Source organism: Pseudopipra pipra, chromosome 1 (genome assembly GCF_036250125.1).
Source record: "Pseudopipra pipra isolate bDixPip1 chromosome 1, bDixPip1.hap1, whole genome shotgun sequence".
In the NCBI taxonomy this organism is placed as follows: Eukaryota; Metazoa; Chordata; class Aves; order Passeriformes; family Pipridae; genus Pseudopipra; species Pseudopipra pipra.
This window is the reverse complement of record NC_087549.1, coordinates 87,462,545-87,750,902: the sequence shown is the minus strand read 5'-3', so window position 1 is coordinate 87,750,902 and position 288,358 is coordinate 87,462,545. Positions and strand designations below refer to the sequence as shown.

Genomic DNA, 288,358 nt, shown 5'->3' with positions numbered 1-288,358 from the left:
TCTTTTTCTCCTCTATACCAGCGAGAAGTGATCTGAAACACTCAACAGCCTAGAAATCCATCTTTTGGAGGGAATCTTCAAGAACCAACCCCTAGTAGGCAATGTTTCAGGACCCACAGAGTAAACTTGCAAAGAATAGAAAAGCAGGTTGCACGTACAACTTTCCATGTATTCCAAACCTATTCCACAGCTGTCCACAGGTATTTCCATCACACATTTAGTTGTGAAAGACTTTCACTCTAACCAGCCAGCAGTTTTTGGTCTCAAAACAAAAAAGCCACATCAACATACAAGCCAAACACCCCCAAGGCAACCTATTTCCCATTGACTCTTTCCAAAGCTACACTGTGTCTGAGCTTTTCAAAGGCCATGCCCTTGTGCCAGGCTAGGAGGGGAGAATTTGCCTCTCACATCCCTGACGCAGCTCTCAGTTCCCATGAAGCTGTTCTGGCACAGAGCAATGGGTGTGGGAGGCAGGCAGCTTCCACCCCCACCCCAATCCCCTCACTATCAATAAACCATCATTCACACTGAGTTACAGATAGGAACATGCCACTGGATGGCTGCCTGTGTTGGCTCTGCCACCGATGGCTGCAAGTAATTAGCAGTTAGCCCTGCAGAGAGCATGAGGTACTATTTTTACAGGTCTAGCAAGCTGCAATTATAGAGGGACCACAATAAAGGTTGCAAATAAACCCACATGGCCAACCAGTAGAGAGGGAGTGCTTTAGAGCAAGGATCCACTCAGCTTTTCACTTTCCAAACTCGAGGAAATGACCCCTTCCCTTGGCAGCTACAGGTCTGCCCTGCCACAGTGTTGCACCAGAGAGCCAGAAATGCATGCTGCTCTCTGTTTGCACACCCTCCAGCTCCTCCCCAGTATTCATTTGCCTTCCAAACTGAAAATGACTGCCTGGGTTGGTGATCACAACAACAAAAAAGTAGAGAGAAGGCGGTGGGGAAATAAAAAAAAAAAAAAAAGCCTATGGTGGTATAAAACAGACCCTGCAGCAACGGAGCTGGATAGGAGCAATGCCTGCACTGCCAGTGTGGTGCTGGGAGTGGGTGGGATTGCATGTATTCATCTGTGAGACTTAGGGAGATCGAGAAGATGTAACTTTTATAGGGGATGTAAAAACTCACGTGCTCTAGGCAATCAGATAAATAGAAACTGAAGCCTGTGTGCTGTGCATATTGTAGACATTACGTAGCTCCAGCAAATGCAGGGCTGGCAGAAAGGAAAGCCTTTAGGCTTTTTTAAGTGGGAACTGTCAGCACTGCCAGGGAGGAGAGGGTAAGCTCTGGACAAAGAGGGTGAAGGAGGGTCGGAGTGGGGAGCCGCTGACACTGCTGTTGCAACCTGCCACCTGTGCAAGCACTGACAGCAGAAGCTGGGGGAAAGTAAAGTAACTGATTCTAGAGGCACTGAACATGTCCCTGCCCACAGCAGAGGCTGAGCCCACCAAAACAAAAGGAAACTGGGACAGTTCTGCACTTGGGGGTCTATTGATGGCAGTATTGACAAGAAGAGTAGGACTGAAATAAGTAATTCAGGGTTTTGTGATCTTCTACCCCACTTTCCCCCATTCTTGTACTATTTTAATTCAGATACAATAATAATCTGTCACTTTAGTTCTTCCATCTTGTTACCTATTTAGGAAGAAACTTTTCAAAGATGCCTTATTTCAGTTCCATTTGTTTTCATTGGGATTTATAGTTACTCAGGCAGCTACTTTAGAAAAGCTTTGCTCAGCACCAAGGGATATGGATCCAGCTGAATGTTAGGAGCCCAAAAGTCTTCAGTGACAGGCACCTGCCAAAGCCCAGTGAGTAAAGTGCTGAACTTCCTTCCTCTGGGTTAAACTGTTCCTCAAGGAAATCTTACCTCTCCCTTCTCTAAAGGAAAACAGGGAGAAATTTACATTACCCTGACACATTTGTGTTTAACTATACACAAAGGCTTCTGTAAATTCAACCCATTATTTCATCCAGGCCATACTAAACTGACTGCTTCTCACTAAACTCCATGTTAGTATATGAAATGTGATAAGGCATTAGCATTATCATAGAATGACAGAAACATTTAGCTTGTAAAAGACCTCTTAGATCATCAAGTCCAACAATGAACACTAACGCTGCCAAGTCCAGACCTTATTTCCTTTAAAGAAACAGCCACTCTTAGCCAGTTGCCCAGGGATGCTCTGATTACATTACTACTATACTGAATAATTTCATTTAATCTAAAAATACATAAAGAGATTGTTCCTGCTGAGGTTATGCTGTTTAATGCAAGATAATTAAAAATCTTTCCACATCCTGCATGCCTATTAAAGCATTCTAATTGCACTTGCTAGGAGAGCGCTTTTGCAGAGAGCTCATTTGGTATCAGCAAAGTTGTAAGAAACCGAGGCCCTTTTCTGGCCATCAGTGGGAGTAGCTGCAGTCCTAGTGATTAATGCAGCTATTAAGTTACAAAGAAAACTCTTCATCTGACTGTCCTCTGACTCAGCCGAAAACAAACTTCCTTTATCTCTTATTCTCCAGTCCAGGCCCCCTCCCTCGCTCCTTTTCCACATCAACAAAGGAAAACCTGGGACAAGATGAAAGAGCTGGGCCAGGGCTTTCATTAGCATACCAGGCCAAGAAAAAAAGGTAAGAAGCTCAGGGAAGGACTTACGGCCCAATCCATGCCCTGTAACCAATGCCAAGGTGTGCTACGTGAAGCAACTCGGTTGGTGTGTAGTATTTAATGACATGAAGTGTTGCTTCCTCCTGCCAATAGCAAATATCATCCTTTATTAACATGGTTCTCAGACAAGCTCTGGTTTTAACCCTGCCTTACTTCTGACTGTGCTCTAGCCCCCAAAAATTTGGAGACCTGCTCTGCAAACAGCCCCAGGGACCCATGGGGAGGAAGGCTGCAAGACTTGCTGTTTTGCAGCACAGAGCTCATAAACCCATCCTGCTGAATACCTCTGTTGAAAGCTTTTTATTTTAAGCCACTTTATCTAATGGCCTGTCACATGGTCTTAGTTTTATAAATGTCTCTTCCTAAACCTGTTTAAACATACATTTTACTATGCCATGTAACAAGGCTGTACTTTATCAGGAGCTTTCAGTGCATACAGCATAATTTACAGCAGCTGAGGAGTGGGCCAAAATATATTTGTAGTTCCACTATTTGTTACTTTTTATTACTGTGTGCTTTTTAATACACTGTGTATTCAACCTGAAAAGACAATATAATCCAAGCAAACAATACTGATAATGAGCACTGAATAACATCTTTTATGTCGCAGACAGATCACAACATTGTCCCTTGCCTGCAGAGATTACGAGTGACACAGCAGGTAAAAGGGGGAAGGAGGGAAAACCCACACCATCACTGCAATGCCCAGTAAGATTTTTGTTACTAAGCTGCCCAGATAAATTTCTGTTACAAAATTATTTTCACTAGTATGTTACATTTCTGTATGGATGAACACATCCTTTTACAACCAGTCCTGGCCTGCTACACTCTTGGCTGGCCCAAATAAAAGCAGTACTATCTTCCATCTCAGGAATGAATGAGGAAGAATGGTGTCTCCTGGTGATATCAAAAGAGTCCAGTCCTTTCTGCTGCAAGGCCCATGACTGTGACCCACACCCACAGTTTTGTGTAAAAACGATCCTTCAGGATGCTGCCTCTATGAGCCTAGTCCTACCCTTACCTCTTACCTCCTTTTTCCCATGGAGCAAAGAGGCAAGAAGCAGTTTCCAGCAGATGCTTGAGCCTCCTGGATTTAATTATTTATTTCATCCACTTTCTTACTTGAAAGCCTTCTTCTCTGGCTGGGGACGACGCTGAGCAATTCCTCCCTGAGGCACTCTGCGTGCCCAGCTCCCATCCAGCCCCAGATGAACCACAGTGGGATCTCGCATAGCAGCATGGGGTAGTGATAACACTTCTTCCCCCCACCAATTTTTGCTTATCACACACTTATTAAGCATCTGTCCTCTTCTGTAAACAGGCTCCTACAGCCCAAGGGGCCCCCAAAACTTCTTAAACCTCTCTACAATGCAAGAAATAGTACTATGGAATTTATAAATGAAGGAACAAGTCCTGCAGTTCTTGCTCTTCCTATCTGCTATGCTCTTACCAGCAATACAGAGCAAAACCAACTGCTGTGGTTACACAGAGCCTCATGAGAGAACACAGGCAGCAGTGAGCTACAGGACCATGTCCCCCTTTCTCCTTACTATCATAGGCATTGGTGGCAGCCTCCAGCAGCTAGCTAACTAGCTGTCTGTCTGTCTGTCTATCTATTAGAATCGTCCCCAGGTTTTCTCACCTCACTGCTTGCCCTCTCCCTGGCCATTTACAGATACATTGAACAGCACAGGCTGAGGTGAGACAGTGCTGATAACTTCCCTCCATGGCCATGCTTCTGCATTCACTTTGCTTTACCCCAGGGATGACATCTCTCATAGCAACTGGTGAAAGCTTCTTGTTTTACTATAACTTTCTATAACTTTCCCTTTAACTGACTTTGCTCTTCCAGTAATTACACCATGCAGGTATTTATGGGTGTAATGGACACATGGGACAACAAATCCACCAGAGTATCTATAAAAATTAGGATTTATACTCCACCCAAATGCTGACTTCAGCATCGCATATGCACATCATCTCCCAGTTCAGTGAGGCTTTCCACAGAAGTCATCGTGTTGCTCCTGGAGGCTTAATTCTCCCAGCAGACCAGTTGTTTGAGTGTCTGACACATTTGCTGGTTCTGCATTTGCCACTGGTGAGCATTGCTTCCCTGTGACTGAAATGAAGTTCGGTCCAATCATTCATTGTCAGTATTAACTGATTTCACAGTCCCACCCCTTCCCCAGAGAGCTAACAACTAACCAACCAAGCAGAGAGGTACCAGGCATTCTGCAGCATAGCCTCTTCCAGCAGAAACCTGACCTTTCTTGATCTTGGAGACATTCAGTCTTCAGGCCAACCTGTTGTTCAACCCCTAACAGCAGCCACAAAGGGGTACCAGACACAGAACCACGGATGTAATACACTTCCATGCTTGCTTGAGGAATGTCCTTCTTCTTAGTTGCTGCACAATGTCCACGTGTGGAATACAGGCTCTTCTGGCATGGAAAGTTCTTCAGATTTAGGAAAGGTCAGATACACACTGATGCCCAAGAAATATTCAAGAGATAGGCCCACTCCATGCACGCTCCTCCCCCCAACTCAGAGTTTGCAGACACACATCTCAACCTTAAGTGCATACCCACAGAGTCATTATCAGGTCAGAAATATTATTGTCGGACAGCTCTTCATGCACTAATTTGGGATGGAAATAACTAGGAAATATATCTATTACTTTCTTTCAAAAATGTTAAGACTGTCATGCTAAGTGCTACACATTTGCGTGTGGTTTTCTCTCATAGGATGCTTCCATATTTGTGCCAGCACTGTTCAATTTTGTAAATACGTTAACATTATTTATATCATCTTCACTTCTCAGCCAGAATAAATATCAAAAGGGATTTTTTTTTTAATTGCCTAAATAGTCAAAGCTGGATATGCCCTAACATAGTAGACACATGAGGTTTACATTAATAAATTGTGGTTGGAAGAAGGACATTTATGGCACATTTTTACACGGAACAATTTTCACTGAAAGAGATGAAAAATAGTTGTTGCAGTTTTTTCTTACAGTGACTCAAAAGCTGGGAAAATACCATCTGTTTTCATGAAAAGTAAGAAACATTATATTTTCTGACCTCATTTTGTATTGACTTTTTTCTGATGAACCTCTTTGATGACAGTAATTTCATGCCTAATGGCAAATCAGCACAAGGTCTGTGCAAGGAAAATTTGTACTAATCCCTGTATTAATTCCCACACTCCTACTTGACGGGCCATACTTTTTCCTGCGACACAAGTTGTAGACTGTATCAAGTACTGCTATCCAAGCATTAGCTAAGTAACACTTCAGGGAATATCGGTAATATTCATGCCAAATGTTTTCACTTGTACCTACATGACACACCTCCTGCTGCCAACAAACATGATGACAGTAAACCTTTCTGATAGGTAGTCAGTATATCTCAGATAACTATGAGGAAATAAGAGAAAAATGAGATGGGATCCCTGCTGTAATATCACCATTTCTCAGCTTGTCCCTGTGGGGTTTCACCCATTCACAAGACCTTGAAGGACTGCTGTCTTCAAATCATCAATGAACTTCCCCTGCTAATTCTTCAGGCCTGAACACTTACAAAAACATTTTGTTTTGTTTTAACTCCTATTTTGAAATCCCTTGCACAGGATCTGTGAGTCTTCCTGCCCTCTCCCAATAACTTACTATCAAGAAGAAACCACCACTAAAAAATGGAGCTCAGATCAGTTGGGGAATTAGCGTTTTCCATCTTTTATGAAAAGAATGAATGGAAAAACATATCTTGAGGGACCATAAGAATAACTCCTTTTTTCTTCAGCTGGCTTTAATCTCTCTCTCACTTTCAGCAAGGACGGCTCCCAGTGGTGGTCCCAGATCAGATGCTGTACATGAAGCAGCTGCATTTCAGAGCACAATAAATCACTTGCATACATCCAAATTGGCCACAGATGCAAAGCCAGCTCATCCAACAATGTACAGGACAGTAACGCTCAGAAAGCAACTTTAGTTTCATCAACTAAGGTAGCTTGGGTGACGCCTTTGCCTGAAGCACTGCACTGGCTTTCTCTTGCAGCCAAAAAAAAAGCTGCTGAGTGTGTACAAATCAAGGAACAGATTAAAAAGCAGCTGAGCTGATGCATGTGCTTTGTATATCATGTTCTTGCAATGTACGATTCAATCCAAACTCCTCAGGCATCAAATGGTGGACTGGGGACATGATTTGTTTTTTTCCTCCATTATTAAAGAAAAATCCACAATATAGCCTTTGAAAGGATCAGCTTGAAGTGATGCATGCACACCTAAAAATACAAAAAGCACCTCACTCCAAGTTGCATAAACATTGAAGACAATATATTATTTTTTTTAAATGTGCTTTTTGATATTGCTTCACAAATTACATATAAAGACAATTGGCTTCATATTCTCTTACAACAGACAACTAAAGTTTTTTCAATACACCTGCACAGAGCTAATGTGAAAGGTGCCTGGGTCTCCCTGATATCAAAGTATCCTGCGTGCCACTATTCTTGCATTTCCCTGGACCTGATAAGAGTACATGTGTAGCACTTCAGAAGTCAAAAGGTTTCTTTAACACCAAATACAGGGGATGGAGGCATTTCACATCTTTCAGAAGCATCTGCTCATGCTGATCACAGTGATGCTACAACCTCCGAACAAGCAATAAGACACAGTAATGATTTGCAAAGAGCCTGACGTCCATAACTAGTTTTTAAACTATTTAAATCAAAGGCAGAAAAGAAAAAGTCCAACAGTTGTTTTTACTTATGGTGTTTTGTAAACATGCCCAACAACTGCAAATACCACAGTAGTTCAGGGGCATGGGAGCTGCTGGGAAGACAAGCAGTATGTTTTTGAACAGTGTAGCATTAACCAGGGCACGGCATGGAGATATATGTTAACAGGGGCTTTCACTGTGCCATGGGTATAGGAATTGATCTGACAACTCCCCAGAGCCTGCTGTAAGCTTTGGGAGAAGCCCCTCGACTTCCATGGCCAGTGGGTCAGTACCACAGAAAACCAAGTCAAAACAACACACAGAGAACAAAGGAAAGGTAAAAGCATATTGCTAAGAGCTAGAGCGCTCTTAGGGGTTGGTGCATCCTACTTCTGGAGGAACAGCCATTGCTGGTACCAAATGACAGGAGCCAATACAAGGTAAGGCATTTGCAATTCAAAGAGATGATGGTGTCAGAGGCAGAAATGGAAGCCAAGCAAAGCCTCCGCTCTCCTGCCCTGAGTACAAATCAGAGGAAGGAGTTAACACCAAGTAGGTTTCGCTTTACTAAAAGGATTTTTGTTTTGTTTTGGTTTTAAATCAACATGCCTGCACCTGTCAGGGAGAAACCATCAACTCAGTACAATCACAGAGATCTAGAGGGCAGATCCTCCAGGATCATCCATCACGCCCTGGTCCGGAGGAGTTGAAAAAGTTGTAATAAACACAATGCAAGCAAGCAAAGGCTAGAAGGTGAGATCAAAAGGTTTACCCAGCATGCCTAGCTGTGGGAATGGGGAGTGCAGCTGCGTACATGAAAGGGTTACACCCAAAAAATGAAGATGATTGCCAAGCAGGATGGAAAGAAAATCTGTTTACAATTGCAAAGCCTCATGCTTCCATCATCAGGTGTTACAGAGCACGAATCGTTCCCTGCAAAATTTCCAATTAGCTTCCATGATTTTTTCTGCACATAGTTTCCTTTCTTATTATTTGTTTGGAAAATTCTTTTCTAGCGTACTGTTCCCATGCAAACCAAGAATTAAAGAAACCAACCCCCTCAAAAATCTGATGTCATTAGGATGAGCTGTATGCCCATTCAGACAGGACCATAATGGAAAAAAACCTCAAAACTCTCAACTATTTGTTCTGATTCAGGTTCAACTTTTCAGCTTTACCTGTAACAAAAATAGTGATAACTTCTTATGTCCTTATAGAGGGTCCAATTCATGGAGTAATTTGAAGTTTTATTACCCCCTCCCTCCAAAAAAAAATTCATTTAAAAAGTAAAGCAAGCTACTGTTGCCTTCCTCTCTCCCAGAGCAAGTGCAAGTCCTGAATATGCCTTTATGTTTTCAAAGAAGTGATCAATTTGAAAATAAAATTTAAAAAAACAGAAAGGAAGAGGAACTTAAAAATACTTTGAAAAACAAGAACTAAGACAACTACTGACTTAGGCCAATATTTTGAGGTCTTAGAAGCTTAAGATTGGGTCTTCCAGAAGAAGGTGTTCAGTACCATGAAGATGACTTAAAAAGAAGAAAAAGAAAGGAACTGATATGGAGCCCTTTCAGGCCAGTACATCGCTGAAGATGAGACAGGGACTTTGCTGACCCTTGAGGCTGTTTGCTGTGAGGGAACTCGAACTCTTCCTGTTAAGAGATAAGGTCAGGAAAATCATCACAAAACAGCTACACTGAAATACTGTTAATAATACAGCATTCTGCTTTCCTGAGATGGTTTGAAAGCTTGTCGTATTTTTATTGGACTTTCCAATGATGTCAGTTTGAGGCAGGGCTTAGGCAAGTAATTGCTAAAGGGTGAGTCTAAAAAGGGTATAATTACTGAAGGGAGTGCCTGATGTGGGAAAGTGGCATTCCAGCTGGAAGGAGAGATGGGTCGGTCTTTCCTGCGTCCCAATGAACTCCCAGATACTACACGAGTGTTCCTGGCTCTGTGCAGTTAGTTACAACCATGCAACACTACTGACCTCAGTTATTCTTCAGCAATTACTCAGGCAACAGCAATTTCATGTCCAGCGTTATTCGCTGTCACAATGCTGGGAATGCAAGCACATCTTGAATCCGTAAGATATGTAACCCTCAAGTTATTGCATCAGGCAATGGTTGCAAAACAGACAATTGCTGACTTCAGTAAGGTTGCATGGGTGTAACTGAGAATAAAATTTGGCCCGTAGCATTTGGAATGGTTTCACTGTAACTTGCAAGAGGGATGTGGAGGAATCCTTCTTTTGAAATGGACACACTACATCCCCTGCTGTCCATCTCCTGCCCACAAACGTTGCTCATCCTCCTCTTACGAATGAGAGGAATTCCAGGTGTCACTCTAGACATCCATCCTCCTTTAAACCACTCCTTTACACTCATCTCTCCCACAAATGCTGACAACTGCTAAACTGGCCTGTAAATAGTCTGTAAAAGAACTCCCTAGTAGGCCTGAACCGTGTAGCTGCTCACCCATGCTCATTGAGCCATTTGCTTCATTCAGGTTTTTGGTCTTCCCATTGAGAAAGGCTGAAAGAGCTCTGCAGCCCTTTCTCTTAGACTTATCTACATGGTACTACAGTCCCCAACCAAAGTGCCCATCTGGAATACAAGATGGCTGGACATCACGGCCTCATCTCTAAAGCACAAGAAGTTCAATCACCTTGTCTTGTGCACTTTGGTGAACGCGACCAAATCCAACAGCCTGGGAGTCACTCAGAGATGCGAGGCTACAACCATCCTGGAAGTGAAACCACTCCTAACAAGCTACAGTTTTGTCATGCTTTCCTTCCCACATGAATATTTGTGTCTTTTGCCGGTGTAAAAAGCAAACTCTTAGAAGAGATCACCTACTGGAGGTTTTTCCAAGAGCCGCTGTGTTGATCTGGGAGCTTACATCTCTTCATGACCCTGGCTAATGTAACTATGAGGTAGCAAAAAGCACCAGCAAAGAGCTGGCTCAAGTCTGAAGGTGCTCTTACACCCTAAGGTGTAAGAGCACTGCTCTACCCATAACAGCTACCTTCAAGACTTGATCAAAACACACTTCATTTTCGTTTAAGCCTCGCCACCAAACTGATTTCATTACTCTCAGCTCCCATTTCCAACACTTCACCATCCCAGCCAGACCACTGCATCACCCAGCCTCACTGATTGTCAATAAGTTGTACTCATTAAACATCTTCCAGAACAATACACTGAGCAATGGAAACAGCACCAACATTGTTAATCCCATACAAACTGTTATCCTTTAATTCTGCACAGTAGAACCCATAGGCAGCCACAGGGTACTTAGTGTAATTGATGGGCTTCCCATAAAAGGGCCCGGCTGGTCACAGAAAGCCTACATCTCATTTCTGTTTGCTGAAGTGGAAATCTCTTTGCAGTAGCATCTCTGGGCATTGTTATTGGTCTCTCCAAATGAAAAAATTTACAAGAAAGTGTTCCTAGTTCACCTGTGGGAGAGGAAATAGTCCATAAAACATGTTTGACAGGGACTTACCAGGATCTTGGGAAAGTTTTATATTTAAGTACTTGGAAAGTCAATGCTGAAGGCAAGTTCAGATTGGTTTTTGACTCCTTTACGCAATAACAAATTTTGTCTTTCTTTTTTCACTCTCAAATAAATAAACAACTTCCATAGCAGGCTGGAGCTTGTTCAACTTTGGGAAAAGAGCAGGACTGGCTTTTCTCTCCACCACCTATCATGTGTATAATGTTGAATTACATCTTAATGCAATCACTTTGGATGGCTGAAAAGAGATCATTACTAATAGGGTATTTTGTTATTTTTCAATTTTTTCAGGGACATAAGTAGTAATTCTTAGAAGCTCAGGAAAAAGAAAAAAGCACACAACTGACTGCTTGGAACTGTCCTTTTAAATGCTTTAAAAACAACTTTGAAGGAACTACTCATTTTCTTCTGCTGCACCAACACTAATGTGCCAGAACACCAAAAACATGACATGACCAAGAAACCCTGTGTCTTCTTCAGCTGAAAACTCCTCAGCCCCATCTGAAGCCAGCCTTAAAGTTCAACTCCCATCAGTTGCACCAGAAGTTGAGCCTTTAGCAGGATTGAGCCCTTGGTCTGGTCCCTACGTATCCCTAATAATGAATAATAATGAATCATACCCTGTGCTGCACCAATGTGCCTGATGTCATGGAGGCAAGTCACTGCAAATCCGCCACCTCAACCACATATTCCCACAGGGAGTGGCTTTTCAAACAAGTCAAAACTGCCCCAAAAATAGTCCCCAGCTCTCCCTGCTGTTTCTTTGCTTTTCCCCAAATGTAGCTGGTGTATAGTCCATGGTAAAGGTGAGGAGCTGAAGTCAGGTTGGACCAATAAGGCAGGTGGACTGGAAAGCACTCAGATCGTGGTGGATGTATCAGTGACAACATCTAGAACAAGCAATGGTGCAAAAGGGGCTGGAGAACAACAAAGTGGCAACCCCTTCTCCTCTTCCTTAACTGCTCTTTCTGCTCTAGCTTTGGCTATCCAGCCTGCTGCTCCATCACTTGCTCTACCACCAAAAGACCAACTATTTCCTGTATCCATCACTATTAGAGCAAAGTAAGTTGTATAAAGCAAGTCGTTTCACACAGTATAGTAGTACCTCCTTACATTTCCTTTAGGGCCCAAGTATCTGTCAGACCTGAGGTCTACTTCAGTGGTAGTTCTTAGGTCCACAAAAAGGTCTGTTCATAGCCCAAAGAGACGCAATGCTCTGCAACATATAAACACTTAACTCTCCACAGGCTCATGCCTTTCCGAGGACCACGGAATGAGAAACCTGACAAGGACAGAGGACAAACAATTCCTCAAGTTTCTTCTCTAACCAAAACTATAAGATCATAAAAAGCAGCACTTTATATCAAGAACACATTCTTTTAAACAGCAACAACCAGCAAGCCCTCTGCTCCCCAGCACTAGCCTTCATCTCATCCTGCCAACTCACAGGTCTCTGGGCTCTGTGCATCCCAAATCAAACTCTGGTATGTGGACAAAAACTGGTCCTCTTACCACTCCAGAGTAAACCTTATGCCAAACAACTCAACACATCTGACCTCAACTCGACACTCAATCCTTACTAGATCTAGGAAGGAGAAGCCTTACTGAGAAGCCTGCTTACCCAGCCCTACCTCTCCAAACCTTGACTCCAACCTGCTTTGACTATTTGTAGGTTAACAGTAATCTTACCAACATGATGACCTTAACTTACATACTGTACAAACATCAATCTGCACAGTGAAGAATCCAGAAAGATATCACACCTTTTCAGACCTGCTGTCCACATCCCTAACCAAAGTGCTGGTGGTAGACCTGCAATGTCTCCCTGCTCAGAATTCAGCATCTTTTTTAATAGTACAAAAATCCACTCAGACTTTACAGAGCTGCCCATCCTGAGTCCCATCCAGGATGTGGGTTTCAGGCAACCCACAGCCAGGGCTAAAGACAGAGAGGAATGCACAGATAATTTCAATTCTGGATCCTGGAAGTACCACCAAGCTAGGCTGATTCTGGACAGTACCAGCTCGGCAAGCTGCTGGCTCCATCTGATTATGAGTTTAGATTATAGAGTGAAGGGGCTGCAGAACCAGCTTTGTTTCTTGCTTGTTTAGGTGCCAGCAGATTGGGATGACAGCTGGTGCTGATCATACATCCCAGAATGATGTCTGGGGAATACAGGACTTTCCTGTTTCAGGGTAAGGCTAGGGTTGGAGCTGGGGCTAGCACTCAAAGCTGGAGGCACTAGATCTGCCCTCAGGCCCTGATGTGTGGGGGTCTGCAGTCAGCTACAGAGAAGCAGCCCTGGCTGAGTCTGGGAGTGGGACGAAATCCCAGAGCACAGGGCTCACGTCAGGCTTCAGATTAGGCAAAGGGATTAAAAGAATGCTTAAGAGCAGGAATGCCAGTTAAATGTTCTGGATCTCCAGAAGATAGCTATCAATCAAACTTTCATGTCCCCATCACTGGCCTTCATGCCAGCCCTTAACCCGGTACCGCTCTGCAGCAACCTGCTGGAACCACAGCCTGCCGTTTGTTTTTTTTTTTAAGAAAAAAAAAAAAAGGAAACTATAAACACACAAAATCCCAAGCGATACCTGCCAACTGCAAGTCCCAGCCTCGTGGGCTTTGCAAGCTCCAAAGCAGACATGGATCTCTGGGCTAGATTAGAGAGATAGCCTTGAACCTACTACTGTAGGCTAGATCTAGCATTCACATCGTGTCTTAGGGGAGCTTGCAGTTCCACACAGGCTGCAGAGGTTGGAGGCAGGTTGTTGCATGTCAGGAAGAAGGGCCAAGTTTGTTCTTATGTCAATTCTTTGAAAATAAACAACTATGGGGAGTGGGGGGGGAAGAGTAACTCAAACTGTTTTTAGGGCAAATGATTGTGGCAAAACAATTGCTAAATATTGCATTATATAAAGGATAGGTGTTTATGCTCATGAATTTGGACAGCTGAAGAATGACACCCTTAGCATTTTTTAGATTCTCACCATGACCCTTCATATGTACAGGGGGAAAGAAGTCTCCTCCATGTTTGTCAAGTGCCATCTAGAACCTCTTCCAAAACCCAGCATTAATACCACTGCTGCAGGCCCGGTCTGGCCCAGAACAAATTATGCCCCTATGACCTCAAACTATAAAACTTTGTCCAAGAACTACAGATTCAAGAGAAAAAAAAAAAATTTAAGTGCATGTACAGATCCATCAAAATTTATAGAAAGTTATGTAGAGAATTGAAACATCAATAGCACTTTTCACATATTAAGGGAGCCTTAACACTTTCCAACATAGTCTGAGGAAGAACTTAACTTCTCCCTCTAGAGGATATGAAGATTAGCACAAGGAACATAAGGTTATGTCAAGCTCAGAAAACTAACGAGATGCTAAGGCAGAGGGTCAGCATTTTTGCTTTGAAAGTCTACTAGCAGTTGAGAAGGACCAAAATTACAACTGTAAAAACAATGAGTCATTAACTTATGTATTTATTTTTACAGAAATGCCCTGGAAAGTTCAAAATAAATTCTGAGTTAGCTTTTTGCAGTTAAGAGATCTGTGAAGCTGTTTACCACAGAATGTTTTAGAAGTTCATTGAGAGTAACAAAACAATTTCTTTAAGTCCTCTCTCACTCACCATGTCCAAAAAATCCTTTCATCTCCTTAGTGGGAAGAGGTGAAGACAGACATAACCAGACAAGACTGTCCCCATAACCAGACAAGAGACCCCTAACACACTTTCCTACTCCAGTGGTCCTCCATCATCCTGCAAGTGCACCTCAGGGGACAAGCCCAGGGTGAAGGACACACAAAGCACCTGCCTTGTTCTGCTCCTGTGCATCATGTTTACAGTATCAAATTGGCTGTACAATTTTGCAGGTGAAAACAGCGGGTAAAGATTCAGTTGCAGAACCAGGTAAGCAATCTGGTATTCTGGAATCCAACTCTCACAGCTCCTCATCATCAGCCTCTCCACTAACTGTGACCAAAACTTGTGGGACACATTGGTCCTCAGAAAACATTGGCCTCACCTCTTTTGTCTCTCAAAGGACCACAGGTGTGACTCTTGCCTAAGCACACATGTCAAAAGCAAGCATGCAGCCTGTCACAGCTAGTTTTGCATTGTTTAATCAAAATATTTCAGCATGGTAATCAAATCCCTCTAAGGAGACAAATCCTTAAACGTAAAGCTGGTTTTACTGGCTTCATCACTGGGAAACCACATTCACAAAACTCCACCTTTCAATGCTTCTATTGCTACATATAATAAAATATATAGTATGGAAGAAGCAACAAATTAATACCAGTTTGGCACAGACCTTGGACCTGGGAGGAAGCCTAGTGCCAACTGCTCAGAGTGCAAACCAGCCATATGGCACTGAGGGACTTCAGGGAGATGGGGTTGAACCCCCGAAAAACTCCAACACCTCAGTAATGAACTTTTTTGGAACTTAACATATCTTATCCAGGAGTATCTGCCTCCCTAGTCATTCACTGGGACTCGGTGGGAGATATACTGGGGGAGGACTGCAAGACAGGACTACTTGGGAGGGCCCTGGAAGATGGAATTAATTGCTTTTGTACATTTTTGTCTTTGATAGCAGAGTTGTAAATATTCCCACTCTACATACTTAAGCTTTCTACTGCCACTAAATCTTTTGGCTGCAAAATCCCAGAAATGCATTTTTCCAAGCATTTGACCTGTGCCGCAGAATTTGATCTCTTTCATATGCTCAGCCTGTTCTTAAATAAGTAAACACATAAATAATAAGTTAACAGCATCTCAGATTATGCAGCTAATTTTCAGACCATGCTTACCTGCACTAGTGCAAACACACAAGCAGCATTCTGCTGCAACTCACCCACAGCCTTGCCCTCTCCATAAAGCACCTTCTCCTGCCTGTTTTAAACCAATCCTCTCCCCTAGTTTAAGCCAGAAAGGGTGTCAAAGCAGTTCTGTTTCAGCAGCTGTAAAAATTCATCCTGATTGCTGGACAGAATTGGACTCCATTTTCAGAGAAGGCAGATAACAAAACAGTTGTGCTTTGAAAAACACACCAGACAATTATCAAAAGCCTTGCTTGCAAAAACATTCCAAAAGCCTCAGTGACAAAGCAATTGAGTTTATGCCACGAGTTCAGTAAAGATGTTCTTATTCAAAAGCGGGAAAAAACCAGTAATCTGGATGCTCCACTTGGACACTGGAACACCCATCAAGCAGTGGAGCAGAGGATGACCATGTCTGCAGTCAACAGAAGGGAATTCTCAAGTCTTAGGGGTAGGTATCACACCTGCACAATTCAGTCTTACTGCAGCAGGGTCATCTTCTGGTGCCACAGCCCACCAGTTATCCCACAGCCCACCTCTCCAGGTTCTGTTTGTCTGTGCTGCGTGACATCGGGTGAGCTCCACAAAGGAGGCTCTTGCAATAGCCCACAAGAGACCCAAGGGTCTTACCATTAAGTACAATCTTGGGAAGTGGAGGAAGGGAACCGAGGGGTGGGGGAAAGTATGGAAGATAAATTGGGACCATCACCTTGAGCTGGTTTTGTCCCAGTTCTTTTTATACACGGAACTGGTATTCCTGCCCCAGCAATACTTCTCTGTCTGCACGTGTGCCAGCAGCAGGGCACAGCATAAACATGCTGCTATGGCCAACAATGCTGCTATGGCCTTGTCAGATCCTCATCTCTGGGGGGAAAAACAGCATAAGTGAGTATCTGTGTTACTTTGAAGCTTTTTCTTTAGCACAGGATACAAAGTCATGCCGTCCCATTCCCATCCTCCCCAACCCCAATCAGACTGGTGCCTTTTGGTAGTTATGTCTAGCATTCTTCAACAGCCATTCTCCTGCTTCAGGAATCACCAGGAAGATGGTTCATCTCATGATTCTTGCCCCAAAAGCTCCCACCCACCCCATTCCTGTAGACTGCCTCACTTCTATACGTGTCAAGCCTGCAATGGCCAGAACACATGAACTGCACTCACAGCCCACCTTGAAAAGCACATACCCCACTGCAACAGCCATCCCCAGGACACCTGCACTTGCACAACATGGGCTTTTCTGGCATGCTCCACCTCAGGTCCCCTGCAAACACCTCAACTACATAAACACACCCTAGAGCAAACACCTGAGGCAGGTAGCTCATGCTTCACACAGCCCGCACAGACAGTCCTGCCACACATCACTGTGAGCAAGGGTCCAATCTGAAATGACTGATTCAGGATCACTTTCCTGCTACAGGATGGTAGAGCCAGGAAAACTTGATCAGGCTGTGGTGCATGACCTGGAGGGAAGACAAGATTATGTGGGCTGGGACGTTTCCTCTTCCCTCAAGCACAGGTGATAGCAGCCTCCTTTCTCTGAAGTGTCTTCTCAGGTAAAGGAGGTAAACACCCCCCAGTTGGACACACACTCTGGCTCCAGGGCTTCCAGGCTCTATGCCAGGAACTAGCACCTATCCTTGTCTTCAGAGCAGCCAGCCCCAATGAAAATTTGGTTGTCTCTTGTGTCTGACAACCCAAGACTCACACTGATCAGCCATGGACCAGTTTCCTGATGGAATCATCCACAGGTGAGCTACATAAAATTAAAACACACACAGCTTCATAAAGATTCACTTACACTTAACCCATTTCACCAAAAACACAGAGGTCTGCTCAGTGCATGGCTTGTTACCGGGGAAAGGCAACAATTTGGACACAATTCCCCACTGCACCCACAGCCTCTAGTCCCTACACACACTTCCTGGTACACGCACCTTCATGAACCACAGCTGCTATAGCAGATGCACACACGACAGCCCTGTCAGTCAGCAGGAAGAATCCCCAATACAAGGGGATTTCAAGGGCAACGTGCACAAAGCTGTTATTGTTTCAGTCACCTTCAGCACTGCACCGATGAACACAACCAGCCAGGCTCAGGTCAGCCACCACTGAGGTCACCTCTGCCTGATAATGTCTCTGGGCAAGCTCCCACAATGGCAGAGGAAAGTAGGAAACAAAGTGCCCATACTTCTAGCTCAACCCTTGGTGTTAAGAGAAATGGCCACCCCCAGTATGCCCTCACCTCTGGATATAGGTCTTGCACGTCCTTTCACTACCAAGTTAGAGGCTGCCCTCTTTCTTGCACATTGGCACTGATGTAATGCCAATTTCCAAAATGAAGATATTTTATCTTGGTCTCCCAGCATCCCCATATGCTGAGAAAATACCAGTCTTGCTTCCCAACACGCTCCAGCCATACTGTCTACACTTATATGTGAGAGTGTATCAATCCCTGCGTGGATAGGGAGAAACAGAGGGGAGAGGAAGAGAGAGAGAGATCTGGAAGCAATGGTTGGTTCCCCTCTTATTGGCTTTCTAATCAAAGGCACAAAGGAGGTTGCGAAGGTCAATCTGGGGAGTGTAGCCACATGTGCAATTGGCCAATATGCTCTCTCTTTTGGACGTGGAAGGTGAGGGGCAGACAGAGGGAATCCTGACCCTGCCCCTAGCCAACTCATCATTGTTGAATATCCACTGATGGATAAAAGCCGTCGTCCGTCATCAGAGGATGTATGTCCTGTAAGCACAAATCCTCAGGGCATCAACTCCACCCCTAATGTGGGAGAACATATCAAGACATTTACTGGAATCAGAACTTTTCTCTGTGCTGCCACAAGGAGTTCTGAAACAGCAGGCAGAGGGGAAAGACAGCTGATGGCTACTGTGTGAGGAGAACACCTTTCCCAACACTTGTCAGCCTCAGCGGTCAAAGCAGCTGCCAAGAGAGCTGCCAAGGTGGTCTGTCTTCAGACACCTTTGCCCAAGCAGAGGCAGGTCACTTACGAGTAAAGCTTTGCCAGCTCCTCCCTGAGAGCTGGGGTATCTCAGCACAACACAAACTGGCAATGCTGAGCCATACCATGAAGGCGTTTTGCCAAAGCCTTGTATTCAATCACACACGATTAAACAGCAAATACTCATTTGACCAGCTTACAAAATAGAGGGTTAGTAACACTCTTAAGAGAAAAAGTGCCTTATGTTGGGATCCAAGACAGAAAAAAAGACAAAAATAATCAGACACTGTCTGTTTGGGTACACCTGCCTGATTAGTTCAGAAAGGCACTGGGCAATTAGGACAGCCCCTCAAACCACAAAACTCAGATTTCAGTAAGAAAGCATCAAAGCTGATGCAAGCACAGGGAGGCAGCAAAGGCACAGTGCCTGCAGGGTTATCCACAGGTGACTGACAGCCTGCAGAAGACAGCTTGCTCAATCTGCTTCCATACTGTGAAGAAGGCACGGGCCTTTGAATCGCCATTCTCCCCTCTCCAAGAATCTCTTTGAATGAAATCACTGCTCTGGAACAAACCAAACTTGCTTGTATGCAATGTGAGGCAGGGGAGTAAGAACGCAGGACCAAATCAGTGTGAGTTTCACAACAAGTTAAACCTGCACAGGTAAAGAATTTTAACAGGCACAAGTGTTAAACTCATTCTTCCCACTGAGAAACCCATGGCATACCCTCTGTTCAAACAATTACACCATGTTACTAACAAAACCACCCTTATAGTTCATATTGTACATATATAAATAAAGGATTTTTAATTTTTTAAAAAAGAAAAAAAGATGGTAACTGACTAATTCACAACACATCATCCCTTTCTCCAAGCCAAAGCTGATTTTATTTGCCTTTCTTCATTTTTGCAGTCTTTTCTTTCCTCTTCTTCACATGCTTTGGGATTTTGGTTTTTCTCTTCTCTCTTTGGGCTTCTTTAACCATCTTTTTCCTTTCCTATAAATAATCACACACCATTCAGTTAAAGATAGAAAGGAGTGAGTGATTTTGAGCAAGTTAATCAACTGTCACATTAGCAAGTTAATTTAACACATGACATAAAAATAAGATTATCAAGAGAAAGAAATAAAAAAAATAAAAATCAATAGGAATAGTGAGGGGAAAAGAAAAAACAAGTATAGGTTGGGGTGGAGCCAAGACCTACACACTGGTAATGACAAGGCAAAATTCAAACTAGTTAAAACATCCATTTCATGCAACCTTTGAAGAAAGGGAACCTATCAATAATGATGAGAAGTGACCAAGACTTCTCTGCTTCATATCTGAAAGACAGCAGCTCCACATTGGTATAAAGTGTCTAGTAGAGCACCGTATTTTTATTTGACAGATTTTCTCGGAAGAAAAACCCAACAGCAAACTCCCAAATCTTCAATCCCTTAAGCCCAACAAGTTTCACGCTTCTATTTTTTTTTTGCACAACACCTAAAAGTCTGCCAAAAGGCTCTCACCTATGAGTGATACTCTGCAGAAGAGCCTGACCAAAACTGAGCATAATTATTCTGCAGTTTAGAAAACAAAGCCTTAAAAAAACCCACTCAAACCCTAACCATAATTGCTTTGCATGACTGCATTACAACTCTTGCCCCCCAGCAAAGGTAGCCAGTCTGTACTAATTGTTCTGCAAAAGCCACTGAGGTATAGACACTGTCACCAAGACTCCAGTTCTGTAAGTCAAGTGGTCTCAGTTCCCTGGGCACAAGGAAGTTGATCAGTGATCACAACCACAAACCAAACACCAAAGCCTGGAAGAGTAGCCAGAAGCACTGAAAAGCTGTCCAGGCTTCACTAAATTCTGCTTTGTGTACCCCTCTAATTCCCTGAGAGACCTCTCTCCTATCTTTGCCTAGGCTACAGAGAGCTGTGTTACATGTTGCTCTACATAAAAACATCACTAATAAAGCATGAAATTCACTGTCTCTGCTCTGTTGTTTCAGACAAGAATTAGCAAAAACCACTAAGTTTGGATTTTTTCATGCCACATAAGCAGAGGTGGGAAAAATAAATAATTCCTAGCCAGCTGACCTTTTTGTCCATGCCAACTTCAGCAGGTTTATCTTTGGGATGTACAGATTCTTTACAGCCTGAATCAGAGTCCTCTGAGCTGCCATCATCATTATCGTCATCAGAGTCTGTTTCTGACTGGTTTGCCTTTTCAAGAAGAGCAGGAATCTGCAAGATAAATAAAGAATTATATCAAATCAAACCCAAGAAATCAAACACACACACATATATACATTATGTATACATATATATATTTCTTAAAAAACCAGAACAGAATCTGCTGCAAAGAAACCCTTGAGAGAGCTGATGCCATCTCCTTTACTACAGCCATCACTGAGTCTCAAGAAAAAGAATGAAAAGTAGGTTAAACAAATTAAGAACAAGGAATCTAGAATGTACAACAAAGTTTCTTTTAGGTCAGGTCTCACAGCACAGCTGTTATTTGTACTCCCAAACTAATTTCCCTAAGTTAAACAGCGATTTGCTAACATACATGGAATCCAATTTTTAATTATCTTGGATCATACTCAAATCCACCTTGGGGGCACTGTATGTATACTATATTGCAAACACAAATATCTACACTGGAAAACTCACTTATTCCTAAACAAGCCTGGAGACTCTGCTACAGCCTGATCCCATCCATGTTTATATTTCCATTTTAAATCAGAGTCTACACCACTGCAAGATAACATTTACAAAGTAAGGAGGGGGAATCCACACACAGCTTCTATCTTGAATTGCAGGCTACAGCTGATCTGTATCCAACTTCTTATCCAATGTACTTTACAGTCCAATGTCACTGTCAAGTACTTCAAATATAGTAAGACATAATATCTTATGCCTTATACTGCAGGGCTATTCTTTATGCAATATTACAGCAAAGATATTCTGAATATATCAAAACTTGCAGCTGTGCTATGACTTAAATCGATTACATTTTCCATAATTGGAAAACACTCCCTCATCTGCACCTTAACTTTAGAGATCACAGCCATATCAAGGATTTTCATTTCATTTCAAGCAACCCAAGCATTGACCACAGTTAAGGGAAGCAATTCCTGTATTGTGCAGACACGCTGCCATGCCAGACACATCCTGGACATAAATGGTCACTCTGCAGACAAGAGGCTTCTTTCATGGTGCCAGCTGCAAGATGAGGCATTCTCTGTGCTACCTGTAAGCCCCTTTCTGAAGATGGCTAAAATGAAGGATTTCAAAAAGACCCTCTCACCTTCTGAACACCAGACAAATCCTTCTTTAGTCCTGTAACAGTCTGGTAGAGAATCTACATCAAGGGAGAGAGAAAGAAATTAAATTATCAAAATACGTCTTAATTTTTTGTGCCCAGACAAAATTATTATTTGAACATAAATTAAAAAAAAAGAAAAAAAAGACCAAGAGAAACCCCACAACACTAGCATTAGCACTAACCAGACAATTTTGAAGTACGATACTGGATTCAGTACTCAACACATTGGTTACAAAGCTTCTGGTTTTGTTTGCTGCTATCAGTTTCCAGTAAGAAGAATTCATATCCCCTCCCTCTTTTTCTGCAGTGTCTCAGCATGTCTACTCACATTATCTTGCTGAACATTCAATGCCATATCCTCTTCTTTCAATTTCATCATAATATCCACATCTCTCTCGTAGTTTTTGACTTCAGTCAAAGTTCGAGGTATGTAAGCCTTCTTAAATACCTGGCAGAGTGAAAAGAAACACAGACTTACTTATTTACATACAGTGTCACAATGTTTTTCTTTCCTAATTATGCATCCTTAAAAGAATAATCACAAAGACTCAGAGAAACAAAAAATTGACATAGCAGTCATTCACTACCATGCAACCTATGTATTATTGACAGATCATGACTAATAAGGCTCCTCTTGCTCCTCCAGGCAACTAACAAACTTCCCCAATCCTTCCAACTATCTCTTAAACCTATTTGAGTCCTAAGGCTTTATATTCTAAGGATTTTTCTAACGTTTTTATTGTGATATTTACAATGCCTTCCAAAAGCATCTCTTTATATATTTATATAAAACCTGTTTCAACCTACAGACGAACTCAAAAAAGATCCCTGCAGCAGTATAGTATAGTAAAAACTATTGCAGTATCAACAACATACTTTAAAATTTGTGTTTGAAACAGTCTTCCAGCAAACTTATGACCTTACCAGATTAGAAAGAGGCATTTTGCTTCTCTTTTTCATGGTATCCGTTCAATCCTAATACAAATTCAGTTCACTTCGTGATCATCAGTGCTTGTCTAAGTGCTGTGCACAAAGCAGAAGCCTCCACAGAGCTTGCCCTTAATCAGCTCTGCTCTTTTGTTAAGAAAGTGACACTAACTAGCCATGGTCACATGAGAGGTTTATGAGAAATAAACTGAACTTAGATGCTATGAAACCATTTCTGTTACAGGTCAGTACCTCACGTAAACAAAGGAATAATTGGCTTGCAAAAGATGGACTTGTTACAAAACACTAGCATCTGACTATAGAACAGAAGTTGTATTCTGAGGATATCCTGGGAAACAAAAAAAATCTTTCCTTGGTCAATCTTGAAGCAGTTAGTAAAACGTGCAGAGCTTCAAGAGAAGAAGAAAAGTCTTCGATAAATCAAGTAGTACTGACTCCAAAGATAGAGGTTTGGTTTTTTTCTGGTTTGTTTTTCGGGGTTTTTTTAACTCTTCTGGAACAGATAGAAATGGTTGTATCTTTACATCAAGCCTTTTCAAAACATTAGCAGCTTTCTGTAATGGACTTGAAATGGCTTCACTTAATATAAAAGCAATGGAAAAACTGAATGAGACTGTGACTAGCAAATTGATCAATGCATGTATCCCAATAGCCTGTTTCTGTATCACTGGTCCAAAACCACCAACATAATCAGATCTCTCCACTCTGTTTTTTGTTAACTAAACCTGAACTAGTTACAAGCAAGGATCTAGCTACAAGCAAACAAACTTGTTTAGGAAATGGTGTATTTGTCTTGTAACAGCTTATTGCTGTCAGCTTTTACACATGGCATCCCTTAATACTTCACATCTCAACTAGTTCAAGACATCTCAGTATCACAAACAATGTTTTGCTTATCATCAGCTGTGCATTTTGACAAATAAAATAGAACACTTTTCATTGTTTAGAAGAGGCAAGGTTAATATTATTTTAAAGCAGAAACAGAAATCCTCACTTCCTCGTCCACTTTATCTTGACTGGATCTTTCCTCCTCTGTTCTTTTCGATGCTATTTCCATCGCCTAAAGAAATACAAAACAATACAAAGTTATCACTCTTTAGAATCTCATCGCTAACTCTTTAGAATCGCATCCAACTAACTACTCTCATCTATGTTTCTCCCTGTATTTCACTGTCACTCGCACGCACTCCAGGTTTCCCTATGGGAATGACTTCAGCGACACCTAATGGTAACCAGCACTGCTGCAAGCACACTTACAACTAAAGATCGGGGCTGTTAATAGAGGGGAAAACACACTTGCTGCTCCTCCCAGACCAAATTATGGCAGGCCCAGCATGGCTACGGGACATAACAGCACAAGGAGAATACAATGAGCAGTGCTCAGTCCTGGAACTTGGCTCTTCTCATGCACACCAAGCAAGCCAGAGGAGCCACATGGCACAGCTCACTCTCATTCAACCTCCAGTATGAGAGAAAGTACACAACAGCTGGAATTCTGCATGCTGTACTGTTATTTGGACCACATTCATGTGGTCTTGAACAGGAAAGACATGTCAAATCTCCACTCTTAGCATGACATACATGGTCCCCATTTTTCTTGTGTTAACTTAAAAAGCACTTACACACACACTCCTTTCTAAAGAAATATCTAACTGGGAGCAGAGGACTGGCAGCTAGAGATGAAATACAGGGGTGCTGCTAGCAGCACTGAATAACTTCAGTTCCTCCTAGACACAATGTCTTCTGCCAGCAGCTGTATTTGGCAAGCAAGATCAGGTACCCTGAAGTAACACTGTCCTAGTCATTCCCTTCTCCCCTCAGCCCATCCTGCTCAAATCTGCATTCTTAATCCCACTCTCTATATAAGCATGGTTATATTTCTGCAGAGCTTCTCCTTACCAAAAAGAAAGAACTAATTTAAACCATCCTGGTTTTAGTAGCACCTCAAACAGACATTTGAGTTTTCACAATCAGAGTTTTTGAGAAAACATAGAATGAAAATGTTGTCACTCCATAATGGTATAAATGGAAAAGACCTGTGTGTGTTTTTGAAGCTCTAGCATACCAGTGTCGTATACCATCTTCCTTCAATAGCAGGATGTAGAGTAATGAGATGAAAGAGCTTGAACTACATCTGATTTTATTGTTCAAGTCTTCCTACATAAGCAACAAGGCCATGAGGTCTTACCTTAGACAGGTAGTCATCAATGTTCTCACTTGTGATAGAAGGATCAGTAATAAACTCAAACAGCTCCCTCACAGTCATCACTGCAACATTATGCTTCTGGAAAAAGTCTACCAGGAGACAAGGGCAGAGACAAAAACTATAAGTAATTACATCTAAAAAATGCAGCTATGATGATAAAGTGAAAAAATGTATTTCCAATAAGGAATAGAGACCTCAAACTTTTGCCAGAGAAACAAAAGGATCCACTGAAACACAGTACAGCCTAATTATGATCCACCACATACTAGAATTTTCCTCAATAGTACACTCAGAATTGGTTTCTTGAGTCAATTATGACCAAAATCTGAGGCTGCACTTCTGTACTGAAAAACAGCAGAGAACTGCTAAATAGGCAGTTTAATTAAGCAGAGGACTGCTTAATAAGCATTTCCTACTAAAGTTCTCAGAAGTTCTCTCACTATGAGAAATTAATCACAGAAAGAACAAACAAAATTTACTTTGGAGGCACCTCTCTGTGCCTATGGAACCACAAGTCTCTGCAATGATCACAGCTAGGGCAAGATGTTTCTTAGAGACTCTGTAGGAAAACTAGACAGCGAAAGTTGCAGTGACAGAAAACAAACAAAAGCCAGAAAGGAGTTACTAGAAATCCACGACCAGAAAAGTAGTAAGGAAAAATTAGCATACTGGGTATCAACAGACATATTGCATCAAAATGCACACAGTTTTTTGCACAGACTTTTGAGAGTCTCTGTAAAATAAGAAAAAAGTCAACCTGAAAAGAAAGGGGGGACAAAAGCAGGCTGCAGTGAGATTTTTTGTCCTCAGAGACACACCCTAACAGGAGGTGTGTGTGTTACACAACATGTAGACTCACATATGAGGGCCAAATTCTCAAGAGAAAAACAGTCAAGGTAATTTGTTTATCAAAATACTATGACAAGTGATAACATCTCTAATTAATTACTCTACGCCTCCATCCTCTCAGCTGCCCTGGACAAGTAAGCACAGGGAACTTTATAACATAAGGTAACTTCTTGCCAGCTGAGGAATTCCAAATGTGGATTCAATTCACAGAAGGAAACACATCAGTATGTCTGCACAGTATTTTAAGTAAGGGAAGACTGGAGTGGGCAGTGCTGCAGTCTGGGACTCATATCTATCATAAATCTGAGATTCAGCCGGGTGACTCATTTTGGCCAGATAACTTCTGGCAAAATAGGCTACTCTCTTCTGAACTCAGCACAGTACACTGCTCCTTGAGGAAGTCATGAGAACATAGGAGAGGAAGTATTTTAATGGAATTTTGACAGCTTCTACAGTCAGTTACACCTGAAAGAACACAGGTGAACACAGTTAAACTTGCTAAATAAACCAGCTTGTCAGAACAAGGGTTGAAGTGCAGCCCACTCACCGTTAACGTTGGCACAATCTTTTCGCAGGAACTCCAGTGCATGAGGGTGGTCATGCTCCACAGCCTGAGACACATCAATTATGTACACATCCCCACTGTGGTATCTGCAAAAAAACCCCATACAGAGCTGCACTAACTCCACCATAAAAAAAAAATAATTATAAAAATGATACCTCACTAATTTTTCCCCCAGTTGAGGGGGTTTTTTTTCTGGTTGTGAGGGGGCTTTGTTTGGTAGTTTTGGCGAGGTTTTTTTATCTTTATTTGGGTTTTTTGTTTCTTATTTGTGGGGTTGGTTTGCTTGTTTGTTTGCTTGGGTTTTTTTTTAACAGAGAAAGCTCAAATCTGGCTAAAAGCTACATAATTAATTACAGAAGTTACAAAACCCAGTAACAAAAAGGACCCCACCCTCCCTTAAAGGTACTTTAGTACTCTTACAGACATTGCCAATGCATACATTTTAGATGTCACAATTCAGAGCGAAGGTTAAAAACATACAGCATATTAAATTCACTGAGATCTGCATGAACAAGTCTGGCATCTTGGTACATTCTTCTCATGTACTGGATGATTTGTAGGTACAGTTCCCGGACTTTGGAGTCAGATAACTGAGCATTCTTCAGCAGAGGAGCAGGCCTTGAAATTACAATATAAATAACAGAAAGTGAATACTTTTTCCTTCTTTGTACCAGCTGCAAATGCTTTAATTGCTGTATCTGATCCTTCCACTGAGTAGGTATGTCAAGCAATTCAGCATGAGCAACAAAGTTCAAGGAGCTATCATGAAGGGCAGCAAACCTTGCTACATGCTTGCCAAAGATACTGGAACTCTGTTTCCAACATGAAGTAATTTGGACCATGCTACATTAATGTTTGTGCTACAAAACTTATGAGCTATCTTCACGTAGGATTAGCAAACCTTTCCAGCCTTAATCTCCGCTTAAACCAATTTACGACTTAATTTTGCACACAACTGAAGCTTCAGAATCATACAGATTGCCTGCAGTAGTATCTGGCAAATGTCTGGGTATTCCAGTCACGTGCACATATAAGAATAACATGCTAATTTTACAGGCCTGAAGCAATAATAGGTAAATTCAGAGGGTTGGTTTGTTTGGTTTTAATAAGCCTTCATGGAAAGCTACTGTTAAAACAAAAAAAAAAAAAGCAAACAAAACAAACTTGATTTTCCAAAGATACTTACCTATCACCTTTACCAATAAAGCCCATGACAAGCACATGACTCCTTAGCATAATTGGCTCTGGGCAAGGTATCTGGGCTGTATTCAACCTGAAACAAAGCCACAGAAAAACATAAAATCAAACTCTGCTATTTGCATTGCACTAGTGCATAAAGGAGCTCTGTTGCTTTAAACATAATACACAGTAAGAGCTCAGGAAACTCTCACTTGTGAAGAACAACTAGGAAATGCATATAAAAAGCCACAACCATTCTGGCTCTGACCCTTTTCTAAGCATTCCTGTGTCAGACAAAGAGTCTTTACACAATTCAGGTTAATCCTAGATTAACCTATATCACACAGCATGCTGCTACTCAGCAGCAGCTATTTCCAGCTTTTTCTTGCTGTTCAATCATGTCAGACAGAGTTCAGACATTGAAGAGCTTAGAGCATGAGCAGTAAAACAAAAGAATATCTTTATTCCTCCCTCCCCTTTTAATTTCTCTCCCATAGTGAAGTTTAAGACACTTTCCTGAACACTCCAGAGACCCTAAAAGATAGGGATAATCACAGTCTAGCAATAGGAGAGTACCTCCTATAAACTTAAAAGTTTCAGTTACCCTTGCATGATGAAATAAAAACTGGAAAAAATCACCTTATTAAATTTCTCATTTCTTTTTCAGCCCAGGTTTTCACCATTTTTCTTGGGTTGCCTTTGCAGTATCCATGACGAAATCTTTAAATAAAAAAGAAAATACATCAGGGACTCTTAGCCAATCAATGCAGTATTAGCACCAGTGATTTTACCACCTTTCAAACAATCCCACTTCCCAAGTAAAACCAGGCAGAAGTCAAACTCACCTGAATTCGCCACTCACGTACTTATCCCGATCTTTAAACATCAGAATAGAGGTTTTGTAAATCTTTATTGCTCTGTTCTCTCCATTTGCAGTACCAGCATGATATACATTAGCCTATCAGATTACAAAGGAAAGAAACAACATTACAGAAAAGCTCTTTAAAGCAACATAATCTTCCCTCTTCTTCTCTTTCTGACACCCGGAAAAGATCCGATCTCACCCCAGCCCCTACATGGCACCCAGCTGAGTGAGACTGAACACAAGGGCAACCCTTTTTCTATGAGGCAGCTTACAGGAAGTATGTAACACGGGGCAGGGCTACTACAGGACAAAACCAACACTGAACAAGAAAACTGTGTCTCACTTTGGAGACTGAAACAAGTCCCTGTGTCAACAGTTAACTTGAGCCTGTGCACTATTTAGTCCCCAAAGCATGGCCCAAATATCTCATGTTTTCACTTCTACACAGGGTGGAAGTATATCTTTAATCAGCATCCAAGGACTTGGAAGAAAACTAGTCAGCCTAGGTGACTAGGCATTCTAAAACTGATTTATTAATTTACTTGGAAATCGGTGGTCTAGTTTTAATTATCTGCAACATTACTTGATAATAACAGCACACAAACATGATAGTTTTGTAAAAGCAATGGAGGTTTAATAGTATTTTAAACAGAATTCTGTTACACCATTTAGATACTTCCGTGTCTGCTGATCTGCATGCAAGAGTCTCACATGAAGAAAGAATTACCTGGGTTGGTGTGTTTTTTCAGGCACTATATAAAATTAGGTGTATACATAACTTTTCAAAAAATTTTGATGGAAAGATACAATTAACGAGATCCACAAATTTAAGATAACATTTAAGCATTTTTAGAAATCTTTCATACTTAGGAAAATTGGTTTCCTTTAACATAAATTGCCTTTTATCTTATGATAACTTCATACCAACCAAGCAACACAAAAAAGCTAGTACTAAACCCAAGTCTTTCAGTATATCTTCTGAGCACCATAAACTTCTGCCTAGGTTGTTGAAAAAAAAGAGACTACTATGCCACTTTCAATAAAACTTACTTCTTTCCCTGTGCTGATGCAGCCATTGATTTCTGATATGACACCTCTAGACAACATCTTGAAGAGAATCATTCGGGTCCTTGGATCCAACACCTCAAATTTAATACAGAAAAGTCAGCACAGGATAAAACTTAATAATACTGTCCAGTCTTAGTACCATAATAAAGGATCCATGGCATCAGACTACTCTCAAGGATTAAATGATAATCCAAACAGCAACCACTCAGAATTCTGGCATGATTCTAGAATGATACTTCACTTTTTCTGCCAACATTATTAATTTTTTTCTTTTTTAAGCTAAGCATATGTCTTTGAGTTAGCTCTAGAAGAGAAAAAGAGAATTATTTCCCACACATAGTTGCATCAAATGTTTTAAAATAAGGTTTCTCTTGGGATACAGTATCATAACTGAAATAAAGCAGCTATGTGGCTTAGGGCCAGTACTAGTTCAGTCTTGCTAAAGAAGAAAAAAAGAAAAAGGCAAACCTAGAATTTTTTCTTGTTCTTTGGAATTTTGGAATTCTGCATTGCATATACGAACACAATGCTAAGCACAAAAATGAGCTCCAAAATGTTTATGGAAGCAAGTACAACCTTCATATACACAAAAGAAACAACAGGTCTCTTCAGGATAACAAGGGAACAGAATTCCAAAGTAAACTCAGTTGCTATTGTATCTGTTTTATCAGTGATTCCAAAATTCAACATTATTTGCTCTGGTCAAGAGAAATTTGATGAATTAAGGACTTACCTGTTCTACTGTTGCTCTGTCTGACTTGTCTTTGACTCGGTACCTAGCAGAAGTGAAAATAAAATGATAAAATCCCACATATGGACTCAGTTTTGACAGAGCAAATCACGACATTCTGTATCAAAGATAAGGTGACAGCCTCAAGGAGTAAGGCTTTCAGCTTATACAGAAGCAAAGGTTTCTCCTGCCAGCAGAGGAATGTTAAAAAAAACCCCACAACAAATCACCACCACCACCCATGACCATCAGTGTCCTTCACTTTTATAGATATCTTCTTGCCTGTGCTGAATTATGCTCGTTCAGGAGAAAACAGTATCTGTCTTTACAACTTACAGCTATAAGCTACAGGCCTAAAAAAAATCTTAAAAAGAATTACTTTTCCCTCACCAAATCATCAGGAGCAAACTTCAAAAGGTTTCTAATACCTTTTTAGCCCAACTGCTTAAGGATCTCTGTCTAGAAAAAAGAGTAACAGAGATAAAATAGCCTTTTCTAAGGGAATGACACCTGTCACTTACGTCTTACAACACCAACACAATTTGATGTGCTACCAGTGACAGAAAGATCAAAATCTTGGAATGATTTAGACAACTTTTTTGGAAACCAAACAGTTTAAGACTAAAAGGCAAACTGCGCACAGACCACTTCTAAATTTCATTTTTCTTAACAAACTTTTCAAAATAAGGAAATAAGCACTACACTTCTGGGTTCAAATTATTTAAGTGAAAACAGAACTACAAGTAATACTCACATATCTGCTTCTTTCTGTCTAGACTTTTCTGTGACTCTGTTTATAACGGAGTCATCAAAATTCAGCTTATCTGAAAAACACATTAGAAAAAAAATGAGAAAAAAAACCCCAAACCCAAAGAAGTTTCCTATGAAATTGCCCCTGGAATTCTGCTGCCAGCCAATTTGCCATAACACAATGTTAAAACATAGGCAGAGCTCCCTGTAACAAGCAGAGAAGCTTAGCTACACGCTAAGGATTAACCTAGCTCTCCACTCTGTCTACATTTCAAAGTAGGACTCTAAGGGAACAACACAGTGAGACAGTTCCACAGACTTGGAGATGTGATGCCATCCAGAAGTAATGCCTTTTGGACAACATTTCACCATTAAATTTGTCTGCTCTTCTCTTATCACAATCAAATGCCATTTTTCTGAACAGAATTAAGCAATAGGCTCCCGGATTCTCTCTGACAATATATTTAAATGGTGTTTGATTAAATGCTAAATGTCTAAATGTATAAAAGCTGCTGTATTTGGTTACACATACCAGCAACCTTTATTTTAGCACCACTTTGTTATAAAGGAAAACACAGCCTCTGATCACCACCCTGTCAAAAGGTGCCAATCACACCCTGTCCTACCAGGCTGTGCCGAGCAGCCATTTCCATCTCATGGTAACCATCAAACTACACCGTCTAGGACAGCAGCCTCCTCACTTATCACAGAAACTCTACCCCTGTGAGAGAACTGTTGCATAATGTGCCACACTAATACTACAGGGGACTATAATTGTCTAGAAAATGTAGCTGTGGTAGCAGCTGTGAGAATGACCAATAACACAACAGAGAGTTGACACCCTCCCTCCACACCAAACAGTTTGCTCCTACAGAGAAACTAGGGAAGAGAGAACTTTATGTGGTCTGGAGAAGTCAAGGTGAAGTTAAAAAACCAACAGCCACGAGGCTCTGAAGGTGGAGACAAAGGGGTAGGACAGCCAGTTAATGGAGACTAAAGGCAACTTTAAGTATGCAAAAGCCATTTTTAATCTGTCTGGTAATGGTTAAGTGATTCATTCCAGTGAGTTCTGGCTTAATGTAAGCACAGTTAGTCCGAGAATGTCACAGTGTTAACTGTTTTCATAAGAGAAGACAATACAATTGTACTCACCTAAATTAATTTTGTGTTCAAATTTTCTTAAAACCTTGTCTGTAGGGGTGGACATTTTTGCTGAACAGCAACTAGGGGTCTGTCTATTTGCCTGAAACAAAGGATTTGTTATTGTAAGTTGCCTTCTGCGCACAGACCTTTGAAATACAGACAATATCATTGGAAAATTCAGCTCAAATGCCTATGCCTAAAGCTATAACAAGAAAACCACAAAGGGTGAGAAAACAGATATAGATTAACATCAGATTTTACTTAATTCAAGAAAAGAAAATACAGCTAATTTTAACTCAGTTAAAATTAGAAATGTGCCCTAAACCAGGGTTATTTTTAGTCTAGGAGGCTGCCAGTCTCTCATATAGCATCTTTTCTATCTCTAAAAGGAAGGGAAATAGCAAACAAAAACATAGAGACAATTGAGAGGGAAAAATGCGAAGGTAATGAACAGAGAAAACTTTACAAGATGCTGTCTTTTCTTACAGGTAGTCCTCTCCAAATACAACTAACACCTGAACTCGGTTTGACTAATATTGGATAGCATAAAACTCTAACTAAAGGCAAGAATAAATCACCCAGGACAAGTGCTGTCAGACATGACATGCTGTGATCAGCACCACTCTAATTTATCTCAGCAGTAGGAAAAATGAGGTTCTGAACCTCTGCTGTCCAAGCTGGTGTGAGAACTAGCATCCTTCTTAGCCTTCATATATGCTTTTCATTCTGCACAACACCAGAGTTTCTGTGCCAACAGCATACACTTTAATTCACTTCTAGCACCTCCCTCCATTTCCTATGCTTTTTTTTTTGCCTCCTTCACTATAAGTCTAAAACATAACCTGTTTCACCCTGGGTGTTACTAGAAGGTAGGGTCTTAAAATTAAATAGAAAGGATGGGGAAAATGGCGAGAAACACAGAGGACAAGTACCAAAAAGTAAGGGATATCAGCAGAGATCAGGGTGGGCAAAGAAAGAAAAGCTGAGAAAGGTAAGGAACAGAAGGAAAATTGCAATGAAAAAGAGAATCCAGCAGCAGGGTTTGAGACAAGAAAATCAAGATAAACTCTGGCCACAATGTACATATACAGATAGCATGGCAGAGGAACAGACTCAAAAGAAAGGCATTCTCTCAAGGAAAAATTCCTATTTACATTGATCCTCAACACAGTATTAACAGAGAACAAAGCCTTCAGATTAGCCCCATTTGCTCCTGGGCGCCCTTGACACTCACAGAATAGCCTCCAACATACCTGTGGATTGCACCCACCAGCAGCATTGTGGCGCTTCAAGAGTCTTCCCACCTCATCATCCCAGTCCCAGTCTTCATCTTCCTCTTCATCATCATTGTAGTCATCACCATCTCCTTCCTCAGCATTAAGTTCTTCACGTGGGAATGACTGGCAGCTCTCAGTGACCTCACCTTGAGGTGTTTCTGTGTCTTCTGTAGATTCACTTGAAAGAAATACAGATGTCTATATAACTAAAAACCATTGGTACAGTCACTAAAAATTCAATACATTTATCCCAACAAATGCTTTTGCAAGGTTAGCTCTCCATGAGATGCCTCTCACTTCATCTGTCTTTAAGCAATATACACTTAAATATATGCTTACAGAGGATGTCACTGCTTTTAGAGCACAGACTGCATTCAAATTATCACCCTCACCACATCAATGCTGGCTTCTAATTTGTTCTACATTTACACACATTCAGATCCCTCTGACTCCAATCAGATGGACATGCCAGATGAAGCCAGCTGGCTCCTTCACCAGAGACAAACCACGCTGCTTGCTGCTGCAGCAGATTTCCACTGGCAAGGTCTCACACAAAACCTCAACAGCAGCAGACAGTCAACCCGCTGGTACCTCAGGGCACCAGCACAACCTGCATGAAAAATGTTAGGTAGGCCTAAAACAGAATTTATGGGAGAAATGAGCTCTTATGATTTACTCATGTCATAATTCACTGTGTCCAGTTCTGGGTTCCTCAATTCAGGAAGGACATTGAGGTGCTGGAGTGGGTCCAGAGAAGGACAATGATGCTGATGAAGGGTCTGGAGCACAAGTCCTGTGAGGAGTAGCTGAGGGAGCTGGGGTTGTTTAGTCTGGAGAAAAGGAGGCTCAGAGGGGACCTTATCGCTCTCTACAACCACCTGAAAGGAGGCTGTAGCCAGGTGGGGGGCAGTCTCTTCTCCCAGGCAACCAGTGACAGGAAGAAAGAACACGGCTACAAGCTGCAGCAGGGGAGGTTTAGTTTGGACATAAGGAGGAACTTCTTCACAGGAAGGGTGATTGCACAGTGGAATGGTCTTCCCAGGGAGGTGATGGAGCCACCATCCCTGCAGGTGTTCAAGGAAAGACCGGACGTGGCATTCAGAGACACGTGTTCGGTCACAGGTTGGACTCGGTGATCCTGGAGGTCTTTCCCAACCTAAATGATTCTGTGATGCTGCAATGTCAGAAGTATGTCACGGTTTTCTGCCAAAACACGTCTGTCCCAAAGCAGCACACACAACAGAAGAGCGCAGCCGGGAGAGCGCACGCAGCCTTTCCTCTCACCCCCTCCTGTAACTCGGGCAGCACCGCCAGCGCCGGGCGAGTCCCGGGGCTGCTCCCCGCCCCGCTCCGCCTGTCTTCCCGGCCCCCCTCCAGCGCCCCTCCACACCCGGCCCTTCGCCGCCTCCTACCCTTCCGAGCTCTCCGCATCGTCAAACTGCCCGGGCACGACCTGGCTCATCACCATGGCCCGGTAGTCCATGGCGGTGGGAGGCGGGATGGAGATGCTCGCGGGACGCAGGCGCCGGCCCGGCCGCTACGGCGCCGGCAGAGGGACCAAAAGCAGCGCGAGCGAACGAGGATGGGACGGAGATGCCTCCGCTTCCCAGGCTCCGAAGCGGGGAGCGGCTGGCCTCGGGCACACAAGAATGCCGGAGAGGGACTTTTTGCAAGGGTATGTAGTGATAGGACAAGGGCGAATAGCTTTAAACTGAAAAAGGTTCCGTTTGGATTAGGTGTTTGGATGGAATTCTTCACTTTGAGGGTGGTGAGGTCCTGGAACAGGTTGCCGAGATGAGCTGAGTATGCCTGGAACTGTTCGAGGCCGGGTTGGATGGGGCTCAGAGCAACCTGATAATAGTGGAGGGTGTCCCTGCCCATGGCAGAGGGGTTGGAACTGGATTATCTTTTAAGGTCCCTTCCCACGCAAACCATTCTGTGATTCTATGAATTCACAGCAACTGCCAATACGTACTCAACTGTGCCACACCTGTACAATATTAAATAATACAGCCTTAAAAATACTGCATCTTCAAGTGCTCTTCTCTTGATTGGAAATGACCATTTCTGCCACATATTCATGGTTGTTTTCCCTAAGACACTGCTGATGACCCGTGTTCTCCATAATAGACTCTGAGTAGAGTTTTATTTAGTATGGTCTGAAATATTGAATTCCAATCTTTGTTAAAATAAATACCTAATTGAAGCCAAAAGAATTCCAAATTTTCAAGCCTTGCTAGAAGCATCTTAGGTCCTAACACCCCTTACACTGAACGACATTATAATCTATTTATATACCAATATAATGTAGGATTAAGAAAATAAAAGTGAGTGCTGGGCTTTTTCTACCTGGTACATAATGGTACAATTTTAAAATGCAGTCTTTTTTTTTGTACATGTTTTCCCATTATCCAAGTGGTATGTGTAAAAGGTATCAAAAACCTGTGATTGTGCAGAAAACACGGATGCTTATACTGAGACACCTTTAAAAAGGAATTAATGCTATAGCTGTCATTTGCATCTGCAACGCTTCCATAAAGTCAACTCATTGAGAGTATCTGAACGTGGAAAGCAACAAGCCAGTTACTGATATTTCTAAAGCTAAAGCTTTACTTCAGACTTTCTTCAAGTTCTGCCACCTAAACTTTTGACACTTGAGCACCTTGAACCTAAGTATCCCTTTTTCCTTCATTTGTATAAAAGAGGGAAACTTGTGTTACATGCTCCCTCTGTGTAACAAAGTGCCAGCTGCTAGGGCAGAAGAGAATACAGTGTCAGTCAGAAGGAATGGTACAATAACTGCTTTCCAAAGCATTCTTTACTACAGACAAACATATAAGGTCAAACTGTGTGAGAAGGTACCATGGCTCTGCTTGGACCCAGGTGACTCCAGCCAGAGGAGAGAGGGATCATTGCTGGAGGGCCCTGCCTCATACTGCTCAATGGCTCCAACCTCCAAGTCAATTCCCTAACACGTCACAAGGGAGGTCTGGAAGGGGAAAAGTTGATTTCATACAAAAGCAAACTGTCCCAATATTTCTTATTATCTTGTATAACCTGGAAATTCCCATCATGCTTTATTGTGCTAGACATCATACAAAAAAACCAGGAGCCTGTACCCTAAGGAACTCACTGCTACGGTTCCTCTCTGACAGTGGACACCATGCTGTTTAAGGCACTCTTTAGCTGCAAAATAATTACAGCAGCAGTCAAGGGTTCATCTCTGGTTTGGGAATAGGCAGTACCTCTGCCAGCAGCCCTGCCACCCAGCTTAGGTCCAGTTGCTGCCCCACCAGCACACTATGCCTTCACCCCATCTGAGTAGCCACCAGTTTAAGGAGGTGAGATGTGCCTTTGTGCGGGCATGTTCTGTGCTCTTTCGCCCCAAGTATACAGCTTCTTTCAACAGAAATTGGATTAAGCTCACCTGTTTGCTGATCTTTTTCCTAGAACCAGGTGCTGGAGAACTCTTAATCCACATGGGTCAATCCATGTGCAGAAAGAATGTGCTATTCTACAGGTTTATGTCACTGCCCAATAAATTATTCAGTGCTCTTAAGTAAATATACTCATTTATTATGATGACAGGAGACAGTTTGAAACATAACACTGCCAGAGGATTTTCACATTCATTTTTATTCCTTCTTTGCTCCAGGCTTCCACGTAACTTCCTCTACAGCTTTAGAGGGCAACTTGCTTTGTTCTGTCCCAGGCTTCAAGCACTCATTTGGAAACAGACACAAACTGTTCTACAAACAATTCATCTGCAACAGGGTTGAGGGAAGTAGTGCACTAGGCAGTGGTACTTTCAGAAGGAGAATCTCCTATGTCACAAAGAACTAGGGTTGCTGTGAACTCTCGATTTATCTCTGTCACAGGCTGAACTGCAGTGTGGCCTTGGGTAACTCCCTTTGTACAAATCTCAGGGTGGCAGTTTCTCATTTCTGAAATGGAGATAGTAATATTTCCTGTGTTCACTCAACAAGACATGAAGATAAATGCATTTAGAAGACGTTTTTAGGGAGACGTATTGGGTTTATGTGGCAAAGTTTTGAAAGCAGGGGGGGCTACATGTGTAGCTTTCTGTGAGAAGCTGGCAGAAGCTTCTCCTGTGTCTGACAGAGTCAGTGCCAGACAGACACAGTGCTGGCCAAGCCCCTCCACTGTAGCAGTAGCATCTCCGGAATAACATGTTTAAGAAAGAAGGTAAAAAATGCACAACAGCAACTGCAGCCAGAAAGAGGAACGAGAACATATGAGAGAAACACTATTAAAAAAGAATTGCTGGGGAATGGCAACAACTGGGAGATGTTTTGTTGCCAGAATAATTATCAGTTAAGGCCCTTGTACTTCCTCATGAAGAGCCATTTGTAGAAATGGGGAGTCGCTGCTGGATTGCATTATTAAAGAATCTTCCATAACAGATGTGTCTTATTTTCTCACTTAACCCCCTGTCTCTCCATTCAGGACATACTCAGGTTTCGCTACTGAGAAACAGTTTTCTGGAGAAGATAATTTGAACTCGGCTATCAAAACTCCCAATCCAGAAAAAGCCATGGTAGGATTTCATGCTGTTTGAATGATCAAAATACCCTTCTCCAATAAAATTATTAGTAGTGCTTTAATAAAACTTACATTGCAATATTTTATATGGAAGTGCTGGGCCTCCCAGATGTATAATATAAAAGAGCAGTGTTAAGAATATCAAATGCAGGTGCTGGAGTTGTGCCTTGAATTAACTGAGTAATGAATGTGGGGGGCAATGCATTTGCATTGCAGTTCCCATTCAGGTTACGAAGTATTAAAAATTTTAATTAAGATTTAAATTATGTTTAATGACAGTTATTACAAATTAAAAATTATACGGGTTACAAATTACACACTTTTGGTAGGCAGCCACCAAACAACAGAAAAAGCCTCCAAAAAATTGGAGAGAGAATAACATGAGTATATCATCTGATTCTTTGCATGAGAACATGGTGGATATACTAGGTCTTGTACAGTCAAACAGAGAAGTGAAAATAGGTAAAAAGAGCAGTGTAATACAGTACAACAAAAGAGGAAGTACTCTGACAGGGTTTCCACCAGAATCTGAGATACTTTTCCCTAGTTATAGTTTTCTTTTTTTCAGTTACAAGTGATGTAAGAAAAAATTAAACCAAAAGTTTAAAAATTGTAGATCAAACTCTACTCCTGTTTATCACTAAATTTATTATAGTATCTAGGAAATTCAGCTTAAAAATGTATAGCCTTCTTCCAACAGACTAACTCAGTAGCATTTCAAACATGGGTTTTGCCTTCTACTTTTGTCTTCAGTACAATCTCCCTTTTATCAATCTTCTCAAAATTCAGTAAATAGAGCAATTCATGGAGCATAGAAGACATTTTATTTCTTACTACTTTAATGTAAACATTTCTTTTTCTTCATTTGCTACAATAAAATGGGTTAGCCAATAATTGAATTTTGATTTCTTCATGTTTTGAGGTTTTTTTATTTTTTACTTTAAGTCATGTATTACTGTAATTTAGCCCAAAATCTGACAACTACTCATTAGACTTATCACTCCACTGGACCTTGATGCAGGTGCAAGGACTATAGGCATTGTAGAAGGGTGAACTTCTTAATTTTCATAATTTTGTAATGCTGGCTTTCATTGATTCATCTTTGCAGATGGAAAATTTCCACTGAATTTAGTGGAAAAATAGTTTGCATAAACTGAACAGAGGGTGTCACCTCTTTTTTTGCAATAGCAGAATGACACGACTCCACTAGAGTGGTAACAGTATGGATGAAGTTTACTCAAATTTATCCTTAATTGCCTTTCCGTCTTCTCTGAATTAAAATGCTGTCAAGCCACGTGACCTCTCCTTATTCTATTTAGTTGATGATAGAACGTGGTTGCCCCCCTAGGATGTGCTGAAAGCTGGTAAGGACTCTTTACTCCTGCATTCTGAGCTATCACTTGCTCCCAAGGAAGAATAAAAGCAGGGAGATAGAAACAATAGAGGGATTCTCTCCACTCATAGATCGGGGAGCCCCTTATAGGTCCTTATATACAGCCCAATCTTATCCTCCTCCTCCCTCTCTACGTGTAGCATGATCTAGGTGAAAACTTGAGTAATAGAGTCATATACATAATAGCATGTACTTCATTAAGCTTATTAGCATACGCAGAGCTGTGCATTTTAATATGTAAACCACACCTAGCCAGGTAGAAGTTACTTTTTCACCATTGTGTCCTTTGAAATTTTGGTGATATGACTTTGTTTCATTCTACCAAGCCCAAACAGGACCATCCTATCTCCACAGGCCTCCTCTTTTGGCCAGGTCAGCCTTTCTCAACATCAGCTATGCAGTTCTCCATCTGCAAAGATAAGACAGAATGCACACAGTGTATGCCAGAGAGAGTAATCCTTAGCCCTTACCTGACTCTTTGGTCATCATCCCACAGCACTGAGGAAAGTGAGAATACACACAGAAATGGCTCCTGTCCTCGGAAACAAAATTCCAAGGAGAATGAGATGGCAGCTTAGCAGAAAGTCAACAGCCACTATCTAAATATAACAAGCTGGCTCCTCAGCTTAAAATCCTGCAAGCAGAATTAGAAAATGAGCAAGCCAAGATGAAGAAAATGCAACAACAGATTTGTGAGTTTAGAAGAGAGAACAAAAACCTGCAGCAACAGAGGGTGAAAGACCAAGGACAAAACCACATCCTGCAGCTTGAAACTACCAGATGGAAAGAGATATGATAGAGTCAGAGAATCACAGACAGCTAAGTATAGTTTCACATTGATACTGTAAGCATTGTAAGTATCTATAACAGTCCTAGATGTTATGTGCAGCAGTTCCCCTTACCTTCTTGGGACAAACTTCCACTGACTCAAGCTGAAGGTTCTGACCAAGAAGTTACTTTAAGAACTTTAAAGGAAAAATAGCATTCCTAAAGTCCTTTGCTGGACATGAGTCCAAGTGTGGAATTTTGACTTACAGAGATCACCTAATGCAATCACCTGATTTCAAGCAGTGACCAAACACTTTGCAATTTATTATTTGAAGTAAATGAGGGAATAAAAAGTTATGGCAATGGCCTTTTTCACTTCTTCAAGGGGAAAAGAAATGAAAGGATTGGAATGCAAATGTTGCAAAGTTTGACATCTGTGCTGGTTTTGGCTGGGATAGAGTTAATTATCTTCACATCGGCTAGTATTGGGGCTGTGGTTTTGATTTGTGCTGAAAAAAGGGTTGAAAATGTATGGATGTTTCTGTTATTGCTGAGCTGCACTTGTGCAGTGTCAAGGCCTGTTCTGCTCCTTGTATTCCCCACCATCAAGGAGGCTGGGGGTGCACAAGGAGTTGGGAGGGGACACAGTCAGGACAGCTGACCCCAGCTTAACAAAGAGATATTCCAGACCGTATGGTGTCATGCTCAGCACATAGAGCTGGGGGAAGAAGGGGGAGGAGGGGACTTTTGGAGTAATGACATTTGTCTTCCCAAGTAACGCTTATGTGTTATGGAGCCCTGCTTTCCTGGAGATGGCCCTATACCTGCCTGCCCATGGAAAGCAGAGAATTAATTCCTTGGTTTAATTTTTCTTGTGTGCATGGCTTTTGCTTTACCTATCAAACTGTCTTTATCTCAATCTGTGATTTTTTTCACTTTTACTCTTCCAATTCTCTACCTGATCCTGCTGTTGGGAGAGTGAATGAGTTCCAATTTGAATGCACCAATAACAGTACACAAAGTCATTCAACAAAGATAAAATACCTGCTTTGTTAATTTCCATTATCATAAGGTGTAATATCTAGGAATTAATCAAGTCTTCATCTTTCCTTTTTTTTTCTTTAGCGCTGACAATCTACCATAGCATTTCACTTCAGAGTTTGCCACTAGTGAACAACATCCATGTCTGTGAAAGCCCCAAGCTTCTCCAGAACAAGCAGTTCTGAAGCGTGCCAGTTAGCTTTGCAGAACTGCACCACCAGATTCGTTGCCACTCCGGAACTATTCCATGCTGAGTCTGAATTATGTAAAAGGGAATGCTGGTACCCTAAGCCACTACGCCACACAGGCTCTGAAAAACAAACTCTCACACCTACCAACGTGATTTGCATTCACAGAAATGTGAATTTAAGGTGTAGTCTTGAAGTTGAGACATCTCTGGCATTTCAAGCGAGGTTTCAAACAACATACAAGGATTAGTAGATAAACATAATTAAATGGACATGTCAAATCTTTAGTTTGGTACCACTAAAACCACTGAATCACTTTGGCTCTTTTCAAAGGGTAAGTTTTCTTGCAGATTTTAAAATATTGCCCATATTATTTATTCTTTATATACAGTAATTTAACAGTTAATTAAACTGTTTAACTGAAAATATTCTATCTTTTACTTAAAGAAGACAGTCTATTAGGGTTTTTTTCCTTGAAGAGGATAGTCTATTAGGTTTTCTTGTTACTAACATCTCACAACTGACACATTTAGAAGCACCTGGGGAACTCTTCAGAAGTCAGGACTCTCTGCAGCTTTGTACTTTTCTAATTTCACAGTGTAGCATCCTTTCTTGGGTGAGAAAGACTGGACTTATGAAATTCACGTCCACAATGACATCAATCTACCAAACAGCCAGCCTGTCACTGAATTAGTAGCAAAAATTAACTTACAGTGTAGAATAAAAATAGGTTTTTATCTTTCCATGTCAACAACTTCATTTCTGCTCCTCATGCAGAGGGAAGATAAAAAAATCTGGTAGCTGAAAATACTCTATGCTTTAAGCTGTATATGTTACAAAATCATCACCTCAACCTTCAGCTGAAGTGTTACAAAGAGTCTTAAACTGGGCAACCTTGAACACGGCCAAAGTGAGCTCTGAAGTTCCTTTCCTGTTGCCATCATATGGAGCATTTGGAATCCATAAATCTGATTAAGCAATCATGGTTAGCAATGACAAATTTATCTAGATTATTAGATTTTTCATTTGAATTTTTCCATTTCTCAAAAAATCATCTATTTAGTCATTATTTAGTCAAGTTTGTGGAACACTGTCAGTTTATCCATATATTTCTATGAGGTACATCTTCAGAGAGGTACCTCTCTTTTATTTTTTTGGATAAAATAAGGATTCTGTGTGTGTTTGAGTCAATTTTTCTGTAATAGGGTAAATAAAATTTCTTCCTGAAAAAACTTCAAAGAACCCCCACAATTCAGGCAAAAACCTAGCAAGTCTCATTAAGAGCTCCTGTGAACAGTTTTGTCTCGTAGTCAGAAGCAACCAACAGACTTCCAGGGATGAGGGTTGCAATATGACCCCTTTCTGCCTGCATCAATTTCAAATAAGTTGATTCCCCAGACTTATAATCAGTGGTGAGAAAAATAATGTCAGCTTGATAGGTCTAAGTGGAAGATTCTCATTGGAATTATTAACTGCCACATATAGTAACTTTGTAATTTTGAAAAGAACCATATAAATAAAAAGAAAAACAAATCTCAGAATTTCATATCCACAGAATTACTTCTCTAAACTAAAAAAGGTAAAGAAGAGATAAAGGAAGCAGACAACAGGTTAGGACTTTATGTATGACACTGCTCCTAAAAGTGCTTTGTTGAATTCATCTCTCATAGGAGCTACTGAGTAAATGCTGAAGAGGTAGTCCAGCTGGTTCTTAAACACTTCACCAAAAACAAGTATTAATGCAAAAATAAGTCTGTCTATATGTACATAAACAGTTATTTGCCTTTTCCTGGTATCTTCAAAGAGGAAACACACATCTGGGAGATTCATTTAAGAAGTTCAAAATGGAAATAAAAAGTAAACTTTATTTATAATCCACAGACTAGGAATGCTCACTCTTTTTGTAATACGCTTTATGAAACTGAAGGCATATTTTCTAGTTACAGTTTTACATGTAATTTCTAACTGAAACCCTTTTTTAAAATGCAAGGATGCAATGCTTGTACATGACTGCAATCACATTCCGTGGGCAACATGAACTCCTAGTGAATACTAGCCTTCTCAGAATTAGTATCCAGCAGAAGGGATGTCAAATCTAAAAGTCACAATAGTGGCAAATACTGTTAACACTTATTTCGACTGTGAATGCACACGTGGAGCAGTCCATGAAAAAAAACAACACCTTGGAATCTTGCTCCAGTTTTTCATACAGGCTTTTTTTTCAAATTATAACTTGTTTAATATGGGTACAGTACTTAGCACAAAAAACCTGCAGCCTAATATGCTTTTAGGCACAGTTGTAGTATTGCAGTCAGTCTTGGCTTAGCATTTTGCTGCAGGTAGTCAGGGTACCTCAATTATTTCCACACACACTTTTAATTAACACATTTCTGTGCCGCCCACCACGTGCAAATTCAGTAAGAGCGCCATACAGGTTAATTAGCAACATCACGAGTGGTTAACTCAGATGGAAAAGCAGCACGTTAAGTACATAGTCAATGTATAGATGACACAAAATATTTCAGATCCTACAGTGCTATATAGGAAACCTCCTACAGCATGCCAGTATTCTTCTACTTTCCTGAAGAAAAAGTAATTAGCTGCTTTCCCCCCAACAAAAAAAACCCCCACAAAACAGCCAAACCATGACTAGGTTAAGTCAAACATGTTTGGCCAAAGATAATATGTTAAACAAACTTTAGGACCTTTGCAGAAAAGGTAATATTATACCACTGTGTGGATAGACTAGAAATACTTTTATCAGTAGCAGTGAATGTTTTCCAATTTTCAGAATCATGCACCACTTTCAGTTAATACTTAACAGCATTTCAGTAAGGTTTTTGGCATGTTAAAATAAGATTAAAAGTTAGAATGGTTACTTATGATAAATTTTTTAGTGTCATTTGCAGGTTGAAAATCAAATGAGTGAAAATAAAAAATGAAAGCCTCAAGACTACATTTACCATTGCCATCACAGCAAGCTGCAGATGCTCAAATGGCAAATTAAAGCTACCTCAAAATATAGAATGTATCAAAACTACTCTTGCTTCATTGTATCTTTTACGCAAATCGCTGAATTAACTGTCGGAGGAAGGATAAAGCTTGTAGGTTGTTTTTGGCCCTGGTATTTTTGTTTTCGCTGAATGTTTTGATTGCAGGTCCTGGGAAAGCTTTCCATCTTAATAACCCTTCTAACATTTAATAAAAGGTCCCCTGAGATAAAGGCAATGTATCAGTATCATATTCATTGCCTATCACACTTTGGGAAACTTTCAATTAAACTGTCAAATATATGACCTAAACCCAGTTATTCCAAAGCAACATGGAATTACAAGATTTAAACAGCACCTTTGTTTCAGTAATATGCTTTATCTTTGCTCCTTCCAGAGGTATGTTAATCTACTAAAAAAAAAAAATTCTTATCCTTTGGAGTTTGCTGTGTTATAGTACATTAACAAAGTCGAACACAACTGGCATTCCCTGCACTAAAAGCATCCCAAGCTCAAAGTGCAGGCTCCCACACTGCCAAGTGCCAAAGGCATCCTGGCAGAGAAGCGGCCCCAGCCTCCCACAGCCACTCCATCCACCTGTTGTGGCCATGAGCACCCCAACAGCCATAGGCAGCACTTCCCACAGAATCACAGAATATTCCAAGTTGGAAGGGACCCACTCTTGTGCAGAAAAAGTGGATTCTTTACTCAGTGTGCAACAAACCATTAACTACACACTTGAGAGAAACATTTATTATTTATTTCAGAGTTGTGCGAGCCTGGGTGCTCGGTGGTATTCTGCAAATCAAGCACACCAACAATCAAAACTTTCCACTATTTATACATTTTAGCAAACACAGGTATTAATGTTCATTGGCTACAAGTTACATAGTTTCTTTATTTATTAGCATTCTATCTTCTGTTGGTTAATGACTCCCTTGCTTCTCATGCTAATCAATCCGCATGCTCGGTCTTTCTCTACTTTTGAGTCAGTGAGGTTCTTGGGTCAGTGGTCCGTGAGCCAGTCATCATGATCTCCCCCATGCTGGAATTACCTTTTACCCAGTTGGAGCTGATTTCAGCGCAGCTGCTGAGTTGTCTTCATTAGTTTCTTCCTTATCTTGTGAGTTTTGCCAAATATTCCTGTGCCATGTAAATTCTGCATTCTTTGTATCCGCTAGCAGTGGTGCATCCTTCTTCCCAAGCTTTGTTAACCTCCCCCTAGGTCTGAGATCATCGAAGCATGTCAAGCCCTACACCTTAACAAGGCAATTCTACGGGTAAGTCTTCCTAACAAATGGAAATCACAGAGCTTGATTGTTAGCTGCTACGTGATTCACGGGTTAAATTTCCTTTCTTGTTATCAGGCTTGAAAAGAAAACAAAGAGCAAACATCAAAGAACATCCTCTCTCAAGAAAATTTTTACATCTTCCACATTTTGCAGCGCCGCGCGGATCAATCCAAGCCCGACGCCTGGCCCTGCACAGGACTGCCCCAAGAACCACCCTCCCCCCCTCCACCCCCCAAGAACTACACCAGGTGGAAGAGAGCGTTGTCCAAAGGCTCCCCGAACTGCTACAGGCTCGGTGCCGTGCCCACTTCCCTGTGGGAGGGGCGGCGCGGGTGGATCGGGAGGCGCCCGCGCCGGCGGCGGCTGAGGGCAGACGTGTGCTAAGCGCCCACGTGACCGCCGCGCCTCCTGCCCGGCGGAGCCACGTCCGCGGGGGCGGAGCGGGGCGGGCGCGGCCCCGGATGGAGGAGCGGGAGGAGGTCCCAGCGCCCGCTCCCGCACTCGCCGCCATTTAGACAATCCCGCAGCGGCCGCCACCCGCCGCCGCCGGGGCTGGCTGCGTTGGGTGCCGGGCCGTTGCCGCCGCCATCATGAGGCGCCTGTCGCAGCTGCTCCTGCTCGTCCTGCTCGTCTTCCCCGCCGCGCTGCTGCTCGGGGGCGCCCGCGGCGGCCCAGGTGAGGGCGGGCGGGTGAGCGGCCGGCGGTGCCCGGGCACGGGAGAGCGGTGGTGGAGCGGGAGGGATCCCTTTGGCGGTCCGGGGAGGGGGAGCCGCTCCCGCGGGGCCTGCGGAGCCCAGCGCCGCCTCCGCGACCCTCCCGCCCGGAGCCGGCGGGCGCTGCTCATTCATCGCCCCGGGCGCACCGCGCACGTGGCCGCCGGGGCTTCGGGGCCCGGCCCGGTGCCTGCGGGGCCCCGGCCCCGTCCGAGGGCGCCCCGGCGGGGTGCGGGGGGCCGGGCCCCCGTCTCTCCCAGTAGAGCCGTCCGCGGTGTCGGGCAGGGCCCTGCGGCTGCCGCCAGGTCACCGGTCCCGGTCCCGGCCGTGACACCGGGCCGCCCAGACCCCGCCTGGGGACGGGGCAGCGGGCTTGTTCTTTTCGCCGCTCCTCGGCGGTGCTGGTTCCCACATTCTCCAGCAGATGCGCTGGCTGCCACCCTGCCTTCCCACCTCTTCTGCCGCCACCCCCCGAGTGTCCTTGGCGACACCGAGGAGCGCTAATCTCTATTTACGCTGCAGCGTTATCTGATTCACGGTCTGGAAATTGCCTCCCTACTACTAAGTTTGGGAAGGCAGGAGAGGGAAGGGAGGCTTCTCATCTAGCTCTTGCAGTGGGCTGCAGCACATGCTGTGTGATAGTCCCTTCCCACAGCCGGCAGCTCTGCTTTCCCGCTATTGCCACATCATCATCAGCCCCTCCGACATCCATTGAAAAGACTGTAAGCTACGGATATGAAAGAGTGTGCTGGGCAGCAAAGGGCGCCTATGGCTTATCTGTACCCAGTTCATTTTTAAATTGAAATAGTCTTTCGTACACTTGCAAGTTGAAAACTTCAGCAAATAAAATCACGGTAGTTAAGGCTTAGATTAAGTATTGCACGTGCTCGAGCAAAAGTCTTTGAGTGTACCTTCTGAAGACACTTGAGAGGAGGGGTTGTGTTTGCTTTTTCTAGCGCTGACTGACAATTCTTTAGTCTTCGGATATACTTGTCCTGCTCAAAGATTCTTATTTCCAGTGAAAATTTTTAAATATTTATTTTAAATGCATATTTATAGCAGTTAGATCTTTTTCAGACTTGGGTAAATCAATCATCCGTTCATTTCTACTTTTTCATATGTGGAAAACGTTAGGTTTATTAACAAAAAAAATCTGTATTTTTGTGCATGTTTTAAAAGTTCTCAGCCTTGCCTCTATGTGCTGTAAACTGCGATGGCTCAGAACTTTGTCCCATGGCCAATATTTTTATTAATCATATTTGCCCAGTGTTTGAATGTATGAGGCTTGGCTCCATGAAAGCAAAGAGGCAATGAACTATCAGATTACACTTGTCTTGGAGCGTTGCCCTAGGTCAGGTTTCTTTCCTGACTAATATTGTGGTTCTGTTGCATATATGGATATATTAGTACATTATATTGAGGTCATATTAAAAAAAGACTTTTTTATATTTTAAAACTTGAGTGAAAATACGTGCAAAAAATAATAACTTTTAATATACCTTTCAAAGTGTGCTGTTCTGTTATCAGTATGCTAATCATTTAGTAGACGTGCTAGTCTTAGAAGAAACAGTACTTACTAAATTAATTTCCTGGCAATAGCAATGTCTTATTTTCACTTTTTAAATTACAAAATTAAAATATTTTCATATGTTAACATGTTCCAAAATTAAGCAATAGCTTTTAAGGCAAATTTGTTGCCTTCTGCAAATTTAAGCATTGCTGAGTGAATGCTGATTTTTTTTGTCATCCAACTGTAAACTTTTTGGTTTTCAACTTGCCGGCAGATAAATGAGTAGGTGAGAAAGTTATTAGAGAAGGAATAATGCTGAAAGATCAACCCAGACATCATTTTAATGTGAGATTTTTGCAACTGAGGCTTCAAAACACTGTACTGGACAGATTTTTAAGAACTTCTTCAAACATTAGTTTGAGAATTGTATTTCAGTGTCAGTTTTCTATTCATTAACTAGACATTAAAAAGGCTTTCTTGAATTTTGTTTTGGTAGGTTCAGGTTTATTAGCTGCAGCTCAAGATGCTACAGAAGATGAGGAAGCTGTAGAAGATACTGTAGTTGAAGATGAAGATGATGAAGCTGAAGTTGAAGAAGATGAGCCAACAGACTTGGTAATTTTACATGAGCATTACTTCAGAAGTATGAATTAGACCAAAAGTGCTTCAAGCTGGATAATTTACATATGAGTTTAGTAACGTTATTTTCAAGTAGCTGTTTCCACGTGTCTGATTAAGCTTATGTTCATTTTGAAGTGTCAAAAGGATTTATCTTTTCTTCCTGAATTACAAGTTGAGAAACCACATGGGGACATCCTGCCAAAACTATAGGTCACAAAAAAGAACACCAAGTGAGAGAAACAGATTCTCATGGGAGCCCCCTGTAGTTCTTTTCTAGCTTAAGCTGCACCTCAGTAAACTGAGGAAAAGATTGCGCTGTTGGTCTACTTAATTCTGGCTTCTTTGTATCTACTTTCCAGGGGCAACAGAACGTCTGTTTTGTAGCCCCTTTTCACTTGCTACATTCCTAGCCTCTGACACTTGTTGCAGGGTATGTTGTGAGCATGTTGCTGTTTAGGGTCACTTGCTTCAGCTTGGTAAACGTTAAAAAAATTTCTTTGACATAAGTTTTCTCTCAGCAGAGCCTCAGATGTCTGATTCCAGGAAAAAATAATTTAATAATTGAGTGCTACTGCAATAGGGACAGTTTGAGCTGCGTCCCTCTGGAAAAGAACCCTGAACAAAATCCCTGGGCTTTTATACTCTTACAACCTGTGCACCTGTTCTTCGTGCACTTTGCATGTTCCTCTTGGTTTAATGGTGATTTTTGTTCTGGGGTCTTCTTGTTCCTTATTGAGTTATTTCTCTAGCTGTATTTATCTGGATGGGTTGCATCTTCTGCTGACAGTTGTGGCTTCCTAATGTTTCAGTTTTCACTGGTCTCCCAGCCTCCCTTCACATAGCTAAGCAACAGTTCGAGATTTGTTCAACTTTTCAAGGTGCAAGTTTGCAGCTTGCAGCCTAAGGCTTCAGAAACCTTAGTTATTCATGCTAAGCAAAACTAATCAGACAAGACAACACAGGTAAAAGAATTCCGCTAACTAAACTTAATTTACAAGATGAAAAAAAATACAAACAAAATAAATTGTAAACAAAAAAGTGAAATATTTTATGTGGTTTTGTGATCTGCTTATAGCAGCTGAGTATTAGGTTTGCTAGACACTTAGTGTACAAAATTCTCTCAAATAAGGAAGTCTGGGACATTATTAGGCAAAGATGCGTAATAAGAACATAGACCTGGTAAACTGTTCTTTCATTGTATCAGATTTTACTGATATTGATAAGCTGGTGAGCTTATGGTTGACCAGCTTTGCTAAGTGGTGGAAGGTATGCTATGTCAGTACTGACAGAGTATTATTAAATAACCTTTTGAGTGCATTTTGCTTATAATAAATGGTTTATGGCTCGGTTACAAAGCATTAAGCTTTTTAGACATTTCTTTTATTTGTCACTGAAAGAGAAGATATACTTGAAATCAAGATGCTAGGTGCTCAGCTCTGGTTCCCGAGTTCATGGTATGTGTACAACAGATCCGGTAGGATATCCACTGCTTCAGGTGGTCGTTTAAGCACTGAAATCAGATGATCTGACTTGCAAGCGGTTAGCTGAGACTGTTCAAAATCAGGTCAGCCTTGTTTTTATTTGGTGGGGCAGTGATGATCCCATGATCCCCAAGTGGAAAATAAGCCTTTAATGCTTGCATTTGCCAAATTAAAAAGTTCATCGTCACGAAGGTGAACTTGAACAAGTGGGTCCATGAACTTGCTTAGTTCCAACAGTCTGTTTCCAGGCATGCATACACTTAACTAATGAAAACTGAATAGAAAGCTACTAAACACTCCCTCCATGGTGAAAGTAACTCTCATTTGTCATACGGTTGTCTGTATTTTGGAAGTTCTTGTTTTCTAAATAGAAATGTCTTAGATGTGAACACTTAACATTTAGACTCTATTCTTTTCCTTCTGCCCCCAAACAGAAACCATGCTGATACTTTCTGATTATAAACCTTTTCAATAGAGCTAAATGCAGTTCAGATTAGTACTGTGTCAAATATAACAAATAGAAAGAGAAAGGCTGAAAATGATGCTAATCAAGTCTAGAGGGAGACTGACTGTGCTAATCCTGCAACAGTAGGATTTGGTACTTGCCGTTGTTGCTTGCTTTGCCGCATGGGATTCTCATGAACCAAGCATGGTCTTTGCTTCACTGTTCATTATAGGATTTTTTCAAAAAAGTCTCTTGTCTTAGACAGAAGAAAAAGAGGAAGAAGACTTGTCAGGAGAGCCTAAAGCCTCACCTAGTGCTGATACAACTATCTTATTTGTGAAAGGTGAAGGTAAGAGTCCCCTGCTAATCTACCATCCTCTTTACCAATGCTTAGACTATGTCTGTTTGCGTAAAACAGTGAAGCTCTAAAACCACGGTCTGTTCTAGATGCTCTCTGTTTAGAAATTGGCTAGGTGTGGTGTATGAAGTTTCTAATAGTTGGATATTTTTTCGTGTTTCAGACTTTCCAGCGAACAACATTGTAAAATTTCTGGTGGGCTTCACCAATAAGGGTACAGAGGATTTCATTGTCGAGTCTCTCGATGCTTCTTTCCGGTATCCCCAAGACTACCAGTTTTATATCCAGAACTTCACAGCTCTCTCTCTGAACACAGTAGTTCCACCACAGAGACAAGCCACGTTTGAGTACTCTTTCATCCCTGCTGAGCCTATGGGTGGTCGTCCTTTCGGTCTAGTTATCAATCTCAACTACAGAGATGTAAACGTAAGTCTGATGTAATTCATCTGAATCTTCCTAGTTGATGTGGAGGTGTCAGGAAAGAACTGCTTAGTTGAGTTACTACCTCTTCATAAAGTGAATGCGTTTGTAATGTTTAACTAAATCACTAGATACGTAAGCACAGTAAGTGACTGCTTACATGTTTCACATTAGCTGCCCAGGCACTCTCAGTTCTTTATATGTTGCACTTAAAGTTATGTCGTCAGTGGAAGCTAGAAGGCCTTAGAACTGTATAGTAGTGGGATGTACTCCTAAAAAACCAAACCAACCAACCAAAGCCAAAGCTCTGTTTAGGACAACTGAATTTTCACTGTGCTTTTCAGATTGGACTATGCTAACAAACCCTACTACCAACCTGAATGCCACCTGCAAACTTTATTTTAGGCAAATAAATGGCCAGTAGTTGCAATCTGGGGGAAGACTATGCAAAAGCATAAATGGGGATAAAACAGGGGATTCTTTTTCTCTTTTGGTGCAGGTCAAAGATTAACGGGCCTCTGTACCTTTGTGTTTTGGTAGTTGTAATAAGAACCCTTTGTATGTAATATCTCTTGTTATAGGAAATAACATACTGAAGGCCAGGTGTGACTGTCTTGCTAATATCAAGACTGTTCTTTGCAGTTGGAGCGAAACATTCGTGCTTTTATGTGTTGAGTCAAACTAGCACTACTTATTACTTAATAAAGTCTTATGCAGAGTTACTGCTTTCTAGAATTTTTCCAAGAACATGGAAAAAGATAAACATTTGCGTATGTGTTTAACAAATTAGTTTGAAATGTTATGTGCAAACTCTGTTATAGGGCAACGTGTTTCAAGATGCTGTCTTCAATCAAACTGTTACAATTATTGAAAAAGAAGATGGGCTGGATGGAGAAACGTAAGGAGACTGGAGATACAAGTTTAGTTTGTGTCCTGGTAGAACAGGTTACTGATGGTGCCAGTGAGAATAGTTCCTGTATCCTCATTTTATTGAATGTTAGGTCTGCTATGTTGATGGTGTAGTAGGCATCTGACAAATGTTGACAGACTGAAAATAAGAACTTTTTCCCAAAATCAAAGTCTGTATTAATAGTGAGGATCTTCAGGATTGCTACTATGTCAATGAGCAGTTTACAGATGTGCTTTAGCTCAGAGGACATAAGCCTGGAATAGGACCAGATGTTTTACAGGTACATAGCAATTCCAAGCTGTTATACTACTCTGCTTTTTCCTAAGAGTTAAGAGGTGCAGAGGGTCCATAGTATTAGGCTGTGGGTCCTGCTGTCAAGACTGGAATAAATTTCTGGAGCACTCCAGTATAATCTAAGGTTATATAAACTAAAAGATGTATTTGGAGTACAAGGTAGAGGAACTCAACCATTCTTTGCACTATCCCCTATCTGTAGAAGATATCTTTCAGGAGTGATTCTTTTCAAAGATAAGTAGATCTGACACACCTTATATGTTGCAAGCATATGCCGTGCTGATATGCTTTTAAATATTTTAACACTGGAGTGGAATTTTAAGTGAACCTCTGAGTTAAAAAAAGTTATTCTTCAGAAATACTTGTAGACAATGTTGAATATCTGAATTGTCCTGCCACAGGTAGAAATTGCCTGCTGAGCAAGCTTCCTTTTAAAAAGGTCAGCCAAAAGAAATAGCTGTTGCATTAATTCATATTTCTCAAATAGAATGGCATAAATGAAAGAAAAATTGGTCACATGAAAATGTGTGATACTCTGAAAAAGGAGCTCTCAAAAGAATTCAATGTATTAGAATTAGTTTGTGCAAATGTCCTGTGAATAGATAATTACTCTATAACAGGGATTTTCAATTAAGTCTCTTGTTTAGTTTAACTCCATAATTTCCTTTATCATAAATCTGGGTTCAGATGTTCAGCTTGGAATAGGTTTTTTACCTGTAAACTGCCTACTTCCCAAATTAATTTTAGATCTAACTTATATTCACCTCTTGCTAAGTATCTACAGGTAAAATTCTTCAAAACAAACCTAAATACACAGATTAAAAAAAACTATTTATTGCATAGGTAGAATTCTAACTGTGGAACCCAGAACAAGATAAGCAAGGTCTTTCAAAGCTCTGTTGCAAATAAATTAAGTCCTAGCAGCACTTGCTTTGTAGTAGTGTACTAAAAGCATATAAGAGATTTTTAAGGGATTTGTAAGTGCTTAAAGCTGTCACAAACATAAATATTGCCTATAACCCAATATCTTGAAACTTCATGATAGTGCAAAAAAGTTCTTGAAGTTACACAATTTCAGTATTTATTTAGAACAGTTTTCTAATTTATACAGCATTTTTCAAATGTTCTGTTGTTCAGAATTAAGTTTGATTACAGTTTCTGAAGTCAAAGTCAGAATATTGGTTAGCACTTCAGTTTCAGAATCCTTGGTTTTTTTCCCACTCCTCCCCTACAAAAGTTCATATGTGGCCAAAGCTAGGCTTAGATTCTGTGCCTCTGTGTAAACTCTCTTCAGAACTTAGGATTTTCATTTAATGGTTTCTTAAACTGTTTTTTAAAGGATCTTCATGTACATGTTCCTCGCTGGACTTGGTCTACTTGTCATTGTTGGCCTACATCAGTTACTAGAATCTAGGAAGGTGAGTAGTGTGTTTGTTTATGTACTTGTTAATGCAAGACCTTTTTGATGTGAAAAGAAAGCAATTCAGTAATTGTTTCTGGAATATGACAGTACAGGTAAAACTTCAGAAGATTTATTTTTGGAACCTTAGAGCTTACTGGAGAAACTAGAGAGTTTTTTAAAACTTCGTAACTGAAGACATTTTGATTGCTCAGCTCTTTGGCGCCACACTGAAGCTGAATTGGAAGCTTTGATACCTTCCAGTCACTGGATGTGTGTGTCTTCTGATTCACTACTTACTGGGTAGATTTTCCCCATGCTCTCTATTTCTGCCTATTAGTTTAATCCAGATCAGACTTTGGGGAAAACAGCTGTCTAGTCCCTTATTTAGTTCTCATCAAAGCTTTGCCATAATGTTGATTAGGGCCTTCTGAATTCCATTTGTAATTGCATAAATTTAGCTAATAACAGCTAAGGGTTTGTCTATGTATGTGGTTTGGCAAGTAAAAACTGTTGAAGGCTTGAAGTCTCATCTGTATGCAATGCATAGGTGATGACTTTGTGTGGTGTGGCTTAGCATATTTTTGAAGTAACTTCACTTGGGAAAAAGTATGGGATGATTATTGTGTGCTGACATCTATTTTGCAAGGTGACATACAAGAATGTTATACTAATCTGAGAAAGCATAATGAAACTAGTCATCACAAAGTTTGATTAATCATCAGCCATTTTTTGCAACAGGTATAATGAACTTGCCCAGGTGTGCATGAAATCTTGATGTCTTTATGTGGAATAAGTATTGTTAGGCATAAGAAGTGGTAATGTGAGGCTTGGGGAACAAATTCCTATTAGGAAGGATAGCCTAGCTTTAACTCCGAAGACAGCTCCATACATTGACTAACCTTAAGTTTGTGCCTTAGGAAATAATTACAATTCATTAAATGTAGCATTTTTAGTAATTGTGCTATCCAAACCTTCTTTGAAAGAAAAATCTTTCCTTTCTTGAATTTTCAGAGGAAAAGACCGGTACAGAAAGTAGAGATGGGAACATCAAATCAAAATGATGTTGATATGAGCTGGATTCCCCAAGAAACTTTAAATCAAATAAGTAAGTAATCTGTCTTCCACAAACTGGAGCATAACAAACCTACTTGATCAATTAATTATAATGGAATAAGTAACTGATACCCATTTCTCACAACAGCTTACAACTCTTCTAGGGAATAAAAAACTGTCTAAAGCACTGTGCTTAATGATTAGACTGTTACTTTAGCAGCCTGGTCTTTATTAGATCAACCGGTAAAGTTTGTTCTGTAATGACTATTGGTGACTCTTACAATTGGGTCTGTAGACTGTTTTTCAACAGTATAAAATCTCTACCCAAAACCTGCATCACAAAGGAGGTTTAAATAGGAGAAAATAGCTGTCATCTCAAAGTTTCTGTAGGTTGTTTGGAAGTTTGCCTGTAGACCAAAGTTTTAAATGAGCATTAGAAGTGTATATTAACTAAAGCCACGTTAAAACTTGGTATTAATGTCCTTCACAAATCCAAAATGATTAAGTTCTACTTGATACCTGAAATGACAACAGTAAACCAAATATCTGATTTCCTTAGACTGTTTGTGGGTATTTCTAACTTCTCTTACTCTTTCTTCTCATTTGCTTTCCCATGGCTTCAGTGCAGAGTAGAAGAGGTGAGACAAACCCTTTGTGAGCTGCAGAGTGAAAGTGGTTAATGTGTTGTCCATGTAATAATTGGGCATGGATAGAAGTACAGCTTCCTGCATGCAATGCCTGGTGATGTAGCATGAGCAGTAAAAGATAACAGAACAGATGTGTGCAATGACACAAATGCATTTTATGTACTTCTAAATTTATGTTTTCATGTATTTTGTGTATGCATTTTTGGTTATATTGTAGTCACATAGTTTCAGTAGGATACTGCTGAAGTATTGTTGTCTCTTCCAACAATTCCCAGAACTCTTTTTCTAAAAGGCAGATGTGTATTTTGCCTTCTCTACTACCTTAGTGTAATGTCAAACTGGTTTTACATAAGGACGGTGGAGGGACTATTCATGACCAATGGCTGAGTGCATCTTGTTTCAGTGAGAAACAGACCTCACCCTTGGGTATAATAGTTTACTAATCAGGTTTATCTTCCTGTGTCTTTCTTATCTGGGTGAACTATCATCAGAAGCATTGGCTGGTGTGAGGTGAGAGAGCCTCAACAAAGTTCATCCTAGACAAGACGTAAACAGAAGTGCTTTGAAAACCCTTTGTGGGACCTACCTTTACTTGGCAAAGACTGCTCTTTTAATGAAATAAGCATATTCTGAGCTTTGTTTAGTGTAGAAGGGCTAGAGGCCTTAGGTCTGATATGTGCCAGGAGCTGATGACTTTGCTTTTTTTATTCCTTTACCCTTTTTACTCTACTTACTGGACTATTGACCTACTTGTGAAGATGTAAGCTTTCTTGTGTACATTGTTTTCTGTGAGACACAAGAATGATAGTGTAAAATCTAGGCACAGAAATCTGAAGTCTCAATCTAGCAAGAAAAACTAAATGCTATTTTTTCTGAATAACAAGCTGTCTTTAAACAGGTTCAAATCCTGGTAATGTTTGGGTCCTGTCCCAGTCCCTTTCTTAAGCCAAATAGATATTCATATCTTTTCATATCTTAATACCTGAAGTCTAGGAAAAACTGATGTAAATTGAACAATTAAGTTGTTCTTAATTGTTGTTTTCTCAGCTCCCAGTTAGCTTCAGTTAGAACTCTACATTAGAGTTCTTTAAAATATATGGCCTTTAAGATATTGGAGGTTCTTGAATTTTTATTGCTGAAAGACATTTAATACTGTACTGATTGGCTCATAGTGGCATGATGGCTGCTCCTTGTGTTTGCACATACTCTAAACAGTGAAGTTGTTGGAGATTGTTCTGTTTTAAGAAAATGTGCGTTTTTAAGTCAGCAGGTGCACTTATCAATCACTTTAGCGCTTCATACAGAGTATTGAAGCTTCTCTACAATAATCATAGAACCATAGAAGGGTTTGTATTGGGACCTTAAAGTTCATCTAGTTACAACCTCCCTGCCATGGGCAGGGACACCTTCCACTAGACCAGGTTGCTCAAAGCCCCATCCAACCTGGCATTGAACATTTCCAGGGATGGGGCAGCCACAGCTTCTCTGGGCAACCTGTGCCAGGGCCTCACCACCCTCACAGTGAAGAATCCTCATATGGGGTATCTGATTATAAAGTGCATCTTCATAGTCAAATGTGGATGCTTTCCGGAAAAGTGGGATTTTTCACAAGAAAAACACTTATCTTCAGCTACTAGTCTATATGAATGTGGAAATGCTTTATGCAAGACAACTTGCTTAAAGGAGAGTCAATCATAAATTCTTCAGGAAGGCAAACTCAAGTCAGTATTGATCAAAATAATTCATTAACTTTATGAAAGCGTAATTACTGAACATGAAAGTTTTCTAAACAGAGGAGTGGGGTGGAGATGGTGTGGGTTTTTGGTTCTGAGTTTTTTCGTATTTTAGTAACTGGCTAGAGCAAACTTCACCCTGGAGTTGCATGTAACAGAATGGAAACGTTTTTTTGTTACCTTCTATTTGGTATGAAAAGGGCTGAACAAGTTGCTTGAATTGGCTTCTCTGTGGTGATACATTGCATTAGCAGGGCAGTTTGTCTTCTGTTTGGGAGGAGAAAAATACATAGTCGTGTAACAATTGCAATTGATGCAACTGTAACTCCTTTTTTCTTTTTTTTTCCATCCAGATAAAGCTTCACCAAGGAGGTTGCCCTACAAGAGGGCACAGAAGAGACCAGTGGGCTCTGATGAGTAATATTAACTAAGTACAACAGTTGAACCTTTACTAATCCTGCCTGTTTGGTTTTTTTTTGGATTGGAGTAGTGCAGAGAATCCATATCACCATAAGGAAAATATTGCTAAACATTTGGACTGAACAGATTAACTGAATGGTGTTAATATTACTGAAAATGCACTTCTCTTTAAATTTTTTTTTTTTAATTGTTGGGGGGTGGGGGAAGGTACCCGTTAAGATTTGTGCCTGCGTGTGTAAGCGGTTGGTCTTAACAGAAACATGTTACCTGAAATGTGCCTTTAGAGTTCTTTGTAATGCTGGCTTGTCATCTGTACATTGTCTTTGAAGGATTTTTCTCCTCTCCTAATCTGAATGTCTAGTGACTTAATCTGTCTTGATTGTATCATATCTGTATCAGAATCTGTATGCATTTCTCTTCTTCAGTAAGTAACATCATTCTTTACAGCATGCACACACTGAAGTGTGTGTGTGTGGTCCCATTTCAGTGGCCAGGCACTGATCATCTAGACTTCTGCATAGTTTGCATTCTAAAGGCACAATTGGGTATAGCTGCTTGTAGTGGTAGATATTTTGCTGCTGTTTTGATCTGGGCATGCAATAACCTAAAAACCTGAACTTATCTGCACAGATGTTAGAAAGACTCTTACGCAGCAGCAGAACTCGTGAAGCATGGAATTTGTGTGCTGAATTGGTATTACTACATAAATCTTTTTTTATACCCAACTTGGTAAATGGTTAGTTATTTGAGTCGTGCCAGCAGCTTAAGTATTCAGATTGTAGTGGTAGTTCTGCAATGTTTACTCAAGAAACTATTGAACAAGACAGAACAACTTTTCAGTAAGTTCTTGGTTCTCTCTCCTAAAAACTAGAATGCCATATGTATCCAAATGTTGATTTGGGGCTTTTTTAAAGCTTTACAAGGATTTGCTGTACACTCTTGAAACTGAATTTGAAAAATGGTTTTTATTGGCAAACTATTTAATTCACCCTTTATGGTTTTTAAATCTCACCCATCTTTCTGCTGCTCAGTACATTGGTCTGAATTATTTTTTTCTCACTTTGTCTTTCTTACTAGTAACACAGATGCATATTCATCACTAAGTACATGTTATTTCAGTACTCAAGCAGAAAAGCTCTATGAAATCAAAATGAGATTCCCTTTTGTGCTTACATGATTACCAGGTACTGAGGTATTGATCCACATCCACTGCATTCAAGAATTTAACTGACAGGGAAAAGAGCAGATATACAGTGTCAGTTTGCTGCCATTCAGGCACTTGGACAAGGTGTGAATTGCTTGCATCTAAACTGCATCTCTTCCTGTGTCTGAAGGTTATCTGGAAGCTCGTTGAGGTCAGGAAGAGGCATCAGTTTGAAACCTCTGTCTTCTTTCCCTGCCCTTTCTGATCCCCACCTGTAGAAATGCTCTTTTAGATCTAAACTTGCTCTGCAGGGGCTGAGCTTCTGAGTCAATGAATGCTAAGCAATATTTCCAAGTCCTGTCACAGTGTGTTTGAAGCATCTAAGCTCTGAAACTACCTGTACTGGCACTATTTTATTATACACTTTGCCAGAATGAACTGTGAAGATGTTCTTGACTCATCTCGCTATGGAAGAGATACTTTATTCAACTTTCTGAAAATATAGCTAGTCCAGGCAGAATACTTTTTGCAGTTAAGACTGCTTTGTTTTCATACAGATCACTTAGCAAACAGCTGAATGCTGCCTTCATAAGAGGTATCTCCACTCAAGTTGTGTGGAACAACTTTTTTTGCCTTTAGTGATGTAATCTGTGATTCTGTGGTAGGTTTGAGGGCTTATATTCAAGCTTGCATTGATTCAACAGAGTGTTTATGTATTAAATGCTTTATATACTAAAGCCCTATATTTATTGCAGCACCTGATACACTGAACTTTTAAGTTCCCTCTTTTGGATTATGTCTCTAACCTGACATCAAGAGGGGTTTTTTTTCACCTCTGGTAATAGGTCATCTTGAACTATGTGCTCTAATTCTTCCCAAGGATCAAAGGTACTCTCTGAGGGGGTGGTGATGAGAGCTACTCTAGATACAGTGGTACACCGGGAAAAAAAGACAAAGTATCAGAACAGAGGATGCTAATTTGTAATACTCTAGTTTTTGTTGAGATAAATAGATTAGCCCTTACTGACTGAGTCCTGGAGCAAGTGTGGCCTTTAGAAGCTGAAGGACTGTACAAATAAGAAGTAAATACTTGAAGGTTTCAGCTCTTTTCTCTGCACTTGAAGGTTACCTTCCAAATGCTTAAGCTCTAAGCATGAAGGAAGAGAGGAGGCATCTTGCGTAGGAATCAGCACTGGCAATGTCCAGTTGTGCCAAACCCATCTTTCTGATCATACAACTTGGCATTCACTGTGGATGGTTCACAGTAATTTTCTCAGCTAGAAGCAGTTCATAAGAACAGTGGCCAGTAGACCGCTACTGCTCATGATAAATGTCATAACAGTTTTGAATTACTTGTTTCTCTTTAATTTGATGTAGCTGAAACTTAGCAATAACATTCCAGTATGCAGTGGAAACTGAACTTTGGCATCTCTAACATTATTTCTAGTGAATAAGCCAGTCTACTATACTAATTTTTCTTCAAATGGAAGATTATACTTGCTGCTTTATCCCATCGGTTAGAAACTTTTATTTTGGTACTTGAATTTTCTACTCAATTTTTAAACACACAGAGATAGCTTAGTGTCACAGGTATGTTATTGGATATCATTATTACCAGCTGTGTAGGGTATCCTTTCACTGACTTAAAGATGAGACAGTAGCAATTCTACCTGTCTCTATGCCACCCCTTTCCATGTGGCAGCATAAGCATTATTATAATCTAGCGTTCTCACCACTATTCAGCTGGCTTAGTACACTGCCACACCACTGCTCCTGTGAGGTTTTGAGAAAGTTTCACGGTGAGAACTGTAAAAGATGTGGGCTAGAGTTTCTTCCTAATTAGTAAGAGATGTTAAAGTGGTTTTAGACAGCACATAAACTATGGCCTTAGAGTGAAGGACCACTATTAATTCCTTTCTCACAGCTCCTTAACTTACTCAAAAAAATTGTGCAGACTTAACAATTCCACACTTGGGGTAAGAAAAACTGCTTTAGAGTTCATGTCTACAAAGCATTGAGCTAGATTTGAACTGCATGGGATACTTGTAGCCCTCTGTATGCTGTCTGCTTCATGACAGCAGTTCATTTTTTCCCAGTATCATTTAATCTAAGAAAGAAGAGTGCCTGCTGTCAGACTGAAGGATTGAAGCATCACCTTAATTCTTCATGTACAAAATTATTAAATTGCAGACTAGTGATGGTAGTGCTTGTTTAAAGAGTTATGCTGAAGTTCTTCCTTAGCTTGGAACAGGTATAATCAAAATTATCATTCACTGATTATTCCTGGAATGCATGGTGCTAAACAAAGTGTTGCAGGTGAAAGCTCTGAATTCAGGGAAGCCAAATAATAATGTGGGCTGGTTGTCCCATTTTTCAGTGTGCCTGATGTACTGAGCAGTAAAGAGTTCTCTTTTCTCCTCCAAAGGAAGGACACTGCCTACCTCATAGGAGTGACACAAGGGCTGTTTCAAGAGTGTTTTGAAGTTATTTGAGACTTGCACAATATGCTTCCATGGAGATAGTAAGACATAGCACTAGTGTAGCTTGCTGGCAATTGCATACATAGATCCATACTGTACCAGTTCAGTCCCCTCACTGAACAGAACTCAGCAGCTTTACACTTAAACATTTCTAAAATTCACAGAGGAATCGCAATTAACTTACAGAGGAGAGCAAAAGCCAGAAAGATCTCCTATTTTCTGCAAAGGCTTATGGGCGGGCTAAGTAACATTCTTCTGGCATTTTTCCATTTATCTTTTCAATTTTCCCAGTGACTTTTTTTAATCAATTGATACAGATGATTGTTTGTGTAGCTACAATCAACAGTCAGTTTAAGAATGACTGATTGTTTTGGATGATTAAGTTCAGATGTACTGCAACTGAAGTGTTAAATTAACATTTAGGTTTTTACCTGCTGACTTCCATTTATAGGTGAGATCAGATCTCTTTAAAACAGCTGCAGGTTTTTGTAAATTATACTTGATTTTTTTTTTCTTAGCATTGTGTAGCTTTTTTTGTTTTTTTTAATAAAGCATGAGTATGGCACCAAAAAAAGGCCTTTTCCTTGATAAGCCACCTGTACTTGCAAATATGCAAAGAGTGGAAAAAATACTATTCTTAAAAAGCTGCTTTCTACAAGTGTAGTTGGGATGGAAATAATATTGAGCAAATACTCTCTTTTGGACAGTGGACTCATAATTAAGATTAGAATTCTTTATAAGAGTGAGGGAGGGCCCTGGGAAAATGTTCAGTAAGTTCTTGAATCCTCATCTGTTAAAACTGAGCCATAGTCCCCTACATTTCTAGAAGGAATAACCTCCTGTTAAACCATAGGCAGTGGAAAAAGGATTTGTTAAGATGCTTAAAGGTTGCTGGAGCACGAGGTTTTAATAAGGCCAAATCCTTATGGCTTTTCCATGAATGCTGTTATCTGACCAAACAAACATGATGTTCCAGGCAGTAATTCTGACAGTAGCAGTTCCAGCAGGTGTATTGTATCCAAACAGAACAAGGTAAGACTTGCTGGGGAAAAAAGCTGACAAAAATGGCTTAAAAATAAAGGATGCTGGGACTCCTGTATTTGTGAACTATATCTGTGGATAAATAAGGAAAAAATAAAGCAGATGTGTTGATTTATTTTTAGGTCCGAGAAGACATAAAAATAACTCTTGAAATTTGAAGCCTGCCTCATCTTTCCCTGAAAAAATCAAGATAGGTTTTTAAGATCTCATCTTGGTATCTCTTCTTTCTAAACCAGTTATTGCAGTCTATCTATCTGCCTGTCTTTTTTGTCCCCTCACGTTAGTAATCTTGGCTATAAATTTATATTAGCCAAGATGCAGTAATATTTCAGCATTACAACATCGCAGTCCTGTAACTGATGAGGAAAAGCTGAAACTTAATTTGCCTTTCCTCCTCCCTCTCTGTCTGTTCAGCTGACATAGAAACCACAACTCGTCCTACCTTAACTGAGTTTTCCCTCTGCCACTTAAATTCACAAAATGAAACTGCCACTTAAGAGCTGGCTCTTTCACACAGCAAAGAGAATGCTTGGAGGTGATGTACTTAGTCTCACAATTGTCTGAATAAGGGAGATTTTCAAGATGATCTCACAGTGTATATTCTAGTAAAGAAGGTTCAGTCCTGCCCTGCAGGGCCTGGATGGAGCTACACAGTGTAATTTTCATAGACATGAGGCTGCTTGATGAAGCATGTGGGATTAAAGCTTTTACCCTGGAAATAAAATACAGTACTGGGTTCACTAGATGGAAATTATTACAGCCAGCAATACCCAAATCTGCCAGCTGAGGGATCTCCCAAGCCTGTGACAACTGCTCCTCATAACAGACAAGTACAAGAGAGCTTTAGCCCCTTCTCAAAGAGCAGCATCTACATGGATGGGTTAGAGCAACTGTGTCTAGCCTTTCTTAGTCATTCCTTGCTGTATCTTGGTCACCAGACTAAATCTGAGCAATATATTTTTCTGTGCTTTTCAGAAAATAATTGCCAGATGTGAAGCTTGAAGTCAGAAAAGCTGTAAGTGGTTGTGTCTTGCATTTGCTTCCAGAAAACATCAGGGCTGTAGCCACCCGCACTGTCACTGCAAAGTGTTGCAGAGGCAAGGTTTATAGGGGTGCTGCATACACACTGCCTCTGCCACCTGCTGTCTTGGTGCTGGTTCCACAGTCAGGTTTCCCGTGGTTAGAGTTGGGTTAAATTTGACCTTTTAACCCCATATGCACCTTGACCACAGTCAGATAAAAAGAGGTTCTCATTCAGCTTTTCCATGAAGACTGGATCAAAGAGCCCAGACTGTTCAGAACACTGAAGCAGCTTCCTTGCCTGAGCTGGATCCACAGGACTGCAGAAGCAAGCAGGGGACACAGCCTTGCTAGGACGGCATGCTTGATCCCAGCCACAGCTGGCAAGTTTTCCACCCCTAAATTTTCAAGAGAGAAGGAAAGAAAGAACACACTGTTTTCTTTAGCAAGGAGGAAAGTCTTAAAATACCCTATTGCAGGTTTCCAGTGCAAAGGAAATGCTAGAATTTAAATAGTGTCTGATGACTGTTACATACAGTGTGGCAAACATTGTCACCAAAATAACAGGTTATATTTAGAAGCAAGTTTAAATACCCTGAAAACACTTGATCATGAAGTGTGACATTTTCTTTAGAGCCAGTAGTTAAGACTTAGTTAATGCTTGGTTGTTTGTAATAGTGCTTCATTCATGGAGAGTGGAATTAATTTCTCACAGCTGAAAATGACATTTTGCCCTCTTAATTCTAACTTGTTGCTGCTGCAAGCAAGCTGGAAACCAGGAAGCATATCTTACTGTTAGGTACCATGGGAAAGCTGGTGCATGAAAGAGGATTTAGCTTGTATTTTAAGAACTATGCTACACTCCTCTCCAATGTATTAGTAGTTTGATAGGTTCCCTCAAGGTCCTCTTGAGACTGAACTCGGTCTGCTCCCATTTAAAGCATCTCACTGAGTGTCACTTACTGTTCCATTAGTTAGGTGCAGCGCTCCTTGTAGTTAGTCATTTCTTTCTGTGACAATCCCCAAGGGCCATCGCCTCTCATTCCTATTTTGCTGAATTTATAGAATTGCACCAACCCAGACGTCACTGATTCCTTACAGTGGAAATAACTACTTGCCATCAGGGATCTGCTAACAAACTGCAAAACATCCCTGAGCTGTAGTTCAGTAAAACACTGCTGGAAGGAACTGGGGGAGAGGCTGCTATCGCTTTTAATTAAGTGTTGTTCAAATTAAGTATGTAATTTTTAAGCAGTTGTTTTACAGCTGCCTAAGAGTTTTCTTTTAGAAAAGGAGTTCAAAACTGTCAAAGAGGTGCACTTACCAAAAAGTAATAGTGAAATGCATTAAAGGCAGCGTGTGGCTCTGCAGCCTGTGCCAGAACATGTTACCATGAGGTGCACATGTTGCTCAGTTCTCCAGATCCCTCTTTTTCCCTCACCTACAAGCTCGTTTTCTAAGAGGCTCTGTGTCTCAGGTAGCTGTGCTAGAAAGCCCCTGTGGTTTTAACTCCAAAAGATACTGACAGATAGTGGTCTAGACACGAGCTCAGAAATGAAACTTGCTGTGCTGTGGTGCAGACTTCACAGACTGCTGTGTATATGCAGGCAGGTTGATACTCTGATTTTCTCTGACTGTGGAGTATAATGGACCTGATACATGTAACCTTGAAGCCTCAGTCACACAGGCACCTTGAAGGCAGCAGATGAAATGGTGTTAAACATCCTGCCACCAAAAAGACTTTCTGGCAGTGTGCAAATCCAGGAATATTGGATCCCACTCAGCAGCAGCGCATGTGGTAGAACATGGGAGGCCACGTGCTACCTCCTCCCCAGCTGCTCCCTAGAAGCCCTGTGCATCAAGTAGGGCTGCGCTTCACTAGAATTAGAAGAAAACAGCAATGATGAAGGTTATATTTTTTGTCTAGAGCCAGGTTTTACCTGGTCACCTTCCCATTCCCAAGCACAGGTCATGTGGTAAAGCTTGAGTTGCAAATACTTGGGAGAAATACTGGTCAAAGCAAGCCTACATCTCACAAGTAGCACTACCATCACCCAAAAATAAGATACAAATATTTCTTTTGGGTGCAGATTCATTAGAAGTCAGATGCTGCTCATTTAAAACAAACCTAAGCTGTCATTCTCTGTAGGATCAGGAGATGGGAGGAAGCTTAACAAATCAATTGGTTTAGTTACCCAAACATAACTGACCTTGTTCCTGCACCCACTCCCTGTCTGGAGGCAGGGGCTGATAGCGCTGTGTGCGCACACTCAGGAAGGACTGTTTCTTTGCACATTTGCTGCCAAGAGGCACGTTTTGCTGTTCCTCATGCCCCAGCTGCTCAGATCATGCCCTGTAGTAGAGCTACCAACCCTCTGGCTGACATTTTGTCCTAACCTTCACACATTTTTATGAGCAGCACGGCTGCGCTCCACGTGTGGTTACAGGCTAAAAATTACCGACGGAAAGTCAGCCCATAGCCGTGCTGGCCTTTACTGCATTAACCTCTGGCTCCAAGATTACGAAAACAGATCAGGCCTTTCACGATGAAAAGCCTTTTCTCCAGCAGATTTCTCTTATTTACAGCCTCCCATTAACTGATGTTCGTAAGCTGCTTCACAACCCTCTGCTGAAAGGCTCCACAGAAGTTCAGGCGCTTTCACAACAGCGTATTCCAAACACCCATCGTCCAGAGTTTCCTCATACACTCCTGGCAGTTTTCCCTGACAAACAAGAGACAAATCTGGCACAGGAGAAATAAACTAGCACAGCAAAGAAGAAAGCTATTTTCAGTTCCTACTACTCAGAGGATTGCTACGTTTACTGCATTACTCAGTGAGGTTGGGTGAGCCAGAGGAGTCTTCCCACTTACTACTGTTTAATATATGAAAAAAACTGCTTCCCTTTTGTGAGGGTCTTTTTTTAGGCTGAGGGGGGACTTGAGAACTGAAGGTAGGAGGCAATACTAGAATTTTAGGAAAGCCTCAACAATATTTCTCAACTCCATTTAATTTCACCTCTACAGGGTGATTTCAGATGCCTCCTGAAATGAAGGCATCTTGGCACCTTAGATAGCAATATCCTGAAGGTTTTAATTTCCATAGAGAAACCAATCAAGTTTTTTGTCTGTGTGGCACCCCATTAACACACTGACATGTGTGTGCAGGTTATATGCCACTTACCTGAGGTGACACTTGCATATATCAACATCAAGGCAGATGCTCCTATATCTGTTGGGCGTCCCATTCTGTGCAGTAACCTGCCAGCAGACTGCTGCCAGCAGTGTCTTCACTGCTGTCTTGGAGCAGGCCAGCTGCCCTCTGACTCTCCACTGTATTTCTCCCAAGTATTAAACCACTTAATTTCCTTTTCAAAACAAGGTATTTCTGGAAAAACAGTTTCATAAACATCTTTTTGCAGTGCTGAACATGCTGCTGCTCACAAACACAACACTCACCTACAACCTAACCTTCACCCCATCCCTTGCTTTAAATAGGCCTCCCTGCCCAGGTGAAGCCACTGATGGGTCCTGGCAGCACACAGGGATGGTGCTCTTGCAGCTTTCGCACCTGTAGAGGTGCAGCTGGTGAGACATCCTAAATAATTCTGTCCCAGAGCACTCCTCCCTATGCTGTGCCCCCATCTCAGTCCTCTAATAGTTCCCAAGCAAACACGAGTACCACTAGACGAATGAGTCCCTCACTTGTCCTAGGGCTAAGGGCACTCACCAATTGTGTCTGACACCCACTCAACGTGTGGGAGAAACACCTTGGGCTTACTTGGTATAAATCATCCTTTCAGGATTGTCGAGAAGGGGCTAAATCATCTCAAACTGCATTCCCAATACACAGTCCTCAGCTGAGGGGACTAGGAAAGACACCATTGAGGTCATATTGAGAAAGGCCAAGAGGTATGAACTTGCTGAGTGCAAGTCTGTGCATCTGCAGGACATGCTTCAGACATACTAGATGGGGCTCCATGAACAAACCACTTTTCCTGTTAATGTTCTTCAAAACAACAGGAACAGGCTGTGACCATACACCCACTCAGCAGAGTTGTTGGCTCAGGAACCCCAGCTGTGCTAAATCTCCTGTCATTTTAGAGATATTTCCATTTTCTCTAATCCTGTGATCCGGCATGGCACTAATTTCCAAAGACTAAGGAAATCCAGCAGCAGATCTGCAGGTAGCTGCAGTCACTGGTATCCAGACAGTGACAATATGCTCCTGAATGTTTGTTTCCCCTGTTCCCTGTGTGTGCATGTGAGGACATGGAGCAAGGAGCACAACTCCAGTGTGGGGCTGGAGGCCAAACCCAGGAACTCCAGAGCACACCCAGGACTCAAAGTCCAGGGGTCACCACAGGGAAGTGGTGATATGCCACCAACCTGCAGTGCACACACAGCCAGGCGACCGCTCACATCCCCAGGTCAGACGCTGCACAGGCAATCCAAGATGCAGATACCAGTCAGATCATGCCATCCCACTTAGGCTAGATACATACCTTTTCCTACATACACACTCTTCCCTCTTCCCCAAACCTTGGACCATTTTTCATGAAACATTCAGCTCCTCCCTAGCATGAAGGAGGTTTTCAAAATCCCCCAAGTCAATTCCTTTATTTAAACAGATCAGAGCACAAAACCCAGCATCTCCCTCATTGCCCCTTTCGCTGTTGCAGCACAGCCCCTCCCTTGCACAGGTGATTACAGTTAGTGCCAAGGAAGGGGAAGAGGGGGGAAACTATTTTATGCAGCTCCTTGGCTGGAGGCTCAGGTGACCCATGACACCAGAACATGCTGGTGCATTGTACAGGTTATACTCACTTCCCTCCCTGACGTTGGGTACTCCAGTACTCAGGTTCTTGGAAATGCTGGCGTGGCCCCTTTTTGCACAGTCCAGCAGTTAAGAGATGTCAGAGTGGGTGATAAAAAATGGCGCCAGTTAGACTGACATACAGAAAGTGCCGATTATTCTGTGCTGGGGTCTTGTCTCCCTTTTACAGGTAGTCCTAAGCCTCAGGGTTTCTAAAAGTGACAGTTTCAATCCCACTGTAACTACACAAAGGCCTAAAGAATACGGCATGTGTGACTCCCCAAACCAGAGACTTGCAAAGAAGGAAAAGTTTCAAGTAAACTTTTACCCCTTGCCACCTTTGTTAGTTGAATTGTGACCGATTTTGTTTGAGAAAGGCTTTTTTTCAACAGAACAGGCCAAAACACCATGTTAAGTGTCAACAGCAAATTGTTTCTGATTGTACTCACTTTCTGAAGATGTTGGTGTAGGCATTCAGCCCTCCCATCCCTCAGATTCTGGCTACTTTTTGACAGCTGGATAATGGAAAACAAATACCTTTATTCCTTTCTCTTTACCTGTTTGCAATTCAGTAGCAGCAAAGATGCTCCAACCAGGGTCTGCATCCTGCTTTGGGACAGCCAGTTTTTACCCAATCCAGCCCATTCCCACAGCCCACAGCTTCATACTCCACACTTGGGAAAAAACCTCACTCTCCTGGTGCCCCTCGCTGCCAAGGCATCCCTGTGGTGGCACAGGACTTATATCTTCCCCAAACCTTAATGCTCTGGGCTAAGTGTGTGGCCTCCATGCCTGAGGCACTGCTGTGAGACAGATTCACAACACAGGGGCTACGCCACTCTCTGTCCATGAGGAGATTTAGCCTGCAGCTTTACCTTTAAACACAGTGGGGAAAAAATCTTTAGGGAATGAGGGAAGGAATCAGCAAGTTGGAGGAAGCACACAGAGACACCACTACCACCTCCCCACCTCTCTGTTAACCTGATGTTTCAGGCCAGATCTGCCGCTGGAGTTGGTGTGGGGAGGAGTGGAGGCAGAAAGAGGGAAAGGGAAATGCCAGCAAGGAGCAAAGTTCAGCTGGCTCTGCAGAGTGTTACCCTGACAAAGGCAAGAAGAGCAAGGAAATTTCCAACTTGTGAATAGTCACTGCAAATTGAGGTAGAAGGAGAAAAGGGCTGGGCACAGCAATTATACCCTTCCATGGCCAAGAACCAAGTGCTTTCTAAGTCATCTATTTCATAAGTAACTAGTCACAGTCACTTCCTAGCCACATAAACTCATCCCATTTGATTTTACACCTCCTGACAGGTCCCCACTCCACTTGGATGCAAGCTTCCCATCAGTCTCACGAGAGGAGAGGAGACACAGGTCAGTGGGTGGGAGAGGGAAGATTTGTTTTCTGCTGGTTTCCTCCCTCAGAAATCATGCCTCCACCCCCTCAGCCCACCCAGAGAGCATTCACAGAGCCCCATTTCATCAGGTATCCTTGGTTTGGGGCAGAGCTGACTGCTTTTCTTTGAACCTGGCCCTCTTAAGGGAGGAGGGACCAGCTCCTCACCAGAGGAAGTGCTGAGGAATTTTGACATCTGTCAGGAATGTGCAGGAGGCTTGAGGGAGGAAAGCAGCAGCAGTTCACCCCAATTCTGTCTCTCTCATTCTAAACCTGGTTCAATTCTCTGCCAGAAAGAGCCATCGCAGCAGGACTTAGGAAGATGGGGATTGCTTCAGCTTCACTGCAATTCCCTGGCCTCCAGAGCTGGATACACAACCCAGATGATTCTTTGGCTCACTGTCCTGTGAAAGGCATTTTATTCATAGGAAGGCATATAAAATGCAACTAAGGCAGCTCTGACAAGCTAAAACAAGGGATTTCTCTCTTTGTGACACATGCACGTGGCTTTTGAATACATCCCGAAGAGTTCACAACCAGAAACACTTATGCAAGAAAAATACTACAGTGGCAGAAACCTACTTAATTTATACAGAAAGCAACTGATATAGTGTTAATCACCACAGCTGGAAGGACACTCACTTATGTGACCATGGGGCTACAATTAATAAAAAAAAGGAAAGAGAACCCTGACCCACCTACGCAGGAAAATCAGCACCAAAGTACTTTCCTGTTGTATTCGGCTGCTCTGTTGAGGAACTACACCAGGAGAAAAGCAGCATTTCAAAGGGGCTTGACTACTAGAAAATGGTGGTCAAAAGGAACATGCATTTTCAGAGTGCTGCATTCATCTGTAACTCAAACTCAGATCAACTGAAGGAAGAGAAATGCTGATGCTACTGGCACAGATAAGCTCTGGCTTGTACATCATCCTCCAGCAGAACTACGTCTGAGAGCAAGTTACAACAAACCCACAAGAAGAGCCACGTCCATTTCATAACCTATAATTTTTAAATATAACATTTTATTGCTTAGATGGTTTGATACAGAACAAGTTTTACTTTTTATTTTGAATTTGGAAGTACTGTACAACTGAATAAAAAGAGGAATAAAAGTACCAAAACAAATGTGTGATTCTCTGTTCATGTGGCATAAACCAGTCTTGTACACAATTCGTAGCAGCAGTTTAAGTTCCCTTTAGAAAAATATGAATTCTACACATTTATTACTGTTTCCTGCATGGGATGAAATCACTAGGATTAAAATTCCTTCGTGGAGAAAGAGAAGAGAGAAAAAAGACACAGAGAGAGAGAAGATGATGAATCATTCTGAAAATGGAATCAGACTGTCACATAGCCCCCGAAAGTTATTTCACAACAGCCTCAAACAAGGTTCTCTCTTTTTTTTTTCCTTTGTTTATTTTTCTTTGCGCTTTCACAGTCAAGTGCTTAATGTAGTGATTGAATTATCTCCATGTTAAGTCCATTGCAACTCAGGAAAAAGCATTTTAGAAGATTTTTTTTTTGTTTTGTTTTGTTTTTTGTAAAAGCCCTGAGAGAGGAAAAAAATAAAAAGATTCAAACAAAAATCATATAGAGACAAATTAGCTGAACATGCAAACTAAAGCCTAAGATTCACCCATAGTTTAAACACATTATAAATTTCACAGTTTAATATTGGGGGAGGAGGGGAAACAAAAAAAAAATCCCAACAACAGCAACAGTTCTCAGTCAAACTCAACTAATAAAAATGTCAATAAAATGTGGCAAGACCTTATACTCTACTAGGATATAGATAAAGGCTAAATAAAGCTTTAAATCAATAGTGATTATTGCTAGCAGATGTCCCGGCAGGATGCTGGGAATTAATTACTTGCTACATTGTTCTGCAGCATATAGTTTAGTAATGGCTTCTCCCCCACAGTATTGCGCAGTTTAGTGTGGAGAGTTGCAAAAAAAAAAAACAAAACAAAAAAACCCAAAATAAACAAACAAAAAAACCAAATGACAAAAACCAAAAAATACCCAAAATAATAATAATAATAATAATAATTATAATTATAATAGTAATAACAATTTAAGGGATGCATGAACTGGTTTTAATTAAGTAGAATGCACCTGGGTAGAGTTTCAAATGAATCACTGGTTGTGATTGGTTTATCTATATCTGGCATTAGCTTCGTTTCAGAACTGGTTCAAACATCCCTATTTAAAAATTAAAAAAAAAAATCAACCACAAAAAAATAGAAATCACATATACCTCAACCATTTTTTCTTATTCTATTTGCAAGAATATTACTCAAGAACGCTTCTCTTCCTCTCAATTCTGGACAGTGAGATTTCAGTCTCCAGAAATTTTACGAGAATTTTAATATATAGATAGATATATATAGATATATATATTATATAATATAGACTGGGTTCGAGGCCCTCTTCCTCCATGTCTGGTGAGAGCAGGAAAAGTAATTCTGCGGGGGGAAGGAGGGAGGGTCACAGTGCGGGCTGGGCTGGGCTGGGCTGCAGTGGTGGAATAGCACAGTGAGGCTCCGGCAATGCTATTATGGCTCTGTCTGTCCCAGAGGTCATGACTGAAGGACAATTAACAAACAACAATAACGACGACAACAACAACAAGGACAACAAAAATGCTGTGCACTCCTAAAAATGCGCAGCTACAGTAGGATACATTTCACTTAACCCCTTCAATATTGGTGGCCAGAGTGTCACCTGTTGCCGGCAACAGGAGCCATACAGAGAAATTCCAGCTGCCAGCATTAAAGGGGTTAAATTACTGATATGAAATTTAGACACACACCTTAAGTCTTCAAGCATCAACCCCAAAATCTCAGGAAGAATTTAATTTTTTTTTTAATTTATTTTATTTATTTTTAACATGTCGTATATCTGTAGTTTTATTACCAGTAGTATTTTCTTGCTCTTCTAGAACGTGACAGTAGCAAGATGAGGGTAAGGCTCGCATTTCTCTCTTGCTTTCAACTGGAAGACGGAATAACTTTGCTCTTTAAGTAACACACGCTATCACCAATGTGATTGCAACGAGACTAATCCAGCACTTGCAGTGCCTTTCTCACGCACTTGGAGGGGCCTGGCGTGGTCCCGTCCTCGCACACCTCTCCTCTGATACGCACACACGCACCCACACGCACACACTCACACCCCACCACGAGTGAGATGTACCCCTGCACAGGTGGGACGATACCTCGCTGGCCTCCACTTGACTCTCTGGTCAGAGGAAGGGTTTCATTTAAAGTACAGTGGAAGAGCTGCAACACAGGAGGAGGAGGAAGAGGAGGAGCAGGAGGAGGAGGAGGAGGAGGAGGAGGAGGAGCTGGTGAAAGCGTTAAGTCAAAAACACTTGGAGAGGGGATCCAAGCTGCGCTACGCATCTCTGTGGGCAAATATTGCCCATTGGTTTCTGCTGACTGCAGAGACGAGCGAACTGATGGATTTATAAAATAATAATAAAATAATAATAATAATATACTGAAGCAAATCAAACATATGTAACAGCAGGTGCATAATTTCCATAGGTTACGTTGCTATGTAACTCTTCTCTGTACACATGCTCAGTTCATGATGGCCAGAAAAAACCCCTAGGATTCAGAAGACCATTTCTAATGCTGAAAAGTGGAAACAAGCATGAGGTTGAAATTCATTGCTTTTGGCTTGAACCACTTTGAACACCTTCAACTGCCACGTTGTTCAGGCCTCGAACAGGCTTAATGCTCCACCGTGTGGCAAATGCAAGAACATCTACTGAGAAAAAACAATAAATCAACATCTCCTCTGCATCTCCTCTGACTATTTCATATGAAATTCACATCATTTTTCTTCCAGTTATTGGCTGTGGTATCCAAGGGCCTCCCACCCCACTGCCCCCATTTCCAGCTCAGAGAACAAACACAGCGACTATCACAGATATACAAGAACAAGCTCACACACACCAATACAAAAGGTAACATTAATGCTTAAATGAAAAAGGGTCCTCTCCAAATAATTCTTTAAAATATTAAAATCATTTTTGAAAAAATCTATAATACCAAAAGATCTAATAAAGTAGTAAGGCACTCAAATCAGTATATACTGTAGTCTCTTGCATTATTATACTGAAAGGCATATGGCACCGCGTCCAGTCTGCCATACTCTCCCCATAGCTGTAGGTCGCTCTTCCAAAATGAGACTCCAGAAACCTTGCTCTGCTGGCTTCAGTTTGCCTGCTGGGATGGGTCCAACCTCCTAGCAAGTCATTCAACCCCCAAGAGCTGAGGTGCACTGTCTGCAGGGGCAAGGATGTGATTCATGGGAGATGGCGTGTTGTGCATCTCCAGCAAGTCTTGAATGAAACCTGAGGGCCTCTCGTGCTCGGAGCCACCCCGAGGTTCCTGGTCTTTTGCGGTCTGTTTCTGTGCACTCTTGGTGGGCTCCATGAGGCAGGTGCCGCTCCTCTCCTCTCCGCAGGGGGAATCCATGACCATGCCAGCCAGGGACTCATTTCGGCTTCCCATGAGGGGTGTATGGCTACCGACAGCCCCCGCGGAGTCGCACTCGTTTTCTGAGATGGGGTTGGCGCCACTGTGATTGGACTCATTTTCACTGTCTTCTCCACACCTCGACTGGGTCTCCTCCTTGTCACTCTCCTTCCCGTGGTTTCGGGCATTTTTGACTTTCTGGTGTATGCGCTGGTGACGAACCAGGCTGTGCTTCAGAGTGAAGGTCCGTTCACAGGTTTGACACTTGTAAGGTCTCTCACCTAGAAGAGAATTAAAAGACAAAATCAGCTGTAAGGTCACAAATGTGCCTTGAAACTCTTCTTTCAAGCAGTGTAAAACGCTCTGCCCTTTGTAAATTCAGTACCCATGTCAAACATGGATGTCACATTTATGCTGATATTTTGCTTCTGTTCTAGCAAGCTAGCTGATGGAGTGCACGCAGGAACACAGATACATTGCCTATGGCACAAAAGAAAAATCAAAACTACGTGTCTTGAGACAGCTACAAGCTTGGCAAGGCCCTGAACTAAGGAGGGAGGAAGACTATAAGCACCAGGTGCTCATTAGCATCCTGTTGAATTTAGTGTGCAATTTTTCTGGAAGAAGTTTTCAGTCAACCTCTGGATGGAAGGATGAGGATACAGCTCAGGTAACTGCGGTCAACAGCACATGAGAAATCATCTCCCTCTCTCTTAGATGCTGACAGATGGGTGAAGATGAAATGTGCAAGTTAATCACCGACGTTGAAGACAGGCTGTCAGGAATTACCCTTGCCACAACAGCCCCTCCTCCTTCTGTGAAGCAGAAGACAGTATCACCACGTTCCAAAATGGACACAGAACAGCTAAAGGACCTAGACTAGCCAGGCATTTGTGAGACATGGGATGTGCCTGGTAGAGGTGGTCAAAATTTACTGACCAAGTGAAAAATGCCTGCCTTGGGATGTTATTTACAGAGCTGCTGGTGTTCCTCAGCCCACTAGTGCTTTAGGACAGCTGTGACATGTGAAACCCCTAAAAAAACCTCTTCTCAGACATTCCAGAAATGCTACTTGCAGGACAAAATTCTTCCTCTTATTTTGCAATCTTAAGCTGCAGAGCATCTGCAGGTATTCTCTGCCATAATCAGGTAGATGGCTGCGATCTCAGAGCTGCTTTTTGCACCTCAGATGCTTGAATACTTTCCTAAGCATGAACTCATTGGAAAACAAAGCGGCCACAGCCCCACAGACAAAATTTGCCTCAAGTCCCAACCAAACATAGTGCCTCAGACTGCTGCCGGCCCTGACTGAAGGTCCCATCCTTTCCTTTCCAACTCCAACTCCCCAACCCATCCGCTCTTTCCAACTACACCTCTTAAAGAGTTTTCAGTGCTGCAATTCCCTCAAGACACCATCTTGGGCCAATGACGATTAGAACAAGGCACCTATGGCTCATTACTCACTTGTAATAATGCTTGGGATCACTAAAAGAAAACCCAGTACAAACTTCAGGGGACTGGCTTAAATGTGCAAGTACGTTGTGTTGTCCCTGGGAAGCCTGATGCTCCTTAGAAATGCTTCTCTCCAGTGCTCTGCTCAGGCACCTGCTATCAAGGGAGGGTAGAGCTCTCCCAGAGCATTTTCAGCCAAAAGCCTTTGCCCATCTGGCACTTGAGTGTGGCTGATGCAGCACTGTGGCTCACCCTGCGCTTGGGCCAGCAGCACCAGAGCATCTCACAGCTACTTGCTGGGAAGCAGCCTGCTCTGAGAGAATGGAAAAAAATTTCCAGCTCAACTGGCGTGCGGTAGGAAGGCAGAGGTTTCTTGTACACTTCAGCATGTCCCAAACATTCCTCCTCTGAATAAGCAAACTCCAAAACCTCACAGTTATCTTTAAAAAACCCATACACTTAAACTAAAGTATAAGTAATGTGCAACCTGAACAAGGGGGAAGGAGAGAAGGAGGAGAGTCAACCCACAATATTGGTGCAAAATCCTTGTCTGAAAATACGTTGATCTGACAGTGGGGGTCGGTGGTATTTACATTTATTAAATTTGAAGAAAGCACTGTCTCAGGTTCCTATTCCACATCTATTCTATGCTAAAACATCCTTCAGCGTCAAATAAGAAAGAGAAAAAATTTGGAAAGAAACATCCTGACAAGGCCCACATAACTCAGCATGCAATGAAAACAATTAAAACAGAGAGTATGGGAATCTCCACGAGCACACATCATCTGGGGATAAAGCTCAGTAGTTTAGATATTAACATTTCCCAAAGCTTCTGCACTAGTATGAAAATAAGCACAAGAATAGGACCTGTCCCCTGTTTTACTTGTGGCTCAATGCCAGAAGAAAACAGATCAATTTTGCACTCAATTGGTCAATATTTATGATTTAGAAGGGTTGCAGTCTAGTTCAGGCTCTACTCTTTGGTGCTGTTTACTAAAAATTCCTATCAATTACAGAACAAATATTTTGTTAATCTCGAAGATCTTGTCTTCAGCAGAGAGCACCTTCAAAAGATACAAAATGTCAAACTACATTAGTTTTCCCACATCAGAGCAGCTTGCCAGCAGGAAAAATACATAACTAATAAGGATGCATTAATAAGGATGAATGATTAATTCACCTTTGAGCTGGCTCATAGCTTCACCTCATTTGCAAGGCACTGCTGCAATCTGTGTATCACAAAAAGCAATCCCACTGCCCTGTCAAGTCATCAGACAAACGTTTTACTACCTGTGTTCCACCTTTCCTGCCCAAGTGCCCACTGTAGCTTTGCCTTTCACCCAAGCAGCAGGTCACACAGATCACCAGCACGTTACCCATATTAGGCTCAGATAATCAGACAAAACCAGGCTATCTCTCTCTCTCTAAACTTCCACTCTTGAGATCAAGTCTTATCACATACTCACACGTTTCTCTACTGCTTGTCAAAATATTGGGAAGAGGTAAAGCCACATACACATGGCATGGTAAGAAGGGAGTCAGAAGCTGGACAGAACAACTTTCCAGGGATCTCCATACTTGCCCTCACCTCTAAACTCTGCAAGCAAGCATGGGGAAAAAGTTTGGGAATTGAAGACAAGACGGTGGTGGCAATACCTGCTCTCTCCATAGGCTTTGTATGCAGCATAGGAGATTGGGGCACAGAAGACACCTTGGAGATACCTACAGGACTAAAAGCAGTGTCTCCAACCTCAAGTGCTAGCAGCCACTGTGCACCTACAGAGCAGATGCCTCAGTCTGGTGGCAGACTTGCTCACGTTCTGCTCTGCTCTCAAGCCTCCTCTTACCTGTATGAGACCGCATATGTCGCGTCAGATCTTGCAGAGACCAGAAACGCTTGTTGCACACAGTACAGACTTTCTTTCTTTTGTCTGCTTTTGCAGTACTCTTAGCCCCATCAGTCTTTGGTTTTTTGTCATCACTGCTCTTCTCAGTGGACTTTCTCTCTGTGCCTTCCCCCTCAGAGACGCTTTCGCTCTCTTCATTCTCCTTTCCTGTTGCCTCACAGTCCACAGGAGACTCCACTACCTTCAAGTCCAACGGAGACTCTTCCTGCTCAAGACCAGAGTCCTGCATCGAGGGAGCTCCTGCATCATCCTGAATGCTTTTGCTTTCATCCTCACTGCTCCTTTCATCCTTTCTGTCCTCACGAATGTGGGCCTTTTTGTGACGGCTAAGAGTGCCAGCAAACTTGAAGGTTTTGCCACAAATGTCACAGGCATGTTTCCTTTCAGTCTGAGAACTGCTGCCTGCGCCCTGGTCACTCTCTGCCAGCTTGAAGTCCATTAATTTGCTGGCAAAATTGAGGTCAAGACTTTTGTTACTTACAGAATCTTCCTCAGGGCCCTCTTCATATCCATCCACTTTTTCTTCAGCATCCTCTTCTGCCAGAAGGGAGTCAGCCTTTTGCTCCTCCTTAGGGCCGCACTCACTCTCTGGTAGCTCTGTCATTTCCTCTGACTGCTCCTTCTCGCAGTAGGTCAGGTTCAAGACTTTGTTTCCTGTAGCTAGCGTCTCTGCATCAGCCTGGCTGTCTGCAAGGAAACAGAGAGAAACTTTCAGCGGGATGCTCTCTGATAATTCCCAACTACCAGAGGAAAGGCCTCACATGAACCCACAAGCATTGCTTCTGATCAAGCATCCAAATGTATGTTTCTCTTATCTGTGACCGAGGCCAGTAACTTAAAGCTGAAAAGAGATCAAAACATCACAGAACCCAATTAACACAATGATACAAAATCTGTAACAAAATGCTTTCTTTTCCAAAATACACCCACAATCTTGGCAGTTTCTTGAAATCATTTTAAAATATAATCACTTTTACCAGAGAACACAAAATACTGAGACACCAAAGAAGAGCTGAGGTCACTACTATCACAAATACTGTTCCCGAGACACATGGATATATTATTAATAAACTTGTGTATGAAAAATATGGACACAGATCAAAGTAATATACACCCACATATTAATCAAACTAATTTATGTGTAGCAGGAAATGCTTTTCATAGGAACCAACTGGTACAATTAAATGCTAGAGGTTAGTGCAGGCAGTAACACAGAAGTTGTTTAAAAATTTGGTATACACCATAAAAGTGAAAGATGCAGAAGTTCATCCACACCTGGGTCTCTGATATGCCACTTGGAACTAAAACACAAAGCCAAGGGGCAGTAACGGGCAGCACTCTTTGCTGTTTCACAATTACCCCAACAAGAAGGCAAAAATCACTTAAGAGGTGATCCTTAATGATGTCCTCTGCTTCCTTACTGGTCTGTAGCATTAACGTTGCTGAAGACATAACAAATGTCCAAAAAATTAAAACAGATAAGGTGCTTAAGGAGGACAGAGGGCTGGAGCTGTACCCCCTCCAAGCTCTACACAAATAGTGTACTTGTAAATAGGAAATAAACTGATTGGCTCTGGAGGCCAAAGCTGACGATGATGCATGGCAAGTAACCGCATCCCCAGTGCCACTTTCCAGCAACTGTTCCAGGACACGAACTTTGCAAGCTGTGCTTTCTGAAAGCTGAAACTTCCCTTTGCTTTAACTCCTCCACCCCACCTCCTTCTTGTTGACAGCATGCAGCCAAGGAAGCCCACAACCTTACAGACATTTCAACATTCATCTGCAAGCCTGAGAGCTGCTGAGTAACTACAGGGATTTAGAAACTTTAGAAGAGCAGTTTAAGTTCTTTGTTTGAAAAAGTACAACATGCGCTTGTCTCCAAATTGCCTAGATTTCCTATCACAGGGGTTTTTTCATAAGAAAAGAGTAATGACAGAAGATAAGAAGATAGTTCTCAGGCACTTATTAGTATGAACCTAATCTTGCAACGTGACTTGCACTGACCCCATCTCCTCACACTAGAGAAAATAAATGGCCATTAAACAAATGTCAAAGTGCAGCAGTGTTTCCAGTGATAGTGAACAATCACTTAATAGTGCATAATCGTTGATATGCTTTTTCTTGGGGGGGTGGAAGGGGGAGAAGTGACCTGTCAAAAAAAATAATCTCACCTTTTAATCAAAACAGATCTGTTTACACAGACAGTGGATTACACAAAAGCCTTCCACAAAGTTCATTGCTCATCTAATTATCTGCCCATTAAAGCACGCAAGCAAGCCATAATCTGTGTATAACGCTAGAGAATTTGAGGATGGGGGCATCTGAAAACAGAGGTCACCTACAAGTGTCCTATGAATCTCCATTTGAATTCTGTGTTTTGACTTGCTGATTATCTCTTGGCTATATTAAAGCAAAAAAAGAAAAAAAATACCTATTATTAAAAAAAAAAAAAAAAAGAGGTCACTTCTAAAAATCAAGCTGAAATGCCAATGCACAATAATTAAGGGGAAACACTGCTCCACGACCCAGAGAAATGGGAGCCAGGCATGACTGAGAAGCCAGGCCCATGCGTGGTGCTCCTGGTTACATGTAGGTAGCCAGGTCTCACAGCTGTCAGTACAGGCAAGGGAGTGAGCCCAGAAGCCAAACCCAGGCCATATCAACACAGGGAAGATGTTTAAAAAGGAAGCATGGCCATGGGTTCCTGCCTGCTGTCTTCTTCCACAAGCACATCTGGCTCTCCCAGCAGTGTCTCACTTTGGCCCATGAGCAGGGATGAAAGGAAGGATTAAAGGCAAAAGATGTGACTCCCTGCTGCTGCGGGAAGGGTCTTCGTCTTTCCTTGGCTACCCATTCCCACCCCAGCCCTTGCATGACCCTAATGTTCATACAGGGTCTTTTTCACCAGAGCACAGGTTTATGTTGCACTAAAATGATCCTGTAATCATGCTCTCTTCAGGTTAGGGGCAGGAGGGAAGGGAAACAACACAGCTGCCTTTGGTTGACAGAGACAAAAATAGGACAGCAAAGTGGATCTGAGGCATGAAGACCTTGAAGTGACATCAACAGACAGCACCTAAACCAGGTGCTATACCCTTGCCATCACTGCTCCCCCTCAGCAAAGTGAGGAGCACCTCCTGGCAGATATGGGCTGCCCTGTCTCATCCCCTCAAGGTCAGGAAATGCTCCCCTGATGGGATGTGTGTTAAGTCAAAGAAAGGTTCATTAGGGAATGGGGCAGGAAACCATGTGAGCTGTTAGGATGGACATGAGTGAAGAGCACAAGGAAACTGAGATGAGAGAAAGCTCCTCTTTTATTGTACCCAGAGAGATATTCTGTAACTCTTTACTGACCAAACAGAAGACAATGGATGAAGAGTAAGTTTTTTCCTGGTTTTTCAAAAGGAAATATCATGAGCAAAGTGAGTGAAATATCCACTGGAATCACTCAAGTAAGAGCAAGCCAAAACCAGTATGTCTTAAAACTCTCGATACAAAAGTCCCAACTTTTACATTCAACATGTCATATATTATGTATGATTTTCCAATTTTTCCCTTTTTCTTCTTCTGCTTCCAGTATTTCCAAAAATATATTATTTTTCTTATAGTATACTCATTCTTCAGTGAACTGTACTCAAACTCTGTCTCCTCCTTGCCTCTTCTCTGTGCCCTGGGCCCCTTCCCATGGCTGGCCCGCAATTGCATTTTCCTGCACAAGAGATAACGCTTCAAGGGATAGGTGGTCCACAGGTAAGTGATGTTGCCTTACTAGCACAGGCAAACAGATGAAGTTGACATCAAGAAAAACAAACTCTTGTTTAAACAATGTGCCTTCACAAAGGGCACAGACCACTGCAGATCCTGGGAAAACAGATGTACACAGGTTTTCTCTTCAGAAGCTGGCCCAGCGCCCCTGAAGGAAGACATTCAAAACTCAGGTAGCAATGTAGCCAGGAACATGTTGACATGCGTTCGTGCTTGGGGGAAGCACTCTTCCTTCTTACCTGCACAAAGCAGATGTGCTGTCTGCTTTGTCAAGAAGGAGTGTCACAGGCCCCTTACGAAACTTCATGCATGTACTTCATGTAAAGTGGTAGTTCCTCACTAGCTGAGCTGCTCTGTAGTTATCCCCAACCCATGCAGTTAGTTTTGCAGCTGGTGAAAAAGTGAGCTGCTCTGCACAAATCTTGGTTGTCTGGGGATGGGTGAGAATCAGCTCAGCTCTGCTTCCGATGGACTGGAATAGCAGCAGGGGAGCTGTGAAGGTGTGTGGTAAACAGTCGTGAAAGACAATTGTGTCAGGTCTGGTGTGGGATTTCTCCTGCAGTGCAAAGGATAGCTGCAAGGGTAGTCCTGCACTGGCAGCTGCTTCGTCCCCTCCAGCAGAGGTTAGGCTTGGCCTACACTAAGTTTTTTTCCCACTTACATGTCTATCTGCAGCAACAGAAACTCTACTGGTCATAGAACTCCAACGGGCTTGTATCTTACACAAGGAGGAGGATTTTGACTGAGCCTTCATATCTGGGCAAACATCCCCCCAACGAGGCCAAGCTCCTCTCAGATGGAATATCATATCCAGAATTTTGCTGATTTATGTTGCAGAGCAGTCACTTGATTCCAGCCAGTGAAAGAAACAGGATGCAGGCGAAAGGCCTGCCGTTTCTTTCGGCCCTTTCACATCTTTCACTTACTAAGGCTGTAAAATGCTTTCTGGTCCATTTGTTACCCACACATATTTACACTCGGTGAATCCAGAGGACAAGAGTGGAGAAGTCCACTTGCCAAGGCTCCCACCTACCACCACTTCTTCAGCAACTGTGGGAGCAGAATACATTACCTTGTCATGGACAACCAGTTTGTGTCACTCCTTCAAAATGACAATAAGGTGACACTATTTGATGATGTCAATTCTGACAGCAGAGTCAAAAAAGATGCACAAGGTAAGGAAGAGAGAGGAGAAGAGCTAGGAGGTAAGCATGTACGGAAGAAGGCAACACAAAACAACCACTGGTAACTCAGCTGCTGCCTCATCAGCTCCTGGGAAAAAAAGAACTTCTCATGAGATGTATTCATAAGCAAAACCTCAAGGACTCAATCTGAGAATCCAAAAACTTTTCTGCTTGCATGAAAGAAACCACTATATAGTTGTAGCCAAAATATTTTTTCCTTCAAACTGTGGAAAGAAAAGACTGTTTTGCTAAAGTGTATTTACAATTCAAGTTGCAGTCTTTGGTCAGCCCAGTCAGAAGAATCTGCTTAATCTTTTATAGGTGGTAAGAAAAAGAAAGAGGAGGAAACTGCTTTCCTGCATACACAAACCAAATGACGAAGAGAGATGCCAAATGTGGAAAATTTCAGCTAAAGGGCAGATACAGATCAAGGTGGGGAGATTGCTGGTTTGACTTTTTCCCTTGGTTTTCTGTTTTCGTGGAAATACACTGGAATAGGCAGTAGAGCCTGAGACGCTAAGGAGTTATTAGATTAAACAGGGTGTAATGAAAACTATTTTGTGGCTAAAGCAAGTGTTTATTGACAAACATTCCTGACATCCCAAGAGAAGTGTTAGGAAACACATCACATAAATAATCCTCAAAACTGGAGCAGACAGAGCACTGGAAATGGATATTGTACAAACAGTTGGCATTATCAGTCAGATGAGCTGATGATATAATATTTTCCCTACATTAACTGAAATAACTCCAGCTAGTCTTATATTTTACAATGGAGGCAGCCACCACTAGGTGGTAGCAGTTCTAGCAAATTTGGCATTTTCTGGAACCACTCACATAATGCTGCTTCTACTTCCACCCACGAACTGGAAAACATCTTTTTGACCTGCAGAGTCAACTTGCAAATTTTTGGGCGTTATCTCTGTCCATTTTTATTGTAAACACTCTAAACACTAAAATTTAGCCACCTTCATTACATCACACGCACACACGCAAGTTAAATATTTAATCAGTCCACAGCTGAGAGAACTTCGGTCGTACCTGCATGCCTTTTGACATGAAAACATTCAAGACAGAAAAAGACTATTTACAGTAAATGGAACTGAATATATCTGGGGGAAAAGGAGAAAACCAGTTCTGGGAAAAAACACTTTTTGCCTTTGATACAATGTATGATTCCCCAGTACCTTCAAGAGAGCAGCTGAAGTCATAAAGAAAAGTTTTCAGAACTAGCTCTGACTGCACCTGCCAAGGAGAAATCTGCACTGAAGGGAGTGGGGGGCAGGGGGGAACCCCACACTTTCAGCTTATGGTGAAATATGAATTTATTTCTTTATTATTAATATGGTGATTTCCACCGTTCAGCAGAAAGGCAGTCTGATGTAGAGCCGACAATACAATAAGGAAGCTATACACCATCTCCTCAGTATCCTCCACACAACAGCTCCAGCACTTGGGCCAAGCCCCAGTGGCAAGCAGCTCTTGCTTTACTCTGAGCTGTGGCTCTGAAGCAGTTGTTAAACTTTGCCTGACACTGAAAAAAACAGTTTTAAGCCCTTTGTCCTCTAGGAAATACCCACAAATGTAGTTCAGAGGTACAAACAGCTAGAACAGTTGGGAAAAAGTCCCCCACTATACCCAGGGCTCACATGATTTCTGGAGGGATCACAGAGTGGCAGATATCTAGAGCAAAGATGAATTCTGCTAAATGCCAATTGGAAAGCTCACTGTCAAGTATACTTACTTTGTAAATATTTGCCTATTTAGCACAGAGCAGTTGTGTTCGATCCTCTCACACTAGAGGCAAGCCTCTTTACGAAAGGGATCTTTCCTTAGCAAAGTCTTTTTCTCTATTACGTAAGAGATAATACCTTACCCCATTCCCATCCCACATCTCTTCTCTGTTAGCTGCATTTTGTTGCAAGAAGGGAGCATTCACAAAGCCCTAAGGAGACAAAGTCAGGGCTGCTTTAATACGATGAAAGTGGGCAATTCATTAAGTCGCTCCACAGTTTCCTTGTAAGCCTCTCTGCCAGTACAGTTCTCCCCTGGTCTGACTACTGTGAGCCAGGCAAGATGTCCTCAGTTTGCTTTAGACCATTCCTTTCCTCTCCATGTAGCAAGGATCTGTGGAGGCCCCATCACTTACACAGCCTCCTCATCTCTGAATCCTATTCAAAATCACCATCTTGTTATTGTTTTGGTTTAAAACAAGACCAAAAGAAACCCTCTATAAACTTGTTCCCAGTGACACTCTATTGAATTGCACTTCCTGTCTTACACCTCATCTTAAAGCTTTTCTTCATTTATGGCTGACCAAACATCATTCATTCCCTTTCCTGCTGGTGTACAGGGAAATCCAGATGATTATTCACGTCCAAGGACAGAGAACGGTCCTCACAAGGACTCTGCATGTGAGCCTGAGCATGCTACCTTCCTACTTTTTAAAGCCAGCATAAAAAGAGAAATCACCACATTTTAAACTAAGCCACAGTTTCAAATAGTTAATTTACTTCCACAGACTTGGAAATCCGTTTTTCTTGGCCAATAGCAGGAGACCACAAGTGCAAAGCTGTTGAATGATTTTGGACCATGATTAAGCACCACTTGGTCAAGCCAGTTACAAATGCTAAGCTGTGCTATAAAGTGCATGTGATAACTTAGTGTACACTATAGGATATGGGCTCACCAGGATATTGCTGTCCAAAGCTGCAATTTGAAGACACAAAGCATTTGACAGCAAAGCCAACTTCAACAGCATCTATCCCTTGCACCTCCCAGGAGATGCTGCCAGCTCCACACCCCAGCTGCATCAATGTGCTCTTTTAGGGCTGTACCGCCAGCCAGATCCGGGAACTTATCTCACAACTGCCAGTCCCTCTCCTTGCCCTTTTAATTTTTTTGAGCAGCTGGGTCAGCTACAGCTGCAGGGATGAACAGTTGGGAACAGGTTGAGCCAGTGTGGCCAAGAAGTGCTTTGTGTTATCCAACCATGGCCCAAGGCTCTGTCTGCTGGGGCAGGTTGAACCACTCTGATCAGCCCAGTGCCAGCTGCTAAGAACAACATCTACGTTCCACCAAGGTCCTACCCATCCTACGTGCTGCTCCAGTGCTCATCTGAGCGGCTTCAGAAATGCTTGCCTCCTCATCCCATCGACCAGCTGAACTGCATTAGGATCTCACTGACTATAAAGTAAGCCTTCAACTGACTCAAGTAGAACATTTCAGTTTCATTCTGTCATGAGAATTGTCAGAGGTGAGCACTTTCAGAGCCCTTTCTGCAGACTTTTGTTCTGTGAGGGGATCATGTCATAACATGAGTCTTCCTCTCTCATGCTGTAGCCATCTGTTGTCTGCACAGGCAGGATGAGCCCACGTGACACCCCAGGTACCAAGCTACAGCCCTGTGAAGTTACAGGCTGTTAACATGGTAACAAGGCAACTTAGTCTCTTCATGATAGGCAAGATCAAATCATGTCGTAACAGGTCCCCAGCATGGCAGATTGTAATGCCAGACTAGTACTGAGACCTGTATTACCACATTTGAATCACTGCAAGGCAACCTGCTGTATTAAAAGAAGAAGAGAGGATCAGAGAGAGTGGAAAGACAGCAGACTTTCCCAAACAAACTGGTGCACGGAGATCTAAGAAGAAAATCCTGTGCTCATTTTTGTGCAATCTGATCAGCAGCTACCCTGAGGTTGAGGGTAATAACTCATTTGTAATTTTAACTACCCTGATGCACAGAGCCAACTTCTTGCCACTTTTAGGTTTGTTACTTCAACAATTATCCCGTGAAACCAACTCTGAGCAACACTAAGTGACCGTGTCTGTACTGGAGGTGTGAACACCTTACAGCAACAGCTCCCTTGTGCAAACACTTTTCAGGCAAGAGACATGTACCACCATCTGCTGAGCTTCCTTCTTGCACTCATCCCATTTGGTCAGCACACTAAAACCCTGAGTGACTGCGCTCACCTTTGGATTTGTGTCAGCTTCTCCTTTCTAGCTAAATGCCACTCACCTGCCTACAACAAAGCCTTGCAGGATCAGTCAATTTCTTTTGCTACTAATTGTCAAGACAGAGGGGGCAATATGATGGCAGGCAAGCTTCAATGCAAAGACTAATACAAAGTAAAACAATCTAAAACATGCCTACGTGATGCTAAATATGTTACTGGCAGGTACATTCAGGCAGGAGGACTCAGAGCCATCGCTGATATCTCTCCAGGATCACTGGTGTGGCCTGCAGCAGCAGCCAAATTAAAGCCAGACTGCATCAACAGGCTCAGAAAGCAATCAGAGGGACTTGCAGACAGCACCTCCATAAATAGGTAATAAAGGGAACAGGCAGGTATGTGCTCTCGAACACACAACTCTAATGAACCAGTTGTGGATGCTGACGGAGTTAAGAGGAACAGGAGGAAGTAGCTGGGTCCACAGCTCACACTAAATAGCACATCCTACTGCTACCACTGGAGACAAGAGTACCTGCCCTCAGTGGTACGGCACTTCTCACATCCTTACGCTTTGCTTGTCTGCAGCCTTCAGTCCGACTAAATACAACTTGGCCTTGCTATTCTGAACAGCTGGGAAAAACTGCATGTGCCGCTGTGAGATCCAGCATCCTCTTCCTTAGACTGGGGATAAGCACATTTCTCCTCAGGTAGCAGCTGGCAACTCCAGGTTTATGCAAATTCTGTTATATTTGGTAGAAAAGACACTACCACATTTTTGACAGGGGAAGGGCTTCTGGCCTGACACAAGATAAAATGTATGCCTATCTGTCCCTCCCAGTGTGTAATAAGAAACTTCACTGGTTTTTCTTCCTTTACCCCCATTACTGCTTGGTGACCAACCACAATATCCTGACTGTAAGCACCTCAAAAGCCTCTCCATAAATGTCTATCACCTGTGTGATAGACAGATAGACTTCCATCAGAGCCACAGGGTATCTTTCCACTGACTTCAGTGGATCAAGCCCCATATCAATTACTTCCCCCCAGGAGAAAGTTTTTCATGTCTGTAATTCATTTAAATGACTAGAACACAGGAAGGGACTGAGCAGAGAAGTTGAAAGAAAAACCAGGATCATGAAATGAAATGAAATGAGGAAAGCAATTCTGCAAGACATCCTTGTGATGAAGAAAGAGATTGACAGGATAGTTACTCGTAAAACGAGATCAGCTCTTGTCACACCTCCCACCTCCCACCCAAAACCTCTGAAAACGCACACACACACCACCCAACCCCCTGCCACAGCCAGCAGCCCCTTTGATACAACATTGTGGGTATCTCTCTCACTTTAATCTTCTGAAAGCTGGTTCTGTTCTAGTTAAAATCTCAACCCATACCAGGGATTCCTCGTATCTTGCAGACACCTTGGGAGCTGCTTCTTTCCCTTAATTTTCTTCCAGTGTCAACACAACTTTTTAGATGCATCATGGCAGTGCTTTTTGTAGTCTTTCAAGTCACTCTTACTTTTTAGAATGCCTGCTAAGTCAATCATAAATTTATGGTTACAAATAACATCACTTTTTGCACTTTTATCTGGCTTCATTCACAATGCAAATACAAAACTTCAAAGTTGAGCAGAAACCCTTTTGCTTCACGATAGCCCAATTTCTTTCCACATTTCTTTTCAAGCATGAAACGACAGGACTAGCTGAGGATTAATTATTTGAAACTCAACCTGCATCCCAGGTCACAATTTTCTCATCTTTTCAGCCTTTAAAAGTTTTGTATCAACCAAAGAAGGCAACTGCTCTTCTGATAAAATACACTTACTCACTGGAAGATAACCTAAACAGTAAATGTCATTTTATCTTTTATTAATTTTTTCTGTCAGAATAGTCATGGCCTGTATTAAAATACATCTGTGCCTAAATATTGACCCAGAACTGACTGTAAACTTTGGTCAGCAGCACAGCAGGACTAGTCTAGTCTGGACACTTCCTGGAAGCTAGTCATTTGAAGGGAGTCTGTTCCAGTATAAAGGGTCATCTGAGTAATTATAGCATATAAGAAGATCAGTCCTTAATTCAGGTATCTCTTGCCATCGTTGTCCTAGTGGAAACACATTATCACCATAGCAAGTACAAATGTTGCAATGTTTACAATTTCACTGACTTAAATCATAAAAGCAAAGAATAAAAGTGCCTCCAGTCCTTTTTTTTAATGTCTTGTGATCTCCACTTGACAGGAAACATTTAGGTTCACGGGCTAGGTGTTACTACATTCTATTTATCTATTTATTCCTTTATTTTGTTTATGGACCTTTTCTTGTACAGTTTGTTCCTGTTGTAGCAGCAAAACAAAACAAAACCAAAAACCTCCTCTGCCATTAAATCTCACCTGCTACAAAAAATAATCTTGGGCCGAGTAAGACCCTTTGGTATCCCTCTGAAAATATGCTCAAGTGACTCTCTGCAAACGGATTAGGTTAGCTATAACAAACTAGTGGTCAAAAAAGACCATCATTGTAATTTTATATTGAACCTAGTCTGATGCACATGCTATAAAAGGAGCAAAATTAGCTGCATCACCTGCAGGGCACTTGCTGCTCTGAGAATTAAAAAAGTCAAGACCAGGAGGGAAGAGTAAAAAAGAAAGGCTAACCAAGTTGAACACAGAAAAGTAAATTACACAGTAAAGACATCAAGATAAAGTAAGTATTAAAAGCAAGTGTTCAAGCATGTTCAAACAAAACACAGGTACTGTGTTAGACACTGTATAAAACCATGCTATGCCAAATTCCCTGTGCCCCACTTGCGAGCTCAGCATTAAAATAAAAAAACAGTGAGGAAGGTGTATGCTTCTTCAGGGAAATGCTTTTGAATTAAAAAAAAAAAAAAGCACAGTGGTGTTGAGGCACGAAAGAGCAAAAGCTTTCGTGAGAGAGACTTTTGGTTGCATGAGGGATGTGGGTTACTGTCAGCATATGCATTTTTGCACTTTCACAAAAGGGAAATGTGATCTTGACACCACATGGAAGGAGCCCTCCACGCTGAAATTTTATTGAACATGAAAGACACACTGGCAACAATCTTTTTATGTCTGTATAAATACAGTAGTTTAAAACTGGTAATACACAGGTAACACTTAAATGCCCAAAATTATATACATTTCCTTTAACCTAACTTAGACCACTTAGACAAATTACTTGAATAGCAACTTCCCTACAAATGGACAAGAAAAAAGAGCAAGAAAGAAAAGCTAGTTGTTGCTTTTTAGCTCAAACAACTGCCTTGTTGGGTTTTTTTGATAGCAGTGTTATATAGACCAGCTTGCCTGCTGTGATTGCCAACACATGCAGCTTGGAAGCAGATCACTAGGACTCTCATCTATCCCATTCACATCAGCCTGTCAGCCCTCTCTCTACACAGGCCAGGGAGCAGCCATCAATCCCAGACAATAAAGTTCCCCTTTTCTCTTTACAATAAGATTAGCAAATACATTTTTTTTCTTAACTCCTTTTAAAAAACAGAGCTTTCTAACAAGTCACTGCCTGTGCAATAGGTGGGGACAGGAACGCTGCGTTGCACTACAACGCTGTAGATGTCTCCATGAGAAAACCAACTTGCCCACCCACAACATAAACCCAACAGACTGCTATGTCTACCACAGAGCTGCCAAACTTCTCGGATGCCACTAGCAGCGGACACTCATCACAAAAAACACAGGGCTCACTCCAGCTGAATGCACTCTAGCACTTCCCTTGGCACCATTTCTGTGGCCTAAATTTCCTCCATCTTCCTAGCTTACCTTTCCCTCTCCCCTCCAGTAAAACCTCATTGACACTGCTGTCACAGGGGAGCTGCTGTGAACTCCCAGTTTAGAAACAGAATGCTAATGTCACCCGAAAGCAGATGCCCCAAGGCCAGTCAAAGCTTGCTGGTGGTGGGGTGGTCCTCCAGCAACAAGTCTCTCTCAACACTGCCCTGAGATTAAGAAAGAGCTCAGTATTATCACTGCCAGAGTACACCAACCAAAATCTGATCATTGCCACTGCCGTAGTATCACCAAAAATCTTGTATCTGTGGTGAGGATCCAGCCCTGCTACTGCTGCAGTTGCCTGCCTTCCTTGTGGCGATTGCAGCACAGGCCTTCTAAAAGGACGGGGTCTCCTTCCAAGGCCAGTGGTCGTAAGGCAGACAAGTTTTACCAGCATAATTCATGGCTGAGTGCATTTTCCTGTCTTCATTAAGGGTTTACACCAGAGCTGCTACCTTGGAAGTCTGCCATCAATAAGCAGGTCAAACCTCTTAGTCTGGGAAAAGCCTCTCCATTGTTTTCTGTCTCATGAACAGTTCTTCAGTAACTATCTATTTTTTTTGGAGACCAGGGTGTTGGAAAACAATTGAGATACGAGTAAAGATCTCTCCTTCACCATTGAAAGTAAACTGTATGCTTAATAAGATGAAATAATTTGGTCTCTGTGGACCAGAAAACAATAGCCTCGCTGTTGCACTGATACCTTGCAAGTTATGTCCTTGCGTCACCCAAAGCAAACTGGAATAGGGACTGCTCCACAGCTCAGATTCCCTTTAAACCTCTTAGCTAACCTCTTTTACCTCTTCAGGTTTCCCTCTTTAGCACAGACATGAATCAATTGCTTCAGGAAACCTCAATTTCTTTTAAAAAAGAGACTGTACTCAAATCCTCTATGTTTCTTACAAATATCCCTGATTTTTATTCTTTATGCTAGGAGCTGAGATGCATAATGAAGTAAATAACATCAACAACTGTGACTGACTTAAAAGGGAGCAGCAGCAAGTAGAGCTTTGTCCTCACTCTCTCTGAGCAGGATGAGAATCTACTAATTACTTTGTTACAGTCTGGGTGGAAAAAGGAGTGAACTTCAAATCAGCACAGCATTCAATGCAGTATTTCCTTTATAGTGAAGAATGAAAAATAACCCCAGACCTAGGATAAATCTCTCTACCCAATTCCTCCTTTTGTAACCAGGTTTGAGGTTACTTACACAGTGGCACAACACTAGAGATTCCATACACATCTCCACACCTTAGGGTATGTGCCCACCTTTAGCTGTCTATCTCTGAGAAGAAACACTTCCTAGAGGCAAGCTACTGCGTAATGCTCAGGATGAGCAGTTCTTGCACCCTCCTTCTTTGATCTGTCAAATAAAAGCCACTGCAAGGATAAAAAAACCCTAAACGCTCTATTATTTTATTTTCCTGCCACAATTCTATACTTCGTGGCTCTCATTTTTAGAAAACTTTTTATCATTACTTATGCAGATAAAGAGCCACCAGAAGCAGCCAAACGAACCATGTAAGGCGCAATGAAATATTCAACACATATGTTCTCCTTTAAGATAAGACAATAATAACAACAGAACAACTGAAACCTGAGTCTCTTCCAAGTATACTGAGTTATGCCAGTGAAGTCAAACGGGTATTAGAAGTTTAATTTACCTTCTGATACTCAAAGGCACAGAGATTATCCCACTACTGAAAAATCTATCACGACCACTACAACAACAGCAACAGCTAGGGATTTGCAAACTAATGAAGAATACAATTCAGACACTAGAGAGAGGACAAGAAAGGAAGATTCCTCCACAGAGAGGCCCTTCCATGAGGAACATCCTCAGGGGCTACAATCTACTGTGAGCATAAAGTGCTCTTACCTGTGTGAGTGAGCATGTGCCGCTGCAGGGAATTTGCCCATGGAAAGACTTGAGGACAGTAAGGACAGGGGATATTTTGCACGCAGTCTGAATAAGTGTTCCTCTTCCCTCTCAGCAGCTTATCCTTGGCAGTTTCCTTCTCATCCTCACTTGTTCCATTTCTGCCACTTTCTTCCTTGAAATTGTCAGTGGACTGCAGAAACGGGCTAAATTTGTTAGCGTCTGTGGTAGCCAGCATTTTCTCTATGCTGGCAAACTCCCCACTTGACTCCAGATCCACATTACTGCTAAGTTTGGGCTTATTTTTCGTTCCTTTCTTTCTACCTCTCTTCTTAGTCAACCCAGCATCAGCAACGGGAGACTGCTCTGGATCACATGCCTGAGACAGGTCACTGGGCAGGCTGGAGTCTCTCTGAACAGCAGTCATGATTGTCACTTTAGCTTTGGCGTTCCCTGATTTGTCACACCCAGTGGAGCTGCTCGCTGCCTTGGGACTGGCGTCTGGAGCCTCTGTTTTCAGCAAAGCGTGAGCAGAAGACACAGATGAAATGATCTGTGCAATGGAAGCCAATGGCGGCAGCTCTTTAGTTACTGAAGGCTTTGGCAAGAGAGGTGGCGGTGCTGGTTTAGGCCTCAAGGGTCTCAGCAAGGCAGAATTGCCAGGGAGAGCTGGGGAAATGATCGGGACAGTCAAATGCAATGAACCTTTCAGTGGCTGGGGATGTCTGACACCCCGGTTTGTCTCTGAGCCCCCATTGGCACCAAAAACCAAAGGACACTGCAGACAGTTATAGGCTTTATCACTGTTCCCAGAAGCAGCCAACTCTTGATTCCTGGCTTCACATGGGACATCATCTTTATCCTTCTTCAGGATTTTGGGGATGGAGAGGTCAATAGGCTCCATGGAACAGTCGTAAAGGGACAGGGGAGAAGAGCCGAACAGGTTCTCCTGCTTCACTTGCACAGCACTCAGGCTTTTGCTCTTCTGAGAGAAATCCAAAGGCTCATCAAAATCCATCGGAAAGCTGCCCACAGGTTCACGCTTGATGGAAACGTGAGATGATGTTCCAAGCAAGAAGCCATTTTGTGGCTCCAGAAAAGGCGCCATGGGCTTGTGGTCCATATAAGTGCTGTCCTCCAATAAGGAAGGCTCTGTCTGGCTCTCCTGGGCACTGCAGTCCACCGTTAAGATGTAATTCTCAATCTCCCTTTCTTGCACATGCAAGTGCTGCTTGAGGATATGGTGAATGCAATTTCTCTTAGCTGAAAAGGCTGTGCCACACTCCTTGCACTCAAATGGCTTCTTCTTCTGGCACCCACTGTGTGTCCTCATGTGAATGCGGAGGGCACGGTAATGCTTCAGGTCCTCACCACACAGCTTGCACACAGTGTCTGGGGAGCAGAAGGCATCCACCATCTCTGCGGCATTGCTCGTGACATATTCGATGTTCTTCTCTATATCCTTCCTGGTCACTTTGAGGTGCTTCTTCCGCAGGTGCCTCTCACAGTTGGCTTTCACTGTGAATGGGTAGTGGCAGATTTTACATATGTAAGGCCTCTCCCCACTGTGTGTCCGCAGGTGCCGGATCAGTGCTGCCTTGTCAGCTGCGATGTAGTCACAGATGTTGCACTGATACGGGGAAATACCTAAGTGAGAACGGATGTGAGCTCTCAGGACACCAGAGAAGGCAAACACCTGGTCACAGAAACGGCAGGGGTACAAAACTTTCCTCATGGTTGGGGTCTTCTTGTTCGCTGCCCCTGCAATGATGGCTTTGAGGTCTCCTTCTGTGACCTCTTGCTTGATCTTGGCTTCCATACTCAGAGGCAGGAGAGCTTCGATGATGCTGTCCTGCTCCAGTTGCGTCTTCATCTCATGCTGAGTTAAAGGCTCTGCTTTGGGTTGGAGGAGCAACTGTGAGGAAGGACTTGATTTGGCTCCTGGCTGAGGGAGATGAGAGTTGGAGGAGGACTCCACCGAGTTCTTGATCAGCCTCAGAGGGGGAGGTGGGAGGCTTGGGCTGATGCAGCCAGGGGAGGCTTGCTGGGCACTGATAAGAGGAGGAGGTGTAGAGGTTGCGACAACTGTTCGGGGCGTTACCAAAGGCTTTGGCTTCAGTGGTGGCATATGCTTGAAAATGGACTGCACAGGGACAGAAGGTGCCTTAGAAAGTGGAGGAAGACTGATTTGAGGAGGAGCGGAAGAAGCCATCTTCAAGATCTGCTGAATATCTGCCAGCTCAATGGCAGACTCATTGGAGATGGGTTTCACCACAATACTGCTGTCAGGCTGGATAATAAAACCCTTCTGGAAAGGCTGCAGCGAGAGAAGCTTTATGTTTTCTTTTGTAGGGGGAAGGACTGAAAATGACCCTCCCATGGAGGCAGCTTCCAGAGGAGAGAGGCTGAGCAGGGTGGTGCTGCCAGGTTCCTGAGGTAGGTTACTCTTCAGTGCTCTGAGCCGCATTTCTTGGACCTCATCCTGTGTATTGTCCTCCTGCTTGACAGGTTTGATGTCTTTGGTGTACTGTAGGCCCAAGGATGCCATGAAGGCTTTCTGGTCTGGATTCTCGCCAGGTGGGGTCATGGACTGTGGCTTGTGCTTGTCTTTTCCCTGATCCACCACATGTGTTTCTGTGTGCAGTTTGAGTGCCGAAAGCATGGGGAATGCCTTGTTACACATCTCGCAAATAAATCGATGGAAGTCACTGATGCACCTTCGCAAATTTGTTTCACACCAGACCTGCAAGACATGCAAAAATATTTAGAGTAGGTATCTTAAACTGGAAAGGCATCACACACTATTGCAAAACAAAACCAGCTCACTCTCTTTTCCCCTGCCTAAGTTAAGGGGTTTAGAGCAGCCACCACCCATCTGGTATGGAGATATTCCTGCTCCACAGCCTTTAGTGTCCTAAGTGGTGTACCTGAATTAGGGGCTGATTCTCCAGAAGTTCCCCTCTATAAAGGCAAACTCCTTCAGATGGCTGTTCAGACTCTCAAACACTTTTCTATCATGAACTTCCCTACCAGAAACCTCTCTTGTGTCTTCTGATTTTGTAACTTTTACACCAAAACTATAACAGACTTACAGAATTATCTATGTGCTCCACCCGGACCAGCAATAAATTTCAGGTCTACCACCTTGCAGCCAGAAGAGCTGGAAATCAATGATTTAATCCCAGTAGAATAAAAGAAGTGCAGACACTGACTAAGCATGGTCCTTCTGGATTGTGCTGTTGATTTCTTTTCTTTTTTTTTAATAGATATGCAGCGTCATCCAGACCCAAACTAAGGCAAGCAAGGTTTGACAGAGGGAGAAGTAATATCAACCAGCAGAAAGCTTTATGGCTCTCAGAAAAATATTCACGGACTACCTCCCTGCCTCCCTCCAGCCACTTTCCCTCAGAGGTGCAAAACCCTCAGACCTTATATAAGGAATATTGTGGAAAGGTGCCTGGGAGTGTTTAGTGAAGAAATCACTGAATATGTCACTGTTTAGTAAGTAAGGTGTCTGCTCAAAGTTTTTTGTAATAAAGCTTTTACATCACAACTACATCCTTGCTAGAGTAAATTAAAATAATGTCTTCCTTACCGTGTGTCCTCTCTACTGATTTCAGATGTGGGATAATTTTGTGAAAGAGAGAACTAATGGGCAGGTTGGAAGGGGCAAGGATCTAATATGATGAAGTTTTCCTTGAGAATGTTTTTATACATCTTTACACTGATAGTTACCCACTGGAATGCTGAAAAAAATCCAGTGCCAATATTCTCCAGATGACAAAAGAAAAGGAAAAGGCAGAAAATGTTTGAAGCCTACACAAACAGTGCTTTCCACAAAATATTCTATATGCACTCTCTGCCTCAGCAAGATTTCATAAGGTATGTGCTGTAGCAGCTGGTATCTTACACTATGAAGAACAAGAATACCTGAGAAATGCGGGGGAACTTCCTACAGGAGAAGTCTGTGAATCCCAAGTCGTGGAAGCCTGCTGGAATCGAAGGGTTGTTCTGAATGAAAGGCTTTCCCATGGGATCTCTGGGAAGCTGCTTGTGGATGACTGCATTATGGCGCAGTAAGCCCCGATGAGTACGAAAGGTAATACAACAGATGTCACACCTGGAAAGGAAAGGAATAAAATATAAATGACTTACTGACTGCTGTAAGCATAAGAACTAGCATTCTTCTTGCTTTAGTACACTCTCCTTCCTCTCACTCCACGATACCAAGAACCTGCTAAATGCAAAAAAAAAAAAAAGCCACAGCATGTTAAAAACTGATCTCCACAAAAAGGCCATTTCAGTCAGTCACTTTCTACTAGTTTCTGGCTAATAAGTTCACTGAAAGTTTAAAGAACATAGCACATGAGAACTGACAATCCCACAAGGGCAGGCAGTAAAATGGCAGCTGAGACCACAGCCTTCTGACAACCTTCCCATTGTCCAACCAAAAATATTTCAATGGGCTTTACACACCATTTCATTTTTACTAAGAAATACTGTTAAAACAAACAACATTTTAAAAAAATCAGTGCCAAGAAGACGCTAAATCTGATTTAAGTAGCAAGCAGCTGCAAATGTATAAATAGCACCTTTTATAACCACTGCTTAAAACATACTATGGCACACCACTCAAATACCCATGTGTGAATCTTCCTCACACTGCCTTTCCATAACCTTCCACTGATTTTTTTTTTCCAAGCTGTTATGAGAAATATACTGTTTTAAAAGGAAAACCAGAAGGGGAGAAATATCAGAGGGGGAAGACCTGAAACAGGTTCAACACTTCTGACACTCTTACATCTCCTTCACAGCCAGTGTGCCCTGAAGAAAAATGCAGAAACAATGTCTTTTTCTACCTGCACTTTACTGCTGTGATTTCTTGCTTTTCTTAAGTTCTCAGATCCCAAATTCAGCTAAACAAAGGTTTCTCACATGAAACATTGCATTAAATAACCAAAGCTGTGCTGCAGGCAGTAAGGGCTACGCAGCAACATTTGGCCAACATGTAAACAAGCCTATTCCCTTTTAAATATCTGGAATTTGAGCTCTGCAGCATGACAGGTCACGTCCACTCTGCATTCAACTACTGATACACAGTTTCACTCAACACAGTTCCTTGTGGTTACAGGTCCAGCTCCAAACCAAAGCACAGGCTTCACAGAAGCAAATACCAGTGAATGTGAAGCAGTCAGATTTTGTCAGTGAGAATACTAGAAGCACTAGGAGTTTTTCACATCTCCCCCTGCCTTAGTTCTTCCCATACCATCCTTGCTTTCTACATCAAGGAAAAGGACATGTGCCTACTCATTAAAAAAACATCCTGCAATTCGAAATGACTTCTGACAAAATCCTGAAACCACTCCCTCCCTGTCCTGTCCTCAACAAACTCCCATTGTTGTTCTTTTTATCACTACATAAACTCCCACAGCCATTTTTTTATTCCCTGAAAATGAAGAGATAACAAAGTCACCCACAAAGCAACTGGACTCAGTCTCTGAGTGGTGAAAGAAGCAAGTGTGAAGTGTATATAACACAGCCTTTGTTATCAGAGTACCCAGAAAGCTTGGACATAAATATTGTGCGCTGAAGTTTTAATCTGCTTTAACTCTCCTGTCAATTCCCTTGCATCCTACCTTTACAACTATTGCTAGCACAGTTCCTCCAGTCTATTAAATACCAAACCAATGCCATTTACAAAGCTAATGTTTGCTTAAAAAGGTATGCTAAATGTGATAAGAATCTCTGGTGGTGTGGGGGAAATGCCAACACGTAGTACTTCTCCAGCATCAGGATCTACGGCCCTCCTCCAGCTCACTTGGCAGCACCTACTCTATGATGCAAAGCTTTCATCTTCAGTGAAAACAAAAACACACACAACCACCAAAACCACTGGGGGAAGAAGGGCATTAAAGGGTTAGAACAGTCACCCGAAGAAGTTGCAGGCTACTGAAATAAACTCACTTTTAGAGGTGATGAAAATACCTTGCATGAAAGTGAGCAGTGTTTCTGGCATGCTCCTCCTTGTATGTCAGCATACAAACAGCGAGGCCTTGGAAGCAATGCTCCTGCACCATCAGGAGCATCACTGGCTGTTCTGCAGAGGCACACAGACCCTCACACCTCAGGGCATCTTGAGGCATTTCCAGGCCAGTGTGCCCGGCCTCCTATGGCCCAGCAACCCAAAGCAGTGGGTGTATCCCCTCCTGTGTGATGAGGCAGGCACAGCTACCGCTGAGAGTACCACAGAGTTACTGGGAGAGCTGGCTCCTGCTACTGTATCCCCAAGATCTGGGCAGAGCAGGAGCCAGTAATCCTTGGCAAGCAGCCAGATGTCCTGCAGACGGGTAAGGTGTGACTCATCAACCTTGCAGCACTCCCTCACCTCCACTGGCTGTGCAACGTGCTGATTTTAAGCACTAGTTTATTTAGGTCTCCCATCAAAAGCTGCACTTCAGAGTTAATCTTTCTGAGCAGACACCCGTGTGAAAGTCCTCCACAGTACACCTGTATCAACTGCTATGCCTCAGGACAGTAAAAATTTGCAATTTAAAAATGGTGTTTTCCATGCAAAGGGAACTGCCTCCCCTCCCCCCAAGCAAAAGTAATGTATCTCACTCTTTTATAAAGCATAGAATGAAACACTCCTCTGCATTTTTCTCTTTCTTCCTTAGTCTTCTTTTCTTTTCCTTGCTGTGGGTGAAGAAGCAGCAAGTAAAAAGTGAAGTTGGGAAAAGGATTAAGCTCTTTTTCCATTCGGTCAAAAAGAAGCACCTGGCTGAAAGTGGAAACATATAGAAATTATGCCTGGCATTTCAAGATGCAGGCTCTTCAGGGCATATAAATGCACCGCGCTCTGGCTCAGCACTTTGCCCTGGTGGCACAGCTTACAGAATCACAGAGGAGCTGGAGCATGGGAGGGACCTGTGGATGCCATGTCTTTCTCTGTGTCCAGGCACACCTGTACAGGCAGCTGCAGTTTGGAGAGTTGGAATAAAAACAACTTGAGAAAAGCCCTCCCTGAGAGATGTGGAGCAGCCCCTCTAGGCAGGCTCCCCAGGCAAGCTAGTGACCTGGTGGGCTCCAGTCACCACACCGGCACCTGGTGCCCATGCTGCTTGCCAAGGACAAGTGAGGTCTTTGTAAAGCTGCTCCTGATGCTGAGGGGTGTCACCATGCCACCAGTTCAGGAGATCTCTCAGGCTCTGCAGACCTCACTTGGGCTTGCTACAGATGCAAGCTATTTAAAATACACACCTCGTTTGCCCAAGTGTCTGCACAACGGTTTTTTTCTGCCTGTGTTTTTGCTGAGTTCCTTCCCCTCACCTCAAGTAGAAAGGGAGTCTGAATTTCTCACAAATGACATGACTTGAGCTTTGAACACAATCAGCAGTGCAGATGCAGACAGGGATCCATAGCACCTCCAAGGAAAACTCTGCAGGTACTAAGTGTCAAAACCTAATTAGTTAAGGCAAGCATCATGCTGCATTGACTAAGGCTTGTGTTAAATTTAGAATGGAGTAAGCTGACATGCCTAACAGTGCATTAACTGGAAGCATTAGCTTTTTTTAAGGAAGTCTAACCATTAATTTCTCTATTTTGTCATCAATACTATTTCCCATCTTTAGGTAGTGTCAATGCCTACTGTATTTTTAAATCTAAACCCACGGTCTAAGAAGGATAAGAGAAAGGAATCCTAGGTGACATGAACATTTCTTCATCTTGCTTAAATTGCTTCAAAAAAAAGTTAAAGTCTGAAAAGTCCAGCATATCAAATAAAGCATCTGAAACATATGGTAATATTTTGCTCATGATGAACTTAAAAAAAAAACCAAACCAAAACAACAAAAACCCCTCCATCTCCTTAAAATTTCATAAGTCTGTTCATGTGCAGTGCCAAGTCAAATACGGATGGCACGGCTGCAGAGAACAGTGATGGGAACAGGTTTTGAGATTGTTCGCAGAACAGGCAGAGCAGTGGCTCAACACCTGTGCAGAGATAAAAGCACTCTACTTGCAAGGTAAGTTTCCAGATGTATCTAATAAAAGCTGCTGTGCTATCACGTGATTGCTAGTCTTGGCCACAGTCTTCCATTTTTCTATAAATATGATTACAGAGTAGGGAGAAAAAAGCTGTTCAGTTCCAAGCACAGAGATTCAATTTTAAGCGAAAAGGAAAAAACTGGTTTTAGCAGCTAAGGTTGCTTGAAAATGAGCTCAATTCTCAATTGAATTCTTTATGTTTTGAAGTAATTCATACCTGTACACTGCCAGTGTAATACCAGGGCTCTGGCTCGCTGGCAGAGGTGCACAAAGCAAGAGGATAAGAAAACACAACTACTAAAACACAAAAGCAGAACCAAAACATAACAGTGCAATGACCAGGCTGCGCTTGAAGCTCAGGCTACATATTACACCAGGCAAGTCTGTTTAATTATTACTACACCAGTGGACTTTTTCTTTTTTTTTTTTTCAAATGCAGACAAGGTCTTTGTGTAAAAACACACTATTAAAAAGCTTTCTACTAAAATAAGTTAGTATTCTTGAAATCTGTAATGCTAATTAGGATATAAAAGCATTTTAACAGGCTTTAAGAAATAGTCAGTGCTCTGTGAAGCTTGTTCAAGAGGCAAGCCAGGATTTGCTACACTTTTGACAAGTGGCACCTATGCAAGAAAAGTTTACATTAGCAGTGCCTGTTGCCTTGTATTACACTCTCCTCTGAGATAATTCCAATTTCTCAGCAGAGGAAACAGCTTTTCTTCTTTAAGAAATGGAAAGACATTTTAGAAAGGAAATGCAGAGCCACAGTTTAAGCAAAATTAATCAGTCTTGATTTTGATTAGGAGTGATGCAGACAAACATTCAATCTTTCTAAATTTTATATTTCAGTAATCAAGATACAAATGCCAAATATTTATATCCATCATTATGTTACCAAGAAATTAAACAAACGCTATGCTCTGCATTGCTTGAGACTGGCGGTGGGAAAGCGAAAGTGACATTTACTATTCTTCTACTTATACTTCCGAAACCACACAAGAGCAGACTAAACCCTGAAGTTTTCACCCATGGGGCTCACTAAGACAAAGTTGCTCATGTTGTGGATGTGAACAAAAAAAAACAGTGTGAATTTCTAGGTCTTATCTAAAATAAAAAGCTTGATATCACTTTGTTCCTTTCCTGTTTGTCCTCTTTAGCAACTTTCACAAACAGAAGCAAAGAAAACAAAACAAGAATGGAACATATCCTGAGACAGAAGTCATTAATATATAATTAAGTTATGAAGCTGTCTAACTCCTCCCACTGAAATCCCTAGTATATACTGTATATATTTCTGTCTTTATCACTATTATTCTCCTTTCTGTCTTACTTTATTTGCAGAATTAATGTGGCTCTCATGAGCAAAGAAAATCCTGTGCCTAGGACCTAAAAGTAATACGACTGGGCAGAAGAGAAAGATCAGTGATTCCCTGCTGTTGACTCATGCCTGCATCAGGGAGAGCAGGCTCCCAGACTCTGTACTGGCAATGTCTGCTGCAGGGAAGGCTGACAAGCAGGAGGAGACGAAGAAAGGATGGTTTTGAACACAAGGATTTTCACCACCTATGAAAGAAAAACTAGCAGGTTATAAACATATCCCCCTTCAGGAGAGGATTCCTTTGCTTCTCTTTTGCTTCTTTTGGGGCAAGGCAAAGGGAGAGAGATGAGAAAGAGCAAATTGGTCTCTGCTCCTGTGCAACCCCACCCAGGTCCAGCTACTCATCTCCTTTTGGATAAAAAAACCCCCTTCCTGGCCTCCACACCCAGGGCCCTGGGAAATAACATCCAACAGCTGCACTAATCTCTCCCACTTGCTGTAGATGAGTGACAGAAAAGCAGCAGTGCTGCGAACTCGCTCCTGCCTCCCTCCCCAGGGACCCCTGTGGGTCCTCCTACTGTCCTGCAATGACTGTTCCTGCCTCCTTCCCCGCAGGATCGTGTCTGACCCCGAAGGACCTGCTGCTCTCCCATCTCGACCTCGCCCAATGCTATGGGTCTGTGCTGAAACCACAAGAGGCACAGCAGCATCAGGAGCCAACTCCCTGCCAGGCACGACGGGACAGAGAGGCTCCCCTCCCTCTCTCCCCGGCGTGTAAGGGCCTGGACTCAGCTCACTAACAAGTTCAGTGCGCGCTGCTTCACATACACAGCAAAAGTGGGGCTTTTTTTTTGACTTCTCCCCCCTTCCACCTCCCCACTGGCTGTCTGACTTTGTTAACAATGTGTCCTGTCGCTCTTTTTAACCCTCTCCCCCCCAAAGAAGCCACCCTTGGGTGCAGCAAAGGCTGAAACCCCTGCACCAACCCTTCTATTAATAGAGGGATGCACAATGTTATGTTCATTCCTACAGCTGTACTGTGGTCCAGGCAAGAAAAGTATCATGTTGGAGCCAGAACAGCCCCAATATAAACCAGGGTGATGCTGTACTTCAGAAATTTGTCAGCATGCTGCAGAGCCAGCGTCCCTACCAGTACATCATGACTCACACAGTCAGAGTAACTTGAGTGAAATTAACTGCTATGAGGTTTAATAAAAAGGCATAAGCCATCCTGCGTCATGTTTTAACTTTCTTTGTGTGTGCGCAAAGAAAAAAATCAGGAGAAAAGATTTCACTTCTTCCCAACAATAATGAACTGCATTTACCAGCGACACTTCAACAGTGCCAGATTTAAACATCTCTGCCCCATTGGAGTGGTAGCTTACTCTACCATTTACTTCAACAAAATTAACATGCAACTAATTAAAAATAAAGGGGAAATGGGAGATGGCCTGCGGACATTTGCACAAAGCAGTCATTTTCTCATAATGACTTTTTTACTTAATAAAGGTCAAAGTTTTAAAAACCAGAAGTCTCAACAAATTGGCTGGAGAGAATCACAGAGAAAGAGCTGAAGATCAACTCAAACAAAAATGAAAAGTTTAACAGTTAGGGCAAGCATACCTGGGAAAAAAAACCAACCCTCTGACCAGTACAGTCCTCTACAACTACCAAAATTGGAAGCTGCACAGCATTCAGAATAACAGTCACTATTTGTGCAAACAAACTCAAATGAACCTTCTGGTATTCTTTCAGGGTAAGAAATGGAATGCTCTTCCTACCTTCTAACACCTTTCAAATATGAAAGCAAAGTACTTGTGCTATTTTAAAATTAACAGTAAGAGTTAAAAAAAAAATCTATGTGTCTACCACGTTAAAAAACAACACAATTTTTCATAAGTAACATAAAGAGAAATCCCACAACCACATACTGATCGCAACAGGGCTCACAAATAGGTGCAGCTGAATCTGGACTGCACGCCCTTGCCCTTACCTATATTTGCAGGTAAGATATGCTCAGCATGCAGACATGACTGTGAACACACTTTGAGAGAGCCTGTGTATAAACAAATCCTGATACTTAGGATCAGGCAGGTGTGTTAATAAGCTATTTTGGCTCAGCCCTTTTTCTCTCCTGTATGCCCTTTTACAAGCAGCTTTCCTCTACAGTCAGCTTTGCATTTACCCACTTTCTATTCTTGCAGCCGAGCTAAGATATTCAACACCATGTGACACACCACACAGTTTCACATGAGAGCATCACTCCCTCCGTCCATTCACTATCTGATATTTTTATCCGGCTGCTCTGGATTCCCAGTCTCCTCACACAATGAGCTCCCTGAAGTGAGCTGACCACTTCTAGGCCAGGGTTGGACTCGCGCTGCTCTTCAGATGTTTCCCATTTCTCTTTTCTGAACAGAAACTTCAGAAAGCACTTCAAGTGCAGTTCTGCTCTGCTTTTGCAAGCCAGCACACAGACAGATGCTCAACCCACTGATTCTACTTCTCCATTAGCTCAGTAAAAGGATGCATTCACCAGCTTGCTTGCATACCCTCTCCTCTGCCTTACTGAGTTGCATTGTACCACAGCACATTTTTGGTTATAGCATTTACTAGAGCTGGATTTCATCGTCATCAGCTGTCTCATGGAACTGCTCCTGCACTGAAAATACTGCCAGTAAGAGATTAGTTCTAGTTCCTATTAGCAAGATACTGGAAAACTGCTTGAGAGATGAGCAGAACAGGAGAGTCAGCCTAATCAGCAATGCCACACAACTGACCCTTGTCTCCATCCTTGGCTGTAACAAGTTTTGTAGCATTGACTCTCGTTAGTACTCAGTAACTCCAGCGCAGTTCCCACCTAAACTATCCTTGCTGGTACAATCTCAAACAATGACTCAGAATGGAAGAACTGGGGCCAAAGTTTAGTATGCCAAAACCAGAGGTCAAGGAGGTCCATGAACATGTCCATGCTAGAGTGCTCTCCATCTCTCTCAACAACTGTGTAGGATACAAGCTCAGAATTATTCAGCCTCATTAAAAGAGCACAGCTTTTCTTATTTTGAAGTGCTAACAAGGAATGAGGCTATGTGCACACCAACAGTTGTGACAGACAGAAAAGCAGTATATAATCTCACAATGCTGAATGAAGATGACTCATCATTCATGCTTCAAATTGCTTCCAGTAACAGCAGCGTCAACTATCAGGAAAAAACTTCCTCTCCCCACCCTGAACCTGTAGTTTTGTCTTATAATAATATAAATTGCAAACAACATATAGTTTTCAAACACCTTCACTCTTGTAAATTTGCAATGTCACTATCACCTTCCTCCCACAAAAGGCTGGCCACATGCGAAAAGCAATGTGCTTCACAAAAATGAAGCCAGCAGGATTACTGCCTACTAGACAAGGAGAGAAAAGACAGAAATTGAATTCCTAAACTTGCTTAAATAGGCATTAGCAAAACCAGGAATTAAACTTAAGGGTCTTTTTCTTATTGTTGTCTTTTTTTTTTTCTTTTAACATCCCGTACAATGTACTTCTAGTCAGTCACACTGCTGGCTCTGTAAACAACTTAATCTTGTGCTAATCTTTTCTACTGGTGCTAATGATTGAAATCATCTCCATGCACTTTAAATTTACATTCATTTCTTTTCTTGGCTATTTTCTCTCCCTAGAACCAATGTGCAGAACAGCCCTGAAGAACAGTAACTGGGCAATAAACATTAAATATTCTAAGTAGCTGGAATAATTTTCACTCAAAACCCACTTCCTTTTGTCTTGACATAAATGGGCCTGCTCATGTGCATTGGCTAAAATGATTTAAGATTGGAACCTAGGTCCAGGTGCCTGGCAGCATCCCACCACCTGCCACCATACACTAAAGAATGCAGATGTGCTGGCAAAGAGGGAAACTGGGTGACCAGCCCAACTAAACTGCAAGCTGTATGTGACATCTTGTGAAATGATTTTCCCAGAGAGTCCAGCAGACCATTCCTAGGACATTTAAGTTGTCCACTCCATCTAGGTGAAGCCAGGTAACACCAAGACACAATGACAGCATTTTCCACCAGTGAGTGTTTTCAGAAACAAGAGCTCACAGCAGTTACTCTGGTAAAACTGGAGGCAGACAACCGCAGATACCAATGGTCAGAGTGTCCCGACACTTTCTCTTCCAGGGCCTGAGCTCTTCTGTTGCTGTGCCCATTACTGATCTAGCTGTTCAAAGCAATAACTTTCCATGGCAGTGTTCAACCTCTAGATAATTTGACTTAATAATTTTCATGAAACTTAGGTAGGCTTTTTTGAAGAACAAGGTGGGCTGGGGATGGCTTTTGGTTTTCTTTGTTCGGAGGTTTTACAGGAGCACATTACCCTGGGGAAAGACAGCTACTTTCGCTGTCCTTGTGAAAATATGCCTGGGATTTGGCAAGTTATAAACCTTAATATATTATATCACTGTTTGGATAGGCTTTGTAAAAGGTCAAAAAACTTAATCTACCCTGAATCCATTCATGGTAACAGGGATCCACTGGTTCTGGTCACCAGATCAGCTCAGTGACTTAGGCAGGCAGTGTCTTTCACACTGCAACGTCTATTTCTCGTCTCCTATAAAAATGTAGCAAAAAGAAATCCTGTAACTGAAGGCAAAGTCACACTGAACCAACTGTGATCAGAAAGTCCCCATAATGTTCATTAAGAGCCAGACTTTTACCATATTCAAACTGCACAACTATCCTTGCTAAGAACTGAAGTTTAAACATGAACATCCTTTCTAAGAAAGGAGGTAACTGCAACACTATCAACATCTCCCCCCTGCTCTCCTCAGGGAAGATACACAGGCGTGAGAGGCAGCATAAATGTCTCCTCACTGCTGTGAAGAAGTAAAAATTAAAAAAACTGTACAAAACCTCCGGGAGGAGAAGGAGAGGAAATATAAAGGGTATGCTCTGGTTACACCAAAACCCAACTGAGGAATTTTATAGCGTACGTACTCTTTTTAAAAAAGCCACAAGTTTTACTTTAAGCCTGTTCCGTTGTACTTGCCAAAGGAAAGAGGAGAAACCTAACATAGCACCTGGAGAGGTTTCTCCCCAGGAAACCCTCACGTCTCCTTTGCTTGCACTGCTGATGTGCTCAGAGCTGCCTGTCAGGTGACCTGTACAAGCACATCACCACGTTTGACAGCCACAAAAGCTTCCAGGGAAGTTATCCTGCTCCGCGAGGTTTCTCATTTTCACTATTGGCTGCACAGCGTTTCAGCGCTCTGCTATTATATCAACACTCAGATACAAACTCACCAAAATAGAAGGCGTCCTGAGGCCCCAGCTGCAGGGAAATAGACCTCTTCTTTAAACAATCCAAGGTAGAGAGGCCAAGGAGGTCAGAAAGCACCCCCGGGCCACCTCCTACTGCTAACGGGGACTGCAGACAATCTTGCTGGGGCTAGCTCATGTCACTAATTAGGGTGCAGGTCCCAGAGCTTCAAAGGGACAGAGAGTGACCAGGGGGTGTAATGCCATGAAGGAGATGCAGTGCCACAGCCCATTGTCAGTGGGACAAAGGGCCCTATTATTGCTTCCAAGAGCAGGGCAGTTCTTACAGTAATTAGGAGACAAAGATGCACGATTTAGGATTTTACATAATCAAGAGATACTCTCCCAAGCGGGAGCCCCTCTCACACAATCAGTGGATTAAGTATTGTTTATTCTGCTGCAAGTAAACAATGAGGTGCTCCCTGCTCGAGGTTTTACATGAAAAAGCGGTACCAGGGAAGACAATGCGGAGTGTCTTTTCAACTGACTTTGAACAGCTAACCCTGTGATTTAAAGTTGTTCATTTGACAGTATCTGGAAGGGTATTGGCCCACCCCGTAAATTAGCTGCTCACATACTGATCCCGGGGCTACCAGACAGCCGTACCTTTTCTGCTGCATAGCAGGAGGGGGGCCGGGACAGACAGACTCAGACAGCTCTGGGGGCAAGAGGCTCTATTTACACAACAGCACTATAATGGCAGGATTAAAGGACCACAAGGAAGCCAGGCAGAAGCTCCTGCCCACCGGGGCACTTGGTCGCTGCTGAGGAAGCATCCCTGAAGGGAGGCTGGTACCACCATCTAGGCAGTGCACACTGTTGCACTGTTTCAGAGCCGGTCTGCACTCATTTTCATAGTAACTACTGGGGGGAGCAAAGAGGAATCGAATGTTTGCCCTGTGCCCTTATAATGAGAGGCACGGCTAGGCAAACTGAGCATCACTTATTTTTGGTCATGACAAAACAGTCTGTACTGGGCTACCTATTGCAGTAGCTCCAAACCAACCACCAGCCCCCAGAGCATCTGGCTCCGGGATACACATCTGATACCTGCTTCACAGGTCCCAATCAAGTGACCCTACTTTTACAATATGGGCAATAAAAAGAGACTGAGGGTGTTATGCTCCCTGCCCTTTGCTCATAACACAGTTACTATGCTTTTTTGTTCGTTTGAACTTTAATGAGAGTTCTTTCCCCTTGTCTTCTACAATAAGGCAACAACAGGACTTGATGAACTCCTTCTAACATTTTGCAGTCTGCTCCCCCACCACAGGCATACTCGTATACATATGCCTCTTGCTCTGATACTCTAGCAAAATATTCTCTTTTCCTCATCTCTTTCACTCAAAAAAGCACCCTTAAGCCTCACCAAAAAGATTTCTATCACATGAACTCTGGACTGAGAACGGGCATGCCACATTCTGCTTATCTCGTTGAATCCTACAGCCAGTCTTGCACAACACTGGGAGCCAGGGGATTACAGCCCCTGTCTGCCAAGGATTTTAACCCATTTCCTTTGGGATGAAAGAGTCACCTTAAGAGCAACTCAAACTGCTCTGCTTACAAGAGGATTTTCTGTTTGGTTGGGCCAAGCAGACAGTGCCATTTGACTTGTCTAGACTAGGACAAAAGGTGTGTTTTAAACCAGATGGGCAGGGTAAGTTGCACTTGAATCTTGTAGCTGACCAGGGAGAACCACAGCTTTCTTGTCCTGTCCTATCTCCACTGACTTGTCTTAAACTGCTGAAGTAAATACTTGACAATCCCCCCTTACCACCATCTAGACAATTTCATAAAAACCAGCATCCCAGCACAACCCTTAAATCATGCCCACAGAGCTCAACAATTGTGGCTCTTGATTTAGGGACACATTCTAATCTTTGTTGTTCAACACAATCAAGGGTAGCAAAATCCATATCAGGTGAATATTATCCAAAAGCAAGTCTCCTAATATTAGAGAAAGAGTTGCATGAAGAGGAACAGCACGTTTGCACAGCCAGTGTGTCCCCCTGCCTTTCTGCAGCAGACAGCAAAGCTGCCAAGCTAGAATGGTATCTATTCCCTTATCTTTTATCCATCATTCAAAGCAAGACAATCCACCTCTTCCTCTGGTCCATCTTTGCGAAGAAGACATATCTTCACAGAAGTTTCAAAATAAGGGTAATACCAGGATAAAGCTAATATGAGTCACTTTTCTCTACAGCATGAAGCGTAAGACAAAATTGTCTCAGACTCCATTTTGTGTGGCTTGCAGAGCTTTTGCCAGAGAACAGAACTGTTTCAGTTTTGATCTATAATGAAAATTTACTTCATTTACCTCAGAAGCAGCAAAGCATATTTAATTAACCAACATTTAACGGACCAAACTTTTCAACTCCTTTTCAATTACTAAATTGCAACACTTACAATGCCTTTAAAAATATGTCACATGGACTTATCACGGTTTTCTTAAAAAAAAAAAAAAATAAAAGGAAAATTTAATAGAATTAATCCCATTTAATAGAATGAGATGCCTCTGCTCCATGCCATTCTATTAAGAACCTGTATTCAGGAGTAAGTGTTGATACTTCGAGATGCTGAATTAGAGTCCAATGTCCCAAAATAAGCTTGAAACACTGATAAGCTTCAGCAAACAAACAATCTCCTTTTCTAAAATAGCAGCTTTTCTACATGTTTAAACTAGCCTTTAAATATCTCTTTTGTATCTTCATGTATCTGGCTCTACATTTCTCTACGGTAAAAAACAGGAAATAAAAAAGTATCAGGAGTCTCAGGGGCAATTACATGAACCAAAATACAACATCCAAGCATCTTCCCAAACAATTAATAACTAATTTTTCCTTGTTAAGCGAAGTTGATTTAAGCCAAAATCCACATCATTCCCTAACCTCAACAGGCAGAAAAGTATAAAATATTTTATTGAAAGTCTGGAACCAGAAACTCATCTATCTTCATTCCCATGACTCAAAAAAACCCCCTTCGTATCCAGCTGCCTTCTTCTCCCCAAACAGAATAATCTTGTAAATTAATACCTGAATACTTTTATCAGGTTTTTCTCCATGTTTTAGGCATCTTCAGTTTAACTTGCTAACTTGTTAAAATTTTGGACTGTTGGCATTTTACAGTTTTATGTAACAACAGTGATAGGTTTCAAGGGGAGGAAGGGGGCTATAATTTTTTCTGAAATATTTCCAGCTATTAACTAGCAAGATTTCCTGAATATGCAAAATATAATAGAATTAAACTCTACAGCACCCTGGTGACACAGGATGAGGCAAAACATTTAAAAACCTGCTCAAAATCACAAAGAGGGGCAGGGGGATGAAGGGCTCCTTCCCCTCCCCAGAAGGCTCCCTCAGGCCATCTGATGATGAGAGACACTCTTGGTATTATTTCTTACCTCAGTGAATTATCTGGATGTGTTTCCATGTGGGACTCCAGCCCGTACTTGCAAAAAAAGTCTTTGAAACACACTGGACAATGATAAACTTCATCGTCAGCCTTCTTATCCCCTTCACCAGAGTGACCATCCTCGACAACCTTCAGAAAAAGGGAAAAAAACCTCACTAGACCAAATTTTAAGGAACAAATCAAACTTGCAATCCATTCAAAGTCTTTCTTTAGAAACAAAGTAGCAGTCTTCGGTCCTAACCTTGCTGCAAGCAACCAGAAATTACATTCCACAGCAGAGAGGGTAAGCGACAGAGCCTCTGCACATGTGTAAGAACATGCAGGACAGAAAAGGACACTCAGTAGGAGATAAAGTGTGCAACTGAGTCACAGATATATCAGTTCTGATGAGAAACTGATCTGAACAACTTATAAGCCCGTATGTTTAAATACCACTGAACTAGCATTCCTCCCCCTTCAGAAAGCCAAGGGAGCTGTCAGCCTAAATTATTTATGCCACTGAGATACTTCCAACTGCTAAGTCAAGTGGTTCAGGGAAAAGCAGTGGGCTTGTGCATGTTTTCTGTAGTTCTCTACCGATTACAGGGAGAAAAGCATGCACAGAACGAGGGATACTGTGCTAAAACGAACTGCTTCTAGCTTGCCATTTAGAGATAGTAAGTGGAAAGAGTCAAGTTTGGCAGACACCATACACGTTGTACAAGTATTTCATAAACAAAACCCTGGTGGAAATGTCTAGCCTTCAAATAAATATTTTCTGGTCGTTCTTGCAACTCCAATAATGCAGGATTATGCTACTGTGAAAGGGAAACGCACTGCAGATTTTTTTCCCTCCGGATCAAGACAAAACCAGACTTGCACTGTTGCTGCTTTGAAGTAAACAGTATTTTTTAAAAAGTTTAAATCACCATCCTGCAAGATTACTAAGAATCAAATGTGAAGAAAAAAAAAAGCTATGGGAAAAGCTGCAGCAGCAAAAGAATAGTTCATCCTCTTGTCATCCAACATCAATTTTTTGTAAATCATAAGCAAATCCAAAAATTTAAACAATAAAGAATTTGAAAAATCAAATTATTTCAATCTCAGACAACCGTGTTGGCTACACGGGACAAGCATAGCAACTCATATTCAGGGCTGTAACACAACCACATTTTAATATTTCTATGCTGACTGCGCGAACTCAACAGCAGACAGTCGAGGAGGTAGCCAGAAACATCTTTTACTTCATGCCCCATAAAGAACCTTTTTTGCAGGTGTTCTCTCTTCTCTGTCCAAATCAGCATCGTGACTAAACTTCCGTTTTGAAGGTAATCGCCTGCGCCTCAGCGGCGAGGGGGGAGTTGTGCTCGCTGTGCTGTTCGGATCCTTCTCGTGAATCTTCATGTGCCTGAGCAGGAGGGGGAAGAAGACACTGTCAGCAGGCAAATCAGGGCAGAAAGTCCACGTAAATTTTAATGCCAACACCATTTCTAAGGTTTTCCTTTAAAGGATATCATCAGAGATTCCGTAAACCAGACTGAACTTTAGAAAAACAACTGGGGTATGATCCAGCCCAGGCCCTTTGCAGTGCCTGGGACTGCATGGAGCTGCAGCAGGGAGACCAGAAGCTCTCCTCCATGTCCCAACCCACAGCACAGCACTTGCCCTGCTACCATCTAACTCCATGAGCACTGTACCTGTTCCCCATCATCCAAGAAGCCCCAATCCCACCTAATACTGCACAGCAATCTACACATCCAGCCTCCCAGTCTTGTGGCCATCTAGTAAGTGAAAGCCTGCAGCTTAGCATTCACTTCTCTCAGTGCAACAAAAGCACCCCATCTTCAGTGGCTCTCCTTTTAGAGTTTGAGATAGTACCCCAAATGGATCTGCACATTCCAGTGTCAGAGCAACACTTAGATATATTTGTTTCCTTCTCATCCTTAACACAATAGTGCACCCCAATATTGAATTTCAACTGCAGCTTTCAAGTCAAGATATATCTGGTCACAGTGGTAAACAGCAACAGGTATAACTTGTGAAACTCCATACTTCCAAGGCATGTTCACAAACCTGCTTTCCCAGGAAAACAACTATTTCTTGTCACAAAGACATGAGGAAAAGGAGAGGGGCGAAATGACTCAAGAAGCAATCTCATGAATATCTGTGTACCTGACCCAATTGCCTATTGGTTTTCCATATTTGCAACCTGAGGAAGATACTGCCATCTAGTTCCCTTCAGTTAGATGAAAGGTATTACTTCCACGCTTTTTTTTCTGAGAACTCAAAGCTCAAATTGTACATTTTTTTTTAAATATAAGGCCTTTTAGCCTCACTTTGATTTAGAAAAAAAAAAAATCAAACTTATGCTCCTAGATACAATGGAAATTTTTGCTTCTAATAGCTAGATATTGGAGTGCAGGACAGAGTTGGCCATTTGTCCATATGAATGACTTCAAAAACAACAGAAGGGAGAAAATGTAAATGGCATTTGGGCACATCTTTCAGAAAAGTCACATCCACAACTCGGCTCAGGACTGTACCATTTAACAGGACTGCACCATTTAACAGGACTGCGCACTATCATGTTCCAACACGAGAGAATGTTGTAACCTAGACGAGTCTTGCATGTCCTCATAACTGCCTGGGTGTTATGACATTAAATCCGTTTTAGTTTTGGATGCCAAGGGTATGATACTTCAAGATAACACTCAGGACCAAACTGACCTGAGGACAAGAGGGTATGGTCTTAAGCTCTGCCAGGGGAGATATTAGGAAGAAATTCTACAGAGAAGGTAATCAGGCATTGGAATGGGCTGCCCAGGGAACTGGTGGATTCTCCGTCCCTGGAGGTTTTTAAGATGAGACTGGATGTGGCACTTAGTGCCATGGTCTAGTAACCATGGTGGTAGTGGATCAAGGGTAGGACTTGATGATCTCAGAGGTCCCTTCCAACCCGGATGATTCTATGATTCTATGACCCACAAGCAGACTCCACTGGAGCTGCTGGGAAGACTGCCTCATCACAAAATGCTTTTTTTAATGTTTCCTTTCACAACCTCTGAACCTTTTAAAAAAAACAAAGAAGGCATCTAAATTACTGTCTCAAACTACAGCCAGGCTTCTGAGGGTGTTATGAGGGAACAGCCTCAAGCAAAAGCACCACACATACCAGAACCGATGCAAGACTAAAATGGCTGTTCAGCTACTGCCTTCTTTCAGCACCCGTCAAACACATGAGGAAAAAAAAACGTGGTTTCCCCAGATCCCCAGCAACCTGCACTGGTCATACAAACAGTGGACAGACACTGGTGACACCTCTCAGTCACATTTATGTGCAGATATGCCCAGCACACTGGACACAGAATCATGGAAATGCTGCTGAATTTCTCTGACCTCTTTCCCTGCTGATTGTCTAACTGGGAGCAGAAGGAAGGATGAAGCTCTGAGAGTTTTGCTCTCTCCAGGTTTGACAGAACCCAGAGAGAAGCTGGAGTGCTGACACAGCCTCCAGAGTGCTGTGCACTCCCCTGCCTCAGCCCTCTGGTAGCCCTGGCACCACAAGCACAAAGCAACTGATTAATCCACATGAATCCAGTGCTACCGGGTCTCACAAAATCTGCAGGGAAGCCATCTATAGGTACTGTACTACCTAATTTTTTTTTTGGTTGTTTGTTTTTCCCCGGTGGCACTGATCTAACTTCTCATACTATCTAGAGCTTCTCTTATGGGTGATAAAAGCACGAGCAGCAGTTTTCTGTATTCACACAAAAATAAGGGAGAAGAAACCAGTTATTTGTTCAAAGGGTTTCTGTCCACAATTACTGAAGATATAACTTGAAAAGCACCTGGGAACATGAAAACATAGCATTCAATTACACAGGCAAAGCTGAATCTGGAAGATGGTTCCTTGGTCTGTGTTTTTATTATTTCTTTCTGGTAAAGACTGCTTTCCAGTTTCAGTGATCTCTTGAAAGCGAGACAAAGGCTTTTGCATGTGCCTCTCTGTCCCCCCACCCCAGACACACCCACATGGTCTGATTGCTTAACCCTCTGGCACCTTGGCTGATGCACAGCTAATACTACTCGGCCAGTTACTTTTCAGATAGCTAGAGAGACAAATCGGTCAAGCTAAATTACATTCATCCAGTAAACAAACAAACAACAAAAAAACTGCTATGCATTAAGCGTGGGATTTTTTATTCCTATTTTCTTTTAAAGTCTCTTTTCAGCCATTAACAAGTATGCACAACTCCCATTTAGCAGCTACCCATGTAAAACAGCCCTTCCTTAGGGCTATGTTCTTTCCTCCTGCTGTTTGTCCACCTGTTGAACTCTGCTTATTTTGATGGAACTGCTCCTACTTGAGAGGGGTCTGATGGCACATCCACAGCATACCAACAGGAAAAACTCTTGAGATCTCCAGGTTAGTGCCAGTCCAATCTGGCACCTCTGCCTGGCATGACCTAATGCACGCAAACACACTGGCTCCTGCAAGTCCCAAAAACAGTTCAGCTGTGTTTGCAATATAAAGTATGCCAGTAAGGCAGGGCTCGCTAAAGGGTGCAGCACCACAGTAATGGGGCTTTGCTATGTCTGGTGTCCCTCACTGGCTCCCCCCAGCTTGCAGTTCTCCTTCCTGCAACGTGTGCACTTTTGCCATGCCCTGAAAGCCAGAGCAGAATCTGTACCCACAGCAAGGAATGTGGTAATCCCTTCATGTTTTAGTTTTGCATATTTGAAAGGAAGCAGCCTGAGCTATCAAGCTATAAACAGGAAGACACCCTGACTGCACCTTTGACTTTTACTGTATAGGTCAAACATCACAGCCACTGTGATAGTTCTCTGCATGTGATCATTAGGGAAAAAAAGAAAAATCTGAAATCAAAGCAGCAGGTTCCAGAGTTCTCAAAGAAATTCGCAACCTGCCTGCATTACAGCCAGCAGGTTGTTCCTTTGGCAGGTTAAGCAAGTTTCACTACATCAAGTTAAGGGTGGAGAGGAAAAAGATTACTAGAGCTACAGCCCAAGATAAGCGGGAAGATAAAGCCAAGAAGTACAAAGGATAGACACAATCTTCATCTCTCTCTTTTACTTTGCAACATGGATGTCATTCTGCCTCGAGAAAACATTTATCACCCAATATGGGTGAACTGCAGCAGATGCCAAGTCACATCCACATCCACAACCTTTCTTTTAAATACTCCCTTCACCAAGACTTCTTCTACTTAAAAAGTTTCCTAGCCATAATTAAGGGGGGGGGGAAGTATTTGTATTGCCTTATCCTCCTTTAGAAGAGTTTGCCTTGATTAGATCTTACATGTAACACTGGAAATGTTCGACCTCACTTTAGTCTGCCAAGATACAAGAAGAACAGGAACAAAGCTGTGCTTAGAAGTTATTTTCCCATTGTGACTATAACAACATATTTTGGCCTGACAACACTGGCATACTTTGAATGTGAAAGACAGGCTCATAAGTCAGCCTGGCTTTCAGCATCTTACAATGATAAAGGAAAATGATAGGACATTCATCAGTTCTAAAAAATAAAGATAAACACTCAACACTTTAAGTGAGAATGTAGTTCAAAAAAAGAAGGGCAAAATAAGGACATGCACAGAAATGCTCATATTCATCTGCAGATGCAATTTACAGTAACATGTGCCAGCAGCTCAGAAGTGACCACTACTGCAGCTCAGAAGACAGCCAGAGCCACAGTAGATGAAACTTGGCTCTTTTTTTCCAATTTAAATCAATGAACTGTGGCTCTGAGCCATCCTACAGAGCAACTCAAGCACAGCAGACAAGCTCAGGAAGGTACAGAGCCCTGAAATCTGTACTTCATATAGTGGTTATTAGTCTCCCCAGCATGCAAGTACATATACACTTGGGCCAGTACCGAGGGTTAAACACTAAAATGCAACCATGATACACAGGATGACAGGAAGGGGATAAAAAATTGAGCTTAATATTAGGGAGGACTCCTTTGCACTAAGTGCTAGCTAGCCTTGATTAACCTCAGAGAAAGTGGTGGAGCTCTATTTAAAATGAGGACAGAGAACCAGAAAAATTTGAAATCAATAATCCCAAAATGGAAATTAAGTCTTTTCCAAACATGTCTGATCCACCTCTGAATAAACTCTAAATGTTTAAGAACTGCTATGCAAAAAAAAGGAAATAACTTGCTACACACTATGCTTTTCGCAGCACAGCTGTACATGAAAAAGCTCTCCTTGTAATCTCTTCTCTCCCTATTGAACAAGGAATTTCACAGGTGAGCCAAGAGGATCCAACTCTGCTAGGTCTGTGTGCCAGTCAGCCCTACCAACAAAATCACATTTTTTCAAGTGCTTGACTGCCTTTCATTCCATCCTCCCCCTGAGAATCACCTTCCACTTCCTCTTTTCTGCTACAACTTTCCTCTCCCTTCTCAGGGTCACATGAGCAGAATGATTAAGATGATACTACAAAAGAATTTCCCCAGCTTCTTTTCTTTTTTTTTCCTTTTTTAAGACAAACGGGCAGAAAAAGTTTCCAACCCCACACTGTAATGCAGAGCATGACTTCAGAAGGGTGACTATTGGCCCAGAACAGCAGCAAGGAAATACTTTGCTACTTTACATTGAAGATGAGACTTCTGTAATAATAAGCAAATGCAGAACTCAAGTGCCTTACTCCTTCTTCTCCTTGTGGATGGTGTTGGATCAGTGTCTATGGAAGTGACTCATGTGGAGGGCAGGGGTAGCATGTGTCCTGCTGAAGTGCCATACAGCTCCTGCTGGTCACATCCCAGTCTTTACTGCATCTCCAGAAAGGGCTGATGTATTTTCTTAATGTCAAAGGGATTTGCATGTTGATCGTGTAAGCTTTCTGGAGGTCTCGAAACAGGGCAGCCTACAGCTTCAATGCCAAAACCAGAACGTGGGCAGGTTTTGACTGGCTGGCTCAAGGCTAGAATGAGCAGCCAAAGAATCCTGAAGGAGGCAATTGCAAGATGCAGTTGCTCCCAGCTCCGGGTCCCACTGAATTATGAACAAAACCAGGAGCTCCTGCTTTGCATGCAGATAACCCGATCAGCGCCACTTTGGTTCTTGAAGAGGAAGCATCCCTCAGCATGCGTGGGAATCCCTCACGTCTTAATTCTGGGAAGAGAAAAGCACACCGTGGCTGCACCCTGAGTTTCCATGGCTCCTGATATGCTTCACATCCCTAAGAAAAAAGGTCTGTCTGACTTGGAGGCCCAGGCAAAAGGAAGGTATGGAACAAAAGGGTGTATTTGCAGCCTTTGAGCAGGGTCCAGGGTTAAGCCTCTCCCTTATAACTATGGCAGCACAAGCACTGCTGGCTTTCAGTCAAGAGAGGTTTATGCCAGGTAGGTCTGATTAGAAGGAGCAGCATGTCCAGAGGGGGAGCAGCACGCAATTTCACTGAGGCCTGGTTGGGAAAGTCCCAGCATCTAAATCAAGATTAATTCTCGAGCACAGAATCCAGTGTATGTATAAACACCCTCCTCCTCCCTCATGTCTCCACGCCTGTGGAAACGCAGTGGGGAGGCCAATGAATCCGGGCATTATCAGTCCAGAGAGATCATCTGACAGTATCAAGTTCAGGTTCTGGCTTCATATCCCACATATTATTATAAGTCTCTCCACTTTACCACTAGATGTACCTTATACTCTACTGTATTGCACATGGCTATTCCTCATCTCTCTTGTGATTTCTAAGCAGTTTGACATCAAAACCAAGGGGAAAATCCTCACACATCTGATGCTTATCAAAAGACAAGGGAGCCACACATCCAATCATTCAAATCAAAGACTAAGAATAAAAATCAGTGCTTTCCATCCTTCAACTTATTTAAAATACAGGGTTTTTTCCCTTTCCAACATGAATTACTCAAGTTCCCAAGCTAGTCTGCAAAGAATTGAGCTTGTCAGTCACAATTTAGCTGATATAATTGCTTTAGCTCTTTCACTGTTTTCCTTCTCGAGATCTTTCACTTACATTGCTCCCCTCGAGTAACAGCAATCAAACTCCAAAGAATCAAAAAACACTTTTTCAATAATTTAGAGGAAAAAAAAAAGGCTGTCCTTCAGAACGTGACCAAACAACTCTGTTTTAAAAAAAATAAAGCTTTTAAAAAAAACTTGTTAAAGCTTCAACTTTGTGCCATCATATCAGAACCAACAGAAGTAAAGGACGCATCCAAGTTAGATTGAAATTTGGACCATGATGTTCTTCAGGCCTCATGAAATGAAAAATGCCTCAGTGGAAGAGAAAAAAGCCTTTAAAACTACACTGGTAACATCTCTTGTCAGAGATCTCTATGTCATGCCATTTTTGTCACTGCTTTTGTTTCATTCTGCTTAAAAAAATGATACTTCAGCCCAAATTGTCTAGAAATATAGGAAAACAGAGGGAACTCCTCTTTAAATCTTCTGCCTTTTGATTAGAAGTACAGGAAGTAAACCCTAAACAAAGAGAAAGTGAAGCAGCAGTATTTTTAGGAGCAATCATTCTATACCCTGCTGCTAACTCCCACCTTAAGACTCTCGTGAATATGACTGGAACTTAATTCAAAAGTGTAGTACCATTATACCCTTGGTTAAAGAGTTTAGTCAGTTGTTTGTTTGTTAAAACATGTAGAGAATCTGTATTGACAATGTATTTCCAGTGTTAATTACCAACATCACCCACTTAAGAGAGCAATCCACTCAGCCCTTGCCAGCTGTAATCAGAAAGGAACCAGAAAGATGCAGGTAATTTTGCAAATCAGACATGATCTGTACTTGGACAAGTTTCTGTTTGTCTTCTCTTCTTGGCTTGTTTAATATTTGTATCCTCAAAAAAACCTAAAAATGACCCAAAAAGCCCTCAGACATGCACGCACACTTCACAGCAAGACAAGAGACATTCAAATACCAAAACCCCAACCATATGGGAAATGCCCTCTTACAACTGCAAAGCAATCTCAAAACAAATTTCAAGTACCACCAAATATTCTAGTGGTCACCAGTGTTGAACACTAGCATGGGATAAACAAAATGAAGCTGAACAGTAAGAAGTCTCCATGGCTATGCTATTAAGAAAGCCACTGCAATGCATGCAGTGAAAGGGTAGGGTGGGGCAAACAGATCCCAGGAAGATTCCCAGATTGGGAAGCCCTGACTCATTTCAGCTGTCTGCAACCAGACACAGCAGGACATCCCCCAGCTAGTGCTCCCCATGGCATCCAGGCACTGCTATCCTGCCAGCACAGCGGCACAGCTCATTATCGTCATGGAGGTTCCAGTGCTTATAAGCACTGTCTTCCAGGGCTAACATGGCGAGCCTACCCACACAGCAGCACATGGGTGTAGCAGTCCCCTTGGCATCCCCCAGGTATCCAAGGTGCCACACAGATGTGCCTGAAGCATCCCCCCAAGTTTCAAGCAGGCTGCCACATTGTCTGTCTCCCTGTGCAATGAGGTTCTCCCAGCAGATAGCATCATTAGGATGACACGAGTGTTATTATTCAGATCCACCAAGACTAGCTGGGTGTGCTAAGGCTGAAAACGCCACCTGTGATTAAATTCAAACGATGGATTTGAAATCTCTTTTCAGTGCTACCAGGACAGTCTGCAAAGTGAACCAGTGCCACGCAGCTGCCAGTACATGATACCTAAGGATACAGGATACACACACATGCACACAGAGCATTCTGTATTTTTATCATAGAGAAAAATTTTGCTTTGCTGTGAATAAAAGGCAAGTTGTAAGTATGAGTGAGAGGAAAGATACTGATCTACAAATCCAAAGGGAGGGGGGGTACCATTTCTGAATAATTATGCTGTATTCACATTAAGCAACTACTTGCCACGCAGACTCAGCAAGTTCAAACAGGCTGAAATTGATACAACTGCATTCCCAGCTTGGCTCAAAGTTACTCCTGTTCCCTAACAGCAACGTTGTCAGAACACCTCAAAGGAAAAATGGGAGACAAATATTTGCCTGATGATGCTGTGACAGGGAAGTGATTCAAACCATGCCTCTAAAGCAAAGCTTCCCAAAGGACAGCAAAAGAAAGCATTCATTTGCAGTTTGCATCAATCCTGGCGTAAGGAGGGCAAAAGAGAAGGGAAATGCAGTGTGAGCTTCCCAGTATCACTTCACCAAGCTGTCGGCTCACGGTCTGCATGAAATTCAGAGCAGACCTAAATTAACTGTAAGGAGACTTCCAAGACGAAGGAAACTCTTTCCCAGAAGACAGTATTAAACCAGATCCTTCTGAGGCCACCGTACTTTCTTGAGCTTGGAGAAAAAAGTTTATTAACAACAATAAAATTAAGTAAAATTAAGCAGGAATAATATTTTTAGAAGTGTACCAAAATCCTGGTCTGGGACATTCTGAACTGTTTCCTTCAATCTTTTTGGAAATTTCTGGTTTTCAGGCACGTCCTTTAGTTAACATACAGTACAACCTTAATCAATTACTTCAGTACTGATTTTTAAGGAAATTTCATGTTAAAAGAAAACAAGTGTTATTAGATGGTAAGGACAATTAAAGTAATTTTAAAATTTAGTAACAGGGAAAACAAGGAGATAGAAGGAAAGAGAAAATTAGAGAAAGTATATCAGAACAAGGAAAAGGTTTATGCTAAGGAGCAAACACAGTCAAAGAAGTCCTAGGTACATCCTGCCTCTCCCCACAAACCGCACCCCTTTCCTAACCAACCAAACCCAGCTACTTCCCAGAACCAGGCAAAGCCCTTCATGCTGTTGGTTCCCTCTCACACTCTGCTGTTGAGCAATCCTGATGGCACACAGCACAGAACAACTTGCTGCGTCACACAGCTCAAGGAAGAAAAAATAGCCAGGCACAGCAATGCTGGGGACGCTGTGCAGATGGAACTGAATATCTGCCCCCGACACACACACACACACACAGACGCACGCACGCAAGGAAGCTGCACTAGATAAGAGAAGCGCATCTTCGTTACAGCAGGGTCTCTGCATCACCCTCATATCAGCAGTCACCAAGTAACTCGAGGGGCAAGGAAGTAAGAGGTTATCACTGCACACACACACACAAGTTGTGCAAACTTTTCCCAGCGCTGAGGACGGCATCCCAGCAAAAGAGGTTTCACGTGCTCAGCCCATTTCCTCTCCTGTTCCTGAACATGCGGTCCTCTTTCCTCACAGCATTCCACACAGAGCAGAGAAGCCTAGGGAAAGGTTTCATGTCTTGTTACAAGTCTGTTTAGTTAAGTGTAGGAGCTGGAAACAGAAGTTCCTGCATGACTTGTGCTACTTTACAGGAGTTTGGGAACTTTCACCCTCAAAAGAAATTCATTTCAGTTAAGTCCATGAGCAACTGTCACTTTATTCTCTCTACCCTCTGTTTGAAACTGTCTAAAAAGACAACACACTGAAGTGGCTTGATGTGGGAACAAGCTAGGTCAGCTGCACCATCCACTGCCATTAGCTTGATGGCAAAAGTGGGCCCCAAAGAAGTTGTACCCCTTCTCTGTTTCAGGATACCTTTTCACATGAGTCAGCACTGGAGAGCTGACTCTGAGGATTTACCAAAAAAATCACAGAGTGTTTGGTAAACTTCAGCTCAGAGAGCAGCCTGAAGAACTCAGCATATCTATCTATAGATGCCCTCAAGAAACAGAAAGCAGTATTTGCATATTGTCAGCTATTCAGCAGTTGTATAATGGCACTACTACTTTATAGACCTTTGCAATTAAATATATACTTTGCCTAAGCTTTATGCATCATGGTTCAAAAACCAGAGTGAAAGGGCCTGGCTAAGTCCAAATGGAAAGATTCCCCTCACCATTTTGTGTGTGTTTTCGGTTGTTTTTTTTTACAGCTGGAGAAATTTTGCCAAATGCTTACAAGCTACTGTTAAGGAATAGCCTATTTTTAAAAGAGGGAAGAAAAGAAAGAGGAAAAAACTTGCTGACCCTGAGAGGGGGTATGTTCTAGTTCAGCTTGCTGGTTTCAGCACGCTGAACTAGAACAGGTTGAGCAGGTTAGATACTGGGGGGAGAAAAGGTAAAGCTGGAAGACATACATTAAAGGTGTAACGGCAGCAACCACAAGTGCAGTTCGTGATAGACTTTTTCCTCATTCTCGTGGGTACTTGGCCCAAGAATCTTTCCAGACAACAGGAAGAACAGAGGGAATATATGTTCATCAGAGAAGCACTGCAAGTATTTCTGATGTGCATGCACAACAGGCTGAACAAAGATTACCTTAACATATAAACTCTCTCAGCAAACTTTCTCACCACCAGCATTTTCTACACAGAATCACCCAGCTGAAGTACAAGCTATAAGAGAAACCACCAACCAAAACGCGAACCAAACAACATGTTACTTTTTAACCTTGAGAGCTGACATCTCCACAACAATCATGTTAATGTCAGGTTTATGGCAGAGGAATAAAAGCACCTCAACTCCTCACAAAGATCGCCTGGATTTTCTAGTGCTTGCTAAGTTAAGGCTTGTATTTATTTTGTATCTCGTCAAGGTGAGAAGGGGAGGAAACATCCCTGAGAATACTAGACCTTCAGAGGAGGTGATATTCCTGAAAGGGTACTTATGTAGAAAGATCGAGGTTTTGCACTGCCATGTGCTCTGTGGCAAGAGTCTAATCTGTCAAGGGGGTTCTGCTTATTTGAGCTGTAACATGGGTAACAAAGCAACACTAAGCTACTCTCAATACACTCTGTTATACGGAGATTTATGTTATTGCCTGTGAGGAGGGTGGTATTACTCTGCCACATCAGACCACCTTCCCCTCGACACAAATCACACCAGAAACCTAAACTCCTTGAGAGAAAAGTGTTCCCTTTTTTTGCCTGCAGAAAACAAAAACGTAAGAATCCACAACCTTACAGTGCCCAAGATCAGGCTGTGCTATTGCTTAAAGGCAACACACACAAAATCTAGGACTGAAAAGTACACTGAAGTCTTTCTTATGTTTAGGTAGTGAGGAGCTCTGGAGATGCAAGTATAATGTTCCTCATTGTGTACGCTTCAGTTCTCAAGAACAATGGAGCTAATTAAGGTCTGCATATAAATCTTAACTCTGCACTTCCTTGCTTCGCTTGATTCTAATCAGATCTCAGCATTTGTGTTTTTGTGTTAACTTCCTTTGCTGTTCTTTAATGATAACTGAAGGGGGATACTGTCCAAGACTACAAGCAGCATGTAACATATCCAAAATCATGGCATCTCCTTTTAGCTCTGAGAGCCCAGAGGTATTGTGGCACAAGAGCTCATCCACAGTGTTTTACCATTGAAGATATCAATGAAGGGATTTTTTTGGAGCATCCTATTCATGAGTCATGTGAATTAAATAGTTTATATAAAGTCTTTACAAAAGATGACCAATCTGCTCAGCAACAGTGAGGAAGACACAGGCTTCTCCCTGGGGACCATTAAAAATTCCTTCCTTTCTTTCTTTAGTTCTTTCTAATTTAATCTTCTTCAAATCATGGGAATCCCAGCAGAATACCAAACATTTACTCTGGATAGTATCTGCTGACAGGAGAGAGACCAAAAAGCTTCCCTCCACCTGTTTCCCCAACCTTACTTACAAAATGTATTAGCAGAAAATGGAACAAACATTTTTTAATTGCAAAGAAAACCAAAACAGCTATCATATATCACCTGCGTCCTACAACTACAGTCATCAATTACTAGAAGCAGAAATTAGTCCTTTGTGTTCGTTATCCCTGCTCAAGAATTAGGGCACTTGCGTTTGCTGAAGCTTATCTTTCACTAGCATGCTGACAGTGGTTAAATCATCCCCCACATATAAAGAATGCATTTAAAAGCCCGTAATACAGCCTGCTTCTTAATATTTCAGAGGACTGCCTACCAATTGGTACATTGAAATAAAAGCTCCTTAGGAGATGACCAAAGAGACATTTCTATTCTGCAAGACAATAAGGGACAGCCTTTTCACACACGTGAAGTGTCAATCACTTTCAGCGTGGAGAGTTCCTTGGGTATTTGTTTTTAGCTTCAAGATCTTGCATGTAGGTTTTAAAAGCTACACCAGATTTCCACCTGGCCATCTTCGCAAACCACCAGAAAACAAACCATGTTGTAATAAGGCAGCTCCTCTCCTCTTCTGGAAAAACGAGAGAGCTCATCACCACATTTGGCTATGCTCTGCCTCCAAAATTCCCATCTAAAGCAAATGCCAGCCTCCCTGTGCTACACTGCAGAGATCCTATTTGTACTTATAGGCTGGGCATTGTTACTGCACTGCACCCTACAAAGCACACACAATGTACTGGAAGCAGGCCAATGCCATAAATAACAAGGGAGCGATTCACAGGTGAAATGTAGGGAGAGGATGGATTCAGCCAGCTCTTGAGGACACTCTGCCTACTGGATATTTGCAAAGTCACAGGCGGCCTGTGCACATGCCTGCCCTTGAAACACAGGCCCATGTTAAAGCAAGCAGGGAAACCTCTAAAGCTTACGCATCTCAACGCCTAAGCCTTTATCAGGATCCAACACTCATCTTCTGACCAGCGCATTACAATCTTCCACATGCGTACACTCTTTGTTTGCCAGCAAAGGTGGCAGGTTAAAACATCAAAATTCACAGGTTACCCCCCCAGCATGGGCATTTTCTATCTTTCCCAAGAAACTCACTCAGCAACATACACACAACACACAAAAAGTGTTGTTTAAAAAAGATTTAACTCAAACATCAGAATAGTACCATACCTTGCTTTAAAAAACCAGCTGTTTGTCTCTTCATAGTGAATTAAAAAGAGAAGTTTGGGAAAATTATCTAGTACTGAAAGTAAGATTGAGAATGAAAGTTCCTTCTTAATTAAAAGAAGAAATACCTTCTTTGATAGGACCCTTTTTAAGCATGCTTCAAAGCATAGCTTCTGCGATCCAGATCTTCCAATTTGAGTTTCAAAGACTTCTGCATGTGGTTGTTGCATGTGGTGTTTCGCACATGCCAAAAAAAAAAAAATTCCCAAACTCTGAGACCTGATCCTGACGTGGTGCATAAACAGCCTACAAGTACCTAAGCAGGATGTAAATAAAAAGCCATTTTGAATAATTTTGTTAGGTATGGTCAAGGAATGGAAAAAGAGAAAGAAGGCAGATACTTGTGATGCTTTGGTTTCACATGAAACACTTCAGTTAGTTTGCATTACTGCATTTATATGGACAGCCTGGAGAAAACCAGCCATGGACACTGCAGCTTCATTTACCAAACTGGGGAAGCTGTGGCTGAAACACATATATTATCCCTTTACTCTTTTCAGACTTACCACAGAGCCTTTAATAGCTTCCCACTGGAAACTGGCAGGAAGATCATTTCTCGCCTCCTTTTCAGTATTTATATCGTATTAACATTTTCAAGTTGCATGGAGAGCATGTCTTTGGCAGGGAGAAAAATGTGACTTTAAAGTGATAGGCACAGACTATCATAAGTCACAGAAATGGAAAAGGAACTGCTGGCAAAGTCTCCTCCCCCAAAGGAAACACTTGGAGCAAATGGAGGCATCGCCCTTCCCCCTAAAGCCTCATGCATGTTCTACTGGAATGCAATACAGTAAGTCAAGCAAAGTTTTTTTCTCTACCTCAAGATCCCTTGCGAACACTTACAAACCACCACTACAATCCACAGCAGTGGCATAACTCCTCTGTCTGCATTTTGAGGGGATGCAGTGGTGTAGATGGAGTAAGAGACTTGAAACCTCCCATTTGGTGTCAGGGTCTGGATCCAAAAGGGCTCCTCAGGGTTGGGACTATTCTCAGGTAAACTCCCTAGGGAGCTACTGTGACAGTACAGATTGAAAACCTTTGGAAAGTCTTTAGTAATTACAATCTATTTGATTGGAGACAGTACATTTGAAATCCCCAACTCTTCCAGAGCTACAGAAAACTCTTTATATATCCCCCACTCCCCTCCCTATCATTTATGCTCCTGATGGAGATATGAGAATATTCAACTTTAATTGACTGTGACCAAGAGAAAGCCACAGGGGCTGTGTCTCTACCATAAAAGTGTGAGGATAAGGCATATCCTAAACTGCAGATTTTCTTATGGACTGATCATTGCAGTGCCATTCCAGTTAGAGGAACTTTGAACTCAAAATTACTATGACCTAACTCCTTCCTTCAAATTCCTAAAAAGCCCCGAGAAAACAATGCATCCAAGCCCTAAATCAGTTCCTGATGCTAGAAGGCTTGCTACTTCCAAGAAGACTTGCTCTTTCCAATACTGGTCAAAAAGAAATCTTTAAAAAACTCAGCATCATCTCCAGCTCTTCTTCTCCAGAACAATTCTTTATCCTGATACCAGATACCGATAGAGCTCCCAGTTACTGTACCAGATTACATCAACCCTCCCCAAATAGTAGGAGCAAGACTGATATGGGGGAACAGCTCGATGGCACATCTGGAAGAATGAGAAAATCAGCTTTTCACTCTGGACATTGAGCACTCTCCAGAGACCTTTCCTCTCTCCAAATACGACTGTTCTCATAGAAGGCTCAGGCCACTCCTCAACAGATTGGCAGCCTGTAAGAGAGTTTTCTGAGATGGCCTGGATTCAAGGTTCCCTGTTGAAAATACTGGCCAAGAGTCACCTTGGTCAGAAAAGGAAGCAGTTTTTTTCTGACTAGTGTTGCACAAGAGAACCTTTCCCTCCACTCCTGTCTGCTGTGCCCATTCAACTTGACTTGTTGACAAGGAGCCAAGGAGCACAACAAAAAGAAATTGCACTTCATGTGAGAGGCTCTGACTCATTTACAAATGAAATGCTGCATGTATTGTGGGAGTCAGGAAGGGCAGCATCAGTTTCACAGGTGAAGAGTACAGGCAACACCCCAGCACAGCTAGACTAACTCAGAGATGTGCAGAAAACAGCACTCTCACTCCACAAAAAGTCTGGCTACTGCATAAAAGTTTTGCTGTCATCCAGAAGAGCAACAGGTAAGAGTCTTGGGCACTTTAGAGTGTAACAACACTGATAATCATTTTCTAACCTGAAAAAGCAACCTAAACTTGTCTCCTTCCCTCCTCCACTAAGCTGAATGTCTAATTGCCTGGCTGCTCTGAGGTGGAAAAATGGATAAGAAATTTCTTTCTGTGATGGAACAGCAATAAGCACTCCCATGGCACAGTATTTCCCTGGACAAAACCATTCCAATTGAACTTTTTCCCCTAAAAGGTCTTTTAAAAGTCTGGATTTAAAAATAGTATAGACAGCTAAATAAAAGCCAGAACAAGGCAGAGGAGGGGAAAGAGAAGAGAGGATGTACATAGCATGTGCCTACACATTTTTCCCCCATTCAGATACTGGCAGACTAACTTCTCCCTCGCTCCACTCCGGTGAGCTGAACATATTTGGCATAAGTGCAGTAATACTTGAGAGGCTCCTGCATGACCTTCACAAGCTACACTGATTCTTTAGCAGCACATTCAAAAGTTTCTGCTAAACCTACAACTGCTCTCTCTGACCCCACACTGTGCAATGCCTTGGGGATAACACCATGCTGGCTACCAGGGGTACCAGGTTAGAAATCTTTTTTTTTTTTTTTTTTGCTGGTTTGGGCATGTATCTGTCACTGCTTAGATACTGCACAAAAATAGAGATCGATAAAGGAACTGCACACAAAAGCAGAGGAAGATGGGCTTGAGTTATCTAGCTGGCACAGAAGAACAGACATGGCACCACTACAAGCAAGGCCTGCGGGAGTTACATACAAGGCAGGACCTGGCAAGCAGGTCCTTTCTCCAGAATCCTGAGGCAGAAACAGTTTTGAATGTGATGTAAGCGGCATTCAGCCACAGCACCGAGAGTCCACTGGATGTGACGCTACAGCTAAGTTTGAGATGTCTGCAAAAGAAATTTTCTTCACACCACCTTAAGACTAGAAATACCTGTTTCAGAAGGAGGTACTGGTGGGCAAAATGAACATCTTCCTTGTGTGTCACAGTACCAGATAAAAAATTTAATTTCACTTTGAATTTATCCTCATTTGCCTACTTGCACATTCATGCTTTCAGCAACAAGATTCAGTATTACAGTCTGTTATAGCAACAAGAAAAAGTTATTCACTGAAAAAAACCCCGATGGCACAGTCTGCCAACCACAACTCTGCTTTAGCAGAACCAGCTTCTTTCAGTGTGCTCAGGATTTTGCTTATCATGGGTCTGGGGTCACTTGTTGCAGTACTCAGTAACAGGTTTCTGCTGCTGCAGTGAAGGCCTACACATGGAGTTTTACAGAGCAGACAGGAACCTATCAGATGGAAAGAACTTTTAATATGAAGATTTTCCTTGCATGAACTGAAGTCCTTCTTAGTGCAGTCAGTAAATACAGCACTCCATCCTGGTAACTTCAAGCAACATCTTGTTAAGAGAAAAATTTAAAACCAAACAATCTTCTCATCAGAAGGTTCTGATCTGTACTTACTTATTTTGGACAAGTCACTGAGCCTGGCAATTCTGGCAAGTTTGCTGCAAAATCACACTAAGAGTTGCTATATGGAGAAACCCCCAGAAGCAAAGGTGACTGCATCCATCTCTCACAGGCCTGGAGTCAAGTTTCAGGGAAGCCTCCCTTTCCTGCCTCCAGAAGAGGATGAGGAGATGCCCAGTGAGCAAAAAGCCAAACAAACCGCACAAACAGTCCTTCAGCAAGCAGCCCAGACACAAGTGACTGACCACCCCAGGGCCCCACCACTGGAACTCACCCTTCGATACTGACAGTGGCATCAGCTGCAACTCAGCAGCAGCCCTGCCCTTCTCAGAGCACACAGAGTAATGACCCAGTCTGCCAAACACGTGGCTCACACCACCTCTGGTCAGATGAGTCAGATGTGTGATTTATTCAATGCCCAAGGCCAGTATCTCCTCCCTGTGTTTTTCCTTTCTTATTTTATATCTATCTTTCCAAACCTCCCCAATTCCACTCAATTGCAAGTTAAACAAATACAGAATTACAAAACTGCATTCCCTCCTGTTTCTTCTCTGTTTTCACTACATCTTGAACATGGACAAAATGATACCAGAAAGGGAAAGCTGCAAGCAGCTATTGCTTCCTTTGTGTGACATTATGTTATCTTTCTTATTGTCATCAAAATCATCCCTTTCATTCTACCTATAGCACACTGCTTGGAAAATGATTGGTAATAATCAAGGAAACAAGATCTCTTTTCTTCCCACACAGAACCAGTCTGTAACCATCACTCTTGCCATTTTGCTTATAAGCTATACTCTTTTTCCCTACTTGTCTTGCAGTTTCTTTGAGGGTTGTAAACTCTTTGATATGGGGACTAAAGCTATGTGGGAATCCACAAAGTCTTAATCAGCTCTGAGGTGTTCCACCCATGCAAATAAATGAATGCTGGATGAGAGAGGGGAAGGAACACACATGTGATTTAACATTTTGTTTCTCCAGTTGACAAGCAGACATATTGCTACATCCCTACAAATAAAACTACATGAAATATATTCGGAAACTTGGATTATAGAGAATTTGCCAAATCTATAGTGCAATAAGTTGTTTACAGTGCAAACAAGTATTGATGAATGTATTTAAAAACAAGATCAAATATGCCGAAGAGGCATCTTCATGACGGCACATGGATACCTAAGTACATAACATCAACACCACCACAGATGTTCCAATACAACGACTTTCATCTACGACTCTGAAGCTGCAAAATTAGAAGCTCCTATACAGCTTGGCTTTATATATTTGCCCCCAGAGAAAAATCCATTTTTCATAATAATAATATTACTACTACTAAAAAAAAAAAGCTGTAACAACTCTTGATAATACTTAAAGAGAGCTAGAAAACCTCTCTCAGTTCTAACTTCCTTCCACTACCTAAGCATCCTAGTGTGTACGTGTGTCATGCCATAGTAGGTCCCTGATACTTCACACTGTCTGCCCAGGTAAGTGTCTTTAGTCAGTTTGAAATTCCCTCCAAGGAAACAAACCAGCCACCTATGCTGTAATCCTTTTCAAACTCCTGGAACACGATCAGCACTCACCTGTGCATGTTTCCATTGGTGGTGAAGGACTGTCCACATACTGAACATTTATAAGGCCTTTCACCTGAGTGCACCAGCATGTGGCGATCAAGGGAGCTCGCTGAGCTCAGAGACTTTCCACAGATGCTGCAGGAATGGTCTGTCCCTCCAGTGTCAGTGTTATGCTAGAGAAAGCAATGATTTTTTTTTTCATTGAAAGTCCCTTCTGAAGTGCCAGTAAAATATCATCAAGAACTATAAACATCTCAAAATCGACTTTAAAGAGCCACTCCATAAAGCACAATACCTTATATTAAGGTGTGCCCTGTAAATACCTCTCCTCCCCAGCCCTCCCCACCTCAACTCCAACACCACCACCCCCGATTTTTAACCCCTTAATGCATGAGCAGAAATAGCTGTTTCATACAGGCTGCAGTGCCTGTCACATGCAGCATTTCTGCTGGATCTGCAGCAAAAGGGGACTCAGCAACAACCCATCAGATAAATGGTACCTTGGGATACTTTAAGCTGTGCGGTGGTTTGGGGTTGTGTGAGTCGTAAGGAAAGGGGATGTAATTATGAACTTCACAGCAGAAGAAAGACACTTAGAAACAAATACTCTTTAAAGGTATTGATTTCAAACTGTGTAGTAAGAAAACAGAAACTGCTTCTGAATGCACATGCAGACTTCTATGGCCATAAGAATGCATTACAGGGTCAAATTAAGGCCATTAGCTACAGTGCTATATATGCACCACTCTTTCTTACTTGCACTCAGAAACTCTATGAATTCTTTTCACATATGAAAAAAATCCACCAGAAGAGTAAGAAAAAAAAATTAAGTAACAGTTACAGTACAGGAGGAAAAACTGAAGTAATAAGTATCTAGTGAACTCACAGTCGTCAACCACACCTTAGCATCCTAAGCAGAACCTTCTGTTAGAAAAAAGGCCAAACCTCCTAATTAAGTATGCATATATTTCAGGAGGAGCAAGAACAGGCCTGTAGCTGACAAAAATGTGCATTATCCATTAAAGAAATATATTCTTAATTCTGCCTCCCAAAATTGCTTATATCCTGTGAAGGACTGAGAGGCTCTTCTACACCGAGTTGATTTAAAAATTGTGTCTTCCTCCTCCTTAATTTGCATGACCAGTAAAAAGATCTGTACCCAAACAGAATAACAAAACAGGACTTATGCCGCATGATGGAAGCAGCTTTCCGGATTCTTAGGACACCTTAAGCTACACAGAACAGGACATACATCCTTGTTTGAGCCGCTGGGGGAGGGAGGGGGGGCAGAATGCTGGGTAAGGAAAGGAGGACAATTGCCCACTTCAGAGTTAGGTTTGTGGGGTGTGGTTTTTTAAAGAAAATGCAAAGGAAGACTAAAACAGAAGTAAAACAAGTGAATAAAGTTATAATGGAAGCATTTCTGACTTGCACATGAAATTGTTTTTCACCAGTACAAATTGCACCCTGGCAAACCAGACATTCAATAAAAGTAAGAAATCAAGAGCTGGTAACTCTACATACCTGACGAATGTGCATAGTTAGCTGGTGCTGTGTAGTGCAAATCTTTTCACACAGAGGACAGGTATAGGAAGACTTCTCTTCTTTTGTTTCCTGTGAAAAAAACAGAACAAAACAATCACAAGCAATATCAATATAAAAGAACCCAAAAGCTGTTACTGCCGAGGGTGGAAAAATATAATCAATCCTAAGTACAAAAGGCCACTGCTAACGGAGTAACTTATCATCTGATAGATTCCTCAAGGAAGTTTCAGAAACTTTCTGAATTTATAATTAGGGGCCATTTCAATTACCACAGAAGTACAGCAGCTGTTTTAACAGCACATGGACACACATCAGTACCAGTTTAGGACAGGATGTGAAGGCAATTATTGTGACGAGCTCAAAGTGCCAGGAGGAATTTAGGTGAGCAGAAAATAATTCCTGGAACACCACCAGAATATGTGGGAAAATGTCATCAACCTTCCCAAAAGATTTTTAACAGCCAAGTTGTCAGAACTTCAGATTTTCCACCCCAACTTGTGGCAAAGCACTATCCTGGTGCACTTTTCTAGGGGCTGTATGTTCTGTTCCATGGCTGACTCAGAAGGAAGAGCCGCATTTACTGAATCATCAGCACCATTTCCTTTAGTATCCTGTGTTTCTCCTGGAAGCATCCCATTCAGGCACACTGGCCAGGCCCAACCCTTCTGAAGCTTGCAAGATCTGATGAGATCATACTGAGAAAGAGGTGACAATGCAGGAGTGTACGTGACTCCAAAAGATCACATTATGAACCCGGTTATTCTCCACCCAGGTGAGAATCAGGAGCAACCATGGTCAAACCATGACTACAAACAATGAAGCCAACCAGAGAGCTCAACCTGATTCAAGTATGCCCTTGGGACACTGAGCAAAGGCACCACTCTTTCAGCCAAGGATGAAATAGCACTCTTGCAGGAACCAAAGGTGTTTGCCTGAATTTGTCCACAAGGATGGTTACCGGATGATGTAAAGGTTATTTTCACTGCCTCACTAAGAAGCCCAGGTGTGGCTTCTGCACCAACGCCTGTACATTAAAAAGAAAATGGTCTAGCACTGAAAATTAAACCTATGCAAATCTTCACCAGACAGATCCACTGCTTGTTACCTACACTTCTAATGCCAACAGTACAAAAACCATCTCTGTGTGACCAATAGAAAAACATTTATGCCAAAATGACATTTCCTAATGAAGTTCGTTGCTGGATATTTTAAGTATCATTAGTAAAAGCATGAAAACAAGCAAAAAGAAGAACTCATCCTCAGTAACTCTTCAGCTGGGAGGAAGTTGGTAGGTATGACTGTGTCTATGCATTTTCTCTCTCTATGCAATTCTCTTCCCTCAATGCCATCCCAAAGGTCATCAACTCAGAAGGTTGTCAGACACAAGCATTCATGAAGAACATTGAGAATGACTAACACAAGTCTCTCTGACAAATTCTTTGCCATGTTAGGAGGGAAGATGCTGACGCAGTGTTAGAGAAAGTTCTTTTTATGTCTCAATAAAGCAGTATCACCTCCTACACGATTTGGGGAACCACTCTAGAGAGCCCCCTTTTATAATATTACACTGTGTTTTTAAACACAGGGTCATGATGATTTTCTATTAACTTCAGTGACCTGTGGACATGGATAAAGAGCTGTTTTCCCGTTTTGTCCAAAGTAAACAAAATTTGTGACTTCACTTCTAAAAGAATTGGGACTGCAACAATCAGGTTCTCCCACTCCTCTCTACTCTTTTGCTTGTACACGTTTTTCTAACCGTATTTCAGGGCTCTACATCTCACTGTAGGCCACACATATAGGCCAAGGCCTAACGTACTAGCACTTGCAAAACATTAGAAAGAAAGCAAAAAAAGGCTGCCACTATGAAGTCTGAACACCCAAAGAAAATTGAAGTGCATTATCCCAGTGCCCCTCCTCCATTTTTATATACAAACACGTAATTCACAAATATTCATTCCATCCTACTTCAGCAACCTGTCCATGGAGTAATGTTCAGCTCCAAATATACTGCAACTGTGTTAAAGCTGGTTCAGGACAGAGAACAAGCACACTGTGCCGTAAGGAAAATCCCTGCAGCTGTGCTGACAGTTTAGATGGTGTTTAATCCCCAGGGTATTTCTGGGAAATTATCAACCCACTACTGTTTTTTGTCCCCCTCCTCTTTAAATGAGTGCTGCAGTTCTACATGATGTACTTGATTGTTTCAAAGTCTGTTTAAGCTTTCCAGACTGCCTTCTCTTTGAATCAGCAAATTAACAGACGATAGAGTAATTACTGGTTCACCTTGAAGCAAAGATCAGAAACACACTATAGCTCAGCCAGAGCTGATTAGTATTGAATCTGGGGTTTATTATTAACTAAAACCCAAACTTTCTCCAGTGGTCAGACAGGGTACATTCTGCATACCGTAACACAGCTCAAGCAAATCCAGGGTATCTACAAAAGGAATGCTGTTGACTGACCCAATCCAGATCAAAAAACATTAGCATCCCTACTGTAAAAGCACCCTCATTCACAAATTTGAAACATAGCACTCAGCTACCCCGCCAGAGCTGGTTTTGTGAAAACACAGTTCCTAAACTGACAGATAAAATTAACAGCTCATTTGTTAGCTACTCTCTCTTTAGTAGGTCGACCTGGCACAACTGCTCTGCATTCAAGTGAAGGGGAATGCTTTTGCAATTGTGCATTAGGTCCATTTGTTTTTCTCCAGCTCAAAAAACTACCTCTGTCACACTTTTCATTTTCTTCAAGAGCAAAGCAAATAAGAAGTTAAAATGGATGCAGGCTGATTTGAGAACACGTTTATTAGACTATGGGTAGACGACAGCCACGATAAAGTCAGCATTATAAAGAGAACCACAGACTTTGGGACAAAGGTTCAGGGCAGAATGTTTCACTGCCAACTCATGGGAAACAGCAGTCAGACCCAGAAAACTAGCTAACTGTTATTATCCTTGAAGTTATAATAAGGGGAACATTATGAGCAGAATCTGAGATCTGTGCGCTACCACACACTAGAACAATTCAGTGCTTTCATTCTGCTATGCTGAAAGTGGAAATTCGCTGTATTAGAGGTTGCTAACCAGATTGATACCTGCTTAATATTTCACATCTCACTTGTATTTTCTCAGTAATGTAGCCATTTGCCACTCTGGCCTTAATGATCCTTCAGCCTAAAAACAAATAGGCTATTTACTATGTTTTCAATCTATTTGTTTATTTTTATGCTGTAAGAATCCCTCTTAATCCTGTCACATTTACTCTCAAGCTTCCTTTGATTCGATGCCCACAGAACTATCAGGTGGAATAAAGGTCACCAACACTAATAAACTTCCCTGAAGCCAAACCACATGGTGTACCGGTGGACAGCTGTGTAATAGCACTGCCACTGAGACTAGCCTGGACTCCAGTGCCTCATTTCACACGATGAAATCAAGGAACCAGGGTAGCCCCTAAGTGAGGACACTGCAAATAAACCTTAAAGCCAAGTGCTAGGCAATACGATCCCACAAACACGGTTGTCTGTATACAGCCCAGACTCTTCATTTAAGAATTTCCATTTACAATTAATGGCTTTTAACTCCTTTCATGCTAAAAATCCAAGACAAGCCATTAGTCTGTCAACTGGGCAGCTATTTGGCAAGCTATTAATAAACTACTATAGGAACATCACATGAGTCATGCCTCTCAACCTTTCTGGTCCCTGTTACATCTTGATTCATTTACTAAGTCTCCATGCTTCACCATAAGCTCTAAAGTCAAATGGACCCAGAGTTTTGGGGTATTTTTTGATACTCTGCAGCACCTTCCTTGGTAGAGCTTGGCCCAGAAGAAGAAAAACATGAATATAAATAACCACAGCTTTAACTGATATAACTCTCTCCTTTCACTTGTTTAGATCAATACTGTTATCAACTGGTGCCATCAACTGGTAAATGGAAAAAAACTGATAAAAGCTAAATATATTTCCTCTGCAAAATTCATATAAAGCATTCTGCAATAGCTCTTCATGGTTTTATTAACAGAGAAGAAAAGGCACCTTACACTACACATGTAAACTGCATATCTTGATGGACGTTTTGTTCTAGCACCACCTTTAACCTTAAATCACTTGTATCTTCCCGAGGGACAGCTGCACACCTCATGAGGCTGAGCCAAGCCTCCTGGCAGACTGCTCTGCTCTTCTCTGAGGTCATTCTTTTCTCCTAGTTTCATGAATTGAGCTGGTCCCCCAACAGGTTATGCAAATGAAAGAGCCTGGAGAAAGGATACAGTGGGACTGAAATGGCAATTCTTAGGTGACTCTGTTACTGCTAGGGGCATCTGCTAGACCAGCATGACACTGGAGCTCGTGCTCAATTTTTTATGTGTGAATCCAAGCAAGTGGACCCCTCTGATTATCAGTTTTTTAAGTTATGTTCTAGAGAGATACCAGAAAACATACACAGAGAAACAATGGCAGAAGCAAGAAAGATCAACTGAGGGAAAAAAAGGCAAAATAATCAAAGAAACGTAATTACATCTTATCATTTCCCATGCAGCTGCTTGTCTCCCCTTCGCCCTCCCTGCATTTGGGTTTACACACCTGGTTCCTCCTGCCAATTCGATTTGGTGCAGGAGACTTTGAGGGAGATTTGACATTTTGAGAGTTCCCGCCGTTTTCAGCAATCTTCCCCACATTCATCACTGCTGACATCATGGCGTCAATGGAGGACAAGTCTGCTCCGTCCAAACTGTTTGGTGAACTTGGGGATACCTTGTAGGTGTTTAAGCTTTCCAGCTGCTTCTCTGGAATTACAAACAAAAGCACACATTACTTTTTAGGCCATCTTGAAAAAAACCCCCAGCTCATAGTATTTTCAGCTGTCTGTAACTCACATCACACTCTGCTGAATCATCATAGATCACAGGCAGCAGCCCATAATAACTGGAGTTCTTATAACAGGACGAGTTTCTCATATTAGAACACACAAGACAAGGGGTACATTTCTTCTCACAGGACATTCACATTACTTAATTTTCAACCTTAATTCTCTATGGAGCTTATAGTGATTTACTTCACACTCTCTTGCTGTAAAATGGTATCATTTGTGGTACCTTGTGATCACCATGAACTAGTAGAGCAGTACTGATGAATGCACGCTCTGGCAAGCACAATCATTCAAGCAAGCACGTGTTTTAAGCAGAACTGCACAATTAAGGCATCAGTAAGTGTGTAGCATAGTTTAAGCCAGCTCTGTATATGGAATAAAATAATTCAGCAAAAATCCAACCAAAACAAAACCCCATATGCCCCCAGTAGCCTCTTTACTGCCACAGCTGGCATCTATGTAATTTTTTTTTCTCTTTTGGTCTACCAAGCCATACAAGTCATGGAGCATATGTGTTACATCCATGACTAATGTCACAGCTAAAGCTGCTGAGATTCAGAGTAGTTCATCACATACTGTATGTAGCATGGATGCTCCTATCTCAGATACCAAATTCAAAACACACTTAAAATCTCATCTCTGCTTTCTCAAAGTACAGATGTGTCAAACACACAGGCAAGGTCTTTCACTTTGCTCTTTAAGAATTTGAAAAGGAAAATGCTTTCAAATTAAACACTCCTTTTCCTAAAAAGAAAACCTACTGCAAACCTCCTGCTCTGTCACCTCTGGTGGAAAGTTCAGAATTTTAATGTGTGTTGTGAGAAAGTCACGGTAACAGAAGAGTATGTGAAGGTGAACAAGGAGGAACACGTTTGTCTGTGAACATTTGATCTCTGCATAATACTGTCTTTGGAACATAAGTTTGAGGATTATAAACAGGTGGTTTTTCTGAGGCTAAGTTATGTGGTGCCAAGTTACTGGGAGCCAAGAAAATCTTAGTTTGGAAGCCTACAGTGGTAGTCAAGTATTTATGCACCCATGCTTCTGTTCAATCTATTTTATACTTTTCAGATAGATAAAAGTTAGGGATGGAGAAAGAAACACATGCACCAGTGCTTCTGCTCAATGTATCTTATACTCTTCACACAGGTAAGGTGTATGGATGGGTAAGAAATGTTTCCACATTCTTAATCAATGCCCTAATTTACAGAGTCACAGAGCTAGTAGAACCAGTTACCTTCATCTTTATCCCCCGACTGATTGTGGCTCTCTTCTTGGTTGCTGGTCTCCTCACTTAGTGTAGTACGTGTAGTAGCGTCTGGCTCTTCAGCCTCTTCTTCAGCAGCACCCTCTAGCACTACGTGAGGGAGAAGGGAAAAAAAGAAAAGGCATAAGTTTTTCTGGATGTCATTTTAGCAAAATAAGACTACAGCCCTCTAGTTTGAGGGCTCCCCTGACTGGCACATAGACCCAGTGACAGAAGCGTGTAAACAGTTCCAGCACAGCCAAGCACCCACTCCAGGCATTGAGCTGGGAGATGCTGTTGCTTCTGCCAGTGGTAAAACCTGGGCAAACAAAGAAAGGAAACCCTTACCAGCTTTGTCCCCGGTATTCAGTCAGCAAAAAAAGGAGGGGGAGGAGAGAGTAAGCTAACACATCATTGACAGTAATGACATTTGATTAAGAAGTTGGAAGAATAGTCTGCAGCTAGAGAATTTAAGTAATTCAATTTCATATGTGCACTGCTCCCCTCTTCTCTTCTTGGAAGATTAATCTTTACTCCAATACATGAATTTACTGTGACCACCTACTTCCTTCTAGCAGTGGTGACATGACTACTGAGGTTTCTCAGACCATTTCGCACATTCTTCACAGCCACTGCCCAAGATTTCCAGATGAGTTGAAGACATAAGCAACCACTGTATGCACCAACCGAATTCCTCCACATCCCTTTCTGAAACCACAAACTTATCATGCTATCGTTGGGGTTTCAGGAAGGATACCTGTTCTGACTAGAGAATGACAGGGCAGTTAAACATCACTTTTAGAGGTGATGGGGGACAACCAACACATAAGAATCAGATGAGTTCTCTGCTCATGGCATTCATGGCTATAGCCTCTGGAAAAGGTTATTTGTAATAGTGAAAACTACTGACACATTTTTAATGGAGAAATACACCTTTTTAACCTTACAAGCAAAATATCTATTTCATTATGAGATGAGAAGAGCAACAAGGCTGGTGAAGGGACTGGAGCATAAGTCCTATGGGGAGAGGCTGAGGGAGCTGGGGTTGTTTAGCCTGGAGAAGAGGAGGCTCAGAGGTGACCTCATCACCGTCTATAACTACCTGAAGGGAAGTTCTGGCCAGGTGGGGGTTGGTCTCTTCTCTCAGGCACTCAGCAATAGGACAAGGGGGCACGGGCTTAAGCTCCGCCAGGGGAAATTTAAGTTGGATATCAGGAGAAAATTCTTTACAGAGAGAGTAATCAGGCATTGGAATGGGCTGCCCAGAGAGGTGGTGGATTCACCATCCCTGGAGATTTTTAAACGCAGATTGGACGTGGCACTGAGTGCCATGATCTAGTAAATGGACTGGATTTGGACCAAGGGTTGGACTCGATGATCTCGAAGGTCTTTTCCAACCCAATTGATTCTATGATTCTATGATTCTATGATTCTATGATTCTATGAAATACTCTGTGGACATTTCATCATCTTAGATTTACAAATCACATCTAGTAACCTTAATGCAAGTTTTCCTTTTATCAGAGAGTGGAGACAATTGCCTTCAAATCACAGTTAACTCAACAGGGTTTCTTCCTTTAAAAAAAAAAAAAAGACATTCTCAAGGATGTCATGCAAATCAGTCACACGACACATCTTCAAATGCTGTTTGGATAGCATTTGAAAACAATAAATCACTACATATCCCAACTACTAACATTTTAGAGCACCCAAGAAGAGACAGACAAAAAGAAAGGGCCCACCTTGTGTCAAGTAGTTCCTCATTTCATACCATGCCAGACAAAGCAATGGATTTAACCTTCCCACATTTAGCTGCCAACCTTCTTAGTAGCAGCACACAGATGATCTGACACAGCAAGCCAGTGCAGTCTAGAGACAAAACCTAGGACCTGACTAAGCCAAGCATTTAAGGCTCAGGATAACATCAACCTCTTAATAAACACTGCTTTCAATTTGCATCTTCAAAAACAGACAAAATATTATTCTGAACAACCTAAGGTGGCTTTTCCCTAATAATTTTTGAACTTTTCTGTTAAGGAAATACTAATGTCCCTCTGACACAGGGATTTCCTGCTCCAAGGTGAGGCCAAGCACCCATTCTTCTGTATTTTCTCCAGTAATTATGGGAGCCATTTATTTGTCTTTGTTTTGTTTGTCCTTAACTGTTGTAACTTTACTGTTATTTTGTTTTTAAAAAAAAAGTCCATCTCATTCAAGAGCAACACAGTAATTTCCCCCCCCTCTTTTTGTAACCACTTATGTGGTAGCTGACTTAACTTTGAATAGAATAAACATCAGAATTGTTTTTGAGACTGGCCTAAATCTAAAGTTGCTTGCTGAATCTGCTTAGCACCACCAAAAATAAGGATCAGTTTAAATAATTTGGAGAGATTTCTGTTAAAACAATTAAGTGCTTTAGTCCTCAAAAAAAACCCAAACAAACAAAACAACTTTTCCTTCCAAAATACACATATTCATTCCTCTTTCAGTTAATACCTAGGACATTAATGTCACCACTGATACATCCTGGAAAAAAATCTGTTGTGTAAGTGCGAAGATTCCCTTGTTTGCCAAGGTAGCTTTTAGATAGCTGAGTAGCTTCCCAGAGAACTAGAGTCAGAATTCCTGGTGTTGCTTTCACCAACACTGAAAATGGGAAATGCTCAGAGAGCCTGCAGAAGAGGAAGGTATACATGCACATTAAAAAAACCCATCTACTGGTTTAGAAAAACCTGCCAGCTTGCTCTCTGTTCCTTTTTCAGAAGGAAAACTATGGATTATACTACTACAGCAATTTATAATTTCTATGAACCAATGGTTATTTTTTTATTTCTGAATCTAAATATCTTCCTGCTAAGGCAAACCAACATATGAAGTCACAGATCTTGTTTTTAAAACTGTTTTCTGCACCTTAAAAAATGTTGAAAGCAGTGTAAATATTGAAACTGAACTGTTGTTGCACATTTTTATTTACTTATGTATTTTCCACTCTCTTGGATGTGGCAAAAATGCACCACCGAAACAAAGATAACTGCATGAGCAGCACACACCAATTTCAGAAGCATGACTTTCTATTTGCAATAGGATATAGAAACAATAAGAATACTGGGCCAAATCACTCCTTCCTGTGGGAAAACCCATGGCAGAGCGCCTTTAGGCAGGAACATACTAAGAGATTTTGCTTGCAGCCTTGGTTTTTTTTTGGTTTGGGTTTCCCCCCCCCTTTAAAAAAATGCATCACTGAGGATGGGGAAGTGTTGGGGTTTTTTTCCACAGCATCTATGAAACTTGGAATCAGATAGGCAACAACCAGCATGGATGCCCTATGTCATACTGACTTTAGGACTGTAAACCTTCCCAGCTCACACCACATGTCCCTGCTTGGAGGTTGTGCTTGGAGCCTCCTTCCTCCCTCTCCCCAAAAGAAAACAAAGACCTCCAGGAAAAAGGACAAACAGGAAATAAGCTGGCAAACAGTACAGCCTCAGGTTGCATTCAACACTGGACCAAAGCCTCTAGGAAACAGGGAAGTCATCTTCTACTTTGAAGAAACCCCCCAGTGCCACATTCATCCTCTGTGAAAAGGAGGAAAAGAAGAGAGCGAGCAACTAAGCAAGAACGCTAACACATGGTAGGGGGGACAGGACCAAACAAAAAATGCAGCAGCCCTCTTTGCACAGCCACACCGAGACACCGGTCTCTTCTGCAGGAACATGTTCCCTCCACTTGTTGATGTTGTTGAAAACACGAAACTGGGGCAACTTCTACTCCACAGTGAGACTTGAGGGGCCTTTAGTTCCCGCTCTGATGCCCCACACAACCAGCTAATGGGAGAGTCACTGTGAAAGCAGAGCTTAAAAAAAAAAAAAAAGAAAAAACTTGTTGCTTCCCATTCAGTCTGTACAGGAAGACACTTGCTAGACCTATTTCCTCCTTTGGGATAAAGTGTGACTCCAATGTATGTTAAAGCTGAGCCCATCAACAGTTACTTCCCCCCCTTCGCTTATGTGTATTTATTTGTATTTGTTTGTTTGTTTGTTTGAAGACCACTCCAAAGAGTTACAGCTGCTTCTCCTTCTGGTGAAGAGCATCACAGATGAAGTGGAAAGAAGAACACAGGCTACAGGATAAGGAAGAAAAAAGGAGAAGAAATGGTGAGTCTTCAGAGTCACAGTCACTTGATTTGCCATTGAGAGGCAGCTACACAAGCACAGAGCAGCATGTCCCAGCCCCTGGGAACTGGTACAAGTCTCTGCTCCAGATTGCTCCACTGTCTTTGCACATGAGCTCTCCCTTTAGAATAGATAGGAAGAAATGCACAATACAGGCAAGAAGGGGAAAAACCTGGTATGTAACACAAAGCTGCTCATTGTTCTGCCTTCCGAAAAAAATCCACATTAACGTTAAAGTAGAAGCCATGCACTAATTGGGCCAGGGAAAGATTAACACTCTCGGCCAAATACTTTTATTGGTTTCACTAAACATGCCGTAGTACTCTTTCAGAACACAGTGGGGGAGGAGAAACAGGGAAAAGAAATGACAGGTTTAGGAATGCACACCCCCACACACATGCATTTCAAACCACTTTTTCCCATGAGGCCCAAACAGGAATCCTGAGCCTTCTTCATCATTTCCATCTTTGCAACACTATTAGCTTAGTCAAGGCTTTCCCACTGATTTTTTTTTCTAAGTGGCAGGAAAAAAACCCAAGGATCATTTAAATGAAGGCCAGACCTGCTAGTATACAAATTTAGAAGAGAACAGAACTTCAAAGAGGTATATCACATTTGAATAAACAAAGTTTACCATTTACCGTTTACCCTTGAGATTATAATACCTAAGAATCACTACACCACACTACAAACTGTTTCTGATGCACTGGTCTCCTGCTAAGCTTCTACACAGAAGAGCAAATTTTGCTCCCAGAGCACATGGCAACAATCCCAAGCACAAATGGTTGCTCCCACCCCAAAAGAGATGTGCACTATCACCTGCACTACTTTTTGAACAGGATTTTGCATCAAAGCTGGCAGGAAGGAAAGAGGGTGAAAAGCCATTGTCTGGGAAGAAAAAAAGATTAACGCTATTCAAGGCACTGCCTCAAGGCAAAGGAAAACCAAACTCTGCTTTTGCTACTGAAGTATTGGTGCTGACTGGGCACCCCAGCGGTAGAGAATTTACTGAGAGCATCGCCTCACTGTGACCACTGCTGGAGCGCCAGTACAGAGCACCCTAGAGGAAAAGGAACACAAGCAGAGAAACACAGTGGCATGGAAGTATCTAGTGGCTGCTCTTTCATTTACCATCAGCTAAAAAACTAAGAATGTTACCCCAAAGGTTTTAAACTTGTACCTGTAAGTAACATTTTCCTCTAGGGTAAAACAAAACCAACCAAACCCCTAAAAGACAACAACCAAAAGGAGTAACATCTCCTGAAGGGTACTCTCTGAGTACCAAAAGATGGACTGGTCCTCTTTCTATGAACTATCTGACTATTAGCGATACAATTGTTTTACATATGTTAGAGTGCACACTCCTAAAATAACCCCATGAGTCCACAACATCCATTATGCCTTTTCTTACCTAACCTGCATATAGACAGATACACCCAGACATGGAATAAACATGGCCATGCCTTAAAACTGAGCTAGGGACCACCTTCTGGTGTGGGAACGAGGCAGAGGAAGAAGCACCGAACAAGAACAAGATGACCCCCATATTCCAGATTATTTTGTATTCTCCTGTGACAAGACCTAACAGTTAGGTTAAATTTTAAATACTCAAACATATTTACTCCTCCTGTTTTATCTTCTTGCAAGCATGATGTGATACACGTGTGCATTTGCTTTTTATGTAGCTTTTGAAAATCACTTTCTGGTGACTTATGGACCAGTAGTGCTCCTCAGGATTTTTGGCTCAGATGACCAAAACCTTCTCTCCATCAAGCACATCAGAATTTTAACTTAGCTAATGCCTGAAGTGAATGACAACTCTGAATCACCAGGATACTCTGGTATTACATTGATGCAATGCACTGAAAACAAGGAAGCTGTACTAATATAGCAGTGAGACACTGCACGGCAAAACAGGGATGAAATTCGCCCGTACAGTCCAACTAGTTCACAGCAATGCACGGAGGTATGACACAGCCTTAATATAAAATGCATTCATGCCTATCTTCTTGGCCCTGTACTCCATTTGCTAACTTGAACAGGGAACCCACATCTGCCCCTTTTGCAAGTGCTGAGTGCTGTGGGAACAGCCCTCATGTGGGAGCTTGTGGTTTTGCTAGGCTAGAAAAGAGAACCAAGGCACAAGCTGCTTGGTGGCACCGAGACCGAAAGTAAAACCTGATGGACCCCTGGCTCCCAACAGGAAAGCACAGCACATTTGGTAAGCACCTCAGAGGGTTTGATCCAAGCCTGCACCAAGTTCCCGACCAGCGCTGCCATTTTCAGGGATGGCAGCACCACACAAAATGCACAGCAATAACTACAATAACCTGTGGCTGTATTTAGGATCAACAGTTGCTGATGTATTTTGAGACTTTTCTAACACCTTAGCACTCCTTCCCCCTGACCAAAGACATATCTATGAGCTGTTCCTCATCTTCACTCTCCATATCAGCTTGTTGGTGAGCACCTGGCCCTCCAGAAGTCTTTGTCACCACACTGCAGTCACTTTCAAGAGTTTGTTCAAGCAAAAAGGATACTGAAATTTGAAGACAGCTTAACAAACCTGGGACCACAAGCACAACTTTTAGGCACAAAAATAAAGTCAGGGCAACATCAGAGTAAAACAAGTGGCTGTCAGCAGACATCCCTCCACTCCTTCCCACGTAGACAACTGCAAACACCACTCCATTCTCATCCCTGCCTGCCTGCACAGCTGTCAGGATGCCAGTGGGAAGGGAGCCTGGCTTCCCTCAGTCACTGGGAACCACAGCGATGCAGGGGGAACACGGAACAAGGCACGCCTTGGGCTTTACCCAGCCCATCCCCTCCCCTGTGCCCTCCCCACTGGCTGAGGAGGGACACAAAAGCAATACTGTCTGTCCTTATAAGCTCTGCTTTGCATGTGTTCGGGGAGTGGGGACAGCTGTGCGGACGGCTCGCAGAGTTCCAGGAAGTCGATGTGTTTCTTGGCTTTAGCTCCAGTTTATTTGCCTTAGATGAAGTGGCGACCCGAGAAAGTCCCTTCAAGTCTCTCCTAGGCTGGCACTGGCTGCAGCAGGGCAGCACTCCTTGGGAAACAGCCCAGGGTCTCTCCCCACATCAATTAGCCTTCCCCACTCCAGTTACTGCATCTCTCCCTTGCGTCAGGGCTGGCTCACATCCTACTGGGCAAGGGGATGGCCTTGGGACATAGTGTGGGAGAGGGTGGGAGTCCAGAGCACAGTCAGAGACTGAAGGGAGTGGGCCCTGAATGCACTTTCCCTCAGCAGGCAGGATGGAGGTATCTTGCAAAAGCAGGAACAGGTCAGGCAGGTGGTGTCACACTGCCTGCCAAAACCACCACTGCCCACACGGCCCCGAAGGAGCTGAGGACAGGGCAAGAGAACCCAGGGGCAGGGGGAAGCCAAAATGAGGACCAGTGGGCAACCCCGTCACACGTGTCTCCCTGCCAAACAGGCCGAGGAAGGGAAGATGCACCTGCCCGAGGGGAGCCCCAGCAATCCTGGGGCAGCACGGCCTCAGGGTACAAAACCTCATCTGCTGCTGCCGCCATCTGAGACAAGCAAGAGGGGATGAGGGATGCAAAATGAGGAAACAATCAAAATGTAACCTTGTGGGTTTGTTGCTTGGGTTTTGTTGGGTTTTATGTTTGTTTTTTTTTCATTTTTCCTTTGTCCTGACAAACCCTGTTAATTTAAATCCCTGGAGGGGAGCAAAGGGGGAGCTATAGTTTGATGTCCCATCACTTACATTGCTAAGCAAGCACTGTGCTGAGAGAATGAGAAACTTGTCCAAGAGCACAAGGGGTGAACTAGATGCATTGCATTAGGGAGAGCCAGATGGAAAACATTTCTGAGTAACAGAGAAGAAAAGCAACCTCCTCTTCAAACAGTCCAAGTTCCAGCACCCCTCGGCTCTGACTAAGGAGAGGCTGCAGGCACGCAGGGCAGGCAAAGCAGGACACTGGGCTCAGCTGGGTAGCTGTGACGGAGATGCTGACATCCCCAACAATATATGGACAGTCTAAACCACGGGATATCTTGTCCTTTTAAGGTGGGCCAAGAGCAAGCATCTGTGCAGCAGCAGCAGCACAGCCCCAGCCTGCCATCAATAGCCCCTGGTGCCACTGAACAAACAGGGGCTCCTGTGCCATACCAACTGGCTGTGCAGATGCCCGGGCACCCACCCCCAGAGGAGACAATCTGTCCGGTTGTTCCTCTGAGCATCATCACGGAAACGAGAAGGCACATTAGTAACAAGAGGAAGAAAAGCCACGAAACCATGCGGACAGGGCTGCTCCTTGGCAATTGGTGCCTGCAGCTGTTGGGGAGGGAGAGGGGGAGGAGGGAGGGCCAGTCCCCCATCCCAGTCTCTGTCCCTCATCCTGACAGCCAACAGCTCAGCCAAGGGCAGCATCGGACTCAGGACTTGAGGTGAAGGTTTAAAGCAAGTCTCTGGAGGAAGAAACAAACATATATTTCACCCCCTCACACTTGCTCTTCACATGTAGCCAGAGCTGCATGTGCGCAGGACGGGTTCAACAGGGATTAGAGAGGCAGGATGAATCATGCCGAGGAAGATACAGAAAATGTCCTGTGCTAGTGCCATGCTTCTTGTGCGGTGCTCTGGTTGCAATCCTCTTCCTCCAAGATGAGGAGTTAAAGAGAGCTTCATAAAAGGGATTGAATGCACAGGTAATTTTACAAAAAACATTCTGCAAACAGGGTAAGCTAAACTATGAAAAGACTCCTTTTGGAGTAGCTATGTCCCACATGGCATTTCAATGCTGTAAGTGCATCCATATGCTAGCAAACATCCTTACACAAGCAAGCCCAAGGAAGAGAGCATCAGTTCACTTACTGCAGAGCCCCCAACTCATCCTTTGCATTCCAACCACACTGTCTTTGCAGGAGATGCCAGCACACTCTGTGCTTGGAGCACCATACCAGGTAGCATGTCAAAACATTTTACACCTCACGAGATAACACAGTAAAATGAGAAAAGAAAAAGTAGAAATTACAGGGATTCAACCCCATTTCCTTGTGGTAGCATTGTTAACCATCATGATTTTATCACGAGCCTGTAAAATCTGATGCTGCTATATTACTGCACAACAATCTCAACATTTTTAAGTCAAAATTCTAGTTTTATGGGTTGCGGAAGAAGGACAGAGACGTTACGTGCTCAGCTCAGCAGAATACAAAAAGTAAACTGAAGTGAACACATTAATTTTAAAGCCTCAAGCTTTCAAGGATAATCGTGATCTCAGGTGCTCAACCTGTAATTTCTTAACACGTGGGGACAGCAACACAGAGTGCCCCTTCTCTACACAGCACATTTTTTATTCTGGAAAATATACCTTCCAAAACTTAATTGGCTTTTTTAAAGAGAGAAAAGAATCGCAACATCTCAGTATGTTTTTAACATTTTACTTAAAAGCCAACATAGCTGCATTTTAATGCTACTTAAAGATGGGAACCTCCACCAAATTACCAAACTCATTTTAAGCAGAAAGAGATTCAACATGAAACTATTTTGAAGAGAGAATGATTCAAGAGTTTGTGGCTCTTCTCACTGCTCTTTTCCAGGGAGCATAACTTGCTGACAGGATTAACTACTGCCAGGCTCACGAAGCTGGGAGACAGCTGCCACATGGCAGCCATTTATTACAAAGCTCCACTCCTCTAAAGTTAGGAAAGAGGCAGACTGTTTCATCTGTGTTATCAGCAGGGTTCCTCTGCCCCACAGGCTTTAGTGACTAGGCTTTTTCTAAACAAACACCTCCTTTTCTCCCCCACCTTGTTAACATCATTATCTTCCTGTCTTCTGTTTCTGGTCAGCACAGGAACTATTTCCCCTATCACATTCTCCAAGCGACAACAAAAAAAATATATAATCAAGATAATTTAAAAAGTTTAGAAACGCACATCATATTCCTACCTCCTCCACATCCCCAAAATAGGCTTTTAAATTAGGAGGTTTTAGCCTGAAATTTTCAGAAGCGAAACCACATGCCATAGGGAGGAGAGAGGTGTGCTGAAGCAAAGGGACTCAGAAGCATGCTGAACAGTCCTTGCTCTCCCATCTACCCTGGGAGGCACTTGTAATGTCAGCCTCTGACTGCAGTATCCCAAGTGGCTACACAGCTTTTATATGAGAAAGAGAACTAGTAGCGCTCCTTCCTAGCTTTTATCTCCACACTAGGAAACTCTCTGGAGACCCACAAGCCAAAGCAACATCTGTCCTGCACTGTACAATGCACAAAGAGTTCTCAGGTCAACCACCTCCTACAGTCTGCTAAGGACCAGAAACAGATACATACCATCTACATAATCTCTACGAGATATTAAGCATAGACAACCATCAGTTGCCATTCTCCTGTTATTGTGAACCAGAGTTAAAAGATACAAACTAGCTTTTTTTAATTTTATGTGGAGTTGTTTTAGATATATATTTGCCACAGATGCTAGGGTACCGCAGATCGCTCAAATTGAGGTTTATTGCTTCCTCTAGGTGAAGGAGAAACCCAGCCTTCAGAAAAACATCTCTCTCCCACCACTGTGAACAAGTTGCCACAGTTTTGTGAGCACACCCACTGGCTTATAGCAGCTGGGCCAATAGCCTTTGGGGTTGTTTGCAGAGCTTTAAATTCTGAAATACAAAGTTTCTTTCTTGGTTTAGTTAAGTAAATTAATTACAGCAATAGACAGTGCTGGCAAGCCTCTCCAAGTTGAGATCTGCACAGGAAAGCCACTAAGAAAATTTTAAACAGCAGTGCTACCTGCCAATGGCACTCTTCAGCAGAGATTGCTTTCTATTCTGAAGTACACACAGGGAAACTAACCTGGGGGAGGTGCTTCCAGCACACTGACAAAGTGAAACAGCATCTGTTAATTTTCATAGACTGCAACACGCATGCAAAAAAAGGGCACAGGGATCCTGTTCAACAATTTCTTATGGTATTCAGAAGTCCCTCAGCTTTGTCAGAGAGTACAAGAAGCCTTCTCAGAAACAATATATCTCTATCTGACCTGAAAAAAAAAATGTATTTTCAAAACGAGAACTGCATAGTCACACACACACACACACACACACACACACAAGTCTCCCTTCATCCACAACCATATCCAGCTGCTAACCTTCCAAGTTCCTTGCAGTATAGCCTTTGCTCTGGGACTTTAAAGGCCTAGCAAGCATATCTAAAGGATTTTACAAAGTACACTGGCCTGGCCTTGTAAAAGCTCATGAGGAATCCACGGAGGTCATCGTGCAGCTTAGACAGTCTGCAAACAGCATAATCCACGTGCTGGTGAGGTAAGGAATGACCAGAGTCGGGGGGATAGGCCTGAAGACTTCTGCAGTGACTGTTTCCTCCAACAATGCTGTAAACCCTGGAGGAAATGCCTGCTGATCTTCAAAGCCCTTCAGTAGGAACAGCCTTAAGTTTCCTGAACATGAGCATTCTGGTTGCAAGGCCACAATCCTCTTACACGTACAGAGAAAAATATAAAAACAAGGGAAACAAAAAAATTTAAAATCCACTAAGGTTAATAACTGCAAATAACCAACGAGACTGACCCTCTACTTTGCAACGAGCTGTCGGATCCATCCAGCAATGTTTTGATGCTCCTCGGCACAACAGCCACACGGATCAAGCAGCAGCTTACAATCTCTGCAGCTTTCCTTTTTCTATTCCAGGCAGTCCTCCACACGTGTAGACTCCTGGACCGCAATACTCAGTTGTTCGGACTACGAGGGGATGCTACAGCCTGTAGCTGCACAAGGTGTCCACCGTAACTATCTCAAGGCCACTGCTGTGTGCTGCACTGCCAGCAGAATTTTAGGTACAGCCTTCAGTAGCCTGACGGGTTTCACAGGCGACCATGAGTAAAGGGGAGTCTGGACACCTGCACACTGCAAAGAATTGCAGGAAGTTTATTTCAGGAACGCTGGGGAAAAAAAAAAAACAGACAAATTGTGAACAGGTTTCTTCAGCAAGTGAAGTTTCAAGTTGCTATTCCTCCAGCCAAAAACGTCTGCTGCTAGTCCAAAACCACCCTCTTCTTCCAAAAAACCAATTCCACTGCTAGTGCTTCACACATTGCCATCAAGCAGATGACACAGACAATTCTTGAAACAATTCACATATGAAAAGGTAAATTCATTTCCTTCTGCTGACTCCCGTATATTGACATATAATAAACCAAAATATTAGCTTGAAACAAATTAGTATGATCTATGCATAGGTCCAACCCAGTTCTGGGTAAAGGAGTAGTTGCAAGTAGAGAAAAATGAATGATGACAACAAAAAAGTTGATCAAGTGGCCTGTGTGCCCACTTGCATCCACCTCAATTTCCGCAGTAGGACAGCCAGTGGAAACTTAACTCATCACTTTCACATAGGAGCACATAGCGAAGCAACACTGAAACATCATAATCAGACCTACGATACTGAAAGTCACACTTCTTTTGAGGAGTGATGCTTCCAAATTAACATTTTCTTGGTCATGTAAACATGCACACCGACACAGCCATCATCTTTTAATTCTAAGCATGAAATCACCTTGCTTTTTTTAGTTTTAAGTCAGTACATACTATGAAAATATTTATATTTACATTGATATTGCTAAGGTCACTTAGAATCTACTCTACCACCAGAGGTGAAGTAGACCTTAAGTGTTTTAAGAGAACCACAGAGAAAAATAAATAAATCTGATATTATTCACTGATTAGGTTACAACTCTTTAAGGGAACAAACTATATTTCTACCTGAATGACAGATTCCATTCTCCAAACTTCACATAAAAATTATGTTCATTTTCATGAGCAAAAGTAAAGGAGAAAGAAAACCTCAACACCAGAACTCATGTTTTCACTCAGAAACTAAATAGCAGGAGCTGTTTTCTGCTTCCAGTTCAGACATTATTGTTTTGTAGTAAGTTTTATATGCCTCATGGAACTCAGCCATTCAATATAGAAAAATAGAAGAATTCAAGAAATTGTTGGCCATCTCAACCTGTAGAGCAGACAAGCACGTATTTGAACGAGTTAAAAGAAGAAACTAAGAGGAGAAAGACAGAAAAAACACTAGTTAAATAAATTATTTTTTACTGTAAGATGAAAAACTTTTCTTAATCTACCCACTCATTTCACACATGGTAATGCATAACTATCATTCTACCAAAAATCAGAAACAAGACACCACCAGATTTGTTTCACTCGTCCCATCATCTGAACTTCAAATGGAGCTTCTGCAGATTTCACCATCCCTAGTTACTGGCAACTGAAGACAGAAACTGGCCCTTTCCTCATCTCTTTGGGTCTGACACGCCACAAAGGCTATGAAGGTAGGCACTTTCATAAACAGAAGTGGCAGTACTAACATGTTCAGCATTTTCACACCAAACTTGAAATATTATTCAATACAGACTTGACAAAAAAAACCCACGAAAGCTGACGAGTTCAAGGGTTTCTCAACAAATACACTCCTCTAAGACTTCCTAAAATCTCCAAACATGGATAATTTCTGAAGTAACAAGGTCTTCAAAATAACAGTAAGCAAGCTCCCTGAAGGGTGGGGTAATTGGGAGGGTTATCACACCTCTGGGGGAAGTCACAGGCTCTATCTTGGCAGTGCTTCATCCCTTCATATACCCAGGGGACTGATTAGTTCATGATAAGCAATTAGGCACCCTAGGGAGGACGGTTAACCGTCTTACCAAAACAAAAAGGCTGCACAAATGTAAGTCTCATTAGATTAAAGAAACACTATCTGCAGAACAGCAAATTTGTGTCTGTTCCCTTCTACTGGAACTAGCAAATACTACGTTTTGCCTACATATGGCACACATAGAGCTCAGAAATCCCAAATTTGAGCACGTACTTGCTGCTAAATTGGTAACAAATGCTCTGAAGCATTTTCTTTCCCAAGACACTAATGCTGTGATGCGGGGAAAAAAGGAGGAGGGACGGTGGGGAGGAATAGAGCAAATACTGATTAGAAGACTTGAGCTAGCAATCTCATTCATTTAAATTCTCTTCCTCATTGTTAAAATAGTCCCTTACCAAAGATCAGCTGCAGAAAGCAGGCCCTGGGAAGGCTATATATGGCTGAATGCTGGTTGCATTTCAGAACGAAATCCCCAGTCAATAGCAGCCCCACCATTACATGCCTGCTCCTAAAAAAAAGATCTGGGAAGCTCCTGCCAGCTGTGAGGCTCACGGTGAAGCACTTAGGTGTATCACTACCCTACCCACGTTAAACATTTATCTCTGATGAAGCAGAGGGATGAAGTCACCTTTTGCCTGCCAACTGATGTAAAAGCTCCCACACACCCCAACAGCTGTTGATGGTGCTGTTCTGACTTACATCAGGCTCACTGTATTTCAAAGTACTCCGATGGCTTAAAATAAGAAGGAATGCTTTTTTCAATAAGACGACCCCCTGTTCTTTTCTGTCCTTTTATCTTTCCTTAACAGTTTGCCATTCAGTGATAGGAGGGAACCCCAGCTGCATAGCCTGAGCTTTTATCTTCTGCTGACCATGCAACAACACAAAGCTCAGTGCTGGATTTCCTGCTGCTCGCCGAAAGGGGCTGTTCAGCTTGTTTAAATATTACTTGCCTTGGGAGCCTTGGAGTTGTGCCCAAGCACTGTACTGTATCTTCCCAGCATCCATTTCAGCATGTACTTTAAAGGTCTTTAGGTTCCATGTACTATGCTCTCTCTCACTACAGAAGCCTGATGCCTCCAGGAAAAAAGAAAACCCACCAAACTCCTCCCTCTCTCTCCATTTCCCCTATTAATCCTCATGCTTCTGCACAGCTAACAGAAGTCCCTCTTCAACCCAAAAGCATGCAAACATATTTAGTCCTGTAAACCAAACCAACTGCAAACAAGGTAAAAGACATTTTGGTATGAAAAACTACAGATAGGAAGCTATCAATGCTCAATGAGCAAGCAACCAAGAAAGCCCAGAAGCAAAAGTGGCTTGTGGTACAGCAGCCTCCTGCCATACTACATTTATAAAGTCTCCACGGTGGATTTCAGAAGACAAGAATCTTAAAATATAACCTTCTCTGAATTTGCAAACTCAACATCAAGGCACTTTCCCATTCAGAGCAGTGATGAAGACAAAACATGGCTTTCACAAAACCAGAAAGGATATTCCTGCCTTTAGGAATTCTTTCAGAAGTCCTCCTTTTCACAATTACTGTGCCACCGGGAGGCTGAGTTCTGGTTACAAGGTCAGGAGGAGATAACCTTGGCCAATAGAAATGATCTGCATCAGTCCAAAGGCAGCGCCAGGCCACCCATTAAGCAGCCCAGCAGGCCTCACTGTTAACCTGTTTGCAGCTGATAACAGCTGATACGGATGGAGAAGGAGGAGATAAAAATCCAGATTCACAATCTATTTGTGAAAGTTGTGGACACAGCCGTTCAAAAAAGGAAAACTTCAGTGAATACTGACTGCAAGACTTGTCCTGTAAGAAAATGTCTCTCATATTCCACGGCAGCTGGGATGCAGAAATACATGCGCTCCCACAAGCTTATGTAGAATTGCAGGAAACTCAAGGCTAGAAGTGAAAACCTGTTTTTAATCCATTCTGCCTCGCTCCAGCCCGCAGTGTACAGACTGATTTAACCTGATGTAAGCCACGGCTGTCATTCAGAAGGACAGGCTGCCAGTCCTCACTTTACCCCACAGCTCTGGCCACATGTTCTCCCTCCAGCCTTGTGCCAGTCTTAGAGTTTGAACAACCACACAGTGATCCAGGATCATGGTACTGTTCTGATTTGGGATCTGTGTTTGTTTGGGTTGTTTTTTGTTTGCACTTAAAAATGTACATACACACAGTTTCATCAACAACCTTCACGCGGGGGAGCTGAGACATCGTCAAATTACACCCTCTATTTGAGTGAGGGATGAGAGACCTGAGCAAGAATGTTGTTGGTAACTCTACTCCTGCGGTGCTGCAGCACCGGGGAAAGATGAAAAGATGTAGTGGAATGAACCCACAACCGGCTCCATCTCCAGACTCCCCCCTCCTGCTCCTGCTCACTCCCTTCTCTCCAGCTCAGAGCTCATTTGCAACCCTCTGCCACAGAAAACACTCCTATTATTTAAAAGTCTACCTGAAGTTCAGTTCTCTCATAAACCTCAGTGAAAATAAGTTCACAATAAAATAAGCTACCACAATTAAAATAGCTGCACTGCATTTCTCCGATGTCACCCCTGGACAAGGGGAGTAAGAGCACTCTCAGGCAACGAGTTAGTAATTTCCTGCTTACCTATCCAATTTTTCCTACATCAAGAGCTGGGTGTACCTTTTGCACAGTGCTAAGCACAAAACAAACATAACTCGAAAATATACCTCTCCCTCCCTGCCTCCCTAAGTCTTTACATGGCTGAATTAAGCATAATTTTCAACTCGTTTGTTTGTTTGTAAACATTTGTCAATGACCTTTTCCCCAGACACAAAATTTACCCCCTCCAATACCACTCATGCTTCATTAAGTCACATCAGTAACAATGCTGAAATAGCCTGCCACCGTGTGCCACATGTACCAACCACAGCTCCAGAACCACCAGCACGTAGCTCACCTGGAGCCCTCAAGTACTTTAGAAACAATATTTACAAACCTTGGGCCCTTGGATTTAACATACAGCACAGTGGGAATGGCACACATGCTTCCACACAGGCAGCTGGCCTCCTACAGAGAGTGGTATTTATTGTAAAACGCATCACCTTAAGGGGACAGAATGGGACATAAGTAGAGAAAAGAAACCAAAGCTGCAGAGGGACAGGACTTGTTGCTTGGCTGCATGTCCTCAGGCGCTACTATCTCACATTGCTTACACCATCTGATCACTCAAAGCTAAACATGGAATGTAGGTAGCAAGTCATAACGCTGCGCAGGCCTGGAGATGTGACCCATCAGCTGTTTCTGCATTATAATTATTACACTGGGGCACAGCAGGACCAAAAGTTTGCCTGGGCAGATTTCTGAAAAGTTCTAGCTTGTTAAAAATGACAAGAAAGGCCACATGCCGCTTTCGGATTTATGATTACAGTCACTTTCCTGCAGGCCCGGCATTCCCTGTTTAAAATCCTCAATCTGCAAGAAAAGCATAAGGCCCAGAACTATTTCACGTTATTTGAAACAGCATTAATAAGTGAGATTTCACAAGACTGTAATCTGTCTCACCCTTCTTCATAAGACAGAAAGGAGTTTCACATGAAGATGCAGTGAAGCAGCACTCCTGAACCATCAATTCTCTGAAATTCTAAGCTAGCCTTGGTCATGTTTCCTTCAGACCACTTCTGCTCCCAGGCTTTCTCTCTCTCTCTTTTTATTTTTAAAGTTTCTGCTACTAACAAAAAAACCTGAAAACCTTATTGCAATACATTTCCTTGTATTATCATATACTCTACCAAACTGATTCTCAGAGCAATTCTGACCCTCAGCTCCCACAGGACTTCAAGTGATTACTAACTGCTTCTTTCAGCTCTTCCTCCATTTTATTTTTGTCCTGCCATGCACAGAGTACAAGCACAGGACTCAGCTTTGCAACTCTGGACTTAAAATGCAAGTATCTTCACCGGTATAGCTGGAAAGGAACACCTCACTTTTAGGCAATCTGATTGTTTCTGTAACAGGCTCAGAACTGCTCAAAGAGTACAAGTCAGTAACGGAATTATTTAAGCCAATATATATTCAACATGTCTCACTGTCCAGGATTTGCTTTATAAGTAAACCCTAACTTATTAGGAATACAGTTTGTCAGGCAGTAACATGAATTTTAGTGCAAGAGATCAAGAGAGAAACAATAACAAAAATTGTAGGAGGACAACAAAAACTTGCAGCAGTACACAGCCACAGCATTTCTGTGATATGAAATGTAGCAGGCACTGTAAATCCAGATAGCGCAGCCCCTTTCCAAATGACTGCCTTTAGCAGACTCACAGACCAGAAGGGATGCTTTCAGGAGGTCACTTCGAGCTACCTCAACCTCAAGCTTCCTGTTTGACACCTCTCGGACTCCCCTCTGGCCTTCCACCTACCCCTTAACCAAACAAAATAAAAATCTAAGCACTTTTAGCACATTCCAGACGAAGATGTGCTCAAAGCAAAATCATTTTGAGGGCCAAACACTACAGGGATATTGCCCAAACTTCAAAGATGCCATTTTTTGCAAGAGCAGAGAGGCACGGGGATGGCAGGTGGTTAATGGGAAGATGGGCAGAAGGAAGACACCAGTAAGCTATGAACGAGTTTGTAGGTCAGAAAAGCACACTTGAGGCTAATAGACCAAAACTTCTGTTAGCACAAGAAGAGCATCCACCTCTAAGAAACCACATCCTATCTTATTCTCCCCATGCCCTCCCTGGTACCTTCTCCCTACTGTAATTCAGAATAGCAAGGCAACTGACGTCCAACCATACATTAGAAGAATTGGCTAATACAACGTCACCCAGTCCACCACATGAACAAAAACCACCAACATATCCAGCTACTGGTTAACTGCAAATTTTTTACTGATGGTATTACACTGCCAAGGGTTCCCTTGCCTTTGCACACACACTGCCCTCTTAGAAACTCCCTCTGCTCAAACCCAGATTTACAAATACGTGTACAGATATTGTACACATCTGCTTCCACCTGGTGGATCACCAGAGATGGAGACTGCTGTGTTTTTAAAACAAATGTGTAAACCCACCTCTAAAATTAGTTGCATGACAATTCTGTGGGCAGGTGCAGAAGGGAAGAGCGGTTGGGCTCGGGGTGGGGTGGGGGGAAGTCTGCAAGGAATGGAATAAGAATCACTAAACTGTTTAACATATTTTGAAATTATTTTTTCCCTCTCTTAGAAAACAAACAAAAAAGGGTTTTTTCTTCCATTTTAAAGAGTTCCTCAAAATAGAGGAGGACAGAGCTATTCAATACTGCTCTGGGGTGCTTAACATGAATAAATTACTTCAATCAAGTATTTTGTTAAAGAACTTAAAATTCTCTTTCCACAGTCTCCCCTTACATAATCAGGCAAAAAAGCAGTTTTTAAATGCACATTAAAATATGTATTACACATATACATTGTATATAAACAAAACAAAATCAGAAAGTAATTTATTAATTGCTGGCTGCAACTACAAAAATGAGGGGTTCTTTTAATAATTCACCAAAGCAAATAAGAAATGACAGGGAGTATCCTGAGAAACTCTCGGTTGTAAAGTCTTTCAGGTCCGGTTTCTAAAAATTTCCTTGCTATGATAACTGCAAATGCAGCTTTGCAGTAACTTCCAGTTCCATTTTCATATGCATATTTTTAAATACAGCAGATGCCTTTGCCCTGTGTATACAACATCCGGGGTATTTCATTTCTCAGGAAAGCCAACTCTGGAAATCCTAGAGGTGTGGCACATTTTTTTTGCTCCAGATACTCCTGACTAGAAGAGAAGGTAAATATTATTCCAGGCTCAATCTGTTTCCCTCTTGCACCCACAGCAGTTTAGTAAGATACAGTAAGCAGGCTATTGCAAGTTACACTTAAGGGGTCATTACAAATCAAGGCCTCAGTCTTGCTAATGAACTGATACTAATAGGCCCATTCTATGGAACAGACCCATTAGCTTCAACAGTGGTCCCTGAATCAGGAAGTTTGTTTACATCACATGCACAGGTATTTACAAACTTCTGGGCCTTTGTTTTTATTTAGGAGGCTACTAGTGTTTGGTGCGGAGTGCAAATCTTGTCAGACAACTTTCAAGCTACTCTTACTCCATATGGAACCGAAGTGCCTGCAGAGCAAAGCACATTCATGAGAACAGCATTTTCATCTCACATCGACAAACCCCTCAACCAGAAATTCTATACCTACACCTGTACATCACAGTGCAAGAGGAACAATCGTGCATTCCCCATGAGTGTTCTGCACCTCAAAGAGCAGACAAATACAAAGGTATAAAAGATTACTAAATTGCTTCCTCAAAATGTGGGACTAGGTTACCAACTTCAGTCTTCACAGAGCTGAACTGACTTACTCTGGTCTGGAGTAAGACAGACATGATAATGCCTGGCTTTCATTGGGTCATTCACAGTCCTTTTTACCTCTAAATTGCAACAGACATTAAGAACAGAATGCACTGGAGAAATTGCCATTGCCAGCTATTATCAGCTATGATAAGAGCTAGCTTATTCAACTGATAGCTATAACTTCAATCTCCCACCCGCTTCACCCTTCCCAAATCTCAATGTCCCTGCATTACAGCTCTGAGGACTAGAAGAACACGTCGGACTTTCTCCCCCTTTGTAGAGATTCTACATTTGTTGTGGGTTTTGTTCTATTTCCAATAAGAAAAGAGAAGACATGAAAAGTGATTCAAAACCTGAACTCACTTTTCCCTCAGGTTCACTCTCAGAAATGGCTGAAGAATTTTTTTTACTACTTATTTTTCTTTCAAAAACAAATGTGGCCTGAAGCTAAACACCTGACGTAGTTTTTCAGCACAAATGGTTAAAGTTCAGTAGAGCCACATGCAAGAGAAAACAGGGCCCATAATAAAAGCTGCCTAGTGATCTCCAACTGGAAATCCTCCTGGCAGCCCATCTCCTTTCATGAAGAGGAACTTACTGACATTCTCTCTCCATTTTTGTCCCTGATGACTCTCTCACTACACCTGGAAATTAGGAAGCTGACTAAGCTCCTTAAAAACTGGTCTGGTCAGTCCCAGTCACCCCTGCTCCAAAACAGTGAAAGCAGACAGTGTAACATCTCAGACGACACTGATGGAACTGGCAGCAAACATTAAGAGTACCTCTTTTTCCTGGAGTCCAATTGCTGTCACAGACCCTCATTCCAAAAGTCATGAGGTATTTTCAATGCATTTTTGGGGTTGCTGACTTTAAGCCCACAGGATAAACTCCACTAGCGGTAGTTCAAAAGTCAGAAAATGCTTGGGAAAAGAAAGCAGAAAAAAGCTGACATTCTCTCACAATCACTCGAGTACAAGAGCCACAGCCTTAGCACTGCCTGTTTCCCATCTCACTAAGTGTCTTGCAATACTTGTTTTTGTAATCATTTTCCACACTGTCTACACAAAAAAAACTCTCAGAAGCCAGAAGAACTACATTCCTTAAATATGGACCCTTTCCAGACTCACCCCAAACCTTTCTGTGCGTAAGGCCCTACACATACGTGAGCATGCAGATCATTACAGGCCCAGCAGTTAATTCGCCTTCAAGTTGCCCTAATTTTGAGGCTGAGCACTTCCTAAACTCCATCCCTGATGCTTTCCTGGCTCTCTGAAGGAAGGCGGGCTGCCTCCTGCTTCCTCATCCATTCCCGGTTGCCAGGACTGCACTGGGGCCTACCCACGCTGCCTACCCTAAGCCACACCGGTGTGCCCAATGCGTGGCAGGGTGTGATCACAGTAACCCCTACATACACAGCATCTTTCTTTCCAAGAATTTCACAGCCAGTAGCTGCTTGCTTTCCAGTTTTTCCTTTTCAACTCTTTTTTTAAGACGCGGACACCTCCTCCCCCTCATTCCTCATCACCTCCACTCAGAAAGCCTGAGGCTTGCTGATCCCATGGTAGACAGAAAGGTCTTTGAATACGTGGCTGCTGGCTGGTCTGTAACCAGCCTGGATAAGGTTCAGACAAGGCACAGAGCACATACACTCTTCTAGAAACTTTAAAATCCAAATGCAAATTCTCTGCCCATCACCTTGAACGTTGTCAGGCAATAAAACGCTAATATGAGAAGTCACAGTAGGAGAAGTCGCCGGCTACCTGCCTGGGGTCTGGTGACTGCAGGCAAGCACTCGTGAGGAACGGACACCATCCAGCCACCAATGGTAGTTGCCTCCCACAGCCCCTCCAGCAGATCCTACCCTATGGACCAGGCCCCACGTTCGGCTCACCCGTTCCTACGTCTCTCGGACGTAACCACGTTTGAGGGGCCACTAACGGCCTCCTGAACTCCACAGCAACTATGTCCTCTCATCATCCTCTGCCAACGCTACAGACATAACAAGACTCAACACCACTAACTCCAAGGTACAATGAAAAATAGAGGTAGTCCCTTCCCAAGCTCAGAGCGTACCTACAGATGTCAGCTCGCAACATATGCATTTATTTTCTTTGTATACTTTACATTCCTCTATGACTAAGTCAAGACAAACCCCACTTTGGAAACTTTTTAAGAAGAAAGAGGCCCAGTCCTTCCAATTTTTGTACAAGGAGCAAATCCTCCAATACCCACTTTGTGTGCTTAGGGTCCTGAAAGCTGCCAGAAACAGATGGAAGGATGGAGGGAGACAGAAGATTTTTGTGATGAATCCCTCTTTTCAGAAAGTTTTAGAAATAACTGTACAATCAAATAGATACAATGCATTGCTCAAATCAGTATGTAAACTTAGAATGGAAACTATGGCTTTAGGTTTTCTACTTATATTTCTTTACATATATCTAATTATATTTCCTCTTATATTTCTCTTCTTATATTTTGACTGCAAAGGATAAACTGTCTCCTGTAAAACAAAATTACTTTTCATCTTCAAGATATAATTAACATAGGAATTGGTACCTTTGCATCTTTCTTATGCATTTGTATCAAAGACTCAATGGTACAAACACAAGGATGCATACCTGTAAGGTTCCTAACCACACCTCTGCATTAAAAAGATTAGTGAGCAACCTAACAAAAGGGTGTTTACTTTTAGTGCACCCGGATTCTGTATCACTCAGCCCATTTGCAATCTGTAATACTGATATCATTTAATTGGTATTTACTGGTATTTTGGAGACAAAGGGACCTATGCTTCTCCATCAATCAGATTTAGTATATGCACAAAAGTCAAAACGAACCAGTCAAGAGACAGAAAAATTAAGCCTCTGGGATGCTACACTACTGTCTCTTGTGTGGTTAATTTTGATGATCTCGTTGAAGCACAGCCTTTAGCAATGTGCTTTTTCATACAAACATCCATAGCTCAGAGACGATTAATCACTATCTATTACTCACCTTCTGGCAACACCCACTCTAAGCTAGGCACCATCCAGACACATCAAGACAGTCCCCGTCTGAAGGTTTTGTGGTAAAAAAGAGCCATTTCTGAGACCCAATCTTGATGGACAGGCATCTACAGACCCCCGTGGTACTCGACACAGCTACTAGGATCTGCCAGAATAAAGCTGTTCACAGGATAACTTTATCACAAATACCATTCTTTCAAAAAGGGACAAGGTATGTATTAAATACATCAGCTATACCTACTTTTCAGTACCTGCCAACTGCTACTGGTGTTACGGTACAAGTAAGCCTTGTGAAAGGATTTTGCTGAAGAAATACAGTGAATCTTCATAGATTTATCGATCAGAGCACCTCACTTGGTTACAGGAAAGTAGTTATTCTGTTCTTCTGTGGCATTAGTAACTTCTCAAACAAAGAAGCCTGATTGAGGCAGACAGTGAGGGGCTTATCAGCTTAGGAAATGGGAAGGATGGTCCAATTAACTGCCAAGCAGTCAGACATAATTCACTCTGACCAGGCCAATGAGAGACAAGTCCCAGAAATGCATGTCCTGTCCATTTATGTAACACCCAAACATTCCCCCCTGGCAAAGTCTCCCCCTCTGGAAGTGTTACCTAACTAAGGAGCAAGCCAGCATAGGAAAATCTACCTGTATCAGGCTGCATCCAAACCAACACCCTCTCTGATTAAGCAACCACCTGTGGTACAGGACACATTGCCAGTCACTAAACTGCTGAACTCAGGCACTAACAGCCATCATCAAGCAGACAGCCAGAAAGCTCTGTGCAAGGTTATCCAGGGTACACACCACTGTGCTGTCTTCTCGCATATCAATGAACAGGGCAAGATGTAGAAAGCACAAAAAGGAAAAAAACCCTGCCTTGTAGGGCATAGGTAGGCAGGCTTCATCTCCTTCTTCTGAGTCTCTTCTGCTAGCACAGAAATAGGCAGAATGTTACTGAAGTGATATGACAATGTTAAACAAATAAATAAAAAACCTGAAGGCAAACCACATGTAACAGCTGATTAGGAAAGCTGTGAATCCAGCCACACAGCTACTCTTCATGTCCTCTGCCATGCTTAGTACCCCACTAGTCCAGGGGAAACAGGAGGGCACAGAGAAAGAGGAAGAGGAGAAATTTCACAAAAAATGCTAGAATGAAAAGAGAAAGTTCTCAGTGAACTGCAGTCCTAGCTTAGGATCCATCACCTAGGAGGCAGCAGGCATTTAAAGTGGAGACAGAAGAAAAAAAGAAAGAAAAAAAAAGCCCACCAAACATTGATTCATAAATACAAAATTCATATGATGTTTATCAAAAGAGTGGAATCTTTATTCTGGAACAAATATGTGCAGGTGGCACCTGATCCATCCTTTGATAAGGCACCTTTTTTTGTATAATCCTCTTCATTTTTAAGTGCTAGACTTAAGACTGTCATGTTTAGAAACACATGCTTTATGCACTATGAGCAGGAGTGTAAAAAACCCCAGTTGTGTGAAATATTCACGTTACGTATGGCAACATCCTATTTGTCAGCCAGTTACCAGGAGCTAAGGAATCTGTGTGGTACTAGCAAAGTCGCCTTGCAGCAGGGTGTTGGAGCAAGCACGAATCGGACTATATATGGTATGTTTACTGAACGATTAGGCATAAAGATGTTACAGAAGAAACGATGTCTTGTATTAGATGCTGGGTTTCCTGCTGCAAGGCAAACCATCTTGCTCGGAAAGCAGTCTGTCACATATTCCTCATACGCTTCTGGCTGCGGGTGCCAGTGAAACCTCTAGAAAACAGGAACAGGTTATGCTGCCTGTAATGATTAACTACATGGAGGATCAGCACTCCAAGCTCCGCCCGCCAGCATTCCCTGTCTCCTTGCTGCTCTTCCTCCCCCGCTACTTTTCGGCTGGGACTGCTCGGCAGGCAACCCTGCGGAGGGCAGGAAGGCACACACACAGGCACATGCTGCGCTGCCTCTGCGACGAGATGACGGGTACGGACAAGTGCAACCTCTATTTCTTAAGAAACAGCTGGCAGCAGGCGAGCCAGCGCTGCAACCCATCCGCCTGCCCCGCGTTCAAACCCAGTCGGCACAGGACTATTTCACAACGGGGAGGAGGGGGGAAAATCCTGAAAGGGCAGAGGGAGGAGGGTGTGCTGAAGATGCCTTAAAGCACGGGAGAAGGTTCGTACCTGGCTTCGGTGTCCTGCCTAACCTGTTTTGTGGTATGTTCCGGTTAACTCTCCTTGTGGTCGAGGTTGTTCGATGTTTTTGTTTTTTTGGCAGCCAAAGCCAAGTTGCAGCCCCTTCTCTCCTCTGACTCCTTTCATGCTCCATCACACTCCAGCACAAACATAGGCACACGGGAAGGAGACGCCAGAAAACAAAACACTGAGTTCATCACAGACTGAAACTGGATGCATGGTTTCTTTACTGGAAGGAACTGGATCAACTCACCAGGACCATCAGCCCTCAAGTGCCAGACTTCTCACCTTCATTGCTGCTTTTTGACATTTAGCAACTCCTCAAGAAACCGTCAAAACTATACAAAGTGGTAAGGGGGTGAGAAAACAAAGCAAAAAAAAAAAAATAACCCTCAAACCACATACGAAGAAGACTGCATGCCACACAAATCTAACCAGAGCACAGTGCAGGAGCAGCAGCAGCCATCACAGCACCAGGACATACCATCATACCACAGCAGATTTATGTCTTCACTGTGTACAGTATTCACAGGTTTAATGGATAGCCCAAAGATCAGAAATATAACTGTTAAGCAATAAAAGCATCAACTCAGAGCTGTGCTGGATGGTTTTTGACAGAGGTTAAGCGGTTAGTAACCAGCAACAAGAACTTGGTGGTGGCTCAGTAGCCATTTTAAGCAGCAGACATACTAATCATGGGAGCACAGTAACAAAAGAACCAGGGGCAAAAACATGCTACAAAAATGAAGACCCTGAAGAGCTCAGCAGCACACACATACCCCTCCATCATGTGTAAAATAAACTTGGAGAAGCCAACAAAGAAGAAAGATGGTTCCACGACCTCCAGAGCACAGCAAATCCCTCAGAGCAATAAGTGCTAGGCATCAGAAACTTCCTGGTTTCCAGGCCGTTGTTTCACATTTTCTGGGGAGTTTTCACGCTGTGGGAAAGACTTCCAAGTACAATGAAAGTAAGCCTGCAACATCCCCTTCCACTCCCACAGCAAGTATGCAGTCCATAAAAGATTAAAGTGTTGGAAACATATGCTTGAACGAGGACTCCTTTTTTTTTTTTTAATCATATCAACAGTTTAGCAGTTGATGCATTTTCTCAAAATATTTTGCCATCCCATTTTTAAGGTAGCAAGGGGGGGGGAGGGGGGAGATAGAGCGAGTGAGCAAGAGCATGTGAGACACACACAGTCTGTAACTTCAACACAGATTTACAGATGTATTTACTATACTGTTTCTCTTTAGAGGCTTTTCAGGCCAGGGCAGCCTTTGTCTCTACGTGCTATATGCTAGCCAGCTCATAACAAATGAGCAATCTCAGCATAAGCCGATCTGGCTCCTTCTCTGAATCTGCTGGGATGCTGAGGCACAAAGATGTGCCTGAAAAACTTCTGTCCAATTACAAATCTGATCAATCCCTTTGGTCACGCGAGCCCCTGAAGGCTGGTACAATTATTAACTGTGCTGCAGTCACATGAGAGAGAACAAGCTTCCCCTTCCCACCCTCATCCTGTGGGTAACATTATGTGGGCAGTGAATATAAGAAGGAACATGGTGAGGCGGGGATGTGTGTGGAAACCTCCACGGAAAGGCTGCAACAGCTGTCTTTTTTAATTATATTTTCTTTTTGGTGGATGAGTTAGGAACATTTCAGGCAAGCCTGACCAATGCCCAGACACGTTCAGGCACCCAAAGGAGGGTGGGGTGGGGAATCCTCATCTCCAATCAGTACCACCTTCATTAAAGAGGGGAAACCAGAGGTTTCCAATTTTCCCCATTTCTTAAACACAATGATGATGGAGCACAGAAAGTATTTTTACTGAAGCACGACTGAGTAATTTCTAAACTGATGGGCTTGCTTTGAAGATTTCTTATTTGTTGGAGGGGACTCAACAGGTATGAGAGAATAGAGATAGGGAAAGGAGCCCACTATGCTTCTGAGGAGAAACTCTTGGCATTGAGACAAATGAGACAGGCAGCATGAACTAAAACCCTAAGCTGCAGTTCAGCTGCTGGGACCAGAGCCTCATGCAGCATCCCTGCTATATGTAACTAAGAATAGAGATGGCACTTTCCAAAAGCAGCTTTTCAGGACTGAGAGGGAAATGACAGAGAAATGGCATGCAACCAGCATGGTACCCACTAACCCCCAACTGTGCATCTGCCTACTCCTCATGCACCTCCCGGTCTGCCAGAAAGCTGGTGTTGCATTATTTTAACTGTGAACCAAAAGTTGCAGATGTGTGTGCACTGTAGAAACTTGGGCTGGGAAATACTAAAGAGATGCAGCCTCTCCAGCTTTCCCCGACACATCCTGAGGGCACAGCAGCCCTCCCGAAAACAGTAAATTGTGCTGACCTTAGAAGGGGGATAAGTGGGGCCGGCAGTGAGAAAGTGTCAGGTTTGACATCAGATGATATTTCCTAGACATAATTAAAAATATAAAGCACAGTGCATCTTTAAGTGGTTATATCTACACAGTCTCCAGCCCTGTGGCACTTAAGGAAGGAGGGGGAGTGGAGATGTGGTTGATGACATACAATAAAACATAAATGAGCACATACAAAGCGCTACATATATTTTCAGTTAAGTTATAATTGAGTATGTCCTCAACAAAACAACTACATTTGTAATATTATACCATGCATCCATTTTATAAAATATTTCAAAATGTGCTTTTGCCTCGGCCCGCCTACACAAAATAATGAAGAAATATCACTTGTCAGGAACTCCCTAAGAAAAATAAACCTTAAAATAGCAGGGTACGCTCACTGAGTAACACGTATTTCTGCAAAACTGCTGTTCTTTATGTATTTTGCATCTGAAAACTGCAAGTCTCACACGCGTGCACACAAAAGACAGACAGACTGCTGCTGTGGACAAAATGGTGCCATTTAATACAAAAATCTGGTTTATGCATAGCCTGGCTGTAGTGCATGCTGGTCCCAAGCAGAGTGGGATGCAGCCAGTTATATCGAACAGTTGTGCCCTCAGCAACAAATGGTGCATTCATAAAACTGGAAAAGCCTCTGTCTAGGGGATTGCAGCTCTGCAAAGGAAACAATCGCTTGCTGACATTTTCTGAGGGAGGGTATGGCCAAAAGAGGTTGAGGGGGAGAAGTATGATCTACAGGAAAGCTATGTTCAGAAGAAATACCAAAATATAAGAGAAAAAACCCAAATCTGCCACTGAGCTCTCTTTGCACTCTCCCTCCATTAGCTAGTCTCTAACAAAAGAGCAAGGCCACCTGAAAAAGACATGTGCTTGGAAAACACTTGGCCAGTCAAGAGTATAGAAGAAAAAGAAGAAGGAAAGAAAAAAAGCTTTCTTGTAGAACTCTAGCCCATGAAGAAGCGACAGACATCACGCAGGCTGCAGTACACAAAGCCACATCTGACAGTCAGTTTCTCACAAGTTTCTTATCCTTGCCTTTATTAGCTATGCCACCTCCACACTGGTAACTAAAAGCCAACATCTGGTGCTAGCTAAATGTCAGCACAGACAATCCCTTTAATAAAAATTTAAAGAGTCTGGGTCTCAACGAGGAAATCATTAGTGCTTTGAATGTAAGACCCTCCATGAGAGCTGAAAGACTGAAACAATCCAGGTTTTTAAGCTGTGCGAAGCAGTGACTTTGTTGTGCACTAAGCCACATCTCCAAGCCCCGTGCTACCTTGCACGGGGGATGCTCGGTTCACAGCCAGTAGTCTACGTGTAGTCCATCTGGACAGTTTATCTGGTCAGCACCCTGCACTGGGAAGCCCAGACGGGTCTGTGGATGCCCAGGTCTTGCTGCAGGATGGGAGCATGCTATGCAGTCTGCCCTCAGCCTAGGGAGCTCTGTCTCCTGAAGCTGAAATGCTGGGTACCGCAGCTTGCCTCAAATACACCTGCCATATGCATCTCTGAAACCGAACCTGGCTTGCCCCTAAGATCCATGAGACACCCATACAAGTCAATGCAAAAGTGCTCCTTTTGGAGCTAAGCAGCATGGCTTATTAATGAATACCTGTCACCTGCTCTGTTCCACTGAGCTTAGTAACAAAACAAAAAACTCCCAAATCATACACTGTAACTAAAGTTCAGTGGGAGAGTCAGTGAAAGTTTCCATAAGAGGCAAAAGAAATTGAGGCCCATCTGCACACTGATAGGAAATAAAAAAAAAGTCTCCCCAAGCATTCCTGGCTGCCCCGAGGCTGCAGTGGGGGACGCACCCTGTTTCCTCCCAGCGCTTACGCAGCACAGAAGTCTCATATCTCACCCAATAACAGTTTTCTACCAAGCCAAAAACTAACCACGACAGTTTTGGAGTAACGAGACTGTCTTCCCTGGCAAAGGCAAGCCCAGCTAAGGACAGAGGACAGAATTTTTTTGTAAGGGCTGTGACAGAAAGAGTCCCTCCATTATATTGTCATTAAAAGACTTTGTGTGCAAAGAGACTTAACAGAGTCTTGCACTGTCTCTTGCACTGAAGCCTTTGCAAAGGAATCTAAAAAAGGGATGCACGTAATTCTTCCTACCTCCAGTGCACCTTACAGTCCTTTAAAAGCCTTTTATGATTCAGAGGGAAACAGAACTGTGGTCCCACAGACTGACAGTAAAAGAGATTTAAAAAAACCCAAACAAACAACAAAAAAAAAAAGGATGAGTGGTTCTTCCAGAGAGAGAGAGAGAGAGCCATTCCTACACCTCAGTGCTATGAGCAGCAAAAACCTGCAGCTCTACTGGAGTCAAGGAATAAACACTAGGAGCTACAGTGGTGAGAACTGAGCAATAGCTATTGGGGGACTGGAGAATGAACGGTAATGTTTTTGTTTACCAGCTGTGCACTGTAAATGATTGCTTTTGCAAGAAAGTTTGCGATGCAGTTGCACAAAGAATTTCAATAAAACTGTTTAAAAAGCCACTTCATTAGTGCTGGTTATCAGTTGGAGACATAAAGCAAATACAAGACTGCAAATGCTTTTGCAGAGGCATCAAAGCAATCTAAAAACTGATTTTATTCCTTGGTCAGTTTCCAAGCAAGGCAAAAGTTTACATATATGCTTAATGTTCAGTACATGCTCCCATTAAACCTGCCCTTAGTACTAAGTGAATGTATTTTAGAATTCAAGTGGCACACACGATTTGGTTTCCCTCTACAGGCCTTACAAAGGCTTCTAATAAACACATGATCGACATATTAGGAAATTGTTTGTTTTAAATTTGGAGAAGGTAGCAAAAACACCTGGGAAGTCGTGAGAGAACATCAACAGAGTTAAAAAGGAAATCACATCCTAGCCTCCTGAAATACTTTAATATAAAGCCCTTTGGGAAGTTTGTGAATAAGAGATGAAAAAAGAAGCACTCCATTTGAGAACTGTCTTTCCTTTGAACACCGAATCACAGAATACAAGTCTCCACATCACCTTGCAAAACAAAAATAAAAAATAAATCCTGCCTGAAATGTGTCACTTTTCACTGCTGTTTACTTTGTTTGTAGTGGTTTGGTAAAATCCCACAAATATTTCAGACCAAAACCACAGTCCGTATTTTATATTTAGATGAACTATGGCATCTTTCAAGAAGCTATAATTGCAAGCCTGCATCTAAAGCTCTCCTTCTGCCTGCCCTGAGACCATGCTGCCACTGCAGGATAAAGAACATGGGCCACCACTGCAACCCTGGTGGTGGCCCTCCTCCATGCACCGGCCTAGCCACCCCACTCAGTTCCAGCAGGATGCTAGAGCTGAGCCTTACATCTCCCATGACAAGGGACGGCTTTGAGTAGGATGGGTAATGCCTGTAGTTAAAATTTAAAACGAACAAAAAAGTCTCTTTGTCTTTCTTTTCTTTCCCATCTAATCCAGGTGGATCGAACAGGATGGGATTTGCCTCTTGTGCTGATGTGTCTAGTATCAGCCCAGATTTAAATCAATATAACATGCAGTAAGGAAAGGAGCCTGAAGGTTTCTAACCGGGTGTGTTGAACACCATGACCTCCTCACACCCCCGCCCCACAAATGCTTAACTGCTGAATGAGATTCCTCTCGTTTCCTGCATTGAATCATTTGTGTCACCACAAAGATGAGATTTTTAACTGTGCGCACACGTTTCTTATTTGAGGGGCATGCAGCAGAGGGTGTTTCTCAAACTACTGTCAGACCAGCCACAGACGGTTTGTATTTCTTCTGTGTTTGATGTATCATTTAAGTAAACCTGTGTTTTCCCAATGAGGTACAACTTTTCAGTGACGCCGTTTTCTAGGAAATATGCAGGCAAATGCTGCTGCTTCCTTCTTTTGCAAAGTATTATTTGAATGGAGCTAGGAGGGGCAGGATATGCTGATTTGCACAATTAAAAATAACTTACAATTTGAACTGTGGCATCAGATGCTTCAACAAATTTCATTAGGGCAGGTTACATGTTCTTTTCAAAATGCCTTTTTTTCCACACCTCAAAACCGTTTCATTAATTTACCCACAAATTACCCCATTTTCCTTGCTAAGCTGATCAACTATTTTTTAATCATTACAGAATTCATTCTGCAGGAAAAATTAGCAGCACTGAACCCCTCAAAAGCAATAAAGAAACATGCAAAATGCTAGACCACAGTTCCTTAATCACCCTCCCTAACCAGGATGGCTTTGTGTAATTGCAGGCACAGAAGGGAGGAAATTGTGATCTCTGTTTAGCTGTGCACTCTCAAGTCAGTGGGATCTTTGTGGATGCTGGGTAGGAGCAGGCCCCTATAAAGATGCAACAAGTGTTGCTCTGGATTGATCTGAGTCAGGAGGAGCTCAAGCTGTCAGTCAGCAAGAGTTTGAGGAGGGCTGATGTGTTCTGGTCATCTCACTAGAGTGGAAGAAAAATTCAAAATGCACAGTACCCCCACAAACTCTCACCCAGACGAAAGCCTAAGGACAAGAACCATGTTTTTCACACAAGCCTACTTTTTCCACGAACTGTTGTCAACCTTCACCACCCCTTATTTTAATAAGGGAAAAACTACCATCCTTTTGACCTTGGACTTGTTCATTTTTTCTCTCTCTCTCAGTGCATGCTCTTTGCTAACCATTCTGCATGCTGCGAGCCCTGATAAAAGTGGTTAATGTTTACTGAAACCTGCATATGAACTGTACTAAACCTCATGCAGGGGGAGGCAAAGTTCTGCTAGCAGCATCCATGACCAATTAAAAAGAAGTGTTGGTTTGTTTTGTTTCTTAGACTCATTTCCCCACCACCACCTCCCAAACAGCTGCATAAGTAGATGGGAAGGCAGCACAGGGAGAAGACTGAAAAAATGCTTCTAATCCATCCACCTAGACAGTTCAAAAGAAGTCCCTGTTCTGAGTACCACAGGCCTTTCAAGAATACACAAAATCAATGAAAGTACTGACTGCTGCAGTTGTTTTTCTGGGGAATGCATATTTTATCCCCTCATAACTGTTTTCCAAAACGGTCTGAAAATCTACAGACCAAGCAGAACTGTAGAGTGTTTCCTTCTAGCTTTCCTTGCTTGAGCAGTCTTGAAAGCATACTATCAATCAAGTGAAAAAGTAGAATATTACTACTGTGAACTCAAACTACAACAGTTGATAAGTATGATTGAAAGACCTTAAATTTATCATAAATTCTTCTCAGCAGAGACACAATCTTAGAAACAACCAGGTTTCAATAGCTGTATCCATGCACTATTTAGGAAAAATGTTTAGTAGCACAAACTCAGTGTATACATCATCCCTTCTTAGCTTACTGGCATTTTCTCCATTTGTATTCTAATATCCAGAACAGAGAGCTCTAACAAACTGCTCCTTCCTCCCTCCCTCCCACTGTCTCTGGTGACAGTGGGATGCTCTCAGGTGTTTAATGCCAATTTTTTTGTACTAGAGGGCAGCAACAGTGCCATAGTCACCTTGGAAACAACCATCACCCACTGTTTGCAGAACAAACAATGGTACCTTTTCAGCCAGTGCAAGGCAGGCAGGGCAAGGGGCAGCCAAGCAATTCTGGGACTTACAGGAGTGTTAACATATTGCATTCATTCAGTGCGTCAAAAAATAGTTCAGCACGAGGAGCAAGGCGCTCTCAAAGTGAGAGCCTTTGGCTGGAAACCACAGACAAGTGCACAGGGCTCAGAAGGTCAAACAAGTCTCCCCAGTCAGCAACGAGGTCTTTTCCTCTGATTTTTTTACTTGCCCTCCTGTTCCCCTCTCTCATACACACAGAAGGAAGAAAAACACACCTATTTAAACTGATCTTATCCACAGAAAGTCAAGTGTTCAGCTTCCAAGTAGCACTCTCTGAAGTTTTCTCAGTGTGCCAAAATATTTTAAAGAACTGTTTACCCGCACTTGTAGTGCTTTGTACCCAGTGCATCAAGAGCCGTTTCCAGAAGCGTTCCTTGTGAAGTTAGCGAGAATTGCGGTTATTCAGCATTTCAGACCATATGCCTAGGCACTTAAACAGTTATATACCCCTCTCTTTTCAAAATAATTCCATTTTCATAGAGCCACGGGCAATCTGACTGCTTTAAAATACAGATGATGCACATCTGGCTCAAAAGTAACTTCTGAGTGGCTTCCTGACTCCTGGAGACTTTTTTCTCTGCTCAAAAAAAGACCCCCACCACCAAAGAAGCCTTTTTACCTACAATAAGCAGAGGCAGAAACTAGGTATTTAAGGATTCAAGTTTTATCAATTTGAACACACTCCCATGAAATGCTCACTCTTGTGGCCTGTCACAAGTGGAGTGTTTAAAGCAGAATGGAGACTGAGGTGTCACTCAGATACTTTAGTGCTTTATAACCTTCCCACAATGGCTTGCAGACACCTATGCTGTTGAGAACTGACAGCAGTCCAGCTGCCCAGCTCATCGGTAAGGCCACCTGGCAAAGTATCGCAAGGCCCTATGAAATCACGCTACTGCTTGACTTGTGCATAAAAGGGCACCCAGGTGTGCTGTGAAGGAGTGCCAGGCACAACACACCCAGCTGAGAACTGCACTGAGGTGATGAGAGCAGTACAAAGGTACAACAAAGCAGCTCTTGGGCGAGATCTGTATTTCCACATCACATTATAAACATTTTTCTACAGCCTTCACTCTTATTTCACAGCATTCTCAGCTTTGGCAAAATAAAAAGGAAAAAAAAAAAACCAAATCACTTTTAGACCATCAGAGACACTGACTAGTGCTGTCCTACTAACTAAAGCCTCCAGCAAACTTGTCCATGTGGACCAGACAGGTTCACTCATGACTTACAACCACGGTAGCTCAGTTGAGTCAGATTAACATTACTAAAAGTCTACCTTAATGTTCATTAAGATGCGGGTTAACACATTAACTAGTCTAGCACAGCCACAAACATGGCTTCGGACACAGCAGGCTGTACCTTAAGGAGCATCAAGAGAGCTTTTTTTTTTTTTTTTTAAATTGTGTTTGGCTAACTCAGTTGACCTCAAACAGTTGAGACACACACCCTTTTTGCCTGTCAGGACAGGGTCCTTCTCTGTCTTGCACTGCTGGGACAGGAGAAGTGAAATAGGTATGGAGGTGATTCACATTCAACCCATCCTTCACTTACACCTAATAGGGGGTGGAGGGGAGGGAAGCATATGGGTGAAAAGCCGCAGCTGTTCTAAGGCTGTTCCAGCTTTATAGCACAGGATTTATGGAAAACAAAACAAGAGGAACAGAAAAATAGGATTTGAACATTTCTGACTTGAGAGAATCATTATAAATACCTCCTGCTCTGTTCAAGGGCTACCCTGGCCTCCATCTGCCTCCAAGGCCAAGAAAGGAAACATTAAACTTGAACAGCAGCCAGAATTCCCTTTCTACTTCCTAACAGTGCCAGGCCATGTTTAGGCGGGGCAGTCTCTACCTGCGGCAGACCACAGGCAGGGCACTGCCCAAGCCTTGCTGCTGCTCTGCACATCGCACTGTCACTGTGAGCACCAGCCAGAGCCCGGCACAGGGGCAAACACATCCAGCAACCGAGCATCCACAAGCAGCACTGAGTTCGGAGGGGAGCGTGCCACTCACGCCCCAGCAACAGGCTCTGGCAATTTTGGCATAGGCACGTGCTCCGGAGGGCTCTGACGCAGCAGGCGAGGAAGGCACGGGTACCAGGGCGTCGAGAACGTGCTCCCCGCACAGGACAACTCCCCAGCGGGCTGGGGTTGCTATTCCAGGCACCGCAGCAGTGTCCAAACAAACACGGACGCAGGCGCATCCCCGCAGAAACTTCCCGGGGTCACACCGCAGGGCAGAGCACCCAGGCCTCCCTGCCACGAGGGCGACGGAGAGGCAGGAGCAGCAGTGGCTGCAGCAGGGCCAGCCCTTCCCCTCCCTTCCCCCGCGCAGCCGCCCCCACCCTCCAGGAGCTCTATCGCAAATCCCCAGGCCGCGCCGACTGCCAGCTGACATAACTGTTTAGTCAGCAACCAGGGAGAGGAGCGGCCGCCCTCCTCCATCCTTCCCCGGCTCCTTCCCGTGGTACCTCCCTGCCGCCAGCAGCGCCGGGGAAACACTCCCTTGCTCCCCAACCCTTCGCCCAAAGGTGGATTCCCAAAGTATTTACAGTTCCGAAAAGTTTTGTCGAGCTTTGCACGTAGCTGAGGGATCCCGGTTGTTGGGGGATTTTTTTTTCCCCTCCTCCCCTCCCGTCGGTGCTTTGTATAAACCCTCTTTCACCACCCTGCCCCATCCCCCAGGCGAGAGGAGATCCAGAAGCGCTGCTGCTGCTGCTGGAGGAACTTCCTCCATTTGCTGTGAGAACATCACTCCGGCGGCCCCGCGCCCCGCGCCGCCCCGCAGAGGAAGTGCAACATAATAGCCAGGCCCCAGGTGCCAAGGTTAGCTCGTCCTTTTCCTCTCCCCGGGATGATTTCCACTCCCTTCAATACCAGCCTCGCGAAGAGCAAGGCCTTTAAAGTTACGGGGAAAAGTTATGAAAAACAACAAAAAGAAAGCTGAAACCTGCTGAAGCACCACCACGCAGCTTTTGCACACTAAAAACTTACATGCTTACAAGGTTTAACCTTTTCTATGAAGAGAAAATTCTGGTTTCATCCACGCACAGAAAAGCTGAACGACTTCAGCTGTACCTTTTTAAGTCAGAGAAGAAACCCAGCCCTGGCCAGCGAGGCAGCAGTACCATCAGTGCATGGAACTGCCCGTGCCGGCTTTCTCTGCCTGGCCAGTACAGATGTAACAGCTACAGCAGCACAAATGTCTCGGCTGAAAGGAAAACCGTATCTCAGGTCAGGCTGGAATAATGAAAGTCCTAAGCAAAAGGCACGGATTTAGCCTGCAAGGAAGATGGAGATGATCACCCAAATCCTTTTTCTCAGAGCATCGTGGACACAGTTTCCACTCTCTATTCTGACAACACCTGCATAACTGAATGCATGAAGTAATTTAAAAAAAAAAAAAAGGTTTTAATGGAAAGTCTCACAATGCCTTATTACACTTTGCCCTTGTCAGTTTGTTTACATGGTACGAACCTGTGCATCTGCTTCCTCCAAAATGCAAAAACTCAGGGTCGAGTTGCTGGAGGGATGCTGCTACACTGGCTCATTTCACAAAATCCTCTGTCTTTCCAAGTGTAACAAGGGGAGATTAAAAGGTGTAACAAAGCCCTAGGTGTTATGATGCTATCCATAATTTATGCAGAAACAAAATGTCCCATGCTGACATCTCTATGACAAAGCATTTATTTGGCTTATACAAAAGTCTATTTCACGGTGAAAAAGTGAAATCCCCTCTTTCCTCCTCTCCTTCCCATAACAAAAGAGATCTATGTTCTTTTTTTGCATTTCCTCCCAGCTGAGTATTCACGCAACTGACTCCAATTCATTTGATTACTAAACTGCAGAATAACTGAGAAAAGTGAAGATTTACCAACCTGTCTCAGTTTACCATATTGTGAATATAAGGAGTTACTGAAAGAAAACAACCCTACACACAGTCTCCACACAAATAACTAAGCAATGGTGAGGACTGAAATTCCCTAGAAGAGAAGAATATTTTAAGTTCAGAACCCCTTAATTCACTCTTCCACACTTCAGTGCTAAAACCTCACAGTCTACACAAGCTGCCTGCTGCCAATAGATAGACAGCTGCAACACGCAGACATAAAAAGAAGGTGTCTTTTGGCTGGAGTTTTAGATTTCTACATGCTGCCCTGTTTTACATGCTACTCCCTCAAACAGTTATAAAAAAAATAAGCACAAAAATCTAAAAAAAAAGGGACTATTTTAACTGATGGTAATTACTGATAGAGCCTGTATTAAGTGTGCAGATGCCATAAGGACCCTTCACAGTCCAAGTTCCTTTGCAACAAGACAATTTTCTTGGAAATGGGCCATTGTAGTTTTTTCACTTACTTGGCTTTTAGTGTATGTTTAGTTCCCTATCTTGGGCATTCCAACAAAACCTACATCAGTCTTCATTCCTGTTTTCTTTAAGCTGGTGTCTCTGGCTGTGATTGATACTGGCTACTCAAACCGGCTTCTTCCACAAAAGATGCTGACCCGTCACTGGCAAAACTGCACCAGATTTCTACTAGTCCAGTCAGAACAAAACCTGGACCACAATCTTACATAATGAAACATGATCTCCTTACAATATCAAGCATGCTTAAGAAAGATACTCTCTGAAGATGGAAATTTACTTGCAAACAGAAAGAACAGCTAAAGGAGACCTGATTTCTAGACTTTTTTGCACAGCTAATGCAATAACAAGATTTGCATCAAGACGGCAAACAAAGAATGTGTGGTAAAGTGGGAAGACGAGACTATCTTCACAGACAAAACTCTCAAGCTTCTTGATACAAACAGCATGTAGTTTTGTGCCACCTGCACTGAAGGTCAGCACCTCTCCAGAAGCTCTTTCCTTTCCTTCAGCTGCTCATTCCCATGCCAGGGAAAGCCTATGGTTTGCTTCCCCTTTATTGACCAAAACAAAAGTTGGTGAGGTAGGATTCTCGAAAGACAGAAAAAATGAAAGAGGACTGGCTACTCAGAACATTTTAGAGATAAGGCTTACAGAGAAACCCCATAAACCCTTGTATCAGCATCTTGGAAGATTACAACAGCAGCAATGAGCTGCCAGAGGTGAGGGGGTAAACAAATTACCAAAACAAAAAACCCAAACACCCTTCCTTAAGCTGATTTTGCTGCTTCTTCATCCTGTGATGTCAAATGCCATTTAGGTTGCCAAGGAAACCATTCTGAAGTCAGTAATTCAACATCATGATGATTTTTTTTTAGTTATTAAGGCAAAGACACACCAGAAAGGGGAAGGCTAGGAGGAAATACCTAAATATCAAAAGACGCTTAAAAAAAAGGCAGCTTCAAAGAGATAAAAAACATCATGCACAGATCTCCACTGAGATTTTTCCATTTGCATTGTTTGTAGTCACATACCTGGAAGAATACTTGCCTTGAAGTGGTGGAGGGAAAAAGCTTGAATACAAGTGGTGTTAAATACAGTCTTTAAAGGCAAACACCACAATGTTTGGGGGGGGGGAGGGCAAGTTTGACAGTGGCAACTGGGAAAAGCAAAAGGTGAGGGGCAGGGGAAGGTGACTCTATTAACATAAGCCTGCCACTCTTACAGTTACTGGAATCACAGCATAGAGATACCCACGAACTGACAGTAGCCGTGGAGTGGATGCTCACTTCAACGAAGCTGGAAGCCAGAATGAAGGTAAGAATCTACGTGTTAAAAATCTTTAAAAAAAAATCCAAAATGGTTGTGCTGGTTTTTCAACACCACAGCTCCAAGCCAGCAAAGATCCTAAGCCCAACAACACAGCAGATGTAGTTCCTATGTAGAAGGACAGATAAAAACAGACATTGCTAATCACCCCCCACCCATGGAGCAGAGCTTGGATTAGGCTCCGTGTACAGAAATCCATCAACCCAGCAACACTGCTGCATGGATTCAAGGATCCATCCTAGGAGGCAATGCATCTTGTTTCATCCAAGGTTGGCTTGAGGCCCCTTCAAAGATAAACTGACAAAAGGGTATTCCAGTTGATTCTTCTACTTTTCATCCTGGCCACTGCTTCGGTCGAAAGACATGATGGTTCGGATGGTTTGAGCACCAGCCTTTTTAATGATGCTTGCACAGGCTTTTAAAACCTATTCTACCTGCACTGCAATCAGAAGTCCTGTCCTTCTCTGCTATGTCTTCTTCTGCCTCCTTGTGCCAGCACAACTGAATCAGCTGCACAGCAATCCAGAGAAGAGAACTGATCGAGCCAAAACTGAACTTTCATAAGACAGAGGGACAAATACAAAGAGTCCTTATCAGCTTTTTGGCCTAGCACTTTAAGGCATACCTTTAAGATATTTAAAATCTTTATTATTTAGAATACATACTCTAAGAAAACAAGCAGTTGAGAAAATAGTTCTAATTAAAGCAACATAAACATGCCCTCCTGCTTACACATACACAATGACTTAATTTTATGTTTATTTTTAGGTTTTCCTGATCTAACACCCAAGAACAGAGAGACACCTGCAAAGCATATGCCATACTAGGGTTCCACTCCTTGCTCCTCACAGGGCCTTTAGGATATTAAATTTAAATTTAAGATACTAAATGCTTAGAGCAGCAGCAGAGAAATAAAAGAGGAGCTCTAAATTCAACAATAAGAAATACAACCACAACTTGATAGTTTAAATGGAAAGTTTGCCTTTCTCCAAACACATATGTATGCTACTTCCAAATGCTATATAATTCAGAGAAGCCACAGAGCTCAGCATTAAGCGCTGAACAGTTTATTGGAATGGCTTTACACACAGCAACCTTCAAAGATTATACTTATAAATCAGTACTACATGATGAACAAGGCTTGTTTCTCCTAAGACTACTACATTTCATCAATCCTGAGAGGCTTAATAAAGGGAGTAAGTAACCTAGATAAAGCTGAGTTCTCATTGTGAAAGGCTTTCATACCAAAAGATTTGAAATCACTACCATCTCCCTTGCAACTAAGTTCCCAGTTCTGGCAAGCTGGAATAAAGTTTTCATCAGCTGAAACACAAATCAAGCAGTACACATCATTTGGTAGGCAGGTTAAGGTAGGGCTTTAAAAGCAAAGGTTCCTTTTTAGGCCATGTCAGTAGTGAAGAATGTGCAGCACTTTACACAGAGAAAGGGGTTAGCATGACCTGATCTAAACCTCTCCTTTCTCACTCCCCACTTCAGAAGTGACTGCATTTCATTAGCCTTGTAGGCACCAGTTTGTAAAGCACCCTGGGAACAATCTAATATAAGTAAACAGTAATGGTAAGGTCAGTACTGAAACAAACTTCTTTTGGTTGCAAAAATTAAGATCTTGAAGTCCACCAACATGGACCAGTCCTACAGGCGGACAAGTGGGTTGGCAGACTACCAAAAAAAAAAAAAAGGATGGAAACATAGCATAGTTACATCAATAAACATTTTAATTCTGTGATCTCAAAACAATTCCTCTGATACCTGCTGAGACTAAACGGATGGATGAACCCTAGTCATCATCCCCAATCAGCAGTCAAGCATTGGAAAGCAGGCAAACCTTACTGGGGGTAAGATCACTTGTGGAGTGGATCCTAAAGATCCTAAAGAAATACTCCCAGAACTGGCAAGGACAAATGTCCCTTGTCTCTGGACAAGTTGCATTTTTCAAGGTTTAGAGGGGGGGGGCGAGGGGGGTGGGGACTGGGAGAGAGGGAAGGGGCATATGAAGTGGAGGGATACAGGGACATTGCTCTTAGAAACCAGCAGTGTATTTGGGAAGGAAAGCAGCAAGCAAAGCACCATGTAAACAAGCAGTTATCAAGCCATCAGGATAGAAGTAACTGAGCCAGACCTGCAAAGAACCTCACTAATTAGCATCTTCTGACTGCAACTTGTCAACATTGAGAAAGTTTCCCAAAAAAGCTGATGGAGAATCATAGCAGCACCTGGAAATCTTTAATACTGTCCAAGTGTATGTCTTATGGCAATAAATACGTAGGCAAATAAAGTACTTCTGGCATGTGTCTGTGATAGATGTTAACAAGGCAAACCAAAGCTTTAACAAGTGTTGGTGAACAACGTAATTAAAAGTATGGAACAAATGCATAATAATGGATACTCAGATCAGGACTCCAGCCTGGGAGGAAGGCCACAGAGATGACACAGCAGAGGGCCACAAAATACTGAAAGGTGTGGAGAAGGCTGGTAGTTAATGAATACTTGCTATTTCCCTTAATCTAAGTCCTAAACGGTATTAAGTGGAAGCATAAAATGGCAGGTTTAGAAAATCGATTTTTCACCTCCTTTCCAATGGAGCATGTAGATAAACAGCAAAACTCAGCATCACTACATACCAAGTGTCAGTATAGGTTTAAAAAGCCACTGGACAAGCTCACAAAAAAAGCATTCTTAAACCTGAATACTGAAACCCCTTGGCTCAAGAGATTCCAGAAGCTGCATTTTGCTGATAGACTGCAAATCTATCAGGAAAGCATCATTAATAGGTGCCCTCTTGCCATACTCTGTTTTGATAAATCCACATCGATCAGCATCTTGGGCCAGATGGGCTTTTAGTGTGACCTGGTACTAGTCACAAGCAGGACTCCCTCTGGCTTTCAGTTTTGCAGGCAAAAAATGCAGCCTGACTTACTCCACAGAGTTTCGCACAGAACTAAAAAAACCTTATACCACAGATCCAGAGGCATTTCTGTCAGCTTGAGGAGGCATCCTCTGCTCTGAACCCAAGTTTCACTGGAGGAGCAGGTACCAGGAACTACTCATTCCAGGGCAGGGCGGTCCTGAAGAAACGTCGCCAGAGCCACAGCTTCAATGTGATTCAGGTCAGGGTGATTTCAGAGGTTACTATACCAGGGCTGTCATCCCTGTCTGATGGCCAGTGGTTACCACACTTGCAGCAGAGACACATCCAACTCCAGAGCTGCCCATAATTGAAGTTTTAACTACCACTCAATTCAATTTAAGCACAGCAAACTCTGAAGTGCGCCGCTTGGGAGGGAGGAGACACATCCACTCTTCTGCCTTCTCTGCAACACCAACCAAGCCCATCACACACGGTCAGACCAGAGCAGCAGGATGGGAAATCTCCAGAAAAAAAATTAAGTCTTTTCTGCATCAGACATTTGCCTGAGGCCCTCAGCTAGCCAGCGAGTACAGGCACACTTACTTCCAGGCCTTTGAGTAGGGATAGTGGTTAGAGGCTCGCCTGTGGACCACCTCTAGCAGAAGAGCCCAGCACAGAGCCAGTCCTCTTGTGGTATTGCCACAGGCCATATTAACTTGTTGCCTTCAATATGCATCCAGCAGAGTTCAGGTCATGGATTTGTTGGAAGTTCATCACTTATTCAGGCTTTTGTGTGAGAGGTCAATGCTGTCAAACTGTCTGCTTTCACAAGCACAAAAGCTCATGTTAAAATGTAAATACTTACAGGTGTTCCACCAGGCACTCAAGATGAAAGTCAGAGCAAATATATTAGTCCTAGCTGTATTTTACAATGCTGGTAGTACTTGAATGTCATCTGTTTGTGAACCAAGGTTTTTATGTGGGTTCATCTACCTAGACAGGAAGCATGATCTAATGGTGGAGACACAAGACTGGATTTAGAGCACTTGAGCTCTTTTTCTGCCTCTCTTACTGTCTCCCTCTGTGACCTTCGGTAAAGAAATTCTTCATGCCACTGTCCCAGTTGAAAAGAATGTGACCAGATGCTTACTTGGTCCCATACGAGGGCCGTGACCCTCTGTCATTTTTCCTAATTACTACAAGAATTCTGGAAAGATCTAGGAAATGTTAATCCAACCGGTAAAGTTTACCTGATTTAATAAAAAGCATAAACCGCATAAAAGAGCACAACACCCTCTTCCCCGAATGCTTGTGTTACACTGCTTGTTTTTCAAGACGGAATCTCTGCAACTTATTATTACATCGCCCTTGATGGAGACAGCATTTTGCAAATTCAGCTTTGCAACAAGCCTGGGTAGGCTGGCTCACCCCTGTCGCCTACATTTGCGTGCTGCATACCACTTTGCAAGCAATTCAAGCACGACTTCTGTGTTGGGATAACACCACAAGACTCGGAGCAGCACTGTGCTGGCACAGGCTTACTGGGAAAATCAACTCCCCAGCTGTGGGAAGAAGCAAAGCCGGCAGAGGCTGCAATCACCACGTCACCCTGGAATCCAGTTCCATGTCCAGTCCAACCTCGTTCTGTGACTGAGCTGCACAGTTCTGGAAAAGCTGGTATCCTCTTCCCTCAACACTTCCAGCTACATGTCAGATTCTCTTGTGACTTTTAGAAACTGCTGTATTAGCTACTAAACTGGAAGAAGCCATCTCAGGCCTGAGAGAAACTCGCATTCATCCTGTATGTTACCTGTGACGGGGTAACTTTGACCCTACATCGTGGAGGTCAGACAGACAGTCCCCCCTCTCCCCCTTAACCATGCAGAGGCATCACCATCAGGGAACCTGGTTATCAACATACAAGGAAAGGCAGCATCAGTAAACCTCATGGGTAATGCCAAGTGCTGTCTCCCTGGAACAACCAAGGGGAGTGGAAGGAAGCTGTGAACAACTGTGTTCTTCTGATGTGCATTCCCTTCCTCCGCTCAAGCACGCGCAGGAGGCCAGGCAAGCACACATGACATGCTCCCTGCAGGATGCCACATCCTGCCGTATTTCATACGGCATCCCAAGGCAAGCCAGCTACTTTTCAAATACGATATGATGTTTGACAATATGATCTGTCACAGCATGACAGGTTCTCAGAGACAACATAGGGGAGATTTATCCAACAGTGCCAAACTGTTCCTAGCCACACTTTTCTTAAAAGGAAAAAACCCAAGCAAACAGACACGCTGCAGCCACATACAAACTTTACAATGTCTATTCTTTCTCCTCCTTGCTTTCCGTGACTTGTTTTACGAATTTCTCATAACTCTCACTCATTCATTCAAAACCTTCCCACTCCTATAGAAAGTAAATGTCTGGTTTGAAGCGGAGGGGGGGGTAAGATTCATGGAGGTTGTTTTATGTACTGCTTAACCCCCTAAAGCTGCTCCCAGCCTTGTTCCCCCTCACCCCCCACACACAGTGCTGTGTTTTAAGGAGCACTGGTTATGCTGACATCAGTGAGGCTCCGGGGGCCATCTAGGCAGCTGTTCCTGCTCCTGTGTGTGGCCACGAGCCAAGTTGCTCTGCCTTTTTGGTGATGTTCCCTCCTGTCGGCTACCCCCACTCCCGCCCACACGTCTGCAGGGTGGAGCGAGGTGGCCACTGGCAGCCTTTCCAAAGAAACCTAAGTGGAAAAAAAAAAGGCTGCTTTCATTTCCAGCCCCTGGTCAGAAATGCCTGGCAATTTTTGACAGCATGCTGTGGATTGAAGGAACTGCAGCTTTTCTTCCCGGAGAGCCAAAGCACAAGTTGCCCTTAGGACTTTGTCACCTAGAGGAGAAAAACATGTGCTCTGCCCTTCCTCTCCCCCACGTGCAGAGACAGCCTGCCAGCACCAGAGACCACTCTGCACAGCTGTTCCCCTGTTTTAAAGCAGACCCATCCATGGAGGCAGCTGTTCTCCAGCCAAACGATGATAGCAGAGCAGTAGAAAGTGCATCCAGATCACCCAAGTGCACAAAGCGGGTGCAAGACATCTTCCAGGCACAGGAGAAGGGCCACTGCAGCACTTCTTCCCTCTACTGCTCCCCACAAGGGAAGAAACAGTGCGAGGGCAGGTGAGGTGTGCCAGGGCACCTTTCGGCCCAGCCAGTCCCACAAGAGCAGGTTTTAGGCAGCTGGCTATCCGCAGCTGGTAATCCCAGTGGCGCGGCGTGTCCCCGAGCTGAGCCACAGCCAGATCCGGGGAGTGAAAAGGTGACAGCCAAGCCAACTTCACATACACCCTTGGAGCCTGCAGCTCAGACCCCATGTCAAGATTAGGAAACTATGCGCACACAGAGAGCACATGAGCTGCTGGAGTACTTTGATTTAACTCTTGCACACACCATATGCTGAAGAAGTTTGGCTTCGTGGCCACGTTTCTTGCTGGCTTTCTTCAAAGCGAACTCTCCTCAGGCTGCAAAACCTGTGACACTTCCTTGGGCCGAGCAATGCCTCCTCATGCAGGTCAGGAACTCGAGTCAGTGAAACAAACTTGGAGCTGTGGCTCACATGGGTTAAAGATTCTGGTTCGAGTCAGGAATACTTTTCCTGAAAGCAAAATGCAGGCCCCGGTCCTGAAACACTTCCCCTAACTTTGCCCATGCCAGCATTTTGACTTAAATGGAACAACCTACTTAAGTAGAATTATATCTGTGTTTAAAGTGTCTGCAGGATCAGTGCTTGGCTTGATCTAGACTTGCCAGAGACATACACACACACCCCAGCAAATTTAGAAAATACCTCGAGAGCTATCAGGATAAGCTGTGTTAAGACAAAAAAGAAATGGATAAAGATCATAACCCCCACCATGGCACATTTAAAATTTACATCTGTGTATGTTGGAGGATGATTCACTAGGGCAGGAGAAATAGGGATGCCTGAAGGCTATGGCTGGAGGCACAAGAAAGATCCCTAATACTCAGTTTATCTGGGCAAAGGAGAGTCTCAAAACCAAGCAGGTCTGTACACTATCAGCACCAGAAACACTGATAATTCTAGGAGTCACACTTTTAGTTTTACCTCTTCTAAGGAATAAGAATTTAAGTAAAGTAATGTTAGCAATCCTAAACTGCAAAGAAACCCCCCTTCAGCCAAGAAACAAACTCAACTCCTTCCTTCTCTGTATTGAGCACAAAGGCAGCAGACAGAAACACGAGTTTCCCTGGAACAAACCAGTCAGATTCATTCAAATCTTCCTGAAGCACAACAGGGCAGAACCCATTCCAGTTCCCAGAGCTTATTACAGTAACATGACTAAACATGCTCAGCACTCCAATGTGATAGGATGCATCCATTTGCTGATGCCAGAGGAAGATGCATGTCTCTTCTACATGGCACTGCTCTCGCAGGCTGCTTTTCAAAAGATGTTTTGAAAAGCGACCTGCTGCGTACATTCTTAACAAGTCATAGTATCACTGGCTGTACAAGTGTTTGACCTCTACTTGCTATGCACTGTAGACAAAAATCTGACATCAGCTTATTCCAACCTTAGTAACACCAAACTGCTCCTACAAAGCTGGCAGACTACAACACCACACCGATAAACTCCCAGATGGAGCCCTGGAGTGCTGAAAATGCAACTAGTTTAGTACTTGAGCTCACGTTTTTTAAATTTAGGTTGGTTTAATCCAAGTGAGTAACCTGATTAAAATGGGAGTCTTCTCTGGAGGTCTAATTTCTAGATGTTTCCATTACTCCATATGCTTTCATGCTGTATAAACATAACAAATGATATGTCCATCACTTTGGGGATGATTTAAGAATTCAGTTTAAAACTATAACACAAGTCATTCAAGGCAACAGAATTAGATTACTCTGTGAATCATAAGAGCCAGCAACTGCACTTCATTTCAGTCTTGGGAAGGTGATGTACTGAGGGGATGACATCTTTCTATTCCCAGTCTCTTCTTCTAATTTCTTAATTTCGGAACCTTGGCATTTGCCACTTTTACATACAGACTTAAAGCAAAATGGAGAGAGAAGGACATGATCTGACTATGATGGTTTAAAACACATATTAAAGCCTGGAGCTTATTTGCTTCTAAACCAAACGACCAGACACAGACCCCTGAACATGTGTATATACTTGTACCTATACTACCTAGAAAATAAATAAATAATCTGTCCCTCATGTGCAAAAAAAGCATCTATGAGAGCTGCCCAAATGCTACCTTGGAACCAAAGCTGTCTGTTTATAAGGAGACACCTCAGCAGCAGCAGTGCAGGTTCCCAGCATGCCTTTACGTTGGTATCTGGAAAGGCTCCACTATGGGGTAAGAAGATAGTTACAATTAAACATTTATACTGAGGCAGTGCCGAGCAGGTCGGTTCCGCAGCATGTTAGGTGGCTTTTCAAAACTCGGTAATTGAATGCTGATCCCTGCCCTGAAGAGTTTACAGAGTAGGAAATCAAAGCATAACACTTGGCATCTGTATACCAGGAATTAAACAAAGACCACCACCAGTTCATTTCCTGGGTCTTTGGACTAGGCAGCTCATATAAACATCCATTACCAGAAATAGTGGAAATTTTTAAATCAGCAGTCTGGACTTTCCTAATCCACATCTGTGCAGCTCTGTTTGAATTACTAGCTGGGACAGTAACTACAGCATGCAATTCTCACATGCTGCTGGCATCTTCTTGTTCAGTGTAGATTATTTTTGGCCCAAATATTTTTTAGCAATCATTTTGAAAAGGCAGTGAGCACACAAACGGAAACACTTACTGCAAGTCAGTCGACTCAGGCAGTGCAACCACTAGAGAGGCTGCCAACACATGAGGTCGAAAGTCAGCCAACAGCAGATCCTTCTGTTCTGGATCTCTAGGATGATCCCAGGAAGGCATCAGTACATCTACAATGCAATACTAGCACATGCTGGCTATCAGGCAGACCATGACCGTATTCAAGTCTGTGGCATTGCAAATCTACTAACCCGCATCTTTTCCTATGGAGATTAGAAGTTACGCAATGGTGCAAATAAAAACTCTGGCCCCAAACACACAGGGGCCATCTCTGTCCCAGATCCATCCTCAGGGAGAATTTTCTACATTCCCCTTTTCCTGCAGGGAAGGATGGGCCTGGGAAGGGCAAGTCCTCCTCCCACTCACCAGAGTGAATACACTTGAGAAAGTTAAAGCACAGCCTCCAGGATTTAGGAAACGGTTGTAGCACTAGCTATACTTTCTGATGCCCAAAATCTGGATGGAAGAGAATTTAGCCAAAGTAGGCTATTATATCACAAATTCAGTTTGCTGTTTATCAAACAAGCACTGAAAACAGATGCGCTGACTTTGTAACTACACCTGTAGGAATTTCAAACACAAAAAAACCCAGAAAAACACTATGAGTGTTTCAGTTTTTCAAAAGTTTCCTGGCATCTTTCATGCTATGAATGCTCAAGAGCTTTCAGCTGCATATACGCTGCATAAAATCTTAGTCCAGTGAAGCCCAAAAGAATTTTGCTGTTGATTCAAATGAAGCCACGTTTTCCACTTCTACATACTATTTACACATCTATTGATTCATTAAACATGTAACAGCAACTGTAAGGGGGCATAATCTGTGTTCAGCTGGGTCCACTTAATTGTTCTGTGAACACCTTAACTTTCATTTGTTGGCTTTTGAGCATGTAAAATGAGTAACCCTGCCATTTATTTCTAACTTTTTTTCTTTCCTGAGAGAAAAGAGAACCATGGAAAATTCTCAGCCACTAGATTTAAGGAGCTTACAAGTTCCAAAAGGTTTGCAAGTAGAGATTGGGAACTGCTTGAAACTGCAGTTACGGAGGCTGCGGAGTTTACAGAATCCGCCAGTTCCTTCCTGCAGAGTTTATAATCTGCATGGCTTCCTCCCAGGGTAACTGGCATCCACTCCGAGGTACGGATCGTTTCACTCACCCCTAGAAATTCACCCCCTGCTTAGGTCAAACATGGTAGCCACTTCGTGTTCAGTAGAGACACTGCCATTTTGCAAAAAGGAGGAACAAAGACAGAGGATGGAGAATATTTCTCCCATAAAGTGTAGGTAGCACTGATACAAAAATAAATTCTTTACTTTTTGAAGAAAAGCAGAGTTTCCAACGATAAAGGAAGTTTACAATAGGGAAAAGGGGCACTGTGGTAGAGCTCTCTTTACCCTTTTGAAGCATGGACAGTCAGGCTCCTGACAGTTCAAAGACTGACAGGAGACCTTACCAAGCAGAAAAGCCACCTATCTGCTGTAAAGGCTGGGAAGTTGCTCCAAGACTTGTTCCAGAACCTGCCAAGGACCACAGTCTTGAACCTCACTTGGCAATGTAGTAAGATGTACTTAGCAACACCTGGCTGGGCCATCTGATAAGGAGGAAAACCAAACGATACCTGCAGTGGTTAAGAAAACAGACGAAAAGAAATATATTCTCCAAATCAACTAAATACAAGACATAAGTTACATCTCTGTAGAGGAGCACTTGTCATCACACTCATAGTACTTCCCCTGGAAAATACAGTCAAATCTCACAAATGGAAGCGCTTAGTAACCCAGCTACAGCTCTTCTACATCTGGCTTCTATGGCACATGCTTCCCCTTCCTGATTCTTCAGTGTCTCACTTAAAAAGCAACCCTCCTCCTGCAGCTCTCCTCCCTTCCACCCAAAAGCATAAGGATGTATACACAGCTAAATATGTGAGTTGTGCTGCAAGTTATCCAGCTGAAAAACAATTCAGGATACCTTAATGTATTTGGGGAGAAGGAGGGGACGAAGCAGGCAAGCACATGCACAAGACATCACAGACATCTTGTGTGTTTCCTCAATACACCGGCAACTGCATCAATATCAGAAAAAAAATGCACACAGGAATGAAGAACAGCACACAGATATTCATGTCCCAGCTGCTTCTTGTTCTTGAAACACAAAGAGCACTGAGACATGATGAACTTAATTTAATGAAGAAAACACATTTTGTGTAACAAAAAGAGGAACCTAAACCAGGCTCTTTCCCCTACCCAAATCCGTGAGTGGTCCAAACTAAAAGTGATGTTGCTCCCTAAAGGAAATACAAGGAAGTACTGTAGCTTATTGGTGCAAACTCCAAAGCAGTTCTCCCTTGTCCAAGCCCTAATGTTACCAGTGTGAAGGTGTTCAGCCTGAACAGAGTAATGGAATTTATTGCTGTGATGCAAGTGCTCTGAGCAAAGCACTCCCAGGTACCGATACATCTGAACACTGACATCACCTGCTGTATGAAACAGGACTAACAAGGGCTAGAGTTAAAGTCAGCTAATCACACATGATAAAAGCAACGGCCACCTACACTTCAATGTGAACATTTTGCTTCTCTCGTCCTCAGGGAGGAAGCACATACCTAAATTAACTAAAAAAAGGTTTGTCAATAGCTGATCATCCTCCATGTTCAAAGGACAGATGATGCAAGCCCCCATTCCTGAAACACCTACATTTGTGGTGTTTCAAGAGAGCACCTGTTAAAATATCTCCCAGGAGCTGGCAAGTGGAGAAGCCTTACATTTATGAGAGCCTGGCAATTCCACTATTAATCACAAAACACCTTTCGCTTTTAGAACCAAATTAACAAGTCACTCAGGCACATCAGCATATAAAATGCCCACGACACCTAACACACTTCTTACCCAGAGTAACTTAAAAGTCTAACTGCCACTTTTCAAAGCTGACAGAAATCACGCTGCCAATTCACTTGGCCATTGTGTGCAAGCACCATTCCCACACTTTTTGACAGCTCTACACAAATAACATCCCTCGAGCAAATGGACCTTACAAAGAAATTTCAGACAGCAGGACATGGGGATGTCTTCTTCAAAAGGAAAAGGATCTCTCAAAATCCTGAGATTATAGAAGTAAATAATTAAATAAGATTAAACACAAAACATTTTTGCTCAGTAAGGTTAGGTGCAGGAAAACGAATTTAAAAGTTGCATTCCACAAGCTTCTACGGGAGGATCTGCAAAGGAGACAGGGGAGGCCATCAAGGCCTAAAAGGCCTCCCTCTCTAATGGTCCTTGGAATACCTATTTTAGCTCAGAAGCCTAACAATGCCCTGGGGGATTTTGACAGCTTTTCTTTTCCCTTGCTGTAGCACCTCTGTGGATGGCTGGGACTCTGCAGATGAATCCTATTTTTGAAACAGCTGCCTCTCTCTACATCTTTAAAGAGGTATTCAGATTCTCTTAGCCTTACTTAGTTGAATCACTCTGAATAAACAGTCACCACCCATCAACTACGTATTTTGGTAAGGCACCTATTCAAAGGCAACCACCTTTATTGATTGCTAGGCTGGCCAACCTGAAAGCTGAAATGTCCTTATTAAAAAAAAAAAAAAAAAAGCAGGATACACCTGAAGGCCTGTGTTGTTTCTAAAGGAAGCACAGGTCCAGGCGTTGCTCAGTGACATCAGAACAATTCCTCTCTGACTGCAGGAGGCTGCTCTAACAGGTTTCATACCAGCACAGCCACGAGCCAAGTATCCCACTGACTCTTCTCCCTTTTGTCCAGGCCCTTTTCCTTGTTCTGCCCCTTTTCCACCACAACAGGAACAAGCCACCCAACAGGAGTCCAGAGCATATGCCCCAGCTGGCAATTATTTCTACTTTCAACATTTCATAATAAAGCATTAGCACAAGCTCTAAATAAGTTTTGTCACCCTGCTCAGAGTAAAATGCTGAGGGAAGGGGGGTGAGATGCTGCTGTCTCAGAACCTCGCACTCTTCTAAGTCCCTGGCCTTCAAATGTTGCTATTCAAAACAGAGTGGTAGGGTGAGGTAGAGGGAACACCTTCAGGTGGGAAAAACATTGTGACTGGCAGACATCAAAGATAAGCCATCATCAGATTTCTTGCACCAAAGAAGAACAAAGAGTCAATGCTCCTGAAATTCCTGTTCAGAAGTATCCCAGAACAGAGCCAGCACTTCCCACCTTGGCCAACCTCACCTATGTTCACTTGTAATCAAATGCTGATAGCCAAACTTGGCCTGACAAAGCTCTGCAAACTTCAAGCCCATCCTGGCTCCACACAAATAGCTAACTTTTCTGTGTATCACCAGAGTGGCATTTCCAAAGATACCCAAGACCTGCCTTTGAAATCACTGCCCATAAAGATGCTTCTAAATGTGCAGGTGGGGGGGAAGCCACAGCTCCCATAGATGCTGGTTTATATAGGATATATAAAACAAAACAACAGCCAACCAAACAAAATAAAACAACCCACAGAGAGACAGGACTCCTCATATGCCTCCCCAACGAAAATCTGCTTTAACTGCTGAACAACAACTAGACAAGCCCAGTCTCCCACCTCAAAGCAAGAAACAAGCTGTTGCATCGTCTCAGAAAATAATTCCTTCTCACCCTCAAAGTTTACATCTGCTCCTTAAGACACTTTCCAGCAAAGCTGCAGGGTACCTGAGCACTCCATCCACGATAAAGCTGTACTCAAAAGAACACGAAGCAGTTCCTGGCCCTTTTCCAAGCTGTAGAATACTCTTGACAAGGTGTATTTTAAAGCAGTAATCCTATGACTGACCATCTTGCTTGAATTCAGAAAGGAGTTAAAAAGACAGAGAGCAACAGACATTCTCACTACCTTCAGGAGAACAAAATGCAGCACTACCATCCTCCTCTACAATTATCTCCCAAGCAAGAAACTACCACAACAAGGCAGCCGTTGCAAACTGGTCTAGTAACACGGTTCAATAATACACTCATTTCAAAACAACCTTTATTGTGCTGAAAGAAGAAGACATGATTTCACATGTTTTAAAGAGTGTACACCTAAAACACAGATTTCCAAACTTAGGCATCATTCATCAAAAAGTTAAAAGGGGCTTTTTCCGCACATGCACAGATTTCAGACTAACAGGATTTACTTGTTTTCTGTCTGTTCCTGGGGAACCTTTGCAGTTTTTTTCCCAAGACTGTCCCTACAGGCTGCTATCCAACATACATCAGATGCTCTTGGAGCAACAGATAACTCTGGAAGGACATTTACAAAGGGCACAAATCAAGTAAAATTTAGGCATATTGGGGGAGGGTAGAATTACTCCTGTATGCAGATAACCTGAACACTTGACACAGTCCCCTGGAAAGCTTTATTCATGCATCCAAGTATTTTTTTTCAGATGTCTTACTAGCAAAACATGTATTTTAAGTCAATAAAAAAATTATTGCAACTTAAAAAGTGAATCCCTTTCAAAAACACTCAGGTTAATTTTAGCATCCTTCTGTTTAGCTGCTTAGCAACACTTATCCTATGACCTTCTAAGCACCACCTACTTTTACAAGGGATAATGAATATAACCAAAGGGATTTATCTATATGTTTTTAATCTATACAGTGTTAAGTATATCGACAGTTTCTATTTAAATGAGAAATCCAACTGAGAGCAACTCAAATTGTTTCTCCTCAAGAAAGTTTCACAAACTAAAGTCAAGCTACTGCTATGACTGTAGTATGACTTCAGCACATGCAAAATTATAAAATCCTTAAGGAGTGAGGAAAGCACTACAGAAGTCAGTGTTTCTGTACCTTGGGAAACACTGCACTTGCCTTTGGTACCAAAGGAGATTACAGATATTACTAACGGATAACAAAGAGATTAAGTTTTTCCAGTTTTGAAATTTCCAACTATCTCCTCATCCTCAGAATCAAAAAGAAAAGCCATTTGGTCGGAGGGTCACTGAGTATTGTGAAGAGTTAAGAATGGACACACAACCTGGATGAGCTGAGTCAGAATAAGATGCTTCACTACACTGAAATCTGCAACTAAAGCTTCAAACACCCAGGTCCAGGTGAAAAAACAAACAAACAAAAAAACCCCAGAAAAACAGTCAGCAAACACCCTGCTCTATTCTGCCTTAATACCAAGCCACATACATATATATATATTTAGAGTCATTAGTTATCAAAATGTGTAAAAGTGGCTCCATAAATACTGACTTCTGATGGGCAAACAACAGTTTGACTACTAGAAGCTGTCTGTGAAATGAGAGCAGAATAAAAATTTACTCAATTGTACTTTAAGAGTGTTTTCCCAACTACATGATACGAATTCAGTTCCAAATACGGATGCCAGGAGGAGGAAGGTGAGGGAGCAAAAGAGGCCACACTCGGTCGAGAACAGCTGCCCCGCAGCAAGAGAAGCTGGATGTGTCCCTGCCGGCAGGTGAGGGAGAGCCCTGGTACTCTGATTGATTGGATGATGGATTCATGCTGTTTCTGGGTTTCTAACAAACAAAAGGGCCTATTCTTTCCTGGATGTACCCAACTCCCGTTAAGGCTAATCGGCATTATGCAGGCACACCAAGAAAAGACTATGTACCCTTAAGTCTTCAAAGAGAAAATTAAAACCTAAAACAAATATGGCTGGCCTGACCCTGAGTCACTGCATCCCTTTCACGCACGCTGACCCTGTGGAAAACAGGAACTGCGGTAACAAAACTCGGTGCTTGTGTCAAAACGACAGACCTCAACGAAAAAACTTCAGCCATCATAACAGCTGTCTACTGTGCACTGTAGGGGTGGCAACACAGCATTATTTAGCAACTACTCCTGTTGTTAATAGGCAAGTTTTTTTCCAAGGCACGGGGCTGGGGCTGGATCTTGGAACGGTAAGAAACATCAGCTGCATTTGCTGTATCTCCTAGACCACCACCCCCCAAATCACACTGAACTATAAGTTTACTTTCTCAAATTCGTAAATACACTTGATCTTATCTCCAAGAGAAGACAGGCAAAAGAATGAGTCGGAATTAAAACTGGATGGTTGGTCTCCCCCCACTAACACTACCCTCCCTCCCCTTCAGAAATCAGCTCAGCGGCTGCCGGGCAGGATGCTGGCTCCTGGACAGGCAGGACCAGAGCATCAGCCGTGGGCCGGACACCCCGGCGCGGCCGTGGGAGGGCGGCGGGGCACGGAGGCGCCCGGGCCTCCGCGGGGTGCGCAGCCGAGCAGAGCGGGCCGGGCAGGGAAATATGCTGAGCCAGGAGAAGCGCTCTCCTCCTCCTGCGCAACCCCGCGAGGATGCCGAGCAGGCGAAGATATCGCAGCCGAGAGGTGAAACGGGGAAAATTATTTAGGAAAAAAAAAAAAAAGAGAGAGATAAAAAAAAAAAAATCAAGCGTGCGTGTGGAGGGGAGGCGGGGGAGAAGTGCAGGGAGAAGAAGCCAGAGGAAACTTATCTGCGACATGACAAAGTTCAGTCCACCACCCTCCCTCCTCTACTGAAAAAAAAGTTGCAGCATCTCGGCTCGCCGCACTCCCCCCCGGCTCGGCCCGGCCCGGCCCGCGACCCCCGCTGCCCCTCACCCTCAGCGAATAGGGCGGGGGGGATGCCGAGCCCGTGTGTTACAAACTGGGCAGGAGGAGCTGCCTCGCATCCTCACCCCGCGGAGCTGAGGGGGGGTTGTCCCGGCCCGTAGCAACGGCGATGGGGAGGGAGCGCAGTCGCCCGAGAGACGGGTCTCGGCCGGCTCCCATCCGCACCGGGCACCGCGGCGGGGGGGCGGCCGCCGCGCCGCCCCCAACTTTGTTTTCACCCCAAACACCGCCACTACGGGGGGGAACACTGCCTCGCTGTCCTCCCCCCCCGCGCCAAGATGGGTGTGAGTGGGGGCGAGGGCCCGGACACCCCTCCTCAGCCTCGGATGCTGCCCGGCTCCTTCCTGTAGTGGTGACGCCGCCCAGGCGTCCCTGCCCGCCGATGGCCCCTACGCACAGGGATGTGTTCCTGGCACCGCACAAAGGCAGCGGGACGGGGGGGGACCCGCGGGGGGGCAGCGCCCCCCACCCTCCCCGGGCACGGCTCCCCCCCCGCCCCCGCCGCGCAGGCCGGCAGGGGAAAGGACACGCACGTCCCTACCGGGACGGGGGGGGGGGGGGGGGGGACGGGAGAGCGGGTGGAGAAAGTGGAGGAAAGGGGAAAAAATAAAATAAAGTGAGGAAGAGGGGGAGAGAGGAGAGGGGAGAGGTATCAGGGTGCCGAGGAAGGGCAGGCACGGCCGTCCAGCCCCGCCGGGGGGGCGGAAAGTCAGCGGAGAGATGCGCAGCGCAAGCCGGCTCTACCTGCGAAGAAGGGGCGCCTTCATCCCAACTTCCCAGCTTCGGCGCGGCCCTCCCAGCCGGGAACAGCGGGCAGGGGCCGCCGCGGGACCCGCCGCCACCGCCGGCAGGAAAATAAGCCCGAAGGAAAAGTTAAAAGGCAATCTCGGGAGACGGGGGCGAGCCGGGCTAGAAGATGTTGCTTCCTCGCAGCCCCATCCAAATTGTGGCGGTGGCTGGTTAAAAATAAACTTTGCAGCAGGAGGGGGGGGATGATCTGGCCGGATTCCTGAGCTCAGACGGTTTAATATGGATGAGCATCAGGTCCTGAAGGCAAAACGCCGCGGCTGGTGCCGCTGGTTGGTAGAAAGTCTGCAACAGGGAAGGGGGAAAAAAAAAAAAAAAACAGGAGCCGCGGAGGGAGGAGAGGAGAGGGAGGAGCGGGGGAAGGGAAGAGGGAGGCTGCACGAACTCATCATCATCTCCACCGCTGCCAGCCAAACTTTTTTCCTCCTCTTTTTTTTTTTTTAAAGGAAACTTTTTCCCCCCAGTAACAAGCATTTCATTTTTAAAAATAAGTCGCACAACCAGCCGGCAGGCTGCAACGTCCTCACCCCCGCGCCTGCCCCCTCCAAGAAGTTTATTTTTCCTCCTCTTTCTCCCCCCCCTCACCTTAAGAAAAAGAAAAGAAGAGGAAAAAAAAAAAATAGATCCCTCCGGAGTTAAGGCACGCTCCTGCCCTTTGTGAGGGAGCGCGGCGGCCGGGCAGCCCCGCGGTACTTACGCCGGACTTTGCTGGGGCTGGGCTGCTTGCGCCGCGACATGCCGGGAGGATGGGCCGCCGGGGGGGCGCGGGGGCGCGCCGGGGGGAGCGCGCACGGGAGGGAGCCGCAAACTTGTTCCGGAAAAAGGAATCAAAATGGCGTTTCTGTGGATGTGCAAAGTTCATCAACTCCGCGCTAACTTCCCGTCCTCCGCGCCTCCCTGGAGGGGAGAGATGGGCACGGTTAGGGACCCCGCCGCGCCGCGCTCCGCGGGCGCCCCCGCCCCCTGCCCGCCCCCGCGCTGCCCCGCGCACCCTGATAAGGAGACACATCACGTGTCGCTCCGGCTCCTCTCCCGGGGACGCGCTACCGCGGCAGCAGCAGCCTGTTGCAAATAGCATCTCTAACTCGCCCTCGTCGCGGGGAGGGAGGGGCGCCTCCAAGGAGAGGAGTGAGCACAACTTTCCTCCCCCCCCGCTTCTTCCTCCCTCTCTCCCTCCCTCCTGCGCCCGGCAGCGCAGCAGCGGGATGCCCCGGGCAGGCGCGGGGGGAGCGGGGGGGCGGCCAGGTGCCACGCGGCGCCCCGCGCCCTCCCGCTGCTCCGGCGGCCGCGCCCGCGGGGCTCTCCCGGGGCTCTCCCAGGCGGGCCTGCCCTGCCCGGCCCGGCCCGGCTCGGCCCGGCCGGCGGCCACGGTCCGGGCTGGGCGTGCGTGTCCCCCGAGCAGGCGGCTCTCCCCGGCTCGGGGCTGGAGCGCATCCGGAGCCGCCGGTGGTGGTGTTGCGCTGCCGGCTTTAAGGAATTCATCGGGGCTCTCCGCTGCCCGTGGAAATGTCTGTGCGTCCTCCTCTTCCCAGCCCAGTGCCTCACCAGGTACAGCGTCCGCAGCCCGCTGCTCTGCTGGCAGAAGTCGGCTTCTGGTTGTGTTTGTTTGTTTCCTCAGAAACTTTCGTCCTTGCGCGATTTGGGTCTCAGCTGGGGTCAGTCATCCACCCAGCTGACGAAACCTAAAGGACGTGAAATTTAACAGGACCCTGAACATCAGCACAGGAACAGGAGGTCCAAATGTTGTTCCTAATCAAAGGCAAGATGCGGCTGCTTGCAAGCACGGGTAGTTACACGCTGCACAGGCGCTGTGCACGGCACTGCATGCACGGTCCTTCCTCCACTTTCCCTGCAGTGGAAGTTCAGAGATGTAGAAGACGACTCAACAAGTGATGGAGAGGTGTGTTGAGAGTCGTGGGGCTTTCACTTTAAAGACAGTACCGGTTTAGAGTTGTGTGACAAATAATAACAGTACATAAAACCAAAATATTTGGCAACACTCCATCTTGAAAGCTTGATAGGGAAAAAAAAAGTAAACCAATACTGCTTCCGAGGAGTGTCCTAATGAGTATAGCAGGAACCAGTTACCCGTTTACACTTTATGGAAATGGTTATTTACACTATGTCTAAAGCTACTAAAGCTAGGCCTTTTAAAGCTGCTATTGGTGAGATGGAACCTAAAGTCTCTGGCTGTTTTTTTTAAAGAAATCAAGTTATGACCTCTGGGCAAAAGGCTTGTACCAGCTTATATGGTATCCTATCTCCTCATTGAAAAGGGATTCACATGGAAAAGAAGGCTAAGTTCCAGGTATGTGGCAGTAAGCCCTCAACCTACTCTTTTCAAAAACGGTCTGTTGCCTGTAATATGTCATGATTAACTTCATTTGCACCATTCTTTTCAAGTACTGGATAAAGGCATACAAGTCCAGAATACACAGGTCCTGTCTCAAAGACGTGAGCTGTGCTTCATGTCAGGAATAGCTCTCTTCCCTTATGGACTCCCAAGTAAAACACCTGCAGGTGTGGTGAGCTGGAACTTGGAAAAGCCAAAACTGCAAAACCGAAAGGCGCACACGTGTATGCATTCAGAACCCGAAACTGCAGCTTTAACCTGCTTGTGTTTGTTGTGGTGGTTTCTGCAGGCTGAATTTTTGTCACCTGAGTTTTGTGCAGTCTTACACATGAGCTTTGTAGATAAATTTTAATACCATTAAGCTGTTAAAGCGGAGTTGCTGACTGACAGAAGAGCAATATCATGCTTTACCCCACAATATGAGCCACAAACATTAGAAAGCACATTCTCATTGTTCTAAGGTTCTTATTTTACCAAAAACAGTCAAGGGAAGCCATTACAAATAAATTGATTGCAAAGTGTCTTTAACCTTTTCATCTCTGTCCCCGTTGTACCTGCCAACCTGCAGTGGCAGAGCTGCTGGTAAATTCAACAGCTTTGTAGCCAGTTTACATCTTTACTTCAGTATCTCTTGTGGTCAGGCATCCAATTAAACAAAAACCTGAGCAGTTTGACTGTCTCAGGCTCAGCCCTTAAAACATATTATTTACATTGCAAGACTGCTGTGATTTAAGCCTGCACAGCACATACATATGGACTCATGGAGACTGGGCCTGGTTTACACAGCCATTTACATAAGTGGCTGCAAGTGAAACTGGTGAAAATTCCTGTATGGGTAATCATATTTGGAGGTTAGCAATGCATGTGTCATTGACCTCTGGCTAATATCTCTAGAGTAGTCTTGGGGGCATTTTGGACCACTTCTGTATGAAGATTCTCATCTACCCTTGATGTATTTTCTAACTTCAGAGGTGCTGAAGAGCCTTCCATGTGGGAAGTTTAGCAAGCATAGATGGAATAGAAGAACAAGTGTTTTTCAATTCAGCATCTGCTCTAGAAAAGTGAAAATGTAAAGCTCGCATTGGAAAAAAATTAGGATTTTAGTACTTGGAGAAAATATGTAGATAATTTTTAAATTGCATTTGTGTTTTTAACATCCCTGTTCTCTCAGAAAGATGTAATGAAGGGTGAACCAGTACATACTGTGTTACATTAATGCTAGAAATTAAAAAAAAACAAACAAACACATAGACCCCCTAACAATGCAAAAGGGTAATGTAATAACAAAAAAACCTGGTTTATGAAATAGTAAAAAGTGATATGTCTTTTAATAGTTTAGGAATTAATTATAATTCTGAGCTATTGCAAGGCAAGAGAAATTAAAACAACTCAGTTTTCCAACTTTCTGTCATTTGAACTTTTATAATGCATCAGGGAGGTAAAAAAACTGTTGTGGTCTAATATTGAATGTAAAATTTTGGGGCAAATGGGGTTTTTTATTATTTATTGGAGTGAAAGAGAAGGTAGAGATACTTTTTGTATAATAAAACCCACTGTTATGAATGACTCTCCCAGAATGTTACTACTTGGCTTACATGATACAGCTGTTTTCATCACTGCAATTTCTACCATCTACATTACTGTGGTTTAGCCCATCTCCTGTGACTGCTCTATAACAGTTTAAGTAGTAAGTCTTTTACCTCCTAGGACTAGTCAGTTTCTATACAATATCCAGTTTCTGGGTATTGTGATATCAATACTTAATAGTGATGATAAACACACTAAGGGGCAAGACTTTCTCTAGTTTTTATATAACCCTCGCATAGCTTTCTAATCCTACACTGTGATGTTAAATACAATGAGCAATAGTAGAAATAAAAACAATAGTTTTGTGAAGGTGTTTAGTGTGTTATCAAATTCATTAACACCACTGGGTGACACAAAAGCCACCTGCTGTGGTCCCAAGAAAAGGACAACTCAGCCCCCACCCACAATTCAAATATCAGAGATGCTGATTAAAGGTATTCAAGGAGAGAAGAAAAACAGGATGTGTAGCTTATATGAAGGCTGCAATCTGAGGATGTCTTAAAGCATGGAGACTAAAGCTAACATTGGCAGTAAAAGAGGAGTTAAAGGTTAGCTAGAAAATCTTTCCCCCTTCCCCCATCTTATTTGACATTATCAATGTTCTCTGCCTTAGATCATGATATTTAGAAGTTACTTTAATTTCTTGTAAACTTACACAACCCTTTCAGCCAAAACAGTTCTGAGTGAGGCAGTTCTCTGACTAACCAGGAGTATTTCATATGCTGTAAGAGGCAGGGCTGGACCCTGACTTTCTAACACCCCATGACTGCTGGGTGAGGGCAGCTGCCAGGCCCCAGCTCCCTCACCCTGCCGTGTGGCTGTCCAGTCACACAGGATGTCAGAGGCATCAGAAGCCCCATGCCCTGCCTGAGCTTATGCCTGCCTGCATAGCATACAGAGTCCTCTCACTGCCATGCTTTTCCTGATGTCCTCACTCGTGTCAAGAGGCAGAACTCAGATGACATACTAATGCAGGGCAAAGCCTGCTTGGAGGATCAGAGAATACAGCCCTGAGGGCTTTGAGAAATAAGTCTTTATAAAACCTAAGACCCAAAGAAATGCTTGAATTTCCTTTATGTTTCAACCAGTTATTTCTTTAAATGAACAAACATGCTACTGCTGAGTCTTCTCATGGGTTGGGGTTTTGCTTTGCTTTAGTGGTTTTTTTTCCTTCAACTGAGGCACAGGTTTCTTGGATCAAAAATCCCTTATATACTAATGCAGAACTGACAAGTGTGACCACCGTAGAGGCAGGGAATTATACAGAATAAAAGGGAAAAAGTTTAACTAGATATATTTCCTATAAATTGCTTGGAAAATTAAACTTGGTGAATTTGTGTATCGGAAAACCACACAGAAAAGCACATCACGTTAAGACCAGCTGCAAACCCTCTCAGAGCATTTGTCTGATGACACGGCATCATACAGCATTCCCGTTTTCCCCACGTAGGGAAATGTGATGCACCACCGTGCTCAAGTACCTTGGCCTCTGGAAATCAGGCTGCTGGGGAGCGAGGGAGTGGTGGAACTTGCTCCTGCAGCATCCCCACCCACTATATCCAAGGGCAGCTTTGGATGATCAGAAAGTCAAGGCCAAAGTTTCAGTCCAAATTTATCTTAACATTAGCCTTCACAGTGTGAAAGAAAAGCTGAGGTATCCCAGCGTGCTTAAGCAATTTCCTTCACATCACAACAGCCTGGTAGTGGCAAGGCTGGAATTAAAACCAGTATTTCTCCCCAAATCCCAGTGTAGTTCTTCAGGCACAAAGTCAGCCACTCTGCTGTGTGATTCTTCTCAGTAGACATTTAGTGATAACAAACACCAAAAATAAAAGATCAAGTATAAGTATTTGCTCCCTGTTTGCTCTGAGACATTTCAGCAGTGGAAAACTGACCTTGAGCTGACTCACAAGACTACCTTTTGACAAAGGACTCATCTGGAAATACAGACACAGTATTTCTGAAACCCACACCACTTTTCCCCCCCCACCCAGATCACAGCCTGTAGGGCATGTTGCAGAACTGCTTAAAGTCTCTGGCTGCAATAATTGCTAGTCCTATCTTCTTCTCTCCTTTCACTGTGGGAGTCTCCAGCTGATGGATGCAATGCAGAGCAGCCCTGCTGCTAGGACTGGACAAGCTTGATGAACTAGTCCCTTTCCCCAGCTCTGGTTTTCAGGATGTGAAAAGTAGCAAAAACGATTCCCCTATACTATTGTAGCAATAACCAATGTTTCTAAATCCTTTTTAGGGAAGTTCACCAACCTAAACCTATTCTTTCAAGATATAAGGTCGTAACTATAGATAATGGCTAAAGGGATAATCAACTGATAATAAGCCTTGTAACCAAAAGAAACACCAGAGGCACAAAAGAGTGTTAATACAGTTTTAGTAATGAAAATTCTTAAAAGAGAAGGATTTAAAAATAGTATGTTTTAAATGACTACAAGTAAGATTCCCTCCTGCAGATTTAATTAGTTAGCAGATTTTGGAACAGCACAGCCTACTTAGACTGTTTAAAAAGATATGAAAAAACAGGCAGATGTTTGACATTTACATTCTAAAGCAGTTCTGCATTCACTAATGTGCACCTCAGAAACAGGTTGTATAACCCGTGTGCAAGTGTGTCTATGTAGAGACAGAGTGGGAAAAAGAACAACAGTAAGCAAAACCACCCGCTGCAATACTTTCACTTGTTTTAAAACTCTGCATTGTTGCCCAGGTAATGCAAAAAACACAGGTGTGCAAAAAGAAGTTAGTGTTTAATGCCCAGCTTGTGATTTGGTACTGAACATGACATGTTTCATTCTTATTGACCACCCAGCCTCTCACACCTAATTGATTGTTGGCTTAAATGTGATTATTTTCCCTCCTGAAGGCAAGTAGTAAGCCAGCTGTGTGCTTCCCCTGTCCCATTTGCTAGGGAGAGTGGATTCTGAAACCTCTCACAAATAAAATAAATGCTCATGTTAACAGTAGCTTCTTCATGTTCAGTTGTTCAAAGGGCTGCAGTAGCACCAGTGGCGACATCAGCAGCTAAAGGAAAGCAGCAATATCCAGCTGAAGCATCACTTACTATCTTTCGGTGTTATAGGCTAGAAATGGAAGATGCCTGCTGTTCATTCCCTGAGGCTGCCATGGTATTTCTCTATGCAGTTTACTTTTCTTTACGGTCTTGGTTTAGTTTTAAGTATCCTCAGTTATGGAGGATTTGACAGCTACTGTTGGGAGCTTGGTCCATACTCTTGCAGGGTTTGCTATCGGGATGATTTTTCCAGCCTACATTTTTTTTTTCTTAACTTCATAGCACAGCTAATTTTATCTTAAAGAGTGCAAGTAGAAAAGGGGATGGGAAGAAGGAAACCCCAACCAGCCCAGGGAAAATACAGTAGACAATGCTTTGAGATGCACCCACAAAGTAGCAGAAAATAGGTAGAGAGGGCCAGCAAGCAGCAGAGAAGCAAAGAAAGAGGAAGTGAGGCAGCAGTCATGAAGAAAGCATGCAAGGAAGCAGTTATCCTGCAGGGAAGGAAAAAGCAGGAAAATTTTCAAGGGCAGAGATTAACATTACTTGGGGGAGGCTGCAGTGACAGGATTTGGGGAAGAGTAGAGAGGAACCGAACTACCAGGAAAAAATGGCCAGTGGATGCAGTAGGCAAAGAATCAAGGGGGAAGCAGAAGAAAATGGTAGGGCTCAGGTAAATGAGCATGAAGAGAGTCACTTATGCTTTTGTACCTGCTTAAATTGAGCTTTGTGCCTCCTTAAACCAGAAGCAAAATTGTGTTGGGACAGGTCTATGCCATAAAGTTCTGCAGGCATACTCACACTGGTCAGATGTACAAAGGGATATGATTTGCAACTGAGGTGAAAACCGAGCTACGATACCAAAAACAGTGAATGTTCAGAGTTATGCAGTCAGAACCATACTTTCACCAGCACAGCTTGTGTTATTCAGACAAGCCACGCTGGCAAAAGTATGGTTTTGCTGACGTAAATTGTATTGGGGGTAGATATACTCTGCTGCAGCATATAGGGGCATAACTACACCAGTAGAACTCTTTGCTTGTCAAAACAGCTATGCTGTATTAGCAGATTGTCCATAATGGAGACATGATTAAGACAGGTAAAAGGAATTCTTCTACTGACATTATGACTTCCACAGCAAAAACTGTCAGCAGAAGGTTTTTCCTGGCAGAAGAAGTGGACCCAAGCTTTCATATAAGAAAGAATTTGCTTCTACAAAAAGAAAACTCAATAATTGCAAAGTGTCTGAATATTAGGACAATGTGGATAAGAGCATTTAATTCCTAATATTGACACTTAAACCTTCATTTGTCACTCCACATTCACTTGTTTTAAAATAAAGGATTCTTCAGAATAAAGTATTCTCAATACATTTTTCTGCATTCCTGTCTTCAACTTGGATAATAGATATGTTCCATCATCTTCTTTACTTCTGTGCAATGCAAAGAAGGTGAAAACTCTCTTAATGAGCATCTAGAGAGGAAAGATTTGGTAGGTAAGGTAAAAGTGCTACTAAACTTCTTTTTTTTTTTTTTGTTTTCAATTACTTCGGTGGTCAGATGGGACTGTGCTCTAACTAAAATGAAACTTGAAAAGGAAAAAAAACCTAAACCACTCTTATCAAAACGAGCGCAAGAAAGCTGTTACCCAAAATGATTCACCTAATGGAAATCTCAACTCTTGAAACAAATGATTTCTAAGAACAGGTCACAGACATCAGCCTCCTCCTCAAAAGAACTCCAAGTAACTAGAAAGGGCAGAAGACATTTAAACTCCAAATTTTCAGCTTGCAGTCAGCGTTTACAGCAAAGGATTAAATTGCTTGGGATTAATGTCTATGAAAATATCGTGAAATCCTAACAGTCATGCAAAATTTTTCCTGCAATCTCTTGTGAAGTGATAATAGACTGCAGTGGCTCCCTAAACTCACCAGTGAAATAATCTTCTCAGGTACGAATTTTGATTAAATGGCAACTGCAAATAAGATGTTCTCAATTTTCCGAACAATCTTATGTACTCACTTCACATACATCTTCTGAGTTTGTTTCATTAGGTTTTGTTTTCTTCTATGTCCTTTCCCTTACAAAAGTGGCTAAAGGTAATTCTTAAAGTGCAAATGAGCAGCCTGAATAGTTCAGCAAAATGATTTTTGAAATGGTTAAAAGCAAAGAAACAAAACAAACAAACAAAAAACGACAAGAAGAAAAGGCCTGAGGGTAGAGCCTAATGTTACTAGAATAAGAGTTATACAGCAGACAATCCAAGAGAAGGACTCAGGAGAACACTGCTAAGGTGCCCAGTAGCACAGTGGATTGGAGCACTCTCTTCTTACCTCTTGAGATCTGGATGTAAAGCCTGATTTAAAATACACATAAAAACGAATGTCATCAATTCACCTTAGAGCCTCCTGAGCAGTGGTCTACATGTAAAAATACCATCTGTTGAAGGATGCTGATGTCCTCGACAATTGCTTATCCCCCTGCATGCACATACACACATGCTAAACAAGGCTAGAAAGTTGCATGAGAGTTCTCTCTGACTGAAAAGTAAGCTTGCTTTTGTTTCCTGTTTATTTTTATCTGGTATTTATAGGAGTTTTGCTATGGCTATACTTATATGTAATCAAGAACTGAGTAGCAAATAGTCTCCTAAGTGACTTGAAATTCTGAACTGTGGTTTCTGCTATATATGGGAATGATTCACCTCAGAAGATGTAGTCGGTCATTCTCTGGGCACAGACTTAATCAGTAAAAACCCTGCTTGATGTTTCTGTGTTGATCCCTGACCCATGAGCCAGCGGACACAATTCACTGCAGTCTATATACTTTTCTTGGGATAATCTCAAAGACAGATCCACAGGTGATGTTTCTGGTCTAGACTCCAGGATACTGACACAGCAAAAGAGAGGAAATATTCCTTGTGCCTGCTTGCATGTGCTGATTCAGTAGAGCTGGTATCCTTAGTCCTGTCCTATGATGAACACATTACCCAACCACACTGGCAAAGAATGAGCGGGCTCAGACTTCCTATCTGGAAACGGACAGCTCTTGCAAAACTTGGTACTGTGATAATATAGTGTGTAAATAGGAACAAGAGCAAAATCTTGTGGCAGTAAATTGAGGCTAAGTTGGCATAAAAGTGGTGAGTTTTTGAGAGCTGGGACAACAGTGGAATGAAGAGAAAGTAAGATGGGAGGAGTGTATCATAGTTCAGTATACAAGAGTTTGGTAACATGGAACCTAATACAGATAGTTCCTGGCATGATTTTAGGCTAGTGCTGACTGCAGAGGACTGCTGTACAGCTGGAGTACTCGTGTGAAAATGTTAGCAGTGTATGTAAAAAAAACCACTGAACTTGGAATTATACAGAAATAAGTTATTATTGAAACACAGCTGAACTTTGAACAAAGTGTTGAGGAATTTATAAGACAAGGATTTGCCAAAGGGAACAGCATAAACTTATCTCAGCTAGAAAGCCACAACCAGTTCCTGTGGCTGCTCCCCACAATTCAGTGCAAGCCCCATTTTCCTCCAGTAATGAAACGGGGACCAAAAGCTTTAATTGCATGGCCTGCTCGACATCAGTTCCTATAAATTGATGTCCTTTCTTTGTAAGAACTAAAAACACATTTCAAGGGTCTTGCAACTTTTTTCATCCTCTTTATCATTGCTATCACTCTTATCATATGAAAGTTGATCACAAGGGAACTGTAATTATTCAGCTAGCAGCTAGTAGTGAGAACATCAAAGCAGAATTATGTTTATAGGGTTAATGCATGATTATTTTAGCATCCCAAAGGCTTTGGAATGCCATACAATCCAATTATCCCAGGGCTATGTGAGAAGAGGGAATTTCATGTAATTAGGAGGGCCTAAACTAACCTTCCAGGATCAGTAAAATACATCATGTCACACTACAAGCTGTTTCTCCCCAAAATTTAGGGAACATATTACTACCTTTTTTAGAATTTAAAAAGTGAAACAAATGTGTAAAATCAGACTACTAGGTTAGTAACTACATTTTAGTTTTTAAATAGAAAAATAATTACATTTGCCAGACATCATAAACGTACATGTCAGATCTGCCACATCTGAATGAGCATGAGATCCATTAAGTTATATGCTCTGTTTCTGCTAGGAACCAATACTTCACCCATATTCAATAAATTAAAAAAAAAAAAAAGGTTATTTTTTTTCCTGTTAGGATGCCTGTACTTAGTTATTTGATTCTGTATTTTCTAGGCACCTACATAGCCTGGTTTTCAGACATGTTCAGCACATTCGTTGTGTCTATGGCTGCTGAGCAACCCTGAAACTTAAGCAGGTGAGTATGAATTAGATGCTGAACTACACTCGTCCCATTTTAAAAATTAATAGCATAATGCATATAACTACTTGTGTGATCTCTGATGAAAATAGGATGAAAATGAATGGAGACATTTTCCTGCATCTCAGGTAACTGCCCAGTCTACTGGGATGTTGAACGAGTCACTTTGACTCAAACCCTCCCAAGGAGGGCTTAATCAGCACTCAGACATATAAGTGAAAAATTCAGGATGTAAAAGTAAAATTTAGTTTCAGAAGTTTGTGTAAAAATTCCAGAGCAAATCTAGTTACCAACAGCCTTTTCTATGAATAATACTAGGAAGTTAATTTAAAAGTGAAACTTAGTAAGAATTATTCATTTAAAATCCTCTACTGTTTGTAAAATATACTGCAGCATGTTGAGGCACTTCGAAAACTACTACTAAGAAAACAAGGTAAATTCTTCCCAATGAATTCTAAACAGCTGGAAAAAGTGGTGGAGGCCACTGTGATTAAAGGGAGATAGGAAGATTGCTGTGAACATAAAAGAAAAGGCTTTCAGGAATACACACAATACAATGAAGAAATAGGTTTTTCTCTTATGTCACTCTTCTTTAAAGAAGAGTGACATAAGAGCTGTTTATAAAGATAATTTGATAAATTGTATGTTTAGTAAGGTTTTCTTTGATTATCAAGCACCCATAATGATTTCTACAGAGGATAACAAAAAGATCTCCTAAAGGGATGTTCTGCTATAGCCTGTTTGCATGAAAAATTAGAGGATGGAGTCAGCTATCTGTGAATGGAATACAGTTTCCTGGTACAGTGGGAAGGGGTTAGTGTGCCAACAACGGCAAAAAGAGGTGTTAATAATACTGCATAAGAGACATCCACTTGTAAATGTGACCTGCAAACATCTTTAAACAGTCCAGCAATATTAGATGTTTGCCAAATGCTTCTGAATATCAGAAGGTTCTATGAGTTATTAACTTAAATGTTGAATAGCCACGTGTTCTGTGATTCTGCAGGGTTCTGGTGATCTGCTCTTAGCAACAATGCTGCATGCTCTCTGCCAGTCGTGTCTCATCCATAAACCCTTTCTGCAGACTTCAGAGGACCCACAGTTAGAAAGATAAATGTTGGCTTACTACGATGCTTTCCATTCTTCGGGGCCTTCTTTTCATTTCCACATTTTATCATTTAACATTCACATTAACTCTCCAAAGCAAAATTCCCAATCCCATTACACAGACACACTGCTCCATTGTAGGAATATACAGAGTTATAATACCACCCACACAGTGCTTTCTGGGGCATTCTTTGGAAAACATGTGTCTGACCCAGTGCAAGGCTGTTACAGGACCTGGAGGTAAAATGGTGTAAAGATGAAAAGGCTCAGCTTCAGATTAATAAAATGTACAACATGTACAACTACTGTGCATCTTATATAGATGCTGCTTTGGTGGAAAACTTTTTTTTTTACAGGATGAGGTAGAGTAGAGTGAAGATGGAGTTGCTTTCATGCCCTGTCCAGAACTCTAAATCTGCATGTGCATTTCAGTTACTTTAAAAACAAGATCTAAATTACCTGCTAATAAATTCAGATACCAGGTTAAGGAGCAGTGCCTCTAGTATCAAAGTTGTTTACATGATTCAGTGCAATGAATTACAGTTTTTTTTTTTTAATTGGAAGGATTTTAATTTGAAGTTACTTTGAGTTTCTCATAAAAAAACCCTCAGTGTCTTGCTGGGCATATTCATCAGCAAGAAAATAAGATGGTGTAACTGACAGGTCTAAGTGCTTGTAAATCTGTTCCTGAATTATCCAATATTTGTTACATCCTACAAGACCAGTTTCTGAAGCCTGCTCTGAGAAAAGATAAAGTTACAGAAATGCTGATATACCCAACTGTAAGGAATTCTACAGCTGCATAATTCACCTACTATCAGTTTTCTGTAAAATATTAAGAGATATACAGTAGCACTTATTAATAAAATAGCAACACTTAAATGATTAGAAACCATCCTGATTTCAGAGAACAAAAGAAGAGATACTGTTTGTACGACATTTACTACCTCCATGTAAGTATATAGACTGTCTCAAGGTTAATAACTGGTTAAAAGAGAAATCGCTTGCTTTCTTTTTTTTTTTTCCCTTATTGCAAATACTTCTGCCAGGAACTTGACAAGATCCGAAGACCACAGTAATGATATTACACTGCACAAATATATTCTTATCTAAGATGCTATTCTATCCTAGCCAGGCTTAAGAGTAGAAGATGCTAACCTTGAACAAACTTCTGCTGCTTTGTGTATACTAATACGATATTGCAGAATTCTCCACAGAGTGACAGTCGTGTATAATACTTCTCCAACAGCTTTGACTGCCTGATTTCATGTCATGTTCTTCATCAAGAATCTTAAATCACTTTATAATGAAAAGGACAGTTTTGTGAGTGCTGTTGCACAGCTGAAGGAAGTGAGGCAGTGAGAGGGCAGCTAATCAGCAATATGTAGAAAGGCTGGGAACAGGAGCCCTCTCTCCCAGCTCTGGGCCTGCTTATATCAACAGTGCACACTTCATTGCATGAAATAGAGTAGGCTCTCATTAAACGAGGAAGAGAGGTGTCAGCTGTATAACCATGTTTAAAGAAAAAGTTTCAGAAATTGCAGAAATCGCATCACTTCTACAGCTTCTCAATGCAAACCAGCCTGTAGCTGTGCACACTGGGAGTAAAAAAGAATCTGCTGGTCCTTGACAACTCAGGAACAGACACAAAAATAAATATAGGGAATGATGGATTGATGCTTCTAGGAAGGCAAGCTGTGGGTTGAATAATACAGGGAAAAAAAGGCAGAAAGGCAGAACACGGAGTAGGAGGCAAAAGGAGGGAAGGTTTAGGGGAAAGATTTTGCCTTGTCCAGTGCTTTTTTGTGAGGTCACTCCTGACCTTAACTTTTAGGGTGAAAAGGCCTTGTGACATAGCAGAGCTGGTGCGCATTTGTCACACGGAGAAATAATTTGAGAAGAGTGTACAGGTGTTTCCTGTGTTGCAAAAATCATCTCTACTGAGACTCTAGTTTGCCATTACCCAAGACTTCAAAGAAAATACCAAGACAGATGTGTAAAAGGTCCTGCTAATACCAGGATCCACCATCTATTATCTACCATAGTAGACACAGACACAGCTCCTGGGAATGCCTAGGAGGAAGTACCATCAACAGCAGCTCTTTAAAACAGCCCTAGATGTTCAGAAGATTCCTCCTTTACAATTCCCTGCTGGGTAGCATCCCTGATGACTCACAAACATTTCCAGAGTCAGGCCCGACATTTTTGTAATACATTTCTCTCACTATGCTTTTTTTTCTTAAATTATTCTGCTGATGATCAGCTGTACTGGAAGGCCCTTACCCTTTAGCAAAATTTCATTTTTAGTCTGAGCTGGTATGCTTCACCCAGTCCCTCTCACTGTAGAATGATGCTACTATTTGCTTGCATCTTCCTTTGTGTCAGGAAGTATGTCCCAAAAAATGACATCTACGATTTCTTCTTATTTTATGTTTTTGTGGCTCTCAAGTCTGATTTTTTCAGAGCAAGCTGTATACAATGAGACTGTATTTTTCGGAGCTGTTGAGTAACCCATTCTGACCTGAAATGCTTTGCTACACATCAAAAAAAGGGGTGATGAGAAGTACAGAGAAATCTGAGGTTAGAAAGGGGGGAATCAAATAGGAAGCTAATGTGCTTTGCAAAGTCCTTATCCATGTCTTTCCTCCTCAGACCTTCAGTGCAGAGCAAGCACTGGGAGGTAGCTGCAGAGGAGCTGATCTGTCAGATGCTCTAACTGTGCCCTGGGCTTGGGTGGGAGGACCCATGCACAGACCTGTGACCTGAAGCATAGCCCTTTTGGAGGAGACAAAAGAGTACAGCCTTGGGCAATGAAACCTAATTTCACTCCAAGGAGTTGTAGTTAACAGCAACTCAGAGAAAGCAGGATTATACCACAGAGTCTGTTTCCAAAGAAGTACAAAATGTCTGCATCTCTCATGGTCCAGTCACCGCGGAGCCTCTCCCGTGGGTGTTGGCTGACTTACAGTGAATTAAGATAAGGGGAGCTGGGTGGGTAATTAACACTTTTATATGCATGTTTTGAAACAGGATCCAGTGAATTCACAGCTAAAATTCTGAAAAAACACCAGTGTAGGTTAAGCATTTTAAGTCCACCGTGTTCTTACTTGCAAGATGCAAATCTTTTGAGCTCTTTCTGAAGCATCTCACTAGAAAAGGTGCTGTAAATCATGAAATATCTGACCTTCGTTGTTTGGGACACAACAAAAACCAGGGAAATGTGTTTAATGAACATTCTTCTTGTTCAAAGCATTTCAGTAGTTCAGCTCTGATATTGTTTCAAAACTGTTTTCTCAAGGCCCTCCAGCACATGGCGTTACGAAAAAAAAGTTGTCAGACTGGTTTTAACACATCTTTTCAATACTGATAAGCAAAAGTTCACTGAAATAATTCTCAATAAGATACACGTGGGATATACCTTTCTTAAGGCTTTCTTGTTGGATTCAAACTTTAAGAAGACCTGTTGCATTCTAAGCTTGAGCTTTTCAAAGTTATTAGAAAAGTACACGGATGTGTCAGATACTGTGCTGAAGAGAGTCTATGTCACATCCTGTTAACCGTGTCTGCTTTTAAACCTGTTTAGTAAGTACAGTGAGTGGCTGACAATCTTCAGCTGCAAACAGCTTTGAAACTACGTGAGTTTCAAAAGAAAGCCAAACACTACCGTATTTTGGTTGCTAAAAGTAAAACACTCAATAATAGCTAGTTTTTCTAAATGAAAAAAAGGATTTAATCTTGAGGCTACTTTGCTTAACAATACCATCATTAAAATGGTAATGGGCTTTGAGGTCCTTATTCAGCTTGGTATGGCATCCTACCTTTGCTGCTATTGTTTCATCCTGTTTACAGAGAAGTTCCAGCAATTCAGTCTGGTAAGAACAAGATAGTAACCAAGAAAATAAAGCTCAAAAATAGCATGTGGCTAAATCTTTAAGTCTATCTTAAGGGTCCAATCTATCCTCCCCCTGAAGCCAGACAGCCACTTTAGTAGGATGCAAAATAATTTCTCTGCTAGGTGGAGACAAGATGAGCTAATATATTTTTAAAAATTATTAGTATCTGTTTTGGAAATGATGGTTTTAAAAGCCAAAACATGCTACAATTACTCAGAAAGTAAGTATTTTACTAAACCATGTACACTAGCCTGCTAACATAATTTGGTAAAAATTAATGCATCTTTTTTCTCTCTAATAACCAGGGGACTCAATGCAGCTACAAAAAGCCTACTTAAACAGTGGGTTTTTACCCCTCCTAATTTTCCAGTGTACAAGTTAAAGCAAAAACAAAGCAAAAATACTTTTGCAGATGGACTCAGGTATCAAACCTGGAGCTTTCCCATGTTTCTTTTTCCATACTTGTGCATTAACTAGCCTCTCACTGCAGACTAAGCCCGTGCCCAAAGGTTGGCAGTAAAGGTCTGGTCTGAGATGCCATTATCAACTCCTGTTCAAAGCAACCACAGGTTGAAGGTCAAATTCTCTGTTATACCTAAGCTGTGCTTCATGCTTTGTCATGTTATCTGGTCCTTCTGGGGACCTCTAAGACATCCATACAAATTTAGAGCAGCGTCAAGGTCCCTGCCGTTTACCCTTGAATACAAAGGCCTTTGACAGAGCCAAAAAAAACTAGAAAGCAGCAACTTTCTGGCCACACCTCCTTCCTCACATCATCCCCACAGAAAGGGGTGGAGGGAATAGATAGGAAACACCGTGCTCCTACACTGAGCACAGGAGGATTTTCTCGTGACTGTTTCCATAAGGCTTAGCATGCCCTTTGCTTGTCCAGAGGAGCATAAAAAGGGCCCCAGAGTAACAACAAAACCTCCCTGCCAGTAAGTGCAGGTATGGTTGCTAACACAAATTGTTCTTCTCCGTAATGTTTAGTTTTCCCAGCCCACTGGGTTGCCTCAACACACACAGGAAAATATGCAGGTAATAGGTGGGACCATCAAAATTGTCTGTGGCAGTCCCCAGTGAGGAAGCTTTCTAACCTGGCATTTTCACTGATAATGTGAGAGACTTGTGGGATCCCCCTGTCCAGATCTGCAAGACTGCTTAGCAGCACATAGGCCTGTGCAAGCAGGTGGCATGAAAGACTGTCCACTAACTGTTCTGCATGGCCAAGAAAGTTGACAAAACCAAGTAATGTTGGGTTTAAAGCATGACATACCGAAGCAGGTATTGATCTTAAAACTGTGGATGAAGACTGTGTGAATATTTTCCATGACTGGAGGTATCACCTAGGCCCTCCACGGAGTTCTGCTTAAGAAAAGCTTTGGTTCATAGCACTTAAATCAGTATTGGTTTCTACTTTTTTTTTTCTTAAAACAAGAGTAATGGTACAATATATTACCTATATTTCACCACAATTTGCTTACATTCATGTATCTTTTATTATTACATTTAGCTTTTAGTAGAAGATGATATGAGAAATCAGCTTGACATATTATTTCACGGAAAATGTAGAAATAGTAACATTCATTATTCATCCTTGAATGTCCTTTACTTAAAACAGTGAGTAGCTTTCAGAGGTGAAATAAGCTGGAGGGATGTTTATTTATACCAATACCTCCTTGACAATAATTCAAAGGAGTAAAAGCATTAGCTGCACAGTTTGCTCCAGTTACTTTTGTTCCCTTAATGAAATGTACACACATAGCCTCATCCATCGACTGGATGCATACCTATCTGCTGTGTGGCCTGCACTGACACACTCGCTGTCCCCTCACTCCTGATGCATCTGTAAGCTTGACGGCCCAGTTCTCTGTTGATCCTCAGGCTGGGAACAGAATCGGTCTCGTGTATAGCAGCCCATTTTTTCTTCAGAATACCAGTGTTTTAGAAAAGACACAACTCTGGAAGAAAACTAAAAAAGAAATGGATATATCGCAGCATCTGTCTTCGGTGTTTCTTTTCAGTTCTTCATTATAACTCTGAGAAGTGATTCCCCACCTTTGTGAATAAAAGCCTATTTTTCTATTAGAGGATGATAGAAATCAGATGATAATAACTGAAGGGAATAGGCAGAAATAATGCATAATTGGGACTCAAGTTAAAAGTTTTTGCTTGTTATTTTAGTTTGCTTTCCACTTTGAAAGTATTTAGTTTACAGATATCCTATAGGAGCAGGGTTGATGAGTTCTCTCTTTTAATCTAAGTAACAATATTAAAAATTGTTAGCCTACAGTAACAATGCTGAAAAGAAGATGGATGGAAACTTCAGTTTTTGAGTCAGCGTTCACTTTCTTTCACACCCCTTAACTTTCTAAAATTCAGGCCACCAAACAAAAATTATTTGCATTGAAAAGGGCTGCACAGGGCTACTGCAGAGTTGTGGGTGAGCTCTGTAACCTCATGCTACATCACTAAGGCAGTTTATTTCTATCTCTGTTTTCTTATTAGTTTACAATACATAGGGGATAAATTCTGAGAGTTTTATTGCATAAGGAAATGTAAAAGTCGTGTACTTAACTAATACATTTTGCTGGGACTTTTTAAAAATGTTTCCTGACCTGACTGCAAGTTATCCAGCCTATAAAGTTTCAGCTTCCTCCTCCTCCATTTAGCAAGGCTCACCTATGCTATTTACTGCATCATTGCATCCAAGCCAAACTTGGTTACTGCGGCAACTAAGTTTTTCTTCTCAAAGGGTCACAGGGAAACACATCCTTCAGGATCCCCTAGTAACCGTCAGCCGGCAGGACTGGGGAACATCAACAGTGAAATGCCTGCTTTCCATCGCTAAGGCAGCGCCGCCTGCGCCTGCAACAAGGGGGGCAGAGTCTAGTTACATTCCTGACCCACTTTCACATCCCTCCCTCCTCCTCCTCCCTCTCCTCCTCCCTCCCCGAGCCCAGCAGCAACCAGCAGGGCAGCAAGAGCCTCCATTTAGCAAGCCTCACACACCCGCACCCACCGAGCTGTGTGCTGTCTCCTAGCAAGCAGCAAAAGCGCAGGTTTCCCCAGCAGCACGCGGGGAGCGGGAGGGGGAACTGCAGACCTCCTGAAAAGGAGGTCTTCCCTCTCGCTACCCTTTCGCCTGTGCAGCTATGGTGCTTCTTGTCCTTTGTCCAGCTCTTTCACGCACCCGCATGGATGGATGCATGCACCCACACCAGCTGTAGCGTGAGGCTGTCCCCCTTCCCTGTGCTTCCCAGCCGGACAGCTACATTTGGGCTGTGTTTAGTTTCCTCTCCCAGCGCCCCGTCCGCCATCCCCTTGCCTACGGATGAGCCTGGGCGCGCACACCTGACTGTCCCGCTCCCCTTCTCGCCCACCCTCCTTTATGTAACCCCACCATTCCTCTCCCACTCTCACGCTCCCGGGGCCCGTCCCCTTTCCCCAGATACTTGCAAAACCTCCTCCCGACGTGGCGGGCAGGTCGGTGACTAAGAGTAGGGCGCTCCGTCTGTTCCCCTGCGAGGGACACTCCCTTCCCCCGAGGGCAGCCGAGAGGCCTTTCGCCCCGCTCTGGGGGCATTCACCCCCGCGCCCCACCTCGCCTCGACACCGGGGCTGCCCAGTTATCCCCAGCCTTGTGCCGACGGGCAGCCGAGGCCTCTCCGGGCCGTGGGAGGCCCCTGATGCTTGGGAAGGGGGTGTAGACAATCCGGGGGCAGGTGCTACCCTGGGGGTACCAGCATTTGGAGGTGTGGCTGGGGCTCACAAGGACCAAGAGGGGGGCTGCCACCACCAGCTCCCGGTCTCCGCCTTACCTGGCTCCCTTCAGAGAACAGGGCCGTGCCTGAGGCAAGGAGAGAGGAGGGTGGCCCCCAGCACTCCCGGCTCCCAGAGCAGGTGGCAGGTTTCAGAGCTCCCTCCTCAGCAGGACTTGGAAGGGGGCAGCTTCCTGAGGAGGCAGATGTGTTGGGCCCGGGGGAATGAGCAGGGGAAACACCTCCCAGAGACACAGGAGAGCCCTGCTGCTAGGACATGCACCAGCCCACCATAGTTGCCACAAGAGATGTTATTGAAGGCTTTTTTTTTTTAATTTATTTTTTTCAGTTCTATTATTCCAAAATACCAGCTATGACCTGCTCCAGCCTTGCTGCAAAGCCCACCCTGCAAGGGCTCCCTGGTTCATGCCAAGGAAGTGCTCTTGTCCCACATCTTTTGAGTGGTGGAAAAGAGAATAAAAAGAGCTGTTTAATTTCCAAACTCAAAAACTGGCTGCTTAAAAAACTGTTTGCTCTTCTTTGTCCTTGTATAACATAAAACCACCTGTTTTCAAGTTTGGGCTTGATACATATTTCTGCTCCATTCCTGTAAGCATTTCAGCACATGTTACACATATGTTTACATCTGCGGAGTCTGGGGCCTGAATCTTCAATGTCACCCTAGATATTGTACCACATTTACTAAACTAGTTGAGTAATAGATTAATAATGACTCAAAATAACATGACACATAAGCAGTGTATTATTGCCATCACAGCGGAAACGGGGGTTTTCTAGATACTCTCTCTCTGTATGTAAATGTGCATGTAGCAAAGGTCTAGCTACTAAGTATGCAGTACATTTGTATTTTTAATTATTAAATTTAATCATTTGTACTTCTCAACTAACCTAACGTTTTACACATAAAAGGGCCATAAAACATATTTAGTATTTATGGAAGCTTTAATACAGCATGCGCTGTCCTGTATGCTTCAGTACTAAACTGGTAGCAGTACCTCAAGCATCTTTAAACTTTCCTCAGGTTGCCATGCACTAGGGAAGAGTTACATACCTGCAGCAGGGTTTGTGAGGACATGAGACTGCACACAGATTATTTCACTGCCAATAATGTTTTTTAGGTTGAGTGATTACACCGGGCTTCCCTGCATCTGTTGTGACCATGACAGCAACCGCATGCTGTGAAGTGCGTTTGTCCATGGCAGACGTTTAAGTGGAAATGAGAAAAGAAAAATTAGAAAAAAAAAGTCAGAAACCACCGAGAAAATAATAAATGCAGAATGACAACAGTGTCAAAACTACAAAGTGTAAAAACTACTAAACTAATTTTGAGTGCCGTATTTTTCACTGAGATAACCAAATCTTGTGGTAGAGATAAAACAGAAGCTATGCTGCAAATGCATTTTTCACCTCTTCAGAGCTTTTCAAGAAACTGAAGAGCAGTGACTATTTGCAATACTGTTTGATAGATTATTATTAAAATAGTGGCATCCTCAATCCTAATGTCAGAAGACACAATTGAAACAAACTGCTAGGCTGTTTAATGAATGAATGCCCATGAACAACATATGCCTTTTTCTGTAAAAGCTTTTTATTTCTTACTAGGCTTGCAGAATTCTATCCAAATCACAAACTGCAAGATATTTTCAAGAAGACACGTAGAGAAGAATGTATTGTGTGGATTTTTTGCATAAAATATTGCTTTGCAGTACTTTAAAGTGAAGATCTATGAATTAAAGAGCTTGTTTGGGGAGGTTTTTGTGATATTTCCTAGAAGAAGAAGAGAAAGGAAGGTGAAATTATGTGATGCAAGTTCATACAGCCAGTGACCCTGGCTGCGCTTGCTCAAATTTAAAGGTGCTTTGGAAGGGTGTGTTTTATCTACTGCAAGGTACATTTTAAGGTTAAATCTTTACCATATCTGCAGTAGCAAAGAGGACAACAAAGTTGTGCCTGGTCAGGCACTCTCCTTTGGTGAATTTAAGTTATGGATAAAGAGTGGTTTGCTACAAAACAGATACTGAAATATTGTTAGCAAAGTGATCAAACAGAGGTGCAGAAAAGCGTGATGAGGAGGCTGCCCTGGGATGCTGGGATGGCACAAGGGAGCGCACCGAGGGCAGGAGCCAGAGAGCAGCCCAAGACAGTTAGTTATGATGACATGTATTCAGGCATCTACTGCGGCCATAAAAATAGGTGTGCAAGGTAATATCCAGGGAGAGCCTTTCCCAATCAGCAAGGTGTGCCTGAAGGTGCAGTGTCATGAAGGGTGAGGCGAAGAGGGGCCCTGCTGTTATGAGAGGTGTGTGGAGGATCCCGAGGACAGCGGGGAGCAGGAAGAGCCAAGCCGCAGTGGAAATGGCTCTCCTTGTCCCTCCCCACTTCCCTGCAGCCTCCAGCCATTCTGCCAGCCACAGAGCAAAGGCTTGAGGTTGGGGGTGAGAGAGCCTGCCAGATTGTGGCAATGTTGGGGGCGTGGAAAGGAGCGGGAGAACAAGAGATAAATTACCCTGAACAAACCCTTTTTTGTACTCTTTATTTCGAAACAGACTTTAGGGCCTTTCTTTTCTGCTCTCAAGGATTTTTTAATGTTTTTTATTTTTCAACCCTGATGTAACTGCTGGTGATGTGGTGAAGTAGACGAGTCCAGCAGTGGCCCCCACCTTTGGAGTTGACCTTGCCTGGTTTGCCTTGCAGTGAGGCTGAAGTTGCTTGGTTTCAGTGCTTTTTTACCTTGGGACAGGTCAGAAGCATTAGCCTAAGGTAAAAAAACTGCACCTCTTTGCGAGGCAAAGGCAAGGCCTCACTCTGCTTCAGCCATCTCTCTCAGTAATTGGAATTTCAGCAAGTACTTGCCCCTAAGATGAATGTTGTGCAGCATTCCCAGGCACGCCCCACCTCGAATGCCAGCCCGATCTTCCTCCAGGCCCCAGCACAGCGTCAACAGCCTTCTTGCTCCTGGAGCAATGCGTGAGCTACTGATTCGTGCTGCTCTCCCACCAGCAAGCAGGGAGATGTCTGCACCATCTTGGGGACCTGGGTACCAGTAGTTACCCAGGCAAAATTCTTGCTTGGAAAGAAAGTCTTTTTATTTCTCTGCTGGCTGCATTTTCTAAGATTTATATGACCAGTTTCTAAACTCTTCTTAATTGTAGAGATAATGTATTTAAAACATATGTGCTTCCCGTAATGCATGCGCTCTGAATGCTGTCTGCCTCTTGCCCTGTCTGCGTTCACAGAAGGTACACATGCATATGGAAACAATCAGGCTACCCAAAAGACAACACACTTGATACTGCTAATTACACAGAGTAAACACCGCTGGGACTATAACTGGTCTCAAGATCTGAGTCAATGTTTTGCTGCTGAGCTAAAGAAGAAAGTCTATTATGTGCATTCGTATTACAGCCAGCTAAGTCCCTGCTGCACATATTGCTGATTTCTGTACATGCTACATGGCAGAGAGCCAAGAAATTGTAGCGCAAACAGGGTTTTATAACCAGCATTATTTAAGGATGGGCAAACTATGAAGCTCTGAAAGTTAATGATTCTAGCGCACTTTCAATTAATTTTTATTGTCAAGCTATATTTCAGGGTACTAAAGACCTCTTGCGATGACAAGAAGGAGTGTGTGGGAACAGGCAGGAATACAGTATGCATTGTTGTTCTCTCGGATTTATAGATCAGCAAATAACCTATCCGGATGACAAGTTATTTTTTTTCCTCTCATGTTAGATGCAATTCATCTCTGTGTTGAGCTTCCCCTCAGAAAATGCATTTTAGCAATATAAATACAGTATCAGGCTTCATATTGCACAAGTGGTACAGCTGAGCCCCTGCACAGAAGTAAGTATCACCTCTTTCACTAAGAATATCTGTACTACTTGTGTAGTTAAGACAATCTTACAATAGCCTGATACAGAAATCACTGAATGGATTTAAAAGTACTAACTACATTTTAATGACTTATAGTAGGAACTTCTGACAGGACGCTATATTTTAAAGCACATGAAGTCTGCATGCCATAAGTTTCGAGGTCTGGATTTAGGCAGTCTGTGCATGAGCAATCACAGTGACAAAGCCTGGCCTTGCATGATGAACATCAAGTTCACCACTTCAGCTCCCTCTCTGCCCCTCTGAAGGCATAGACCAGAGCTGTATGTCAGCTAACCAGCAGCACTGGCTGGCTGGTGAGTTCTGCCTGCTTTTCTGCTTGCAGAGGACACAAGTTTGGGCTTCTACCCAGACAGTGACTGATTTAGAGGGTCATGGTGGTTTCGAATTCTTTCAGATTTGACTGAGAGTGCACAGCAGAATTGAAACAGATTACAGGAAAACTGAGGGACAGAGCAATCGCATAAACTGAATTTCCTTAGGAAACATAAGGAAAAAAAAAAATCAAGAACACCACAAACCCAATTCTAACCAAAACACACACTTTGGAAAGTATTGGGAGAGCTGGGCCACAGTCAGACATCCTGCTCTAGTTTTCAACTGAGCGAGGTGGCTGCTCTGGTCGGCTCCTTCTCTGCTGCCCCAGGTTACTGCTTCATCGGCTGTGCTGATACAGCTGTTTGTCTAGCTGCCCTTTAAACTAGTTCTGTGAAATGATCCACTCAAAAGAAAATACATGCTTTTCAGGGAGAGTGCATGATGGGGTTTTTTTAGCCCAAAGATCCTTAAAAAAAAATCTTTAGATCTTAGCTACACAAACACTTAGCTTGGTGTCATGGGACAGCAGGTGTAAGTCTCTGTGTGTGCGTGTGAGGGAAGAGGGGAAGCTACACCAAAGGGCTCTGCTTCAGTCCAAACAGTTCATGTAGGCTGTGGAAGAAATTTCTGTCTCCAGCTCTTCCCTGGTATCGGAGGTTCCTGCTGCTTCAGATCCAGGGAATAAGCTGTGGGTTGACCCCTTCCTGTCTTGCATTGGGTGGTAGCTTATAATACTGAAGTCACCTCTAACCTACCTCATTCAGACTGGAAATATGTGAGAAGGATTCAAACACAGTTGAGCAAAACAGACCTGAAGCCATAGGCTGAGACAATAGACTTTTCCACCAGCATCTCAGCTTGGGAGGATGTGCATCTGTAGCCCAGTCTCCTTTGTAGACATTGTTAGATTATCTCTAGAGGATTTATTGCAGAGAGAAATGCTGCTTATTTCTAGCATGAAACCACACAGCTCCTCCTTTGGGCTGGCACTGTGCTCCAGCTAATGGGGGCAACTATTCAGATCATCCGTGTCTCTTCTTAAAATCAGTAGACATGATCTTGAGTATGCTAAGTGGAAGGAAGCTCACTCCTCTTTGAAATGCAGGCAAGTACTTCATCGCTGATTGCAAACCAAAACATCTTTATGGGGAAGCTTTCTGCTGAAATCAAAGTGAAACTTTAACCTTGGCTTTCTTATTGCTACCCTGGAGTCACCACATCCTTCTCTTGTCACCATCACCTTTCAGTTTAGAAAGTGGCAACAAGCTACAGTATTCAGTGCTAAGTGAGAAGTGAGTCTCTCTGTGTTTGGGGGGGAAAGGATGAATTTATGGTGGTGTTAAAATTTGCTCTTCGAAAGCAGTGAACACTGAAGGGTCCACTTGAGGAGAACGTTTCTGGCATGCTGCAATTTTGCGTTGCTTCCCTGCATTTCTTGTGGAGACAAGCCCCAAGGAATCTGAAAACTTGGCTTATTTTCCTGATCCTGCAACAGATTCCTTGTCTTGCCCAGCCAAGGTCAAGTCCTTTAAGACCACATTTTCAAGCATGGTCTTTAATTTTAGCCCTGTAGCTTGAGATACCCAGAATCTGTCCTGCACATGTATTAATCACTTACAGCTCTAGCCAAAATTAACAGAAGCTGCCTGTACACAGAATTGCACTGAAAATTAGATGCTACTTAAAAAAACAGGGCCAAATCTGTCTTACTCAGCTTGCTCATATGTTCACTGGAGGTAGTAACACCTGTCCAGCTGGGGAGACATCAGGCTAAATTAATTAGTATTTGTAAAGCATGTGAAGTAATTATTATTTTTTTTTAAACATTATTTGCACATGTAACGGAGAAGAGCTCTTTGAGCATTGTTTCTCTTATTTGGATGTTTTTATTGGATTCAAATAAGGATAAACATTACCTCCTTCATCAGCAATCGTGCTGCCCATAAAGAATTTGGTTTTGCTTTGAAGGATTAGGGCATGAGATTTTAGTTCCTCTCACTTGTTTATGGCATTAATTTGCTGCACATAAATCACTGCAGGTCAGAACATTGCTGTTCCCTTAGCAGAAGGTAAGAGCACAGAATCACTCTTTAATGTTGTGCAATTGGACAGGATTTAGCTTGTCCTGATTTTGTGTTTGGAGAAGTCAGGATGCCCTTTGTGCTTGATGTTTTACCTCGTTTTCTCTTGAAGGTCCAGTGGAGAAATCTGACTAGGCGCATTTGCATCACTCACTCACTGCCTGATCTTTGTCTGTGTTTTGCACAAATTAAAGTACAGCTTCCCCTCTTTTGCTTTCTGTGGGATTTCCCAGTGTTTCACGAGGCTGCAGTTTGATGAACTCTTCAAGCTGGCACTGATGCTGAAAGAACCACTTGTATTGTATTTCCTTTACACCTGGTCCAGAGTACATGTGACTGTAGGGTGGAACAGATCGGGGAAGCAATCTGGCTCAGAAAATAACCATTTCTGGTTTTTAATCAGATAAGTTTTCTGTGTTTCGGTTTAATGGTAGAGCTGAGCAGCAGGGCAAGAGTAGGAGTTGCAGAGAGAGGGAGTGAAGGTCCAGTCCTTCAGGTGGCCTTGCATGGTGGTGTTTGCAGAAACTATGCAGTCTCACTATTTGCCACTCTCTGTCTCTTTATCTCTCTTAGTGCCACTATCTGTTGGTGGTGGGAAGGGTTGTGGCAATAAGTTAATGTTACTCAGTAGCCAGCAATCAATGTGGATTAAGACCCATATTGTGCCTTTCTGATACCAAGACTATCCCCCTCCCCCTTCCATTCTTTGGTTTACTCAGTAGAGCTACCCTGATTCACATAAGCTAACAATCTGTTTGAGAAGAAACAATTAGGCTCATAGAAGTTGTTGACATCTTATTTTCATTTTTTTTCAATGGCATAATGGGTACTCCAGTCCAGCTTGTCCTTTTGTGTTCTCCATCCCAGGCATCCCTCCCAGATGCAAAGACCCTGTGAGGTTGAGGACAGAACAGTGGCTCTCCCAAACATTTTGGACCAAGAAACTGCTAGTAACACTTAGCATTTCTCTCAGACCATAGTGTGGCTGCTGAGCAGGCTATTAATTTAAAACACTGCTCAAACCAGGCAGGCTCCCCGGGCCAGCTGCAGGCTGCTTCCCATGTCCTCTGAGCCCATAGTGCTAGCAATTGCTGGAAAGCTGGGGAGGATGGAGTGAGGTTGCAGAAGGCTGTAAGAACAGCTTGGGTGTCTTTTCCGGGAAGTTGAGTGCACACTCCCTGCTTCTTCTTTCTCTGTGGTCTTTTGGAGTTCAGCTTAAATCAGATCCGGAAAACAGCATCCCGCTGCAGAAGAGCCAATGGTCCTAGAAACAGACTCCTACTATAAAAAAGCCTACGGGAGCCAGATGCCCCTGACAGAGATTGATTGACTGGCTGGTCGTATCACCTTTCACTTCACTTTGGCAAGGGGGGAAGCACGGAATGATGGAAAGTTTTCAGGTGGTACTTTCAGAAAGTATTTGAAGGGTTTTTTTGTTTAAGTGCTGCAGGCAGGAAAGAGTCATTCTACACCATGCAGTGCCAGCTCAGAGACAGAATAAAAGGAGATCAGTAGGTACCAAGGAGCAGTTGCTCCTGAGAAGTCCTTCCTGTGAACACAGCATGCTGCAGATGTGTGCTTTGTGAGAGGTTGGATTAGATCATCGCCATGGAAAGGAAATACTGTGTCTCCTGGAGGTACGGGAGGCTCAATGACAAGCCTCGTGTGGCAGGGTGGATCCTTGGCCGGAGAACCGCTTTGGAGAAGAGAGAGAGGGAGATGCTTGACTGTGCCACCACCAGCCTTTGCAGAACCGGTGTGCCAGCCGCCTCCCTGCGGGGTCCTTTTGCAGCGGAAGGTCGGGCCTCTCCCGACCTGCACGGTAAGCGAACGACGCCACGTTAAAGCCCGGCTTAGGGTGACCACGGGCGCGACCTCGGGGTCCCCGCGGGCGGGCGCGGCAGGTGCTGCCCCGCGCGGCCCCTGCGCGCCGCCAGAGGGCGCTGCGCCGTGCGCGCCGCCGCGGGGGCGGGGCCGCGCCCGCCGCCTGCGCACGCCCCGCCCCGCTGGGCACCGCTTCGGCGGGAGGTTTGGGGCAAAAGCAGGGAGAGCATCAGCCCGAGCATCACGCCTCTCTGCTCCCCTCGGCTGCACGCTGCACCCTGGAGTCCCGCGGATCGGGGGCTGTTGCGCAGAACATCCCTTTTAAAGGCGTCTCTTGGCACAAAGGTTGTCCCCGAGAGCAGGATCCTAGGCTGAGACGCAACCTTCTTGTAATAAGTAAATAGGAAGGGTTTATATCCTATTTAGCTGGCAGAGGGTTTGTTCAAACAGTGTGTGACCAGACACGGGTGGATACTTCTTGTCTTCCTTCCTCGTTATATCTCCAGTCTGGGAAACACCAAAAAGTTAGTGAGCATAGTAACAGCATCTGAAAGAGAGAGAGAGAGAGAGAAGAAAGGATGAGGCGATCTGGCTCGGCATCCAGCCTCAGGAGATGGTAACACAGAGGAGCTATTCATTCTTGAGAGCCAGTTGCTCTTCACGCTGCTAGATTATAAATTGGACACCTTATTAAAAGCTGATCCTCCAACAGCCCCACCCAGGGCTGTGCTCATGCGCTTAACCAGTGGAACGTAATCCCATTTCACTAGTGATGGCTGTTACTGGATAAGCACATGTGCAAAGCGTGGCAGAGGATACAAGGCAGAAAGAAGCAGCACTCTGACTGTTTTCTGAATTGTCAGTTAAAGACAAGAAGATAAGAGTTTTGGGAGAGAATGAGGAGGAGGTTGGTTTGCAGTAAAATTTGGGTACTTTTATGATGATGCTAGCTGCCTTATGAAAAATTTAAACCAGCATAATTTTTGTTTCTAATTTTTGCTTCTCTTCTCAGCTGTAATTCAAAAATACTAGCTCTCTGACACAGTGTGCCAACCCAAGTGTTGCTGCTGGAATCAAGAGCTAGAAAAGCCTGACAAGATACAACCTCATCAAGGCATAGTCTTTGAGTGGGTCTCTTCGGTGATTCTAAGTTTCTCTTCTGATGATCTGCTTGATTATTTACTTGTTGTCAGATTATCACAAAGGTCTGCACAAATTTAGGCAAATGTCAAGTTGCATGGTTGTTGTGGTGAAAATTTAATAGAAACTTTAGTTTAACAAATTCTGCAAAGTCTTATCAACCTTGGCAAGACTTATGAGCTTTTCAACCTTCATGCACCTTTTAACCATTTGAAAAGCTGTCTGACTGACATTTGAAATGCTCAGTTATTGCCAGTTTTTCTCAGAAAAAATTACCTGACATGCATTCTTTAGGGCTTATTTCTGTGCTGAAGAAAACAGCACGGTGTATTATAAACCTGTTTTAGTGTCTCTGAACAGACATCCCTGTTCATACATGCACGTTTTTCCTTCCAGGCAAAACCAGCAAATCCAGGGGGATTGATGGAATGCTAGATACCTCATGAGAATTCTGCATTGTCAGAGCATTTATACCGAATATTTTATAGATACATGTCCGGTTGGTTCCCCTGTTGAGGTACCTCTGTTTTACTTTGCTTGGTAGGCAATTTAAATGTAGTTAGATGTATTGCAACCCAGCAGTGGTCAGGAAATGAAAAAGTGACATAGAAATGCAATCTTAAGATCCCCTCCCTATGTAGCAGAGAGTTAGGGACATAGATTCAGGTGTATTTCAATGGTATCTTCTGGACTTTTTGTCTTGTTTTGATCTCACATAATTGAAAAGCAGCTTTTGGGTTTGTTTTAGGAGGAAATAAATTTCTTTTAGATCTGATTATCATTAGTGACTCATTTGTCATTTAAAAATGTTTGTCTGATTCTCTCCAGGTTCTGAGTCCCTGGCTGTTACTGGTGTGTTGGAAAGCAATGACTCCTCAGATGTTCCTGTATACCTTTATCTATCTGCCTCCAATTACTTTATGAGCTCATGAAAATGAACACAAGGCATCTTTGACATTCCTCTCTCTCATTTCCTCTCCTATTTTTTACATAGGGCACTTTTGCCAATAACTCTTTCCTAGTAAAACAATGCCTCTGAATTCATGCTGTGTGTGTATGTGATTCCATGTACCCTCCCTCCCCACCTCCCCAAATGTTTGAGCCTGTTGGCAAAAGAATACAGATCTGAAAGTGAAGTTCCTGTGAGGTTGAAAGAGAGAGGCAGATGGGTACATGAGAGAGCCTGTTTGTGCTGGAAGCGTCAACGTGCTACCAGCTCAGCTCACCTTTTATCAGGCACCAGAGAGCTCCCACTGGAGCGTGCCCCTGGAAATCAGACTTCATCCTGTCTGTCAGTCCTGGACTATTTGTTCAAGCTGATGATTTTGGAATAAAGATGGGAAGGCGGGGTTTAAAAGCTGGAGCTTCTCTTTTCTGCACTTTCAAGATGTATGGTTGTCATTTGCAGGTGATCAGGAGGCCATAGTTATGTACTAGGCAGTAGGGAATCTCTATCCCTGGTGCACACACCCTGCAAAGTAGCTATTTATTTTGTTACAGAGCAACATAACTGTCAGGTTTCAACAGTGTCATATCTCAGAAATGTGGATGCCCTTAAATCAATTTTTGCTGAGGTCATAAAGGCTTTAAAAATAAAGGCAAAGCCTTGAATTTAAGCTGGGACTGAGTAGTTAACAGAGCAAAGAACAGAGCTTAAGTTTGTTTGGTGGTCTTGTGCTGCTGAATAAATGGCCTGATGCATTCTTGTATGGGTTGTCACTCCTAAACCCACTAGGTTGTAGAAATCAAGGATTATAGGGCCAAGTCCAATCTTTCAGGTTATCTGACTGGAAATAGTGCTAAAGGATTGAGGCTTTTACAGCAACCATTATTGGGGTTTTTGGGATGATAGAGTTCAGATGAACATTAAATCTTTAGTTAGACTTTAATACCAGCAGTGGACATTATCAAAGTGTAAAATACTTCCCTATATCTTCATCAGCCCAGGCTCTTACAACAATTTAGCTTCTGCCAACTTCATTCATTTGCTGATCGTAGCCAAGCCCTTGAAGAGCTGGGTAATGGTGTCATTTGCATGGGAGGTGAAGATGATGGAGAGATGGGTGTCATGTGTGTACTGCTGACAAGCCAGTCCATGGTGCCACTGAATCTTCTCTAGAGGCTTTTTATAGATAGTGAACAGGCTGGGTGAGAGGAAAGAATCTGGTGTTATTCAGCAGGTGGAAAAGGTTTTGAAGGTTAAGGAAAGAGCAAGTGTTTATCATAAATCTCTTGAGTGTACAAGAGATTTATGTAAGGGATGTCTGAAGAGGTACCAGCTCAGTTCCATAAGGCTGTGGACAGACATTTATTTTCAAACAGCTGAGCTGGTTGGAAATTCTACAGCCATTCCAGATGCTTGCTACCAATCCTCTGTTGATGGCGCTTGTACCCCTTGCTCTGCTATTAGAAAAGGTGGTCCAAGGTCTTCCTAATCTGTCAGGTGAAGCCTCTCAGATAAAGTCCTGAAAAAGGTGGTGTTTGTTAACCCACTGACATTCCTTACCTTTAAGAGAGAGCTGTTTACTAGCACTGGCTTGCCCTGAGTGAGAGGAGAGGAGAGGTGAGAGAGGAGAGAAGGCGGCTGAATCCTTTCCCACAGAATGTGCCCACAGGCCCAAACAGTTCCTGCATTGCCTCCTACAGGTCTGAAGACGGGTCTGGGACCGGACGCATCTACTGGAGTAGACTATATTACACCTGTTTCATGTGCCAAGCATGTGAATAAAATATGTGTGAAGAACTGTTTGTTACACGAGCAACTAAAATGGAATATTTGGAACTGTGTCAGCCTCCTTTGTAAACAAGAGCTCTAGGATGGGTACACAGTGTGGTAGAAGCTCAGGTAACTTAGGGATCACTATTGTCCAAATTTCCTAACAGTCTTTACAAGAAATTGGTGTTAATTATTATGTTACTACCACTGTGGTTAAAGCTGAACTGGCAAGTTATAATAAAATCTTTAAGAATATTCAGTTGGGGCAATGAAGAAGACTCCTGTGCTCAAAGGATCATTTGGAAATGGGAGGAAGGATGAAGAAAAGGTGCAGGTGATTTTTAAGAGATCCTGTAGCTCCTACAGGGTTTTGACATCCCAAAATACAGAACTGTCAAAAAATCCTTGATGTATGCACAGGTAAAACAAAACAAGCTATAATAGTGTGTGTGGCCTCATGGTAAATGTGTGTGTCTGCTGACTGTGCTTTAACATGAAGGGCTCTTAGTACCCACCACTATGATTTTCAGGTAGTGAAACATGCTGTTATTTATCAAATGGTAACCCTCTGAGGACTGGTGAGATGCAGAATCTTCCTAGCAACCAAGAAACAACCTGCAGCCTTTCTGAAACATGGAACTGGGGACAGTTTTTAAACTCTCCCTTCATCAAGAAACAAACTCTCCCTTTCATATAACACTGCTCTCTTACAGTATGAGACAAATCTGTAAAAATGGACCACCCCTAATGTCTGAGCCTGGCTCTAAACAGGATCCCTAACTTACTGGTCATCCTGTTTCTGAACTGGGCCAAAAAGGAGCATCCTACCTTAATAACAGTCTGAAACTCTAGTGGAATTTGGACTCTGATCCAAACTCAAGGCACAGTCTCTTCTCTAAATAAAAATAACTAGATCACAAGCTATTTTGGGGGGGTGACTTTTAGACAAGAAACGTAGGGCTTACATAGGTTTTTACTCCTGTCAGATACATCTGGATGCTGTCCTCCTTCCAGCCGATATTCTGAAAGTGCTTTCATCAGCTCAGAGCCAAATAACCCTAACTGGAAGTTGGAAACTGTAGAACAACTGACATTATTCATGGTGGGTTTTTGGTTGTTTTTTTTTTCCACACAGAATATTCTGCTACTCTGCTTGCTGCTGATGCTGATATAATGTCTGTCATGGCCCATGATTAATAGCACATAGAATGCTGGGTTAAGATAAGAGCCAACAGTATGTTAGAAAGCCTTCTCTAAATATGAATCCCCATGGTTCTGACTTTCTTGACAGTGAAGTAGTTAACAAAATTGCCACACTTAGTACCATTTACATAGCTGCCAAAGCTGCTGATCACCGTAGCCTTCTCCCCTCCCATAGCACCTGCTAGCAAATCTTCTGTTTTTTTCCTGTTTACTTGGCTATTCCTAGTATAATGGTATGAATAGTTTCCATTCATGAAGAATGTGGTGTGGTAGAGGTGGTTATAAGGGATAGGAAGCAGTATGCAGGAACCTTATTGTAAATGGCACTGAGTAGCAAGTACTAAAATGTTTTACATCAGTGGGAACTGGCTGTGTGTGGTACCCCACTGGGAGCATTCCCACTGTGTTCAGCAGATGGATGATAGGAGGGTTTTGTTGCCGTGTTTTAGGGTGAGAGCGCTTTTCACCTTGGGAGCTGCAAGCAGTCTATGCACCTCAGTTAATGGAAAGCTCTGTACTGTGTAAATTATTATCCTGTTGTATCGAGGAGCAAACGAGTTTGCTTAAGATGTCACAGGAAGTTTTCAGCTTTGTCAAGAGTATAAACTAGATCTTCTGACTTGTAGATCTGGGCTATAATTGAAGGAGTTTTCTTCCTCTTAACATAGCTGGTCTTCCTTCTCTTTGGTATTACCCCATCTTCTCCTAATCACTGGGTGACATCTGATCTCTGTGACTTTTGTACAGGATCCAAAGTTTATTGTACTTGGTCCAAGATCTCACCTTTCATTTCTGGCTCTTCTAATTCTGTTTTGGTTCCTGGCAAAAAAAGTCAGCTGCTGAGCCCTGAAAGCTGGGTGCATCTTGGCAGTGTATCTCACCACAGCATGGATATTCTCCTGGACCAGCCACAGGAATGGTCACCCACTAAACTCTAGCGTGGAGGATGGCTATTGCCACCTACCCACTTCCTGCAGTTTCTGCTTAAACACAGTGATCTTTGCTCGCTGCCTGCGGTTGGTATGTAAAGCTGCTTTCTGTAGGTTTAAAGCTGCTGCCCTCTCCAAAGTGGCTTTTATTTTAGTGTTGGGTTCAGTGATTTCAACAGAGAACTTACTAGCCAGTATCTAAGATTTTATTTAGGGTCAAGTTAACATATAGCTTTGTTTTTGTCAACATAATTATTTTTCTTTTGTCTCTAATCTCACTAATTTTTTTAAGGCTATTGACTCCTTTCCCCCCCTCTCCTTTAAGAATTTGCAATTGTTCTTTTGGTATACGGATATCATGGACTAAATCCTGCCCTAATTTACACCTGTAAGACCAATAGCACTGCATACATGCACATGAGGACACAGTTAATAGGATGCTGAAGTTGTTTGACTGTTTTGAAAAGTCATGTGGTCTAGAGGACTAATGCTGGAAACATCACTTAGGATTATATAATTCCTAAACCTGTAAATCCTGATGTACAGATAAGTTCTGCCTTAGTTGTAAACTTTTATTGGTGATACAATATATATATTTCTTTCAAAAATGTAGGTGTTGTACTGGTAAAGCCCCTTACTGGAGTTACAACACTTACATAGCAGCTTTTTACGTCACTTTACAGCACTTTTCTCATCCTACCTAGTACTAAAGGCTTATCTACACAAGGGGATTTCTCAGATTGAGAATTGTATTCAAGTAATGTTTAATATTTATACAGACGGTGAAAATTGATACTTAGATTTTGTTTTGTAGAGCATTTTTACTTCTCAGAATTTGATTTGGCAAATTTATAAATATTCTGGTTTTTAACTTTCAAATAGGTTGGTTTTTTTTTTGTTTGGAATGACTGAAATCTTTGATTTTGAGTTTTGCAGCTTATCTAATGCAATACAAAGAGATTCAAAATTGAAATGAAAGTAGCTTTGAAATAATAATAATAAAAAGCAGCAATGTTGCCTTTCGAACATTCTTTAAAATGTTTCAATGCATACCATCAGGAACTCTTTGTTTTCCTGATTTTATTATTAAGGAAAATTCTGCCGAAATCAGCTGCATTTTTTCTTTTGATTTCAGCAGAACAGGATTCCAGCAGAGATTTTTTTCCTGGTGGATTGAGAAGAGCAGAACCAGCAGAACTGCCCGTGCAGAGAGTGTTATTTCAGAAGAAGAGCACTCCCTCTCTCACAGAGTGATCCAATATGCCTTCCGTCCGGGGGCAGGAGTGGAAAAGTGGGAGGAGAGGGGGAATAAGGATGCTTCCTTCCCAGCACTCGGGGCTGCTGGCCAAGAATGCAAGTCTAAATTCAAGCCCAAGTGAGTGCTGTGCCAGATACAGAGAGTTTGGAGTCCTTTTGTCCAGAAGCTTGCAATACGTGAGGGAGTTGCCAAATGGGATGTGTGGCATCCATGTTATATATCTGATGCATGAAAACTGGTTCCTACTGAGCTTACTGTGTTGCCTGAGGCAAAAGTACTTCTGGTTCCCTACATGATGCAGTGATCACCAGACCACTGCTGTTCTCCTTGAACCCGACTACAATGGCAGCTCAGGACAACCTCCCTCCTCGGGTCAGGCTGAGGCAGATGGCATGCACAGGGAGAGGAAAGGTGGTGCTGCATTTGACCCTGCTCTCCCTCTCCGGGAAGGGAGGACCTGATGCCGTTTGCATTTCTCCCTAGGCTGAACCATTAAGTTTGATGACAGAAGTGAACCTTTCCCCCTGGACGTGGGCCAAAAGGCCTTTTTTTTTCCCCTCTCCCTTCCCCTCTTGTCTCTTTCATAACCGTCATTTTCACATATCTCTGGAACACATCACGTACTACTGTCATGTGCTCTAGGTGCGCTCCCCTTTTTTTCTTCAGCTATGTCCTGCCTCCCAGCTGTCAAATAAGAGCCTCTCCTTGTCTGACTGATGCTTTTTTGCCACAGATGAGAGGGTGGACTAAAGCCATTGCTTCTGCCCCAAGGGAGAGCCTCCACAGTGAGGAGGGAGGGAAATCTGCTCTGGAAACACCACCTACAAGCCTCCATGTCAACAGGGCCGTAGCAATTCCTGTGGGATGAGAGTGCCTGTGTTCCTGTGCCTCACCGGAAAGTTCAACCAGTTGTGCTTGTGCAAACCCTTGGAGGGTTCTGAGGTTGAGAAGGTGTCAGTGAGGACATAGCCCAGGTTGCAGAACTCCTATGACAGGCTGTGCTGGACAGAGAGGGAACTTGCTCTGGTAATAACTGTTTTTGTGTTTTATAGGGATGCTGATGGAGGACACCAGGCAGGGGGGAACCCTGTAATGACACTTCCCAAGCCAGTACTAACCCAATATGGCTTTTCCATTTTTATACTAACAGGGTTCATATCAAATGCAAAAATGCTGAGGGCTGCCCATGGAGCAACTCTGATACAGGACATGCTGTTGCAGAGCCCTTTGCCAGAGCATTACTTCAGCCAGTGCTTAGGCAGAGGTGGAGCAGATATAATATGGTTTGATGCAGCGTAGTTCTCTTAGGCTTGAATTCCCACTAATCCAGTTCTTAAAGAGCCCACCAGGATGTGTGGCAAGAGGTTTATATAGCTGAAGTCCATACCTGGATGCAGGCCGTTGCTAGAGAGACAAAAGGAGGTGTCCCTCATCCTCCTAACGTCAGTCATGATCCCGACACATTTCTGGGGTTTCTTGTCAAAGCCCTGCTGCTGCACTGAGAGCAGGAGCTGTGGACCAGAAAAGGAGAGCTAAAGCTTTTTCCTGGGGCTATCCACCCTGAGCAGCTGTGCTGTCTCCTGGGCTGCAGCTCAGCTGCTCTGGCTCCACAGGCAGCAGCCCTGCTTGTCCCTGCAGTGTGTGCCAGGAGGAAGGTTTCAGCTGTGAAACAGAGCATGGTCTGTCCTGTCCTTCCTGGGTCAGGGGCCAGAGAGCATGCCCTTTCCCTGGCATCTCATCAGCATGAGAGATACCCTTTCCCCTGCACCTCTCTGGCTCCTTCATCTTCTCCTCTGTTCACATCAGGGCTGCTTTTTCCCTGAGCACAGCAAACAATCCCCTGCCATTCTGTCGTGTGCTGGCCTGGAGCGAGGCTTTCTGTGTGAGCCTCCCAGGCTGTGTGACTTGTTTCTAGCATGCTACAGGCAGGCCTCTATTCAGATGAATGTCCCTGTTAAATATGTATAAACCCAATTGACTTCAACTTCCTAGTTGTCCAAGTTTTATTCCTTTTTATTCATTTGTGGATGTCTCCTGCTAAACAGGGAGTTGTAACCAGGTCTCAGCGAGTTTTGACTCATTTGAGAGGCTGCCCTTAATCTGTCTTTAAAGCTTCCTCCCCTCCTCCCCCACTCCATCTTCCCTCTGGCTCATTTTCTCCCCTCCTCTCTCTCTGCAGCTGCTGGACAGCTTTGTGACCACCAGTTAGGATGGCTGTTTGCCACTCTCCCATGATTGCTGCCATGTGCTGTTTCCCTTATGCCTGTTCTCCAGTCAAAGAGGAATTCTCCTCCTCAGAGAGAGAAGCAGGCGCAGTTGTCTCTGGGCTGAAGTGGGAGCTCGTGCTTAGCTCTTACTCCATGAAAAGCCTAGCAATTTTTTTTATGGTGACCATGTAGACTTGGCAAGCAGCAGCAGCTTTCTCAACACAGCTGTTCACTGCCTCTCTGCTACAGGTTACCAGCCATCAGGCAAGCAGAACATGTGCTCGCGCTTCGGCTGTGGCCGTGTGGAGCCCGGCAGCTTCACAGGAGTGCCTGCTGCCCCAAATCTGCAGACAGTTGGTGGAGCAGAGAGAGATGCTTTGGAGTGGGCAGAATTTTGTCCTGATGGCTCCTGTTGGGGTGAGTGGCAAGGGGCAGCCTTACAGCTGCAGAGGCTTGTTGACACTGCAAGCACTGGTGGTGAAGCTGGAACAGGAATCTAGTCCTTTATAAACAGACTTACTTTTGTGAGCGGGGCAAAAGTCCTAAGGACAGCAGTGCCTGTGTGTAGGCAGGTGAGCTTGTATAACCTGCCTGTGCTGGGACTTTGGATGGGATTTTTAGTGGCACCAAAGGAACTTCAGTGCCTGAATCCAGCCTTTTAAGCTTCTGGGATGTTGTTGTTTCCGTTCCTCCACAGCCATCAGGGAACCTTCCCAGTCAGGCCACACTTGTAGTGATATAAAATGACAAGTTCTGGCAGAGAGACCTCCAAGTGCATGATGGCTCACAAGCTAGAATGCCACCTGCTGAAGTGTTGGCTGGTCAGAAACAATACCTAAATTCAGATGAAATAAAGGGCTTGTAGATTTTGCATCCTGCCCCTGCTGCATGTGTCCTACCAATGTCTTTTGGGGAAGATGGTGAGCCAGCCAATGCCTTGGACATTGTGGACCCAGGAAAGAGGTCATCTCCTGTGCCCTCTTGTGTTCCCTGAAGGTTTTCTTCTGGGTGGCAGTCCCCCATGGGGATGTTCACAGGCCACCTGGATGGGCAGATGACATCAGATGTCCTCATCCTACCTAATCCAGGAGGGCACAAACTGAAAAAGGAAGTGTTTTCCTTTCCTGTGTTTTCCTGGGAGCACTGGTGGCACCACCTGTAAACCCACTGTAGCCTGCAAGCTGTTCTAGCCTTTGACCGGGGCATCGGGTTCCTGTTGACTCCCAGCCAGAGCCACCTGTGAAATGGCAGCATGGGTCAGGTTAAGATGGCACCCAGGAGCTCAGGTCCTTCATCACCCTTCATTACCCACCTGGTCATGGAGCAGCCTCCTTGGCTGCTGTGGGTGGGGTCAGCTTCTCTGCTGTCCAGAGAAGGTTCCTGCTGTGGGGGTTGGTCTGATGGGTGATGTTCCTGCAGGGGCAAAGTCCTGTTGAGTCCCACCCTTGTCTGTCCATGATCTAGGAGAGGACTTTGCTGCTGAGGCAGGAGTTAGTGAGAAAGTGGCTACTTCTCCTTCCCCTTTATTTTTTACATATTTATTTTTTACTTTGCTTTATTTATTTTTACTTTGTTCTTTTTTTATTTTACTTGGCTCAGCTCCATCTTTTTTTACTTCCCTCTTAGCACTCTTTAGACGACAGTCCCTCTCACTCTGCTCTCTGCACCTCCTTCTCTGCTTGGTGGGAAGGTTGTTCCTCTGGTGCTGGAGTTCATTCCTGTATGTATGTAGAACACTGTTCAGGAGAGGAGCTGTGGGAGGGCCATCCCGCTGCCCTGGCTGGGTGATGGTGTCTGCTTCAGGCTGGTCTTCACCATGTGTGACTCAAGTGTCCTGTGCTCCTGCAGCCACCTGCTTCCACACACTCACTGAGCTTTTCCTGCTAATTCTGAAATGGGGTCACAAGCTGCCTCTCATGCACCCCATCCCTCTTTAAAGATACGATGGAATTCCTTTATCTCCTTGTGCCAGACAAGCCTGGAATGCTCAGAGGTGCAGATAACATTGCTGCTGTGCATGCCAGGGGCCAGGCAAGCAAGTGGGGTACCTTTCCTCTCCCTTAGCACTCATCAGATGACAGCCTGATCATCTCCCCGCCCTTGCTTTTATTCCTGGTAGGCACAGGGGGATACAGCTGCTATTTCCACCCAATTAAAAAACTGCAGTGCAGCCCTTCCAGGGTGACAGGGTGGCTGTGCAAAGTCCTTGAGGAAGGGGCAGCATCAGGAGCCAGTGGGCAGTGGTGGCCAGCCACAGCTCTGCCAGGAGCTGCAGGGCTCTGCGGAGCAGTGATGGCCTAGGAGGATGGATGGGTGCCGGCTGTGATGCAAAAGCTGACAGAGAAGCCAGGCAATGCACAAAAAAGCAGTTTATGGCCTGACAAGGCAGTTAAGGAGAAACTTGATCCCTCCCTAAACTGCAAGTGGGTATTTGGGGTTCTTGTTCCTTCAGGTCTGCTCAGCCATGGTTGCAATATGTCTGGCCCCATGAATGCTTGTAAATGTCCAAGTATTTATGTGCTGAGGTATAAATTCAAAACTGCTTTTGGTAGCATCACAGGAAAAAGAGCAAAATCTTAGTCACCATTAGCACAGAATACCTATGTTGATCCCATTCAATATCACAGTGCATTTTCCTGTGATATTTTACAGTAAGAACATAAAGCCTGGCATCTTTCAATTTTATAATTGAAACGTTTACAGCAACAAAAACATGTGGGAATTCAATATGATCCATGTCACTGGATTAAAAACCTGTCTCTCAATTTATTTACTGCTCCACCTATGGCTTTTACTGCACCTGTCTCCACAGGCATCAGAGCATTCGTGTTTTGTCTGTCTTTTCCATGGCCAGATGAAGTCACCTTGGAGCATGGGTGCGGTGGTGAAAGACACACATAGTGAATTTACATCTCCGGGATAAAGGGAGAAGCCAAGGAAAGATTTCCCCTATGAGCTGGCTTTTATCGTCAGTGTGAACATCTTAGTCAGCACAAGCTCAGATTGCCAAAATTGTGCAGCTGGGTGCTGTGAGGGCTACAGTCCCTGCAGCTTCCTGGTTCCCTGCATCAGCCAATGATGAAGGCTCCAAGATCTAGTGCTCCTCTGGCAGGAACTGCTGAGCCCAGGTCAAGTGAGTGTCAGGCTGATACTTGGCATGTGACCCTATTCCTCTGGAATTTGGGAAAACATCCGCTCATTTTATTTTAACAAATCACCTTAAGGCTAGGTCCTGTAGCATGTTGAGCATCAGTGGATATTGGCTAGAGAATAGAATTAGTTAGAATTAGCTGGGAGAAACCTAATGTTTTGTAGAATCATTTCCATGATACAGACATGATACTTGAGTGGGATGTTGAATGTTTAAATGCTCAAGTTTCCAGGAAGCAAGAATGTGCAGATACTCTGACTCACTAGAAGAAAAATTACTTCTAGTGACTCAAAGGCTTGAATGCTGTTGTTTCCTAATTCATCACTGTGCTCTACTGTGGGTCCAAAATCCTCCTTTGAGGACCAGAGAAAGTTTGTGGCCTTGAGGATCATTCCTGCTCTGGGTGGACAGATTAACCTCTTGCTGCCTGTCAGTACCATCTACAGGCCTAATTAATTTCTGGGCTGTTACCACAAATGACTTGATGAACTTTGAAAGCCTGACGGTGGTAGGTTTGCCTAAAGGATGGACTTTGCAGGTCACACTTTGTTGGGGTGACCATGTGATTTGAGGAATCCCCACAAAGGTATACTGCAGGTTTGGCAGCAATCTCAGGATCTAGGGGGCACAGACTCATGGGCAGTCTTTCCTGGGAGGAGACAATCCAGTGGTGCACTAGAGCTGGGAAACCCCGGGGAATCCCACAACCCCACCCTTCTTTTGCAAGAAGACAGTAAGAGATGTCACCCTTTGTCTTGGCATGGCTGATTGGCCAGGAAGCTGGTCCCATTGGGCAAAAGGTGAAGTTTGTATCTTTCATAACTTTGTGTTTGATTTTTGTGTCCTGTGTTTATTTTGTACTAAATGGCACAGAATATGAACATTATGCATTGAGATAGCTCATCTCCTCTGCCCTAAGCTCAGAGGCTATGTTGCTGCCACCACAGGAAAACAGTATGACTGTGGATGGAAATAAAGAATGTTTCTTTTCAAAGTTTGCGCTAATTTTGCACTTAATTGGTATGTAAGAAACCTAGCAGATCATAAATAAAAACTGAGTTTTCCCTTTTCCTAAAACTAGTTCTTAAAATGTAACTTGGCTTAGATCTGAGTCAAAAAGGCAAGCTTTTGAAAGAGATGAAGCATGCCCTCATGTGGCAATATTTTTTCCTTATAATACCTGTTTGTTTTGTTTTTAATCCCCAAATAACCTATTACAACAAGTTATGTCATGACATCAGAACTGGCATACAGAGTAGGTGTTGTGATACAAAGCTGGCATACACACAGAATGTTTGGAAATAATTATATGGGCTCTAACTCTCTTGTTAATTGAGTCTCTGCATGAGTGCTTTTATTCTATAATAAGACTAGCTCCACACAGGAATTCTCGAATAAACAAAGGTGTGAATTAAAACTAGTCTTGTCCTCTGCTCTGTGGGAAAGTTGCTTTCCACAACTGAGAGCAAAGTTTAAAATTGTTACAAAGTGGACAACTTGGTTTGAAACCAGAATAATCGATCTTGAAGTCAATTTTAAGCTAAACCAAAATAAACCGAAAATTAAATACACATTCACAGAGCTGGCCTGAATATCTCACTTTAAAAATCATGTTATTTGTTGAGCTGGTAGAACTTTCTCATGCCTACATAAGGCTTGAAACTGTGTACATAAACCTTTGGAAACCTGGTTTTCCTGTGAATTTTACATTTTTGACACATAAAGGTTCAGTTTTAAAGCCCCAGCTGATTCTCCCCAGGTCAACAAACCAGGAAGTTCTTCCCTGACACAGCATTTTCTGCTTTTACTGTAGATCAATTCCTTTTTTTTTTTCCTTAAACTTAAACAGTAAATGTGATTTATAGAAATTGCTGGGTCCTAGCAGCTTATTGGGACTTTTTATAGCATTCTTTTTCTGTGATTACAGATGGATTGGTATCTTTCATCCAGAGTACCATAAGGAAAGTAAAGATAAAAATGGATAATGATCATGGGAAGCCTGATTAGGAAGTGTGTGATGGATGCCACCAGGTTTTAAACTTGAGGGAAGCATCTGAAATCCCAGGGTTTCCAGTCTGCTACCTGGTCACTGTCCATTGGTTCACTCTTTACCAGATTTCTGGGAAGATGGAGACAAGGATGCTGCACTCCACTATGGAGCAAACCCACAGCTCGACCTCCTTCCAATGCATGATTTCTCTTCTGAGGGACCTGCCAAGGGCAAGACTTATTTGCATGGGGCACCTCTGACTCTCCTGTGGCAGCTTGTCACCACTGTCACCCAGCAATCACCTGCACTGCAAGGTCCCTGAGAATCATCCTCTTCCTTGCAGAGCCTTGTAAAGCTTGTAGGGTGGTCAGGTCAGCTGAAGAGCAGTTGCTTGCTCCTCTTGTCTTCCTCTCCAGCCCCCACTCCCCGTTAATACAGGCAGCTCCCTCCTGTGCTGAGGGTAGTTTCCATAGGGTCAGGAAATATAAGAAATAGAGAGAGGGGAAACTCTGGATCCACTGGGCAAACCTTGACTCTGCTGGAGGGGCCTGAATATGTGTGAGAGCTGTGGTAGTCTGAATTTTGTGTACTTGAGCTGGAGGCTTTGGATATTGGTGTGAATAGCCAAGTTACTTTGAGAAGACTTCAGGCTGAATGAAAAGTGAATTCCCTAAATCTCTCCCCTAGGGTCTCATTGACTTCAGCAAAATTCTTCCTCAGAGGCAACTTGAAAATCTTCATTCATTGAATTCTCAGTGATGCTCTGCTATCGAGTTCCCTTTGAAAAGGTTTTTGTGCTGTAATCTGCTGGCTGGTTATTTAACTGGTGCTGCTTACAGACCTCCACTAATTGTTGCACATCTTGTAATTTTTAAGGGTTTATTTTGGCTCCTTTGTGAAGCATAAGGAAACGGATGATTAGTGAAATTCTTCCCAGTATTTTAGAAGCATTAGTAAATGTTGAATAAAGGGCAATCACACTGTTGTTTTCATGGGAACTCTGAAAGAAAGACTGCTAGATGAGGTGCAATTCTGATCCTAAACTCACAATTCTTACACACTGTTTTTTGCACCCTGGTGCAAAAACTCGTATGTGAGAATGTGTTCTTGTAATGAGCCAAGTAATTCAGCACCATAAGAATCCCACAAACTTCATCACCAAGCTGGTAATGAACATGGGACTGGACATGTCCAACTGATGTGTTTGCCTGCAGAAATTATCTTGCACTATTTACAATAAACGACAGCGATGTCTTTTGGATGTTGGTTTTGATACAGTCAATATAAGTGCCACTTCTGCTTTGCTTCCTCTTCTTGCTGTGCCCTGGACTCTTCATAGCTGTGCTCTGCTTTATATTACCCGGCCAAAGACACCCTGTGTCTGGAAAAAGGTGAGCTGGGCAGCTCTGTTGGAGAACTTGAGTCAGCCTCCCACTGTTAGTCCATTCCTGTGCCTTGCTGCTCTTTTGCATGGCCTCAATACCTAAGTCAGTATGTTTCCAGCTGGCAGTGATGTGCCTGAGCAGCGCTGATGTCCCTACAGCAACTGCAGTGTGTTTGGAGCAGAGATGCTTGCTGACGTAGCTGACTAGATAAACTGGTTGACTGGTTAAATAGGGGTGGAAAAAGAACTTGCAAAACTGCTTTGAAGAAGTGGGTGGGTCTCAGCCACTTCCCCACTGGCTTTTGTATTTGTCCTCAAGCCTGATTTCCATTTTCTGCACACCCTTTGCTTTCTGCTCTCCTGCTTTTTTGGCAGATGTTGGCCAGTAGGTTGTGGCAGGCTGTAACGAATGGATGGAGACCTCCATTGGATGAACAAAGCTCATCCATTCTCTGTCTAGCCTGAAAACCCCACAGAAGGAGTGGGGCAACCAGTTGTGTTCCTGTTGCTCATCTTTCAAACTGCAGGAGATGAGTGACAGTGGCACCCCAGGACACACCACCCTGGGGGCATTGCTGTGAGACTCCTGGCAGCAACTCAGCCGGTGGTTTTCAGATGAAGAGCGCTTAGGGCCATGGATGTGAACACTCTCTCTAAGCCACTTTTTCCTAGGCCCTTCAGCAATTTTTAGTGCTTTCTACTTAGATACATCTGAAACAGGTATTCCAGGGTACACGGCTCCTGCTGCTCCCTCCTGCAAGGCTGAGGGTGCAGGGTAGGTAGCCCCCTCCTCCCAGAGGGGCTTCACTCATGTGTGCTCCCTGCATTGTGGGGCTCCAAGCTGTTTGCAGAGATGGTGTGTTGATCATTTTTACTTCTTGCCATACACCAGTGACCCCTGGCTGCTTTCCCACTGATGTAACTCACCATGCCAGTGGGATGTTGAGGTGGCAGGGGGACAGCAACTGCCGGGGATGTGTGTGGGGGGAACAGCTGGCTGCTGCCTCAGCCCCACTGCGTGGGGGGGATGCTGGCTGGAGAGGTGGGGGGCAGGAGGGGAGAAATGCCTCCAAGAAGGAGCTGGACCACCACACTTGCCTTCCTTCAAGCCCATCTGCCCTTACTTGTCAAAGGCAAAGTCTGCATGGCTGCCCAGGGCTTTGACGCACGTAGGCAGATGCCAGTGAGGTTTAATCCAGCTGGCTCAGGTGCCGGTAGGCAGGCAATTGCCTCCCCAAACTTTAATCACCTGAGCAAGTGCCAGGTCAGCCTGAAAACCTCAGGCTGAAAATGATGGCGTTGATCCTGGCTGGCAGCTCCCTTGTGAGGGATGGGCTGCACTTCGGATAGTCCTCTAGACTGATCAGGCCACCGCTGAGGTGTACTCAAGGTGCTGGTCTCTGAGGAACTCCATCCCTGGCTTGCAGGAAGAGGAGCACTTGTCTGGCCCAGGGGAAATCCCAAGGGCCCTGAAGCATGTGGCCAGGTCTGCTCCTCTTTCAGAAGGTCCTACAACAGCAGGAATATTGTATGAGGAGGGGCCTTAGGCTGTACTGTGGGTTTTCACACCACACGGCCCACTCATAACTGAAAATTTTCATCAATACCTTTCAAAGTAATGAGTTTTTTCTAAATAGAACTGAAATCACATGTGAGGTAGGGAGGAGTGTTTACAGAAAAGGCAGGTCTGCTGCACTGGGATCTCATGTGAGAAATTGGATTAGTACAGTCCACAAAAGTTAGACTATGAATTTGGAAGGGTCTAGTTGAGGAAGTTCCTTAGCACAGATGGACTGACCTTGATGTTTTTGACCTGACAAAGTCAATTAAGGCCAAGAAGCAGATTCTGTGTTCATGCTAGGGAGAAGAGACCATAAGGCCTTGTGATATCTCTTCAGGATACCTCCATGTGAGCATAATGGACCAGAGAGATCCCTACAGAGTGTAAAGATGAGTGCTGTTGAAGACTACAACCCCAAAACCCAAGAGGCACCCTCTTTTTGAGGAGAAGTTAGATGAGGTAGGCCGGAGGCAGGGAAGAAGTGAGTTTATTTAGAGTTATCCACTTACAGTCTTCTCCTCTAGTAGCTCTCAGACCATTTTCCAGAGAATGCTGTTATTCTAAGCCAGGCTTATCCCATGGGGAAACTGAGGCACAGAGCAGTAAGATGACTGATCTGTGGTCGGGTCAAAGCCTGGAGAAGGATCTCACTCTCTTGGATTTCAGTTTGGTAGTCACTACCAGTTAAGTCATAATTGATTTAAAAATATCTGTTTTGCTCTCTTAAGTTAGAAATCACCATTTCCAGCAGGAAGCAGGTAGAGAGGGAATTGGTAATCCCTGCTGCTGCTGCTGCTTTTCCTTACTAGTCTGCCTGTCAGTTCCCTTTTACCATTTAACGTGCGGTCACTTGATACCAGCAGCTGCTTTGGGACATCTCTATCTGTCACATCCTTCTTTTTAGTTCAGTGTCCAAAAGTCTGAGTGCCCCACAAAAAAAACCAAAACAAAAACCAAAAACCCCCCACATTAACATAACGTGAGTTTCCTCCCAGATTCGGTTCTAAACATGTCACTTTAATGATGTCTAAACTACACAGCACTTGATGAGCAAAACATTACTATCTTCTAGCCACATTTGTTTTCCCTGTCTCCCAGAGCCTTATAGTCACCCGGGGAGAACTGCGTGTTCTACTTTGCTGCTGTAAAGCTATTATGGGTATGAAAAGTTCCCATTAATCTGCTCCACACATGGATGTTTCTGGATAAAGTTCAGTAGCCAGATCCCTCTTTCTTTGTGTGCATCAAACGAAGCAGAAAAATGCCTCCAATTTAAAGACACCAAATGAATAACCAAATAGATGAGATTAATTTTTGTTTAATCCACGTGGGCAGCAAAGCCAATGGCCAATGTTTATACGTGGACTTCTCCTGGGAGTTCATTACCAGCTGAGTCTGTAATAAGTTAATGCAGAGATTCCATGGAAATAGGGGGTTAATTATATGCAGAGGATGTTGGCCAATGTACAGCTTTGAACAACAAAAATAGCCCAAGTCCTCTGTTTTGGATGTGGAATCAATTAACAAGGTCCATGACATGTACCAGGATTTGTTAAGATAGTTGTACTATAAGGATACTTATTTTCTTTTTTTTTTTTCCTAAAAAGCTAAGAAAATAAGGGGATAATAGAAGGCGAGGGACAGAAAGACATGAGACTGGTAATAAAACACTGGACTTTGGCCTGGGGCCAAGTCAAGCTTTTCAATGGGTCTGAAGTTTGGACGGCAACACAGTTTGAACTGGTTTTCACTAACTGTCCAAAAGGTTATACTGTAATAGACGGTGAGAAGAGATTGCTTTTAGTTTACCAACTCCCTTTTCTCTGCTGGCAGGAGTGTTATGCTACTAAAATGCCATACTCATTAGACTGATGGATATCAGCATGTGGCGCGTGGTGCTGCAGATTCAACTCCAAGGCTGAAACATAAAAAATTCTCCTCGATGCTGGTTGGCACAAACCTAGTATTTTTCCCCCTTTTCACATCTGGTCTTAATATAAAATGTGTCTTTCTGTGCCTTTTTTTTTTCCTTGCTACATCTTTAGAAATGGCTTCTTTAAAAACAAACAAAAAAAAATAGTGTCATTCCCCTTCCCCTATATTTCTAGGTTTTAGAATTAATTGTATGTATTTGTGATAGTTTAGTAGTGCAGCTTGGGAACTGAATTGAGCACAGCACTGTACCTTTGCAAAGGCATGTTGTTTCACAAAAAAAAAAGCGAGAAAGACTAGATTACTCTTACTTCCCTTCAGTGTTGAGAGCTGTGAAACACACTTTTGGCTGTTACAACTTTTCAAGGAGCCACTTAAACAGGTAGAATACAAATTTAAAAGAAAAAAATCTGACCCATTTTCACCTCGTTTCACTTTAGCACAAGGTCTGGGCATGCTCCAGACATTTCTAAAGTCGCTCAGCTCCTGCTGTTTTTTCTCTCACTCCCTTCCCCCAACTTGATTCCTAAAGCCATTAATTTGTTCCTAGAAATTATCTACTTGTCTGTTGTGTTGTGTTTTGGTTTTTTGTTTGTTTGTTTGTTTTGCACACAGAAATCCTCAGACAGTGCTTCGGAAAAATGTTGCAAGACAATCCAGTTTTGAGACAAGTGCCCCTAATAACTTCTGGGCACCAGAGAGAAGCAGTGGAGGCTGAGGCCGCCGAGTCTCCATAGAAATCACAGAGGGTGAGGTTTGTTTAACTAATTAGTGGTAATCTTGAGTAACTCTTTGGGCTGTAATGTATGGGATTTCCAATAGGTTATATGTTCAGCTCCTCACGGAGTGCATGGATTTTATCACAGATGGACTCCCAGAGACTGTCTGGCATGATCCAAGGGGCCACCTAGGGCACAGGGACATGACTTGGGTCAAGTACCCCTGCAGTCCTCTGCCTCTGTGGCGAGCAAGCATCATCACTAGCTGTTGTACCAAAGGTACTCTGGGGGATCTGGAATGCAGGGTAGGGCAAGAATGCAGGATGGACACCCTTGTCCACCCAGTGTTGAGGAGGCTCTCTGTATGAGGTGTGCCATGGACTTGGTCAGCAGAGGTGATGCAGGGACCACCCTGACCTCTCTTCTGCCTGCCTGGCTGCTCAGAGTTAAAGTGTTACCAGGAGAGGTGGCTGCAGCCTTTGTACAGCAGATCTGGTGTGACTGTCGCCTCCCAGGGGCACCTGGGGACAAGGTCACAGTAAGTGGGAAGGGAAGGTTATTTTTGTGGCAGCTCTTCAGACAGACAGGAAAGCGGAGGCAGGGGAGGCCAGGCAGGAGGAGGATGTGATAGCCAGGCTGAGGTGACCAGCCTCAGGCCATCAGGTCGATGAGCAGACACAGAAGCTGTGGAGCTTGTTCGTCAGGGCCCCAGCTTGCCAAAGGAGCCCACAGTGAGGAGCATGGTTTCTTTGCCATTGCATGGGAATAGGCAATGCCTTTATTTTGCCTGTAATACCAGGGGCGGCTTTAGGCACTGCATTACAGGTGCACTAAGAATGAATGCCAGCAGGCAACTCCCCCATGATGCCCAGTGCCCACCAGGTGTTAGAGCAGGAGCAGGCTACATCTGCTCTCTGGTCTGCCAAAATTTTAATGGAAAGAGTATATCCCAAGTACCAGAGCACCACTCCCTAATTTATATCCTGCAACTGGTTCATTTAAGGTCATAACCAAATGAAATGGGAATATACAGCCCCATTCATGCTGTAAGAAAACTTTTTTTTTGTTTTCTGAACTAACTGGGGAGTGCCATAAGAGAAGGGGTCTTTACCGTCTCTAGATCTGTTGCTTTTAGTTCTTCCTTGTTTGGGAGGGCTTTGGAATGGGGTGACCTGCTGCTGACAGAGTTGAGCAGTGCCATGTCCCATGTCTTTAACTCAGATGCCTTTAACTCTTCACATAGCAAGAATGGACGATAGCTGCCTAGTTCCTCTGTAACCAACCTGAGCAAGGAAGTATAATTATGATAGTTATCACTGGGGCATGTTTCAAAGGGAAGGCATGCTAGATACTCTGACTAAGCACTTAATTTTTTTCCCATCAAATTACTTCCAGCCCAACAGCTAGCTCAATGTACATGATAGCTCTGTTGGCTTCAATGAGGTCCGTCAGCTAAGGTCAGATGAATACCTGCTCCATGAAAGCAGGACACAGAGCAGATGTAAGATGTCACCTTATCCACTCCTTTCCCCTTCTGCTGCAGACCCCCACCCCACTGGCTAATTGTTAGCATTTGGCCTTTTATAATTTCAAATGAATCAAGCTCCATCTGACTTTACTCTTAAATCACTCGTTCATTTCCCTTTTAAAATTCAGATTTTTGTTCACACTCAAATAAAAATACATATCAATATTTTATAATTTCTGCAGTGTATCCCCAGGCAGAAATTACATTGTAATAATAAACTGGCCAGCTTGTTTTAACAGTTCCTGGCTTTTGGCTTTATGCAACACTGCAGGTGTGATTCTAGTAGCAATACTGTAGGTGTGAATTATTATGTTAGTGTAATAGGCTGTACTTCATTGTGCTTTATTGCTTAATTGGCTTCTTCCATAAGGATTCTGCAGTTGTTACTAGGAACTAATGCCAAGCTTTTCAATAAAAAGAGTGTTTTTTCTTCTTTTTTGTGTTTACTAAGGTTAGTAATTTCAGTGTGTGACTGGCTTTGGGAAACAAAGGAAAGATGTCATTAAATGAATTAAGAAAGTGCTTACTAAGTCCTTAATAAAAAGCAGAACAGGCTAAAAGATTCTCCTTGTTATGTGTAGATACTTCTAATGCCAAGGAGCCCTTTGGGAAAACAGCTGGCTGAGTTTTCTGGCAAAGGAAGCCCTCTCCCATGTTCGGGGGATTCCCAGGTGGTGGGCAATACTTCTGGGTGGTTACATGCTCTGTAATCTCCTCTTCCCTCTTTATCCTTCCCACCACTTTACTTTTTCCAGAAAAAGGAAGATCAAAGTCATCTTCACAGCAACACAGAGGCCCTGATCTCCTTGCCTGTGTACCCCTACAAGATCACACACCTGAGCTGCCCCATTCAGGGGGACCAGCTGCCCCCAGCCACGTGGACTGCCTGAAACAGTGGGGATGCAACCCTTCAGAGCATGTGCAGATCCTGCCACTGTGCCTGGGAATCAAAGGGACACTGAGAAATCCCAGGAGTACCCAGCTGCCCCACGGATGCCTCTGCCTCTTGGAACCAGAGACACCTTCAGCATATGCAGCCACACCATGGTGTGGGACCAAGGATGTTTTCCAACATTTTGGAATAATGAGTCACTCAAATTCCCACCACGTACTCTTGCTAAATGATTTCCACCTCTTCTCCCCTGTGCTCCCCAACACTGTGCCTGCTCATGCTGCTGAACTTAATTTTTGGCCTCACTCCTTCATTCAAGCCTTTTTTTGTATGTCTGGAACTGAAGTTTAGCAGAGGGATCTGTATTTGCTTTCAGCTGGATGAAATGTTTATGCCTGGCATCTTGTTTGCAGGGCTAGTGGGTTAGGTGATTTCCCAAGTGGGTTCTTCATCATGCGGAGTAGGAAACTTTTGATTTTTTCTTCTTCTTGTAATGGTGTTTTCCCAAACTATTAATGCAAAGCAGGGCTGGGCAAGAGCTACAAAATATGGATGCAGATGTAGATTTTGAAGTTGCAGGGTTTTGCTTGGTTCTCCCAAAATGGTGAGGCTGTATGAGTCCTGAATGCTACCTTGCCTTACCTGGGATCAAACTGAAAATATGCAAAGCTGAAAGCCCAGTGTAAGGGTGCACCAATAATGTCCAGATGAATAGGTGTTAGCTATGCACAGGTTGTCCTTTACTATGGCTGAGGCACAAAAGTGTAGTACTCATGTCTTCCTTTTTCCAGGAGTCACCAGATCCAACCCAAAGAGGATGAGCATGTTTGAGCTGTGTTTGCACTGTCTGGCCAGGAAGAGAGGATTCATCTCTGCCATAAGGGTCTCAGTGCAGTTTGTGCTGAAGTGGGCTTCTACCATCTGGGATCTGCCTAAGAGCTACATCATACTCTCTCAGAAACAGGAAAACTTCATAAAGAGAAGACTTTGTGTCAGGAGTCTGCTGTGCATTGCAACATTTATCATCATGATTCACATAGCTCCAGCATTGCTGCAAATCTGGGCAAAGTGTGAAACGATTCTCTCTCTTATCTTTGAGGAAATACAACGTGCTCCAACCATACTGACTCTGAAAGTCAGCTCTGCCCTGTTTTGGTCCATGTAAATTGTCAGGATTTTTGAAAAAGCTCAACAAACCTCAACATCATAATCTACCCAATTAATTTTGAAGTACTTTGGGAACTATTCAGATCTTTTTGTTTTCACCTGTAGAAACCCTTGGAGTTCTGCAGGTACATACTGAGTTATGAAGGAGCTGGAGGCAGTAAGAGGGCTGGAACGTAATTAATAAGTGTCAAATTACAAGGAACACTTTAAAATCCCTTAAGTCCCTTAAATCTCTCTCCTCCCCTACTTTGTCCTGGCAACTAGGACATGAGCCTTTAGCTAGGTTGTCTTTCCCTAAGGCAGTCCCTTCATTTGGGATGGGAGATAACTTGAAGCCACAGCCCAGGTGTTCAGAAACTTTATGACAAAATCCTGACATGGAAAAAAAAAAGAGAGAATGGGTAAGCTGCAGCCCAGAGGATCACAGGAGGGAGTAGCTGGTATGTGCATGCCAGTGCCAGAGTCCTCAGACTCTTTCATCATGGGAACCACAGTTTGATTGCCAGATAAACCACCTCCTTTTGCATTCACAATTGCAAAATATCTCTGCAGCAGCTCTAGCAATTGCTCAGAGACAAAAGAAACAGAAAAACTTTTCTTGCATCCTTAGCATAACAGGTGTTTTTAAAAACAACAACAAGAAAGATTAATTGTGCATTTTCTTTTGGCCCTTTGCTGTAACTCTGATCTGTGTCCAAAGTGGTTTTTTTGCCAAGGAGATAAGCAGAGGCAGTCAACTCTTTACAAACCCCTGCCAGTGTTTTTAGGTTTATCAATGTTAAAGTTTTTTTCTTGTATACATTTCTGTATACTGTTTTTTGATTTAGATTGCATGGAGTAACTGTATTTACTTTGCTGCCCTGCTGTCTTTTGCAGAAAAGTTTAAGAAGTTTATTTCTCATTCCTGTGTGCCGTGGAGGCCTCAATCTGATAGTAAATTATAGAAGAAAACTCAGTTAATCGAACATTAAGCAAAATGAATGAAGCTTGTATGGTGCCCTGAAGGTCAGTGGACTCAAGGTCTGAGCAACTGCCAAGGGGAGTGAGTTCCAGGGCAGGAGCATTCATCTGAGAACTCCCCGCTGCTGCTGCTGGACATGAAGGGTTGAACCTGGGAGCTGGCTGCAGGCGCCTCCCAGCTGAGCTCAGCTGCCATGGCTGGATGTGGAGTAGGACCTCATCCCTTCTCACACTCCTGGTCCAGAGAGCTCTGCAAATGGATGAGAGGGCACGTCCCATCCCATAGGGAGGCAACAGGGACTTGCGTATTGCACCAGTTGTCTGGTTGTTTCCTTTACTAGCTATGGAGCAAGCAGGTAACTCTCCAATCACAAAGACAATTGCTGGGAGTTAGGGCTGATGAAACGGCCCATGGGCCACTGCTACACTCAAAGTCTGGAAGTGGCACAGAGTCAAGAGGTACAGCAGGCAATGCAGAGAGACCAGTGGTCAGCTATGTGTCCTCTGAGCCTCTCTCCATCCCATGGAGACATGTCTTTGTCTCCCTATCAGAGTGATGCTATGGAGGGGCACTGTGGAGGGTTTTTCTTCCACTTCAGTCCAACTTGGAGGTGGAATTGAAATCACAGGATATAGACGCAAGATGGAAACAGAGAGGCAGGGTGTTGTGATGTCCTTTCAACATCAAACTGTCTTCCAGGGTCTCTTTCTATGATATAGAAGAATTCCGACTAATAAAGTCATTAAGTGAAAACTATTAAGAGCAAGGATAAAGGTGTATCTGGGTACCCATACACTATTATTTGTGAATGTAAAGCAGCATGTTAAGCCTTTTTGTAGATAAATTTGCGTATATGTGTAGCAGTCTTGACATTTTATTCCTCGTTTGTGCAGGAGTCCTTTATGCCAATGTAGACACTGATCTCACTGCATATTGGAATTACAAAATATATAAGAGAGCTGGAATAACATGAATGTGTATTTTCCAAAAAAGTAGAAGGTTTCCGGAGAAGGAGTTTTCCCCAAGGGAGCTAAGTTTACAGATCTAACTCATTCAGGCCTTTTTACTTCTGAAGTTGACACACACATGCACAAACACACAGGCTCCAGTATCTATTTCATGGACGCATTCTTCCCATCTCAGTGTGTAAAGGTCTTGAAAGCAATAGCTACTGGCAGTACCCCAATTCAACATATCTAATAGGTCCTTTCCAGTTTCAAAATCACTAAGGACACACATGGCCAAACGAAAGCAGGACTAAAACTACCTTGCTGTCAGAAGCAATGAAACAAGCTGCCAGTTCTTCTGGGCTTGATTTGTGGGTTCTTTGTTTTTTTAGCCTTGGTTTGCTGACTGCATCTCAAGAATTGTGTTGCTAGAGCAACTTTGCTAACCTAACTCTTGCGAGTAACTCCAACAGCCTGCAGGACTTTTCAAAATCTAATAATACACTGCAGTGTGTTTGCATTGTTTTCCAAATTTTATGGATTAATAGGCTGCAGGTGGAGGGGAAAAAAGGAGTAAATTTGATTCTTTGCTAACTACCTCTGACTCAGTGGATCTGCTCAGATTTAAGAAGGCATGGCCTGCCTACATACTTAAAGCAGATATTTTGGATCAGCATCAAATGGCCTAACTCTTCTGACTTAAACACAGCATTTCCAATTTACCTCACCTCAGTGTTCGAACCTGATGTTACGTGTGCAGACATGTAACCAGAGAAGGGACACTTCCTCCCTTCAGCTCAGCATCTGACCTTCTCTGTGTTTGTATTCATAGGCGTGTACAGAGATATGGAAATATGTATACGAGCACAAAATATCTATGTTTTCCTGTCTGTCTAGGTGGGAAATCTTAGCTCCAGTAACTACTGGGGAAAATTTTTGATGCAAAAAACAATCACTGGAGGAAACAAGTGCCTCAAAAGTGATCCTTCTAGTTTGCACCCAGTAAGGACATCTTGAATCTCCAGGCCTACAGGAACAGAGTTCCTTACTGGCTGACATGCATTTCCCAGGCCTAAATTTCTGTTATGAGGGGTTTTTTTGTTTGTTTGTTTGTTTGTTTTTTACACTGACGTCTCTCCTAGCAATTGTCATGCTGCTATGCATACTTCTAAGCCTAGAGGAAGTCTGGCCAGGCTTTATCTTAGTGGTCTGTCTTCTTATGATCACCGAAACAGTTCAGGTTTATTCTTTCGAACAAAATTAATTACTATTAGGTTATCTAAGTGTTTGACTCAGACACTGTATTTCACTAATAAGCATAATTTTGAAGAGCTTATGTTTAAAAATAATTGTTATCTAATGCTTACCGGCAGGTTTTTAATCTTATATCCCTGTTGAGATTGATTTCCTGTACATGCCTAATTGCTGATGACACAGTAAGATATAAGCTAAAAAGATATCTTACAACTGGAAAAAAGAAAAAAAAAAGCTTTAAGCCATGTTCCCTTTGGCTTAAACAGAAGGAGGCTTCGTTTAATTTAATTTAGTGAAGTCACCGCGGAAGGATCCTCCTCCAAGAACTTGTAGCAATATAAAGAGTGTGTACAAAACAAGTCCAGACATCAAACAGGGCAACTCCCAAAATGTCTCTGCATTTGTAAACATGCTTCACATATTCTCAGTTTTGCAGTAAGCATGAAACATAAAACTTGGGATATCTCATTAATTTGAATGGATGCTAATTTGGGCTGTGGCTTGATGAGATGGAGGCTGCAGCTGTAGCTGGCTTCAGAAAGTGTTTCAAGAAAAAAAAAGACACTCTGAAAAATTAAAGATGTTTTTATTAAAAAAAAACCAATCAGTTGCCTGATATGATTTGTAGTGCACTCCTGTGAATAACTGTTGGAGCAGCTGCCTAAACACTGCCGTCACTGCTAGTCTTTTCTTGGGATCAAAAAACAATCTTTGATCCAAAGGATGTTCACTGATGATGAGAGCATGGAGAGAGGGAGAAAAGCTTCTGTATCATTGAGATATGTGTCCTTTATTCCAGAGTGTGTGTGAAAATGGCTAGGGAGCCTTTATTGGGATGTATACTGAAGCTTTGTACAACCACTACAACCACGGACTGGCCTGCTTCAGCTGCTGCACTTTTCCGAGTGCCTAGTAGAAAATCTTGCAGTGAGAATGGGTGCTTAGTAGTTTAAATGGATGTAGAGTGGGATGGCTTATCCGTAACTTAGAAATTTTATGTAAGTGTAAGCAAATATATAAATAAATTTATATAATAAAATGTATTATAGAAATATATTTTAATTAGTCAGTAAACAGAATTTTTATACCAACATAAGTACCTGCACAACAGGAGTAGTACTCTTGGAGACCACATAAATTAAAATATATATATATGTGATACATAATTATATATGCATGACTATATTTGATACATAATTATAACATGTGAAGAGCATATGGAGAGCAGGTCTGAGAGGTGTGCTGTAAAGCGAATGGCACGAGATGACCTCTGTTCATGGCCAGGCACTAAATGAGACTCATTGTTCTAATTGTTAGTGTACTATTGTAGTCACTATACTTCTAGTTAATATATCTTTTGGATGCAGCTGATGGAAGAAGTTTTTGCCCATAGTTGCGCATCACTGTTACTGCTTTGCAAGTTATCTCTGTAAGATTTTATTTGCAGAGGTGCTGATCTGATTTGTCTCTTGCAGTTCTGTCAAAATACCTACCTGTACCTCTGGCTATGAAGAAGGGTGTCTGTGAGTAGCCTGAGGCTTTTGGCTTGATGCAAACCGTATTGAGTACCACAAGAATGAGCTGACCAAGACTGATCTGGACTTTCAAAAGTTTGGAGATCTGCAGTTAAAAGAACAAGATCTTACAGTTTTACAAGCTTCTACACTATTTGAATCCATAAATACAAGGACCACTAATCATCTCATCGTTGGACTGCTTTCACACACTGGTTAGTGCAACTATTTTCTCTCTCCCCTCAAGCCAGTTTCTAGTCAGATATGCCAGTTGGCACACTTCTTTCCATGGGAAATGGCCTTCTTTGTGGAGAGAATTTACACAATTTTTGATATAGAGACAGTAAATCTGTCACTAGATAAACATGGAAAGCACAGTTTCAGGAGTGCTGCAACCTTCTGGAAAACCTTGGGCTTCCTAATGTAGATATCAAATGCCCCATACTGAGTGGTACTGTGTGGGTGTTGGTGAGACAGAAAGGGGAAAGTAAGGTACATCCCAACACATAAGGTGAGGTCTGCTTCTTAAGGGTGCAAAAACGACTTGACCTTTTGTCTTTGGCAAAGCTTTACTTTATACGTGTTCTGTGGCTTTTGTCACTTGGCCACATCCCAACCTTACCTCTAGCATGGCTACATTTCAGCAATGCGGTGTGTGCAAGTGTCATGGATTATTGTTTACATGACAGCAGTACCTAGAGGCTTAAGAGAGGGCTGTAGCCCACTGTGTTAAGCACAGAGCAAACACACTGTCAGTCTCACTCTGGATATCTCATGGTCTAAAAGGACCAGCAAAAAAGCAGGAAATGAAAGAGAAACAGCAGAAAAAGATCATCCAGGGTTGCACAGTGTGGAAACAAGGCAGCAGAGGTTCCTGCTAATGGGTGGTGGCTCTCTTCATGTCTTCCCAGCAGCAAGTGTTGTGTTACTTAATTCTGCAGAAGGCAACTTCTGGGTCATGTCTAGGCACAGAGCTTTTGCAGGGCAGCTCTGGTAGCATTTCGTGCTGTGACCATCTAAGAGTATTTCTCATCCTGTGTGACTGCCGTGTCCTACTGCCAGAGTGACTGCAGTCCTAATGCTTTAGTGAAAAACAGGTACATGTGCCCATGTAGTGGTTTGTCTAGGGCAAAGTTCAGCCTTCGAGTTTCAAATTGCTTGTACACAGATCATTGCTGGAGGTGGGCCTCAAGTGTCTGGACCCCTAATGCCCATAACCTCTGTCTTATGCTTCAGGCTAGAAGGTGCTGTGTGAAGGATACAACATATTGTTAACACAGTTGCTTTTCCAAGGGAGATCTCTGTAAGAGGTTAGTTTTGTTCTTTGCTTTTTTCCTAATTCATAAAAATGTCTGATGTTCTCCAGAGTACAACAGACTATCCACACTGATAATACTTCTTTCTATTCATCTCCTTAATAGGACTGAGAGAACAGTGACTGGTCACCCTCCTGCAATGTCACAATCCCTCCTGGACCTTTTGAGTGACTAGGCTGGTAGGAAATGACGACAGAGTGCTAATGAGATTAGCACTTCTTGATCTTCATAGTGTAAAAAAAAACCAGGGCTAACTCATTCTTCAAGCTCCTCAGTGACTAATAGGTGTTTTATCATCCTTTCAATTAGAAAGCATTTATCAGCAATCTTTGCTAGCTCACTGCATGAATTGACCTGTCATTCACTGTCTCAGCCCTTGGAACTGGTAATTAAGTTTAGCAATCTGCCTTAGCAGCTCTGATTGAGATATGTGGTATGTTTCCATGTAAGTAGGCAGACACTTTGGGTTTTCCTTCCCAAAAGGAAATGACTTTGAGAAAAGTGAATGAAGGGTCCCACCAGACGCCCTGTGTCAGGTACCTGCAACCCTCAAGGCCTCACAAGCAGAGTGTGGTGAGTGGCACAGAGTAGCTCCACCATGGCTGAGGGTGAGCTGCAGAGGGGTGTCAGTAGAACCAACTGGACCTCCTGTGGCCCCGGGAAAGAAGTTTTACCTTGAGTTGGTTGATATAAGCTGGGACCAATAAGCTGTGCTCCCTAGATGAGTAATTACTTTGCTCCTAAACTTTCCAAATGGCACACTTTTGGAGCTGTAAACGAGATGTGCGCTTCATTCCCAATGTTCAGGTATGTCTACCTTGGAGCTTAGGCACAGATACACAAGTCTGAAGTCTGGGTACCTCTTTGTGTTGAGCAAGGGGTAAAGTAAAGCAACTGCAGTGAAGCATGTTATGTGTGATGAAATCCGGAGATCAAGTACACTGACAAAGGTCCTACGTCTTCTCTGGTACAGTTCTTCTCAGTACCAGCAGAGGACATGTCCTACTGACAGTGTAAACAACAACAACAAAAAAAGTAAGCAGTCTCCTGCTGAAGGAAGTTTTTTAAGGAGATAGACCCTGTGAAAAAGTGACTGAACTGCAGTGATACCATATGCTTTGCCATGCTAACATGAGGGTAATGCTAGCAATGTCACAGGTATTGCCAACATTATGGCTGCATGCCTGTTGTTATCTCTTGGCCTGTTCAAGTATCACTTCCTTTTTCAGATGAGAGGAAATTCACAGATTGCTTACACTGAGCCCATACTTCTAGTAAAAAGGCATTCCCCCCTCCTTATCTAAATCTTTGGTTGATATTAGTTGATAGAGGCTGCTTTTCAGTAGCTCACTCATTCTTTTTTTAAGCAGACTTTACTATGAAAAAACAGAAATCAAAAAATCACACCTAACATTCTTCACAATTGCCAAGGGGTACAGAAATTCCAGTATCCCCAGTACTCACTCCAAAATCAGGTTCAAGTTGCCTGGTTTGGGGTTTTGGAGGAAACACACAATTTGTGGAGTTCACTGAACCTCACAGAAGATTTGGATTTGAATTTGTCTGGAGCTGCCCTGAAATATTTCTTACCATTTCTGAAAATATTCTTTACTCTGTTTTACCATAGGAAACATCCTAAGGGGATTTTTCTGCTTCTTCTTTTTCCCCTCCTTTCACTACATCAGGCTCGTCTTCCTGCTGTCTTAAGGAGACCACCTACAATTTAAGGAAATAAAGACCTCTGTGAAAAAACAGAGGCAAACCTGATATTTAAGGGTCAATTCCCCACAATATTTATCTAGTTGTCTGAGCTGGTCTAACCACAGAGCACAGAAGAAAAAGAAAATCATTATCATGTAGTGGCTGGGAGGGTAACCTCTGTTAAAAAACAACAAAAAAACCAAAGCCCAGCAGCATAAAAGTGATGGGAAAAATGCCAAGTAGAGGAAAGGAAATAGACTCTGATATTTATGAGGTATACTAAATAATAGCACTAGGAGGTAGTGCTTGGTGAGGATAAAGCAGCAGACATCTTTAATTTTGGAGCAGAGAGACAGGGCCCTGCCTACTATAATTTATTTAAGAGATTTCTCTGTGTTTATAAGGGGAAAAAGTGGTCCTGAATATAAAAAAAAAGAAAGAAAAAAAAGATGGAGCTTGGGCAACAAAATACACTTCCTTCCCTGAAACCACCCTGTAAGGTGTTCCTTACAGCATTCTACTCCCTGAAGATCACGTGCTTTAACTTCAGACCTGAAAAGAAGAGAAGGAAAGAAGCCCTTACAATTTAGAGCAAAGGCCACCTTTCCTCATTGAGGCACGAAGCAGAGACATAAATTACAGGGTATCTGTTTCAGGCCCCTTTCAATATATGGCTCCTATAAGAGCTCTAGAGTAAGATAATCCTCTGGAGATCAGAGGCAGCACGTTATTAGCAGGAGCTCATAGGTTACATTTAGTGGTGTCTGGGGTACCTTTATGCTGAAGTGTTAGTGTCAGCTAGAGAGCACATAATCATTCTCTTGAGTCTAATTATATATTCAGTGCAGAGGCAACAGAATATTCGTATGTGTTTAATTAGTCAAAAGATTGTGCTTTAAACCCACAAAAGCAAGGCAGTAAGGAATAAGGATGAAAAGTCAAATAGCCCTTAAATTAGTCTTTTATCTAATCACATCTCTGACTGTCTATGAACCCCCAAGCCCCAGTGTGGGAGATACTGTGAAAATATTTAAATATAGAGCCATAGATGAATAAGCTATAGGCAGAGCAAACCCCTGTGTTTCTGTTATGCTTAATGACTAGACGAATTCTTCCTGATTTACACCAGTTCACATGGAAATGGAAAAGTATACAGTTTATGTCTGCTTGGCCCCTCAGTTGGATCACCTATAACATTTGTGGTGTGGGAAAAACACATTCTGATGTTTGTAAAAAAAGTTCATTATCTGCTTTGGAAATGCCTTATTTACATTTTCCCATTACAGAACATTAAGTAAAGTTCTCAAGGATTTCCATTAAAGTTGGGTTAATAGCTCAAATAAAGGGTTATATTTAATTACAAACTGTAAAGGCTTCACCCTTGAAAACAGGGCTATCACTTCATCTTCTCATCTGAAGTACCATGTTGTTTTCTTTTTTTTGGTGTGGTAAGTTAACTGGATTTTGCAGGTACTGTCTGAAATCTAAGGATGACATAATTGTTATATAAAGTTGCAGCAGGTAAGTTTTTACCATAGATCACGTGGCTAAAGAAGAAATCTGGCAACAGAGAGAACGAAGGCACGATTTGTGCTTCTGCCAGCTCACTCACTGCCTAGCACTGGGTGAGTGCTCTCAGCTGAGATTTTCAGGAGTGGACACTCAGTCTCCGAGCCCATTAGCATGGCATTATTTCTGAACCCAAAGGAGACCATCTCTGGACAGGCATTGGTCCCCAGTTAGGCATCTCCAGGCTCCCAGGAATGCTTAGTGCCCTGGTCATGCTCTGGGTCAGCCCAGCTTCATGCAACTTTGACTCTGCTTATCCCCATTCAAGTAGTATAATGCCTTTAACTCAGAGACACTTTGGTTGGAAAGGACCTCTGGAGGGACACTTTCAAAGTAGGGTCATATTCCATGTTAGATCAGCTTTTTCCCTGTCCAGGACAGGAACCTGCAGATAAGGGTTTTCCCAAGGTATGGCCTGTGGTATGTGACTTAGTACAAAGATAGTGCAAGACTGAAAGACAAAAACCCTATGAAGTGAGCTGAAAATCCAGCTCCTAGAATTAGAGGAGCTAAGGGGATTTGGACCTGCCTTGACAGAGTTCAGACAATTAAAATAAGCCATTGCTATTGAGGATTAATCAGCTCAGTTGGGATGGGTGATAACAAATGCCCCTCAGCAGGCTGTGACCATGCAGATGCTGCAGCCACGTCCCATCTTTCAGAAGCTGCAGACTTTCCCCAGAGAAGGGTGTCAGAAAAAATCTGCTCAGTATCCCCAAATGGAAAATTTATGAAGGTTTCATCCTGGAAAGATAGAACCTCAGTGAAGGCAGAGTAGAAAATAGCCACTTCATGCTAAGCCCTATTGTATAACACAGTCATTGTTTTATTTCATCCATCTAGGCTGAGAGCATCATGCCATAGGCAGAGCATGAACTGGGATACAGTGAATTTATTTTTTCAGGAGTTTTGAAAACCATGATGTCTGTGTATGCAGTATGTGGAATTCGTCATGCAAAGAACTCTGTTGTTTTAAACAGCCTTTTAATGGCTTTGAAAGGGATCTCAAAGAATGCATGACATTGAGGGACTGATTGAAGCTTTCTATGTACTGCATGGGACCATGAGACATGTCTCCTGAACTGTGGTCATTTGTTCTTCCTACAGGCACTAACTGTGGGAAGCCTAGGTACCTCAGTGTTCTCCTCCTAGCACTGTGAATAAATGCTAGGTAAGTTTCTACATTGTCTTTGGCACTTTGGTGCAAATAAATGTTCTTCTGTACTGACTCCTCATTAGAGGAGATCTGTTCAAGCCAAATTTTCTTCCTTCTTACCGCTCTGCAGCTCCTGTCATTTGGAGGTGTAGCTTGGGGGCAGAGTTCATGCCAGGTTGGACTGTTTGTTTGGGTTTTTTTCCCTGAGGGTGTAATGACCAGGTTGTGGAAAAGGTCTTCAGAGGGCTGGAGCTATTGTAGCATGGCTGGTAGGAACATTGAGGAGAAGGTAGTGAGGCTGCAGCTGCAATTGTAAGGACAATCTCTGGCCATAAATTTGATCAATTGGATGTTTTCTCCTCCTAAAACACCATCTGTTTGCTACTGTTTATATTCCATGCCAACTCTTGCACATTCAGGCAAGTCTGTGCTACTGGGACACCTGGGGTCACAGCTCCTCCCCAAAGCCATCTCTACAACTTGGGAGAAAGGTGACCTCTGTTTTCAAAGTACTTCAGCACTTCAGCCTCAATTAACAGAAAACTGCCTGTGGTTCTGGGCACACAATGTTTATGCCACTTATCTGTTACCTAAAGATGGAGGTTTTGAAAACACTTTTAGTTTTTTTTTCTTTCAACTGCTAATCTTAAAGTGTCAGGAGCCTTTACTCATGCGAAAGTCACATCAAGTTACCTTAAAGGGCTTTAAATTTTAGTTAGAGTGACAGGAGATGCCTTCTGCATGTGGAGGGTAGGAAAGCTCTGCAGAGGGATCTGGACAGGCTGGATTGATGAGCCATGGCCAACGGTATTAAATTCAACAAGGCCAAGTGCTGGGTACTGCACTCCGATCACAACAACCCCAGGTAGCTCTACAGTGTTGGAGTAGAGTGGTTGGAAAGCAGCCCAGCAAAAAAGGACCTGGGGGTGCTGTTTGACAGTGGCTGAACATGAGCCAGCAGTGTGGCCAGGTGACCAAGAAGGCCAGTGGCATCCTGGCCTGTACCAGCAATAGTATGGCCATCAGGACCAGGGCAGAAAGACACTGAGGTGCTGGAGTGTGTCCAGAGAAGGGCAATGAAGCTGGTGAAGGGTCTAGAGAGTAAGTCCTATGAGGAATGGCTGAGGGAGCTGGGGTTGTTTAGTTGAGAAAAGGAGGAGGCTCAGGGGAGACCTTATCGCTCTCTACAACTACCTGACAGGAGGTTGTAGCTAGGTGGAGGTTGGCCTCTTCTCTGAGGACACTAGTGATAGTACAAAAGGACATAGCCTCAAGCTATGCCAGGACAGGTTCAGAATGGACATTAGGAAGAATTTATTCGTGGAAAGAGTTGTTAAGCATTGGAACAGACTACCCAGGGAGTTGGTGTAGTTACTATCTTGGTGGTGTTCAAGAAACAACTGGACATGGCACTCAGAGCCATGGTCTAGCTGTCAAGGTGGTGATTTGTCAAAGGCTGGACTTGACGATCTTGGAGGTCTTTTCTTGCACATTCAATTATTCTATGATTCCATGATTCTTGTTAACAAAGTTGAAGGTCAACTGATGCATCTTTCTCATCAAGAAAATAAAGTATTATCTTGATGAGAAAAAAAATGTGACAAAATAAAACAAAAAAGAAAGCCTGTGAACCAGGAAGACAGCATTAGAAGCAAAGTTTGACCTTGCAGGTTCCCATAATGTTCTTTCACTTCACTTTTCTGGCCAGTCACGAGAGCTCAAGGAGAAGGCAGCTGACTCTCTCCATCTCCCGTCACCCTTGAAGGGCTGGTGCTGTGCATCCCACTGCAGGGGAGCTGTCCCTGCCATGAGGTTTGCTCCCCAGGAGGCACATGCGAGCGCTGGTGGGACTCCAGGCAGTGAATCTGGTACTGGATGGGCTAGGTGGATGACTCACAAAAGCTGGGATTGTACCCCACCAGCAAACAGCATAATGAGCAGTGATGCTTCCAGTCCTCTGCAGAGTGACATGAGCCCCCCCAAGGCAGCACTTTGTCCCTTGGAGGGAGCGTGAGGAGGAGATATAAATCACAGCCAGGTTTCTACATGATAACCTGCAGGCCTTTACCTCTGTACAATGTTTCACAACCAGCACGATGGGATGAGAGATGACTTTTGTGCTCATACTTGTTTTCTCACCCAGTTTGGCTCGGTCCTTCATGAAAGTCAGTGGGCAGCAGGTTTCTTGGGTAACCACTGCTCCTTAACACAAAATCAGAGAAAAAGTGAATTCGGAAAGGCGGGCTGTTGGGTTTTGCCTTGCTCATCCTTAAGGCCTGTGTGCAGATCTGAAGCACCAAAGGTGAAATGGCTAATGCCATTGACTTCAGTTTTCTTCCTCTTAATTTTTATGTCCACCATTACTGGATGGGATGGGTCTAGCCTGTGGATGTCTGTATCCCACCACTCTTTTGCAGGATGCTTCCCAGTATTTTTGTTGGGGTGAGGACAAGGGCTTTCTATGGGAACCAGGTGCATCTCAGCTTCTGGGACTCATTATCACCTCTGACATCACTGGTGTGCTGAGGCATGAGCAAGGAGGCTCTTGCAGTAGGAGCACTCACAGCTTGCAACTGCAAAAATCCCAAAGCAAAACAGTGGAAAATTGGCTGGATAAATGTGGAAAGCTCTTGGAAATAAACACCCCACAGAGGCACAGCCAACCTTTTTGAAATTGGTTTTAAGTGATTGGTTACTTAGTCCTCCTCCATGTGGGTTGAGCCTGGGGGGAAGGCTGGCATCCCCTATGAGGTGTGCAAGGGGGCACAGAATGTCCCTCTCCCAGCTGGGAGCCTCCTGAGGCTGTAATGTGGAGATGTGACGCCAGCTGGTTGTGTTGGAGGCCAAAAGTCTCCCTTCCCAGGGGCTGGAACAAAGTTGAGGGCATTGAGCAAGACGTGGGCCTGAGTCCGGTGTCCCCTGCCATGGCAAGGACATGGCAGGGTTATGGGAGATGTCATTGTCCTGTGTCCATCTGCCTTGCAACACTTTTAAAGTGCTAACATGTTTTATGACACCGTGCGAGCGAAACAAAATAGTGGCTCCTGGCTCCTCATAACTTGTGTAAATTCCAGATGTGACAATCCTTTTACTGGCAAATGGAGCTGTTTATCCTCGCGCTTTCCTCGTGTTGAATTAGCTCCCACTAGGAAGAGCTCGCTGAAAATGTGCCTGTCTGGCTACTAAATGGCTGCATAATTATCCCTCTGCCCCTTCCCGGAGCTGCACATAAAAAGTGCAATCCAAATTCCTGGGCAAACCATGCAGGGCCCTGGAGAGTGCTTCCCACCCCCCTTCAGGAATTGCACGTCATGCCTAAAGGATAATGTAGGATTAGGGCAAGGGGAAAACGAGTGGCTTAAACAGATCCCAACTGCAGCGAGGCTCAGCAAAATATGTCCTTCTTCCCAGCCCTAGTTCTCTCTCTCTCTCTCTTTTTTTTTTTTTTTTTTAATAAAATTTGTTATTATTGCAAGGGGAAGGAGGAAAGGGCCTCCAGATTGTGAAACGGGCAGAAGAGGAACAGTCTTAGTTCCCTGAAAGCCCCTGGCCCAAGCAACAGGGCTGCCCTGCCCACTGCCACATGGCATCGTACATGGGAAACCCTTCCCTGCCTGTCCTCCCCCACCTCCTCCTCCTCTCCCGGAACACACAGGCACTAGTTATTAAGGATTAGGTGGAACAGATGCATGTAAGATGCTTACTGCCTTTTCCAGACACAAGCCCACTTTCCAATCAGCTCAGAGGAAACAGGGTAATTAGATGGAGTCGTGGTCAGGGAGCAGGGTGGAATTAGCCTGTTACTCAACCAGAGCCTGCAAGCCCACCTCTTTCTCCCCACGCTCACTTCTTTCCCCACCTCCGAATTCCTCTGCCCACTCTGTAATTTGAAAGCTTTTTTTTTTTTTCTTTCCCTTTTCCAGGAGGCAGCTGGTGCCGGCCGGCTGGATGCCAAGCAGGTCAGGCCTCTGCAGCTGAAACTGCCCGAGATTTTTAAGTGCAGAGATGAATCAGCTGTGTCCTTTAGAAAACGCATCCTCTCTCGGACATGCTGCTGGAATGTTGTGTCTCTCCACTGCCTCCCTGCGAGTGTGCTCAGAGCTGCTGGCTGATGACAGTGGGTGGTTTAACGACTTTGGGTTAACTCTGCCCCTTCCCCCTCATAAACCAGCTTTGTGTCCTGGTGAAGTTATTGCCCCTTAAGCTGATGATAGCAGTTGATATCTTAGTGGAGAAGGAGTGCTGGGCTTTGAAGGGAATGATGCCTTGCTTGTCATTTGACTGCCATTAAAACCATATTAAGACAGCTTTAGCGTGAGTGCCCTGCAGGCAGAAATTCTGACTGGGACAGGCTGGTTTTCACTGTGTCCATCCCTACTCCCAAAAAAGCCTTGACTGTTGGGATTGCTGAAGTGCAACTGCTGCAGACTGGAGGCTGCTGTTCCTGGGCTGCCTTGTGACTGATGGCTCTCTGGCAGAGCAGGAGATATTTCTTTTCCAACTTCTTTAAAAGTTCTTAGGTGTGCTTACACTTAAGTCCTTGTTCATCCCTGAAGAGATTTCACTGGGTAAAGTCCTGGAAATGTGGAGAGCTGTCCTGCCACTGCTATGACCAGGGCAGCTGTGACAAGGTAATGATTATCAGGCGTTGGGAATGGTGATTAAGAAGCTGGCTATTGTATTTATTACCATCTCCTCCCACAAGCTCCTGTCTTGCTTGTTTGGCTTCTGAGGCCTGTCTGTACTGCTGTTTACTGGGAGAGTAATGCTCTTCTCCAAAATGTTTGGTTTTAAAACCATCAGAATGTCCCTGGGGTGTTTGAAAGGGGATATGCTCTGTCACAAAAGGCAGTGTTCCCTGTGGAAGGATTTTTTCCAAGTGACAGGTCAGTTGGGCAATAAACATGCAAACGAGGATCCCCATTACAGATATAAGTGAGCAGAGAAGAACTGTCCCCAGTTTTGAGGCAAAGAAACCAGCTAGTGTCTGAACTTCCCCAAATGCAGGTGATGCTCCTCATTGGTGATACCCTTTTGCACATCCTGTAGATAATTTTCTGAGATTGACATTAACATCTTCTCATAAGCATGCACAAGCACTGAATGTTGAAATCCACTTGAGAGCTGGATGGAAAATTTCTGACTATGGTTTGCTGTCAGGAAATGCTGGTTCAGCAAGAGGAAAAAGATGTTAACTTCAACAGTAAAAAAAGGATCAGAAAGAGGCAGGAAAAATATGATACCACTGAAGATACACTCCTGGGAGCTTTTTGAAGCAGTGAGGTTTATTTTTCAGTGCCCTGTTCTTATTGCTTATTGACATGTGGGATGGACACAGCCAGAGCAGAGGCTGCACCATCTTTTTCCCTGTGGTTTTATTCAGTATATGGCAGGCAATGGCTTCTGCATACTCAGCACATCCTTACCAGTGCCTACCTGCAATAACAGAGGTGGTAACAGTGTGTGTGGATGGAGGGGGACGAACTCTTTCCGATGTCCCATCTTCCTTAAGGGAGAGCAAAGTGCCTCTGTGGAGCACGAAACTCCCCATGCTGGGATCTGTCTTGGAGCTGGATTGTCTCCTTCACTGACACCCTGTACTCCTGTCTATGTGGGTTAACTGATGACCTAGTAAAACCATTGGTTCCCCTTAGGTCTTGACATACTCCTCATTTATGTAGCTCCAGCTACTTAGGTTTGGTAACTCTAAAAATGGCATCCTTCCTGAGCATCCAAGTCAAAGGAGTACAAAATTAAATATACTGGGCAGGAACAAGACATGGAAGAATAACCCTGTGTTGCATGGGGAAGTGTGTGTAATTTCGGTTACTGCTCTGCTTTTTTTTTTCTCTTTGCCAAGTACATGAGATTGCCAAGTAAACAGACAAAAATATATATGTTGAAGCAAAAAGCTAAGAAAAACATTATGCTAGTGCAGTTCTGGAAATAGCCAACCAAACAAATCCCCCCAGATACACAGCTTTGCTACCCAGGGTGGCTGTTTGGTTCAGGACCTCCCCAATTAACATTATAAACAGACCAAAGTGCTATACATGTTTTAGAGTAAATTACCTAAATAGATTATTACTGTTGGATAGCAATTAAAATGATTGAGTAGTCTAATCTATGTCCTGGTGTAGTGCCAGATATCAGAGCTCTGATTTATGCATTTCTCCCTCCTCCCCATGCTGTTTCTGAAATGGAACAGTGGGGGAAGCCTGGCAACTCATGGGACAGGACTTCTCTCAGCAGTATCAGGCCACTTGTTTCTTGAATTCCCCTCCATGAAGTGGGATGGGGAAAGGAGAAGGGACTTGGCACTTCCCATCCCTGCTGATGAATGGGGCCAGCCAGGCTTGCATTGGACTGCAGGTGAATGCACTGGGCCAGATGCTCAGGCCAAAACCCATGGCTGCTTGTTTGTAGGAAAGAAAGGTAGAAGATTCCTGAGTTTTGTTGTTGTTGTTTTTTTTTTTTTTTTATATTTTTGTTACAATGAAGTTCCTGTCTCAGAAGTGATGCTTGTATTTTATTCTCCTTTTTCAGAACTGCCCCCTAATGCAGAGGATACAAGAGGGGAGCATCATTTTATCATAACACGGATGCGTCCTTTGCAATTGTGACTTTCCTTGGCTGGCATGTGGGATGCTGTGACCAGCCTGCTGTGTTTTCTGTCTTTCTCTGGGACAGCTGAAGTGAGTACTGCAGTGCTGACATTTGACAGATAGCTTCGTGATGGATGAACTGGCAGAACCAACATATTTTACAGAGGTTAATAAGAGTTTTGTAGCTGTTATTTATTGCCAGGACGGGGACTGCCTACGTATGTTCCTATCTCTTATTGCAGTAGTAACGCTTTTCTTGAAAAACAGCTCATCTACTTCCCCCAGGCACTAGTTTTCTTTTCTCCTCTTTACAGTCTCTCCGGGCCGTGCTGCCCATTTAGCATTTCCCTGAACTACAGAGGAAAGACTGAGTGTCTGGGAATGTGTGCACAAATCAAATGACCTGAAACAGCCTGCACTTTTTTTCCCCGTTATTGGATCACTCAGGTGTTCTTGCTTTGATTCTCCCTCTTTGTTACCTGTCAGGGCATTTGTAGCTGAAAGCATGTTGGGACAGGGGCAGTTCAACACAAGCATGTACAGCACAGAGGAGCTGTATGACCTGCTTACAGGCTCCATGCGCTGCTGCTCTAATGACAACGGTGATTTTTCATGTGTATTATTGAAAGAAGGAAGTAACTATTTGCAGTGAGCCACGTACTAATCAGGAGCTGGATTTCTGGATACCTTTAGCCTGTTTGTTTTCCCCTCCGACTGACTTGCCTCTAAGTGGGACACTTTGCAGCCTGGAGCCTATGTCAGCCCTGCAGGGTCTGGCATTTGTCAGTCACTGAGAAGATGGGAACTCAAGTGAGAGTTTTTCCCAGTTGCCAAACAGTGTTCGTATTTAGGAAGGCTTTTTATCCCAACCTCAGAGGAGCTGTCAGTATTCTGGCTGCTGGGCAGTGCTCCTGCCAGCCCAGAGGCAAAAGAGGAGAGACAGGGTTGTCCAAATCTCTGGCTAGATAACTCCTGGATTTCACCTGCAGCATGTGATTCAGCTGTTTAGCAGCTTGTGAATGCAAAGGCTGTTGAAAACCAAAGGGGCATGAGAGAAGAGGAAAAGACATTTTATTTCTCATCTCCTCTCCTCTGCCTGTTTTTCTCATGTTGCTGTTCTCCTCCTTCCCCGCTCCTCAGCTATTTGGCAGAATCGTTGCCATTGCAAATGTACGTGACTAATCTGTTACTTGAGGAACGGGGAGGCAGATTCACAGGCACGAATGACCCAGGCTGTTCGGGAGCTGATGGGATCCTCTGCTGGGAAAAGCCTTGGGTTTTTTTTTTTGTTTTTTGTTTTTTTTTTTTTTTTTTTCCCAGAGGGCTGCTCCCTTTGTTAAATGACGGGAGAGAGATACCCATCTGAGTATTAGATGTGATGGATAGGGTCTCTGTTAAAGAGGTGGCCATCCTCTTCTCAGCCTCAGAGGCAGATGTGCTGCACCGAGACGGCATGTCCTCCTGCCCCCCCCCCCCCCCCCCCCTCCCCGGTGGCACGGTGCCATTAGCCACAGCGTGCTCGCTCGAGTGCAGAGGCTCTGGAAGGTCTGGGTGTGAAAATAGGGCAGATCCTTACTCGTTCATCTCCTAACCAGCTCAGGCAGTGACTAGAGGCCGTGGCACTGGAATACTCTAACCTGAATACAGCCAGACATTGTCCCTTCAAGCCTGGTTCTTGCCTCCCTCCACTGCTTTGCCTTGCTCTGTTTCAGCTGTGCATCCTTGAGTGCTCTAGGGGCTCCAGGCCAGAAGGCTCTCTGCCCCGCTGGGCTGATCCTGAAGAGAAGGGGTGATGTGCCAGGAGGTCTGGGAGGCAAATGTCATTTCATCACTGCTCTCCTGGGAGAGGTAGAGGGATCCAGCATGGGAACAACGAGGGTAGGGGGGCAGGGCTTAATAAGGAGTAATGGGATAAATTAAAGCAGGGGAAATGTAGGCCAAGTACTGGGGGAAAACATATGTTTAAATCTTGGCAAGCCAAGAATTATTTGTTAAAAAAAAAAAGTAAATTCCAAAGAATGACTAAATTATTGGATACAGCTCCTAACTAGGTACCTAGAAAAATGTGTTGAATCAGGTTGTTGTAGTGAATTACTAGCCCAGCTCTGGAAAATATACCCTAGGGAGCACCAGCTTTCCTGGTTTTCCACTGATCATAATGCCAAGGTGAAATCTCCTGAGGCAAAGGGACATTAACTAACTTACAGTGCCATCTAGCCCCATCTAAGACATAAGACGTTTATGAGTGGTTGCTAATTTTGTTCCTGTAACCAGGAGGCTGAGTCACTTCAGCTCAAACCCACCTCCTGGGTCATGTGCTTGTGGATGTAAGTGTATCTTGGAGTACATCCGTACATGCACTGGGATGTATTTTTAAAAACCATGAGCCATAAATGTAAATGCCTGACTGGGAGCCATCCCAGCTGGACAAATCCTATGTGTTTTCTGGCCACTTGATGTGGGAAGGACAGCTCAGTGTTGCTTAGGTCTGTCTGACACTTCCCATTGATAAGACCTTACTTTGATAGCTTAGAGATTTGCCAGCCTGCAACTGTTTGAGCTGAGAGTGTTGGGTGCTGGGTGCTTGCTGCAGGCTATTTGTAGGGAGTTCTCCTCAGAGCAGTGTTTGTACAGCTCCTGAGCAGTAGATGGACCAATGTACGGGTTTGCTCTTTCTGGGGGGAAAACAAAGGCAAATATGGAAGCAATAGTGCTGCTGCTACTGTTAATTTTGTGAAACTCAGTGGGTGCAGAGGGTGGTGGCTCCACCTCCTGCTGCCCACACTGTGCTGTGACTGCATCCCTGAACCTTTCACTGCCCCCACTGCAGACACATACTCCTCTGAGAGATGGGGACTTGGGGTGAGCTCTGATGATCCATGAAAGGCCACAGTGTGGAGAAAGATGCCTTGGGATCCCTGGAGCAAGGGTTCAAAGCCCCCAGAAGTCTGTGAGAGTCCTGAAATTGCTGTGTTAGCTCTTTGGGCATCTGCTTTTTGCCCACGTGTGCTCCAGAGGGATTCAGGGAGTGCTGCTGGGGCCCATGGGTTTGGTGCAATATTTTAGTTTTGAGTCTGCTAAACTGGTGTCAGCCTTTCTTTTCTGCTTGCAAAAGACTAATGCAGGGAAGCTGGCCAGACTGCCAAAGGTAGCAAAGTAACCTTTTTTTGTGGAGGGAAACACCCATTATCCTAACTGGGCTTGGATTACCAGAGTGTAGTTTCGCACTTTCTCCTTTATGTTTCCTTTTTTTTTTAACTCGTGTGCTTGCAGTAGTGTCCGTAGCCAGACATATGCTCATGGCCTGGAATGAAGTCGACTGCAATTACATCCTAAGGGAGTCACTCAACGGGGGTTTTGTGAAGGCGGGACGCAGGCTCTGGTGGAGCCTGTTGCTGCTGCACATGTGCTTTTAGACCTCCAACTGCACTCACTCTGCCTTCAACTTTGTGGGAACGAGGAGCAGAAGGCTCAGAAATACAGCCAGTCTGGTGCACATCTGGAGGCAGTAATTGGAGGGAAAGTGTGCGCCTTCTGTTTTCGATCAAATGAGGTGTTTTCTTGCAGTAGTGATTTCAGTGCATCAGCACCAAAATTCTGCCTTTAAATGCACTTGCTCCCCTTTCCCCAGTGCTCTGTGCTGGTCCAAATCTTCTCCAAGCATAAAGGTGCTTGGAGCTGGGTTGCAGGGTCAGGTCTCTCTCCCATAAGGCTCCTTGTGCCTTACTTCCTTTATCTCCAAGAGCAGCAAGAAGCACATGCTGTGGCAACGTAATCATTTAATCCGGGCTGGTGAAACCTGTTCTCCAGATGAACAACTGACAGATCGTTTGCTCTGTAGCTCTGCATATGAATGCAATGTTTGTTGGGGTGGTTGGATGTTGGTGCCAGCTTTCCACTCCTGTTTCCAGCAAAGCCAAAGAGCAGCCTGACCATGCATCTGCTTCCAGTTCCTTCCTCTGCTCCCTGCAACATGCTTGCTGCAGCTACATTATTCCCGGGGATGTCCCTCCTTGGCTGCTGGCTGGTGTTGTGGATGTAGTAGGTGCGCAGATACCTGGCAGGTGAACGCAGCCCCTGGAGGAGCACGGCAGGCTTGGGGTGCTTGGGATAGGAATGTGTTTGCCTGGGGAGACTGGTGATACCTGAAAGGGTGCAGCCAAAACTAACAAAGGTGTGTTCAGAGATAGATACAGTTTGATCTTTAGCCCCTGATACAAACCTTACCTTGGCTGGGGAGGCTGCTCTGCCAAGCCCACTTGTAATGGTGTAACAGCCTGGTGGATTGCTGGTGATATGGGTTCCAGGAGTGGATTGGAGTGGGGATGTGTGCTGCTGCCTCCCTCGTAACTGCTGTGAGTTAGCAGGGACAGGAGAGAGGTGCATCCCCTGTTTTAGGCCTCTGGAGTCGTCAGGTCTGAATGTCAGATGTAAGGAGCTGGTGTGTGTGTTATCACAGAATCACAGAATTATTTGTTTGAAGGGATCTTAAAGATCATCTAGTTACAACCCCCCTGACATGGGCAGGGACTCCTTCCACTAGACCAGGTTTCTCAAAGCCCCATTCAACCTGGCCTTTAACACTTCCAGGAATGGGGCATCCACAGCTTGTCTGGGCAACCTGTCTCAGTGCCTCACCACCCTCACAGTAAAGAATTTCTTCCTAATATCTAATCTAAACTTACTCTCAGTTACCCCATTGTCCCATCACTACATGCCCTTGTCAAAAGAGCAGAGCCAGTGTTTCATTGCATTGTGCAAATGCGTGTGCTCATGTAAGGTTTCTGAGTGCCAAGCACTGAAAGTCTGTCCTCTCCTGAGTACTGAAGGTACTCCTGGTGGGCAGCCTATCCTGCTCTGCTGTGGGAGGCTGCTAGCCCTTGTTTGCACCTTCCCTGGTTTCAGGTTCCATCTCTCTTCCAGATTTTGTATTGTGAGCAACAGCTGGCAATCTCTCAGCCCAGCCCATGGCACGGTGGCTGCACAATGCCAGGGAGAGCACTATAGTGTACATTGGTGGTGGCCACTGCTCTGAGAAACACCATTAGAAAATTACAAGATGAATATGCAATGATTTTTGCAGCCATATTCTTTATTTTTGTCTTAAGGAGCAAGCTGAGGGCTTGTGGCCAGCTTGTGCCCCTTGAATCTGCTTGCGTTGCCTCTGAAGATGGAGAGCTGAAAGAAGCTGCTTGCATTCAGATTAAACTCCAGACTTCTTTAAAACGCCTTTTTTAAGAAGAGCACGTGTTAAATATTTTTGGGCCCAGTACTGTGAGGTTGGCTCAGCCTCCAGAAACGCTTTCCAAAGCTTGTCGCCCAGAATAGTGTGCTCTAAAAATGCACTTCATCCCCCTGCACTAGTTGGTCCGATCTACTGTGGCTGTACAACAGGGTTTTTCTTTCAGCTGGGAGGAAATCCATATTAAGATCTGTATTTGTTGCACATTGCAACAGCTTCTTTTTCTTTCTTGCTCCCTCTTATGCACCTCCAGTGCCTAGCTCTGTGCTAGATGAAAGCCTGTGAGGCATTCAGGGAGTGCAGGTCTGGGCCATGTATCACCCTGTCACCAGGGCCGAGCTGGGAGAGGCCAGTACATGTGCACAGCTCAGAGCAATGAGTGCTCGGGTGGGGGAAAAGGGAAGTTTGAAACTATCACTGGTATTTTATCTTCAGCTTAGTGTGGCTCAGGTTTGTCAGCAAGACACCATGGTCCTGAAATTTCAAGCCTGAGATGGAGCTGGGAAGAACATCCTAGAGCTCCTGGATTGCTATCTAGGGCTTTGGAGACGGCTTCAGTCAAAGCTTCCTTCTTCCTGAAAAGAGAAAGATGTCAGTGTGATGTTTTCATCTGTTATGTGAAGTCTGCTAAGACCTATTCAACCCCCTACCTCTGTATCATTTTTTTTGGCAGGCATTAACTAATAAGGAAGGGAGTAAATCTTTCTTGAAGTTATTTTTCTTCTGCTCCTGCGTCCCACTCTGAAGCTCCCCATGGCAGGTACTACAGAGGTGAAAACCAGTGTTCCTACAGAGACAGATTAGCAGCGCACAAAATGATCTCTCTCCTCCTTGTGCATCTCAGAGCCCAGAAACTCCCCCATCCCTCCAGCCTTGCAGCACAGCTGTCCCAAACCCCAGACAGCAGGGATGGATAACAGCAGGCTGCTCCCTGCATTGTAGCCCAGGCGATGGAGAAGATAATGGCAAGGATTTCTTGGTACAAGTATGAGCATGAATCCTCTGAAGAAATATTAAGTCTGGTTGCAGTGGAAAAAAAAAGTAAAGTAAGTGCACACACATACACACACAACCTTAATTTCCTATAACATTGGAGGGTTTGGTTGTGTCTGACTTTTCTTCTCAGCTGCTGGTACTCGGACTCCTCCCAGCATGGCTCCACCACTGGAGCAACAGCTGGCATGTTGAGGTGCACTGCACAGCTGCCAGCTCTCCTCGCTTCAGATCAAGCCTTGCACTGTGATACTGGGGGATTTCCTTGAGGCCCTTGTGCCTCTCTGCCAGAGTGCTGGGATCGTGTGAGAATCTTGGCTTTTGATGGAAGAAAAAGGGGTGGGGGAGGGGGAAGCTAATTAAGGAAAAAGCTTTCCAGTAGTCATGATTGTGTAGGGCAACTTACAAATAGGAAATGACTGTGAACTATGGTACAATAATAATCTTTCTGCCCCTAGCACAGCTGTATGAACTGTTCAGATGATATGCCAGAGTGGGGGGAGGAAATGGAGCCCTGCTCAATGCTGCAGGCCTTTTGCCACTGCAAAAGAAAGAGTGAAAAATTATTTTATCACTTTGGATGCTAACTCCTGACAGGCAGTGGCTTTAGCTATGAGGAAAGACGTGGTTGGTGCTTCCTACTCCTGGTTGCTCCCTTTTACCAAGGTTTACCTCAACAGTGGCAGCCCAATGAAGGGTGTGAAGGTCCATCACAGATTAACTCCTAAGCCTTAGGATGTTTTGCTAAATGAGGTGCTAGACAAGTCTGTGGAAATCTTGTTCTTGAATAATTATTTCTTTTAAATGTTAGGCCCTACCTGTAAAGATGAAGTGTTTCCTGGCCTTGCTTTTCAGTACTGCTGCTATTCTTTCCATCCTCTATGTTTATTGCTTCCACAGTGGATACAGAGATGTGAGCTTTCATTACCTGCAAGTTTCCATCTGGTCTGTTGGCAGCGCTCTGCATGAAAGGGACCACGAGAAGCTGGAGGTGCTACAGGTAAGCATCCAAATGGTAATCCTTGCTTCCCCAGTGAGGCTGTGCATTTTGTATGGTTAGGACAGCACGAAGAGGGCTCATGAGTGACAGAGCAAAAAATCAGTGATTGCTATTTGGCAGGATGTACTTAAAACTTTGTCAAGCTAGGCAAGTATCTCCATTGTGGTCTCTGACTCACGATTCAAATATGCTGGGAACATTTGAGGGGGCTGGGTCAGTTCTTTAAGCAGTGGGAAAAACAAGGCTTTAGTGCACCACGGGTCTGTCCTCTACTGTTCTGCTTTGAGGAAACTGGTGTGGCTGGTGGTGGGGAGAGGGAGGTGTTGTGAAACCACACACGCACACACGCACATGTGATTTTGATCCCTCCTTAAAGTGTTTCAGACTCATTTGACTGCTGTGGCTGAGCTGAACTGCTTCTGACTTGTCCTCCTTAAGGTGAATGGAGGACAAGGCTGTGCACTGTGGCTGGTGACAGCTCAGTCTCCACCTCTGCTGCAGCAGCCTGCCTGCGGTATGCAATGCAGAGGAGTTCATGGAGGGGCTCACCAGCCCCTTCCAGCTATTCGGTACCACTCTGTGGGCACAAGAGTGTCACAAACTGGCCAGTTAAACCAGGTTTGCAGCTCTGGTGTGTGGTCATTATGGTGGCAAAAAGCAGCCGGGCTTCTGGTGAATCAGGCTATGAGGGTAGGGAGGCTTGCTGGCAGCTCTGCTCTCCCACTTCCTTCCACTGCTGCAGATAAAGCTGTGCAACCTCCCAGGGAGAGGGTGCTTTTATGCCTTTACCAGAGGTGCTTTTGGTTGACATGAAGGAGAAGGCAGATATAGCCAGACATCCTCTCCCAGATCCTGTTGCATGGGTGAGAGTGGCTGCTGGCATTGGGATTGCTCCTTCATGGTTCTCTGGCTGAAGGCAACAACCCATTTGGGGATGCTTCCCGGAAAATACAATTGCAAAGTAGGCCCATGCTTTTAGTCTGTGGTTTTGCACCTTCTGCTCCTGGGAGGGGCAGGAGTGAAAACCGGGAAATGGTGCTGGAGAAGTATGGCCAAAAATGAGCAAAAAAGAGGTCCGGCTGTGCTCAGCTCAGAGCCCGGCTTCCTGTGTGTTCCTCCCTGCTATGATTCTGACCAGAAATTCCATTTTTGACCTGAAAAATCTTCCAGATGAAAATTAAATTATAAAAGTGATGTATTCCCACAAGAAACTTTGGTGTCAGCAAATAAGCATTTTTTTTAATGAAAAACTGTTTTATTCACACACAAAAAAAACCTGGCTCCCATTGATTCCATGCTAGAGCATTACCCTGGTAAAATCTCCGTTATTTTGTTTAATAAAAAATGATTATATTTTGCAATTAGCATCCATTAGGCGTACAAGTTGCAGTCCTGGCAGTCCTACTGAATGGGACACAGTTTGTTGGTGAGTTATTAAATTATGACCTATGCTATATCTGTGATTTATAAAAGGTTACTGGCAGTGAAGAAGAGGTATGGATGAATTGTGGGAGTGTTAACACAGATAACAAGATTTTCTTTCTTTTTGTACAAAAGATTGCCTGCTTTCTGCACAGCAAAAGTGCAAGCATTTTCCTCCAGACAAAGTGACTTGTAACACGGACTCTGTAAATATTTTCCGTATGCAAAGGTCTTTGCTCATGGTTGTTATTGGTTCCATATTTACTTGGGATCTTTACATGCAGAGGATGGCTTTTGGCTTGTGAAGAGAAACTTCTCTGAGGCTGGATGATTTCCCCTCGCACAATGAGTCTCTTCAGGATTGCATGTAATGCACAGAAAGGCTGCTAGGGGCAAGGTGCTTTTCTCCATTACAGAAAACTTTGCAAGCTCATTAATAAAGGCCAAATAAAATAAAGCTTGGAAAGTCAACATGTTCAGGAATATATGCTGTGCTGGGAAAGAAGTGGAGAGTAGGTGTGTATTTATGTGAACAAAAGAAGTCCAAAATGTAAACCATAATATATGTGTTAGCTCATTAATACATCTCATGCTGACTAATTCCAGGGGTGTTCCTGCTGCCCAGCAGCAAAAGTGCAAATAAGTGGACAGCTGTGATTTAGTGCCAAATATTTAAACGCATCGTGACAAGTCAGGCCACCCACACTCTTAAGTAAATAGAAATTCTGGAGAGTCATTTCGAACTGGGCTGAAGTGCAGAGCAGCCACTTTCATGTGCATCTCAGCCGCACGGCCTGCAAGTATTTGGGGCCAAACTTTGCCTTCTGTTACACCCTGGGAGCCCCCATTCACTCCACAGAGTTTGCACTGCGTAGAAGAGGGCAGAGCTGACTCTTGATGCTTATCTGACTTTTTCTAGCTCAGTAAGTACAATTTCACATGTAAATGTGAATGTGGAACAGATCTGGACTCGATTAGCTCCTGAATCCTTGACAAAAAGCCATAATTGTTTATCCAGATGATGCTTCTTTGTCTCTCTTTTATTTTCTCTACACTTTAAACCCAAGGTTTTAATGGGTTTGTAAAATAAATACATGAGTGTAGATGACAGTGGTATCAAAGGTGTGAAGAAAGCCCTTTCCTTCTCCTCAGCAGGACTGGGTGTACATTTCAGTTGTGCTCTTCAGAGCCTTGGGCAGGGGTGGCTGCAGATCTGAGGGTAGGAGGGAGGGTATTTCCAAGACAATACTTAGCCTAGGGCTTCCATTACAGATGTGAAAGACCTGTGATATGTATCTTTTTTTTTTTTCCTGGTAGGCAGTGAAATCTATGCTAGTGGCAATATCTGGGGCACAGGATTGTTGGGGGAGGGAAAAACAAGGGAATATGAAAAAAAATTGTATCTATCAGGGTAATCTAGTTTAGGAACACAAGTAGTAAAACATTTTAATCACAGTCATACGGCTGTGTCAGTGCAGGGTAGAATTAAGGCTATTTGTATGCCTTGGTTGCATACTGCCACACTTCAACAAGTTTGAATTTATTTTAAGCATAACTTTAACTCTGAATTCCCTGGTTTTGTAATGCCTGGTCTGGAAATAAGTGCAAACTCTTTGTATTGTACTTTACTCTTAAAATAGGCTTTCCACTTTAGCTCCGTTTCTTTTGGCTTGGCAAGAGCATGGGCTGTCATTTCCTGCCCTCCTGGGTTTGCTGTTTAAACGGAGAAGGCGGTGTTTCTGAATAAAGGAACACAGCAGTAAAAACTGGGATGGGAGATGGATGGCACACGCAACAGGCACTCCCAGGGCTGCTGTGTGTACAGCCCAGTTATTGCTTTAACTGCCCATGCCTGACTACCTCCTGCATGAATATGTGGCTACCTTTGGCACTGAGATGCTATCCTTGGAGGTAGAAGAAGCTCACAGGGGATCAGAATTTGCAATTCAGTTTCATGCTGTGGAAGTGACATTGTGATGTAAGCTCCCAGTAAGGCCACTGGAATTGGTGGGATGATGCTCAGGTCACACTACGTCACCTGTGGTCTTGGCTCACAGCTCTGGGGCTTCATGCTGTAGCTCTCCATGTGCCACGACAGAGAGGCTCCACCTGGCTGGTCACAGCTGGCCAAGCGACATGCCCAGGAATGGGGCACAGAGATAGTCCCCTGCAAGTGAAATTACTCTGCCTCCCCACAGGGGAAATCGCCTCCTGTGACAAAAGAGGGCTGGTGGCTCAGTGAGCCCTGGGGATGGAGTCAGCGTCCTGGCTGTTTTTAACATGAGTTCCTTTGGATGAGACTTCTTCTTGACAGGGGGGAAATGGCATCATTCCTGAAGCTTCTCTGCCTTGGCTTCTGCGTGCAGCTGTTACCTCCTCACCCCAATCCCGATCGTTCTGGTGGGCTTCTTGCTTTGCTACACATCTGGAGACACAGTGCCTGTCTCCCCTCTTTCCCTTGGTCTCCTGTGGAAAGCTACCTCACTCTCTCATTTCCCTCCCAATGTACCCATGCCCTATCCCCTGACTAAAGCAGAATTTCCCTCTTTTTTGGCAGCTGGCCTTCCCAGGGGCCCAGACTAACAGAAGCCTGAGCCCTAGCTGCCTGTGCCTTGGCCAGAGCAGAGTAACTATTCTCTGAGAGATAATGTTGCCTTAAAGGAGAAGGGATTATTTATTTCTCCATCTATTTTCCCACCATGCTTATCTGTTTTTTTCTCAGCTCCCATTGGGAGAGTGATACTTGTGCCTGGAATCTGCTACCACCCAGTTACCTACGGGGAGTTCCCCTCTTCCTGCACAGTATTCCTGGTTGTGGAGTTTGTCTTTGAGGCAGGCTTTCCATAATTAGTCCTAGCCTTGCTCTTGACTTTTAGCGAGCTCTGGATAAGGCCTTTCCAGGACTTGCAGCTCTCCTCCAGCTCGGTCCTTGCAAGCCAAGTGATGAGGCTTCCAGGGCTTCTCCCGCGGGATGGTTCCAGTGCACGCATCTCACTGTCAGGAAGCTTTTCCTGACGCTCAGCCTAAATTTTCCCCTTTTCAAATGTCATCCTGGCACTCCTACTTAGCATGCACTTTCTGTGTGTCTCACTCTCACCAGGCAGGCTGTGCTTTTCTCTCTTGCTGCCTGGGCTGTTTCTGGTGCTTGCTGGCTGTCACCCACTTTTCTCACACCCGCCTCAGCTTAGCCAGTCCAAGCACATTATCTTACAGCTCATTCCCTTTATAAATCAAACCTTCCAGGCTTTTTCTTTTTCTTTTTCTTTTTCTTTTTCTTTTTCTTTTTCTTTTTCTTTTTCTTTTTCTTTTCTTTTCTTTTCTTTTCTTTTCTTTTCTTTTCTCTTCTCTTCTCTTCTCTTCTCTTCTCTTCTCTTCTCTTCTCTTCTCTTCTCTTCTCTTCTCTTCTCTTCTCTTCTCTTCTCTTCTCTTCTCTTCTCTTCTCTTCTCTTCTCTTCTCTTCTCTTCTCTTCTCTTCTCTTCTCTTCTCTTCTCTTCTCTTCTCTTCTCTTCTCTTCTCTTCTCTTCTCTTCTCTTCTCTTCTCTTCTCTTCTCTTCTCTTCTCTTCTCTTCTCTTCTCTTCTCTTCTCTTCTCTTCTCTTCTCTTCTCTTCTCTTCTCTTCTCTCCGAACCTCTTTTCTTTTCTTTCTTTCTTTCCTTTTTTTTTTTTTTCCCTCTTAATTTCCCTCCCCTTCCCTTTCCTTTTTTCTGGTGTCTGCCACATGGTTCAGAACATTCTTTCTCCCATTTGGCAGGCAAGTTTTCTAGTGCAAAGTACTGACATTTCTTTGTTGCTGAGGGCAGCTGTCCTCCAGGCAACAAACGGCTGGGGATGGGTAAATGCACAACTGGAGGTCCTGGGAGCAGCCCAGACAGGTGCCCCTCAACTAGTGCAGTTGTCATGCAGACTCTCCAATACAGACTGAGCTCCTGCTGTTTCCTTCCTCTGTGTGGAGTCATGATCACTCTCCCCAGTTTGTCCTTTTCCCATGAATTTCATGGATCTGAGGGTACTAACTGGCTACTGAGTAAGATCTGCATGGGTAGATGGTGCGGTCAGTTCATCTCACATTGTCTGCCACTCCTTTCTCCTCAGAGAGAGGACTTCTCACACTCTTCCCCTTCTTCAGCCAGGGATCCCTCCCATGGGAGGAATTTTGCAAGGTGAGTCCTTCCCACAGGCTGCAGTTCTTCAAGAACTGCCCCATTGTGGATCCCTTCCACAGGATGCAGTCCTTCAGGAACAGGCTGCTCCAGTGTGGGTCACAAGTCCTGTCAGCAAACCTGCTCCATTGTGGACTCCTCTCTCCACAAGCCACAGGTCCTTCCAGAAGCCTGCTCCAGCATGGCCTTCCCACAGGGTCACAGTCTCCTTTGGGCATCCACCAGCTCCAGTGTGGGGTCCTCCACTGTGAATATATGCTCCACTGCGGAGATCCATGGGCTGCAAGGGAGCAGCCTGCCCTCACCATGGTCTTACCACAGGCTGCAGGGGAATCTCTGCTCCAGCACCTGGAGGACCTCTTCCCCCTCCTTATTCACTGGCCTTGGTGTCTGCAGGGCTGTTTCTCTCACATATTCTCGTTCTTGTCTTAGGCTGCAATTGCTCTTGTATGGCAACTTTTTCTTCTTAAACACTCAGAGGCACTACCACCATCACCAATGGGCTTGGCCTTGGCCAGTGGCTGGTCTGTCCTGGAGTCAGCTGGCATTGGCTCCATGGGTCATGGGGGAAACTTCCGTCAGCATCTCACAGAAGCCACCTCTGTAGCTGCCCCAGTACAAAAACCTTGACACAACCCAAATATACTGTCTTGGACATCATCTCCTCTCCAATTCATCTGGAAGCATTTCTTTCTAATGTTTCTAGAATCCCAGAAGGGAGCTTAATCCCTTCAGCATCCTCCTTGTGCAAAGCATACCTGGGGTGCCGGATGGCTGAGTAACCTCTCATGCACTGAGAGTCATTAGCATTTGAATTAGTGACATGAGGATAGGAGGCGATTATCCCATTTAACAGCTGTTGAGTGCTGTTAAAGGGACACCTTCAAGAAGAATGAACAAAAACGTAGTGGATTTTTCTCTTTTAGTAGGGGCTTCCCTGCCTCATATGAATATTGACAGCCTCTCATGCTTGAAAAGTGGCCCAGTTTCCACAGGGACATCTTATGATCTTTAAATTTCTTTTCTTTAGAGAGTTGGAAACCTCGGTACACCCACAGCATGCCAACAGATGAGAGTGAGAAAGTGGAACTGTCCCCAAACAGAAAGGGAAGTGGTTCCAGGTATTTGGGAGCCAGGCTAAGCCAAGCGTAAAGAGAACAGTCATAAGAAAGCTGCACAAAGAAGCAAAAGTTGAAGCATCTCCTCTGCTCTGGAGTGCTTCAGCCATAAGATGAACAAAAAATCTCTCAGGATTTGGCTAAAGCCAGAGAAGTGCATTTTGAAAGTGTAGGATCTACTCAACATATTGTATAAGGAAACTTTTTTTGTGCAGGATATTTTTTCAATAGAAAACAAAAACTAGCAGGAATTATTACAGTTATTAGTGTAGGTAATGCTTCAATACAGATAAATTTCTCTCCTGGTCCATGACTCCATTTCTCTTGGCAGTGTGTTAAGCAAAAAAACAAAGTTCCAGTTCTTGTCGTCAAAAGGAAGCATTGTCTGGACTCCTGCATCTCAAACATGACTCATTTTGAGGCTTTACCTTTCTTTTAGAGTAAGCTGAACAAGCTAAGGATGCTGCACTTTCACAAGGATTCATCTATGTCAGCTCCCACCAAGATGCTGGTGACTGGCCTCGTAGCCTTTCAGAAGGTCTGACTCCTCATTCAGGTGTGTTGCTGATGCCCAATCCCCTTTCTGAAAGCTAGCTCAGACTGGGTACATTGAGATGTTTCTGGAAAGTTGGCTTCCTTGTCCCCCCAGAGAGCAGCATCTCACAGAAGACAGAAATAATCTCCCATGGTTTTTGTCTTCAGTGGAGAGTGAAGAGGCACAGTGCTGTGGGAAAAATGAAGTGTCTTTTTTGTCTCCCTGTGATTTGAAGTTGGTGGCAAGAGGTGTGCCTTGGGTTGGGTTAACACTTCAAGGTGAGAAAATCAGTTTAAGATGGTGAGGTTGTCCCTGGGGCAGAAGTGACGAGAATGGGCAAACAGTTCTCCAGCCTCTTCTGTGAAACTGAAGGTTTTGCTTCCTCTAGGATTGAAGGGGATAAATCTTTTCTAACAAGTCAGAGGAGTCTATGAAAAGTCAAGACTTTTCCACTTGACTTTTCAATTTCTTTCAATACATTTTTTCCTCTCTCTCTATAATCTCTTCTTTCTCTTGCAATGAACTTCCATTGAGGTAGGTGCAGTGGCAATATCTAAGCAAAGGTGAGGATATAGAAACATTTGTAATGTTAAGTAACATCCTTCCTGTTATTTTGTCCTTCATTGTTTTTACCCTCTGTGATGACCACTTACAGCCTAATTAACATAGGCATTATTTCCATACAAAGTAGTGCTAGCAACAAAGATGAACAAATCTCTTTTTAAGCTTACTTGTTTCTAAGAAGGCCTTTTTTATACCATCCTTAACACTTATCTGACCAATAAATCTGAAAATACATGCAATGGTATTTATTGTGTTGTTACATGTATCTCAAAGCAGATGGTGAGCCAGTACCAAAGCTCGCATTTTTACACCTTTATGCAGCATCTGGGGAGCTGGATTAAATTCCTGCCCATCTTGGGGCTTCACACAGACCTCTGCCTCTATGGCAAGCGCCTCACAACTGCTGCCAATCCCGACCACATTGTTTTAAGGTATTTTTCTTCATATAGAATGAATAGAAGAATGCTGACAACACTTCTTCCACCTCCCTGTCACCCCTGCCCACAAGTAATATTTCCAAAGAGCGATGCCAAGGTTTTGAGCCATCATTGCATGCATTGCTGGTGTCTCAGTCACTTGGGTGCCCTCATGTTTTTTCATACCAGGTGGCCCAGTTCAGCTGATATTGCAGCATCCCTGGGCACTGTGTGTGGGCTGTATGGTGAGGCAGATGCAGGGAGCTGGGGGTGCTGCAGGATGGAGCCCAGGGCAGAGGGCTGAGCCCTCTTTGGTCACTTGACATGGAAAAAGGAGTGGGAAGCACATCTCACTGATCTAGGACAGAAGCTGAGCGTGTAGCAAGACTCCGCATGACATTAAACCATCTGAAGGGCCGTTGTTAATCACCATAAGGAGATCAAGCAGGTCTGTCCTGTAACCAGGGCTAGCAGCAGGCTGTGTGAGACTCGGGTGACCCTGAGACACCAGGAGGTGCTTTGACTCATTCCCATGCAGAGCAGGAAGGAGAGGGCAATGGCAAAAGGGTCTGAACTGCAGCTTGTTTGAGAGACACAGAAGCCCACTTGCCATGGCCACACAGAGTCAGTGCCTAATACTGTGGGCATCCTTGCTGTGCCATAGCCACTGGCGGGGTGAGGGTCCATGCCAGCCCATAGGCTGTTCCACCCGCTCTTGCAGTTTGTCCTGAGGCTCACTCATCGCTCCTGGACGAGTGCTTGCTGGCCCTATAAGCATCCCCTGTTCGAAGCCTGTGGGGTTAAATGTGGGAGATGGGTGTTGCCAGCAAAAGTGAAACCCACTTGTGGAGTTTCCTTGGGAAAATCCTCCCTGCTGAGGAGTTCAGCAGTGAAGCAGCACTGAAACCTACTCATATTTCTTTGGGTAACACCCAGGCCTGGGGAAAATCTCCCAGGAGATCACCCTCAAACACACACACACATACACACACACAGACAGACACACACCCCTCATCCCAAAGCTCTGCCCTTCCACTTGCCACCCAAGTGTAGAGGGTTATTAGGCATAAAGGGTTCTTTCACTGAAATCTGACCTGCATGGGGCGGATATCTTCTTCTGGATTCATTACCATAGCTCCCATTTTTTAGAGACAAGTAGATGTACGATGTGTCTGACATCTGTTTTGGAATGAGATGAATTGCATCTTCAATACATTTGTTTCTCAAGTGGATCTGACATCCTTCTGTAGCCAGTGAATTCCTTCACCTCACACAGCCACCTTTGTCATCTCTGTAGCCTTCATTGCCACTCCTCTCTTGCAGCATCCACAGTTTTCATCATCTTTCCTGTCCTTTTTATCACTTTGTTTTCAGAGGCCTCAGATATGGGTCATTCCTTTCCATTCATGTGGTCCTTCTTTCTCCTGCACAGTGCCTCACCGTGTAACTCTCCCCTCTGCCCTCCTTGGAACCTGTGTTTCTCCATGATGCTGTGTCTTCTGCTTATTTTCTCTGGCATAATGTATCACAATTCCCAATCTTCTCTTGCAGTCTCTCATCCCCATATCCTCTCTTTATGCCTCTCTCTTCCCCTGGGCAATGGCTTGCTGCCTCTTTGTTGAACTTGATTCTTTGGGAAACACCCGTGTTAGCTCCCTCAAGCTCTGCCTGCACAGCAGGCTCCAGCACAGCATTCTATTACCTTGCTTACCTCTCAGCCAGCCAGCAGTTAAGCACTGATGGACAGATCTTCATGGGCAGAAGAAGGAGCTTTATATTGGAAAGATACTTAGCATTTTATAAGGGAAGACAGGCCTAGGGATGTGCAGTCAATTCACCTCCCTGGGATTCACTGAGCTTCCTTCTCTCTACGTTCCCCTCTGCAGCCAAGGCCAGGCACGAGAGTACCCATTGCATGTCCCACTGTCCTTGACCAAACACAGGACTCCTCAGGGCCCTTTCTCCAGCAGCTCCTGAATGCAGGGATCCCTTTATAACCTTATATCCACTACACAGGAATAGAATGCAGGGTAGTTAAGCTGAAAGCCTGCTCTGAAAGCCTGGAGTGTGACGCATAGCAGTGAGCTCAGCTGGGGAGCTCAGCAAGTTTGTGGCCTGTTCTCCCATCTAGTGTTGGACTTCTTCAGATAAGAGTGGACCTTCTTTCTAGGTAGTCCCCTGCTCCCCATGCTCCAATGAGCTCTTTCTTTTCTGCTGCTTCAGATCCAGTGATGTAAACTGGTGGGGAGAGAATGACTTCAGGCTGCAGGCTGTTTTCCCTTGTAGCTGAAGGGATGCTGCATTTATTACCTCTTTTCCCGAGAAAACACAATTCCTCAGGCTGATTGCACTCTGACACTGTCCCACAGTTATAAGAATGGCTGACAGATGCACTTTCACCTTTTGGGCAGTATTCAGGCCATTTTGGCAGTGAGATACAATAGACCAAGGAGCCACACCGGTTGAGAAGAGCTGTCTGGGGGAGACGGCCGTGTTTGGGAAAAGGGTGTTTCCCTAGGCATTACCTCAGAGACATTTGTCATTTATTTCAGATTTAATCAGGATACCACTGGCAGCACAGATGCAGACGAAGTCTCAGCATGGTAAATTCAAAAAACTCCAAGTTTAAATGCATGAGCATTTGCTGGTTTACCTCCAGACCAGAAAGAACAGTACCTGTTATTTCTTCCTGACACAGGAGACATTGCAAAGATCTGCAAACAGCCTTTTGCACATGCCAGAGCGTGCATCAAGTACACTCTGGACATTGGTTCTGTGGCTTTCAGTTTGGGGCTGTCAGCACAGTGATGTTTCCAAAAGTGGGACACGACGTCGCACTCATCTACAGCTGCCCTGCTCTCAAACGCACACAGATATCTGCACACAGACATCTGCAGGAGAAGGGAGGTACCCCTCTGGTAGAGGCATCAGCCGGATGGCAGCATGCCTTTGACCTAGAGGAAAGGAATGCAGCATCTCCTGGTGACTGAGAAAGCTTGGGTGGTTTTGCACATAGGAAGCTCTCTTAAATGTGTTTCCTCCAACCGCCTGGCCTTTTGTTTTTCAGCCATGCTTGATGCTGGTGTTGGAAAGCTGAACTCCCCAAAAGTGAACTTCCTCTCCTACTATAAACTGACCCTTGGGGTTGCTATAGCGACTGCAGAGCAGCCAGCGGGCTGTATAAACACTCCCTCCCGCTTCCCATCACACTAGGCCTGAGAGGCTGAGCCACGGGATGTGCGCAGTAACCTGGATTGTGCGGGTGGTTGTGAAATGCAAAACCGACAATTTCTCTGCTTCCTCCCTGCTTCCCCCACAGGGAGGCAAACCCAGCAGGCTGGTAGCAGGCACAAACACGCCCGTCCTGACGAATTTGGGCATATGGCATGGTACCGCAGAAACCAAACCCAGACATTCACCTGGGGAGCTTGAGCAAGATGTGGAAATATATGGTGCAACTGGATTCTCTGCAACATCTGATTCCTGTGGCCTCACTAACTGTTGAGCTTCCAGCTGTGAGGGGGGAGCGGTTTGGTACATACAATGTCACAGCTCCTTCTATGTAATTAATTGCAACAATCAACCGAGTGTGAAATCCATCAGTCTCTGGGTCCTCTGTTGCTCGCTTTGATGTCAGCTCTTCTTCCTTCATTTTCTTTCTTTTTTTTTTTTTTAATGCATTTCATTAAAGTCTGTCCCTGACTCTCTGAGCCACTTTCCAGACATTGATGTTTGTGTGTGACTGTATCCATCCCCATAAAAGCAGGTCAGGTGTTTCAACAGCAGCAGCCTGTGAGACAAATTGAAGCACAAGGGGAGGTGTTTCCCAGGCAGAGTAGGGTATGCATCCCCTCTGGCCACTGCAGATGTTCTTCCAAACTGGTAGGTACAGTTTAGCCAGGGATTTTGTGAGAGGTGAGCTAAACCACCCTGCCAGGAGGAGATAATCAGCTCTGCTCTAACTGCAGTGGGATGCAACTTGATGGGTTATCTTCAAGAAATAAGGTTGCTGTCCCATCACAACAGGCCTGTGACTGCTCCAAAAAGCACAAAGCACATCATCTCAAAGGTGTGTAAAATAAAGCATCTGCTTCATGCCATCAGGAGGGCCCATTCAAAAGTGCCAGGCATCCTGCCAAACACCCACCTACTCTGACTGCCAATACACACTTTTTGTTTTACTATTAAGAGATTTCCTGGCACAAGGATGGATGGACTCATGTGATCCCATTTTTATGTGTTAAGGGTGTCACTAACCAAGCTGATCAATAGGTACCTTTGCTCAGACACGTGGCTGTACAGTTGCAAGCTGTCCAGGGATTCCATGAATTCCCATCCTTCCTGCCACATTTGGAAATGTACACAACCTCTGCTAAGCAAGGTACTGGTAGAGGCAGAAGAGAAGAAGGTTTCTGGAAGAGTGCTTGTCTGTAATCCCAAACATGTCCCCATAATCCCAGCCTGTGACTCAGAGCCGGGGGGATGCAGAGGGTCAGTGTGGCCTGCTCATCCACTGCAGTGAGTCATTATGCCCCAAGGAGAAAAGGAGCCTTAAAGCCTCACTCTGATTGTTGTGAATGATGGCAGTGGGACAAGTTGCACAAAGTATGCTAAATCAGAGGCAATTCTGACACAACTCGTTACAATACAAAATAGGGACTGGCCCTATAGTGTCTCAGTAAACAGATGGCAGGTGCTGAGTCTGATTAAACAGGGTTTTCCGAATCACTTGCAGAGACAAATGAGAGGCAGGCAGAGGCATAAAGCAACACACAGTGCCTTCTAGGTCTCAATGGGTTTGCATTTCTCTGTTCGCTCTGTGCCTGCCTTATTACAGAATTTAAAAATAAATCAGCTGAATTAGTTGGTGTAAGTACACGGCCTTTCCTGCTCCTGTCAAAGGAGTGCCCCAGTGTCGAGCAGTGCTGCCAGCTTGCCTGAGCTCGATGCAGAAAACGTGGTGAATCGGTAATGTGACAATGACACTGATGCTCCCTTTACCCCTGAAAATAACATCACAGAAGTTAACAGCCTGCAAATCCCTTATTCAAGTAGGGGCTTAGAAAGTGCGAAGTGGAGCACATGCATTTGTGAAGTAGCTGGGCGGAAGAAAATCAGGAAGAAGGAGGACAGGCAAAGCAGATCTGCTTTGGCAACCTTGGGAGCTCAAAGATGGTTGGGCAGGTGAGTTTATCGGTTTTCCTCAGAAGAAATCTTAAGCCAGCTTGGCTCTGATGAGGGCTAGTACAGACTCAAATGATGTGGCATCTGAATTATGTCCATAGAAGCAGTTAACAACCTGGATGCTTTACAAGTTATCAAAACCTCTGCAAACCTCAAGAAACTGGAGGTCTTTTGTGCAATTTTTGATGATTCTCCTTGGAAGACCAAATTTGTGGGCCCCACAGACAATAGCACCACTTACTTATCTGAGCCCAGCTGCCCAGTGCCAGGGCTGCATCTCAGCTGAATGCCTGGCATAACAGGAAGCACAAGAAGGCACCACCTGAAGTCACCTCCGGTCTCGATGTTAGTGCGGCACTAAGGAAGCCTGAAGGAAGACACTGCAAGGGACCTTTCAAATCTTTCCTGCATCTGTCTCGGATTCAGCTGCAAATGGTCCAGGGATGCCCTTTCCAGATGTGGACTGACACCGTGGCTGTCCAGGGAAGCTGAAAATTGCTGGGGGAGGGAAGAGGAAAGGATTATTAGCACAGCTCAGCTTAAAAATGAGGGGAGGTTTGTGAGGCTTCTCCTAGGTCTCCCTGCTGTTGGGAGCGTGTTCTCAGAGGCGCCCCTGGCTCTGGGCTGTGAGTGGCCGGTCGGTGCTGCGGTCGGCTGCTGTTGCCTCCCAAAGCCGCAGCAGCATTGTTGAGGTGCAGACGTGCAGAACAGCTCACGCCAAGGCTGCACACTCACAGGTGATCTTTTCCTCTGTACATTTTCCAGCGGAGCTGGCAGCTGCTCCTGCAGTGTGCATGCTTCATTGGCTATCCAAAGAAGGAACTGGGCGGGCGTTGATCCAATTGGGGCGGTTTCAAGGAGTGAAGGCAGGAAGGAAAATTACCAACTTTGACATATGTTGCTCCCTGCAGGTCTCTCTTATTATAGCCTGGCAGAATGTCAAGGTGCACAGACACGACCCAGAGCTGTAACACACGATGGCTGCTTTGCCTCCTGTCCCACCCCTTTCACACAGGCAGCAGTAGCAAAACCATTTCTGGCATACCAGGAAATCCTGGTTCTCTCTATTATCAAGGAGGGAGTGAGCAGTTATACAACTTTGAGCTGCCATCAGCAGGACCCGTGGGAGGGAGGGGGGGAATAGTTCACTTGGAAAGGAATGCTGCAGTGTAGGGCAGTGGTTTTGACATGCTGGAGTGAAACTTGGCATAAAGGAACAGAGGGAATTCGTTTGCCAGGTAGACGTGGCACTTCAGCAAGAGATTAAGTGAAATGGCAGTGGAAACCTTGAGAGATCTTAAGAGGTGGCTAGTTAGCACAGGGCATGTATCTGCAGCCCTTAGTGTGGGTTTCACAGCGCTGGGTGTCCACAGCTTTCTAACAACTATTATTTACCTGACTCTTTAGCCCTTTTATCTTGCCAGCACACATGAGAAGCCAGCTGTGTGCATAGTCCTACCCAGGGTAGGGCCTTCAAGTTGACAAGAAGAAATGAAGACCCAGGGTTCAGTGGCCTGAAGTGTTTGTCAGCCATTTGTGATGGCAGAAATCTACTTACTTTTCCGAGAATATTTAACCACTCTAGTGTGCCAAGAAGAATGTAGTGTGGCATAGCAGCCATCCAGAACAATGGCAAATATTTGTTCCTGGTAAAAATTTGCTTGCCAGAAGTCTTCATTTACAGCATATCTCCTGTTTCGGAGCAGATGGGAGGGAGGTCTGAGATGTCCCTCTGAAATGTCAATCTGAAAAGGCTGAGTCTTAAAGACAGCACTTATGTGGAAAGGCTGGGAGAAATACACAGGTGTATCAAGAAGCAATAGGTGTGCATTGGATTTACACCTTTCGTTGTCCCTCCTGAAAGTCCCTGCCAAGGGTTTGACATCTAAACAAACATGTTAAACCTTCCTCTTTGCAGATTCTTTCTGCTGGGGCAAGTTCCCCATTGCTCGCTTTCACACTGTGTTTTCTTTCAGCCCTTGTTTTTTAGTCTGTCAGCACAACCTTGAGAGAAAGGACTTTGGCTGAGAGCTGAACACACAGTACCAGCTGTACTGATATCCATTGCCTGGTATGTAGCAGTGGACTTTCACACTGTGCCTTCTTTGCCTCCCCCAGTTAGGCTGAAATCTCTCACCACAGTTTCTGCTTTTCTTTGTGGTGGAATTGACTTGGCCATGAGAAGCAGTGGATTTAGGCTCCTGCAGCCCTGCTGTCAGCACAGGAGCCCCTTGGCAGGGTGCAGGCAGCCATGTGGGATGAGGGGCTGAAAGCATCGGAGGAATGCTGATGTTCCAACAAACTTTGGGATGAACTAGGGAAGGTGGAATGCATGATTGGATCAGAGAAGAGGAGGAAGTGAGTGGAAAAGGGAGATACAGTGTGACAGATGGGAAGGAGAGCAGAAGGGCAGTGTGAAATCACACAGGGGATGGGCAGCATTTGAAGAATAAGGACAATAAAAGTTGAGGGACTGTTATAAGTGTCTAACTCTCTGGGGAGCTTGTAAGAAATTGGACATCTCTCCTCCCCTCTGATTTGGACTGTATTTTGAAAAGAAAAGAAACAGAACAGTTATTTTAGTGACTTTTTCTTTTTTTATGTGTGTGTGAAATACTCAAGTTGTTGCACCATGATTTTTTTCCTTTACATTCCTCTGGTTATAGCAGTGAAATAGATTAAAACCGAAATATTTTGTATTTTTGTCATATGCTTTGCTGTCCTGTCCTTTTCTCCTTCCTATGACTTTGGCAAGGAGAGGTGCAAAGCCGAGACTTCTCCTCTTCCTTGGCAGGGGTTTTACCCTGACCCATGTAAGGCAATGTTGCTACCTGGCAGTTATGATGCTCTTTAACCTTAAACAAAGGTTCACGTGAAACACAGGCCTTTTGTGTGGATAGAGGGAAATAGGATGAAGAAATCAGATAATGCCAGAATAGCAGCATGCCTGGAACAAAGATTTGGAAGAGTAACGTGGGAAGGGGATGCTACAGCCTCCTCCTCAAATATTCTCCAGGTGCTGGGACATGATCTAGAAAGTCTTCCCTGTCCTAGTTTTACTCAGATGTAAGGTCTCTTCATCCCATCATGTGGCTTGCAGATACTGGTCACCAACAACTCCTTTCACCTGCTTCCCCTTTGCATGCCTTGGAAAAGGCTCTAAATCCGTATTTCTGCTGTCTCCTCTCTTGCTGCTATTTGTTCTTGCAAAGTGTACCTAGCACACCTATTTTCTCTGGCAGCACTTTTTTTGTATCCCAGGGGACTTGTAAGAATTAGGGTCGGCTTGACATGAGTGGAGTACTGTACAGAGATATTTACAGCTGTTTGCGATGCTTGTGTTGAGTATGAAACCAGCAGCAATTAGGATCCAGGCCAGTGCCTTCAGTGAATAATGGTCTTGGTTACTTGGAAATATCAGATGGCTTCAGCTTTATGCAGTTGCTACGAGGAAAAAAAGTTAAGTAAACAAAGAAAAAGAATAAGAGGAGGGAGTGGTGGTTTTTTTATTGGCATAGTCAAGAAGGGCAGTCAAAAAGAGAGAAAGAAACTGGAAAACAATACCCTGTGTCTTCTCTTGCAGCCCACAGCACAGAACATTTTCTTTGCGCGTTCAATATCCTTTGCCATGATCACTTTTGGTTCCTGTCCCTCGGAGACCTTTCTTGGAGGCCAGTGTTGTTATTTGAGTGCTTCACTGTTAGGATTTGTTTCTAGTATCGAACATATGACCTTAATTGCCATACAGTCCTGGGACCTCATCCCTGTGAAGCACCTTCACATCTCATGGTCTCCATGGCAGCCAGTAGCAGTCATCAGCACGTCCCTGGAGGAGCACTCAGCATTTGTCCCTCCTTTGTAAGATGTGTCTGAACAGTCCGCCTGGTTTCCTTTGGGGTTTTAAAATGGGGGATCCTGAGAAGAGATTATTTCTGGAGGTTTTCCAGAGCTGCTACTTTGGCTGTTGCATAGATGCCTTCCTCTCCTATAGATAAGGGAGAAATGCTTTCAGATTCCTGGAAATATTGTAATTTTATCTTTCCTTGGATAAATAAGATAATGTAAGGGAACAGATTATGCTGTTTCTTGGTCTCCAGCTGCAGAAAGAGGCACTTGGCCACCTTTGCCAGACTGGCCTCAGAGTTTGTAGTCTTCTATGCTTTTCCTCCTGACTCTCAGTGTGGGTCTCGCCTGGACCTGGGAGCTGTGTAGGTAGTTCCTGCAAGTCAGGGACCTTCACCTGGATTTTTGGGTTCATCCGACTTTTCTGTTCCAGACTAGCCCTGATCACAGAGGAAGGCACAAGTCTTCCTCTGCACACCACTGTTCAGAAATAGAGCAAGCTTCTTTTGTCACCCCAGAAGAACCCCTCTGAAGACTCTGAGGTGAGGCAGGACTTCTCCTTGCAGCTTGTTTTCCCTGCCCACAGCAGAGGTTGACTTGTCTCACAATGTTCCCCACAGCGGCCCCTGTTTCCCCCTGGAGATGCAGCCTGTAATGAGATCAAGATGGAAGGACAGTCTTTTAGCAACTCTTCAGCCTGCTCTAGCAATGGAGGAGGGCTGCC

The 288,358-nt window shown here is 43.4% G+C and overlaps 3 protein-coding genes and 3 long non-coding RNA genes across 15 annotated transcripts; 3 read left to right on the top strand and 3 right to left on the bottom strand.

Moving 5' to 3' along the window:
• Positions 1–19,480: 19,480 nt before the first annotated feature.
• RIOK1 (RIO kinase 1) lies at positions 19,481–35,141 on the bottom strand. Its single transcript, XM_064663933.1, has 17 exons — positions 35,006–35,141; positions 33,570–33,771; positions 32,326–32,416; positions 31,178–31,247; positions 30,427–30,469; positions 29,676–29,768; positions 28,606–28,718; positions 28,400–28,480; positions 27,768–27,854; positions 27,062–27,199; positions 26,564–26,667; positions 25,150–25,256; positions 23,956–24,021; positions 22,342–22,461; positions 21,996–22,049; positions 20,783–20,929; positions 19,481–19,696 (listed from the first exon to the last, which is right to left on the bottom strand). The coding sequence occupies exons 1-17, from the start codon at positions 35,074–35,076 to the stop codon at positions 19,586–19,588; spliced, it is 1,698 nt and encodes a 565-aa protein (XP_064520003.1). The 5' UTR covers positions 35,077–35,141; the 3' UTR covers positions 19,481–19,585.
• An 11,111-nt stretch (positions 35,142–46,252) lies between these two features.
• SSR1 (signal sequence receptor subunit 1) lies at positions 46,253–70,851 on the top strand. 3 transcript variants are annotated; one of them, XM_064663874.1, is made up of 11 exons: positions 46,253–46,503; positions 48,548–48,666; positions 50,860–50,947; positions 51,120–51,382; positions 52,198–52,274; positions 53,920–53,998; positions 54,994–55,087; positions 55,659–55,673; positions 57,769–57,832; positions 69,643–69,702; positions 70,018–70,851. In XM_064663874.1, exons 1-11 carry the CDS (start codon positions 46,419–46,421, stop codon positions 70,040–70,042), a joined length of 969 nt encoding a protein of 322 aa, XP_064519944.1. In that variant the 5' UTR covers positions 46,253–46,418; the 3' UTR covers positions 70,043–70,851. The 3 variants fall into 3 exon arrangements, with proteins under 3 accessions (XP_064519944.1, XP_064519955.1, XP_064519966.1); XM_064663885.1 differs by lacking the exon at positions 55,659–55,673 and having other exon boundaries at positions 46,254–46,503; XM_064663896.1 differs by lacking the exons at positions 55,659–55,673; positions 69,643–69,702; positions 70,018–70,851 and having other exon boundaries at positions 46,255–46,503; positions 57,769–57,870.
• RREB1 (ras responsive element binding protein 1) lies at positions 70,729–195,073 on the bottom strand. 6 transcript variants are annotated; one of them, XM_064663848.1, is made up of 12 exons: positions 194,866–195,000; positions 149,695–150,065; positions 137,933–138,052; positions 136,410–136,612; positions 131,798–131,887; positions 130,283–130,446; positions 111,504–111,648; positions 110,251–110,390; positions 96,104–96,293; positions 92,174–94,916; positions 77,513–78,259; positions 70,729–74,494 (listed from the first exon to the last, which is right to left on the bottom strand). In XM_064663848.1, the coding sequence occupies exons 2-12, from the start codon at positions 149,723–149,725 to the stop codon at positions 73,989–73,991; spliced, it is 5,079 nt and encodes a 1,692-aa protein (XP_064519918.1). In that variant the 5' UTR covers positions 149,726–150,065; positions 194,866–195,000; the 3' UTR covers positions 70,729–73,988. The 6 variants fall into 6 exon arrangements, with proteins under 6 accessions (XP_064519918.1, XP_064519922.1, XP_064519925.1 ...); XM_064663852.1 differs by lacking the exon at positions 194,866–195,000 and adding an exon at positions 194,106–194,391; XM_064663855.1 differs by lacking the exon at positions 194,866–195,000 and adding an exon at positions 158,934–159,023.
• LOC135418490 (uncharacterized) lies at positions 160,676–164,410 on the top strand. The gene is made up of 2 exons (XR_010432478.1): positions 160,676–163,146; positions 163,441–164,410. It is a non-coding gene; the product is annotated as an uncharacterized LOC135418490 (long non-coding RNA).
• Positions 195,074–211,935: 16,862 nt separating the features above from the next.
• LOC135418422 (uncharacterized) lies at positions 211,936–214,514 on the bottom strand. 2 transcript variants are annotated; one of them, XR_010432438.1, is made up of 3 exons: positions 214,282–214,514; positions 213,143–213,328; positions 211,936–212,432 (listed from the first exon to the last, which is right to left on the bottom strand). It is a non-coding gene; the product is annotated as an uncharacterized LOC135418422 (long non-coding RNA). The 2 variants fall into 2 exon arrangements; XR_010432439.1 differs by lacking the exon at positions 214,282–214,514 and adding an exon at positions 213,916–214,269.
• A 2,664-nt stretch (positions 214,515–217,178) lies between these two features.
• On the top strand, positions 217,179–282,413 carry LOC135418414 (uncharacterized). 2 transcript variants are annotated; one of them, XR_010432431.1, is made up of 12 exons: positions 217,179–222,354; positions 224,325–227,314; positions 229,480–229,719; positions 250,771–251,024; positions 252,046–252,119; positions 252,231–252,304; positions 253,753–253,901; positions 256,503–256,566; positions 260,475–260,668; positions 263,098–263,246; positions 270,292–270,391; positions 281,160–282,413. It is a non-coding gene; the product is annotated as an uncharacterized LOC135418414 (long non-coding RNA). The 2 variants fall into 2 exon arrangements; XR_010432430.1 differs by lacking the exons at positions 250,771–251,024; positions 252,046–252,119; positions 252,231–252,304; ... (4 more) ...; positions 270,292–270,391; positions 281,160–282,413 and having other exon boundaries at positions 229,480–231,586.
• Positions 282,414–288,358: the final 5,945 nt, after the last annotated feature.

Excerpts from the sequence above, each read along its gene's own strand:
- RIOK1 (XM_064663933.1), bottom strand. The coding sequence starts at position 35,076 with ATGGACTACCGGGCCATGGTGATGAGCCAGGTCGTGCCCGGGCAGTTT. Across the intron at positions 26,668-27,061 it reads CTCAGTGAATTTAATATGCT|ATACCACAGTGGGGATGTGT; the intron begins GTATGTTTTTAA and ends GTTTTTTTGCAG. Across the intron at positions 20,930-21,995 it reads ATTTGTCTGGTGTTCAGAAG|ATTCCTGCTCTTCTTGAAAA; the intron begins GTGAGAGGGTCT and ends TTTATCTTGCAG.
- SSR1 (XM_064663874.1), top strand. The coding sequence starts at position 46,419 with ATGAGGCGCCTGTCGCAGCTGCTCCTGCTCGTCCTGCTCGTCTTCCCC. Across the intron at positions 51,383-52,197 it reads TCAACTACAGAGATGTAAAC|GGCAACGTGTTTCAAGATGC; the intron begins GTAAGTCTGATG and ends ACTCTGTTATAG. Across the intron at positions 52,275-53,919 it reads GATGGGCTGGATGGAGAAAC|GATCTTCATGTACATGTTCC; the intron begins GTAAGGAGACTG and ends TGTTTTTTAAAG.
- RREB1 (XM_064663843.1), bottom strand. The coding sequence starts at position 194,905 with ATGTCGCGGCGCAAGCAGCCCAGCCCCAGCAAAGTCCGGC. Across the intron at positions 130,447-131,797 it reads TAACTATGCACATTCGTCAG|CATAACACTGACACTGGAGG; the intron begins GTATGTAGAGTT and ends TGCTTTCTCTAG. Across the intron at positions 96,294-110,250 it reads CATCCAGATAATTCACTGAG|GTGTGACATCTGTTGTATTA; the intron begins GTAAGAAATAAT and ends TTTCCTTTCCAG.